General features: G+C 45.1%; 3 protein-coding genes and 1 pseudogene across 7 annotated transcripts; all 4 read right to left on the bottom strand.

The window, feature by feature from the left end:
- Positions 1-11,502: 11,502 nt before the first annotated feature.
- Positions 11,503-36,909, bottom strand: EEF1AKMT1 (EEF1A lysine methyltransferase 1). Of its 4 annotated transcripts, none has more exons than XM_068984445.1 (5): positions 23,936-24,607; positions 22,250-22,332; positions 19,068-19,348; positions 18,057-18,273; positions 11,503-15,511 (listed from the first exon to the last, which is right to left on the bottom strand). In XM_068984445.1, the coding sequence occupies exons 1-4, from the start codon at positions 24,134-24,136 to the stop codon at positions 18,104-18,106; spliced, it is 735 nt and encodes a 244-aa protein (XP_068840546.1). In that variant the 5' UTR covers positions 24,137-24,607; the 3' UTR covers positions 11,503-15,511; positions 18,057-18,103. The 4 variants fall into 4 exon arrangements, with proteins under 4 accessions (XP_068840546.1, XP_068840548.1, XP_068840547.1 ...); XM_068984447.1 differs by lacking the exon at positions 11,503-15,511 and adding an exon at positions 36,860-36,909 and having other exon boundaries at positions 17,710-18,273; positions 23,936-24,089; XM_068984446.1 differs by lacking the exon at positions 11,503-15,511 and adding an exon at positions 36,764-36,844 and having other exon boundaries at positions 17,710-18,273; positions 23,936-24,089.
- Positions 36,910-44,806: 7,897 nt separating this feature from the next.
- Positions 44,807-131,131, bottom strand: XPO4 (exportin 4). 2 transcript variants are annotated; one of them, XM_068984387.1, is made up of 23 exons: positions 131,063-131,131; positions 114,355-114,460; positions 109,033-109,174; positions 104,823-104,961; positions 95,029-95,145; positions 94,174-94,327; positions 82,999-83,111; positions 78,608-78,765; positions 78,233-78,407; positions 63,357-63,533; positions 62,681-62,823; positions 62,039-62,184; positions 61,116-61,293; positions 57,701-57,860; positions 57,038-57,207; positions 55,932-56,106; positions 53,328-53,621; positions 52,097-52,277; positions 49,376-49,494; positions 47,845-47,990; positions 47,227-47,344; positions 46,760-46,852; positions 44,807-45,014 (listed from the first exon to the last, which is right to left on the bottom strand). In XM_068984387.1, the coding sequence occupies exons 1-23, from the start codon at positions 131,129-131,131 to the stop codon at positions 44,817-44,819; spliced, it is 3,471 nt and encodes a 1,156-aa protein (XP_068840488.1). In that variant the 3' UTR covers positions 44,807-44,816. The 2 variants fall into 2 exon arrangements, with proteins under 2 accessions (XP_068840488.1, XP_068840489.1); XM_068984388.1 differs by lacking the exons at positions 46,760-46,852; positions 47,227-47,344; positions 47,845-47,990.
- An 11,519-nt stretch (positions 131,132-142,650) lies between these two features.
- On the bottom strand, positions 142,651-176,893 carry LATS2 (large tumor suppressor kinase 2). The gene is made up of 8 exons (XM_068984393.1): positions 176,810-176,893; positions 166,786-167,316; positions 155,597-155,729; positions 153,263-154,476; positions 151,817-152,399; positions 150,424-150,606; positions 148,714-148,820; positions 142,651-144,717 (listed from the first exon to the last, which is right to left on the bottom strand). Exons 2-8 carry the CDS (start codon positions 167,113-167,115, stop codon positions 144,220-144,222), a joined length of 3,048 nt encoding a protein of 1,015 aa, XP_068840494.1. The 5' UTR covers positions 167,116-167,316; positions 176,810-176,893; the 3' UTR covers positions 142,651-144,219.
- Positions 176,894-203,894: 27,001 nt separating this feature from the next.
- Positions 203,895-204,538, bottom strand: LOC138089185 (large ribosomal subunit protein uL16-like; annotated as a pseudogene).
- Positions 204,539-213,067: the final 8,529 nt, after the last annotated feature.

Genomic DNA, 213,067 nt, shown 5'->3' with positions numbered 1-213,067 from the left:
CTGTCACTGCTTCCACCTTTTCCCCTTCTATCTGCCATGAAGTGATGGGACTGGATGCCATGATCTTAGTTTTTTTAATACTGAGTTTTAAGCCAGCTTTTTCACTCTTCTTCACCTGCATCAAGAGGCTCTTTTTAGTTCCTAATCGCTTCTGCAGTTAAAGTGGTATCATCCATATATCTGAGGTGGTTGATATTTCTCCTGGCAATCTTGATTCTAGCTTGTAACTCATCCAGCCCAGCATTTCACATGATGTGCTCTATGTATAAGTTAAATAAACAGGGTGACAATAAACAGCTTTGTACTCCTTTCTCAGTCCTGAACCAGTCAGTTGTTCCATACAGAGTTCTAACTGTTGCTTCCCAACCTGCATACAGGTTTCTCAGGACACAGGTAAGATGGTCTGATATTCCCATCTCTTTAAGAGTTTTCCAATTTGTTTTGATCCACACAGTCAAAGGCTTTAGCATAGTCAATGAAACAGAGGTAGATGTTTTTCTGGAATTCCCTTGCTTTCTCCATGATCTAGCAAATGTTGGCAGTTTGATCCCTGGTTCCTCTGCCTTTTCTAAACGCAGCTTGAACATCTGGAAGTTTTGAGCATTACCTTACTAGCATGGGAGATGAGTGCAGTTGTCCAGTGGTTTGACCATTATTTAGTACTGCCCTTCTTGGGAACTGGGATGAGGATTGACCTTTTGCAGTCCTGTGGCCACTTCCGAGTTTTCCAAATTTGCTGGCATATTGAGTGCAGCACTTTAATGGCATCATCTTTTAGGATTTTAAATACCTCTTCTGGAATGCCATCACCTCCACTAGCTTTATTGGCAGCAGTGCTTCCTAAGGCCTACTTGACTTCACACTCCAGAATGTCTGGTTCCAAGTGAGAGACTACACCATGGTGGTTATTCTGGTCATTAAGATCTTTTTTTTGTATAGTTCTTCCGTGTATTCTTTCCGTCTCTTGATCACTTCTGCCTCTATTAGGTCTTCACCGTTTCTGTCCCTTACTGTGCCTGTCTTTGGATGTAATGTTCCTTTAATAGTTCCAGTTTTCTTGAAGAGATCTTTAGTCTTACACTTTCTATTGTTTCCTTCTGTTTTTTGCACTGAAGAAGGCTTTCTTGTCTCTTCTTGCTGTTCTCTGGAACTCTGCATTTAGCTGAGTATACTGTCCCCTTTCTCCCTTGCTTTTCACGCCTCTTCTTTCCTCTATTTGTAAGGCCTCCTCAGAGAACCACTTTGCCTTCTTGCGTCTTTTCTCTTTGGGATGGTTTTGTTTGCTGCCTCCTATACAGTATCATGGACCTCTGCCCATAGTTCTTCAGGCATTCTGTTTACTAAATCTAATCCCTTGAATCTTCGTTGTCTCCACTGCATTTTCATAGGGGATTTGATATAAGTTGTACCTGACTGGCTTAGTGGGTTTCCCTAGTGGTTTTGCTGTGAGAAGCTGATGATAAGAGTCACAGTCAACTCCAGGTCTTGTTTTTGCTAACTGTAATCAGTCTGATTTTGGTATTGACCATCTAGTGATGTCTGTGTGTAAAGTCATCTTTTGTGTTGTTGAAAAAGAGTGTTTGCCATGATCAGTGCATTCTCTTGGCAGAATCCTGTTAGCCTTTGCCCTGCTTCCTTTTGTACTCCCAAGGCCAAACTTGCCTGTTACTCCAGGTATTTCTTGACTCTCTACTTTTGCATTCCAGCATCTTTTTTTGGTGTTAGTTCTAGAAGGTCTTGTAGATCTTCATAGAACTGTTCAACTTCAGCTGCTTTGCATTAGTGATTGGGGCATAGACTTGGATTACTGTGATGTTGAATGGTTTACCTTGGATACAAACTGAGATCATTCTGTCATTTGTAAGGTTGAACCCAAATACTGAATTTTGGACTCTCTTGTTGATTATGAGGGCTACTCCATTTCTTCTAAGGGATTCTTGCCCACAGTAGTAGATATAATGGTCATCTGTATTAAATTCACCCATTCCAGTCCATATTAGTTCGCTGATTCCTAAGATCTTAATGTTTACTCTTGCCATCTCCTGCTTGACCATGTCCAGTTTACCTTGATCCATAGACCTGACATTCCAGGTTCCAGTGCAATACTGTTCTTTACAGCATCGACACATCCACAGCTGAGCATCATTTCTGCTTTGGCCCAGCTGCTTCATTCTTTCTGAAGTTATTAGTGGTTGTCCTCCCCTCTTCCACAGTAGTACGTTGGACGCCTCCTGACCATCTTTTGGTGTCGTACCTTTTTGCCTTTTTACACAGTTCATGGTGTTCTCATGGCTAGTATACTGGAGTGGTTTGCCATTCCCTTCTCCAGTGAACTCTCCACTGAGTTTGTCAGAACTCTCCACCGTGACCCATCCATCTTGGGTGGCCCTGCATGGCATGGCTCAAAGCTTCATTTAGTTACATAAGCCCCTTCATCACGACAAGGCTGTGATCCACAAAGGGGAGCTACCTGAGATGTTTGTATATTTTGGAGATTAATCCCTTGTTTGTTGCATTGTTTGCAAATATCTTCCCCCATTCTGTGGGTTGTTTATTGCTTCCTTTGCTGTGTATAAGCTTTTAAATTTAACTAGGTCCCTTTAGTTTATTTTTGTTACTATTTTCATTACTCTAGGAGGTGGATTCAAAAAGATATTGCTGTGATTTATGTCAAAGAGTGTTTTTCCTGTGTTTTCCTCTACGAGTTTTATAGTATCTGGCCTTACATTTGGGGGCGTCCCTGGTGGCTCAGAGGTTAAAGCGTCTGCCTGCAATGTGGGAGACCTGGGTTCGATCTCTGGGACGGGAAGATACCCTGGAGAAAGAAATGGCAACCTACTCCAGTATTCTTGCCTGGAGAATCCCATGGACAGAGGAGCCTGGTGGGCTGCAGTCCATGGGGCCGCAAAGAGTCAGACACATTTAGGTACTTAATAATCCATTTTGAATGTATTTTTGTGTATGGAATTAGAGAATGTTCTAATTTAATTCTTTTACATGCTTTCCCAGCAGTGCTTATTGAACAGACTGTCTTTTCACCATTGTGTATTCTTGCCTCCTTTGTTGTAGATGAGTTGATCATAGGTGTGTGGGTCTGTTTCTGGGTTCTCTGCCCTGTTCCATTGAGCTATATGTCTGTTTTTGTGCCAATACCATACTGTTTTGATTACAGTAGCCTTCTAGTATAGTCTAAAGTCAGGGAGTGTGATTATTACAGCTTTGTTTTTCTTTCTCAAGAGTGAGATTTTTTGTATTTCCATGTGAACATTAAAAATTTCTTGTTCCAGTTCTATGAAAAATGCCATTGGTAATTTGATACAGATTGCATTGAATCTCTATATTGCCTTGGGTAGATAGTACAGTTATATAAAAAATATTCTTCTAATCAAGAACATGTTCTATCTTTCCATCTGTTTGTATCATCTTTTGTTTCCTTCATCAGCATCGTATAGTTTTCAGAGTACAGGTTTTTTGCCTCCTTAGGTAGGTTTACTCCTAGGTATTTTATTCTATTTTGATGAGATGGTAAATGGGATTGTTTCTTGAATTTCTCTTTCTGATCTTTTGTTTAGTTAGAGTATCAGTCAGTTCAGTTGCTCAGTCGTGTCTGACTCTTAGCAGCCCCATGGACTGCAGCACGCCAGGCTTCCTTGTCCATCACGAACTCCTGGAGCTTGCTCAAACTCATGTCCATTGAGTTGGTGATGCCATCCAACCATCTCTTCCTCTGTTGTCCCCTTCTCCTGCCTTCAATCTTTCCCAGCATCAGGGTCTTTTCTAATGCGTCAGTTCTTTGCATCAGGTGACCATAGTATTGGAGCTTTAGCATCAGTCCTTCCAATGAATATTCAGGACTGATTTCCTTTAGGATTGACTGGTTTGATCTCCTTGCAGTCCAAGGGACTCTCAAGAGTCTTCTTCAACACCACAGTTCAAAAGTATCAATTCTTTGGCACTCAGCTTTCTTTATAGTCCAAATATCTCACATCCATACATGACTATTGGAGAAACCATAGCTCTGACTAGGTGGAGCTTTGTTGGCAAAATATGTCTGCTTGTTCATATGCTCTCTAGGTTTGTCATAGCTTTTCTTCCAAGGAACAAGTGTCTTTTAATTTCATGGCTGCAGTCACCATCTGCAGTGATTTTGGAGCCCCCCAAAGTAGTCTGTCACCGTTTCCATTGTTTCCCCATCTAGAGTATAGGAATGTATATTTTGTATCCTGAAACTTAAAAATTTTTTTATTTATTATTTTGTAAAATTTTGGTTGTGCTGGGTTTTCATTGCTGCCCAGGCTTTTTCTCCAGCTGTGATGATGGGGCTCCTCCGTAGTTGCAGTGTGTGGACTTCTTATTGCCGTGGCTTCTCTCGTTGCGGAGCGAGGGCTCTAGGGTGCATGGGCTCAGTAGCTGTGGTTCCCAGGCTCTGGAGCACTGACTCAGGAGTTGTGGCCCCGAGGCATGTGGGATATTCCCAACCCAGGGATTGAACCTGCATCTCTTCCGTTGGCAGGCCAATTTATTACCATTGAGTCACCTGGGAAGCCCTGTATCCTGACACTTGACCAAATTCACAGAGTCTAGTAGTTTTCTGGTAGTGTCTTTAGGATTTTCTATGTATAGTATCTTGCTTCTGTGTATAGCCTGAGTGTCATTATCTTCAGTCATAGAGCATCTTTCCTGGTAGGTTCTAGTCTATGTTATCAGTAGTTGCTCTGTAAATGTTTGTCATTTTGGTGTAAATGTTTGTCATTTTGGTGTGTCTGAGAGAGGATATGAGCTCGTGGTCTTCCTGCTCCACTATTGTGGCCAAGCTCCAAAAAAAGGGGTGTGGGTTGGGCAAAGCATCTGAATTTTACAGTGGAAAGCAGAAAGGGAAATTTACCAGTCATGAGGAAAGAGCAGATACTGGAGAAATGGAGCTTCAGTGGGTCATGACAGCTGCCCATTTCCCAAGAGCCTTGGCTTGGAGGGAACCGTGTGCTCTCACAGGCTGCACGGAGGTCAGACCCCTGGAACCCATAGCCTGGGTGTGCGAGGCGGGGGGCCCAGCAAGGACACAGATGCAGAGGCCACTGTTCCCCCACCCATGGGCTCTTAGAAAAGTAACATTCAGCCTCCAGAATAGAAAAATATTTTCTCATTTACTTTGTGGCATCCTGTTTATTTCTCTTAAGCTTAGAAACAAATATGACAAAAATAAAATCAGTGTGGTTGCTCAATAGATATTTTTAAGCTACACTGACATGTTAAGGAACCTATTGTAAGAACACAGGTTTATTAGGGTTTAAAGATACACATTGCTATATTGACTCCCCAAAGATAAATACCCTCCAACACGCTGTGTAATGTTTACTTGTTTATATTCCTCAATTTTGGGTAGTAGTCTAAAGATAACTTTCCTTTGGGGTTTATATTTTTAGGCTCTGCTACTTTTCTTTGTTGATTCCTCCTGGACCTTTGAGCGACAAGCCATGGATCGCAGCAGCAGCTCAGGAATAAACGGAGGGAGAAAGCAGCAGGACAGGAAGGAGGGGGGCGGACCAGCAGGGGAGGCTGAGGACCTGATGGGAGGGGTGGGAGCCGCCATCTGTGGGGCCGTGGGGATGAGCCTGCCTGGGGGACCTGCACGGGCGTCCTGAGGTTAGGGGGCAGTGGCGAAGTGGCATTTTCCCAAGAGAACTCAGTTGGCTCTGCTCTCTGCACCCCAAACTCTGTGCAGGTAACTGGGGAGCAGGGGTGGAGCAGCAACAGCTTGTGGAGGGAGTCAGCCCTGTCCCAGCCAGGCCAGCAGGGTGCCCACAGGGGTCCCCCTCATTCCCATGAGCCCCTCGGTGGGTGTTTGGTGATGTCGGTTTCAGGAGGTTGAATCAGGCTCTCTGCCCCCCCGCCGACCCCCACCCCTGACCCCATGTCAGCCGCCCTCCTCGGAGTGCCCCCTCGTGGAATCCACTGCCCAGGGCTATGCCCTGGACATCATTTTTTCTTCATTGTAAAAAAATTGTAAAGAATATTTTTTTATTTTCATATTTATTTGGCTGTGCGGGGTCTTAGTAGTGGTGTGTGGAGTCTAGTTCGACCAGGGATTGAACCCAGGTCCCCTGCACTGGGAGCATGGAGTCTTAGCCACTGGATCACCAGGGAAGTCCTGGTAAAAGAATATTAATTAGACAAGTAGAGAGGTGACGAGCCTGACGCTGGAGACAGCCCTCGCCCTTCTTAGTCTCCCTGCCTAGCTTTGTCTCTATGACCTCCCTCCCCTAGTGCAGGGTCAGACCTGTGTTCAGGCACCGAGGACCCAGGTGCCCATGGGCAGGAGCGGGGCTCCCAGGGGTGGCCGCTGGGGGGCAGCACCGGCCCACCCGCTCTCAGCCCTTGCGTCTTTGAACTTGGGGAGCCATGTCTCTGTCCCCTTAGCAAGTTCACTGCCGCCTGGGGCTGCTTCACTGTCCTAATGACTTAGAAAGGAAGCTTTCAGCCCTCATGGGGGTCTGTGTCTTGTCTGCACATTGTCGCAGGTGCTGTCTTTTCTGTTACGAAGGGCAGGGAGGGAGGGAGAAGAGGGCCAGGTGAGTGGCCTCCAGCATGTGACACATGGGGTGGGGGGGTGGGGATCGTCAGACTCTGAGGTAGAGAAAGGACAAGCTCATTGTTGAAAGCTGCTTGTTAAATGTTGGCGTGTCTCTCCCGCATATTTTTATGGATAAATGACTTTAATAAGTCAAGGTCCTGTATCGTTTTTCTTTTTCTCTAAGCTTCTCAGAACACAGCAGGCTTGGCTGCAGCCACCACTGTTTGAGAGTTAAAATACAAGTGTCATTGGGAGCCTTGTCACGGGGTGAGAGTGTTGTGCCTTAAAGGTTGTCTTCTCTGACTGCTGGGTCTTGCTCTACGTGGTTTTCTTGGAAGGACATCTGGATACAGTGTCTGTGCTCTTCAGGCCAACACGGGGCTGGGCGGGCAGAGGGTGGACAAGCTCTTGGCATCCATCTTCCTGAGCTGCCTGGTGAGGCTTGGAGGAGGGTGGCGCGTGCGCTGCCCCCAGCTGACGAGGTCAGGGAGACGGTAACCTTCCAGAAGCTCCTCACATGAGGGCCTGGCCTGCCCGCTCACCCCAGGGACAGCGCAAGAACATGGCTCCGACCCCAGATTCTGCTGCTTCCCTGGAGCCTCTGTGGCAAGAGTTCTGTTTTCCTTTGAAGAGACCTGCTGGCCGCCCAGAATGTGTGGCATCTGCCCTGAGGGAGGAGAGGGCCAGGGACTTCTGGCTCACCCGGCCCCTTTTGTCCCTGGGCAGCGCTTGATCCTCCAGTGTCTCCGGGCTCTTCCCTGACCTCCAGGTGGGCGCGTCTGCTGTGGCCTCAGTGGGTTCACCCTTTCCAAGACCCCCGGTGGTGGGGCTGAGCCCCGGGGGGCCTTGGGTCCCCCTGCAGGGGTGGGAATGGGGACCAGCCTGGAGGGCAGAGGACCCCGTGGGTCTGGCTCAGCTTCAGAATGGCAGCGCGGTGGCCTTGGCCTGGGGTGACTGACCCTGGCTGTCCTCACCGGCATGGGGCCAGGTGCTCCCAAGGGGTGGCCTCGGGGTCTGAGCGGGTCAGGCCCGCTGCCCTCCCCTGGGATGCACCACCCAGGTTCCTGTCAGGCAGGGCCATGTCGAAGGCCTGTCTGGCTTGACCTAAGTGCTGGTGCTGAGGTCTTCTGCTAAGGTCATCCCCTTCCCTCCCTCCAGCTGTGGGGCCTGTTCCACAGGGAACCACAGACCCCATCTCGGTGCTTCGTGGCCTCAGACCTGGGCCCGGAGCCCTCCGCTGGGCTGGGCAGGATTGTCTAGGGGGCTTTCAGGCCTGGCCCTGGGCTGAGCTCCAAGCCCTGGGGAGGGCTCAACCGCCTGGCTGTGTCTGGCAGTCTCAGCGCCACTCCGTCCACGCTGGGTTAGCAGTGGCCTCGAGCTCTAGTTAGACTCCTCAGCCGGGGTGTCCCAGCGGGTGGTGGGGGGCATACTGAGATGGAAGTGTATCAGAAAACGCTCCCTACCTCTGAGGTGCCTGGGGCTACAGCCCAGCTGGAGGGGCTTCTGTCCTGGGCCTCCTGGTGGCCAGAGGGCTGAGCTCCTGGGTGTGGGGTGAAGGGTGAGGTCGGGGCTGTCACAGGCCCCACATCACCATGTGATTCTGGAAACCAGTTTGGCAGCCTGGTTTCGGCCTCAACTGTACCCGTGAAGGAGACCATTCCTTAAGGGACCACTCCCCCTTAAACTTCCCCAAGGGCCACTGCTGTTACCAGCTGTTATCTTGACGGCTAGTGGGAGGTCCCCCTGTCCTTCCCCACGATGGTCTAGACTATTCTGGGCCCTTTTCTGTCTGTGTGAATTTTAGGGTCAGCTTGCCAAGTTTTAAGAGAAATTGACAAGAACTGTACTGACTTGACAGATTACTTTGGGCAGAGTCTCTGATACCTTGTAACCTCGGGATTACAGCCATCTTTTTTAAGCAGAAAACATTGATAAAAATGTCACTTTATCAATCTTGCCTTCAGGAAGCTGGGGGACCTCCACTTTGCTGAGAACCAGTGGGGGTGACGTGCCCCTGTTGCTGGTTGGTAACCAGGTCGGAATGAAATTGTAGGTTCAGGACCCTCATTCCAGGCTGCCCCTTTAAGAAAGTCTGTTGACCCTGGGATCTGGGGACCCCGGGTCGTTGAGGCCACTTCCTCCAGTGCTTGTGGCGGAGGGCCTTTCCCCACTTCTTCCTGGTTTTGGGGTCTGGGGTCTTGAGACTGACTGACGTGGAAGAGACGAACCACAGCCTCTGTTGTTCATGGACTAGTTTGTGTTTTGCAAAGAGGGAGGGTGGGTTTGTGCACCGACTCGGCAGCTCTGTCCTCGACCTGCTCACCGTCCTCGTGAGCTGCTTCAAATTGTTTCCTACCGCCCGGGGCCCAGCGGCTTTTCCTGGCCCTGCCGTCACCCACATTCTTCTGGGCTCGGTTTCCATCCCCCCCTCACGGTCTTTGTTCCTGGATTAAGCCGGCCAGCTGTCGCTGCCTCCGGCCAAGCTTCACATGTGGGTCCCAGCAGAGGAGACCTGGCCCGGTTCCCGTTCCCCTAGGCGGGCACGCACGCAGGGCCGCTCCGTGGTGTGTCCTTGTTGGTGACAGGGACAACCCCTCTGGTGGCTCTTGATGGCAGTGTTCTTCACAAAGTGCTCCAGTCGAGAGTCTTTCCGGGATCTTAAAGCAGGAGGTTGGGTGGGGGATCGGCCTGAACGTGCATCTGTCCTGTGTCCTGAGGCGTCTGGGTCCCTCCCCTCCCCCGCTGTGGTCCCCACAGGCCCCCCAGTGCTGGGTGCCATGGCACGGATGCATGGCGCCCCCTCCCTTGGCAGCACCTCTGTGTTTTGAGAGAAACCCTGGCCGTGAACCCAGATGCTGCACGATGGGCGGGGGTCTTGTCCCAGCGCCTTGGCCAGCGCGTCCCCAAGGCCGACTGGTGGGAGAGGGGTGGATAGTTTTAGTTGGATGAGGCTTCTGACCCGTTGCTGCATCCAGGCAGCTGTCAGGCCCACTAGCCAGTGACATGGGCACTGTCACCCGTGTCGAAAGACAAACCCCAGCCACGAAAGGGATCTTTGTGCCCTGAGGTCAGACTCAGGTCACAAATGCGGAAGCTGTGCAGGGCCTCTCTGCCAGGCTGGTTCTGGCCCTCCCATGGCGGTGTCCACACTGCCTGAGCGCCCCCGTGTCGCCCTGAGCCTGTCTGCCACTCACAGCTCCTCGTGGCTCCCAGGGCTGGAACTCCAGACTGCTCTGGGCTTCAGGGCTCCTGCTACCTCACAGATTTCTTACAGGTCGCTGCCCCACTCACTGCACACACGTGTGCACCCATACACTCACGGCCATTTCCCCAGGTGTGCTGCTCCCTCCCAGTGGGCCTGTCCTCACCTCACCGCTGGGCCTCCGTCCGGGCCTGCGCAGGTGTGTCCTGACCCCTGGCTGACAGGGTCAGGTTCAGAGGCACATGGGGGGGGGCGGTGGTGTGTGTGTGCGCATGCACGTGTGTGTGTGTGTGCGCGTGCGTGCGTGCACACTCACAAGTTTGGTAGTTTCTCTAAAAGGTAAGGACTCTGTTAACAAAACCACAGTACCATTAATACACCTCAAAGTGAATACTTCCTTAAAACCTTCAAATAGTCTGGTTCAGATTTTCTTGATTGTCTCATATTTCTAAAACTTAAAAATGTTTTCTCTTAGTATTTAATCCTATGCTTTGAAATAATTTCAAAGTAACAGAAAAACCTGTGGAACTAGCACAAGGAAATCCCGTGCCCCTGCCCAGACGTCAGCATCACCGCTCAGCACGATGAGGACGTGTGTGGAGGTGGTGCCGTGCTCTGGCCTGTGACTGGCAGAGGGTCCTGTCGGTGCCTCTTTACTGCCTTGGGGCAGCTCAGGGCCCTCAGTCTGTGACGGTCCCTCCATCCTTTGTCTGTCGTGGCACTTTGTGACACTTTGAAACAACACTGGAGTGTTGTTTTGTTGAATGTCCCTCTCTAAGGGTTTAATGTTTTTTTAAGCAATCATATAATTTCTCATCCAAATGGAAATACTTATTAATTGGGACTCGGTTCCTCACTGCACCCGACCAATCTGGAGGTGTAAACCAGGTCAGCAATGCTCTGGCACTTGGTCTCTCTGCTCAGGTTCTTAGTTTGTTGAGATACAATCGACAGGTTGTGTTAGTTACGGTTGTACAATATAATGATTCAGTATCTGCATATGTAACAAAATGATCACCATGATAAATCAGTATCTCCTAGAGTTTGCTCAAACTCATGTCCATTGAATTGTTGATGCTATTCAACCATCACATCCTCTGTTGCCTCCTCCTCCCTTCAGTCTTTCCCAGCATCAGGGTCTTTTCCAATGAGTCAGCTCTTCCCATCAGGTGGCCAAAGGATTGGGGCTTCAGCATCAGTCCTTCCAATGAATATTTAGGGTTGATTTCCTTTAGGATGGCTTCCCTAGTAGTTGAGCTGGTAAAGAATCCTCCTGCAATGCAGGAGACCCTGGTTTAATTCCTGGGTCGGGAAGATCTGCTGGAGAAGGGATAGGCTACCCACTCCAGTATTCTTGGGCTTCCCTTGTGGCTAAGCAGGTAAAGAATCCACCTGCAATGCAGGAGACCTGGTTTTGATCCCTGGTTGGGACGATCCCCTGGAGAAGGGAAAGGCTACCCACACCAGTATTTTTTTTAATTAATTAATTTTAATTGGAGGCTAATTACATTGCAATATTGTAGTGGTTTTTGCCATACATTGATATCAGTCAGCCATGGATGTACATGTGTCCTCATCCTGAACCCCCTCCCACCTCCCTCCCCATCCCATCCCTCAGGGTTGTCCCAGAGCACCAGCCCTGAGAGCCCAGTTTCATCTTCGAATCTGGACTGGCAATCTATTTCACATATGGTAATATACATGTTTCAATGCTGTTCTCTCAAATCATCCCACCCTCGCCTTCTCCCACAGAGTCCAAAAGTCTGTTCTTTATCTCTGTGTTTCTTGCTCTTTCGCATATAGGGTCATCTTTACCATCTTTCTAAATTCCATATATATGCGTTAGTATACAGTATTGGTGTTTTTCTTTCTGACTTACTTCACTCTGTATAATAGGCTCCAGTTTCATCCACCTCATTAGAACTGATTCATTCTTTTTAATAGCTCAGTAATATTCCATTGTGTACATGTACCACGCCTTTCTTATCCATTTGTCTGTGGATGGACATCTAGGTTGCTTCCATGTCCTAGCTATTGTAAATAGTGCTGCGATGAACACTGGGGTACACGTGTCTCTTTCACTCCTGGTTTCCTCAGTGTGTATGCCCAGCAGTGGGATTGCTGGGTCGTATGGCAGTTCTATTTCCAGTTTTTAAAGGAATCTCCACACTGTTCTCCATAGTGGCTGTACTAGTTTGCATTCCCACCAACAGTGTAAGAGGGTTTCCTTTTCTCCACACCCTCTCCAGCATTTATTATTTGTAGACTTTTGGATCGCAGCCATTCTGACTGGTGTGAAATGGTACCTCACTGTGGTCTTGATTTGCATTTCTCTGATAATGAGTGATGTTGAGCATCTTTTCATGTGTTTGTTAGCCATCTGTATGTCTTCTTTGGAGAAATGTCTGTTTAGTTCTTTGGCCCATTTTTTGATTGGGTCGTTTATTTTTCTGGTATTGAGCTGCATGAGCTGCTTATATATTTTTGAGATTAATTCTTTGTCAGTTGCTTCGTTTGCTATTATTTTCTCCCATTCTGAAGGCTGTCTTTTCACTTTGTTTATATAGCTTCCTTTGTTGTGCAAAAGCTTTTAATTAGGTCCCATTTGTTTATTTTTGCTTTTATTTCTATTACTCTGGGAGGTAGGTCATAGAGGATCCTGCTGTGATTTATGTCAGAGAGTGTTTTGCCTATGTTTCCTCTAGGCCACTCCAGTATTCTGGCCTGCAGAATTCCACTGGACTCGACTGAGCAACTTTTTCTTTCCTTTAGGATTAACTGGTTTGACCTCCAAGGGACTCCTAAGAGTTTACTGTTAGCAACTCGTAAGTATGCCACAGCATGTTAGCTGGTCCTCATGCTGTACTGTACATCCCCACAACTTATAACCAGAAATCTGTACCGTGGACTCCCTGTACCATTTTGCCCACCCTCTACTCCCTGCCCTGGCAAACACTGGTCAGTTCTCTGTATCTATGATTGTTTTGTTTAGATGTCACATATGAGATCACATAGTGTTTATCGTCCTCTCTCTGACTGACTTCACTTAGCATAATGCCTTCAAGTTCTATCCATGTTGTTGCAAATGGCAAGATTTCATTCTTGCTCATGGCTGAACAACATTCCATTGTACACCACATTTCTCTGTCCATTCATCCACTGGCGGTCACTTAGGTTGTTGCCATGTCTTGGCTGTTGTAAATAATGCTGCAGTGATCATATGTCTTTAAAGGTGGTGATTTGTTTGCCTTGGATAAATACCCAGCAGTGGAATTGCTCTATTATATAGTAGTTCTGTTGTTACTTTTTTGAGGAATATCTATTATTTTCCAGAGTGTCTGCACCAATTTACACTCCCATCAAGTGTACACAAAGCTTCCCTTTTCTCTGTGTCCTCAGCAATACTTATTTCTTGTCTTTCTGATGACCGCTATTCTTTCAGATGTAGGTGACATCTCATTGTGGTTTCAATTTGCATTTCTCTAATAATTATTGATGGTGAACATCTGTCCATGTGCCTGTTGGACATCTGTATGCCTTCTTTGGGAAAATGTCTGTTTAGGTCTTGTGCCCATTTTTAAATTACATTTTTATTTTTTGGTATTGAGTTACACGAGTTCTTTGTGTATCTTGTGTATTATCCCCTTACATATGGTTTGCAAATATTTTCTCCTGTTCAGTGGGCTGCCTTTTCATTTTGCTGGTGGTTTCTCAAGGCTCTGTTAATATTTAATTGCCCTGCCTCTTTTCCCTCTTGGAATGAAACCTGTTGTTTCTGTCTACACTGCCATGACTGATCTTATTTAACTACTGTTCATGTGCTAATAATGTAAAAATCTCCCTCTTTAGCCAAGATCTCTCCTGGGCTCCAGACTGTCTTCCACTCTGTATCCCAAGAGACCTAAACTCCAGGAGATTGGGTCACTTCTTCCTTTAACATCCTGCTGCCTTCAGGGTCAGACCCTCCACAGAGGGCTCCAGCTGCGCCAGTTCTCCTGGGTGGCACCTCCTAACTGGTGGTCCCAAGTGTAGGCTCTGACCTCTGCCCAGAGGCCCTTCCTCCCTCCATCTGGACCACTCCACCTGAGCTCCGCTTTGGCAGGAAGCCGCCCGTGGTGCCACGGCTGGGTTAACTTTCTTTGTACGTTTACCCCGGAGAGGGTGAGTCCTTGGACTATATTATTTAATCTGTATTCCTACTGCCTGAAACATCCCTGGCACTCAGATATTTGTTCAGTGTGAGCAGAGATATTATAATAAATTTCTTGTCCTCCTAATGCTAAGTTAAGGTGTGAATGACAGGAAGCTGAGGGGTCGAGTCAGACCCACCCTCTCACCATCTGCTGTGCGGCACTGGGTGGGCTTGCTGGACCAAGAGAGGACAGGTGCAGCCCTTATCTTTCCCTCCCAGGGGAAGGGGGAGGAAAAGGTACAGTTGTCTGTGGCCCCAAGTGTTGTAGGAATATGGGGAAAGTGAAGGTTAACTTTCACTAAGGCAGTCTGAAAACTCAAGATACTGACTTGCACTGGACCTTAAGAAATGAGATTGGTTTGGGAGAGAGTTCACCTTGAGCAAAAGCTCAGCTGTGGCCACCAGGCGTCCCATTGTAGGACTGGGGTGTCTGCCCAAGCTCAGGGAGGTACGTGGCAGGAGCCAGGTTGTGGAGGCCTTTGGAGGCAAAACGGAGGAGCTGGGGTTCTTCCTGACATGACCCCCACTCCTGCCTGGAGGGGTCCCGGGGGGGCTGTGCCCTCACTGAAGGATGGGAATGAGGTGGTTCAGGGCTTGGAGAGCTGGAAAAGTAAAGCTCTTGCAAAGGCAGGACTGACAGTAAGTGATGAAAAGCTCATAACATATTGTCAGCCCTGTGTGCGCACGCTGGATGGGCTCGGTGTGGATCTGAGGTCCTGGGGCAGACAAGGGTGTTTGCCAGCCGACCCTGCCGCCCTATTCCTGTTCAGCTCAACAGATTTCTGCCCCCACCCCCCAGAGCAATGAGAAGGGAATTGGGAAGGGTGGTCTACGCCTGAGTTGGCTTTCCCTCTCCATTGTGACACCTGTCTTGGTCACCTGATCTTTCCTGACCTTATCCCCACATCCACGTGGTGGCCAAGGACTCGGACATGTCCCTCTGCTCCTTCCCTGGGGCCACAGATCGCCCCACACAGACCGTCGTAGCTCTTTCCTGCTGTCTAAGTGGCTTGTACTCAGCATCATCAGGTGGACTTGCTGCTGCCAAGATGCCATTTCCAGGTCTTCCTGCTCAGTCATCTGCTCCATCAGTGTCTAAAGCTGCTGGACCCAAAGGAGGAAGTGATCCATGGACCTCCCTTCAAGTCAGGGGCCATGGCTGCCCCCAGGCCGTGGGCAGTTAGCCTGGCTGAAACCGTCTCCTGCCTCCAATGCTGACAGCCAGTCAGGTTCTACCTTCCCACCCTGTCACCCATCACGTGCCTTCCCGCATCTGTGCTTCCATAACTGGTTGTATGAAGGTCCTTCTTAGCTGGACACTTCTTAATTCAGCCGCTGCCCGGCAGTCCCAGGCAGTGCAGGCCAGGGAAGACCAGTCCACAGAGGTCCCCTCGGGCTGATCGCGTTTGGTTCATTTCTGTCCTGTGCTCCCGAGGGGCTAGAATTCCAAGGCCTTCCTGGGTGTGACCGGCATACAGTGTGTCCCCCATGAGGTCAGAGGTCACAGCTGTGACTCTTGAGACTTCAGGATCACAAGGGCTCGGCTCTAGAAGAGGGCAGATGAACAGCGATGAGAGTCAGGTCATGGCAAGCTTGTGACGTGAGGGATGTTAGGGAGGAGTGCTGGTCCCCACCAGTGACCTCCTGGTTTCAGGGAGGTGGGGTCAGAGTCTGCCGACAGCTGCAGGCCTGTCGTAGGCTGCTGACACTTGGATATTGGCATCTGACCAGAAAGTAGGGCAACTTGGAGGAACATGGAGTGGTCAGGTTTAGGGTCTCCTTCACTTTCCAGGTCCTGGCCTGCCCGCCCCCCTCCCCATGTCACTCAGCCCTTTCACACGGACAGGGGGGTGCATGGACCATGACGGACAGAGGGACCTGGGTCTGGGCCTCCTGAACGGGTCTGGTGGCTCGGAGCAGGAGGCCACAGGACCCTTGGAGGAGCTGCAGGCTCTGGGCTGAGGAGGGGCATCTCCCTTTTCGGGGTGTGCGGTAGACTCCGGGAGTGGTTCAGGAAGTGTGGCCCGGGCCCCAGCGCCGTCCTCTCCCCGCAGGATCTCCTACGACCCGGGCCGCTTCCCGCGGTACCTGCCCGAGGCTTACTGCCTGTGCCGGGGCTGCCTGACTGGGCCACGTGGGGAGGAGGACGTGCGCCTGCGCAGTGCCCCAGTGCTCGTGCCCGCGGTGGTCCTGCGCCGGACCCCGGGCTGCGCGGGCGGTCGCGCCGTCTACGTCGAGGAGTATGTCACCGTGCCCGTGGGCTGCACCTGCGTGCCCGGGCCGGACAAGGACGCGGACGCCGCCAACTCCAGCCTGGACAAGTCGGCCCGGCCCTGACCGCCCACCCGGGACCCTGGGCCCGAGGAAACGCGCCCAGCAGTGGACCAGACCGGAGCAGACCGTGTGGTGGGCTGCCCCGGACTTCCTCGAGCAGGAGCGCAGGGCAGCCGGAAGGTGATGGGGACTGAGCGGGGTGGCCCGGCTCGCCCCCAGAATCACGGGAGGGGTGAGCCTCAGAGGACAGACGGATGCTTGCAGTCTTTTTTGAAAAGTAGAGTGTAAACCGTTTATTCAGCTATTTTTTCAATAGGGGCAGGAACAAAGTATTTTCATATTAGCCATTCTGAGCAAGTATATTGTTTTTACCTGACCTGTAAACATTTCATAAACATTGTTTTCACTTCCTCAGCAGGAATTTTTAGAAGCTCAGGTAGGCTGACTTTTGCTTTGGTTGGTCACCAGTGGACACGCCTGGACAGCACCTGCCCTCCCTATGGGCAGCTCAGCTCACCCCAGTCTCACTTTATTCATGATATAAATCACCACAGGTTTATACAGGTAGAAAGTTTTTCACTTTTCTAAGTCAGGGGCCAGTTTGTGAAAAAGAGACAGTGAGGTCAGAGTGTGGTATGTGAGGTCTGTGCTGATTCCCAGGTACCTGGCTAGTTTTAAGGGCTTCAGGAGCTATTAAGTGGGCAGACTTACAGTTTCCAGAAGGCAGGAGTGGAGCCTCATCTAGCACTGCAGCTAAACCCCAGAACTATTTGTAAACGTGAGACCTTCTTAACTTGATTTATGTAACATCTGTAGGTAGGTAAAGGGCATGCTGGCTGTGATGGGCTGGACTCGGCTTTGATGGGCTCAACTAGTTCTTAGAGGAAACGATGTTTAAGGTTTTAATTTTATGGTTGAAGTTTTTAAGAGCAACTGTGAAGTCAGCCTCTCTGTTTATGTGCTCTCTTCCCCACTTACCATCAGCCTTGGTTTGATCTGAATGGAAGCTTTACTAAGAACTTCCAGTTTGTATTGACAGAGGTTGTACATGAAAAACAGTGCTGAGCAAAATTCATATTTTCCAAATAAAAATTCAGAACTGAAACCTGTGGGTAGTTCTATACAGCTTGGGGTGAACGTTACTTCCCTGCTCAACCTCTGAAAATAACAACATGAGGTAAGCCTAGTGGTGGTATATCTGGAATACACCACTAGATATACTGGTATATCTGAACCTTTCAGAAGGGTTCAGGTCAACAACAAAGAAATACACAAAAAGAAAAACTGCCTTTCAAACCTTCGGTAATTATTTCAATCATTGCCACTACTGTGTAACATTTTCCAGCCACTCTGCAAATATAAATAGTGCAAACATCAGAGCACTGGCCAAAGGAGAGTAAATGTATTTATTGCATGTGGAAAATACTGCAGTTCATTAACTGTGTTCATCAGCTTAGCTCACCTTAGCTGTTAACAGGCAGCACATTCCCAATGGAAGAATCGACTTTCCCTGCCAAGGTCCAGAAAGGTAACCTTTATTTGCACTTTCTCTCTGAATGGAATTCATTTAACAAATATTTACTGGGCACGTGCCCTCCCTCTTCTGGACAAAAACTGCATCTTCAACTACAACCCCCCTGGCTGTTAGAGCCAGGGGCTGAGGTCTTGGTCACTGTGTACTGCTCTTTACCTGTGTCAAGTGAGGAGAGCAGACTAGATGAGGTTTAAAAGTTCCTCCAGATATAATTCCACAGACTCAAGTCGGCAAAAGCACCCTGAGCTCCAGGGACATCCTAAGGAAATCATAATGTCTTTACCTCGAAAATGAGGACTGGGGAGGTGGTAGTTTTTCAGAGAGGAAACGTCACTTGGGTCCTTCTTGCACTGGGAGCTGTACTGACAGATCACGGTCTAGCCCGGAGTCATAATTCACAAAACAGCGAAACTCGTTTCCCAGGGTGCGAGTGTGTTCTGGAATAAACTTGCACATCTTCACTCCAAGCAGCTTTGCTGCCGCTGCCTCCATGACAGCACCTGAAGAGAACCACCAGACAAGCCTCAGTGCCACACTGGCCGGGGCAAGGAGCAGTGAGCTGACAGTTCCACGCAGCAATAGGGGGAAGGTCAGTGCTTCCTATCCTTTTACTTCCTCCAACATTTTTGCCAAGTTCCTACTAACTATTTTTCCCTTTATCAAGAATTTTTCTGCCTCTACAAAGCTGAGATACTTAGAAATTGTAAAAATTGCTTATATTCTACAAAGTAACAAGAAAAGATAATTTTACTAAAAACTTTTTCCAACTTGGACTCAGGGGCCCCTTTCTCAGTAATATCTAATTGTGCAAACTCATACGGATACATTTGTACCAGCTTCTGGCTGATGACTGCACATCTCCCTCCAGCCCGTCCTCAGCACCCGCTGCACCAGGGGGAGCGAGGGGCTGCAGGCCTGGAAGTAGGGGGACCTACAGTTCATGTTTTCGTTTTGAAACACCAGGATAATCCCCCTCCCTCACTGGTGAGAACATCTTCTGTTCTGGTACACCAAATCTAATGTCTCACTCTGTGACCTCTGACATCCACTTTAACCCCAGAGGTTGCAAATTTCTTTTATCAGCTAGAGAGGCTGAGCCAGACATGTTAACTAGTACTGGCACTGCTGTGTACAGATAGCACTCCTGGCGCCCTCACCCCGTGCCAAACCCCACTTCCTGGGCGTCATGCCACAGAATTCTCAACAGGCCCCGAGAGGCAGGAGCACCTCAGCCCCTGGGTGCAGGGAGGTAAGTGGAATGAGGTCACAGGGTATGTGGTCAGCCAGCACCCACCTGTGCATAGCAAGATCTTGCCCCGAGTCAGGAGCTTGATGGTTTCTGACATTTTCCTAAGACATTCCTCTGAAAGATAGGGGGGATCTGCCACGACGATGTCAAAGCTGTGTGTGGCGATCCTCTCAGGTAAGTCCACAGGGTTCTTGTAGTCATAGTAGACAAAGTCCTCTCCGTATGCGGCAAACCTGCGGTCGTACTCGAAGATGCAGACAGAGACAGCGTCTCTGTGCCGCTCTCTCAGCTTCTGGTAGACGCTGGGGGCGCTCACACACGCTATTCTGGAACAGAGACCCAGCTCATGAACGAGCTTTGTGATAGCGTATAGCAGCAAATAACCACTTCACTAAAAAAAGTATGGCCCACGTTCAGATTTTCTTAAAACACTACAAACTACAGTGATAACAGCAGTGAGTTTGGGAGGAATCTGGTTTTTAAAGATCTACAACTCATAATTTTTAAGTATGAAATGTACTTTTCATGATAAAAAATGTGAAACATTCGCTACAAGAGTTATGCAGCCCATGACCTGAATTTACCTATTATTTTCCTGTTGGTCTCTTTTAACATTTATTTCAAATACTTTTAAGCCTCAAGCTAAATATTTTCAAGTTATTTTGTAATATTCATATATTTACTATATCTGAAAGTCCTAAGGCTTTTTCTTTATAAAGATGCAGAGGGAACACATTCATTTAGATTTGCTTCTTCAAAGCAAATAAATCATGAGAAGGAAACCTCCAACAGCAAGACAAATGAGGAGAGACAAAGGAAACACACTCAGGAAGCTGACAGGCAAGGGTGTGGGCTGGGTGGTGTCTGACACTGCAGGCCCAAGGGAGCCAAGCACCAAACTGGCAGCCAGGAAAGCTGAGAGGGGCCTTGCTGACACCAAAGCACCTGCAGCTCAGGAAGCTGAAAACCAGGTAACTCAAGAAGTACAGGTGCAGGGGGACTGTTTTTGGAAGGTCTATCGAAGAGGAAACTTGCCAGGATTCTCATCTCTGCGCCAAGCCTCCACACTGGGAGAAAATGGGAAGGATGTTCTCCGGATGGGGTGGGGGCACAGCTAGTGGTGAAAGGCTGTGTGGAATGGCCAGGATCACATTAAACCTGCCAGATGTTGGGACCCCTGACCTATGTGCCTCCTGGAATGAGGTCAATGAGATGCATGACTCCCAGGAAGGAAGGTGGCTCGCTCTGGGGCTCCTACCAGCCCACGAAAAAGCCTGGATATACTGACCGGGCATTCCCGGGAAAACAGCTGATCCACACCAGCCAACTGGAGATACCGAGCAGAGAAAGCCTGCCCGTGTATCAGAGCTTCCAGTCTTAGCGTGCCCACCTCAGCTAGGAGCACACAGCAGAGGGTCAGCAGACAATTCAGGAGAGTCAGCACGTACTAAAGCAGAAATATTAATAAAACACAAGAGGCATGCTGGAGTCAGAGACGGTGAAGAGAAGTCCTGTAATGTGATAGCCTCAGAAGGATAAACAAGACACCATGATGAATATCCAGAGACCTAAGAAATTACAGGTGATAAAGTGCAGGACAGCAGAAATGGCAAAGTCAGTGGAAAGTTTCAAAGATAAAGTTGAGGAATTTTCCCAGGTCAGGTAAGAAAGACAAAACATGTGAAAAGGACAGAAAGAAAAATGAATCGGGTAAAGAACAGAAGGAAAAAAAAAAGACAATTTTCCCAAACTGGAGGACCTGAGTTAGAACAGAAAGGCTTCCACCCCGTTCAACAAATGAAAGCACCATACCAGGACACACAGAACACTGGGGATCAGGAGAAAACCCTAAGCCAGCAGGGGCCAGGGATGGGAAAAACAGGGTTTCTCATAAGAAGTTTTATTTCTCAGTAACTGACACATCAAGAGAATGGGTAGAATAAAAATATTTTCAGACAGGTTTTAAAAATTCCCGTCTTGTGAAAAGTGTTGAAGGATGTACCCAACCAGGATAAAGCCGTGACCTAAGGACTGGGATACTGGATACGGGAAGGTCAGAACAAGAGAGATAAGAGGACACTTGGTAGATGGTGGAGGGAAATACCAAGACCAGAGCCAGACGTAAACCAGTCCAGACAGAAGAGGTGGCAAAGCCAGGGAAGGGGGTGGGGGTGGTATTTTTTTTCAAGGAGTTGAAATATGTGTGAGTTCACTGATTAAGAGATTTGCACCACTGGGGAAAATTTGAGGGTCAGTGATATGGACATATAAACCCTATTTAACCAAGACAGGATATAACTAACACCAGTTCTATACAATCACTTCCAGGAAACAAATACAGTAACACTTCACAGGTCATTTTATGAAGCTACTAATAGGAAACCCAAACCAAGGGAATAACACAGGAAATTTCAAACTAATTATCACTCATGAAAGTTGCTGAGTCGTAGCCGACTTGATTCTCCAGGCCAGAGTACTGGAGTGGGCAGCCATTCCCTTCTCCAGGGGATCTTCCAGACTCAGGGATCAAACCCAGGTCTCCCTCATTGCAGGCGGATTCTTTACCAGCTGAGCCACCAGGGAAGTATGTAGAAGCAAAAGCCTCAAAAAATATTACCAATGAGTTCAACCATAAAAAAAATGGATATAACTACTGGGAGCATGGACAGGAAGCACACGTGTGCAGTGGAGGATGAAGGAGCTAAATCCTTAGTCTCTTAAGGCGAGATGTCTGTGAGTGACAAATGAACAAGTGCCAATATAAACAGGTTTAGAAATGTAGAAGGGCTGAAAAGGCAAGGGGGGGCACCAAGGGGAAAATTAACAATGGATTACTTTTTTCAACAAGTCTTTCAGGACCATTTGACTTTATATGCACACAAAGTTCTGATAGAAATAAAAACCAAACCTATAATTCTTAAAATTTCAGAAAGATCAAACATTAACATTTTTTTCTTTTAAAGCAATTCTAGGGGAATAAAAGTAACAGGTTAGAAAAATGTTAAAATAAGGAACAGATTAAGACGACTTACACGGAACAGGGTTTTTGAGTGTGCCCCTAGATGCGACAGGAAAGCATCCTTACTTCCTTGTGGTCTTCAAATCATCAACCACAGGTTTTGGAGATTACAGTTGAACCTTCTTATGAACCATCTCTCATCCAGGAAGGGCATTTAAAGTATTACTTTAGATTAAAAGGCAAAAGAGAAACGAACCCAGTATCTCACCTGCCGCCCTCCCCGGCAGCTGCCACGGCGTCCTCAGCAAGGCGCAGGGCCGTCTCCGGGCTGTACCAGAACTGGCTTAGCTGCTGTGGCAGGAACGAGTGAATTATATTAGACCTGGCATACACTTGTCCTTTTAATTCATACCTACTTACCAATATGAACTCTATCAACAGCCAGTGCCACTGCTGGGCCATGCAATATATTATGCGCTTCCTTCTGGTATGGCACCTCCTATTCGTCTAGAGTTAATAAACCGCTGTTGCATTTGCTTGGGTTCTCCGAAACTATCCCTAATTCTCCCAATATCATCCTGTAGCTCCTGAGAAGTGGTGCATGGGAAGTCAATGTTGTGAGACTTACCATGTCTTACACAGTTAAGATTTCATCCTCACATTTCATTGGTAACCCAGCTGGGCATAGAATCCTAGATTGAATGAAAATTTCACTCTAAATATTGAAGGCAGTGCTTCACTGTTTTCCTAGTTTCTAATAAAGTTATTGAGAAGTGCAATGTGACCTGTACTGAGACACTGGAGGTGACGTGCTTTTCTCCAAAAGGTTCTAGGATCTTCTTTGTCACCTACATCCAAAAGTTTCACTCATGCCTCCTGGACTTATCCTCTAGTTTTATAATGTATTCTTTCAAACTTCCTGGGAGATTTCTTCATTTTTGTGAACAAACCAAAACAAGTGCCCAAAATGTACAAATAGTTAATTCAGGTAGTGAAATTATGACTTGTTTTTTCATTCATGTTTTAACCTATTTTCTACACCAACCATAGATTACTTTCAGAATCAAAAAGAAAGCACACAGTATTTAAGCAAAAGGAAAAGAGAAAAAGACTACCTTAAGGTGGACTCAGGTTTCTAATATTTACTATTCAAAGCATCAAGCTAAAGATGAAAACATGACAAAGAAAAACTAGAGGCATCTGACTAGGTGGAACATTCAGGGTAAATATAAAGAAACATTTCTGTCCCAGTTTCAAACAGATGAATTTTATATAATTTTATGTAAAATATAAACTTTATATAACTTAGATCTAAACTTGACACAAAATATGAAAGACTGCACACACACATCTCCCAGCTGCAAAGTGATGGAGAGAGGCAGATGGATAATCAAGGTAGTCAAAGAAATTTCAAGCCTCATCTATTTCTCAACTAGGCTTCAAAAAAGGTAGATTTCTACGTTACAGTTTAGTTTTCCTCAACTGACTTTTTAAAACTCCTATTTTTATTTGGGCCATAAAATACAATTAAAATACATACTGTGCACCAGGAACTATTAATACCTTCTTTAGAAACCCCTTTCATCAATTTTTCACAGCATGTTTAACACCAGTTGCTCCATTACTGCAATGACCCCTTCCCACAAGGAATGCTGGGCTCCAGTAAAAACCAACAGAAAGAATCTGTCTATGAGAAAGAAGTACAGTCTACGTTGGACACGGTGATACGCTCTTCCCCTATCTAAAACATCCCCTCTGACCACCAAGCAGCCTGGGTCAGAATGAGGAAAATCTGCACCCCCAGTGTCTTGGCTACTGAACAGGCTATCAGCTTCCTAGTGACAAGTGAGACAAACTGGGCTGTTAGGTGGGGTGAAGACCAACAGTGGACTAGGTACAGAACACGCTCCACACTGCCAACACGTCCTGATGGATGCGGAGCACGGTCACTTACCCAGTTCTCTTCTATTATCCCGATGTTATACTTGTTATCACCACGGAGGTCAGGGTGGTGCTGCTGCTGCTCAGCATAAAATTCCTGCAGAGCTGCAAGGGCGTATGAAGAAAGCTGGGGGGGGCCCTCGTCTTCGGAGTCACTCATCTCACACCTGCAGGGAATGAGTCTAAGTGATGTTAGTGTGTTTTTCCTTTCCATCAAACAATTTAAAAAAATTAACTCACAGCAATGATCCAAACTGGAAGTGAGTTGTATCAGGAAAACAGGTATTTAAAATTTCTGAGACCAGGAACCTCCCTGGTGGTTCAGTGGCCAAGACCCCACACTCCCAGTGCAGGGCACGGGTTCTATTTCTGGTCAGGGAACGAGATGCCACGTGCCACAAACAAAGGCCCGGCGCAGCCAAACACATGCATACATACATCTGCAGAGATTTTCCACTGAACTACAGCCAAACAAATAAATGCTTGCTTTCTCTCTCCACGTATACAGTTTTCACAATAAGATTTTTCACATTTTTATGCCTTCTTGCAGAATGAAATCTGTAAAGATGTTTTGTTTTCTTCTGGTACCCCAGTGGTCACATGCGGATAATTCACAGTAGACTCTCTGCATCAGAGCTTTTTATGTGTTAATGTCATTGTTGAGGTGACCTAAGACTCCTAGGTGTTATGATGGGATAAGTGAAGGATTAGTAAAGGAGGGGTAGAGGAAGAGATAGGAAAATTAAAAGGGATGAGAGACGATGCAAATTACCATCACAATGAGATACAACTATATACCTACCAGACTGACTACAATGGAAAAGACAGGTAACACCGAATGTTTTGGGGGGTAAAGAATAATAGAAACTGCCTACTTTGCTGCTGAAATGTAAAATGATGAAAACATTTTGGATAACAATATTACCTTACCTCTGCTTCAAACTCAGTAATTCTGTATCATATAACTATATGAAACTCCTGTGATTCACATAAATAGACACGGAGAATACGTTCAAAGTGGAAATGTGTACTGGCAACAACTAAAACTACTGAAATGTCCACGCACTGGACATTACATAATGTAATATACTGCTGTATATTCCTACAGTAGGACACTATATCACAATGAAAACATTTCCTTTTCTCCTCTGCTGGCTTGCCACCTGTAACTGTTATGTAAGTAGTTACTTTAAGGATTACAGGTTTACAGGATTATCTATCATGGCACGCATTCAAATAATATTACACCACTTCCATGTTATACAAAAACCTTACAGTTTGTATATAACTTCCATTTCTCTCCTCCAAGCCTTTGTGTTACTATTGTCCAATGTCTTATTTTTACATTTGATATAAAATAAACACACCACAGGCAAATTTGGCCTTGGAATAATGAAGCAGGGCAAAGGCTAACAGAGTTTTTGCAAAGAGAATGCACTGGTCATAGCAAACACCCTCTTCCAACAACACAAGAGAAGACTCTACACATGGACATCACCAGATGGTCAACACAGAAATCAGATTGATTATATTCTTTACAGGCAAAGATGGAGAAGCTCTATACAGTCAGCAAAACAAGACAGAGAGCTGACTGTGGCTCAGATCATGAACTCATTGCCAAATTCAGACTTAAATTGAAGGAAGCAGGGAAAACCACTAGACATTCAGGTATGACCTAAATCAAATCCCTTACGATTATACACTGGAAGTGACAAACAGATTCACGGGATTAGATCTGATAGACAGAGTGCCTGAAGAACTATGGATGAAGGTTTGTGACATTGCACAGAAGGCAGTGATCAGACCATCCCAAGGAAAAGAAATGTAAAAAGGCAAAATGGTCGTCTGAGGAGGCCTTACAAACAGCTGAGAAAAGACAAGCGAAATACAAAGGACGAAAGGAAAGATATCCATTTGAATGTAGAGTTCCAAAGAACAGCAAGGAGAGATAAAAAAGCCTTCCTCAGTGATCATGCAAACAAATAGATGAAAACAGAATGGTAAAGACTCGAGATTTCTTCAAGAAAATTAGAGATACCAGGGAAGTTTTCATGCAAAGACGGGCACAATAAAGGACAGAAATGGTATGGACCTAAAAGAAGCAGAAGATATTAAGAAGAGGTGGCAAGAATACAGAGAAGAACTGTACAAAAAAGATCTTCATGACCCAGATAATCACGATGTTGTGATCACTCACCTAGATCCAGACATCCTGGAATGTAAGTCAAGTGGGCCTTAGGAAACGTCACTATGAACAAAGCTAGGGGAGGTGATGGAATTCTAGCTTAGCTATTTGAAATCCTGAAAAATGATGCTGTGAAAGTGCTGCCTTCAGTATGCCAGCACATTTGGAACTCAGCAGTGGCCACAGGAGTGGAAAAGGTCAGTTTTCATTCCAATACCAAAGAAAGGCAATACCAAAGAATGCTCAAACTACCGCACAATTGCACTCATTTCACACGCTAGCAAAGGAATGCTCCAAATTCTCCAAGCCGGGCTTCAACAGTACATAAACCGTGAACTTCCAGATGTTCAAGCTGGATTTAGAAAAGGCAGAGGAACCAGAGATCAAATTGCCAACATCCGTTGGATCATCAAAAAAGCAAGAGAGTTCCAGGAAAACATATATTTCTGCTTTATTGACTATGCCAAAGCCATTGACTGTGTGGATCACAACAAACTGTGGAAAATTCTTCAAGAGATGGGAATACCAGACCACCTGACCTGCCTCCCTAAGAAATCTGTATGCAGGTCAGGAAGCAACAGTTAGAACTGGACATGGAACAACAAAGTGTTTCCAAATCGGGAAAAGAATTCGTTCGTCAAGGCTGTATACTGTCACCCTACTTATTTAACTTATGTGCAGAGTACATCATGAGAAACGCTGGGCTGGAAGAAGCACAAGCTGGAATCAAGATTGCCGGGAGAAACATCAATAACCTCAGATATGCAGATGACACCACACTAATGGGAGAAAGCGAAGAACTAAAGAGACTCTTAATGAAAGTGAAGAGAGTCAAAAAGTTGGCTTAAAATTCAACATTCAGAAAACTAAGATCATAGCATCTGGTCCCATCACTTCATGGCAAATAGATGTGGAAACAGTGATAGACTTTATTTTGGGGGGCTCCAAAATCACTGCAGATGGTGACTGCAGCCATGAAATTAAGACGCTTGTTCCTTGGAAGAAAAGTTATGACCAACCTAGACAGCATATTTAAAAGCAGAGACATTAATCTGCCAACAAAGTCCGTCTAGTCAAGGCTATGGTTTTTCTAATAGTCATGTCATGCATGGATGTGAGAGTTGGACTATAAAGAAAACTGAGCACCAAAGAACTGATGCTTTTGAACTGTGGTGTTGGAGAAGACTCTTGAGAGTTCCTTTGACAGCAAGGAGATCCAACCAGTGCATCCTAAAGGAAATCAGTCCTGAATATTCATTGGAAGGACTGATGTTGAAGCTGAAACTCCAGTACTTTGGCCACCTGATGGGAAGAGCTGACTCACTGGAAAAGACTCTGATGCTGGGAAAGATTGAAGGCAGGAGGAGAAGGGGACAGCAGAGGATGAGATGGTTGGATGGCATCACTGACTCGATGGACATGAGTCTGAGTAAACTCCAGGAGCTGGTGATGGACAGGGAGGCCTGGAGTGCTGCAGTCCATGGGGTTGCAAAGAGTCAGACACGACTGAGCAACTGAACTGAACTGAAACACACCACACTGTTAAAACATCTTTTCTATTTACCTACATAGTAACCACTTACATTGCACTTCATTTTGGATTGATTAATACTGCCATCACCTGTCATTCTCCTTGTGCTTGAATGAACGTTTCTTGTAACGCAGTTCTCTGGAGCGCCTCTTCTGGTACTTACTCTGCCCTGCTTGCTTCCCATGAGGCTTCCCCAGAATCTGTCAGTATCTCCTCAACTCAGAGCGGTCGCTGGGTTCCCTTCCCTGTGTAGCAGCCTGAAAACTCTTTCGGGCAGTAAGATGAAGTAACCATCAGGCTCCGTCTGTTCATTTCCCTTTTGCAGGGACCACTGACCTTTGTGGCCTGGTGCCTGTTATCGTCAAAGACAAAAATTTTTCCCCACATATTTTACCCATTTTTTTTTTCAGTTCTATTAGATGGGAGGGGAAATTTAGTACTTGTTACTAAAAAGCCTCTTGATGAAAGTGAAAAAGGAGAGTGAAAAAGTTGGCTTAAAGCTCAACATTCAGAAAACTAAGATCATAGCATCTGGTCCCATCACTTCAAGGGAAATAGATGGGGAAATAGTGTCAGACTTTATTTTTTGGACACCAAAATCACTGCAGATGGCGACTGCAGCCATGAAATTAAAAGACGCTTACTCCTTGGAAGGAAAATTATGACCAACCTAGAGAGCATATTAAAAAGCAGAGACATTACTTTGCCAACAAAGGTCCGTCTAGTCAAGGTTATGGTTTTTCCTGTGGTCATGTATGGATGTGAGAGTTGGACTATAAAGAAAACTGAGCACTGAAGAATTGATGCTTTTGAACTGTGGTGTTGGAGAAGACTCTTGAGAGACCCTTGGACTGCAAGGAGATCCAACCAGTCCATTCTAAAGGAGATCAGCCCTGGGATTTCTTTGGAAGGAATGATGCTGAAGCTGAAACTCCAGTACTTTGGCCACCTCATGTGAAGAGTTGACTCATTGGAAAAGTCTCTGATGCTGGGAGGAATTGGGGGCAGGAGGAGAAGGGGACGACCGAGGATGAGATGGCTGGATGGCATCACTGACTTGATGGACGTGAGTTTGAGTGAACTCTGGGAGATGGTGATGGACAGGGAGGCCTGGCGTGCTGCAACTCACGGGGTCGCAGAGTCGGACATGACTGAGCGACTGAACTGAACTGAACTCCTAATGGAAGTTCATTACAGTAAAAAAAAAAAAAAAGCCTACAGCCATATATACTAACAAAAATCAGTCTTAAGAATATGTTAAATCACAAAGTTACAGAATACATATAGTATCAATAATTCTATTTAAGTGAAGTTCAGAAACATGGAGATAAAATCAAGTTAATGGAAAACTAAAGATTAAAGATAGTGGTTACCACTGGGAGTGAGGAATACATAATTTTTAAAGTGTTTACTATATTATCTGCAGAGACCCATGGACTTGATTCTGTAACCAAAAAGTGTCTGAAATGGCTTAACAGTTTGAGCCTTCCCCAAGTAATAATCTTTTTCAAAGAACTTAGAATAAATCTCATGAAAGGACTCATCTATTTTTCTGCCTGCATTTTTCACACTGTACAATGATTTCCATTAAGGTATGAATCAAATATAGGAAAATATAAGCTTTTTTATAAACAGAATAAAATTTATCCAAGTACATGTATGGCTTATAGTAGAAGTCAGTAGTGCTCTGTGAAATGTTTTAGTAAAAAATACACATGTGTATAGGATCGTGCATCACGACACAACTTCCTACTGCAGGCTGTAGTCTTAAATGTTCAAAGTTTTTCACTGTAAACGATCGATAATTTTTGCATAGACTCATGTCAAGAGGAAGACGTTCTAATACTTTATACAAACAGCTCTTATCTGAAGCAGATACTTGGTATTTTTTTATACTGATTGTGGAAAAGCATTTCTGCTATTATTTAGACATTCAGAAAAACAATATAATACTGGATTAAGAGCAAGAACTGGAGCCGAACTACCTAAACGTAAATCATGCCTTTGCCACTTATTAACTACATAGCTTTAAGCATTTAACTCTTCTATGCCTTAATTTTCTCATCTATGAAATGGAGATAATGTTAAAACTTACTTAATAGAGTTGTTCTGAATTAGATGAGTTATTATCTACAAACCACCTAATTATCCTTGGCACACAACAGGAACAAAAATATTACCTTCAGTACTGTTCAAGCTGCAGCATCTCACTGACAAGATGGAATCTGTGGCAACCACTAGTTTAATGCCTTCATATGACTATCTACTTGGCAGCAGAGGGATGACAAGAAATCAGTAATTAAAGGAACACTACAAAGTGTGACAGGAAACGACGAGCATGGTGAACGCTGTGTGCAGGGAGCGGGATAGGCTCTGGCTGACCTGTCACATGTCACCCTCACAGATGTAGGGTGCACTGATGCTGAATCCTCTGGCCACCAGATGTGAAGAGCTGACTCATCGGAAAAGACCCTGACGCTGCAAAAGACTGAGGGATGACAGAGGATGAGGTGGTTGGATGGCATCACCGAGTCAATGGACATGAATTTGAGCAAACTCTGGGAGACAGTGAGGGACAGGGAAGCCTGGCGTGCTGCAGTCCATGGGGTCATAAAGAGGTGGACACAACTGAACAAGCTATCACTATATCACTTTTAGACAAAATGCAGATTAACAGATTATCATCTCACAGCACAAAATAAAGTGGTCAGAGGTAAGTCTGTTCAGAAGGCAGACATCATCAAGGTGGGATCTAAAGGTGGGAAGGAATGGTTAGAGTGTGTATAAAGTTATTAGAAGGATTTGGGAAGACTGTCTCCATACTGAGATAATTGTACTGGCACAGTCTATCTGATGGAACTACTTTGGATCACTAGTCTATCCAAAGGCTTTCAACTCCCAGGAGAAGACTTAAAATGTCGTTAATTTCAGTCAGTTTGGGCCCTTAACTCAGCAGTGGCTTCCTATCCCCACTCCTCATTTTTGCCTCAGGAAGGTTTGTGCTCAGGGGTTAACTTACACAGCTGAGTGAGGACAATGACAGAGTGAGGTCAATGCCATTGAAAGTTTGCTGTTCCCAGTTCTAGAAATCCAAGTCACAGCACAGTGAGAAGCACCGCATAAGAGTGGCCACACATAGGAACAAGGAGGCAGAGAGAAAATGGGGACAGTGTTCTTACTGCTCAGACAGTGGGCGGAAGGGGAAAACATCCCATGAGGGCAGAGAGGACTTTCACGTGCACCTGAGAGCTAAGCTGCAGGGAAGACGCAAGCCCCTCCGGCCCTGAGAGGAACAGACGCCAGGCAGACAGCCGTGCTCAAGTCTCAGAACGCAACTCCAACAGCTCCAGGAGCAGCTTGTGTGTAACTAGTGGGGGCAAAGTGGGCAATAAAGACCCCGTTCTTCAAATACTGGGAATCTGGATTTTGATTGCTGATGGTACTTCTGATCATGGAGGCAGAGGCAGGCAGCCACTGGGCAGCACTCTGCCCCCCCCACCCCCAGCAGAAGCACCTCTGAGGGGATTTAAAGTGCTACCACTGCCCTGCCCCCTTCAGGGGCCGAAGGACCAGACCATTATCAACAGCAACTGCATACATGGAGGGATTTAGAAGGTGTATGTACATGCCCAGGAAAAGGTGTAGGCTTAGAAAGACCTCAAGCTTCCTCAGGGCGATCTTTAGCACAAAAACAGAGTACAATAATAGCAATAACAACAGAATGACAGAAAAAGCAAATCTTGGAGAAGGGGGGGAATCTGATTTCCAGCCCTTTGAACAAAACCATATTCATCAACAAAGTATGAACAAAAGCACTTTGGACAAAGCATACGAAGAGAGCAAAGTATGGCCCGTTGAAGAGAAGAATGTAAGCCAACAGAAGCCATGTCTGAAAAAGGCCACAACAGCACACCTGCTAGACAGAGACCTCAACTGCCCTAAATATGCTAAAAGAACTAACAAGTATGGACCAAGTTAAGAAAACAATGCATGAACATAATGCAGCTATCAACAGAGATGGGCTACTCCTTCAAGTGAACCCTGCTCACTGTCCCAGAAGAACAGACAAAGGGAGAGATTATTCGCTTTTGTGCAGGGCTGAGAAAGTCTGAGAACACTGCAAACTGATCTGCAAGGTACAAAGAGCCTTCATTCTGGTCTTATATTTCAGGATTCAGAATCAGGAAAAAAAATTTAATGCTTTAAAAATAAGTTTTTTATAAGTGATGAATATAAAATCTATCAGATGTTTTCAAGTATTTTTGCAAAAGTAAATCCCTGCCTTGTTCCCCCTCCCCACAAGATATAGAGGAAGAATTTGGACGGTTCTACATGAAACCTAAACATGAAATTCTCATTTATCAGCTGATCCATAAGGGCTCCAACACTTAATATTTTTAGTAAAGGTCCATTAAAATCAAGGGATCAACAAACCACTGGACAGTTGCTTTCAACTGTCATTATGATGCTCACTGAAAATGCTGAAGGACAAGAACAGTCAGTGTGGGACTGCATGTGACAGATAGTCAGAGCGCATGGACCTACAAAATCACAAACAATCCAGAGAGCGCTGCGGGAGAAGGAAACGCTGACTTCAAAAAGCAATCCAAGGAAATCTACGTACATCGCAGCCTCTGGGATCTGGTCAAAAGTGATTCTTCTTTATAGAGACATCATTTTGTCCAATCTGTTAACCAGATTAAATCAACCTTAACAAATGTCTCATCTGACACAGACTGTTCCCAGTCAGTTTCACATGAGGCAGCGGATTGTTTACTGACACTGTGGTGAAACTGTCATGACACAGGGGACTCATGCATCAAACATGCCACAAGACTGGCTCGTCAGCTTTCTGGGAAGCAACTGAATTACTTCCAGGTCACCCTTCTTGTCACAACAGACTCCATACACATCTATAGATAGAGTCTGTGGATGGGATCAGCTTTGCAAGGGTACCAAGCATCCCAGGGTAGCTTCTGTTTGTAAAGTACAGGGAGGAGATATTGACCACACTTAAAAATTTGTAAAACAGAAAGGACAGCCCTTTAAACAAGCAAGATCTCTTTCTTGTGTTATCACATAGCCTAACAGAAAACATTTGTTCACCACGAAAGAGAAGTGATTTAAAAATGTAACCACAGAATCTTGAAAACTTGCTCTGCACAGTAGTGTCTGTTTCTTCTAAGGAAAGTGGAGAAGAAGATCACTGCCTGCATCTGACGATCACGTCCCCGTGCCCCAGGTGCCCTGACGCAGCAGGGTGATGAGAAATCACACAGGTGGCCTCGGGACACAGGTTCCTGCCTGCTGCAGGATGGGGCTGGGACATTTCCAGAGGGGGTCCAGTGAACAGCATGTCCAAAGAACTGCTGAAAGGACCAACACCCTTGTAACAGATAAGCAGTCGTAACATACCATCAGACAGCTAGTGGATATTTTAGTGTCACTACTAGGCACCCGAGTGAGCGACTGCAGACCACTAAGGGCCGCCCAGAAGCAGAGTGTGTTTGGAGTTAAAGCAGTCTCTGTGCACGTCACAGGGACAGGGGTCGCCACAGACACTGATGCTAATGTACAGACTCCATGAGATCACAAACCGCAGGGAAGCCAGGCCCTCCAAGACCAAACACGTGAGCTCAGCTAACAGAACAATGACTTAAAGTATACTGTACTTATAAACTCTACAGTTTTATAAGTAAGTGAAGTCGCTCAGTCGTGTCCGACTCTTGCGACCCTGTGGACTGTAGCCTACCAGGCTTCTCCATCCATGGGATTCTCCAGGCAACAATACTGGAGTGGATTACCATTTCCTTCTCCAGGGGATCTTCCCAACCCAGGGATCCAACCCGGGTCTCCCGCATTGGAGGCAGATGCTTTAACCTCTGAGCCACCAGGGAAGATCTAAAGTTTTATAATTCACCTTAAAAAAAAAAAGATGAGGGCAGGGAAACTGAAGAGTTATAAAACCCACAACTCAAATCAGAAGTGAATGATTTTAATCAGTGATTCAGAAATGCATGATCATATAACCAACTTGTTATAAGACAGGCTTGTTTAGTAGGAAAAAAACAAGGAAATGTTTTCTTCCACAAAGCTTCCAAAATCACATCTTCTTGTGTTGTTCATGACCCTCGGACTCTCCCTACTGACTTAAATGGTATTTCTTCACATAAATACTTTTCATGAACAGGTTATTTCCTTAATAAATTACTTCTTGCTTCAGCTCTTTTACTTTAAAATAAAGAAAAGTATAATTTACTTATTGGTCTTTACCGATACTCCGTATTAAAAACTTTTCTTAAAATATAAAGTTGACAGCCTTAACTTCTGGCATGTGTATGTGTGCATACGTGATAAAAGAGAAGACTGCAAGCCTTTCCAGCATCACCCATACAATAACAGCTCTAGATGCTACCCACCAGGCAGTCACCTGCTTTAGGGCTACACATGGGAACGGGAGTTCTTCAAGAAGCTGCTGCAGTCTGGGAGGCAAAGAGAATGCCCACTGACTGGGCCCAGACCCTGGCAAGGGCTGTCCAAAGATCCCACATTTGTGCCAGAAGCTGCTGAGAAATGGAGCAGAACTGCTAAGGGGGTGGACTTAGTGCTCCGATGAGGGGCACTGTTCACAATCATTATAACAGGAGAACGAAGCTGCAGGGCTGAACCATGGAGTTCAGACACGTTCATAATGGAATATGACACCCGGGGCAGGTTTATGTTCAGAATCACATGCACGTAATGACGACAGGGCACCTGATGCTTACACATCCCATGAACACTGCCTTTCAAAGTCAAGTCTCTGGGGACTCACGGGCTTCCCATTCCATGAGGACTACTTCTAGAGCTCCCTGCAGAGCTGGATCGAGAGGTGATGAGATCACCTCCATCTCAGTCACAAGCTGGTTTCCTCCCCAGAAGGTGTCCTTCTAACTTCACATTTTTGCCAAGATCAGCCCTAATGAATCAAATGCACCATCACTGAAAGGATTCTATCTTGTTCAGTTAGTCAAATATATGTTAATCCTTCCTAAGTGGAAGGCCCAGCTTCTACTGTGGGGAGAGGTGCGGACGTGATGAAAGTATGTGTATCCAAGTGCCTTTTGAGAGGTCGTCCAAATGCTTACTAGCTTCCAGTGACACCCACAAGACACATCTTTTCTATTCCTTCAGGATCTCTCTAAAGGTTACCAGTCTAGACAGGGAATCCGAAAAATGTCTGAGCAAGGTGATTATTCTGCCAATAAACATATTGCCGTTCTCCTATCTCCTCTCACTGTCAGAGTGAAAGAAAGCTTAGAGGTCTCAGGAATCTTGGACAGAAAGCCTTGACTATCTTTTCTCTTTGTCCTCTTCTTAGAAAATGAAAATTACCATAAATTATGACTGTAAGTAATATGGAGAAGAAAGTACAGTAGGTCCAGGAGAAAGCTCTGTGCCAGCTTTGGGTCAAGCTGAATTTGTCTAGTATGATGACAGTTCAGTTTTTTTGAACAGCTTTACACATTCTCGGTAAACTGAATATGCTCCAGTGAGAAAAATACCTATCAAAAAAACTACCCCCTTTTGGGACTTCCCCAGTGGTCCAGTGGCTAAGACTCCATGCTCCCAATGCAGGGGGCCCAGGTCCGATCCTTGGTTGGGGAACTAGATCCCACGTGTTGCAGTTAAGAGATCCCATGCTGCAGCTAAATAAGACACGGGATCCCGAACGCAGCAACTGAGCCCTGACACAGCCAAACATGAACAAAGACAAACACAGACTGCGCTAAAGGCCAAAATGATTCTTAAACATTGTCTTTAAGATTTAAAAAACTTTATCCCTTTCTGTAGGTTTGGAAATGTTTGTAGATAATGTAATTTCTTCAACTCACTCAAGCTACTCTGACCAGACCCCAGATAATAAAACCTTTCACCCCCAGAAAACTGGATCATACATTCCAAGGCAGCACGGGTATAAACGTGAAATGGCCACGTTGAGTAGCTGCCTGTGCATATTCAGAGCCTCAGTGGAAGATGTGAGGTATTTCCAGGGTGCCCACCTGTCTCCCAGAGACCACACCAGTTCGCCTGAGGTGATGGGGGCCACCAGCATTTGCTCAGGATGGTCTTCCTTCACAACGCTTACAATTTCCTGGGAGCATCTCTACCTCATGGCCTAGTGTGCGTTCATTCAAGGTAAAGCAAAGGCAGGTGGCCTTCTCTTTCCCTTTTAGAAAGCTCTGTCAAAAGCTGCTGCTGCTGCTGCTAAGTTGCTTCAGTCGTGTCCGACTCTGTGCGACCCCATAGATGGCAGCCCACCAGGCTCCCCCGTCCCTGGGATTCTCCAGGCAGAAAGTCTAAATTATCTCCCAGGCCTGCCATCACGTTCACTAGCCAGAGAAGGAGCCACAGATTACTCGTGGGAGTGGGGGAAGACACAACACACGCCTTGGCAGATGCCAACAGCAAGTGGTAAGAAAAAAAAAGAAGCAACACCACTTCAGCTAATATTAAAATCCAACGTCTCCTGCGAGACTGCAGGTACAGTGGGTTCCTGATTCCAGCTGCACCACGACACTGCCTGGAAGAGCTGAAGGGCAAGGAAAAGTGCGCGAGTGCACATACTTTCCTATGTGCACATATGAATGCATACGGATGTTTCCACAGCCGCATTTGTGGATTGAGAATGGCTTTCAATTTGCAGCCTGAAATGTTAGCTATTTAGAAATAAAAACATGAAAACAAAAAAGTTGGCTTTAACTTCAAAGCAATTCCGAAGAGCAGCTTAAGAAAACTACTTTCTTAGCTGAAAAAGAAAAAAAAAAAATTGTGGCGGGTGGATCTCTAAATTGGCCGTATTTCCACCATCCGGGCCTGTACTGGGACGCGGGCTCGGCGGCCGGCCTCCCGAGCCCCCGGTGTCCACACGCACACCGTCCACCCCCACGGGCTGCCCCCACAACCGCCCCGCCTCCCGGAACACGCCCAGGAGGCGCCCCGGACACCCCCCCGCCCACCGCGCCTTGGAGACGGCCGTTACTCCACAAGCTGGGACACCGGCTGAAGCGCGGCTCCACGCGCCCGGGCCCGGGCCTGGACCCGCGGCCGCCCTGAGCACACCCGAGACGGCAGCCCCTCCCAACCTCTTCCGCCCGGCCCCGAGGACCACAGCCGCTATCCTGACTGTGTCGGGAGACGCAGACGAGCAGAGTCCCGTGGGGTCGGCGCGGGATCCTCACTCCACTCGCCGCTCGAGTCCACGCGTGCTCCGTAGCCCGCGGGGCCTGGTCAGGCAGCCAGCTGCGCCTGCGCGTGCGCACTGCGGCCCGCCAGGCCGGAAGCGTGCGCGGGGGCGCGTCCGCGCAAGCACAGCAGTCCCGCCAGGCGGGGTGGGGGGCCGGGGTCGTGGGCGGGGCTGCGGGCTGGTCCGGTCCGCGCACGCGCAAACGAGCGCTCCCGGGAGGCCCTTGGGCACCGCGCCACTTGTAGGGCCGCCCGGCGCCTGGAGCTGCGCGGGTAAGCACGTGCCCGCGAGGACGGGGGCAGCAGAGACGCTGCAGGTTTTAACGCGCACCAAGAGGCCTGTCGTTTGCACTTCATTGTACGTTTCACAAGCAGCAATGCCCCGTCTGTTCCGCCTCCTCCGTCTAATGGAGAGATAGACATAGCCACCGCTACGTTAGAGAAGGCCTTTAAAACCCCGCACACGGGCCCCTCCGCGGTGCGTCTGCTGGAGCCACAGTAGACCCCCTCCTGACACCGAGGGTTCCCGCGACCCGAAGACGCGGTCCTCGTGCTTAGACCGCCTACGAGCTGGGCAAGCCCTCCCCTCATGAAGCAGCAGCGCTGTGTGCGACTGACGGGTGGGAGCGTGCCCTCGGTGGCGCCGGGTCAGAGCCGACGCCTGCGCGCGGACGGGAGACGCTTGCAGACCCCGAGCACTGTCCTGACTGTCCTCCCCCGGGGCCACCAATCCATGCAGCATCCCTGCCTGCTTTCCCCTCATCCTCCTTAGCAATTCCGTCATCTTCCCACGTTACCTTCTATTGAATACCTTTAATCCTTTCTGGTATAAGGTGAGGATATAAATTAAAAACAGGTTTGCTTACTCTGAAGTGAAAGTGAAGTCGCTCAGTCGTGTCCGACTCTTTGCGACCCGTGGACTGTAGCCCACCAAGCTCCTCCGTCCATGGGATTCTCCAAGCAAGAATATTGGAGTGGGTTGCCATTTGCTATTCTGGGAATACCGTCATTTCCACTTTAAATACGGCCCCCAAGCTTACGGCAAACCATGCTTTCATTTTTTGATTGCTTGGATGACAAGTCCACTAAATCGCATACGTCAAAACCAGCTATAATTTAGGTTTAGGAAAGCAGCAGGAAAGAAAACATATACATCAAGCTAAAAGAATAAAAATGAATCGAGAGACAACAACTGACTTTCATGGCAATATTTTTTTTTACAGAGGTAGCAGTGTTCCATACACAGGACACTGGACATAGGAAGCCTTTATTCACCAGAAAGGCTTATTTGTTAAAGCAAGTTATATTTGGATTAAAACAGGTCTATAATATTTTAAGCTTTCAAAGTTTCAACTGCTTTCTCCGTATGTGAGACAATAGTTATCTGCCATTTAATGTGTATTAGTTATTTTTATAATTAAAGTGACCACAGTTGTCAGAAGTTCAAATAGTTACAACTCTTTCAGCTGAAACGTTTGGATTGTAATTTAATAGGTTTTGCAAATCATAAAAAAAATTTAAGATACCAAGAGGCAATTTTATTATCATTAAAAGCAGCCCAGTGGTCGGGATGCAGTGCTTTTACTGCAGAGGCCCTGGCTTCAATTTCTAGTCAGGGAACTTAGATCCCACAAGCCATGTGGCCAATAAATAAATAAATAAATAAATAAAAGGAAACTACTTGTCAAGTAAACTGGACTAGAAAGATACTTTCAAATCAATCTCAGTTCAGGAATTACTCCTCTTGTGTGGCCCTATGATCCAACCAGTCCATTCTAAAGGAGATCAGTCCTGGGTGTTCACTGGAAGGACTGATGCTAAAGCTGAAACTCCAATACTTTGGCCACCTCATGCAAAGAGTTGACTCATTGGAAAAGACTGATGCTGGGAGGGATTGGGGGCAGGAGAAGGGGACGACAGGATGAGATGACTGGATGGCATCACCGACTCTATGGATATGAGTCTGAGTGAACTCCGGGAGTTGGTGATGGACAGGGAGGCCAGGCGTCCTGCAATTCATGGGGTCGCAAAGAGTCGGACACGACTGAGCGACTAAACTGACTGATGATACACATGACAGATCTGTGACCAGTGAAAACCCTAAGAAGCTCAGCCAGAGACTGAGCTTGTCTCCACCCTGTACTCGGCCAGTCCCAACAGCTTCGCTGGTCAGTCCTGAGAAAGGACCATCCGGGGCAGTGCAGTTATGAGCAGTTGTGCAAATAAAACTGCAGCCTGAGAGGCAGGGCTTACTGAGAGAATATCTGAAGAGTGACCTGGCAAAGCAATCAAGAGTGAACACTACCAAAACTTAAAACTGCTAACTACTACAGGAATAAAAGTATTTAGCATGTCCCTGTTTAAACTCTCTCTGTGGGACTTCCTGGGCAGTCCAGAGGTCAAGACGGTGCTTCCGAAGCAGGGGTGAGGGGCCAATCCCACATGCTCCACAGCGAGACCACAATATATAAAAAACAAACAAAAAAGGCCCCCTCTCTTTCCTTCAGGTGTTTTTTTCCCCCCATTCATCAGCTCTGAGAAGTGTCAATGATTTAATCACAGTTCATTCTCTTGCTAGACGTTAAAAATAATTCACACTGAAAGAGTTCAGCAGGATGCTGACTTCTGTGGTAGAAATGACAGTGCTTGCTGCCATTGGTATTGTACAGTGTTTCCAAGCAAAAGATTTTCTCCTTGCTATCACCAAATACGCCCTTTGCTTCCACTGAAGTTTTAAAACAACTGCCATTTGAGATTATAGAGCATGCACAGGACCCAATCTGGGATCCTATGTTTAAGAAACATACAAAAACGTTTCATAATTAATTAATACACCAAAGTCATCATTCATAAACCACACACTATAAACACACTGTACTTTAAGAGAGCACTAGGATTTTAAAGATGGTATCTAAGAAACAACACCAGGCTTTTACATCCATGGCCTCTAAGACCATCTACAGTTCCCTCCAATGGCAGGTGATGTACCTGGTTTAAGATCCCCCCTTGAGAATGAAAGAACTCCACTTAATTCCTAAACAGCCTAATATTTCTTTATCCATCCTTAGAGTAGAATTAAATCTCAACATAACCCAAGAAATCAACAAACATTCAAAGCAATATCAAGTTTAAAATAAAAACTTTACCTTTCACTGAGTATGTCTACAATATTTAGGATTAGGTAAAAAAGAAAGTCCGCCCAGCACACAGCAGATGGTACTTTTCCATTTTCCCTGAAAAGTCAAGAACAATGACCCAACTACACTTACTACAAATATTCCTCCACCCCAGCGATTTAACTAATAACGGTGAAATTCTAAGAGTGTGAGCTGAGATAAAAACACATCTGCTCAATACAACAGAATATAAATGAAATTCTGATTTTCTCTCTGAATCCTGGACATTGTATTAATATTAGGGTTGGGTATTCTCCCAGAAGGTAATGCAATTCCCTATTTTTAACTGTGCAGATATGTCCTCGTGTTCTTTATTTAAAATTATTTTGACTGTGTAATGTCCCCAGTGTCAGTCATCATCTGCTTGGCTGGTCAATGAAGTGGCACCATTACATAGCTTTCATATGGTAGTCTAGCTAAACTCCCATGAACAAATCACACATGATCAAAACAAAAATGTAATAAAAATATTTAGTGAAGACATTTTAACTCCCATGAATTAAAAAATACAAATAAAATTTTATCAGTTGGATATTCAGCTTATAACTGGCTCAATACAAGGCCTTGATTTAATTCCTATAATCGTACTATAGCATCTTTTGAAAAATTAAATGCAACTTTATATCTTTATTAATAATGTTAATAGAGGTAAATATTTAAACAGTATACTCATCCCTGGGTCTCTTAAAAAAACTGAAAAGTCAGTATAAGTTTAAAATTTTAATATTTATAAATTTAAAAAATTTTACACATGCTGAATGGTAGCAGTGCTAACATTTTGTGACCATTAAACCAGAAATGAAGCCAAAAAGCTCACTGCATGGAGCTTTTTCCTTTGTACAGAGAACCAAATCACAATACCAGTGTTTGCAATCTGTCACCATCTTAAGTGGTAGAAGACACCACATCAGGCAGCCTGGCTTGAGACACTGTGGGCACACCCCCCTCAGGTACAGAGCGCAGACGCACTGCTGAATGTCAAGCTGGGACAGTCAGCCATCAGTACATTCTGACCGCTCCTAACAGCTGAGAGCCTAAGAACACAGACTGAAAAGAAAACCTGAGGCCAAAAGCTCTCCAATGCTGGGAACTCTGGGACCAGGTGAAGGGCAGATCACAGAGGGCAAGCGGGACAAAGACGGTTTGGGGTGAGAGCCGCAGGGGCAGACATGCGGACCACATCTCGCTATCACCGTGCATCCACCTTTACAAAGACTCACGTGCACAGAGCTGGAGGCAAGAAACAGATCACGTCATCCATCCTCTGCAGGACAGAGTGGATGCCCGTCGTTAGGCTTTCATCTTTACCTGAACCAAATATAGTCTTTGGCTAAATGTCATAGATTCCCAGTATAATTGATCAGGAATACGTCACATTTCTTACATCTAAATTAAAATGTTTAAAGTTCAATTTGAACTACAGCACTTCAAACTAATTTCAGCTCAGCAATATACCTAAGTTGGATATTTTAAAATTTTAGAATATCAATTTTTAAAGAATTTTTAGATGCAGTGTTTTCAGAACATAGTTATTACCAAGTCAGAGAATATCCACTTACATTTAAAAATAATTTAAAACATTATTATTATTATATCCTCAAATCACCTATGCTGTTTTACAGAGAAATTTACAGAAAATTGTAATATTAAGAACTCAAGATCCAAATTGGTTCCTTATTCTCTGGTTATGAAAAACCCCTAAGAAGTACTGAGGTTTCTTCTTCTGAACAGTTAATATTTTATTCAGGAACTTATAACAAGAATCATTGTCAGAGACAGCTAATTACTAAGATCTAAGGACAACACCTCTAACAGCAGAGGTGACAAACAGAAACATGTAAAATTATGAAAATAACATTTTATGGGTGCAACAGACCCTGCAGATACTCAAACTTGAAATCCTTGAAATTGACAACTCATTTCCTTCAGTACTTGAGGGATTTATACAAGTATTAACAGACAAGGAGAATATGGTCATATCAGAAATACAAAGACTTGACATTTTTGGTAGAAGAGAAAATCCAGCCATAGACAGTAAGGGAAGTTAAGCAATGCTGACTGGGGGAAAGATGTTTGGTTTTGAAATGCAAGTTGTGAAGAAAAAAAAAAGTAGTAAACCACCTCCTCTGAACAGAGTAATGTAATATAGTTAGAAACACTGTTTTCAAGGAAATAAGACTAAATTGTTAAAACTAGTTTGAAAAAAACTGCGATGTTAGGAAATATGCCATTATCTCCCAGCCCATGAAGACTCACATTACTGTGCTGAAAAGATGCTGTCAGGTGTGCCCCAGGCAGCCAGCCACCCAGGACTGCACACAGGACCTGCACGCTGACCAGTCCTTCCCACAGAGCTGCTAAACGCTTGCTTGTCAGAGGCTGTCACAGGAATACACACTGCAAAGACACACAGAGTCTGCTGGGACTACGCCTCCAGAGACAGAGGGCCAAGGAAAATAAAAACGAGAGAGAGCTGACAGCGGAGGTGAAAGGAACCTGTCAGTGAAGCAGAGAAAGTATAAACACACTCATGTAGGAACTCAAATACGCAACAGTGTCCCTTGAATGTATAAAAAAGGGGCACAGATAATGTTTTTGCTTTTAAAACTCCTTTTACAAGTCAGTTTTAGTAGTAAAAATCAATTTACTAGAATTAAGCCAGCGTTCTCGACACCCACTCAGCCAAGACCATTATAACAGAACCGTCCAAAACTGGGAAGCCAACAAACATAGCAAAGTAAAACACAACACCCAAACTGAACAGGTATCCAACCAGGAAAACAAACAAACACCTGGAGAGAGCCTGGCTCCGACCACCCAGACACGGTGGCGGCCCATCCTTCCAGTCTGCCACTAACCCACAGTCTTATGGTACTTTCAGTACCATTTGGTCCAAGCTGAAGAAACTCTCATTTCAGCTGAATGGCTCCTAATGAAAATACAGTATCGTGACAGAATATGGGCAAATTTAGCAAAGACATCTCTGTCCAGATGCCCTGTTGTTTACCAAGGCAGTCCTTTCTACTTATCTTTCTTTTTAATAACAACTTGAGTACAGTCTTGTCACAGTCAGAGGACGGGCCCGGTCAGCTGCATCTTGGTGCCCTTAGGCAGAGAGACAGGGATGTATTTAGATCACAACTGCTGGGCCCAAGGGCACTGGACACTGAAAACACCAGAACACCACAAAACAGAGTAACTCCTGCTGCCTCTGACTTCAAGTTCTCTAAGGGAAGGAAAGAGAACTCTAAAAGTAAATGCACTGTCCCAAGTGTCTCAGGAAGGTGGTCATACGTGTACTTCTGGAAGAGGACACCAGCTTCCCCAGACATCTTCCGAGACGTTTCTGCTCTACCTCAGCTGTTTAACCAGCCATGATCGAATAAGGGAACATTTCACAAAAAGCTGAGGCTTTGCTCTGTGTCTAGCAGTGCCTGCACAGGCCGGGGGCCTGTAACTGCCCGGAGCACAGGGCCCTGCACACACGCGTCCTCTGTGACCATGCTGTGGGTCCTGACCCACAGGGGCCAGGGTCACATGCCTGCTGGTCCTAAGTTCACTTCCCTTTCTGTGATCTGAGCTGGCACACAGAGCTCAGGACAGTATGACAGCAGTACACAAATCCTGATTAGAAAAATCAAAGGAGATCTAAGGTGAACTTTTTAATCTCTTAAATTCACGTGGCTCCTGTGAAATGAGGGTAATTACTGCTCTGACATCTCCACCTTTAAGTGTGTGTATGAACCAGCAATTCACATCCTTAAAAAGAGTTATTGCTTAAGCAAGCCATTCAGAGCAGAGTATCAGCCACGGGCCACGAGGGTGGACAGAAACAGAAACGTACTCAGAAAGTTAGACTAGGTATGAATAAGCCTTTCATTTCACCCACAAAACCACAAAGACACAATCAAACGGGCCCTGGGTTCATAGCAGCCAACACCCTAAACCAACTGAAGCGTCAAGACTTGATTTCTTACTAAAACACTCTGCTTCTTTTTGTAATTTCTTCTCAAAATTAAGGCAATGAAATGGCTACAGTTCCTAAAGTTATTTTTATGGAACAAAAATAGACACACATTTTTCTCCTCTGGTTCAGGCATCAGAGCAGGTTCACAGGACCTGCAGTGGTCAGGCTGCCGTGACCCAGCAGACAGGGGGCAATGAGAGGCCACAGACATCCACCCTGGTGCCCTTCTCTGGTTGGAGCACCTGCCCCTCCCAGGGAAGGACGGGACTGGGCTGGGGGGAGCACATCGCTAGAAGCGTTCAGTGTCTCCTACACTGACTGAAAGCTGCAGGGTGGCAGAGGAGAGGAGCTTGTTAAAATGAAGAATCCAGGGTCCAACAAACAAACTCTGAGGGTCCATGGTTGGGCCCCGGGGTCTACCCTTTCAACCAGCTCCTCGGTGATGTGCCATCAACGGCCAGTGGCCGAGCAGACATCCAGCCTGTCTGTAAGGACAAGACTGGACGCTGGCGGCCACCTGATGCTCTGTCAAAGAGGGAAAAGGCACTGGGGATGTACTTCCTGGTGCCCACATGTGTTTGCACACATACTGAGTTTCATTTGACAAAGTACAAGCCCTACGCCGCACGGCGGCTAACGCCTACAGCAGAAGCCGATTTGAGCCGACTCTCCCCGCATCACACCCCGAGCTGGCAGGCTCTCCAGAGTCCGAGTGGCCGTGGGACTGATGAACAGGACAAGACTCTAGTCAATCTCAGCAATTCAGTGCACTTCGCAGGAAGGGTCTGGTACAGCATAAAGCTCTGTTGTTTATTTTACACAAAGGAGACCACCAACATTTGCCATAAACTCTTCTAAACTCTTCAGGAAGGCCATCTTCTGCTTCCGGTCCAGCGCGGGGGGCGTGCTGCTCGCGGTCAGCTTGTTGAAGGCATCAGCTAGCCTCTGGTAAATGACTGGGTCTTGCTGACTCGACAGCAGTGTTTCCACCAGTTCCGAGTACTCTGCCTGTTGAAGAGAGAAGGGCGCAGAGCATCCCTAAGGTAAGTACAGAAGAGCATGAGCATCCTCAGAGACTACACGAAACACCAATCAGTGGGCTGCAGGGCCCACAAGGCAGGCCAGCAGCTCTTCTGATCCTTGACACCTCCTGCTCTGAGCTTTTCCACTGGTAACTCACTGCTGTGTAACAAGCCTGTGAGGCGGACACAGCTGACACCCCTGCTTTACAGACAAAAGCTCTCCACAAAGAGAAGCAAGGACAGAGCCAAGACCAGAGGACTTTGAGCAAGAAAGAGCCCAAGAACTGCGTCCAGAGCCCAAAGGATGACCTACCTTGTGCCGCTACCTCTCCTTGCTGTTTCAAAGCACTTTATTTTGCATTTTACGATACTCTTGGTGGGTAGATTTATGGTAAACTCCTGGGCCCTAAGTCTACAAGCTGACTCCCAGGTTTCCTGGAGGTCAATGCAGAAATCCTACCCGCAGAGCAACGACACAGCGCATGCACCAAGTGCAGACAGGAGCTGGGCAAGGGGCGGGGAGGGGCATGGCCCGGCCTCCTTTGCAGCAGAAGGGACGTGTGCTCCGTGCTCAGTGGCGTGGACAGGTAGTGGGCGTGGCTTCCCTGCCTGTGACGCCCTCCACCATAAAGCCTGGCACAGCCAACAGGGTGTGGGTTAAGGGAATGCAGGCAGGGCAGCTTTCTAAAATAAGCACTATGAAAAAAGCGGCTGTTACTCCTTCTTGTGAGTTTCTTGGGGCATCGTGAACCCAAGTGGGGAGGCCAGATGCTAAACCCATCTGGACAAGAGGGGTGAGGCACACACCCCACCCCACCCCTCAGTATGGAGCTGACCTAACTGCCCGAGGTGGCGGGCCTGTGCACAGGGATTGAGCGTACACACACAAAGACACAAGCGCACACACGCATGTCACTCCCCCAGTCACAGGAATGGCAGTGGCTCTAGGGCCAGACCAGTCAAGCCTGAGGCCCTGCCCTCTTTTCTACAACGTGTGCCTGTGTTTTCTAAAAGGCCACCAAGATGGAATGGCTTATGTCCAGGGGTGGAGGGAAGAAGGCAGAGGGAAGGAAGCAAGTAATGGAGGAGCACCCCTCCCCCAAGCTGGGCACCACACATGGCAGAGGTGACAGGAGTCCCTGAGCCCCCTGGAGCCAGGTGCTGCAGGAAGGTGGTTTTTAAGTAGCATGTGAGGCTCTTCAAAACCTACCCTAGGTCCCAGGCCCAGCAAATGCACAGCCCTTGTACCTCCCCTGCACCCACAGGCACACCCTCCACTGGGAAGGGGGACATGGAGCTGTGGAAGACGGGCAGGCCAGCCCAACCCCTGCATTCCCCACCATGCCCGCCCCATCAGGGGGCACTGCACATGGCCTCCAGGCTCCAACCGCCCACAGCTGTCCACCCTGTCCTAGGAGACAACACACTGCGGCTTTCCAGGCCGCCTGAGGGCAGACTCCTCAGGGTGCCCAGGCTCCTGTATCTTGTTTCCTTGCAAAACTGAGCTCCTCAAGGACAGAGGCCGTGTCTTCCAGCACAGGTGTTCAGGACAAGTTATGACAGTGAAGAAGGGAAAGTAACTACTTATGAACAGCTTGTCAGATAAACACAGAGAACGCCCGAGCTACTGAGAACAAGGCTTCAAGGAAGGTGCAGACACACAGAGGCCCAGTCCCCGAGGAACGAGCGCCAGCCACATGAGCCAGGAGAGGCCCAGGGACTCGCCAGTACCTGATGCAGGCACACCAGCGTGTAGAAGGCCTCGCCGGCCGCGGTGGTCATCTCCGTGCTGTGCTTCTGCAAAACCAGCATATCAAACACCAGCTGAAAGACACGGGAACACCTCTCAATAAAGACATGGACAACCGTACCACCCTTCAGTCCCTCCCCATTCCAAGAGGGAAAAAGAAGGTGGTAGTTATTCTTGTTTATTAACTAACTCTAAAAGTAAAGAAATAGTTTTCTAAAATGCCAAGGACAAACGTGAAGATGTTATTGCTTGCTGTGGTAAATGAAGTTATCTGATTATCGAATTACTGGTACAGTCACCACATGGAATTTCAAGAACACAAAGCGACAGAGGAGTGGTATCCGAGGATGCTACGAAGCTGAGCTCCTGAAACCACAGTGGAAAGAAAGACAGTCTTGTCAGGGATAAAGCTGTCAGCACCGCCTGGCGGGAACGCCCAGCGCCTCACCTTGAGGAAGTGCCGCGTGGCCAGGAAGAGGGGTGCGTCCGTCTCCTGGGCTTTTGCACACTGCTCAGCTAACGGAGTCAAGGCTTCCAGGCACAGCTGGCAAACCTCCGAACTCATTCTGATCACCACAGTCAAAGAACAATGAGCACAGAGAGCTGTGACTCAGAACACAACACTTAGAGCTGTCAGCCAGTGGACAACTGTTCTAGAAGTGAGCGCACTGAAGTAAATATGTGGGAGTCTGCTGAGTGAGATGAGAGACCAGGGCCCCACTGTGTCCCAGCCTGCCCGCACGGGTCTGGGGCCCAGGACCAGGGGATCTCCATGTGCTCTGACTACGATACACACAACCAAGCAGGACTAAGATCAGAGGCCAGCAACAGGGCCCAACTCCACTGACTGGGCTCCATCAGACAGGACTCTGGGACCAGGGACCAGAGACCCTAGGATCTGCGAAAGGAGGCCAAGGTGAGGCAAATTCACAAAGAAACACAGCATCACTGTACCTAAGACACGCTGCTTTTCAAGAAATTAGACTGAACAACCAAAGGAAAAACACAACTCCTGAAAATGCTTCTTCACGCACCCTCTTTCCCCAGTGCCAAGTGCTCATGACACGCTTTTAAAGGATATGATGTCATTCCTAGTTCCAGCGAGTACATCAGACTTTTAAAAAGATCTTCAGGAAGCTGCGGTATTTTCTCAGGAAAAATCTCACAAATAAATGTGATTAATTTGTAGTATTGATTACACAAAGTTGGAAACTGAAAAAGAAATACTAAATATTTAGATGTTCAATGATACCTGTTTTCATTAGTGGAATAAAGCATTAAGCATCAAGCTTCTGTTTGTTTAAAACACATACAGGATACAGAAAACACAAAGATACAAATAAGATGTAAAAAACAGTTGCAATAAAGCAAGTATGTTAGCAACTAATAGATCTTGTGCTGGGAACTAACAACCCTTACCCCCACCCTCAACTGCACACACACGGAGGGTCTCTCTCTGTCCCCATTCTGTGTACACACACTCCTCAGGGTCTCCCCCCCATTCTGTGTACACACACTCCTCAGGGTCTCCCCCCCATTCTGTATACACACACTCCTCAGGGTCTCCCCCCATTCTGTGTACACACACTCCTCGGGGTCTCCCCCCGATTGTGTAGCACACGCTCCTCGGGGTCTCTCCCCCAATTCTGCATACACACACACTCCTCAGGGTCTCCCCCCCATTCTGTGTACACACCCTCCTCAGGGTCTCCCTCCCATTCTGTGTACACACGCTCCTCAGGGTCTCTCCCCCCATTCTGTGTAGCACATGCTCCTCAGGGTCTCCCCCCATGGTGTGTATACATGCCCCTCAGGGTCTGCCCCACATTCTGTGTATGCACATGCTCCTGAGGGCAACCCCCACCATTCTGTGTGCACACACGCCCCTCAGGGTCTGCCCCCCATTGTGTGTACACACACACTGCTCAGGGTCAGCCCCAGCCCACATTCTGTATAGCACACGCTCCTCATGTTCTGCCCACCCCTTATTCTGTGTAGCACCCAGCCCCCTCTTCCTCTCCCTCCTACTCCTGGATGGTTCTGGGGTGGGCGGGGCAGAAGGGGTGTGAGGCCTTGTCACCAGCACACCCTCGACACAGAGTGGTGAGAGGAGACAAGGCCAGTGCAGTCAGACACAGGGAGCGTGACCAGCTGAGGTAGCTCTGCTCTCTGCACCTGCTTGTCCAGGAGCGGCTGGGATGTACCCTGCTGCCCAGCCCCTCAGTCTGGGCATGTGCTGGGAAAGTACCAGAGGACACACCTACACATACAATTGCACACACACACAACCTACTGCATCTGCTGAACACACGCGACCAGCGAACACTAGCACTCAGTCTCTGAAAGACGTGGTCTTTCCCTGGCACCGGGGGGCCAGGGCACAGGGCTGGGGCGGGCACAGGGATGGGGCAGGCACAGGGCAGGGGCGGGCACAGGCGTGAAGGACACAGCACAGCAGCACACGGGCTCTGTTTTCAGGCACACTTCACAGGTACCAGCTCTTAACTGAGTCAGACATGCACTTGTGTCCCAAGTATCCTGAACCTTCACGTTCAAGCATGCAGGGTTTCAACGTTCACATTCCTCTCTTCACGAACCTTCAAGAGGTCCTGTGACATCAAGGGCAGGATCAGGTTCACTCCATATAACACAACGTCAGCCGCTGACACAGACCTGCTTGCTGCCGGCCCGGGCTCCTGGCCTCTGAACACTTCATCTGCAATGTGACAACAATGCGGTCTTACAGCTGCAACATCAACAGATGGATACACTCTCCTACCTGACAGGGAAAGTGGAGTCACGGCCCAGGACAAAACAAATCCACGGGAGGATGACACAGACACCCGGGTCCTCCTTCCCTGCTTCGCTCTAAGGGTCTGAGCACTGGGTGCAGATATTCTGTGTTGACATTATCATTCTACAGTGATGAAAGTAAAACTAATGCTTCATCAACATTTTTTGAAAAGTAAAGTAGACTCCACTGACACAATGGTCATACTGTGGAGTAAATTATTTCCATAGCAGTAGTCATTTTTCTCCTAGGTGGAGAAAAATACTGGAATATTCCATAAAATAGAGGTGTTTTTTTTTTTAAGTTGCTAATATGACAAAGAATTACTATTCTTAATCCAAAAATGAGGCATAAATTACTAAGACTCTTAAAGACCTAAATGGATAAAGGACCAAAATGCATAATAAACATCTAAGAAACTGTAAGTATTTCAAATGTTCAATATTAGGAAAACAAGTGGGTTAACATGCAGCCATGAGAAAGTCATGAGATGTGTTAATGACAAGGGAAAAGCTAACAATGAAAAGGGCAGAATATAAAATTATATTTGGACTATGACTACAAAACAAATCGTACAAAATAACCTGAAGAGAAATTAACAAAAAACAACTGAAACAGCTGACTCTGGATTAAGTCAAAGTATGGGTGATTTTTCGGTCTATATACTTCACATCTTTTCTACTATGAGCATATTACACGCACAACAAGGAGGGGAAAAAAAATGAGGTTTTAAAAAAACACCTACCTCTACTTAAAAACCACGTTTTCAGTGTAATTCTGTCCTCTCCAGAGGCTCAGCTCTAACTGGAAGGACCCTACTGTCCACAGCCAGGCACTGCTGAACCTCGGTCCCACTGGCAGGAAGTCTGGGCTGCTCGTGGGGCTCCCCGTGCCCCACACCCGCTCACAGGACAGGCTCTGGGCCTGGACTGTGGCACTTGGCTCTGCAGCCGCTGGCTCCCCCAGGAATGTCACCCAGAGGCTCACTTTAATGTGCTTTGATATCTCACCCAGTGTTATTAATTTTATTTCATAATATTAAAATATTTTCTATCTTATCTCATCTATTATCTTTATTTTTATAATAATCACTTAAAAACATTCTTTTCAATTTTACCATGTTTTATCAGCTAATGCTGCTGCTTTATCATTTTGTACTTTAACTGTCTTCATTTTTTTCCTTCTAGATTTCAACTCTACCCACCTTTACTCTATTCTTTTTACCCTTATTTTGTACTTTCAATCCCGAGCATTTTGGCCTCAATTTCTTTTCTAACGTGTTATTATGATTTTAATCCTTTTGCTTTTTTATTCTGAAAACCTGCCCGTCCACAGTGACCCATAACCTCTTTTCCACGGCTCACTCCTGGGGGAGCCTGCGGTCTTCTGTCCCCTCCAAATGCCCTTCACACAAAGCTCTCTGTCCCTCCCAACCTCAGTTCTCAACTCCAGTCGGGGCTCAGGGCTCACATACTATGGTCCACACTCCCCTCAGAAGTCCACACACCAATGGGCACAGTGCTCGAACCTCACCAAGTTGTGTCACATGCACCCTTCGAGGGAAAGGTCAGGACGGCTTGAGGCGTTACAGGGTCACCTGATCTAGGAAAGGTGACGCAGTGCCAGCCTGAAGGAATTAGGAGCCCCAGGACCAACACCCGCGTGAGCAGCCAGGCCTAGAGACAGTGGTCAGGGAAGGCCCGTCATCTCAGGGCCCTGACACAGGGCAGAGACTGCCAGAAACCGCTGGCGAGTGGACAGGAAAGTGATCGGTGCAAAGAACAGCGTCCAGTGTCGGGTGTGCTGAGCCCAGGGGGCGGGAGGTTTCTGAGAAGAGGAGACAGCAGTACCATGAGGCCGAATCACCCAGACGCACTGGCCTGTGACAGTGGAGGTGACGAGACCGTAAGTGATGAAAACAGGTATCAGAAGTACCTTGCAGCTCATCATTAGCCCACCTGACTGGACAGGCACTGACTGTCACACCCCCTCTACAGTGAGGGAGGCCCAGCACAGCTAACAGACGTCCCCCAGGTCCTGCTGGTGGGGGGGCCCCCAGCGCAGGGCTTCACAGAAGGGTGTGCCAGCGCCCAACTTCAGTGGCTCCCAAGCCGCACTGACCAAGGGCTCGGGTTCCCTAGGTGTACCTCAGAGGACACAGAGGAGCAAGTCAATAAAACTAACTGAAGACAACGGCCTCTGGAGTCCATGCAGGGATACGAGCACCAGCCCTGCTACCTGCTGGCTGTGCGCCTTTGGGCAAGTGGCACAGCCTCTCTGTGCCATTTCCTCCCCTCTCACGTGAGTGAGCAGCGGTACCAGCCTCAGGCTGCTGGATAGGAGCATGCCTGGTACTGACCGGAACCCTGTGAAGGGCAGACACTAGCACTGACGTCCCTGGAAGAGGAGAGCCTGGCACACAGGACACTGGGCCTCCCACCCGCCCCCACAGCCACAGAGACCAACTCTGCCTACCGTGTGAATGGAGCTTCCCGGGGACGCCACACCAAAGCCTCGCACACGTTACCTGTGTCACTGAAATCTATGAACTCTTTGGACAGAAGGTTGGTAAGAAGCTCCATGATGAGGAGAAGGTCCTGGTACTGCTCCTCCTCGGCCGTGACATCGATTCTCTGCCGCCCCAAGTTATTCTTCGAATACACTTGCAACAGAGTGAGGCAGGCTTCATACAAGTTCATGGCTTTGGACTGGAAAAAAGTAGGCAGAAGTTATGCTACTGGGGAGAACCTGGCTGGGAAACAAACATAAACATCAAAGAATATTTAAATTTGGATATAATAAATTTACTCTATAAATTCTGACAGTTGCTCTAACACTTGTTTTAAACTATATTAAAGCACTAATAAAAATGGAAAACCGTAAGATTACAGTTGCATTTAAAGTGTTAGTAGTATTCTAACATAAAATTTGACACTTTGTGTGCATTTGATAATACATATGAGAAAGTATGATTTTGGCAACAGAACTGCTTTACTACTTCAACTTCTTATATGACAAGTTTTATTTTAAGATTGAAAATGGTTTAACTTGCAGAAGCACAAAGCACAGAGTACCAAAGATTAGAATAAACAGCCCTGGCCTAACCACTGAACAACGTACCTGTGATGACACTTAACACCATTTACAAAATGAAACCTCACTTTTGAGCAGTTTCCTTTGATCTAATGGAGAAGGAAATGGCAACCCACTCCAGTATTCTTGCTTGGAGAATCGCACGGACAGTGGAGCCTGGCAGGCTACAGCCCGTGGGGTCGCAAAGAGTTGGACACGACTGAGCAACTAAACCACCACTTTGATCTAACAGCAACAACAACAAAACACAAATCGGGAACACCTTTGCTGACTGAATACAAAAGAACTTAGTCTAAACATTCATCTGATTATAAAACAAAGACACACATCACCACCTCAGATTCTAAGTCCCAGGGTTCCACCACAGAGAACTTGGTTACAATTTTTTACCATAATCCAACTGTTTTATCCAATAGTCTTCATTTGAATAAGGAGTAAAATACTAGTCAAAAGAAATGACTAATCACTAACGTTTTTAGGGCAAGAATTTACATTCATTCAACGAGCCATCCTCTGAACTCTGAATTCTTTGAAAATAGTTTTTTTGAACAATGCTTAGGGGGCACAAGAATATTATTTCAAATAACGTTCACTCAGTGTCAAGTATCTGTTACCTTGTTACACAGCTCTCAGGAGCTCTGATCTAGAAGAGACCAAAGACTCACCTCTCCAAGATAGCATATCTGCTTATGCGCAACTTCAACAAAAACTTCTATAATGAGGTTGACTGTCTCTGGCGTGTTTTTGTAAACTTCCATCAACCCAATGCAATTGGTAAGGAAGTCCATAAGAAAGTTAAAAAGGATGGCCACGTTGTCCACCTGGGTGGCCTCAGCAATGCCACACAGGGCCTCCAGCGTGGCCGTGATCTCCTGCTTCACCTCCTCCTGCTGGCATGTCTGTGGGAAGTTCTCCTGGTTTATCACTCTCAAGAACCGCTGCTGAAGTGGCTGAAGAACCTAGAAAATAAAGCATGGGTTTTCTAAACGTATGACTCGCAAGTTTTTCAATGTGGACAAATATTCACTTTCCACAACGTTTCTAACTGTTGGAGGCAAAAAAGCGCAAAAAACAAAGGTGATCCTAACTTCTGGCAAACAAATCCCCCAGCAGCCCATGGAAAGGTGCGCACATGATAAGGCAACAAGAAAACCAAGTCAAAACTCTCTGAAATACCTCACACCTGTCAGAGTGGCCATCCTCAAAAAGATAAGAAACAGTGCTGGTGAGGATGTGGAGGAAAGGGAACCTCCATGCACTGTCAGTGGGAACTCAAGTTGGTGCAGCCACTATAGAAACAGTATGGTGGTTCCTCAAAAAATTAAAATCAGAATTATCACACGATCCAGTCATTCCACCTTGGGTATTTATCTGAAAAAAGAAACACTAACTCAAAAAGATACATCCACCCAATGTTCACAGCAGCACCATTTACAACAGCCAAGATGAGGCAGCAACCATCTTTGGCAGCAACCGTCTGTCCACTGACAGACAAATGGGTAAAGAAGGTGACGTACATAAACACAGTAGAATATTACTTGGCCATAAGAACAAGGAAATCATGCCATTCATTCATGGAAGGAGGAAGACGGTCAAAGGCACAAACTTCCCATTACAGGATGAGGAAGCACTGAGGGTATAACATACATGACGCGACCACAGTTAACCACTGCTGTAGGAGATGTGGGAAGGTTAAGAGAGGCAATCTCAGGAGTTGTCATCACAAGAAAACAAATGTTCTTTAATTGCTTCTTCTTTTTCGGTACCCATGAGATGATGGATGCTAACTAAACTCACTGCAGCAATGCACTTCACAACATATGTAAGTTAAACCACTATGCCACAAACCTTAAAGTTATACAGTGATCTATGTCAATCATCCCAGTAAAACTGAAATAAAGAAGTTACTGTTTATGAAAAAGCATGTAAGTGCATGCGATCATCTTACTTCCTTCAGTAATTTGAGAAGAAAAAGAAAAAAACATGACTTCCTCAATGCCATTCACAGAATTCTGTTACTATTCTCATCTCTTTTCCATTATGGGGGGGGAAAAAAAAGATCCTTTATAAAGGTCCAGAGTGTAGCTATTTTAGACTTCATAGGACACACTATCTCTGGCCCAGCTACTCAATTATGATTTCACTGTAGTGTAGAAGTAGCCAAGGAAAAGATGTAACTGATTAAGCATGACTGTATTTCAATAAAACTTTATTTATAAAATCAGACAGCAGCCAGATTTGGCCTGCAGGCTGCAGTTGCTGCCATTAGAAATTAGGCTTAGGGTTAGCAACTCTGTCCTATGGGTGAAGACCAATAAGCTCTGAGTCTGTCTTTCCTTCCCTTTCCTTCCCAACTCCTCTTGGCACAGACCATAACTCCAGATACTGAAGTCCACCATGGGTACAAGTAAATATGAGTAACCATGAAGAAGATGTCTTAATATTGTTTAAAGCTGCACATACGATAATAAATTTAAATAGAAACGGGACTGGGCTGGTTTTTGATCCAGTTCTAAAGTCAGACCATTGCCTATTTCTGTTCTTATGCCCTTTCTCAAGCACTGAGAGCATCCAATCACAGAGATGACAGACTGCTACTTCTCAGTGCCAGTTGAAAGCTTCTTATATAAGACACTGTGTCCAGGGTGGCTGCTATTGGTTGAATTGCATTCGTGCTGTGCTCAGTCATGTGTCCAACTCTTCGCAGCCTCAAAAACTGTAGCCCACCAGGTTCCTCTGTTCATGGAATGTCCAGGCAAGAATACTGGAGTGGGTTGCCATTTCCTCCTCCAGGGGATTGTTCCAACCCAGGGATCAAACATAGGTCTCCTACATCAGCAGCTGGATTCTTTACCACTGTACCACCTGGGAAGCCCATGGGCTGAATTATATCCCCTCAAATAGAAATGTGGATGTCTGAACCCCTAGCACCTCAGAACACGACCTTATTTGGCAACAGGGCTATTTCATAACCCCCACAGGTGACATGGCTTCCCTGGGGACACTGAGACACCAGGGCTTCCCTGGTAGCGCAGCTGGTAAAGAATCCACCTGCAATGTGGGAGACCTGGGTTTGATCCCTGGGTTAGGAAGATCCACTGGAGAAGGGAATGGCTACCCACTCCAGTATTCTGGCCTGTAGAATTCCATGGACTATACAGTCCATGGGGTTGCAAAGACTCAGACACAACTGAGCGACTTTCACTTTCACTTATGGGCGACACAGAGATGCCATGCAGATGGGGGGGGCGGGGGGGGGCACACGTTACCTCTGTCCAGTACTGCTGCTTGGTTTCTGTGTCCATGTGTGCAAACCCTCCCAAGACAAGCGCCTTCATCAGCGTCCTCTGCACAGGGCTGGACAAGAAATTCAGAGGTGGGCTTCGGCTTGCAAACTGCTTGGCTAAGTTCCACCAGTTTTCACACTGAATCACTAAGTTTGCCCTGCAGGGAGAAACGACAGGCATAAGATGCATTACTTACTTACCCTGCATGGACACTCAGTAACAAAAGTGGGAAACAACTGGATTTAACTACTTTAAAGTCCAGCATGATAAACTTGGTACAGACTTGGAAGTCTTGTATTCAAACCCAATTAGCCATTTGTCAAGGTAAAATTTATTTAATCTCTCTTAATTACTAGTTTCCTCATCTGTACAACAAAGATAACGGGAATAACAGCTCTGAACCTCAGGACTGAGACTAATAAGACGTGCAGATGCCGCACATGCAATGTCAGGAGCAGCACCTGGTAAACCGTGAGAACTCAACATACAGCAGCCAACGACAGGAGTAATCACAACCACGGATCCATGGAGTAAGAAAACTGAAAACATTCGCAGAATTTGTTGTAGAACACACTAAAAATTTTATTCTGTGAAATTAAAATAATTGTTAAATCACCAGTTTTTCTCATCTTTAAAATGGGGTAATACTAATGGGATACCTGAAAATTCAAATTAGACCACTCTACTCCTAATGTGGGATAGACCTTTCTGCATTTGTTCCAACGGTTTGATACATTTTCTAAAGCAGCGGTGCCCAACCATTTGGCACCAGGGACCAGTTTCGTGGAAGACCATTTTCCCATGGACAGGGGCAGGAGGCGGAGCTCAGGCAGCGGTGCCAACAATGGGGGGCGGCTGTAAATACAGGTGAAGCCCGCTCACCTCCTGCTGGGCAGTCAGGTTCCCAACAGGACATGGACAGTACCCATTCATGGCCCGAGGGCTGGGACCCCCATTTTAAACACTGCTCCAAAACTGCAGGGTCTCCCTGGACCTCAGGACCGGGCGACTGTCCGTCAGTGGGAAAGCCTCTCCTGACCTGACAGGCAGAGCTCAGGCAGCAGTACCTGAGGTCAGTGTCTGCTCACCTCTCCCTTCTCTCCACCAGCGTGACAAGCAGCTGAACCGTGTCGTCCGCGAGGCCCTGCTCGCTGCTGCACACCGAGAGATTGCTCAGGACCTTCTGTAAGAGGTAGCCAACGATCCACTGAGAGCCCTCTGTGTCTGCTCCAAATGCTGTGCTGAACGGCACGCTTATCTTCAGAGAGAAAACAAATAGTTTAAGGTCAGAAAGATCTGCTGAAAAGAAAGGAAGAAAAACCTACAGAGAAACCAAACTGAAATGAGCACAAAACCTGAAGTACCTCGCACCAATTTTCTATAGGTATTCATTTCCTGAAGTCCAGAAAGGACACCCTTAACCCACAGATATTCCCCACTGTGGCTTTTCTGTTAGCTTTAGCTATTCTCATACGAGGAACATAGGCACGTACTTACATTAAATGCAGAGAACGTAAATTAATCCATTCCTAAATAATACTCTGAACCTCACAGAGCTTAACGTATGCAGAATCACACGATGCACTCCAGGAAAAGTTAATTAAAATTAAACAGCATGCTGTGCACACAGTGTGGAAGATGCTTGGCTATTACTCACATGCTGATAAGAAAATCACCAAGAAAATTGTATTCATTTCTCTAAACCCTATCCTCATAAATGCAAACCCAGTCAAGCAGTGCCACATTCTGACCTGATCGTACAGCTTCTCATCCACCAGGAGGTAAGTCTTTGCCCAGCGCTTTAGAAACCAGACAATGTCTTTGCCCATCTGAGGGCTTAGCAGGTGTGTGAGGTCAGCCCTTATTGCCCGAGACTCAACTTCTGAAACTCTGAGGATGGCAGACAACAGCCTGTGGGCACAAAAAGGAGGTCATGTGCTTCTTTCTTTCTTTACTGCCTGTCTAACCATATTTTTTCCCTAAAAGCCCTTTTCTGTTTCTCAACTCTCTGAAACTGTCTTCAAGAGGGTTGGAGACACATGTTTGTCTCTGTCTTATTGCTGACCTTTCAGGAAGCAGGAAGAAAGAAAACAGAGAGTCATGGCTAGAGACACCTTCTACTGGGACAGAGCACACGTAAATCTACCATGTACAGATTCAAGATGGAGAAGTGCATGAAGTTAACCGCGCAGAGTAAATGCAACTTAAAACTCCCGCTGCTGGCACTGCTCTATTTTCACACGCTGGCTATTTTACGGTGTACACAGGCACAGCTAAGTGACCCATCTGAATACTGAGTCTTGTCTCTAAATCTGACAGTCTTATTTACTTTCTAACAAACTTGATTAGTAATGGCATTTTTCAATAAAAATGTTGCACGTATGATCCTTTCTGAACACTACAGGGTTCATACCCTGTGTAGTATTAACATAGCAGGATATGTGAGTAAGTAAAAAAAAAAAGTCTTTGTTCTGCGTTTGGGAGGGGACACAAGCGATGTCCATTTAACTTGACTTTGGCTAAAAGGCAAAGCAGCGAAGGACTAAGGGAAGGAACCCATTCTGACACCACTTCAGCAGCTTCAGTGCAGCGGCAAGACCGCTCCTCTCGGGACAGAAACCCCCTCGCTACATGGAAGCTCATGGACAGTTTCAGCTCCTGACCCAACCGGCTACTGAGAAGCACCTCCTGCCATGGCTGCTCCCTGCTGCCTGGCTCCTTCCAGGCCTACGACACCACCCCCACCCCCCACACCACTTGGGTTCTAAGGTCCTGCCCCCAAAACCTCTTACCTCTCACTATATACATATATATATATATACAATGCTATGCCTATAGTGCTAAAAGTTAGAGAGTATATGAACAAAAATAACCCAACAATTTCACAACCCATTTTAAATTGGCATATCAAATTTTTTCCATCAATTATTTAAATGATATAATTTGCAGCTTCACAGAATCTGAACTAAGTAATTACAGTGGCCACTTGAATGTATGCATTGGAATTTAATAATCATAGAATTCTGACACCACCATCATTCATTTGAAAAATAAATTGTTCTTTTAACAGTTGGAAACTTTATACTCTTTTTCTCCTTAAATTTTTATTTCTATTTCATTCCCCATAAAATATTATCCCAACACAATAAATGTTTATACTCACTTTATTGATCATACCATATACTTCTCTGAAACAAGTATATAAAGATATTAAAATACAATTCTTAAAAATTTCCCTAAGACTGTCCTAAAGATGTCCTCTGGATTAAGTTATCATTACAATACTTATTACTACACAACTAAGCAAAATGTAATGCCAATTTAAATAAACTGAACACATTTATTAAAAAAACTCTGTACAATATAGCCAAAATCTCCTAACTATGTTACATAAACTTTAAAAATTGTGAATCACTATATTGTACAGCTGTAATTCATATAATATTGGAGGCCAATTATACTGCAATTTAAAAAACTAACATACACAAAGATGTATGTATCTGAATAAGATAAATATGGGTTTTCTTTTTCTAAATTAGCTCATATTATGTTTAATTTGATTTCTGCTTTTCATTTCAATGGATATAAGCACTGAGAACACATATTCAAGTAAGTAAATGGAAGGTATTTCTAAAACAGCAGGGCGCCCAGTACCTCTGAGGTAAAGCCCACATTCGTGGCATCAGGTAACGTCACGTGCCATGACAGCAGCCATGAGGTCTGCCCGTGGCCCTGTCTGCTTCCCGCAGCTTCTACGCTGGCCCAGAATTCCCCTGCTTCCTATTTCTCCCTCTTGCCTGTGAGGAGCTGGAAGATGGGAACCTCTGTCTGCTTTGGTCTAGACCAGTGTCTGGTGCATAGTAAGGATTCAATAATTGTTAAATGATCAATTCTTCAAGAAATGTGAACTACTTTTTTAGTAAACAAGGTCTGATTCTCTCCTACCACTCAATTTCACATTAATTCTTTGGACTGAAAAACAATAGTAATTCATTGTTGTTCCACCCCCACCTCAACCCTCCATAGTCTGTGCTTTCAGATCCCAAAATGTTTTGCTCCCACACTGATATTCAAGAGTGTAAGAATCGAAAAAGCACTGAAAATACAAGGACAGCATTCCTGAGGGTGCTGCCCAGACAGAGACAAAGGCACGGAAAATAACAGGACGGCACCATGGAATTAACACTCCCCATGAACCAAACCAATTCAAACCGGCTGCTCACTTAAGGCCTACAGCAACTCCAAAGGGAAAAAGAAGACTCTTCCAGTAAAGCATGGGTATTTTATTTCCAATGAGAGAAGGCAACAATAAAGGAAATAAATTCCCAAACATTTCCCTGACGCCTGCTTAACAGTTTAATGTTTTAAAAATTGTATTTTTCACTGCACAGGTTTAAGTGGTATCTATGTATTTTGCATTAAAACAAAAAGAATGAGGGGGCAGCATCTTGAGTTACTGATCTTGCAACTGACAGAAGCAGTATTATTTCATTATTCTCTGTTCCTGCCACCTAAATTTAAAGATGCTGAAACTTAAACTGCTGTTTTCAAATCTGCTTTCAGGAGATTATTTAGTTGAGGTTCATCCCGCCTTAACCTCACCATCAAGAATTAGAGAAAGATCTGCCACTGCTCTTAGAAAGATCACAGTGAATTTTCTCTCTGGAGGCTGCTGCCATCTTGTAACAGGGCTCCCAAGGGTCAGATACTCAGGACAAACACTTCTGCTTTGGAAGAGGCAGGAACACCCCTGGAAAGACGTTCCAGCTTCCTGAACAGCAAGGATGTGCTCACGTCCACCTGGTTTCCAAGAACTCTCCAGCCCTGGTGCTTTCACTCGGGTGCCTGAGCCCGCATTAGTATTGCTTTCTGGTGGGCAAGGGACGTGTGTGTGAGAATCAGCCCGGACGACCCCCAGAGCTTTGCTGCGCCCAGAGTAACCTCACGCTGTTTTCCTCAGCCCTGGACATGCCGTCCGTCCCCAGCAGAGTGACGCTGCTGAAATGCATGGAGTACCTGCATCCTTGCTTGTTTCAAGGCTTCTCCAAGTTTTCTCTTCTTTCGTCTGTCAGCTTTACAACAACCTGTCTGTCACTCGAGTCATCTACCCATCAACTCAGAAAAACAGAATAAATTACAAGAGCACAGCTATAGAGGTCATATTACCTAATCACAGAATCTGTTCTGTTGTACCCTGGGATGGAAGAAGCCTTTTCTCCTGGAGATCCCAAAATTTGAAGTGTTGTATTAATGTCAACTTCAGATGAATGCTTAATGGAATATTCCATTATTTCTGGAGGTATTAGCGGAGTCTCTCCCTGAGTATCATCAGCTAAGAGGTAGCCTTCAGTTTAAAAAAAATTAAAAATGAACACTTAACAATCTACATTTATCAAATTGCACTACAAATGCGTTCACTTTTGATTTATGTACATCATATAAATTGATGTAAATTAATAAACGTTAATATGTTAATTTTAAGCTTGATGAGAAGAAACTTTCTATTTCTAAGATAATTAATCCTCAAAAATACAGGAAAGGACAAATGTTTTATTCACCAATTTTATAATTCATATATTGACATGTAGGCTTTTTACTTTATGATCTTTAAATAATTTCTGGTAATATATTCTACAAAATTAACATGAATTCTATTACCTCAATAAAAAGTCAACATTTGGGAATGCCTTTCCAAACAGTAAGGTCTTTTCCTTTTTGATTATTTAAAATACAGAAACACTGACAACATAGTTACAGAAGACCCTAAAGAAAAGTCAGACTGTCAGGACCAGCACTCTGGCTCCAAATGTTAGCATGGCCAGGGCCAGTCTCCAGGTCTCAAGTTCTTCACAGATAAGACGGGGTGATAATTAACAGCCACAGTATTAATACCAGCAACAAGGAAAACAGTGAGACCTAGCGACAGCACTAACGAGGGGCCGCACTGAGCTCCACACAGAACATGTGGTTCGGGACAGGTAAGGAAAGTGTCCCTGCTCTGGGACGCTTGGCAGCTGTGTCCAGGGCTCAAGTCCAACCCTATATGAGAACTGCTGCTATTAACACAGGCCGAGAAACAAGCAACCGACCTGTAACTAGAATAAGCCAGTGGATGTCCTCGTACAGGTCGTCCAGCATCTTGCTGTCGGCGGAGCCCGAGGTGGGCGAGGCGAGGAGCTGCTGCTGCTGCCGCTGGAGCTGCCCGTGGAGCCGCGTGACTCTCTCCTCTAACAGACTACAAGAGGGAAGACACCAACGCCTTCATGAGGCTCAGAGAGCACAGACCAGAGCGACTTATCACTCCATTTACTGACAGCGTGGATTCAGATGTTAGAACAGAGCACATATACAGAAATATTTATTATATACACAATGTTCTCATGGCGCTATAAGAATTGTGATTTATTGTTTACGACATAGTATTAAAACATCACTTTACAAACAATCAAGGTTTACAACAGGCATTTGAAAACCAGTTATTCCAAGTGTTTCTCGATATGGATCCAATGTTTCTCATACCACGTTTTCCATAATCTGTCTGCCATCTATGCTGTGGTGCCTGGGCTCCAAATGTACAAGCCAAGGAACGCCACCACGAGTGCGTTTCTGTCCACTTGTTCCATGTGCTGTGCCCGGGGCGGGGGTGTTTACAGTCTTTAAACACTTAAAGCTCTCCGGGGCATGTGACTACAGGGTGTTTGCTCCATGGGGTGTCTTTGGACCGTGTGTACCTTGTCAGGAGAGGGATACAGTGCTCTGCAGCAATGCGTCCTAGCATTCCTACACTGGCTAGCTGATCAGAAAACTGGTCTCGGTCGTCCTCCTGGAGTTCGCTGATCTCTTCTTCCTCGCGAGAGGCCACTCCGTTGGCAGTCTGTTATTGACGAAAGAAATAAAGACTGAGCTGATCTTAGGACCCAGCCTGTTCCTGTGCTGAGGAACAGAACCTCAGGACCTTCAAGAAGGAGCACCTTCAAGTGCAGCTGCTGGGGACACCTGCCTGCCCGCCCAGTTACTAAAAGGGGGAAATTCAAAGAGAAAGAAGTGGGGGGCCTGACCACTCCCGCCAATCACAGGTACACATGGCCAGTGCCTACCTACACCCCACCCCCCACACGGAGCGGAGTTCCTGTCGTCTCTGAGGAGCTCTGACATCATTAAGAGCCACCATCCCTTGGGTGACACTGGACAACCAGCAAGACACAGCAGGTGACTGAGAACTAAAGAGAAGTGGAGAACCAGAAGCCACAGCCCATGAAACACGAACCTGCTCTCCACCTGGCACTCTCAGCAAGTCCTTGGAAAGAGCTCATCCTAAGTTTCTAGTATTACGTGTGATGGGACAAACAGACCAACGAGAGCCCACGAGGAAACAGATTTTTAACTACAACCTGGCTTAAAACTAACCAGATTCCTTGTGCCATCGGGCGCAGCGAGGTGGCACTGAATGTAGGAATTGAACACTTGGACTGCGTGCTGGGTGAAAAAGCCTTTATGGAAGTGCTTGTCATCTTGTACCAGCGTCAGCCAGGATTCCAGCAGCCTGTCGTACGCCTCCATGTATACCATGTCGTCTTTGTCCAGCTAGGAGGAAGAGGCATTCATAAGACAGACACCAGTGAGATAGAGTCACCACAGACAGGTCCATGGGTTGGCCTTCAACAAAGTTCCCAATCAGCAATCAATGATCGAGCTAACTGATCTCATCTTCAAATTAATTGTTCAATTCAAACACTGCAGTAAATATGTATAGGCTTTTTATTAGATTTTCTAAAAGCTTTCTAACTTAATCTAAATTCTTAGGCAAACAGGAATTAATGTTCATTTCTGTAAAAGACTAAGTTCAGCACTTTGTAGATCACGTATTTTTCAAGCAAAGATAACTGACATTTTTCTATGTCAAGAAGAGAACTGTTCAGGCTTGTACATACTCCATGATATTGTATTAGGTACTGGAAAGGCAAGGATGGGCCTCAGAGTAGCCAGAGGAGGGCCCTGAGGAGACTGAAGCACGAGTGAGAACACGTGGGGAGGCCAGCAGACAGCAAGCAGACAGACCTGGGGGTGGGGGGTGGGTGTCAGACTTGGATAGCATGTCCCCAGAGTGGACAGGCTGCATCCTAAGATCACTTCAGAGCAGAGGGTTTCTCGGTGAGGAAGAGTCCACACTGAGCGACTCTGGGCAGCTCTGTGAGCACAGAGTCTGACACTTCACTCTTCTCAGGTGCCAGTGAGAAACCACCCCGAATTTTGCCATTAATTAGTAGGACTGTATACAATTCAGTCTTTGCATTGATTTGTTCATCCACAAATTCACCAGATCACCAATCAGTGAAATCCAGAATACTTATGTGTCAAGCACTATGTTCAAAAACATAAAGAACAGAGCATTCAGAGACTTTCACATTGAGTCCAATGAAAAAAAGGGAGGACAGAACAAATACTCTAAAGACACACTAAAGGTCATAAGAGATAAATGCACATCCCGGGGTTGGTATTTGCTGTGATAATGGTGTCTCTCAGGTTTGGTCTACAGCTTGTCTTCTAGCCTCAAGCTACAAGAGCTCTGGAACCTCTATCAGAGGACGACAACCTCAGGCTGTTATCCCGGCAATCTGCCAATGACTCAAAGAAGGAAGTAATGGAAGACCTCTTTCAAGAATTCCAAATTAAGCCAGACGTCAAATACCACCTCCAGACGGGAGTAGGTAAGCACCTGAGGAGCTGCGCCCAGCGATAGTGTTTTATGTCTTTTATTAACCTAGGGAATACAGAGAAAAATGGTCATTTTCTGGATCAAATGAAGCTTTAATTTTTTGAAAAAATATTTAAAAGTAATGTGAAAACTTCACAAAAGAATAAAGTGAAAATTAAAAAAAAAATCTTCATTAGATACTTTATAAAGAATTTAAAGATAGCAAACCCAGAACTTCCCTGGTGGTCTAGTTGTCAAGAATCCGCCTGCCAACGCAGGGGACAGAGTTCATTTCCTGGTCTGGTAAGATCCCATGTGCCTCAGAGCAACTAAGCCCGGAAGCCCGCGCAACTGGAGCCCCTGCTCTGCAACAAGAGGCCCAAGCATCTCAACGAGAGAAAGCTCACGAGCAGCAATGAAGACCCAGGGCAACCAAAAATAAATCAATAAAGCAAATTAAGTAATTTTTAAAAACAGCAAACCCAAATTTTATTCCTATTTGTCTGGTCGTGAAGGTGTTTTTACTGAAAACAAGCAACATTATTTGAGTGCAACTAACTAGGGCATACTCGTGTTGTAAACAGTCAATTCGTCTTAGTATCTGTGGTATTTACATCTTGTAAAGTTGATCCAACACTGAATCAGCAAACACTCTGGTCACTGCATTTACACTGTGCAAAGGTGGACAAACAGATACATCACCTTGTTTCACGTGTGTTTCTGTGCATAGACACCTTACTTCACATACAGTGTTGATTCATGGCCAGCAGCCTGTTCAACAAAGGTCACCTAACATACACATCTTCTCCCTAAAGCATGCCCCAGCCTCAATGCACTTGGGCACAACACCTGGAAGCTATCTGAAACAGCAAGATCATTAAATTTTAAGTACTTCAGTATTTTTTGACAAAAATTTGGGGAACCCCGTTTCACACAAAAATGCAGCACTGGAGATGGTGAGAAGGACATCTGTTTGTAGTGAGAACAAGCATGCTGGGTGGATCATAGTTTTTGTAACTCTCCTGCACACACATGTCCATGAATGACCAAGAAAAGTCACACTAGTGCTGATTTTGGGGGTCACAAAGAGTTCTCAGCAAGAAAGTGAATCTGCAAATATGGAATCCACATTCAACAAGGACCAACTGCACTTGTGAAGTCTAACTCCAGGAGGTCCCAGCGTCCTACTCATGCTGGTTCTTCCTGCTCACACACCATCAGAAGGTGTTTTTTTCAAACCTTGACAGCTCGTAATTTTGTTGAAGGACAGCCATGTTCTTGGTTCCATAAAGGCAGTAATATACATTTGCTTAATTCCTAAATACCAATAAAAATGATCAATTCAGCCAAATTTTCCATTACATCAGTTATTTCCTTTCACACTGCTTCCACCATCAATGCAATTATAAACCCTATTAAATAAATTCTTTTGCACAAACATCAAAAAAGATGAAGGACTACTGTCAGTAATCTTTAGGAAACTTTAAACTCACAAAATATTGGGTGAAGCTTTTCCATGGAATAACTGACTGGATGGGAATGTCGTATTTTCTTTTTGTTCTTGGAGATAGACTGTTGGCTCATAAATTGTTGAGGTTGGGAAAACTGATCGCCTAAAACTGTCTCAGATTTCACTTACACATCAGTTTTACCAACATTATTAGAGCTCAGAGAGCTGCTGTCTCTTCATTCATCTTCTGCTTAGCACTGTGAAATATCTTATTCTGAAAATTTTTCTCTTTGATACTCTGGGCAAAAAGGAAAAAATTCTGAATTTCAAATAGCATCCAATGAAATGTTAACAACAACGACATAAAAAAGATGGCATCTCAAGACCTCTTGAAAGACTGTACCATATTTTAGAAAATGCAATCAGGAAACTGAAGTCATAAAGAGTAATTATTTATTCTATTTGTGATGATTCATTTCACTATTCCACCAACCTTGTAGGTGATTCTATCATTCTTCCATTTTCTTATTCTTTTAGTCTCTTTTTTATTATAGATGGGAATTGATGAGTAATGGTGAACTACTTCCTAAGATTAAGAAATAGCAAAACACTTCAAAATATAAGAGAAATCAGATCACTAAAATTTCACAATGCATTTTAGGCTTATACTAAGATAATTACAAATGTTCTTTTTGTTCTAAGGTCTCTAATAAAGAATAAAAATAATGAAAAACTGATGGTTAAACAGAACTGTTTAAAAAGAAATCCAAAAGCTAGACTGGTGGAACAGTGAGGGTTAAAGAGTCAAATAAAACCTATTCAGACATCATCTGCTGCCATGGGATTGAGAATCCATGTCATTCACGACATGAAGCTTTGCAGGAGATCATTTTCCATCTTTATTTTTACCGAATATTCGGGAGCATTCCTCTGAGGAGCAGGTGTGCTTCCTCTTTTTCCCCCAAGAGCCTTCTAAGGACCTGGTATCTCCAGCCCCTTCTAAAGTCAGGCTTGCGGGTACAGATACTACAGCCTGATTGTTCAGACTGCTCCTTTTCTCTAGGCTTGACTTTCTGCTTTCCTCTTTCATCTAATTGCCTTCTGCAAGTTCTAAAAGATTATCTCACTCTAAACGTTCTTTTTATAAGCCATCAGAAATTTTGTATGAAACAAAGAGCATTATGAAAAAATACAAGAACCTCTGTTATAGTTTTAATGACTAAGTTCTTTCTCTCTAGGACACATCCACTGTTACATGCTGCCTAATTCATGAAAGGGCAGCTGTGAAGGAAAACCTTACAGAGAACAAGACACCATTTGAGGGGTTACCTGAAAATGAAGCTGATTAAACAATGTCTGTCCAACAGGGGAGTCACTTGTGATTTGTGCATGAGAGTGTTTGCTGCAGCATTACTGAAAACAGTACAAACTAATTCACTGAATCATTCCTCTAAGGTTTTGCATTAAAAACGATTTCTAACTCCAATTAATGACATGAGATGCTGATTATATAAAGGTATTATATAGGTCTGGATGTGAATCAACAGATGCCAATAAAGTGATAAATGTTGGAATGTTGGAGAATTTTAATTTTATGTACTATCTGAATTACTTTTACCAATGACCATATACCATTTTCACATTAAAACTGGATTCTGAAATAACAGTAAGAACAAAATTATAAGAAATAGGCAGGTTTCATTCTAATAAATCTATTATTAGGGGAAAAAAAAAGTATCTTCATATTTGGATCAAGGCAAAAAGGAAACCTGAATACTCCCATAACTAACTGTTCAGATTTTTTTAGTTTAAATTCTTCCCCCAAATAAAATACCAGCTTAGTAAACTTACAGGTGAGATCTACCAAACTAGCAAAAAACAAACAAAAAAACCCCCCAATCTTACAGAGACTGATCCAGAGAAGAGGAAACAAGAATGAGAAAGACATAACTCAGGAAGTGATGTTACCTTGACACCAAACAAACCCAGCCATTCACAAAAGGCCATGACACATGGTTGAGCTGGGTTCAACTCAGAAATGCAAGGGCAACTTTAACAAAAGAAAAATCTACAGAACCAACTGATCACACTAACAGATCAAGTAGAAACACAATTAATGATATTCAATACTCAACCATGTTTTAAAAATCTATTAGTGGGACTTCCCTGGTAGTTCGGTGGTTAAGAATCCATCTTCCAATGCCGAGGATACAGGTTCCATCCCTGGTCAAGGAACTAAGATCTCACCTGCCTCAGGGCAACTATGCCCGCACGCTGCAACTAGAGAGGCCCCCATGCAAGTAGAGAAAGACCACATATCACAATGAAGACCCAAGAATCAAAATTTAAAAACAAACAAAAAGCCTATTACTCATTCTGATAAAGGAGAGCTCAAAAACAGTTAGCAAACATTACTCCGAATGATGAACCAGAAAAGATGTCTTCTACTACCATTTGATTCAACACTGCACCATAAGAAATGAACCATACACTAAGCGTCAGAAATACAAATGGTGAAGACTGAAAAAAGCAAGACTGTCATTATTCAGATGACACAACTGTCCGCAGAGGAAAATCATTAGAATCAATAAGAATTCTGAAAGGTCAGTAAATATCAGATCAACATACAAACGCCAACTTCAATTCTCCATGCCAGCAGCAATCTCAAAAATGATACAGAAGACACTATTTACAACAGCAACAAGAATGAAAGGCACTAAAGGAAAACTTATTCCTTATTGAAAGGTAATAAATTATACCTTAATTAATATAGAGAAATACCACATTTATGGGCAGAATTAATACAGTAGAGATGTCCACTTTTCACTAAAGAATCACTATAATTCTAAGCACAATCCAACTTGAAAAACTGACACAATTTTTACAGAAAATAAAAAAGCTAACACAGTCAAGATTCCTCCTGAAAATCCAGGGTGCAGCGGGAACTGACATCACCTTAAAACAAAACACAGGTGCAAAAACAGAGTAGCTGACCAATGGAAGTGGTTAGAGCTCAAGAAAGTTCAACTAGTATGTGAACAGTAGATAGTAACAGTCTTACAAATCATTAGGAAAGGAAGGGCTATTTGATGCACGTTGCTGGCAGCAGAGGAAAACAGCAACAAAACAAAAAGACAATCTAACAAATGGGGAAAAGATATTTGCAAACCATATATTTGATAGAAGGTTAATATCCAAAATATATAAGAAACTCTTGCAATCCAACAGCAAAAAAAAAAAAAAAAAAACAGATGAAAGAAACAGCTTAAGAATCTGATTGAGGCTGGGAGATTAAGATGGTGGAAGAGGACTTGAAGCTCATCTCCCCCTATAAATTCATTTAGACTGCATCTATATAAGGTGCTCTCACCCTGGGGTCCCCCTTCACCAGCTGGGGGAGCGGCAAGGAATGCGGCTGGCAGGACAGAGAGATGTGCACACAGGGTCCTGGTCACCACCTGCTGTCTCCAGCCTTAGTGTAGACAGACCTGGGGTGAGCACAGGGCGGGCTGTGTGGAGACAGGCCAAAGAGGCTGGAGTGTGGTCGGAGCCACAATCAGGGGTGTGGGGTGTGTGCAGGGCCCTGAGCCTGGGTTCACCTCGGGAGCCCCCCATCAGTGCAGAGCAGCCTCAGAAACTAATGAGTGGGCTCTGCGGCAGGACACAAGAGGGAAACACTGCATTAATGAAACGTCAGAAGGAGAAAGTTAAAAAAAAAAAATCCCCTTTAAAATCAAATACAAAAATATAAAATACTTATGAATAAACCTGACCAAGGAAGTGAAAGACAACAAGGAGGTGTTGACAACTATAAAAAGATGATAAAGACATATATCTGAAAAAGACAAATGTGTTCATAGCAGCAGTATTCACAATAGCCAAGACATGGAAGGAACCTAAATGTCCATCGACAGATGAATGGATAAAGACGTGGTACAGATGTACAATGGAATATTACTCAGCCAGTAATATTCTCAGTTGGGTTGAGGGCTCACCCGTGGGCATTTTGTTATTGTTTATTTTTCATCTGTATTGTATATGCTATAACACAGTCATGGATGCTGGTTCTCAGGACTCGAGAAAGACACATAAAGAGGCCAGGTAAGCGCTGGATCTGCTTTGAGCAGCAGCAGCAGAGCAGCTGGCCATGGACCTTCAACACAAATCTAACCCAGAGCCAGCTAAGGATGGAGCAGGGGGATCAACAAGACAGTCTCCGCCCAGAGAAACATCTGCGGCCTGTCAATATACTTCACCAAGCATGTGCTTTGCAGACATCATTTGTTAAGTCTTAACACAGTTTATCTTGCCAAAATAAACAGACCGGTAACATATCTTAAGAGGAATAGCATCCTCTGAGCCCACATCTCAGAAGGAAGAAGCAATGTTTCACATTGTTCCTCAGCACATATGTGATGCACGCTTACCGTGTTTAATCTGAAATTCTGACACAGAGAAGTACAAAAAAACTGTCAAAGCCTTAGTCAGAAGCTGTTCACTCTTGGAAGAGCGTTCCACAGTCCCTTGCACAAAGCCCTGACGTGAGACAAACCAGGATCACATCGGACGCTCAGCCCCCTCCCTGAAGCAGATCTAAAATAAGCACTGCAAGCTTCCCAGAGCCTTCTGTTCCACTTGGAAACCAGCACAAGTGACTCATCAGGCAAAGTGTGAGAAATCTGGCTGATGACAATTGGCAGCTAAATCTTTCAGTCTAATCAGAGAACTGAAACCCGGCCCAGCACTTTCTCCTAATGCTTTGGCCCTGCTCCACTGCCCCTCTGGCCAGCACCCAGCAGCCAAGCCAGAGCACGTGCCCAGAGCTGACGAAGGGACCAAGCTGGACACTGCTCGTGCCCGGGGGCCCTTGGGCCCACCGCCAGCAGAGCTCTAGAGAGGCCCTGGAGCTTAGGGGGGCACTTGACCCCACTCACTTCGTCTGGGAACAGAGGGTGGAGAACGTAATTAAAATAGGATATCAGCACTGACACGTCAACACCCATAATTAACTTGCGAGTGTACAGAGGGGTGAACTTGCAGCTCTCCAGCCTCAGGAAAACAGTCTGCTTTTGTATCTGGTAACTATTTGAACCTACTCATGGATCACAGCCTTGTCATAGCAAAGGGGCTTGGATAACCCAGTGAAGCCAGGAGCCATGCCATGCAGAGCCACACATGATGGACGGGTCACCGTGGAGAATTCTGACAAGACGTGGTCCACTGCAGGAGGGAATGGCAAATCACTCCAGTATTCTTGCTGCAAGAACCCCACGAACAGTATGAAAAGGCAAAAAGATATGACACCAGAAGGTGAGCTCCCCCTGGTCAGAAGGTGTCCAATGTGCTATAGGGGAAGGGCAGAGGGCAATTACTAATAGCTCCAGAAAGAATGAAGAGGCTGTGCCACAGTGCAAATGGCACTCAGCTGTGGCTGTCTGGTAGGGAAAGTAAAGTCCAGTGCTGTAAAGAACAATATCACATGGGAACCTGGAATGTTAGGTTCAGGAATCAAGGTAAACTGGACAGGATCAAGCAGGAGATGGCAAGAGTAAACATCAACATCTTAGAATCAGTGAACTAAAATGGATGGAAATGAGTGAATTTAATTCAGATGACCACTATATCTACTACTGTGGGCAAAAATCCCTTAGAAGAAATGGAGTAGTCCTCAAACAGAAGAGTCTGAAATGCAGTACCTGTGTGCAATCTCAAAAAATGACAGAATGATCTCAGCTTGTTTTCAAGGCAAACCATTCAATATCACAGTAATTCAAATATGCCCTAAACACTATCCTGTATGATTGTACAGTGGAAGTGACAAATAGATTCAAGGGATTAGATCTGATAGAGTGCCTGAAAAACTATGGACAGAGGTTTGTGACATTGTACAGGAGGCAGTGATCAAGACCATCCCCAAGAAAAAGAAATGCAAAAAGGCAAAATGGTTGTTTGAGGAGGCCTTATGAATTCCTGAAAGAAGAGAAGTGAAAGGCAAAGAAGATAAACCCAACTGAATGCAGAGTTCCAGAGAACAGCAAGGAGAGATAAAGCCTTCTTAAGTGAACAAGCAAAGAAATAGAGGAAAACAATAGAATGGGAAAGACTAGAGATCTCCTCAAGAAAATTGGAGATACCAAGGGAACATTTCATGTAAAGATGGGCACAATAAAGGACAGAAATGGTATGGACCTAACAGAAGCAGAAGATACTAAGAAGATGTGGCAAGAATACACAGAAGAACTGCACAAAAAAGATCTTAATGACCCAGATAACCTCAATATCACTCACCTAGAGCCAGAATGCTGGAGTATTAAGTCAAGTGGGCCTTAGGAAGCGTCACTATGAACAAAGCTAGTGGAGGTGATGGAATTCCAGCTGAGCTATTTCAAATCCTAAAAGTTGATGCTACTAAGAGTGCTGCACTCAATATGCCAGCACATTTGGAAAACTCACCAGTGGCCACAGGACTGGAAAAGGTCAGTTTTCATTCCAATCCCAAAGAAAGGCAATGCCAAAGAATGTTCAAATTCCATACAACTGCACTCATTTCACATGATAGCAAGATTATGCTCAAAATTCTCCAAGCAAGGCTTCAGCAGGACATGAACCAAGAACTTCCACACGTACAAGTTGGATTTAGAAAAGACAGAGGAACCAGTGGATGTTGATAAAATTGACAACGTCCACTGGATCACAGAAAAAGAAAGGGAATTCCAAAAAATATGTACTTTTGCTTCATTGACTTCACTAAAGCCTTTGACTGTGTGGATCACAACAAACTGTGAAAAATTCTTAAGAGATGGAATATCCGACCACCTGACCTGCCTCCTGAGAAATCTGTATATAGGTCAAGAAGCAAGTTAGAGCTGGACATGGAACAACAGACTGGTTCCAAATCGGGAAAAGAGTTCGTCAAGGCTGTGTACTGTCAGCCTACTTATTTAACTTATATATGCAGGGTACATTGTGCAAAATGTCCAGCTGAATGAATCACAAGCTGGAATCAAGACTGCCTGGAGAAATACCAACAACCTCAGATATGCAGATGACACCACCCTAATCGCAGAAAGTGAAGAGAAACTAAAGAGCCTTTTGATGAGGGTGAAAGAGGAGACTGAAAAAGCTGGCTTAAAACTCAACATTCAAAAAACTAAGATCATGGCCTTTGGTCCCATCACTTCATGGCAAATAGAAGGGGCAAAGGTGGAAACAGTGACAGACGTTATTTTCTTGGGCTCCAAAATCACTGTGGACAGTGACTGCAGCCATGAAATTAAAAGACACTTGCTCCTTGGAAGAAAAGCTATGACCAACCTAGACAGCATATTAAAAAGCAGAGACATCACTTTGCCAACACAGGTCCGTCTAGTCAAAGCTATGGTTAACCAGTACTCAAGTACAGATGTGAGAGCTGGACCATAAAGAAGGATGAGCACCAAAGAATTGATGCTTTCAAATTGTGGTATTGGAGAAGACTCTTGAGAATCCCTTGGACTGCAAGGAGATCCAACCAGTCCATCCTAAAGGAAATCAGTCCTGAATATTCACTGGAAGGACTGATGCTGAAGCTCCAGTACTTTGGCCACCTGATGCGAAGAACTGACTCACTGGAAAAGACCCTGATGCTGGAAAAGATTGTGGGTAGGAGGAGAAGGGGACGATAGAGGATGAGACGGCTAGATGGCATCACTGACTCATGTCAATGGACATGAGTTTAAGCAAACTCTGGGAGATAGTGAAGGACAGGGAAGGCTGGCACGCTGCCGTCCTTAGGGTCAAAAAGTGTCTGAGACACAACTTAGCAACTGAACAACAACAAGAACCACTTGGACACATACAAATAGTGGTTAATTTTGTTTATGAAAACACTGCCAAATGAAGTTTGGGGAAGAAAAGTTTCAGTATGTGAATCTGGTCTCCTTTTAACATGCATGTGAATTTCAGATTAAAATCTAGCATTACTATACAATTCCAACTATATGACATTTAAAGGCCACACTTTGGAGACAAGGAAAGATCCCTGGTTGTCATGGAGGGGTGGGCTGGGGGCAGTAAGACTCCTGTGTGAAACCATAATGGCGGATGCACTCATCACACATATCCACACCCATGACCCATGTAACAGAGTGAGCCCCAACAAAGACGTGGGCTCGGGGTGCTGGTGAAGTCAGGGTAGGTTCATCAACTGTCACACATGCACCCTCTGGTAGGATGCTGATGGTGGGGAAGGCTGTGTGTTGGGGGCGGGGGGAATTCTCTATTTTCACTCCATTTTGCTATGAATCTAAAACTCTACTATAAAAATAAAGTATGCATGTGTGCCTAATGTCAGAGACTGTAAAAGTATACCAGATAAAACATGGTGCCAATATGGTTCTAACATTTGACTGCTACGCTGTAGGCAACTCCCACAGACCTTTTTCTACAAACAGCAAAAAATCAACGTGACAACTCCAAATCATTTTCACAAAACTGGGAAGCTCTCTCTTTGCCCGGGAGCACTGTCTTCATATATCAACGTGTGTTACCTGACTCAGTTAAGAAAAGCATTATGATCCACAGACATAACTACAGTAAGTGGCTGTGAGCCATCAGCTCTCACATGGAGCCGCACCACTAATGAAAAGCCTGCTGAACTCCTGTTTCCTGTAAACAGCCAGGGGCTGCTCTTCTGCTCTCAGGAGGACTCGGGAAGGCGAGCACGCAGAACCATCGAGGTCACAGAGGGTGGAAAGGAGCCAACAGCTCAGCCCAGCACCCTGGCAGCGCTCGTTAGCAAACACGACACAAAATCATTTGGCAGAAGTAACTTGTGCAATATAAACCGTGCTTATGACAACAGGGGGAAACTCCAGGTAGGTGGAAGGGGTAAAGGCCCCAGCGATATACTGTAGTATCTGCATGGCTGGCACACAGCTGTTCATCTTATTATTCTTCACAATGTTTATACATACACACACACACACATATAAAGTTTTTACTTGACATGAACAAAATACTTCACAATAAGTTTAAATTTTATATGCACTGCCATAACCCACAAGTCCAATGACAGATGATACATGTCTAATACATGTTATCAGATAATATATAGTGTAAAATAGCAAGCAAGGACATACAAAAGATTAAAGATGGAAAGAACTAAAACAGTCTGTGCTGTTGCTCATCTGCTATATTCTTTCTGGTATGCATGCATGCTAAGTCACTTCAGTTGTGTCTCTGTGACTATTTTTTGTGACTCTACAGACTACAGTCCGCCAGGATCCTCAGTCCATGGGATCTCCACGCAAGAATACTGGAGTGGGTTGCCGTTTCTGCCTCCAGGGGATCTTCCCAACTCCAGTGTCTCTTATGTTTCAGGCACTGGTAGCTGGGTTCTTTAGGTTCTTCACTACTAGCGCCACCTGGAAAGCCCCTTTCTGAGTGTAGCATCATATGAAGCAAAAATCTCAACATAGAGAAAATACCCAGAAATGTTACAAATAAAAAGTCATGATCTCTGCATTTTAAAAATAATTTAGGGACTTCCCTGGTGGTCCAGTGGCTAAGACTCCACACTCCCAATGCAGGGGGCCCGGGTTCAGTCCCTGGTTGGGGAACTAGATCCCTCAAGCTGCAACTAAAGATCCTGTGAGCTGCAACTAAGTCCAGGTGCAGCCAAATAAATATTAAAAAAAAAAAAAAAAAGAATTTAGAGAAGTCTCTGAATGTCAAATGCAATAGAAATGAATTCATTCTCTTGTTTTTCTAGCCAGTCCTTACAGCACAGAATTAATTTGACTCAGAGCACCCATGCATATGACAGTATTCCTAGCCTCTGAATAAATAGTCTAAATTATAACTTTTCAGAGAATTTTTAACGTTACACTCTTAGATTAACTTTTTCCTTTTGGAAACATATATGACTTTCCAAATTCTTAACGCTAAACAATGTATTTATCAAACACAGTGCCTGGTGAAATGTAGGCGATAGATAAACATTCACAGAACTGGACTGACCCAGCAGCCCTCCTAAGGGCCAGCGTCGCTGGGACTCGCCCACCTGCCCTGAGGTGGCCGGGCCTCCTTACTCAAGTGTTCCCTTATGAAACCCTGGCCAATAGATCTAGTTGTTCCAATGGTAGTCTTGTAAGCAGTACAACCCTTGCCAATTTGGTTGCTATGAGTCATGGAAAGCATTAGACAAATCTTTTCCCTCTGCTTTTTTCGATGGATAACCAACTGTTTCTAACACCATTTTTTAAACATCATAAACAGGTTAAAAGAAATCAATTTGTTAAAAGAAAGGAAGACAGCACAAGAAACACCCACTCTCTGCAAGTGCAGCCAGGCCCTGAGTTCCAATACTTCTGTCAAACCTTGGCAGAAACAATGTTTTCCAAGTTGTTAGTTCCCTAGGCAAAATAAATAAATGCTCAAATTCAAAATCTGCAAACCAAAAATGTTACGTATCTTTCAGCAATTCCTCTATAAGATGGTTAGAAGATTCCTCAACCCACAGACAGACACTAAAAAGCAGCTGTGTTTCTAAACGTGCTTATTCTGTTTAACCCCCAGGGTTTAGAAAAGAAAACGAGACAAGGGGGAAGGGGTAGGGGAAGGGGAGACTCAGGATGTGAAGCCCTAGTGACTCAGTATCTGTGATCACTTGAAAAGGGTTTGAGTAAAGCTTCCTTTAACTCTCCCTGTACTTCCATGCCTAGAACATCATTTTCCTCGCCCAGAAATTCAGATCTCACATGTGACGCCTGTAAATGTCTATTCCTCCATGACCCACACTTTCCAACCCACAAATGTCTTCCTGGCCTGGCTCCTTCCCCATCAAACCACGGGGCACCCACGGTGCGGACACAGCCACATCTGAGTTCTTCACGCTCTGACACCTACAAAAAGGGACACTATACACTTCCACACGTTGCCAGACCTCCCAACAAAACAGCCGTTAGGATTTCACTTGAAATTCTGTCAAATGTTCACAAATATTCTTCTTACCCTTAGAATCTTTGAAAAGGATTTACATTTCATAAAAGGAAAAATTAGCTTCAACAGTAACTACTTTGCAGGGAAAAAAATCAATTACTTCCCAAGATTAATGGAGTTATTCACAGTAACTGTTACACACGCAGCTTTGTTGTCAGAAAGTTTAGTACCTGTTTTCTAGATTAAATATAAAACTTAGAAGATATTCATTTAAAATCTATAACTAGAAACATCTCTGAGTAATGGAACTGGTCTTCATTTTAATGTAAACTAGAATTTACTAAGGTATATTATTAAACCATAGCACCAAAAATATTTTCAAGAGCATAGTCTAATCAAAATAAATAGGGTTACAATTATTTGAACCAAATTATATTTATGCAATTTTCAGGTAAGCCCAAGATTTTTAAATTCTCAAGCAATACTTAAAATTATATATAGTCACAACCATACCATAAAGCTCACAGCACCCTTTGAACTTAATCAAACAGCTTAATATTAAAATGGGCTTTCAGCATAATATTTAATATAAACATTTCACTCCATTTCCTATATTCATGTACTAAATTATCTCAACTTAAAATCTTTAGACCAGGGCTAAAGTGGCTCAGTGGTAAAGAATCTTCCTGCCAATGCAAGAGACACGGGTTTGATCTCTGATCAGGGAAAATTCCACATGCCGAAGAGCAACTAAGTCTGTGTACCACAACTCCTGAGCCTGTGGTCTAGAGCCCAGGATCCAAACAAGAGAAGCCATCGCAATGAGAAGCCCAAGCACCACAACCAGAGAGTGGTCCCCACCTGCCACAAGTGAAAAAAAGGCCCGTGTAGCCAAAAATAAATAAATAAAATTATAAAGAAATAAACAAAAGCAATTAAAAATAACTACTTAGACCAATAAGGGAAGCCTGGCATGCTGCACCCCATGGGGTCACAAAGAGTTAGACATGACTGAGCGACTGAACTGAAAGTGATTTTAATCACAAATGTTTTAAAAGCCATGTTTCCAAGCACAGATCACCAAATAATCTGCACATATAAACAAGAACACATGCCTTTAAAACGATGACTCACTGTGAGCAGTGCTCAGAAGCAGAGCAGCCCTCACTGTGAGATGGACGGAGAGACGGACACCGTGTGATAAGAGGAGCAACTTACCACTTCCTCTAGTGCAGCGCTGCGCCCAAAAGAGCAGGTGAGGTGCGTGAGGCAGTTGACGAAGGACGAGAACAGCTCTCGGGGGATGGCAGTCAGCACGTTGCGAGGGAACACGGTGATCAGGTTGCTGATGATGCTGGAGATGCCCACAGCCTCAGAGTCTTCTATCTCAATCCTACAACCCAAGGTGTGGGCACCGGCATTAAGTGGAGCAGGGGGAACTGGTTTCCACCACCCACTTGTTCCAAAGGCACGTCTCTGTGTGCTCACTCACATATAACTACTTCAGAGGGTTAAGGGGAATCACTGGTTTCTCTTCCCCTCCACCGCGAACCATGCAGGACAGCCAGGGCCGCTCCCGGCTGGGACACCTACCCGTTGATGGTGCCCAACAGGCCCTCAATGAAGTGGGCGAGGTAGTCCACCTGAGCGCCCTCATCAGGGAAGACAGGCCCGTGCAGGGACGCCAACTGTGCAAGGCACTGCAGCGAGTCCTGGGCCATGTCAGAATCCTCTCTGATCTTTCGATGTACCTGTTGGAAAGATGAGCTAATCCATAAAAATAAATTCCTCTTTTATAAGGGTCACGTTTCTATCACGCCAAATGAAGGAAGAGAAAAATTCACTGCAGCTGACTATTTCTAGAAAACTAATTTCGAAGTTAAATTTGAAAATTGCGCCTCAGTGCACTGCTTTGTTACAGGCCATGATTTTAAACGTATCAGTTAATCTTCAATGGAGGGCTACCTACAGTGTGAAAACCAGCCTATTGTGACAAAGAGAGAAACAGATGCTGGCCAGTTAGGCACACTGCTCCTTCTAAAAACAGCAAGGACGACAGTCGTCTGTATTACGCTAACTATGCCTCACCCAGGCTCCTGCTAAAGTTAGCGAAGTTCAGGCAGGAGCGTACAGATGGCACTCCGGTGGATACAGACAGTCACACTCAGAAAACCAGCGCACCCCTCCATTGCTAGGCGCACGCTCACTCAAACAACACATAAACAGTCTTCCATTAACTCTGAGATTGCCTACAAGTTGTCCAAATCTCATTTTATGCTACATCATTGCAATTAATAAATTTATTTTTTTTTAATTTTACTTAGATTCTATTTAAGTTCACTTTGAACCTCATCTAGATTTTATTTCAGTTCTGCAATACTGATCTGAAACACCTGGTATACAGCATTCCTATGAAGGTCATTAATGTTCTCAGACTTAATAACCAAAACAACCCAGGAAAATGGTTCAGAGAACTCACAGGAAACTTCTCATCTTAATCTACCACACATACTATGGCCATCTTCTACTTTCCACAAGCATTTCACTTTTCCAGCCCCCTTTCCCCTACACAAACCTCTCTGCTTTCTGAATGTCACAATGTATACATTTATTCTCCATGGGTTTCAGATTATTTCACTCTGACTATACAAATCACGTGTAAGTTATATGACGGTAGAACGTTTCCCAAGTATGCACTGGTACAGGGGTGAGACACTGAGCACTTACACACCCCCAGTTCTCAGATGGATTCCCCATCAGTCTTCAATTCCTGAGCTTCTACAGGTTCTAAGAAACTTAAAATATTAGAAACTCGCTACAAGTCACAAAATTAACTTATCTAATGACAAGTTGCCCTATCTGGTTTAGAAAAGGGGTTGGCAACCCACAGCCCATGGGCCAGACCTGGCTTCCTGCCTGCTTCTGTGTGGCCTGTGAGGAAAGAACTGTTTACCTTTGTATGTGGCTGAGAAAAACAAAACTGAAGAACGATACAGTATTTTCGGACATGTGAAAATTACACAGAACTCATGACTTAACAGCTGTCACGGAGTTTTTGCTGTGTGCTTGTCTTCAGAGGGTGGAGTAGAAGCTGCTTTGAAGAACTCACGACCTGCGAAGCCCAGCAGCTCACCTGGCCAGGCCCTCCCTGGTCCATAGCAACACAGTGTTTTTCGAAGTATCCTGAGTTTTATATAAAGTCGATTAAAAGTACGATGCACAAGTGCATGTATACACTCTACTTCAAGAACTTCTGAACACAACTATTCTTAAGTGCCTTATCTGAAGGCTGTAACTACATTTCTGTCACTGTGTTTTTTAACCTTTTCAACATTTAAATGTGACAGACAACACAGTCTGGGGCCCCAGAGGGCTGCTTCATCAGCCAAGTGGTCGCTCAACACTGGTCTAGACCTGAGGAAGCAAAAGAAATAGCCAACGTGGACCATGTCATGAAATAAAATAAATAAAATAAAATAAACCATCCTCAGAGCCTGACTTCATTGTTCAGGCTTATCTTTCCTGAAACATGAACCACATAAAGCTCATGATAAATCAACAACTGATTCTTATGGAAGATGTAGATTCCTGCCCTTCTTCCATCACACAGAGGCTCTACCATATTTGAACTACATTACACAACTTAAAACCCAAATCCAACACCTGAATAGGGGAAAGCAGAGGGATAAAGAAAGGCTAAGTCCAGCCAAAGACCCAGGCAGGTGAGTGGAGAAGCAAGACAGGAAATACAGAGTAAAGAAAGGCTCATGGTAAGACGCTGGGCTCTGCAGAGACACGGGGAATCGAAGACATCTGTGGGCCTCCAGTCGAGTGCCTGGTGAAGCACGGGACCAGAAGGCTCTGGGACTGAACACAGACAAGGAGTGGGGCGAGATGGGTGATAAGCAGAAGACAAGTACGAGGAGATCGCACACGGCTGCGAAGCTGACAGCTGAGACGGGACCACCAGTATCCACACAGCAAGCAGTGTGAAGAAGAGACAACATGGAAGATCAGAAAGGAAAAACTAAGGAGAGGGGCTTTTCCAGCACCTAAGGGAAAGGAGAAAACGGGATCAGTCGTCAACCTGCAAGGGCCAGAAGGCCATCCAGCCCCCTGAACCCAGAAGGGCCATATCCAGGTCGAGGCCATGACACAGTACGTAGAAATGCAGCAATTCAAATCTAGAGAAAAGTAACAACCTGTGGAAAAACACTGCAAAGAGGCAATAAATTCACAGAATTGAAACTTAAAAAGTAAACTTAAAAAAAAGAAGAATGAAACAAGATTAGTCACGACATTTTTCTAACAAATGACAAAATTAAAATTGTTCATAAAGTGCATACATGAAAGTAACAGGCCACAGAATACAAAACTGTTAAAATAACAAAGCAAAAGGATTAACTCTCAAGGCTGAGTGACTGCCCACGGAGGCTCCCAGCTGACAGGGGCAGCTGCTGCCGCGTCTAGACAGCTGTTCAGACCAGGAGCCGCTTCCAGCACTGCTGCAAAGTTTTCTACCTTTTCAAAAACTGTTTTCAGTCAAATGAATAATACAGAGAATTGAACTTGGATCCATCAAAACACGTTCTGCCCGCGGAGGCAGGCAAGAGAGTGTTAAAGTATAGTTACAATCACCTTTGATACTAATACTGTTTCTACCCTCTACTTCTTGGATTTACAGAAAATGCAAGGTAATACTCAGTTTGAACATTTCTACAGAAAAAGATTTTTATATACACTGAGGGACGAACAACCTTGTTCTCGCTATTTTTTAAAAAATATATACTATATGCCTACAACATTTTAAATGCTGTATAAATAGGCAACCAGTTGTAAGGCTGGTGACTAGCATTTTTAAAACATATGAACAGATAAACTATAATTAATGGTTGGGATTTAGCAAAATAGCTTATCATTTTTTAAACTGGTCTTTATCTGCACTTTTGTCCCAGTTGCTATAACTAACTAATGTGGATGTTTGCACTGTATCTGCAGACAGATCAACATACACACACTCATACACACATTCTCTCCCACACTCTATCAGAGACACACACACGTATTTTCCCTAGTTTCTGCCTATTACACTGGGGGCCCTCTTGGGCAAAGATGGGAACAGGTTCCTAACTTCTTCATTATTTAGCAAGCAATAAGCAGGACTATTTAAAGCAGGGGTCCAGCCGAAGTGAACTGCTAGTGAAGAACACTGACTTAGCCCACGGCTGGCAACAAAGTGCACTGCTCCAGAGAGCTCTTCTCATGTGGCCCAGGGTCCCCAGGACTTCCTTGATTCTGGCAGGTCATACGGTCAACACTCCTCTCAGCACACCGAGGGCAGTGCCTGCCTTCTCCACCCCCACTGCCCAACCCCTGCCTCCAACACACACACATTCTACGTGTCAGTAATATGATGGCAAAGCTGCAACCAACCAGACAAGGAGCAGAGGTGAGGCCTGGGCTAGGAGGCCAGACACCAGTGCCATCTGCAAAAATGTCAACTATGCCACTCTTCTCACTAAAGGTTCAATTTGTTTTTAAAAATGTAGCTATTTGCTCACTGAAATGTTATTTATGTTACTATGTAGTGGTCTGATATTGCTATTTTTAGGTGAATTAATAATTTATATTTTAAAGTTCTCAGTTTGAATTTTTAATATGGAAAATATAAACACTATTAGCTATAACCGACATAAACCAAAGCTCTTTGGGGTTCTCGATAATTTTTAAGAGTGTAAAGAGGTCCCAAGACCAAACACCTTGAGCCCTATGACATTAAACCCATCCTAATTACATAACATTCTTATAAACCAGCAAAAACATTTCTATATAATCTTTGTTTAAGCAGTATACTGATTAGAAGAGAAGGCTTTGGAGGAGAAAAGCAATTTGTCCTGTTTCACTTAAGAGAAATATAGATGCAGGCCTTCCCGTGGCACCCTTCTGTGGCCTCCCTGTGGGCGGGGGTGGGGGGCAGGACTTACGGTAAAGAACAGCTCCATGACCCTGCTGTCCAGGAGGGCCTCCCGCCAGGACTCCGTTGGCTTCAGGAGCACGTTCTGTGAGGACTCAAACATGGCTATATAATGTCTGCCCAGTTATCTGGGGTCAAGGTCAACCACAATAACATTCCGACTTTGTCTAAAATGTAAGCCTAAATATAACGGAGCCATCCAGAAAGAATGTAATGGAAACAGTTTAAGCCTCTTCACATATGCTACACAATTCCTGCCTGAAGCTAAGGAATAAAAGGCATTAAGTGCTGGGAAAAAAAGAATGCTACAGGAATGCAGATAACAGTTCCATTATAATTATATGTCACGCTGCAGGGATAGGCGATCTGAGTGGTGGCAACAGAAGGAAACCAATGCAAAACAGATGCCAAAACACAGGCCAAAAAAAAAAAAGAAAAATCAACTTCTGCATTTTTATCCCATCACTTCCCTCCAGGATCTTACAGCAGCTAAAATCACTTATACAAAATGCAAGTCTCATACAGTCTGCTTGGAAAAACAGCATTTTCCCCAAATACATTTTCTGGGAAACAAAAAAAGAGAACAGGAAGAGCAAATACACATGGTGCTGAAGGAGAACAAGTCCCACACATCAGCGCATTCAACTTCAGACAAAGAAGTTTTCTGTTTACACACACTCTATCTCAGACTAAAAACCAATGTTTATAGTGTTCAGGCGTTCACGGTTAGCTGCTGCACACAGAATCCTGTCCTCGCCACACAAGAGTCACCATGACACACCTGCAGATGTCTGTGAACAGAACTCACTTGGAGACACGGACAAAGCCACTGAGGATTTGAAAAAGGAGAAGGCTGTGTGGACACAGAGACAGCGCTGCACCATGTCTGCACAAGCTAAGTGCCCACAAACATATGTCAATTAGGCCACGTGCTCATCGCCCAGTGAGAAATTTCAACAGGTTATCCAAAACTACAGGTGGCAAAAATTAGACATAAGTTCAAATGCTATATTTCCATCAAAGCCCAAATCATTAAGAGAACATTACAGGCAACACTCTGGAAATGTTTTAGATTTTTGCTTAATAAATACCTAATATCACTCTGTGTCTTAAGAGCAAGGAGGGGCACTGAGAACTCCTTCAGAAGCCATTGCTTGCTTCTGAAAAGTCACCCCAGAAATGGTCTGCCTTTACGTGACTGCTGAACGAAAGTGAAACTCAAACCAGGTTCCATTCAGCTCACTTCCCCCTTCCTCTGTCTGCCCCCTTGTGGAGCTGGGAGCAGCAGGGACTCTGTACATGGTGGGGAAGACACCACCTCCTCCATGACCTCATCCTCTCACAAGGCTCCCATTTGGGGTACGGCTCCACCAGAAGGGAACACATGACTGAGCACTAGGCCTCCCCATGAGCTGTCTACAAACGGGGCTTGATCGCCCTTTAGAGAAACACACTGACGTGTCTGTGGTGGACTTATCTGATGTCTAGGACGTGCCTCACAATAATCTGGGGCTGGAAGAGCACACATGAAATAAAGCTTACAGCTGTTGAAGCTGCGTGTTCTATTTCTGTGCATCTTTGGAATTTTCCACAATAAAAGGTTGGGGCATAAAACAAGGAGGCTCAAACACATGAAATAAAGCACCTGCATAAGGCAATAAAGTTTTTGTACTTTACTAAAAATACTTCACTTACACTTTTCCAAGTTAATTTCCTTAACTTGCAATGTCCCATTTTACTAACTAAAGGCAATTTGGGGGTATATAAATGTTCAATAATGAAAAATATTAATACTTACACTGAGTACTATGTTGAGCAAAGATGCACAAAAACATTACAACAATTTCGTTTTATTTTTTTAAGGAGTCACAATCTGACATTAAAATGGTAATAAACTGTTATCTGTTGGATATCCAAATCTAATACACAAAATATCTGTGTATAATCACTACATACTTTCAATGAGGAAAATAACAGAACTTAATATGCTATATGCTCACTAAGATGTCAAGATTCTACTTCACATCAGGGGAGTTGTGCGACAGACACTGAGCCTTGATAGAATGGTCAGGCCACTTGCCCTGGGTTTTATTCATGCAGCCGCCCAGGCAGCGCGAACGCATGCGGCTCTCAGCTGAGGAGTAATGGAGGCCCCTGGAAGGCCCAGCACAGAGTGGGGGTGCTGGGGGCGGACACAAAGAGGGCGTTTATGGACTCTGCTAGCCCTGGACACATGGAAAAGCTCACTTCAGCCTGCCAGTTATAAAACAGCAAGGGCTTCATCCAGGTCCTTTGGTAAGTCAGAGGTGATAACATCAAAAATAGGTATTACAAAAGGAAACAAGACCTAGACCAAGGCACTTGTTCAAGACTCTTTCCTGTCTTTCATTCAATTACAAAGAGCATATGCTCCATAAATACTTGCAGACAGCAGTTACTCATATTAAGAGGAAATAGGTAAAAGTTTGAGAGAGGGCTTTTTTCCAGATATGAAATAGAATTACATGCAATGGCTCACCTAAACATCAGGTGCAAAATAATCCTCAAATCTTTTACTTCCAGTGTTAGCTGCTCTTGATCTTGGCTGGTTTTAAACACACTGATTCCTGTGCCCAGTCTCTATGGGAAAATGTCCTTAAAAAGTTGACAACCAGGCTGGTTTTAGAATCATCATTCCTTACATGCTGTCCACAGCACAAGAAGACCTCAGACTTTAATATCTGGCACCATCAGAAAATATGTTTCCCCAACAAGTATTTTAAAGTTCCAGGTGAGTTTTGTTTGCTAACTCCAAACATGGAAAGGCTCTTTATCTCTGGCATGACGCCTGCCTTCTGCTGAGAAAGCTCACTGGTAACATGTCTGGCCAAGAGGCACGCTGACTGTTCCCCGAGGAGTCACTCTAGACCTTGCATACTAACCCACCTTCTCTCTACTGCTCAGCTGAGCACCACCACCTAACACCAGTAAGAGTGAACATGTGCTCCAGTTTGTACAATAGGACACAATTGTATGACTCAGTTATAAATAACATCTCTACTAAAATAACATAATTATCCTCAGACACATTTTAATATGAACTTAAAACATAAAAACAACAAAATGAAACAGATTTTTAAACACATTGTTCTAACAAGAAACACATGTTCTTAGCACACTGTCCTGTGAAATGGCTGGAGTTGCTGCCTATGAAAGGAGAGAATAGGGACCCCTGTGCTGCCTGAAATATTGCTATTAACAACATGTGCTAACACCATGGTTCAACTAAAAAGCCAGTTAGAAGCGTATCACAGCATGAACACAACCAGTCACCCGGAGATCTGGACTGTAAGTAACTGCAGACTGAAAATAATGTAGAGAATTAAGGTAATTCAACTTTTGATTTGGTATTACCAGTTACTTATGTCTGTATCTATGTATAAGTGACCCCAAAATACACTTCTCTCAGATAATTCTTAATGTAGAATAGTTTAAAAACAAAAGGAGAAGACCATCACTGAAGTTCAGAAATCTAGCACTTTTCCTCTTAAGAAAATAATTTTAAATGATTTAAAATTTAAATGAAGTAGTATTTCTCCTTCTTTTCAGGTTTTGTACCTTTGTTTTTCCTCTTCTGTGACCATCACACCCCTTCTTTCCATGATTCCAAAATCTTTACCTTTTTCAAGTTTTTGTTTAATAACTTGTGATTCTCTTCAAACCTAGTCTATGATACACAAATGGTAATTACACTTTTCTTTTCCTGACAGACAAAAGTAAGTTTTCCCAAAAAACTATTACACGAAGCAAGTCTCTTAACAGTTTTAGCAAAACAACAGGTTCCTATTAAAAGTTGCAAAAGTCTCAGTTTACGGCGCTACTTTAACAGCTGTGTCATAATATCAACATGATATTGCTTTATCTTTTTATCTAAATACATTATCAATAAAGAGAAGTCTAACAATGAAGTGATCATTTACTAAATGATCTTTTATTATATACCTGTCATATTTTAGGAGACATACGAGTCAATCTGGTGATTAATAACATTAAATAGCAATCGTTTACCAAAATTCAAATCAGATTTTAAACCAAGAATTTTCTGGGGCTATAGCTTTACGTATTTTTTAAAAATAAATACTAAACTCAAGTAATTCATATTTTGTACCAAAACCATTAATTTGTGATCAAATAAAATTCAACCCACATGACAGCCACAGGGAGCTGCTTTCAGCTTTTAATAATCTCACATTTAAAAAAAAAATCTGTCATCGTGTCAATGTCACTTCACCTTCCCGTGTTTTCACCAACTTCGCGAACAGAAGCTACAGTACATGGAGTCCCGTGTCCCTGGACACACTACAAGCCCCTCTTCGAGCAAGGCTGCAATGCTGAAGTGGAAACCCAGTGTCTTCCAAGCTCTGCACTCTCAGTCCCCTGGAAATTGGTCACAGCTGGAGGCTAATTGCACGCACGGTGTAGAATTAACTCTCCGGCTCCTGGCCTTCCTCCCGTGGAGAGTTTACAGAGCTCTAAAGCTCTCCTCGGGTGAAGCTCGCCCGTCCAAGCAACCAGAGGCACCAGCACCTGGCCTGCCCTGGGACCGCGGGCCAGAGCCTCACACACGGAAGAGCCAGGAGCACAGGCTGCCCACACCAGCCACAACTGTCAGTGGATAAACCAGCCAAGTCTTCTGTCTCAACCACACAGTGTGACCCGTAAGTACAGGCTCTTAACACAAAGGGAAGGTCACCTTGGAAACACACAAGCAAATGAGGTCCTGTTCATCTGCGGACCCCTTGGACTCCTTCTGCACAGAATCACCACGCAGTGGGGCCAACAGCAAAGCAACAACTCCACAGCTCACACCACAGCGACAAGTCACCCTCCAACAAATGTGGAAAGCCTAGAGTCTCAGTGGCCTGGCCTTGCAGGCACTTCATAGCACAGGGAGCCCTTGCAGCAACCTCATGCACATCTATCTTACAGAAGGAATACCTTAACTCTCCCAACGCCCCACACCCTTTGTCCCACCTCATTAGTAAAATGAAAAATTTCAGAAGCAAGGGGAAGCCCAGTTTTTCTCCTGACATATTTAATCTCCATTAGTGCTACTTTTTCTAACAAAAACTGCTATTTCTGGCACAGCACAGAACCATGGAGCCCAGTCTCACACAGCACTTAGTCCAAGGAACCAAAGTCCTTTGAAATAAAGGAGAACTGACCTCACCTGAAAGTCTTCCAAAGCCTTGCCTCCAAATAGCAACGTCGGCTTTACTGGAAATCCTAGAGTAGGGGAAGCTTCTGTACCCCGTTACTATCTTATGATCCAGTTAGCTTCCCCAAGAGCTTGAGCTGAAAAATTTTACCAAAACCAAATCGGATCCACAAAAATAGAATACCAATAAAAGGCAGTGTAACCAAACTAAAAAAAGAATGACTACTTATGCCAACATACCACACATACCTGCCAAGCATTCTTATTACAAAACGACATTGTCATCTCAGATGAGCGTTGCCAACCCCTGAGCGTTTATGGACGCTAGGTGAGCTGACGGCTAAACAGTGTCAGCAGCACAGACAGACACCCGAGGCCCGAGCGACGACTGCTGAGCTGCCCGCTCAGTGAGCAGGACGCACGCACATGTCAGGCATGTCACCGCACGCTGGACACTGCACGGAGCTGACCACCCAGCAGCAGGACACAGCCGCGCTTCCCTGTGCTCCCAGACAGGCAGCAGACAGGCGCTGCTCAACGTGCTAACGAAAGGAACGTGATACCTGAGAAGTGGGCCAATGGGAGAAAAGCACACACAATGTGCACGTCAAAAGCCACAGCAAAGCAAACGTGGCATGGCCGGGGCGTGGGATGGAGGGACAGTCAGGAGGCAAAGAACTCCACATGCAGAGGCCCAGGGCAGAAGGAGGTGGGGCCCACAGGGGCAGCGCATGCTTTTCAATGGGGGTGGAGGTAAGACAGAGGACCCAGGACAAGGATGCTCCCTTTAGACAATAATAATCTGCAAAGACAAAAGCAGGTAGATTTCACCTCAGATCTTTAAAGACAGAGCCCAGAGTGGCTGTCTGTGACATCTGCCAAACTGCAGGAGCTACAGGCCTTGCACCCCCAGGCCTGGAGTGAGTTCACCTCCATAAACCACTTCTGTGCATATGAAACCTACATGTAAATCCTTAAAAAAAAAAAACAACAAAACAGTTTGCAGAAGACATGTACACAAAAAATCCAAAACCAATCCACTAAAAATACTATTTGAGCTACTAAGCAGGTTCAACAACATTACATGGCATAAGATCAATAAACAAAAACCTGTATTTCTATATACCAGCAATAAACAGAAAAATAAATTTAAAATCAGCTGTTTGTAATTGAATTTAAAAATTAAATACTCAGAAAAAATTTAACAAAAAAAGTATAAACTTCTACTCTGAAAACTATTAAAAGAGTTGAAAGAAAAAGAGATCTAAAAAGTGGAAAGACATCCCACGTACATAGATTTGAAAACTTAATATTTTGCCACTTGTTTAACATGGCAACTCTCCTCAAACGGATCTACAGATTTAACATAATTCCTATCAAAATCCAAGCATGCTTTTTTGAAGAAATTGATAAAATGACCCTAAGCTCCAAATGGTTACAAAAAATGACAGAGAAGACAAAATAATCTTGAAATACACTATTACATTTACAGTCAGGTGATTTTACACATGGAGACAAAAGCAATTCACCTGGGGAAAAAAAGTACCTTTACAATAAACTATGCAGGAACAATAGGATATTACATGTAAAATCCCATTATACCTTATATTAAGACCTCATGCATGACACACACATGACCTACACACAAGGGCTGAAACTATAAAACTCTTAGAACAAAATAAAGGATTGAATCTTTGTGATCTTTAGAACAAAGAACTGACACAACTCAACTTACTATAAATCTACAATAATCAAGACAATATGGTTTTGGAGAAAGAACAAATAGATCAATGGCACAGAACAGAGAAACCAGAAATAGACCTACAGACACGTAGTCAAATGATCTTTGAAGGAGAAGACTAATACAATGAAGCAAAAAAAGTCTTCCACAAAGGCTGAAATTACTGGATATTCATATACCAAAAAAAACAGAATCAAGACACAGACCATATACTTTTCACAAAAGTCAACCAAACTGGATCATAGTCCTAAATGTAAAAATGGAAAACTGCAACGGACTTCCTGGCAGTCCAGAGGTTAAGACTCCGTGCTTTCCACGCAGAGGACACAGGTTCAACCCTGGTCAGGGAACTACAATCTCATATGCCGTGCAGCGCAGCTGAGAGAAAAAAAAAAGAATCTTATAAAACTCCTAAAAGACAATATAGGAGAAAGTCCAGATGATCTTGCGTTTGGCTGAATAACAAAGCACGATCCACGTAAGAAAGAACTGATATGCTGGACTTCACTAAAATTAAACATCCTTGATCTGTTCAACTCAATGTATTAATTGAGTTAAATGTGATCATTAGATCTTTTACAAGGTATAAAACTACCCATTCAAATCCTGCTCAGTTTCCTAAACAATACATCTCCAATGGCCAAAACTAGAAATTATGTCAGAACTGGGTTCCTTGCAACTAATTTTCTTAATCAGCACTGACAATATATTAACGGCTAAGATGTTCAAGCTGGATTTAGAAAAGGCAGAGGAACCAAAGATCAAACTGCCAACATCCACTGGATCATCAAAAAAGCAAGAGAGTTTCAGAAAAATATCTACTACTGCTTTACTGAGTACACTGAAGCCTTTGACTGTATCGATCACAACAAACTGTGGAAAATTCTTAAAATGATGGGAATACCAGACCACATGACCTGCCTCCTGAGAAATCTATATGCAGGTCGAGAAACAACAGTTAGAACTGGACACGGAACAACAGACTGGTTCCAAATCAGGAAAAGAGTACATTCAGGCTGTATATTGTCACCCTGCTTATTTAACTTATATGCAAAGTACATCATGAGAAATGCTGGGCTGGATGAAGCACAAGCTGGAATCAAGATTGCCCGGAGAAGTATCAGTAACCTCAGATATGCAGATGACACCACATTTATGGCAGAAAGCTAAGAAGAACTAAAGAGCCTCTTGAAGAAAGTGAAAGAGGAGAGTGAAAAAGTTGGCTTAAAACTCAACATGCAGAAAAATAAGGTCATGGCATCTGGTCCCATCACTTCATGGCAAGTAGAAGGGGAAACAATGGAAAGAGTGACAGATTTTATTTTCTAGGAGCTCCAAAATCACTGCAGATGGTGACTACAGGCATGAAATTAAAAGATGCTTGCTCCTTGGAAGAAAAGCTATAACAAACCTAGACAGCATATTAAAAAGCAGAGACATTCCTTTGTCAACAAAGGTCCATCTAGTCAAAGCTATGGTTTTTCCAGTAGTCATGTATGGAAGTGAGACTTGGACTATAAAGAAAGCTGAGCACCGAAGAACTGATGCTTTTGAACTGTGGTGTTGGAGAATACTCTTTAGAGTTCCTTGGACTGCAAGGAGATCCAACAACTCCATCCTAAAGGAAATCAGTCCTGAATATTCATTGGAAAGACTGATGCTGAAGCTGAAGCTCTAGTACTCTGGCCACCTGATGCAAAGAACTGACTCATTTGAAAAGACCCTGATGCTGGGCAAGATTGAAGGTGGGAGGAGAAGGGGACAACAGAGGATGAGATGGTTGGATGGCATCAGCGACTCAATGGACATGAGTCTGAGTAAGCTCCGGGAGTTGCTGATGAACAGGGAAGCCTGATGTTGCAGAGTCGGACATGACTGAGCGACTGAACTGAGTTTCACTCCACTGCCATAGTCTTTGTCTTACATTTGAGCTAATCCACTCAAAGGAAGAAATGCTTGCCTGCAGTTCTTGAGCCAGCAAACAGCTGTCCAGGAACACACACAGGCAGAGAGACACACCCTTGTGCATCGTGACACAGGATCCCATCCCGCAAGATTGAGACTCACTTTTCTTGACACAAGGAGCGTTTGCCTTCAGCAACACTGCAGTCCTGCTTATCATTTTTAGATAACAGATCTTCCAAAGCCCTCACTACACTTTATTAAAGCATCTTGTATGTGTGTATCTTTAGACAAATTCTGTTTCCAAACTCCCAGAGCACTATTTCCCTGTACAAAACAGTTGTTCTTCAGTCAAGTGAATTTTCCCATAAAACAGAGACTTTAAAGTTGGCTACAATATACACAGCATAACTTTCCTTGATTTTCCCACATATCATTAACGTATTGATAGTTCCATATGGCCTGTTACTTTTTCAATCTGTCCCAGAGTTTTTTAATGTTTTTTGTCCCCTCCACCAGATCCTCCCTGGTGGCTCAGATGGTAAAGTGTCTGCCTATAATTAGGGTAGATCAGGGTTCAATCCCTGCGTTGGAAAGATCCCCTGAAGAAGGAAATGGCAACCCACCCCAGTATTCTTGCCTGGAAAATCCCATGGATAGAGGAGCCTGGCAGGCTACAGTCCATGGAGTCGCAAAGAGTCGGACAAGGCTGAGCAACTTTCTTTCTTTTCCCCTCGACCCCCAACAAAAACTGGAGCAAAACTTAAGATTGCAAAACACAAAGGGGAAATGTTTTTCAAAGCAAACCTAAGGTAATATGTGCCCCCAACAGTCAAAAGGAATACACTGGAGATATAAAGCTGATTATTAGCATTAAGAGGAATCGAGACTAGGGTGGAAACGATTAACCTCCCTGTGAGCTCTGCCCCGCTCACTGTGACCCCCTCTGGGCAACAGGTCTAGGGACTCATTCCCCTTCCCAGAGTCTGACAGCTCACGTTCTGTCACATAAATGGAGTAGCCCCCCCGTCAAACCCCGAGTTTACACCCCAGGGGATGAATGAGTTCCTATCTGTGCAGAGTCCCCAGTGCATCCTCATGTCTGAAATGGCTGGTTCTCTACGTCCTTCTGCTGATCGTCCGCTCTTTTCTCTTAAACAGACCCCCATCCTCCAAGAAGGGACTAACACACACAGAACAGGTTCAATGAAACACCGTGTAACTTCCTGCACTGTAAGGAATAGATCAGATCAAGGAAAAGAGCACAGCACAGACAGCCAGCTGATCAAGCAGACTCCTACGAGCTCAGCAAACATGTGCTAGCTCCCAAGAGTGCTATAAATGCATCCTCTTGTTCAATTCACGCATAGTCCATGTCCCCATTCTACAGGTGGACACAGTGAGACTCAAAGGAGTAAGTAACAGGCCTGAGATCGTCTGAAACTCGAGCCTGGATCTGTGACTCAACTAGGATGCATAATACTGCTTTCAGTCTATCAAGTGAGCAAATGTTCTAGAAAAGCAAATCAAACTCTAAACTAAGGAACAGCAGCAGTTCATTTAGAACAGTTCTAATAGCAGTTCTAGCACAAGTATCTCTACTTCAGTAAATAATTAAGAAGCAGATACTTTCTATCTATAATATAGTCCATTTAAACTCTGTACCACTGATAATGTGCTGTGCTTAGTCCTGTCTGACTCTTTTCAACCCCATGGACTGTAGCCTGCCAGGTTCATCTGTCCATGGAATTCTCCAGGCAAGAATACTGGAGCGGGTTGCCGTGCCCTCCTCCAGGGGATCGTCCCAACCCAGGAATCGAACCGGGGTCTCCTGCATTGCAGGTGGATTCTTTACCAGCTGAGCTACTGAAATTTTCATGCTTTTACACTGGGAACACTTTCTGATGAGTAAATGCATTACTACCTTATTATCTACACTTTAACAACACTGTAGTCAACAAAGATCAAATGGAGAACTCCCAACTAGCCTTAAGGAAAGTCAGCCACAATCTGAATGGAATCACAGGTTACAAGAGAAAATGACTGGGTTTCTTGATAAAACTCCCTCCCCACCAAGGCAAGCAGCTATCCCTTGGTTAGCAACAGCCCGGTGATGTACCATGTTTCCATGTATTCAACCCTCTTCTACAAAGTTATAAATGAAACTTTAAATGTCCTAAGTATTCCACTGCACTATGGTAATATAAAGTAAAATTCCATTTCTAAAAGGCTCTTCTTTTCTTCCAAAAACACATTTACTTGACCTACAGAGACACAGTGCCCTCAGCTACAAAAGTCACACAGGACCACGGCCACACGTCAGCCTGTGGAGGCTGGAAGGATATGGTTTGGAGGCAGGAAGTTCCAGCTGAGGACGTGGTTGGCCAAGGCGAGGTAGCGCTGGAACACGGACGACATCTGGGCGCTGAGGTGCTCCCGCCGGCTGAACTCCTGCAGCACCTCTACCGTCAGCAGGAAGATCTGGCGGAGGTCTTCCTCCTGTAGTCAATTAACCACACGTGCTCTGGTCAAACACTTATACAAAATACATTCCCTTTCAGAACCATAAAAGCAAACAGAAACCTTAAAATTTCCAATGGAAAGCATGACTTCTTTAAGGACATCTTCCATTTTTAGGCCTGCCTGGAAGTTAAATCACAGAATGCTCTCAAGTGATGCCATCTGAAGACACCACCGTCACTTACAGGCCGCTCTCTCCAGAGAAGCAGGCCTGAGGTGAAGGCCAGTGGCTTCAGCGTGAGCCCCCCAATTGAAACCAGGGTCTTCACATAACTCACTTTGGAGCCAAACAATACACATGAAACAAAGAGCCCACGCCATCTGCAATAACACTGAAATACACAGCCCTTTCTGGCACACTGCCAGGCCTACTTTTAAGGCCACCAGAGTCATACCAACTGAATTAGTTCTATCTAAACACAATATGAATAAAATTGATATTCTGAGGACCTTAATAGTAGCATTTCCATTTTAAGACTAAAATTAAACAAACAATCTTAAATCATCAACTATGTTCACCGAACCTATTGCTTTACTATATCCTATGAAATCACAACACAGATTTTCACGTACAGGCTATAATCAACTAGATAAAAGAAATGTTCTCACTCCATTAGGAACAAATTGAGTAAAAAGTGAATGATCTAATGATTCAAACATAAGAACAAAAATAACAGTACCTGGAAAACTCTTTTGCAGTTGCCATGGAACTCCATACTCAGTCCAATATTGCTCGTTTTACTTGAACTTGAGAATTCACTCAACAGTGCAGTGAGAATTGAACAGGCCAAAGTTTGCTGTAAGTATTCAATAACAAAGGATCATGAATCACTGGTTTCCCATGCTTGGTTTCAATACAATATCCGTTCAACATAATGAAATGCTTTCATCTCTGGTGCACCCATCATATCTTCTGCCACAAGAAAACCACACAGAACAGGGTAAAGATGAGCTCGCCACTCCCGGTGGCCTTGGTATTGTAGGTATATCAGCTCACCCCAGTTATGGGAGACTCTAAGCCTGGCACTCAGGACACCCTCCTACTGTTCCTCAACAACAGCATAAATGGTATTTTAAGATGATTGATATTTAATGCATTCTTTTGATTCACACAATCCATATCCCCATTTGACATTTGAAAGAAGTGAGTCAAAGGGCAACTCATTAAGGTCAACTGAGATCTGAACCCAGGTTTGTCTGACTCTAATTTCTGATGACTATAACCTGTATTTCCAAACAGCAGAAAAGTGAAACTGATTTTACAGTCTCCAAAATAGTAACCAGGTAGTACTGCTGAGTTTTTGCAACTGAAAACAAAGATTTTCCTTCTCAGTGGCTGTATCAACAGGCCCAACTATCAGCTCACTGCTTTTACTCACAGTGTCAAGGTACCATGACAGGGACGATACCACTCACTCTGGCAAGTTTCCAGAGGTCACACAGAAATATGCACACTACCTCTGAACAACCCAAAGATTAAAGTCAGGATGATACTATTTATGCAGCTTATACAACAGCTGAGCACAGTCCTACCCGCCCACCAACTGCAGCATCTCTTCTCAGAAATGCTTCTGATGTCCGTACCTTGACCTTACAGATGCTTATCTCGGCCATCTTAGCAAATACACATAAAATTAAATTCCTAAAGATTACCATGCATTGATATTTGTTGAAGATGAAAGATGGTTACAGAGGTGACCAATATACTATTGGTAGTGTATCTGTACACTTTTGTAGTATTGGTATATTTTTGCATGTGTCTAATAAAAGTTTCCTCCAAGTTTACATTTTGTAAAAAAGAAATAAATTCCTACTGGCCTCTAAGTCTTAACTGATACGTATGATGTATAATTAACAATTATGATAGCACAGTGACCCAGAGATTCAAGCAGCTTGTCAGAATTTTCCACACCAGAAGCCCTAACAACATGGATTACGTGTGAATACCCTCGGGAATCCTGGGGTGTGCAGACCCGACTGCCTTTGACAGCAAGTCTTCTGACTATAGATATATAGCTTAAACACACACATTCACTTTGTAACTGTACTTCAAAATACACATATGTTATAACATTAAAATATCCCCCTTTATCCAATCTTCAAGAAGAGTGTGTAAGTTGGACTGCCTTTGCAGGGACCCAGGCACAGGGGGAGAAACGAGCGTTCAGAGCTTCTCTGAGAGCAACAGCTGATCACACTCCCTTCATCTCATAGTTGAAAGGGGCACAGACACGCACCAAGTGCAACCATCTTCACGTTTAGCTAACGAAACTGCGGTTGAAAAACTGGCTTTCTTTTAAAATAGTGATTAATGACCGAAGTGCCAGCAATTAAAAGCTCACAGATACATTTAAGTGGCATTGGGATCAACGATGAATGTAGTTTTTAAACACGGCTAGGTTCTGATAGGGAAAGTGGGTAGTAGTATGAAATACAAATTAATGAAATTCAGAAGGAAAAGTTAACTTACAAGGATCTAACATGATGGGTTATAAGATCCTATGATTCTGAAAACAATTTTTCCCCATACTTTTCACTTTTCTCTTACCCATTCTAAATAAGACTTCAGTACACAGAAAGAACACTATGAACAGATACCTAAATGTATAAGAAAATGTTTCTTACTGAAAAACAGAAACTAATTTTGGAATCTCAGGTGAAATAATCAATCTACTGAAAACGGGAATGATGCACAACTTATTCAAAAGCATGCAAACTGAAAAGAATCCAGAAGCATTCGTTAAATATAAACTTACCATCCTTACAAATTATCTATAATAGTTTTGCACAAGTAATCTACAACTTGCCACAAACTGTTTTTTAGTGCCAGATTATTTTGTTGTTCAGCTAAGTCTTGTCCAACTCTTTGCAACTCCATGGACTGCACCGTGCCAGGCTTCCCTATCCTTCACTATTTCCTGGAGTTTGTTCAAACCCATGTCCACTGATTCGGTGATGCCATCCAACCATCTCAGCCTCTGCTGCCCACTTCTCCTTTTGCCCTCAATCTTTCCCAGCATCAGGGTATTTTCCAACTGAGTAGGATGGCTCTTCAAATCAGGTGGCCAAAGTACTGGAGCTTCAGCTTCAACATCAGTCCTTCCAGTGAATATTTAGGGATGATTTCCTGACTGACTGGTTTAATCTCCTTGATGTCCAAGGGATTCTCAAGAGTTTTCTCTAGCACCACAGTTCAGAAGTATCAACGCTTTGGTGCTCAGCCTTCTTTATGGTCCTACTGTCACATCCATACTTGTCTACAGGAAAAATCATAGCTTTGACTATATGGACCTTTGTCGGCAAAATGATGTCTCTGCTTTTTAATATCCTGTCTAGGTCTGTCATTGCTTTTCTTCCAAGGAGCAAAGGTCTTTTAATTTCATAGCTGCAGTCTTCATCCACCGTGACTTTGGAGCCCAAGAAAATAAAATCTGTCACTGTTTCCACTTCTTCCCCAAACTATATTCCCCTCAAAACAGCATAAACTACAGCCATATATAAATTTTTAGTAACATAACTCACTTTATTGTTTGAGTACATGCTGACTGAGCATGTAATCACAATAAAGATTTTTACATGAAATAAGCACTTCCTGGGAGTGCAAGCACAGGTCTGTGATGAGCAAGTGAAGGAGAAAGCAGGAACACAGACAGCGGAGGACGTTCCTGAGGCCACTCCAGCCGAGGCGAAGGAAGCACGCTTAAAAGTAAGGCTCCTTTACCTACAAGCCTCAGCAGACACACAGGGAGTCCCCAGTGGGATGGGATTGCTTTTGCAATATCCCAGCACAATGCAGACTTTCACACCAATAAAGTACAAATTCACCCACAAAGGAAAGTGTATTCTTAACGCTGGATTGGCCAAAAAGTTCATAAACTGTTACGGGAAAATGGGAATGAATTTTTTGGCCAACTCAATACATAAATAAGAACAAATTACATTCTTACTGTAGACTTAGTTTGTTGACCGTAAGAATATTTTGTTTTAAATTAATTTTTCTTCCTACAAAAATAACCATTGAGAAGTTACTATTGTAATGTGTTTGCTGCTAAGTCACTTCAGTCGTGTCCAACTCTGAGCGACCCCATAGACGGCGGCCCACCAGGCTCCCCCGTCCCTGGGGTTCTCCAGGCAAGAACACTGGAGTGGGTTGCCATTTCCTTCTCCATAATGTGTTTACTGCTTTCCAATTTTTAAGTGCAGTTATACATTTTTTATTATAATACATTACCATTATCCCAGTGTATTGTTTTATATTCTACCTTTTCCACTTTCCAATTATGATACAAAAGGACAAACTTTCAAAAATAAGTGGGTCCCTAGCAAATTCTCCATTCAAGGACTTAAGAAATACTGGTGCTACCAGAAATCAAATACTCTGGCTTTAATCTACATGAAACCACCAGCTCTTTAAGAACTAAAGTTAAGTGAGATACTGTATCATTAAAAGATAACTGAGCAGTTTTATTCACTCCTTAATGTGGAAGCCCCGCAAGGCTTTGAGATCAGCATCATTAATGATAATACTGTGGCCCAGAGGTGCCAGTTAACAGAAATCCCTGGAGAATGATCAACGTGAAGCATGGACTGTACACAGAAAAAGCGAGGTGCTCTGCACAGACCAGCAGGGCGCTCCTCCTGTTCACAGAGGATGCAGACACTTCCTAGTGTCTAAGACAAGTCACTCATCTCCAGACAGCCTACCAACCAGATCCCACAAACACAAAGCACCGTGTGAACAGGGCAGGGGCACTCAGGAGGCGGCCAGAAGAGCCTCAGAGAAGGGGAAGCTCCTTCTCAGGAAGGAGAAGTGGAGAAAGGGGGGGCTCCAAAGTCCTCCCCTCTGCCAGCTCCAGGGGTCCCCCGAGGGCATAACCCCTCAACCCCCACAGCTCAATGCCTTCCAGGGCTAGGTCTTATTTCTGTTCTAGAGACAGCCGGGGCTAGGTGTTATTGCTATACTAGAGACAGCCAGGGCTAGGTCTTATTTCTGTTCTAAAGACAGTCAGGGCTAGGTCTTATTGCTGTATTAGAGACAGTGACTCCAATACTTCGGGGGCCAGAAACAAAATCTGTGGTCACTACAGCGGGAAACTCACTGAAACCAGATCAGAGGTGACTGACTGGCTGACTGGCAAGCAGCATACTGTGAGGCTCACACTGAAGTTGGCAATTGGGATGAAGCCAGTATGAAGGACAGTCAGTACAAAGAGGTGAACACGGCAATGCTTCATTTATCCAAAATCATAAAGACTAAGTATCTGTGGATCTTCCAAACGCAGCAAGCAAATGCTTTTAGTGAAACTTACTTCATGTAAAATTTTCCAAAACAACCATTTCTAAGGCAATTAATTATACATGGTGTGGTGACAAAGCGAGCACCAGGAATTCACTAAAACGCAAGGCGAGTTCCCAGCCCACGACACTGGGGGCAGAGCCAGCCCTGCTGGACAGACGTGTGCCCACGGGTGTGCCCAGGCGCCGTCTGTGCCTGTCACTCGCTGCTGCTGGCAGTGTGACCAGCACTAACAAGCGGCCCCAAGCGACAGCTTTCATTTCCAATAACTAAGAAGCCAAATAATAATATTCATTACAAGTATACCCCAAATCAATTCTAAATGAAAACCCTCCGTGGGACTCTCCCTATGGGCCAGGACAAGGACCTTAAACCCTACTGTTTCATATTAAAAGGTCAGAAAAGCTGGGCCCTGATGGGCTGAGACTCAGCACATCTAGTGACGGAACCCAAGCACTTCATCTGTCCAGCCTCAACTCTCAGCCACAAAAGGGCTACACCTTGTCACCACAGAGGTCATGTGACTGCCCTAAGGTTCAGACTGGATGATGTGAGAAAATGCTACATAAATGCAGCATGTATGACAGGATAAAGTCAAAAGGCAACAGCATCCTTATCATCATGAAAACAGCTTGTGTTGGCTTCTTCAGTCCTACTTCCTGACCGCTGACTACAATCCACCAAATTAAAATCACAAGGTAAGTTACCAGTTTAAAAAAGAAAACCAAAACTAAAGCATCGCTAGTGCTATAGAGTGCTTGCTCACCTAGGTTAGTAACCCAACCTGTGCCTGACACAACATTAACACAAGGGAAGGAGGAAAATGAGTGTGTTCCTAATTTTTTTTAAGCTACTGATGAATTTCAAAGACAAAACTTAATATGTAAAACAAGCAGAAGACATTCAGTGAGGTTTGGAAGTAATGAAGGAGTCTAAAATGTTTTCTTTCACTGAAGTACTAAAACTCACAAGTCAATTCACCAGCTAACAACTGAAGTAACTGCAGCCTTCACATTAGAAGTCTTAAAGTAGAATCCTCATTTCCAGTAAAAGACATTAATTTCACAGAATTGGAAAGAACACCCTTCAGGGACCATGTGCCTCACTCTTCAGCTTACTGTCACCAGAACAAGATACTCACACACTAACCAGCTGACAAAATACAATACTCTTGTTCAGAGAGAACTGTCTCTTATAATAGCCTGGCTCTTGCCCCCAGAGCTTTATTACCAAGAATAAACTTTATGAAAGGTTGCCATACATAAAGCAGACCTCCAGCTGCTCCTCTAAGCAAACATCAATGAGACTTGTGATAAGAGAGATTAAGCTGCTATCACGTCCACCGGCAGCCAGGAATTTCTCACCCTCTTCTCTCTAGCACAGCAAAGAGGAAGAAAGGAGGCTTAAACCACACATTCAACAGCTTTCAGAGTGACTTACACAGGCCGACTGCTTTCAAAGGAAATAAAACAAACATGAAATAGGTTAAAAACTTAGCTTGAATGTTAATTAAAATACAACATTTAGCCACTTTCCTTGGGAAGCTAGGCCTCCTAAGAACTCCTCCAAGGGGTGACCCCCTGCCCTCGGGACAAAGCAGCCCAGCGGGAGGCCTGTGGACACCAAGAGGGGACACACAGGACAGAGACCCGCACACGTACCGCTTACAAAGACAGCACAACACACAGACAACTATGCGGTCTGAATAGGAAGCTGTGCAACTCACAAAATACAGAGAACAAAGACCACAGGGCACTTCCCAAAGTGTTTAAAGGAAATATGCTGGGCATATGCTCTTAAAATACACAATTAGCTTTCATTCACGGATAATAGCATAAATACTTTCTTCCGGTTTTCAACACTTAAAATGCCACTGGATAGAAAAAGACGATAGCATGTCCTAAGATCCTGTAAAGAAAGGGGTGTGAGGCCATGAGGGACACAGTATTTGCCAAGTGCTCTTAATGCTGTCTTTCCCACACTGGTCAATCACCACCCAGAGAAGTTAAACAATTTCTAAAGTAAGGGAGGTAGTTTACCACCACTGACAAATGGCAGAGCTAGGACGTGAACCTAAGTGTGAATCCACAGTCGAAATCCATGCTGTAGCATATGATCCTGCCCCAAATGCGTTCACACTTGCAACTTCACTAGCACGATGCTGGACCAGAAGCTACACTCAGAAAGCAAGAGGGAGAGCCAGAACTGAGTTAGCTAATAGTCAATTAGCCAAACTGACTAATTTCTAGTCAATTAGGGATGACAGGAAGCATCGGTCTTAAAAGGGTAAAGTTAGTCAACTAACCTAGGAATTCATGAGGTCAACCCTTTCTTTCATTCAGAGAAAACCAGTTACCGCTTCAAGTATCTCTAAAATCACCTTTATACCAGAAGTTTCTAGCCACCATCATCAGTTTTCCGATTTTATCATTTTGCTTTCTTATCAAAGTTTTAAACTTCTTCCCCACTGCTATTCATGTCTCCAAGACTAGGAAAATCTTATGCAAACTCTTGAAGCACTGGCACAAATCCTTAGCAGCTGAGAAGACAGGAAGACAGACTAAAACGTTTCCTGGTCTGCAGCCTCATCTTTAAACCTGCTGAAGAACAGGCACAGCTCCAGGCACACGTCTTGAACTTGAACTTGCCATATAAATGCAAGAATGCTTTCCAAGTTCAACATTTTCAGTGTCATCACCAAACCAAATTCATCTAGCAATCTTGAAATCAAGTTCTACATCCCACTACTGACTTCCTGCTACTATAAAAGTCCTGTTAGGAGAAATTTAACTTTAGAAAACTCCTCCTGTTTTGGAGTAGTTCCTGAGAATATTAAATTTACACATTCCTCTCAAAGGGAATGTACTGTGAACAGCGCAAAATCTTCTCTAACTAAACAGCTACATCTGTTTCAAGCATTCTCAGAACATCGGTTATTTCAGTGGCTCTAAGAAACCAATCGCCATTTGCAGTGGGCCTACTTTCTGGGGTGGGTCAGGGTTGGTTACCCAGGGGGAGAGAGAGGAGGGCACAATTCCCAATTCCTGGCGTGTGTGCACTCCTGACAGCAAGGGCTCCGGGCTTTCGCTTTCAGCATCCGGAGGCTACTGTGGTGAATGAGAACAGAGTAGAAATCCCACCTCGACACTGACACCTCAGCTGACGGGATCACCAAGGACAATCAACGACAATCCCAGAGCCACTGCTGAGTTCCTTAAGTTCACCTCCTGGTCGTCACAGTGAGCTGGAATCTTGTCCTGCACACAAGTTACCTGAGACAGAGAGTCGCTAAGTAAAATCAAAGTTACAAAGAGGAGCCTGTTCAGAGTCGGGGCTGGGATGGTATTTCCAAGGGGCAGCCTCAGCTCCAACCTTTTCCCTAAGAGTTCCAGCCAGACAAGCTGCCACATGACTTCCCCATGACCATCAGTGAGGCCCTCGCTGGAAGAGAGGCAGGAAAGGCTAACAAAATCCATGCAACTGTGGGACGCTAGACACACAATGAATGCAGGCCCTGAGGTGCCAGTGTCTCAAGAGCAAAGCTCTTCACCAGAAGTGGGAGACTCCATCTACCTACAGAGGATTTTGAGAGCGTATTCCCAGGTATCTTTACCTTGCAAACTGTTAACGGAATCTTATCTGCAGACTATTTTCAAAAGAGCTCTTCACTACATAAAGTCAAAGTAACTCATAAAGTATAATGATTCAAACATGCACATCTTTGAAGTTGTTAGCTTTATATAAACAATTAACCTAGAATACTACGATTAAATGGAAGGAATATAGAATAGGATCTTTAGACTATAAGGTCTCTAGACTACAGGGTCCAATTCAGTTGTCTTTTGCAATATGTGGCTATCTTGAATTCAAATAAAATTTAATTAAAAAATTCAGCTCCTCAGTCACACAAGCCATATTTCAAATACTCAGAAGCTGTATGTGTCACAGGCTGGAGAGTGAAGACAGAACATCTGCATCAACATAGCGACTTCTACCGACAGCACGGCTCCTGGAAGAAACCAGCCACAACGCAACACAGCACGCCATCTACAGTCAACCACAAACGCTCTGTATCTTTACTGTGTGGTTGTTCACTGGCACACAGAACTGTCACAACTCGATGCGTGAAGTAATGCATGGAATTTACTCCTCGATAAAGCTGATAAGAAAAACTCCAAAGGAAAAACAAGGTAGATATAGGAAATTCCTTCAGTGGAGACCTCACTGGGTCAGTCCCAGCAGGAGTGAGAGGTGAGCATGCACACACGTGTGCATCTACTGGAAGTGGCAGAAGACACCCAAACACTGTGGAAGGGAAGGGACAGGGCCCATGGTCCTCCTAAAATGACCTCACACCACAAGTCACGTAACACCACCCTGCTCACTGGGGGACGACTAGACACCATCCACATAGAGACGTAAGGGGCAGAGCCTCAAAGACACCTTTCAAATGATTAAGGAAAAGGAACTGGGAAAGCGAAAAGATGACCCAAAATACTGAAAGGTTTAACACCTGAGAACCAGCTGAGCCAGGTACTGCCAACCCCAACTGGACACAAACTAAATCTCCCCCAGCTGATAAAGTCAGCAACTCCAGCCAAGAACCACAGCCCACCACTCTCTAAACTGACTGGTTCTCATCGGCAACAGGAAATGGAAAGGTAAAAACCAGCCAGGCTTCCCAGAAAACTCAGGTGTGCAGTCACACCTGGCAGTCACAGCACGCCTTCACCCATTAGTATTGCAACACTTAAGAACTTTCATGTCAGATATCATTTTCATATTTACTCCACACGTTTCCAAATCCTTGTGAAAGGTTTATTAAAAATGGGGGGAAATGTTCAACAGAAGGGTAATGGTTAAGAATATTATGGTATATTAGCTTGTAATATTGGACACCATTAAATAGGATTATGAAAACTATACAAGGTTTATGAACTTATGATTATGAATCCTGGTAACACAGAAAAACAAAATCAAATGAAAAGCAAAGTACACTCTACCCACAATATGTACACATATAAAAGAAGGACTAGAAGAAAACATGAACAAACAGAAATTGCTTGATTTATCAGACTGTGCCTTTTTTTAATGTAGATACCCACTATTGTTGCTGTAACAGCATTAGTGTAATATAAAATAAAACTTAAATATTTACAAATATTTAAGCACACTTACCACAGTAGGGTTGCCACTACTTATCAACTGGCTGACTTCATGAAAAATGCTTTTGCAGTCAATTGATTTATCTAATGATCCTCGTTTTACAATTACTGCTACTGCTAATAGAATCTGTTCCCGAACATACTTTTGGAGGCTGTAAAACACAAAAATCATTGTGAAAGCTTTTACACAAATCCAATATAAGAATACTCCCAGATACCTCACTGTGACTGCAGCTGCTAGCAGCATGGCTCACAACTAAGGTGGCGTGCTCCTGGTCACACACTGGTCTACTGCAGAGTCCGGGACTCGAATCCACACTTCAGCAGCGACGGTGTGATCCTGGGCAAGCCCCTTCACACTCAGAGCCTCAGTCTCCTCATGAAATGGGGGTAAGAGTAACAGGGCTGTCACAACAAGGACTGCCCACTCTCAGCTTCGCAGCCCATGCACACTAAGCACCATGGCAACTCCAGGCAACCTTGCCAGACAGACATGCTGTGGCCTCGTCTCCATCTCCATCACAGCTAACATGGAAAGCTAACTTGCTAGCTAGCCAAGACACAGCACTATGAAAACATACACACTCTTAAAAACCTGTTTGTACAGATAGGAACACGAAAAAAGTCTTTGTATCTAAGTTCTATTCTTCAGTGTGGTGGCAGAAACACCTGTCAGATGAAGCCTCCTACAAAGCCTGTTGGTCCACAGGGGCATACAGACTTAACTGCCTTTTCACAACCATTTCTTAAAAGGAAGGCTTGGAAAACCTAACTCTGAATTTCATAACCCAGCCTCTAGAACTTCACACAGATTCAACAACTACGTGCCCCTGGGACAAAACCCATACTCCCCAATGGGGCTCGTGGCAGTAAGACCCGCCCCAGCCTCCCCAACCCCTTGCCATCCAGCACAAGAACAAACAGCACTTGCTCTACTCTGAAAGGTGTCCCCATGTGGACATAAAAGGTAGAGCCCCCACTTTTAAGGCAGTTCCTGGGCCTCCCTCCAGCTCAGCCCCTCCACTCACTCTCACAACCGCAGCTACACTGAACCTCTCTCAGGGCCGGCCCCCTAAACACCTCTCTCTGCACCTGGCTGGTCATCCAGAGGAGGGCTCCCCACACCACACACAACACGAAGTGTCTGTTTCTGCAGAGGTTAACTGTGTCTCCCTGGTTGGTTGCCATGCCGAGCATGGTGCTGTGCTACTGCTACTGCTGCTAAGTCGCTTCAGTCGTGTCCGACTCTGTGTGACCCCATAGATGGCAGCCCACCAGGCTCCCCCGTCCCTGGAATTCTCCAGGCAAGAACACTGGAGTGGGTTGCCATTTCCTTCTCCAATGCATGAAAGGGAAAAGTGAAAGTGAAGTTGCTCAGTCGTGTCCAACTTTGCGACCCCAGGGACTGCAGCCTACCAGGTTCCTCCATCCATGGGATTTTCCAGGCAAGAGTACTGGAGTGGGTTGCCGTTGCCTTCTCCAGCATGGTGCTGTGGTCCCATGGAAAAAGCACACTGCCTGTCACACAATAGGCATTTACCAGACATTCATCCAAATAAACAAAAACATCTTGCTCTGTCAAGAATGAAGAGAAAAACATTCCTTCAAAACAGACCTGAAGGATTCATTAAGCAAATAAAAGCAAAGGCCCTACTGTGTGCAAGAATGTGAGGTGACCAAGGGGAATGTTTGTACTTCTGAGGGACACAACAGTTTGAAACAATGACTGCCACTAGAAAGGTACACAGAGCTAGTTTTAAAGATCACTGCTGGGACTCTTTACGACCCTATGGACTGTATGCCACCAGGCTCGTCTGTCCATGGAAAAATTCCAGGCAAAAATACTAGAGTGGGTAGCCTTTCCCTTCTCCAGGGGATCTTCCCAACCCAGGGATCGAACCCGTGTCTCCTGCACTACAGGCAGATTCTTCACCATCTGAGCCACCAGGGAAGCCCAAATCACTAGAGAACAATAATACCTAACATTTATTAAGTGCTTATGATCTGTCTTTATATAAACTAACTTCACAAAAATAATACATCTAATCCTCACAATCTTTTGAGTAAAGTACAACTATTCACTATTTAATAATCAGACAACTAACACAAAAAGATGTTAATTTGCCCAAGGCCACGGAGTTAGTAAGGGGCACAAGGGGGACTCGTAGTCCTGTTCTCAATCACTATGCTATATGCCTCTATAAAGTGTACCCTGCATTTCACTCATAGATTGGAGGAAACAACAGAAGAGAAAGGAAAACATTGGTGCCTGCAGTGGGAGATACACAACAGTAAGTATGTATTAGTCTACAGTCCCTAACCTGTAGCTCTCGACCCATGTGGCACACCAAGAGCTTTAACTTGACTCTAAGCCACTCAAAGGACATTCTACAATATTAAAATGTCTGTGACATGAAAGTCCAAAAAAGGCAGAACTGTTTTAGATTAAACGAGACACAACAACTAAATACAACATATAATCTGTGGTTAAATCCTGAATCCAAAAGTAACCTACAAAGATAAAAGGGATATAAGTAGCACTATTGAGACAACTGGGAAGGTCAGAATTATAATAATGTAAATACAGAGTTATATCAAGAGCACTGAGATGATCTAAGGAGAGCTGCACTGTGGGGTTTAGGGGTGGGAGTCACTGAATCGCTGTCTGAGCCTCTGCTAGGGAGAAGGCACGTGGCATGGTCACAGCACTCCTCTTTCCACTTGTCTGAACACTTTTTTTCCCAAAAAGTAAGTGTGGGAGACAATATATAAGTGAACTATTTCCATGTGGAAACCAACAATCAACTCTAAAATAGCTCCTGAACTCACTGGAACTATTATGGTGAGATGATTTTGGATAACACAAGAGATGACATGCACACACAACTGAAATCTGCCAAGCTGAAAGGCTGGGTGAGTGGGCACATACGGGTGGGGAAGCGGAGACGTGTGATAAATGAACAGCTCCAGGTTGGGGCGGGGGGGCCATCTGTGTGTGTATATGGCGGTGGTGGGGGCAGGGTGGACTGTGATACAAGGGCAGGCTTCAGGGCAAGTTGACAGAAACATCCAAAAGTGAACAACGAATTTAAATAAAGGAAGAAAAACAGCATGAAGGAGAAGAGAATGGTCTGAAACAGGAGCAAATTTTCCTTATGCTGTTAAAACTGAAACAAGCTACACCCTCAATCGGAGACAAACACCTTTGCTCATCCCTAGAACATGTTATCCTTCCAATCTGTGATGCTAACAGGCTGAGTCACACTGGGATTTTTCTCTTGTGCGTTCTTCTACGTGAAGCACTTACTAGCACTTTACTGAGTGCCAAGCACTGTGAACTCAGAGACTGCTAGTGAACCGGGCAGGAACAAAGCCACACAGAACACTCTGACATATCTTTTAGGCTGTGTGCATCTCCGTCACCACGACCAGCATCCTTAATCACCAGCAGTTCTCATTACGCAACATTTCTACATTGAATGTGAAAATAAATATCTGTGCAAAAAGTGTTCAACTGCACAAACTGCACACAATGAACGATGCCTCTCCTTAGGAGACTTGGGATTGAGGGGACTTAAAAAAAAAAAAAAAGATATACAGTAAACGAGTTTCTCCCAAACCTGTATGGCCAGTAGTTTTCCTCATTTGTTTCTAAATCATACAGGCAATGAATTCACACAATCTTGTAAAATTTTTAAACAATACAATGTGTATACTATAAAAAGAAAACTCACTCTCACCCCATTCCTCAGACCTGACCCCTCTCCACAGGAAACTTAAGAAGAATGCAGTGCTTTCTGCTCTACGACCTTCCCAACACGGCTGTCTCTATGTACATGTTAATGTATATGTTAATGGTGCCTGACTTCCCCCAACCCTCATGGCTACTCACCTATGTCTTATAATATACACCAAGAACCAAAAGAAGCACAAGTAAGTATAAAGGATTTTCAACCGAGTCAAAGATCAACTTTTATTTATAAACAAAATTCTGGAACTGAACAACAAAAATGCCTAACATCCAAGCACAATCTATTCAAACAAATGAAACCCAGTGTCACAAGCTTATAGTAAAAAAATCTTCCTTCATTTTCAAAACAACCTACAATCATATGTACATGAATTTTTAAGATATGAGCCCACACAGAGCTTAACCATAAACATCAGTGACTGAAAAGCAAAGGAAAACCCAGCCCGAGGATGGGCTGAGAGCAGGTACTCACTGAGGCCTCTGCAGGACGTAGGTCAGGAGGAAGGTGCGCAGGGACTCGATACTGCCCTTCTCCAGGAGAATCCACTCTCGGACCACGGCCTCCATGATAGCTGTGGCAGCTTGGAAGAGGACATAGTCCACTTTACTCGTTTCTGGGGAAGAAACCAGACACCGTCTTTAAATAGCATCCCACCTTCCCCTGCGCATTCTGAGTTTATTAATTTTAAAGAGAACTTTCAGACAAGGAATGAGATGGTTACCTGTTCCTTTTTTATCCAGTGACCTTGCTCTAGCACCACAAAGAGGTTAGTTCCTCTCAGAAGACACCTCAGGCAGGTGGCAGCTAGTCACCGATCACAACTGTCACAAACTTTCCTCACCTCTCTTCAACTGTTACTTCCAAAGCATGAAGAACTAAAAAATAACACAGCTTTAACAAAAATAAAATAAAAATAGAAAGCAATCAGAAAACGTTCTAAGAGATTCTCACCCTGTGCAAAACAGAACTTTGTATCTGCAGAGAATCTGACAAATGAGCCTCTGAACATTACTATCTGAGATGAGCCATGCTGTCAAGATATTTCAAGTTTGTTATGTAATTAAGCTTTGAGCAGGATGGCCCATCTCCAATACCAAGTTCAGAAATGAGCACAATCACGTTCAGGTTCTTTTCCTCAAAATGTTTAAAAAATAAAAAAGTCACATTTACACACGGTGAGAAGTTCTTGTGAATTTTCTGATTGCAGTAGTGATCAAACTGAGTAAAATCCCAAAGCTACACTCAGAAAGATCCAGCCTTAATGAGCAAGTTATAGCATCTGCACTGAACCCGCTTCTGAGGGGAAACCAGACACCATCTTTAAACAGCAGCTCATCTTCCCCTGCGCATTCTGCGCTTATTTATTTTAAACATAACTTTTAGGCAAGGAAGGAGATGGTTACCTGTTCTTTTTTTACCCAGTGAACTAAAACTGAATCAGGAGAGTTTAAAAAAAAAAAAATAGAAAATTAACATACTGAAGAAACGCTTTACATTAATTTTCTATTTTTTTCTTTTATTCATCACCACTATTATCGGTTTCCAAAGCAGGAGCATCAAAAGGGAGAAACAGTCAAAATGAAGTCAAGAAAAAGTAGAAATTTTCTGAAGCTCTACAAAATAACCATCATGTGCAACCCATACAGAGTCTGATCCGACTCCGGGTTTCTGCCAAGATCACTGCACAGGAGCGCCTGAGGCCCAAAAGACACTTGTAGGCACAGAACAGCACCTACAATGACTTCTCAGAAGAGCATGAAGACAGGGGCAGGCACATCATTTTCTCTGCTTTTCAAGTGCAGACCATTTACAAATATTACAAGTGATCTTGACACAATTTTCTATAGAAGTGTTCAAAGAAAGGTATGCCTACGTCAATTCCTATCATACTAGGCTATAGTGGGGGTGGAGGGTTGAAAATATCAAAACTAGTAAGAGGAATCAATCTGGACCTTTTTTTTGGGATTAGTCCACGCCACTTTAACATGAATTCTAATTGAAATGGTAATCAGAACTCACAAAATTTTAGAAAACTTAAAATATAATGAATAAAGCAATAGTGTCCAAAAATGTAAACCTATCTTAAAAAGATGCATCTAAAGTTCTAGCAGGAAAAAAATGTTTTAGTCAAAGAGGACTTGAAACAGAAACCAGTGCTATCTATTTAGCTCACTAAGGAGAAATACGGTACTGCCTCATAAAAGTAATTCAAATCATCTACTATAAACCTCTTCTTAAAACGATGGTTATTTGCCTATCCGCACTTTTCACTGAAATGTAAAGTTTTTAAGTACCTACAATCCTTAACCATGGATTTGAACAGGGAAGCAATATTGTAGGGACTCATAGAATTTTAGAAACAGAACCCTGCAGATCCCCTAATCTGATCCTCGCACGTCACAGCTGAAGAAGCTGTCGCATCGAGAGACAGAGGAGACTGAGGCCCGCGTGGCTGGCCCTGTCTGCTGGGTGATGTGGGCCCGCCCTGAAAGCAGGCACCAGGAGGAGGCCCGGCAGGCACTTCCGCTTCTCATGACCACTGAACATGCTCCTGTCTAACTTGCTTACAGTCTAGCCTTTTTCTTCCCTGCCCCCTTGTTTGCAATTGTAAGGGGACAATTACAGAAAGTAAATGACATACATTAGTTTTCAAGAGAACTCTTTTCCTTAGGTAGCTGTTTGGTATCAAATGAAGATCTCTGTACTACTATTCCTGTAAGAAAATGTCTCTAAGAAAGGAGGAATCTGAAAAAAAAAAAAAAAAGAAAGAAAGTCAGATTCCAGATTTAAAAGTAGTTTTCCTAACTTAATAAAAAGTTCTTTTTCATAAACACTGCTGTTGGCCTTCCTAAACTGCACTTAAACATAACAGAAACATGCAGAAGACGGCAGCCAGAACTCTGCAAGCCTGCTGGCAGCAGGTGAGGCCTTCGCAAACACAGGAGCCTCCGTCTTGCTCTCCGCTGAGACGCTCAAAACTGCAAGGTCCCTGTGCAGAGCTCCCGGCTCAGCAGGAATCACTAGCACTCTCAAGGGTGATTTCCCACTGACTAGAACACTGTCTGAAAAATGACAAATTAATTTAAGCCACCTTAGCAGGAAGCTTTTACTTCCTACCACAGTAACTCTAACAACAATTACATAAATAAATTCAGGTGCATCTTGTTGGCCACCTGAAGCCAGACACAGACAGGAAGACTAAAAAGAGAGCGACGCTGAGGGCCGGAAGCACCATCACTGCCTGCCAGCATCCAGCGCCTGCACCGCCCTCCCCGCTGGGACTGCCATCCAAAGCGGAGGCCACGCAAGCTGCATGGTGACACACGCACACCAGCAGCAGTAAGGCTCGGATTTGCTCTCTCTCGGCTATCTCTAAGAGGAAAAACGAGAGAAATCTTCTCCCAGAGAGCTCCAAAAGTGCTGGAACCACTCAGGTCTGGGGGGGATTTCTTCAACAAAAGCAGAACGCACAGGTTTCCTGAAGGAACATCTGACCCTACAAAACTAGAAAATTCCTAAGTGCCAAAGACTTTTGAGGTGAAAACGTCAGAAAATGCCCTTCTAACAAAACGCAGAAGCATGCAACATGCACACAAGTGCACACACACAAAAAAGAGCAAAGAAATTAAAGCTACAATGAAAACAAAAGGTTAAGACAAGAAAGAAATGAGGAAAAATAAGAAATAACAAAACTTAAGAAGAGAGAAAGAAGAATTTTAAAAGGCCAGAAAAAGGAAGCATCCAAGAGAAAGCCTCCCCTTCATCAGAAACTATCACCCAGACACTCCACAAAAGTGACCTATATCCCGAAACAAGAACATGAAAACCCTGGATTGCGATCGACTGCCACGTGCGTGAGAAGTCTTCTCAGAGGAACTAACGTTTCTGGGCTGGTGGCAACTGGGTAAGGAGTTAAGCTTTCCGTGAAGTTCAGACGTCAACATTAATGTAACACCGGGCTTTGCAGTACATTAATGATTATGCTTGTAACACATGCACCCAACTTTTAAATAGTTATGTCTCAAAACCCAAAATGCTTTCAGTAGCGTGGCCAGAACTAGCAATACTATTCTTTTGAAATTTTTATCAGGAAAACAAGTATTCTAAAACAAGCTCAAGTCATAACAAAGCAACAGTTCTTCATAAAATATATATACTTTAAAAAGGAAAGAGTGGTAAACAAATACACTCTAATAACATACTTATCACTGAGACAGGTATTTCCCAGCAGTACAGACTGATAACCGAGCCGTGGCCCGAAGTCGGATGAGACACCGCGGGGACCTGCTGACAAAGTTAGGCCGAAACCTCCAAAGCCAGGCTTGGATCACCTGAGCTTTTCTCCCTGCACTGACACTGACAGCTTCAAGGCCATAAGGATGAAGAAGCAGGCTCCCTTCAACTCTTAATGATCTTCAGTTTTGCTTCTTTTAATTTAATACTGAGTTAAATATTCTCCATGTGGTAACAAGTTTTCTTAGTGTCAGAAACAAATTCAACCAAGTATAAAAATTGACTACTCAAAAAAAAAAAACCTGCCTCATTTAGAATTAAAGGTGAGTATTAGACTGCTTCTCTAACTTAAGCTCTAACTCCTGGAGGGAATTGGGCCGCCTTTACCACCGCTGCCAGCTCCGAACAGAGCACAGAGCACTTTTCAAAGGCTGTCTGACATGTGGTCATGGGGCAATGACCTTCACCTGACCTCTCGCCAAGTGCTTTCCCGTGTTGCTGTATCTGCGCCTCACTACAACTTAACACGGTCAAGTCCATTTAAGGAAACGGCATCATTATGCCCATTTCACAGATGGAAAAGGCTCCGAGGGGCAACGTGACTTCCCGTGCTGCTTCCGGGCTGCAGGTACCCCGGCGCCCAGCCCTTCCACTGAAGGCCCTGACCCGGAAAGCACCGCGCACACAGAGACCAACTGTGGGCTATTTCCCAGGGCGCTGGGGGCTAGCGGATTAGCCTTCCGAAAGCACAAGAACACAAGGTAGATTTTTCAGCTCCTGACACTCAACTAACCAATTCTGTAGTCATGGACACCTCAAACAGGCTTCCTTTCAGAGTCCCCAATAGGGAATACAAAAAATGATTCCAAATAAGAAAAACAGCCAACAAAAATCAGGTCATAAAATAACAATGAAATCTCTCTTATAATAATTGAAAAATATCTAAGAGGCAAAGAGAATGTCATCTTTGAACAAGTTATAACTGCTGTTATTACTTTTAAAGGAAAGAGATCACTCTCTATGTATGTCAGATTTAAGGTACAAACAAAACATTTTTTACAAGAGTAAAAACTCAATGTTTCATTTTATGACACACAGTGAAGAACCCACACAGAACTAATATTTACTACGTGAGCTGAGTACAAACTATTATAGATGATTTTTTTTAAACTGAAAAAAAAAAAAACAACAACAACAACTAAAAGAAACTGTAGAAATCTCCAAAAATAATCTTAACTTTAAAACACTGGGATGAATTACAGTGCTTTTCCTGTAAGTGATATCATACTTGAAAACAATAGAAAAAACATTAGCTTTTCCTCCCACCATTATGACATTATGGCCAATGATAAAACAACTTATTGAGTGCGATACTTAGTGAAGAAAAATCCAAAGCAAAACCAAAGTTTTCTCTCTGGCCTTATGGAATATCTTTAAAGTCACTCCAGTGGAATGACTAATGGAAAATTTAACTGTACAAACCTGCTCATTTTTAAATGAATTCAAACATCTAAAGTTCAAGATAGAAAAATTAGATATTTTTAAAGTAAACACACTTACCCAAAATATGCTTGCAAACTGCAAATGGTGATTTTGACTTCCTAAATGATAAGAATATATGCTCAGCATGCTGGCGCTGCTCAGTGTTAACCATGGAAGGTGGTGCCTTGAGAGTTAAACACAAACACAGAGCACACTTGTTTAATAAGGAGGCTTCAACAACAGCAATCCTTTTACCCACAACAACAGAAAATATTTTTACTTTCAGGGACAACAGGAGGACAAATTCTTGCTTAGGAACTACAGTATTAAACATTATAATAAACACCAAAAAAACATTTTCAAGAAAACAGAAGAAACTCCTGGCAAGGTTTCAATCAAGTTGCCTAACATTTTTGAAAGGTAGATACTTATTTTATACTTTTTGGTAAACTTTTAAAAAACATAGCTAATATTGTCTTTTATTTCCAAATATACCATTCCGTTTAAACTGATGAAGTTCAAATAACTTCTAAATTCTTGGGCACAGGTGAAACTCAATCCAAAGTTACTAAAACCTGATTTCTAAAAATGATCTTTTAAGATAGTCTGCTCAGGTCTTCAAGTTCCATTTTGTTCTAACAATATTTCTTTCAAAGACAGTATCTTCTGAACCAGCCTGACCTAAAACATACATTCCCATTCCACGGTTTGGTTATCTTTGACTTCACTGAGACCCATCTGAAGCTTAGAAGGAGAGACTAGCTTGTACAGAATACAGATTAAAATATCAGATTCCTCAACTGGGGGAGGGGGGAGGTGGCAAGAAAATAAACCTCTGTTGCTATAACCAATATAAATCGGGGAAATCACTTCAAGTGTATTCAAAGACCTAGGAAGATGAAAAACATTTTGCCAGATACATTAAATCAATACTCAATATAAAGTCTATCAACTATGCAACATTAGTCACTCTATTTTCAGTTAAAATAGTTTTAAAAAATCCAAGAAAAGTCAACTAACTTTGATTTTCTTGCCTGAAGGAATTCTAATTAGCTAAAGCCAGTTCAGACTACTATTCCTAATGATATAGCACCCTCTACAGCTCTCCAGGTAAAAATGAAAACATTTCCACTAAAAACTACAGTAAACAGAGAAGGATTACACTGTGTAGCACAGGGGATTGTGGCCCTTGTCTTGTGATGATCCACAATGGAGTATAACCTACAAAAACAGGGACTATGCTGCACACCCGAAACCAACACTGTAAACCAACTATGTATCAGTCTTTCTAAAAGAACTGTGTTACATTCCGTTTGTTTTGTTTTTTTCTCCCTAATTTTGGCTGTACCAGGTCTTAGTTGCAGCACTCAGGATGTTTAGTTACAGCAGGGGAACTCCTAGTTGCAGCATGCAGGGTCTTAGTTTCAACCAGGGATCAAACCCGCATCCCCTAAATTGGAAACACAGAGTCTTAGCCACTGAACCATCAGGGAAGTCCCACTGACTAAAGGCTTTATTAATAAAATACTGTGAAAAGCTAACTATGCTAAATATAAATATTTTTTCATTTGCAAATTCTTCATTCCACCATTTTCCCTAATTGAAGGAGTTGAGTCTGTGCTCTCACAAGACTCTTCATCTGCTGACTACGACCTGAATACACAGCACGCTAAACTCTACCACCACCTGCTATACTGTTTATGAATACAAGTTCTACAAACAAAACAGCTCCCAAAGTTAATGATCCTGGGACAGCCTAATATCATTCACTCAATAAGATACAAGTCTGAATACAATTTTAATATAACATAAAAAATGAATTCCATTTTTAAGTTCAAATGATGAAGTATAAACTAAAAGCCTATATTAATCACCTGGTTGAACATTATCATACAAACAATAAAATCATCAAGTCAATATGTTAAGGTACAAGATGGTATTCACTTTAATTTCTCAAAACTAAACTTTCAAATTCTTTCTCCTTGAAAATGAGTTTGTAACAGTTTCCAAATAGCAAGTTATTATAAAGTCCTGAGAAACTTCTTTGTCTTAAAAAAAAAAAAAAATCCCCAGTGCCCGAAGATTCAACAGGCTGGGAGTCAAAGCCAAACACACTCCCCAAGACCCGCAGGGAGCTCTGACCTAGAACGCCCTCCTCTTCACAGCTGCTTCAATCCCGTCCCTCTTTGCCAGCCTCTCTTGACCTTCCCCTAGATGGAGCACAAGAGACGTCTCTACCCCACCTCGCACCACCAACACATGTGAGCCCCCAGTACCCACACGTGGAAAGTCTCCATCACCCGACTCATACTGCAGGTATTCGTTGCCCTCTGTCCTTTCTCTACTGTTTCTGTGACACCAGAGCCCTCCTTTCACTCATGACACTTCCTGAGTATGGAGCACGCAGCATAGTTTTCACTAGACAGGTAGACAGGGATATAGCCTTTCTGCTTACAACAGGTCCACTCTCTTAAAAATCCCTTACAGCCATCAGAAAGACCTGGTTTCTAATTATTTATCTGTGCAGCACAGCAGTTCGGAAGCCTTGGGCAAGGACCCCTCTCTGGTCCCCTCATCTAATGATGCTAAGGAATGCACCTTATAATTGCTAAGAGAACTGTGGTTAAAAACGTGCTTATGGATCTCCCCAAATCAACCTACAGTAATTAAACCTTTTTGAGACTTAAACTGGAATTGTATTATCTCTGAATATGACAAGGTGACCCAAACACATCTAAGAAAAGACAAGAAACAGTCAAAATAATTTGGAAAAGGGGAGCTTTAGGGCCTTATGCTAAATGAAAAAAGTCAGAGAAAAGCAAATCCTTATGGTCTCGCTTACATGTGGAATATAACAACAACAAAATGCAAAACCCTAAGCATAAGATACAGAAAACAGAAATTGGTGGCTGTCAGAAGCAGAAGGGGGGAGTGGTCAAAATGAATGAAAGTGGTTAAAAGGTACAAACTTCCAGTTACAAAACAACTAAGTCCTGGGTGTGTAAAGCACTGCCTGGTGACTGCAACAACCATTCCGCTGGCTGTTTAGTCACTAAGCCGGTATGCCTCTGCAGCCGCCAGGCTCCTATTCCATGGGATTTCTCAAACAGGAATACTGGAGTGGATTGCCATTTCCTTCTCCAAGGGATCTTCCCGACCCAAGGATCAAGCCCAGGTCTCCTGAATTAGTAGGAGATTCTTTACCGCTGAGCCACCTGGGAAGCCCACAATTAATTATACTGAACTGCTTATCTGAATATTGCTAAGAGAACAGATCTTAAAAGTTCTCATCACACACACACACAAATTATAAAAATATTGGCGATGGATGTCAACCAGACTTATTATGGTGGTCATTTATCAATATATACAAATCATTATGTCATACATTTGAAACTAATATAACTTGGGTGGGGTTTTTTGGGCTGTTTTTTGTTTGTTTTGTCTTTGACCTCGTGACACGCAGGATCTTAGTTCCTGACCAGGAATCAAACCCTCGCCCGCTGCACTAGAAGCACAGAGTCTTAACCACTGGACTGCCAAGGAAATCCCTGAAACTAACATAATGTTAAATGTCAATTACACCTCAAATAAAAAGTAAATCACACTTGAGGTTCAGAAAAATAGCCATTTAAAAACATGCAGAAAAAGAATAATAAGAAGGGAGTCTTATCCAACCAGATATAAATACTTAAAATAATAATTTAAGTGTCAACACTTCAGTTCAGTTGCTCAGTCGTGTCCGACTATTTGCGACCCCATGAACTGCAGCACACCAGGCCTCCCTGTCCATCACCAACTCCCAGAGTTCACGCAGACTCATGTCCATCGAGTCAGTGATGCCATCCAGCCATCTCATCCTCTGTCGTCCCCTTCTCCTCCTGCCCCCAATCCCTCCCAGCATCAGTCTTTTCCAATGAGTCAACTCTTCGCATGAGGTGGCTAAAGTACTGGAGTTTCAGCTTCAGCATCAGTCCTTCCAAAGAACACCCAGGACTGATCTCCTTTAGAATGGATTGTTGGATCTCCTTGCAGTTCAAGGGATTCTCAGGAGTCTTCTCCAACACCACAGTTCAAAAGCATCAATTCTTTGGCGCTCAGCTTTCTTCACAGTCCAACGCTCACATCCATACATGACCACTGGAAAAACCATAGCCTTGACTAGACGGACCTTTGTTGGCAAAGTAATGTCTCTGCTTTTGAATATGCTGTCTAGGTTGGTCATAACTTTCCTTCCAAGGAGTAAGCATCTTTTAATTTCATGGCTGTAATCACCATCTGCAGTGATTTTGGAGCCCCCAAAAATAAAGTCTGACACTTTCCACCTCCAACACTTAAGGCATAATAATAATTTAAAACACAGTAAAAGAGCAGGAAAAAACAAACTATGGAACAGAGAGAATTCCCAGAAACTCATGAGATGCAACAAATTAGTGAAGACTAAACTTTACAATAAAAGGCACTAGAACGTTGGGTATTTATAAGCAAAAACGTAAGATTAGCTCTCTACCCATTTATACACATAGTAATAAATTCTAGGTGAAAATGAAAACCAAAACTTTAAAAAAACTTTTAACAAGACACAGGAAAATAGCAGGGTAGGGCAACACTTTTTAAACAATAAATAAAAGGCACAATTTTTTAAATCAATTCAATTATATTAAAATAACTTCCTAAACATTAACCATAAATAAAAGATGAGTAGAAGACAATAACTGCACTGCATGTAATTAACAAAAGATTAATCATAAAAACCCCACAAAAGAAAGGACAACATGGAGCATGACCAGCAGCTCATCCTCTTCAGTCCCAGAGCTAAGGCACTGTCACTGGCGCTTCCTATTACATGCAGCCAAATCCAATCTCAGCAGAAAGACAGCCAATGGACAGACAACTCACAGAGTAGAAGGAAAACTGCTTAATAAACAAGGGGACGTACTCGATCTCACTGGGAACTTCAGAAATGCACGCTGAAACAATGAGCTGTCTCTGAATACTTGACAGAAGTCCACTACAAAAACAAGAGCCTGGGGAGCTCAGGGTACTGCAGACAGTTATAAACTGCTGACAATCTAAAATGGGCCATTCACTTGAAATTCACAAATCTCTAGAGTAAGTTCATGGGCTTGAACAGCAAGGTGTGCACCTGTCCACTTCTGGGCATTTATTCCTAGAGAACCTCTGCCCTACACTCAGACATTCCTATAGGACTGTTAACAACAATGACACCCCCACCAATGGGGAATACATGCAGTACCACCATAGAATGGTTTGTAAGAGCTATGTTTATCAAGGAGATAAACTCTGAAAGTTATTCTGAAGAAGCAAATGATGAGACATATACAATATATCATTTATGCAAAAAAAAATTTAACTCAATATACTATATTAACCTTTGTAGGCAAAGTGTACAAACACGGAAAGGAAACAACTTTAAAATCGTGGTTATCATTATGGATGAAGAAGCAGGGTCTGAAGAATGGTATCTAAAGGAAACCCAAAGGGACCTGAATCACATCTGTTATTTTTTTTTAAAGACTGTAAGTAAAATGACTATTAACATATTACCCAAGGAGACAGGTACACGGGTATGATTTATATTGTTCTATGTGCTTTCCCACTTATTTAACATGTCCTTTTTTAAATGAGTGGGCATTCAATCCTGATAGTAATGATGACCAGATACCTTGAACAACTCTTTTGCTAAAACCAAATTAAAGTAGTGAATAACACATTTCTTTAAAATTGTAATATACTGCTGCGTTTACAAGAAATCAAGGAATCCCCAGAAGTGAGAAAGGAAGCAAAAGCAGGGCTCCAAAGATGACATGACAGCATGTTCCCGTGGATCCACCCTGGAGACACATACCAACCCTGAGTGACCTCAAGCTCCATCTGGATAGCTGCCCAAGGTGTAGCACACAGGAGAGACAGCCAGGGCCCTCCTGAGACAAGGACACACTCCACAGAAAGCTAGCATCCTCCGGACAAGGGTAAACTTTTTAAAAAATGGGGAGGAGGAGGAAGGAAAAAAGGGAAAAGCTTGCCAGTCTGGCCCCCAGTGGCAGATGAAGGAGGGAAAATGACTTCAGACAGCTGACAACCAGAAGCAGGTCCACAGACAGGTTTCTTGTTCCATTTCAACAGAACCCATGAGGCCCAGAAACTTTTACCCAAGAAACATTAAGTAGTCCTGTGTCTTGGAGTTTACCACAAACACTTCCAGAGCTGATATTAGAATTCTAAACATATGAAGACACAAGCCACCCTAAGTTTGCAGAACAGCAAATCAAAGGATCAAACTAGCAACACTCACAGATACTGGAAATGCCAGAAATTTAATATAAAATGTTTGAAATAAAAATTTAAAACATATGAAGCAGATGTTATCAAAAATAAAAACTTTTGTACATCAAATGATACTATCAATGGAGATAATGGCAATTCAGAGAATGGGAGAAATTCAGAAAATTATTGAATATTACAAGTCACATATCTGATAAGGGATTAATAGCCAGAATCTATAAAGAACTCCTACAACATCAGCTAAAAATAAAAAATAATTTTAAAATGGGCAAAGGAAGGGACCTCTCTGTCCATCCAGTGGTTAACACTCCTTGCTCCTAATGCAGGGGGCACGGGTTTGATCCCTGCTTGGGGAACAAAGATCTTGCACACCACACAGCATGGCCAAAAAAAAAGGAGGGGGGGCAAAAAACCTGAATACATGTTTCTCCAAAGAAGATAATACACAAATGGCCAAAAAGCACTTGATAAAGTCTCAAGATCACTAATCTGGGAAACATGTCAACATTGCAATGACACAGCACTTCATGAAACACAACAAAGCTAAAAAAAAAAAAAAAACCCAGAAAATAACTTGTTGGCAAGGATGTAAAGAAACTGGAACCCTTGTCCACTGCTGGAGGGAATGTAAAATGGTGCCAGGTTAAAAAAATACATAGCCACCATGGAAGATAGTGGCAGTTTCTCAAAAAATTACACACACTATACAAGACAGCATTCCACCTTTAGGTATACATTCAAAAGAACTGAAAGCACGACTCAAAAAGACTGTATACCAACGTTCATAGCAGCACTATTCAAAATGGCCAAAAGGTAGAAACAACCAAGTGTCCACTGACGGACGAATGGATAAATAATACATCCACAGGATGGGATATATTCAGTTTTATAAAAGAATGAAATTCTGGCACATAACGTGGATGAATCTCAAAAACCTTATGCTAAGTGAAATAAGACAGCCACAAAAAGACAAATACTGTATGATTCCACACATATGAGATACCTAAAATAGTTGAATTCATGGAGAAAGAAAGTAGAATAGTGGGTACCAGGAGATGCGGTACGGGGAGAATGTGTAGTTATTGTTTAGAGGAACCAGTTTCACTTTCGGAAGATAAAAAATTCTGGACATATTGATGATGGCTGCACAACAATGTGAAAGTACTCAAAATGGAAAATTTTATGTTATACTTTACCACATTTTTAAAAAATATATAAGACGGAAGATAACACAACAGAGCCTTCCCAGGTGGTGCTAATGGTAAAGAACCCACCTGCCAATGCAGGAGACTGAGACACAGGTTTGATCCCTGGGTCGGGAAGATCCCCTGGAGAAGGGCATGGCAACCGACTCCAGTATTCTCGCCTGGAGAATCCCATGGACAGAGGAGCCTGGCGGGCTACAGTCCATGGGGTCGCCAAGTCAGACACAACTGAAGCTACTTAGCATGAACATGCACAAGATAACAGAATTTTGAGGAGCAGTAAGAAAAACTTGAATATTCATAGACATAGACCTTGTTTGGATGGTAGTTACAAGGCTATATACACAACTGTCTGAACTCCTCAAAATGAACATCCAAAATTTGTGAATTTTACTGTAAGTTAATACACCACAAACAAAATATTTTAAAAACTCAATGGGCAAATTAAAAGATAGACTAGATACATTGAGAAGAAAACTGAACACAGATATGAAAAATTATTTAGAATGAAGGAAGACACAAACATTAAGAGTCTTAGAGGACAAAATGAAGGTCAGTTCTCTGCCCGCCTGGGAGCCCCAGGAGCTGGCCCGCAGACACCAGGCCCTCCAGCCTCCTCACCTCTTCCTGGCCCCAGGGCCTCCTTTCCGCACCAAGGCCACAGCTCTCACAGGGCTGCTTGCCCCTACAGCCACAGTCCTCTCTCTGCCCTGGACACATTGCGGGAGAAAAACGACATTATCGTTTTTTAAAGAAAATGCAGAAACATGTTTAACAAATTAAGATCAATGACTAAATTTTTAGCAAAGTAGGAATGAATGGAGATTTCCTTAACTGGATAGAAAGATCTTTAAAAAAAAAAACAAACAAAAAAACTACAGCAAACATCAACTAATGTTGAAACAAAAAGGCTACTCCCTTGAATTGTCAGTAAACTGTTAGTAAACCATCAAGGTCCACTGGACTCAATTTTGGAGATTTCTTTTTAAAGCAGTTTTAACTATTTGCAAGGCTTAATATTTCATGATTTTTACTTAGAGGTCTTCCAAAGAATAAAGGCAAATTCTACTTTCAAAAAACAAAATAAAACTCACTGTAATTTGAAGTCACTTATGGATCCACTGGACTTTCTTCTAAGATACAGAAAATGATCTTGGTGATCACAGTTTTTCTGTATCTTGAAAAATTTTCTTACTTCATCATTCTAAGGATTATTTCATCACAACTCATCAATTATTTCAAATTATGCTAAGAAAAAACTAAAATAATAACAAAAATCTTAAAAAAAGAAGTGATTTTAAAGCCTCCTAGAAAAGTAATACAATAGTAAAATAAAAATAAATCAGCACCATTACATTATCCTCAATTTTTTTTTTACTACATTGCTCAGAGTATAATATGATCTTCCTAGAAGGTAAAAATGAAACCTGGGAACACCATCTTTGTAGCTTTTTTTTTTTAAGTTTCATTGAACAGTGTTGAGAATTAAGAATTTTTCATTTTTTAACCATAATGACAAAGAGAAAAAAATTGATAAGGAAAGGCATTTCACAACTGAAATGTAAATCAGAAGATGAATGCAAAAAGACATACAGCAACATACTAAACCCACACTGTCTAAAACAGCAGTGACTGGCCACATTTGTTGAAATTAAATGAAACTTCAAGGGGAAGGGGACATACATGTACCTCTGATCCATGTTGATGTAGGGCAGAAACCAACACAATATTTTAAAACAATTATCCTCCAGTTAAAAACAATTTTAAAAATAGATGAAACAGAAAATTCAGTTCCTTGGCTGCACTAGCCACATTTCAAGTGCTTAACTTAACACCCCATGTTGCTGGCAGCTACCACACTGGACCACACAGAACATTTCTATCACAGCACAGAGTTCTAAGGGACAACTCCACTAATGATGATAAAACTGATCATATAAGTGTAATCTCAGCCCTTGTCTTGTGATGGTGATACTCGAAATCAGTTCTCAGCTGAGGCCTCTGTGTGCCCCAGGGGGCAGCTAGCAATGTCCGGAGACACTTCTGGTTGCCACAACTGGGAGGGGTCGCTGCTGGCAACGAGTGTAGAAAAGGCAAGGATGCTGCTAAAGGTCCTACAGTGCACAGCCCAGCCCGAAACACCAAGAGTGACAGGGCTGAGAAACCCTGCCCCAGGTGGATCTTCTCAGACTCAAGAATCAACAAGCGAACAACATAGCTCCAAGGACGAAAAGGCAATTCAGAATTCTCATCCATTACACAGAACTACTTCATTACCCAATATTCTTTCACAAGAACCTGAACCAACATGATTTGCTAAAAGGATATGTGACAGTGTCTTCTCTCTTATGATGTCTGTGTAAGAAAATCTGCTTGATACAGTTCATGATTCTACAGCAAGAAAAAGAATCAGAATAATAATCTAAAACAAATTAAAGATGGCTTCCCAGGTGGCTCAGTGGTAAAGAATCCACCTGCCAATACAGGAGACAAGGGTTCAATTCCCGGGTTGGGAAGATCCCCTGGAGAAGGAAATGGCAGCCCACTCCAGTACTCTTGCTTGGGAAATCCCATGGACAGAGGAGCCTGGCAGGAGTCACAAAGGAATCAGTATTTACAGACCAGATGATGAAACCAAAGAGATACAGTCACACTTTACACCCGAGCTGCCCAAAATAGTAGCCACTGCCCCCACACAACTGTTTTAAAGTAAAAAACTCAGTTCCTCCTTTGCACCAGCCATCTTTCAAGGGCTCAACAACCACCTGTGGTTACTGGCTACCTCACTGCAGAGTGCAGATATAGAGGCCACTTGAACAGAAGACACTTGAAGAAATTTAATTAATTCAGCAAATATTTACTAAGTGCTTCCTATGAGATTACCTAGAGTTACATGATTCCAGGCAATGTTATTTGACAGATTAATGTACAAAATAACAGCTATCACTTCTAGAGCACTTACTATGTACCAGGCACTGTATTAAACATGTTTCAAGTAAATAAAACCACTTAATCTATATAGTAACTTCCTGGAAATAATATATTTTGCTATTTTGGAGATGAGGAAACAGACACAGAGGTTAAGTGACTTGCCAAGTGTCACACATCTGGTCATGGGTGGAGCCAAGAAGAATCCAAACAGCTTGGTTCCAGAACCGCTATGTTTTCCTGCTGCTCAATTCCTAAGAGTCAGTACTTATGCTGCCTGGTCCAGCAATGGGTTGATTTTCTAACATCTTATCTATGTCACCATCATACTACTATTGCTTTCCAATTAGCTCTCTAATCCCTGCCACAAAGTCACAAAATATAGACAGACCAGCAGAAATGGGGTCAAGGAATTTTATATTTGGAATTTCTGAATTTCATAAAATAAATATATTTTATACTTTATATGCTTATAAATATAAGCATACTAAATATGCTTATATTATGGACCAAAATAAAATTTCTACTAAGATAAAAACTCAGAAATTCTTAGCTTATACAAGCTGTTCAAGCTCCCCAGCCTCCCTCAAATACACATGCACTCTCTTTTACCGAAAGAATCATCTTGGCATTAAAAATTTTTTGGAAGAATATTAACATATCCCTCTTCCACCCTAGCTCTGTGCAGTCTCATCCTCTCTTTGCAGAACAACGTCGAAAGCCTCCTAACTGGTCTTCGGACTTAACCTCTTACTTCTCTCAGGCCGATCTTCACACTGCTGTCACCCAGAGAAACCACAGAACTGGCACGGATTACTGCAGGGCGACCTTAGATCACCCACCCTGCCTATCCCCCTGGGTCCATCTCCCCTCCCCATTTACTCATTCCCTTCCTTCAGCAAATATTACCGACCAAATATTAAGTGCAAATTAGGTTCCTAAGCTAATACATATTAGCATCCAGCCAGTAAGACCAACATTCATTCATTAATCACACAAACAAATGTAACCCAAGTGGTGCAGATGTATCTAAGTTCAGGACAGGTGAGTCTCACCTTTCTGGGAAGCTAAGGAGGGCATTCCTGAGACCTGAAGGATCAGGTGAGAGTGAGGAAAAGTCCTTCAGGCAGAGGGAGCAGGAACAAAATGCTCTCAGACAGAACCAAGGATGGGATGGGAGATGGAAAGATGGAGAGAGCTGCTGTGCTGATTCAGAGAAAAGCGACGGGAGACGGGTCCTCGGAAGCTGGAAAGATAGAAACTTATCCAAAATCTTACGAAGAGAAAATGTAGTGAAACTTCAAACCCAAGTACCCTGTTTGGAACCCTCCCCTACAACATATTTCCATCCACAAATTACAATCAAATGTCCACTCTGTGTTAGGCAATGTGCTAGATGCTTCAGACACAAGTCAGTCAATGATAAACAAAAACAAACAGAATCTGTGTTTCCCAGGAGCTCACAATCCAGCAGAGGAGTCAATCACATAATCGACAAGTAGCATAAAACTGGAGGTGTCATCAATGTTACTAAAGCAAACGGTGATATGAAATGAGCGTTTAATCTAGTCCAGAGTGCTCAGGCTTGTTTCTGCCAAAGTAAACAAATACACTGAGATTTGAAAAGCCAAACATCCACCCGGTACAAGCGGGAGAAGGCTGTTGCAAGCCAGGGGCATACCTGCTTGGGAGGCTCAGGGAGGAGGGAGCTGATCCAATGTGATGGACAGGTGCCGGTCTATAGAGCCCCAGGAGAGCTTCCCGAGTGTGTGACCAAGGCGGTAGCATCGGGCCCAGCTCTCTCCAAAGGGCCTCGACCTTAATGTCACACTCTGTGGTGGCCATCCTGAAATTCTTAACCATTTTATCCTTGAACCTGTATTTTGTAAGCAAACCCCAACAGGACAATGAGCATGCACAGGAGCAGTGAGGACAGGCACTCGAACATGCCTCTAGGAGGCCCGGGGCACCCGGCCAAGGGGGCTGGAGTGGGAGCTGGGTCCAAGTGGCAGCAGCAGAAGGGCCCCACCAGCCTGCTGGTCCACCCCAGAGCCTGTCCCTAAGGTACCTGACAGATACAAAATGCTTCAGACTGAACCTAATGACAGGAACTCTGTCAAGACTTAAAACTTTTAAGAAAAAACATTCTGCAAGAATCATCAGCTCTAAATGTACTGCAACTTACACTTGTAAATAACTATTTTCAGTCCTCTGTATCCACAGATTCAACCAACTACAGATCAAAAATATTTAGAGGACAAAATTCCAGAAAGTTTCAAAAAGCAAAACTTGAATTTGGGACTTCCCTAGCAGTTTAGTGGTTAAGACAGCATTTCCACTGCACAGGCTGAGGGTTCAATCCTGGTGGGAGAACAAGATCCCACAGTCTACAACTAAGACTTGGCAAAGCCAAATAAATATATATATTTTTAAGGTCTCTTTTCTCCTGTTTCCCCGGCATGTACAACATCATGCCTAGCACACGTGGACTGAAGACACTGTGTAGAATGAGTGGCCAGAGATCGAATTTCAGAGCCAAACCATCTGTGTGACCACGGGCACAGAGTTACCATCTTTGAACCTCGGATTTTCTCATTTACAAAGTTTAAGAATAACTCTTCTCCCATCCACTTCACAGGGCTGCTTTAAGAATCAAATAAAATGGTGGACTTCCCTGGTGGTCCAGAGGTTGAGAATCTGCCTGGCAATGCAGAAGACACGGGGTTCAATCCCTGATCCCAGAGGATCGCACATGCTGTGGAGCAACTAAGAGCGTGCTCCACAACTTCTGAGCCCGTGCCCTAGGGCCCGTGCTCCACAGGAGAAACCGCCAGTTCACACAACTAGAGCAAGCCCACACACAACAACGAAGTCCCAGACCAGCCAAAAAAAGAGAATCAAATAAAATGGAAAGAACTGTTCTACAGCACTACATTTTGGCTAATGCTTTTAAAATGTTAACCAAATTCCACAATAAAAACCATGAAAACCAATCATGAACCCCTCTCATTAAAGTTGCATTTAGATTCATTAAAACCTACTCCAGTTTTAAAACAAATATAAAGTATCAATTAATGTATGTGTTCTCCATTATTTTATATTATCACTGCACACACTGATTAAGGACAATCACAATAAACTATGGAAGATTCTGAAAGAGATGGGAATACCAGACCACCTGACCTGCCTCTTGAGAAATCTGTATGCAGGTCAGGAAGCAACAGTTAGAACTGGACATGGAACAACAGACTGGTTCCAAATCAGGAAAAGGAGTACATCAAGGCTGTATATTGTCACCCTGCTTATTTAACTTATATGCAGAGTACATCATGAGAAATACTGGGCTGGAAGAAGCACAAGGTGGAATCAAGATTGCAGGGAGAAATATCAATAACCTCAGATATGTGGATGACACCACCCTTATGGCAGAAAGCAATGAAGAACTAAAGAGCCTCTTGATGAAAGTGAAAAAGGAGAGTGAAAAACTTGGCTTAAACCTCAAAATTCAGAAAACAAAGATCATGGCATCCAGTCCCATCACTTCACGGCAAATAGATGGGCAAACGTGGAAACAGTGGCTGACTATTTTGGGGGGCTCCAAAATCACTGCAGATGGTGATTGCAGCCATGAAATTAAAAGACGCTTACTCCTTGGAAGGAAAGTTAGGACCAACCTAGAGAGCATATTCAAAAGCAAAGACATTACTTTGTCGACAAAGGTCCGTCTAGTCAAGGCTATGGTTTCTCCAATAGTCATGTATGGATGTGAGAGTTGGACTATAAAGAAAGCTGAGCACCGAAGAATTGATGCTTTTGAAATGCAGTGTTGGAGAAGATTCTTCAGAGTCCCTTGGACTGCAAGGAGATCTAACCAGTCCATCCTGAAGGAGATCAGTCCTGAGTGTTCACTGGAAGGACTGATGCTGAAGCTGAAACTCCAATACTTTGGCCACCTGATGAGAAAAGCTGACTCCTTTGAAAAGACCCTGATGCTGGGAAAGATCGAGGGCAGGAGGAGAAGGGGACGACACAGGATGAGATGGTTGGATGCATCACCGACTCAACGGACATGAGTTTGGGTAGGCTCCAAGAGTTGGTGTTAGACAGGGAGGGCTGGCGTGCTGCAGTTCATGGGTCACAGAGTCGGATGCGACTGAACTGAACTGAAAGAGGTTTGACAATCTTCAGTTAAGTTGCTCATAAGTTGTTAAGTCATGTCCAACTCTTTGTGACCCCAGGGACTTCAGCATGCCAGGTAACCCCAAATAATTAGTTCACCTGCTTTCTATTCCCACAACCCCAAAGGCTAAAAACCACGCACTGTAACAGATGAACCTGCATTGGATTTCCCACTCTACCACTTTCTTTGAAAATTTAGGTAAATTACTTAACATCTACATATTTCAGTCCCTTAGTCCATAAAATGAAAAGGAAAGTAATAACTACCTCACAGTTACTGATAATCAAATATGGTAACACATGTGAAGTGGTTGGCATAGTGCCTTCACACACAGTAAGCACTGGGTAAAATGTCAGCTGTCACTCTTAAGATGACTGCAGCTTCCATCTGGGAAACCATGCAGTCTCTGCTATGCATCCACACTGCCAAACAGTAAGTGGACTTTCCAAAAAGAAATTTTCTATTTTAATAACACTTTTTTCAATACTCTTCTCTGGAAAGATTTCAAGTATGTAAATAGAATCCAATACAACACACAGGAGAGGTGGTGAGGCAGAGCAGAAAGAGACCCAGCTTTAGAGGCACAAATGGGAATTGTACACCTAATTCAGCCACTAAGTAATTATGTAACCTGGCTACTTAAGCTCTCTCTCAACCTTGTAAAGGGGTTGCAAGGATTAACAAAGTATGTAAAGCATCAAGACAGTGTCTGGCGGGTGATATGCACTCAATTACTAGAATTTACTCGGACTCTTCTCCCCTACTCTAAGAATAGCTTTGCAGGGAAGAGAAAAGGTCCTACCAAGCACAAATACTAACCAGTACTGAGACCAACTATGAAGGACAACTATTCTATATTAATTGCCATGAGAACTAAAGCAGTGTTTGGGAGGTGGGGGGGGAGTCACATACTCCTTCTAAAGTCTAATGAAAACGGGGCCTCTACCTTATAGAAAATTCCCAGATATCTCAGGAAACGCTGTAAGTCAGAGATTTTAGGAGCATGGTATTTAAGGGGAATAACAGCTAGTTTTTTTCTGGACTTAAGTTGCAAGAGTCTGAAAACGTTCCCTAAGTCATTTTTTGTGATAAAACGATTCACCTAACTTCGCTCATATTGCAGCAAGTAAATCCTGCTTTAATTAAACTTCTCAGCTTCATAAGCTAAATTTCATAAGCTACCCGGTGTTGGGTGTGAAAACAAAACTTGAGAAAAGGAACTACAAACTATATGAGAACTAGTTCAAATGTCTTAAAATGTGATGCCTGAACACGTAACTCAATCACCGAACCAAAAGGGGGGGGGGGGAGGTGTACAAAGGTACCGAAGATTGCTGCATCCAATTCTTAGGAAAACTATTTGTCAATTCAAGAAATCAAGCCTCTAACTTCCAGAGAAATCTACAAACACGGAAGTCGTGGTTTACAAAAAGAAAACTGAGCCAGCAAATAGTTTACTGAGTAACTAAACATGGTTTATCCTTGCTTCTACTCTGAGTGGAATGCTTACTCTTTGACTCGGCCTCACCTTCTCGAGTAGGTAATAACCTACTGACTAAATTGATCTGTTCATTGTACTGCAGCAGAAAAAGTCCAGGAGAACTGCACACCCAACTCTCCACAACGCACGACCCGCACGGAGCTCGGTCCCAGACAAAGTTCTGCCCCAATGACCTTGGTCCTAGGATTCCCCTCCCTCCCTCCCGCCGTTCCTTCCTTGTGCGGCCGATTGAGGCTGCCCAGCCGCGGTCGCAGGTGGGAGAAAGCGCTCGGGGACCCAAAGGCACGAGAGGGACCACAGCTGCAGACGGCACCCGGGCCATGCCAGCCCTCCGCCGGCACCCGCTCTCCAGCGGCACGCACAGCCCAGACCTAGCGTCCGCCTCCCCCCGACCCTGAGCGGAGGGTCGGGGCGCACGAAGCATTCCTTCAGCCCCAATCGGTGGCGCGGCTGGGGCGCCGCACAGCCAGGGAGCGGACAGCCCAGCCAGGGGCGCCAAGGCAGGAGCGCAGACGGAGGAGAGTCCTGCGCCACGCCACCGCCGCCTGCTCCAGCCCTGGGCTCCCGGGAGGCCCCGGCCGGTCGCCAGTCCGGTGGGCGCCAAGGCCGAGCACGGCAGCGCCGCCAGAGACCGCGGGCGCGGGGCGCGGGGGCGCAGGCACTCACCATCAGAACTTTGGCCGCGTTCTCCAGCTGAGCGATCACTTCTGGGGGCCCCAGCGCCGCCGCCATCATGGTCTCTCTTCAATGACGCGCCATGCGGTGCATTCTGGGAGCGGGCGCCCGGCCGGCCAATCGCGAGATTCCTCGGGCTCGCGCGCTCCCGCCCGAGCCGTCGCGGCCGCCGACGTCGACGCGGGGTCGTGAGGTCAGGGCTGCAGGCCTGCGGGCAAGGGCTGTGGGCGCTCCCCCGGGGCTGGCCCGCCTGCTTGCTCGCTCGCTCGCCGCCGGCCCCGGGGGCGCCTCCGGCTCTGCCGTGTCCTCTGTGGACGTGTCGCTCCCGGGCAGGGCGGCTTGCGCCCTGCGAGAACGCGTGCTCCGCGCTCGCGTGCCCCCGTGCGGGCCGACTTCCTGGCTGAGCCGGCGGGCAGGTCCGGCAGAGGGGCTCGGAGCCCAGCTTTCCCACGCGGGCCTGAGAGCCCCGTGTCCGCCCTCGCGCCGGCCCTCACTGTTGGAGACCAGGCTCTGTTCTGAGCGACACCTGCATACCTGCTACTAGCTTCCACCTCTTCGTGCCGGTCTGCTTTTTGAGGTACATAGAAAGTCAGTTTCGTTTCAGTGTAAGTTTCCTCTGTTGACAACTTCATTTCTTCTTCCAGTTGTAAATAAGCCATAGTTGCGAGGTTTTCCCTTTTTTATGTCCCTGCAACAGAATTGCATTGTTAGCTTCTTTGAGAAACGAGTTATTATATTTGGCATCTCTACAACATGAAGTTGAGGAAGTGAATTAACAAGGTTTTTATTGCTTAAGAAACAAAGAAAGTACCTCTTATTTCGTTACAAAAGGGTAAAGTGAGTGCAGTTAATGGCTTTTTTAAAAATTGCGTGAAATTGGTTCACATAGTGCCTCACATGTAGAAGGCATTCAATAAATATTTCACTAAGTACAAATGTCTGGACTTAATGATTTTACGACTGCTCCATGGTGTGAAGCGATACATATTCATTAGAAACTATACTTCAAATCTTGATTTCTTCCTGGGCAGCATGTGCGGTCAGATACTCAAGTGGTGCACAATCAGGAAGATGAACAACTGATATCTTAGAAACATTCTGTTTTTCACTTTCAGTACCGTGTTCACTAAATTAAATGAGACAGTCAACACTTTATTATAAAACAGACTCGCTATTAGATGATTTTGCCCAGCTGGAGGCCAATATACGTGTCCTGACCACTTTTAATGTAGGTGAGGCTAACCTGTGAAGTTTGGTAGGTTAGATGTATTAAATGCATTTTCAGCTTATGATGTTTTCAACTTATGATGGGTTTATTGGGACTTAACTCCATCATAAGCCAAGGAAGATCTGTATAGCAATCTGCAAGATTACAAAGTGTCTCTACCTGCTACAAAGAGTTATTACTGCAGATCAAAGATACATCTTCAAACGTGTAGACAAATGAGTATTTTATGACATTAAATGTTTGAGGCATATAATGCTTCAGATTGTGCCCTGTGTTCCAGAGCATTTGTTTTGTGCAGCTACACAAGAACTCTGTATCGAGATGCTCTTTAAGAACGAAGAAGAAAAGGTATTTTATTAAACATCGACAGTAGCACTCTCCTAGGGTGGTTGGTGGGGCAAGGAGTAGTGTCCCTGCCTACCCACATAACGCTTCACATCCTTAAGAAGAAGAAAGTTGTCAGATTCCAATTTCACACTTGACACAAAAGAGAAATATTTACGGTTTAAGAATCTGCTCAAAATGTTCCTGGAATCAAGAACATTTCACAAATACTACATCCCCTATACTCTTAGGGTATGCCTTTAACACCTGTGATGTCCTAGGCTCCAAAAGTGATTCAGTTCAGTTCAGTTGCTCAGTCGTGCCTGACTCTTTTCGACCCCATGAATCACAACACTTGAATATATTATATACTTTTCCTTGGAAACAGGTTTAGTTTGGGGGATTTGGGGTGGTTTTTTGGTCTTTGTGTGTGTGTGTCAAGCCATAAACATCTTGTCAACACAAACATGCTGATTGAAATACCTTAGAGCAACAGTTCTCAGAGTGTAGGCTAGGGGCACTTACTAAGCCCCAGAATACCAAGGAGTTCCCTAAGATCCTATCAGAGGATCTTGGTCAAAACTATTTGCAGATAGCTGTAGTCCTATAGCCATGGATGGATGGCATCACCAATTCAATGGACATGAACTTGGGCAAACTCCAGGAGATAGTGAGGGACAGGGTGGCCTGGCGTGCTGCAGTCCATGGGGTCACAAAGAGTCGGACATGACTGAGCGACTGAACAATAGTCCTATCAGTAAACTACTTTGAATTGATTCAACTCCCCAGTCAAGACACAGATTAGCTAAATGGATTAAAAACACAGGATCCAACTATATGTTCCCTCTTACTACTTCTATTCAACATACTAATGGATGTCCTAGCCAGAGCAATTAGGCAAGATAAATAAAAGGCATCCAAATCAGAAAGGACGCATTATTATCTCTACACAGATGATGTGATCTTATATAGAGAAAATCCTAAAGATTCCACAAAAATCTGTTAGAACTAATCAAAGAATTTGGCAAAGTTACAAAATATAAAATCAATTTTAAAATGTCAGTTGCATTTTTATATACTAAGAATGAGCCATCAGGAAAGGAAATTAAGAAAACAGTTTCAGGGAATTCCCTGATGGTCCCATGGTTAAGAACCCACCTTCCACTTCAGGGGACTCAGGTTCCATCCCTGGGGAACAAAGATCCCATGTGCCTCAGAGCAATTAAGCCCTTAACCCAGCAAGCTGCAACTACTGAGCCCGCATGCCACAACGGAGAGCCTGCACCCCACGTGCTGCAGCTAAGACCCAATGCAGCCAAATAAATATTTGTTTAAAAGAGAAATTTTATCCAAGTCAAAACTACAATGACGCCTTTTACAAGGAACATAGATAAATTATGCAACAGAGAGATTATTCCATTTTACTGGAGAGACTCAAGAGAAGAACAAATCTCTTTTTTAAAAGGTGTTTCTAAACCCAAATTAAATGGCCACACTTAATAAAAATAATTCTATATCAACAAAGGACACCTGATCTAGAAAGTGTTAAGGGATCTTATGACCCAAAGTTCTGAAAACTTTGAAGGCAGCAGTATAGAACCGAATGTATTATGATATCAAATTTATAGCAGCTTAATATATTTCTCCAGAAATAAAAACATAAGACCAAAAGGGAACTATGTCTTTAAAATATTTTTTTTTGTATAGAAAGTATATTTCTGCACATATGTCTGTGAAATGTTACTATTTGGAGTTCTTAAATACTTGATTAACATAGCACAGTTCTTATGTCTATCAAAGTAACTGTAAACAGCAGTGCTTTATCCCTCCTGTTCTCACAACATATCATCTTGAAATTTACTTCTAAACCAGTTTAACCAAGTACAATATTCCATCTTCCTTATAAAGTTGAATGTTATAAGGCATCCACCCCATTAAAATTTTTGAGACTGGGATGAAGACCTCTTTTCCAGAGAGGTCTCTGGAATTCCCCTGACAACCTAGCAACCTAAAGGCATGAGTTGCATCAGATTTCCAAAGGCTTTACCCAAGCCCCCTGCTGCTGGGGAGCCTCTGGGTACCCAGCCGGCCAGAGGCTCAGTCCAAGGGGTGACCACCTAAGGGGCTACTGTGCCATCCTAGCGCATGATGTCATGGTGTGGAAAGGCCACCAGAGGGTAGCGACTTCCTCACCTGGAAAACGGAAATTGTAAATGCGTCAGGGGTAAGACTGGGAAGATGCCATGGGGAGGTGGCAGAGGGGTGCTGCAGTTTGTCAGGGTTCAGAGACTGGAGCTCTGGCAGAGCAGAGGGCAGGGGTCCAGGTGGGGCAGAGGGGAGCCTCAGCCTGGGACCAAGTTCCTCTCAAGCAGGCCTGATCAGGTTCTTCAAATGATAGCACAGGACTGACATTTCAAGATGTCCTCTGCTCATGGAGAAGAATCAGAGCCAAAGCTGTTGGCGTGGACAGAGGACTGCCCAGCTGGGCTTCTGCTGCGAGTTCTTGGGAGTGGGGCCTGGAGGGGACCTCCTGTCCCAAAGACAGGGCTGGCTTGTCTGAGAATAGCAACTAGGACTCAGTTCCTGCCCTGTGACCAGGAACTGACAGTGACACCTGCCTGGGTTCTGACAGAACAGAGGCTGGTGGAGGTGGTTCCTGATGGACGCCCCAAGAGTCCATCACTAGCCCCCAAAGATGATATGCGGGGTTGTCAGTAGAGCTCTGCTTTGTTCTGAATGTTTTAAGACAACAGGAAATTGGCAAAAGTGGGGCTTGATTTATAAATGTCCTGAAGCCGCTCCTGTCCCTGTTTGTGATGTTTGTCCTCTGACCTTTGGGCAGCCCTGGGCCTGCGCAGAGGTTGTCCTACCATCCCTACCCAGCTGTCATCTCATTTTGAACCCTGAGGGCATCCTCCAACAAGATACAGATGTCATACGCAATGGCATTTGGATCCTCTAATCTGAATATTCTGGGCCATTATTGATGGCAACTTTGCCAAATGTTCCAAAATAATCTGATCCTTTTAAAGCCTCTAATAAGCTCGGCAAGAGGAAGACTCAGCAAAGATGATGTTTGTGCAGTGCAGACACCAGGCAGTCCGGAGCTGTGGCTTCTGACTTCTCTTGTTTTGTGTCTGTGTTTTCCTCATTCTTTATCCTCCTCCATTCTTCCTGGGAGGGTGGGCTGTGACTGCAGGGTCTTCTGGACTGTCCCTCTACCTGCCGGACCAAGCCCTGTGTCATCAGTGCAGACCTGATGAACCCAGCAGCCACAGGGGTGAGCGCCTGCCTCACAGATGCCCAGAGGAGAGCAGCCACTTCTCACCCGCCTGCCCAGACAGCCCAGCCAGCAGCCTGCCCAGTGGGGCCTTCAATACTTGTTAAAAGCATGAAGGCTCTAAACAAGACTTCAAGAACCAACCTGCTTCTCTGGCAAATGCACCCACCAGGAAGAGTGTCCTCTGACACGTCTGGAGAGAAAGAACAGGGTATTTGGCAACTGCTGATTTGCCTGCTTTTTTGACAGCCTCAGCTAGCTTGGTCCCACTGTCCCCAAGACCAGTTGCCCCACTGCACCTGGCCTCTGCCCCGCAACTGCTGCCCTCCCCGCAGCAGCCTTCCTACCTCCTGCTGAGAGTGCAGTCCTGTGCAGGCCTTCAACACAGCGCAAGCCCACACCCCCTCAAAGATGGCCCCGGGGGGCCCTGTCGGCTCTCCTGACTCAGGCCCTGCATGTTTACCTAAAAGGAAGAAAGGGTCCTGGGTCCTGGTTTAAGTAAAACTGTTCTTTTCGTAGCCTTAAAATAATTTTCTCTCCAAGTTCGATGAAAGTAATGACTATGGAACTTATTCACAGAATCAGCTAATTCCATCTGTTTTCTAGTTTGTCCTACAAAAAATCTGTGATAAATTTATGTAGAGACTCGGACTTCCCTAAAAATCCCGCCTGCTGCAACAGAGATCCGGCACAGCCAAATAAATAAATACTTTTTAAGAATTTCTGTAGAGACTCCTACGGCTTTTTAAACATTCAAGCTTCCACTTTAAGGATTTAATATGTGCCACGTGTTACTCAGTTATACACAATGAACACAATGCTGCCCAATGTATTTTTGACTCAATGTGTAGTGAACAAATAGTAGGTGCCCATAATGATTCAAGACCAGAGTAAGCCACACTATTCTGGGGTCCCTTGACAGTCTAGTTTTTAAATTGGGGGGAGGAGGGGAGAGGCAGGAGACATAGTGTAGATTTGCCTTAACAGAATAGAAATTTGCACAATATTTATCACTTTAAGTGACTGAGTAGGTTCAACAGTACCTTCCTAGAATATATAGATATAAAAAGAAAGAACACATTGCATGAATAAAAAGAAAGTCCTACTGTAGAGCACAGGGAACTACCTCCTGGAATAAACCATAATGGAGAAGAATATTATATATTCTATACAGTTTTTTCGGAGAAGGCAATGGCACCCCACTCCAGTACTCTTGCCTGGAAAATCCCATGGACAGAGGAGCCTGGTAGGCTGCAGTCCATGGAGTCGCTGAGAGTTGGACACGACTCAGTGACTTCACTTTCACTTGTCACTTTCATACATTGGAGAAGGAAATGGCAGCCCACTCCAGTGTTCTTGCTTGGAGAATCCCAGGGACAGCAGAGCCTGGTGGGCTGCCGTCTGTGGGGTCACACAGAGTCGAACACGACTGAAGTGACTTAGCAGCAGCAGCAGCATACAGTATTTTAGTATTTTTATACATAGGGACCTCCCTAGTGGTCCAGTGATTGAGACCCTGCACTTCCACTGCAAGGGGAATTGGGTTCAATCCCTGATCGGGGAACTAAATATCCACAAGCCTTGTGGTGTGGCCCAAAAAAAGAAAAAAAAAAAAAAGTATATGTGTAAGTCTCTTTGCCATACAGCAGAAATTAGCACAAAACTGTCAATCAACAAGACTTCAACTATGAAACGTGAAAGAAAAACAATGCAATTTGTGGGTGGTTTAATAAGAATTCCTCCCTACTTTCCTCTCCCTAGAAAGGACATTCTATGAGTGCAGATCTTAAAGTGAGTGCAGATCTTACTTGCAAAAGCACATCACCAGCTCCCTCTGCTGTCTGTTGGTTGGACTTGCAACTCAGAGAATCTGTGGTACTTTCTGGACGAAAATACTGTACAGAATTCAGGATAAGTTAAGATTGGATTAGGCACGGGTGGATCTATTCTGTATGTATTACATATTCCAGAGTAAAGGAAAGCAAGTCACCAAACATATTTGCAGAAGGGATTCCTACATATATTTTCACTATAATAGTGTCTGATTTTGCTTCAGCTGTGACCATGTAACCTCTTGCTGTGAAGAAGTAAGACTTGCAACATTTACGTGTTTATTTAGTATAAATTACACAGTCCGAAGAGAAACATGCAAAGCAAATTGGCTTAAGACAATTCAGATGATCTCATTAAGTTTTTGTGGAAGATCAGAGCAGAGCAGCCAATGCCCACAGAGAGAGTTCTGAAGTCTCCGGGTGTGAACCCCACTGACCCAAACAGCTAAGCACCTCAACAGAAAATTCCCAAGCTGCTTGAGATGGCACCTGGGGCCACCTCTGCCTTGAACTGAAGCTTTCATCTCCAATTCATCAGCTCTTTAAGGTCAAAATTCTGGGGGCCCAGGGGCATGGGAACAGACAACTAATTAATTAGGAAAAAACCCTGCAGCTGTATTTAGGTTAATTTTATTTTCTTTTCCTGGCCTTAAAGTATTTTTCATTCCAAGTACTAAAGCCTTCTTGAAATCTCCAAGATGGAAAATGATTATAGAAATAGTGTGGTTCACTGGGGATAACATTTACATAGTTGTAGTAAGAAGGAAAGTTATGACCAACCTAGACAGCATATTAAAAAGCAGAGACATTGCTTTGCCAACAAAGGTCCATCTAATCAAGGCTATGGTTTTTCCAGTAGTCATGTATGGATGTGAGAGTTGGACCATAAAGAAAGCTGAGCGCCAAAGAATTGATGCTTTTGAACTGTGACACTGGAAAAGACTCTTGAGTCTCTTGGACTGCAAGGAGATCCAACCAGTCCATCCTAAAGATCAGTCCTGAGTGTTCACTGGAAGGACTGATGTTGAAGCTGAAGCTCCAGTACTTTGGCTACCTGATGCAAAGAACTGACTCATTGGAAAAGACCCTGATGCTAGCAAAGATTGAAGGTGGGAGGAGAAGGGGACGACAGAGGATGAGATGGTTGGATGGCATCACCAACTCAATGGACATGAGTTTGGGTAAACTCCAGGAGTTGGTGATGGACAGGGAGGCCTGGCGTGCTGCAGTCCATGGGATCACAAAGAGTGGGACACGACTGAGCAACTGAACTGAACTGAACTGAGTAACATGCTAACTATCAACTTTACCAAAAGTCTGACAATGTGTATCAGGAAGACGGGAGTGGGAAGGACAGGACTGGGAAGGGGGGAAGAGGGCTTAAAAGGAACTAAATTCTCATCTTCTGTAACAACAGGAAGTACATCATGCCAAGATGAAAAACTCAAAAAAGGTACTGCTTTACAAGAATACAATCTGGATACGAGGCCTCTGTCAGATCTGTGCACAGATAATATTCACCCAGTTTCGTAATGGTGACTTTTTATTATTATTTTGAAAAAGATATTTGCTTTGTGAAAGTTGCTCAGTCGTGTCTGACTCTTTGCAACCCCAAAGACTATACAGTCCAAGGAATTCTCTAGGCTAGAATACTGGGGTGGGTAGCCTTTCCCTTCTCCAGATCTTCCCGATCCAGGAATCAAATCAGGGTCTCCTGCAAGGCATGCGGATTCTTTACCAACTAAGGTTATCAGAGAAGCCCTTATTTGCTTTACATAGCAGTAAAAATTATATTATACATCATGTGTATCTGGGCTCAGTCACTAAGTCATTCCAACTCTTTTGTGACTCCTTGGACTGTATAGCCCATCAGGCTCCTCCGTCCATGTAATTTTCCAGGCAAGAATATTGTAGTGGGTTGCCATCTCCTACTCCATGTAATGGTGACTTTTAAAGAGTGCAAAGTTTTAATTTTTATGAAGCCAAATGTATTTTCCTTTACTTTTAGTGCTTTCAGTGTCCTATTCTATCCTATTCTTCCTCACGATGGTAAAGAAATTTTTCCGTTTTCATCTAGCTTTTTAGGTGAAGCATTTATATTAAACTTATGATCCCTGTTGAAGTATTTTTCTGTATATTGACTTAATCATTGGCTTGTGTTTTCCATTGACTTTTTTTATATCCTCCTCCCAAATCCAATCCCAAACTGTTCTCCAAGTACCCATCTCCTCTAAGGCAGGTAAATTACCTCTTTCCAGCAAAGGTCGTCTCCCACACCCTCTGACCGAGGATCTGAGCGAGCAGCCCCCCCCGCCCCCCCCGGGACACAGCTGTCCTTTGGGACCCCCAACAGCTCCCAGGAACCCCCTCTCTCCTCCCGTTTGTTGGATCCGTTTCTTGGAGCCTGTGTCTGCCTCCAGCTTTCTGGGAAAGTATATGGGAAGAAAATATTCTGAATTCTTGAATGTCTGAAATGTCTTTATTTTACCCTCATACTCAACTAGTGACTTGTCTGGATTGAAAACAATTGTGTGCTCAGTCGCTCAATCATGTCCAACGCTTTGTGACTCCATGGGCTCTAGCCCACCAGGTTCCTCTGACTGTGGGATTTTCCACTGGAGAGGGTTGCTATTTCCTTCTTTTCACACAATTTGAAGGCCTTGTTCCGTCATCCTCTAGTGTTGAGAATTGGTGTTACCTTCAAAGCCATTCTGATTTTTTTTGGGTTCTCATTCTTGATCCTTTGTATATGAACTGTTTTCTATAAGATATTTTATTTCTCTTTTCTCTTTGTTCCAAACATTATTAAATTTTCTAATGACGCACATTTATTTGTATGGGTCTATTTTTACCCATTAGTTCTGTGCACTTCAGTTCAATTCAGTTGCTCAGTCGTGTCCAACTCTTTGCGACCCCATAAATTTCAGCACGCCAGGCCTCCCTGTCCATCACCAACTCCTGGAGTTCACCCAAACTCATGTCCAGCTAGTCGGTGATGCCACCCAACCATCTCATCTTCTGTCGTCCCCTTCTGCTCCTGCCCCCAATCCCTCCCAGCATCAGTCTTTTCCAATGAGTCAACTCTTCGCATGAGGTGGCCAAAATATTGGAGTTTCAGCTTTAGCATCAGTCCTTCCAAAGAACACCCAGGACTGATCTCCTTTAGAATTGACTGGTTGGATCTCCTTGCACAGGTCCTTTCAATCTAAAAATATACCCATGGGACTTCCCAGAGATCCAGTGCTCCCAATGCGGGAGGCCTGGGTTCAATCCCTGGTCGGGGAACTAGATCCCACGTACCACAACTAAGAGCTCACATGCTATGACTAAAAAGATTCCACACACTGCAACTGAGACCCCAGCACAGCCAAAAAAAAAAAAGTCCATTAGTCATATAATGGAATTGCCAGAAAAAATAACACATAAGAAATGAGTAAGGCTGGGGATCACGAGATGGCAAGAGATAGACAGAGACTCTTTCCCAGGCGGTCCAGTTGTCAAGACTCTGGCTTCTACTGCAGTGGGGCACAGGGAGGTAGGCTTCTCTCAGTCCTGTATCTACAAGCTACTATGATCCTTTCAAAGACACTAGTCACCAGCTTAAGAAGGCCAGAAACTGGTGATTTTAGGAGGGTCCGTGTTTGGAGCAGCAAGCAAGAAAGGCAAAGGGTGAGATGCTGCTGACTGGAAGGCAGTGCTGGACTCTGGATGGTCAGAGGACCTGCTTCTTCACTGCCCAAGTGTGAATGACACAGGAGAAAAAGATGAAGCCCAACTGCTCACACTAGTCCCCTGATTCTGCCAGATGTCAGCACAAGGATTAATGCAGAGCCAGAGGACCCTTCTCAGACCCCAGCTGTCCAACATGGATCCTGGCTACATGTGGCAATGAGCTTGAGACACGGGGCTGGTGTGACTGAGGAAGTGAGCTGTGAATCTTCATTAGGTAAAACTGAAATTGAAACCCACTTCAACACATACTTTTCTTCTAAAACTCCTGGACATTGTATACAAAACAGAAGACCTTGAAAGGAAAGTTGGACCTCAGGACTACACAGCACTAAGTTCTCTTTGCCTCCATGTTCCAGATTTGGAGCTGAAGCCCGCAACCTGGAAATGTCAAAAAGCCCAACTCCCTGGCACTCCCGCCAAAGGAGAGGGGCAAATGGGCAATAACTGCTCCACTCCAGCCAATCAGACCAGAAAACTCTGCACCCCCCATGCCAAAGTCCCTGCTGGGGTGCTGGGATCTCCATGCCACTTGGCTGGTGATGCCTCCCCAACATGGGAGCCTAAGAGGAAAGCTGGGCCCACATAAGTGGAACCCTGTCTCCACAAGGACAGGGTCTGAGATGGCCTGGTGGAGTGGGGACTGCCCAGTGGTGACCACATGACTGCACCTTTCAAAAGAACAATTCAGAATCAAATGTTGACAGCTTCTGGAGCTCTTAATACCATTGACCATTCTGAAGCAAAGGTAGGGTGTTATCCTTGTACTGTCAGTGTGACTGTCTTGAGCAGGGCAATCAGCTCCCACTCAGGATCTATCTGACAGCCCACCAACCCCACTCAGCAATCTAACACCAAACACCCGTCACCACCTTCAGGAAGAAAAGAAAGCTGATCGCAGAACCGCACCCGGACTTGGACCCTGTGCTGTGACCTGAAACCCAATCTCCAAATCCCAGACCAAACCAAGACAAGAGCTCTTCTCCCTTGCAATGGCAGCCCCCGCTGTGTTTGAATCATGGGGAAAGCACATGAGACAAACAAGAACTTACAAATTTCAATAAAATTTGACACCTAGGGATTTGGATTCAAACTTTTAATAATAAATTGTGCCAGTAGAAGCTTTTCAAAGGCAATGATATATCAATAAATAATAGTTAAATTGAGTTCCTGAGAAAGAACCTACCACATGAAGGCTGTAAGAGTGTAAATAACAACACGGCGTTACTGCAAAACTAGAGAAACACTGACAGTCACGACACAGCACAGCAGACTCAGAACCTGCCACTCATACACATGTAAACCAGTACACAGGAATCTTCTTCTTCAGTTTAGACATCCACAGACATGTGAGTGTTGCTGCCTAGAGATACACTAAGTAACGGATACGGTATGCTAAAAACCTCAAGGAAAAATATGTGAATATAACAAAAAATATGATGCATCAGGTTTTTAAAAAGCAAAAAAGAAATTTAACTTTTTATTCAAATATAAATCACTTTAAATAGGAATCATACTAATTTGAAATAGGAATATTTTTTGTGTTTATCTATATAGTTATATATACATCTATACTCCTAAGAAAATATATATGGCTTAATCATCTTTTTTTCCCCCTCCAACATCACTTTGAATAGTCCTTGCTGTTTCACAAAGATTAGAAAAATGTGCTTTTAAAACTGAGTTTAGTTGGATCCTTCAAAGCACACTAAAAGCACTGCAGAGAGAACTCTGCACAGGTCTGCAGGGTGGGGCTCTGGCTCCCTGTGTCGGCTGGGCCACAGGACAGCATCCTGACTGGCAAGACAGACCGAGATCCATGGCTAACTTACTTTTTTTGGCAGAGCTAAGTGAATCCCTTTTGATGTACACAAGTTTAGTGTAGGACAAATGTCTTTGCCCCCTCAAAGAATCCAAGCACACCCACAACACATACAGTCACATCATCTCTCAGAAACACGTGCATTTCTGCAATGAGAGAGGAGAGGGGTGCAGTCACAGCGAGGAAGTCACTCACGACGCGGCATCAGCACTGTCCAGAACGACTCATCCAAAGACACTCAGTAAAAACGTATTCACAGAACCTGCTGTGAATGGCAAGACACGGTCACGTTATATTAATAATAGAAAAACCCTGTTCATGCTCTCTCCATACCTGATGTCTGAAGTCACACCCGCATGATCAACTGCTCACACTTCCTATGATGCTATAATATGCAAAAAGCAAACAGAACAAAACAACAAAAGCAGCTCTTAACATATATCACAATTTTGAAATGTGGGAAAAATATAAAACAAAAACCGTTGTGTGAATAAAATGGTATCAGTAACATCAGGACAGTGTTTTTTTTTTTTTTAACATTATTGCACAGAGATTTCTTATCACATGTTCTTCAATCTTTATGTCTTTGCCTAATGTGAGTAAGTGCTGTGGATAAAATACAAATGTAGAAAATAACAGCAGCATGATTTGTCAAAATTAATCCCTATAATTTAATAAGAAAAATGGCTATAAACAAAATAAGTGCTCTTTCTACTGTATTGATTTAAAAAATATTGTTTTAATGTTGTGAAGGTCCTCAAAGCTAATTCCAGGCTGCACTGACACCTCCTGCCATCCACCAGAACCTGGAGATGCAGACCTCAGAGGTGAGTCCTCTTTCAGAAGTTTTTCCGCTTTGGTTTTGGGTGCAGGCTAGACTTTGAGGGGCAACCGGCCAACTGACCTGACGGGCTGACCTCCCCGTCCACCAGTCTACACGTACACGGGCTGGCAGCCCCCAGCCTGCGCCCCCAGGGCCGGACCCACCGAAGCCGGCTGCTCAGCCTCGGTCACGGCTTCAGCCACTGCAGGCTTGGGGCACCGGAACGGGTGGCCATTGTCATCGAAGAACCTTCGGAAGGTGAACTCGTAAAAGGCATGCTCCGGGTGCCGGCTGCCCGCAGGGCCCAGCGCGTCCCAAGCTTTGGAGCTGTCCTCACTGCCATCCTGCCAGGGGCCCTCCTCATCCACTGGGTCAAAGTTGGATGTGTCCATGGGGTGGCTGATGGTAGGCACATAGGGGGCCGGCTGCCTCCGGATGTCGCTGGAGAAGTCGATGGCGCCCAGGAACGGGTGGGCCTTCAGATCATCGGCCCCGTTGCGGCCTAACCGGTGCTCAGCTGCACAGCACAGCTTGGCGATGAGGTCCCGGGCCTCAGGGCTCAGCTCCACCTGTGCAGGGATGTGCAGCGTGCTCTCCCAGTTAATCACCTGCAGGGACAACACACCCAGTGTTCCTTCCTCCTCACTCTTGAGGCCAAAGAGGGCCTTTATGGGACAGGGTGTTAAAGAACACTATTGTTTCTCAACATCACTAATCATTAGGGGAATGCAAATCAAAACCACAATGAGGTATCATCTCACACAAGTCAGAATGACCATCATCAAAAAGCCAACAAATAATAAAGGCTGAAGAGGGTGTATGGAGAAAAGGGAACTCCCTACATTGTTGGTGGAGATGTAAACTGGTGCACCACTCTGGAGAACAGTATGCTGATGCTGCTGCTAAGTTGCTTCAGTCGTGTCCAACTCTGTGTGACCCCACAGATGGCAGCCCACCAGGCTCCGCCATCCCTGGAATTCTCCAGGCAAGAACACTGGAGTGGGCTGCCATTTCCTTCTCCAGTCCATGAAAGTGAAAAGTGAAAGTGAAGTCGCTCAGTTGTGTCCAACTCTTGGCGACCCCATGGACTGCAGCCTACCAGGCTCCTCCATCCATGGGATTTTCTAGGCAAGAGTACTGGAGTGGGGTGCCATTGCCTTCTCCGGGAGAACAGTACAGAGGTTCCTTAAAAAACTAAAATTAGAGTCAGCATATGACCAAGCAATCTCACTCCTGGGCATAAATACAGACAAAACTCTAATTTAAAAAGATACATGCACCCCTGTGTTTATAGCAGCACTATTTAAAATAGCCAAGAATCAAACTAAATGTCCATCAACAGATGAACTGATAAAAAATGTAGTCTATATATACAATGGAATCCTACTCAGCAATAAAAAAGAACAAAATAATGCCATTTGCAGCAACACAGATGAACTTAAGAGACTGTCATACTAAGAGAACTAGGAAGACAAATACCATATATATAGCTTATAGTGGCATCTAAAACACAAAATGAACTTATTTACGAAACAGAAATAGACTCACACACATGAAAAACAAAGTTATGGTTAGCAAAGGGGAGAGGGAGGGAAGGAGGAACAAATTAGAGGACTATGAGATTAACAGATACACAATACCATACATAAAACAGATAACAATGGCTGACTGGATAGCATAGAGAATTATATTCAGTATCACACAATAACCTATAATGGAAAACAATCTGAAAATATAATCTGCATCACTTTGCTCTACACTTGAAACTAATACTGTAAATCAATTATACTTCAATAAAAATAACTTTAATTTAAAAAAGATTTTGATAGTTTCACAATAGGAGAACCAAACAGACGTAGGAGGATCTGAGGCAGCTACAAATGGCCAGTGTGGTTTCAGCAGGAGCCCACAGTCTGAGGCACAGGGTAAGGGAGCCACCCCAAGACAGCAGTGATCAACAACACAAACCAGCCATCCGGATGCTCTGCTAAGGGCTTATTTGCTCCTGGAGTCAGAACCAAGTAAGGTCAATGTAACTGGGAGTTGTGCGGAGGTGCAAGGGCTGGTGTGGGCTTCCCCAGTGGCCTATCAATAAAGAATCTGCCTGCAATGCAGGAGACACAGGTCTGATCCCTGGGTTGGGAAGATCCCCTAGAGGAGGACATGGCAACCCACTCCAGTATTCCTTCCTGGGAAATCCCATGAACAGAGGAGCCTGGTGGGCTACAGTCCGTGGGGTCGCAAAGGGTCGGACACAACAGTGCACATGCACAACACAGATATAAACTCAAAAGAAAAAAAACATAAAGCAAAAATCTTCATGAGGGACATCCCTGGTGGTCCAGTGGCTAAGACTGTACTCCCAATGGAGGGGGCCCAGGTTCAATCCCTGGTGAGGAAACTAAATCCCACATGCTGTAACTGAGACCCAATGCAGCAAATAAAATAAATAAAATATATATATTAAAAAAAATCTTCGTGACATTCAATTTGGCAATGACTTCCTGGATATGATACCTAAAAGCACATGCAATAAAAGAAAAAAACACATAAAAGTCTTCATCAAAATTTAAAACTTTTGTACATCAAAGGACCCTATCAACAGAGTGAAAAGACAAACTTATGGAAAGGGAGAATTTATTTGTAAAGTATACATCTGATAAGGAATTAATAAGCAGAGTACATAAAAAACTACAACTCAACAACAAAAACCCAAACAACCTAATTAAAAAAGGGCAAAGGATTTGAATAGACATTTCTCCAAAGAAGGTATCTACATATGCCCACATATGAAAAGAAATTCAACATCATTTGAACATCAGGGAAATGCAAATCAAAATCACAATGCAACTGATACCACCTCACACCCACTAGGATAGCTACTATTAAAACTAATCGTAATAAATGTTGGCTAGGATATGGAGAAATAGGAGCTTCAGTATTCTGCTGGTGGGAATGTAAAATGGTGCAGTCATATGGAAACAGTATGGAGGTTCCTCAAGAAGTTTCAACACACAATGATCCTATGACCCAGCAATTCCACTCCTGGGTATATATCCAAAGGAACTGAATGGAGGGAGCAAACAGATATTTACATACATACTTATGTGCAGAGCAGCGCTACTCACAAGAGCCCAAAAGGTGGAAACAACCAAAACGTTAACTGCCAGATGATGGATAAAGAAAATGGAATGTTATTTGCATACAGTGGAGTATTTATTATTCAATATTACATACAATATAGCAGTATTTAGCTTTAGAAAGGAAGGACATTCTGACACAGGTTCCAACAGGGATGAACCTTGAGGACGTTATGCTGATGAAGTCAGTCAGTCACAAAAGGAAAAATACTATATGATTCCACTTATGTGAAGTCCCTGCTGCTGCTGCTAAGTCACTTCAGTCATGTCTGACTCTGTGTGACCCCACAGACGGCAGACCACCAGGCTCCCCCGTCCCTGGGATTCTCCAGGCAAGAACACTGGAGTGGGGTGCCATTTCCTTCTCCAATGTATGAAAGTGAAAAGTGAAAGTGAAGTCACTCAGTCTTGTCCGACTCTTAGCAACCCCATGGACTGCAGCCCACCAGGCTCCTCCATCCATGGGATTTTCCAGGCAAGAGTACTGGAGTGGGGTGCCATTGCCTTCTCCATATGAAGTCCCTAATAATAGGCATTTCATAGAGACAGAAAGTAGAAGAGTGGTTACAGGAGCAAAGGGGAGGGAAAGATGGAATTATCATTTAGTGGGTGAAGTTCTGCTTGGGATGGTGAAAATGGCTGGAAATAAGCAGTAGTGAATGTACTTAATGCCACTGATTGTACTATAAAGTGTAGTTAAAATGGTAAAATTCATCACAATTTTAATGGGTGATTATCATGCTGGCAAATTACTAACTAGAAAAAAATTAGTAACTATTTCATCAATTCAATTAGGATATAGATAATACCAAGTTCCAATTTCATTTTTACTGGAAAGAAACAGGGCCTTAACTGAGGATTTTTTCAAAAGGCCATCATAGTAACTATTACTAACATTTCCTGGTGTACCACGGACTCAGGTGTGTGAATACGTCCTAGAATAGTCAGTGTTACAAGAGCACTGTTCTGAGACGTTTCAAAGGTTTCATCAGATTCTCTACTCAATCTTTCTTAAGAAATGAAATTAATCGCTTCCGAGAGTAAAAGGCCACCACTCTAAAATTGACTATTGAGTATTATTACTTGACAGGATTAGTTGAAACACTGCAAATGTGCGTTTAAGTGGCTGGGCCCGCAGCTCTTTTATTATGCCGAGAGTACAGACATAACGTCCAGACCAACCAACTCGTCTCCTCAAGGCCATGCGGTTCAGACCGGGCTCTGCCCGCCAGCCCAGACGTGCAGCCACGGTGCCTCCCTCGCGTTCAGGTTCACAGGTAACATCACAGCTCAGCTCTGACCTTGGGCCTTGACTCACTCAAATTAAAAAACCTAACAGGAAGTAACAAAAATACCTGAAAACTCCTCACTTCATACAGCTGACATTCCTGCACTACCCAGAACAAAAGGCCTAGTGTCAGCCAGAGACCCCAGGGCTCCTCAGAGGCCCGCGCGCCCCATTACCTTCAACTGGGTCTCCGTGGGCGTCGGCGCCAGGAACGGCGGCTGCCCCACCAGCATCTCGAAGAGAATCACGCCGACACTCCACCAGTCGCAGAGCTGGGTGTAACCTGAAAGACAGCGGGGCTCAGGCCACACCCGCGCCGCGGCCTCAGACGCGCTGAGAGCGTGGCTCTGTCCACCGAGAAAGCGCCCCACAGCACAGGCGGGAAAGAGCTGCCGCTCGTCACGCCCCGCCTCCCGCCTCCGCGGCGCACGCGTGACGTCACTGCTTCCTGCACAGGGGCCCGGAACAGACCGCTGGAAAAATGCTGCCGAAGGTCACAGTCTCCACGTGGCAGGAGTGTGGGCACGAGTGTTTTCTGATTTTACAGCATTTATGATAAACACAGGATCCTCTTATAATAACATATCTTTTAAATTTAAAAAGTTACTGTTATTGTTAATAACAATACTAAACCAGGAATTTAAGTTCGTAAAGGACACAGACACAAATTAACATCGTAGAAACTAGGGACTTCCCCAGCGGTCTGGTGGTTAGGGCTGTGCGCCTGGCACAGGCCGAACCCCTAGTCAAGAGAGCTAAGATTACAGACTGCGATGCGGCCAAAAAAAAAAATGTAGAAACTAAAAAGCACAAACGCTGTGACCGGAGGTCAGGTGAGGCCAGTGCCGAGGCTCCCTGGGAAGCTTTTGGGACAAGAGGGAAGGAAACTGTGGCAAAGGTAATGGCTGCCTCTGCCCTGCCCCTTGTGGGCACGGAGGGAGCCAGGCTCCTCACCCCTTGCAGGACAGCCTTGTAGGGGTTTCAGAGAAGGCTGATCTTTCATTCTCTCCCACATCCCAGTCCGAGCCCTGCTCTGGTCTCACTGTCACCGAATTCTTGCTAAGTGTGACCTGCGGCCCCTATCTGCCAGGCCTTGGAGGCTCTGCTGGGCTGCTGCCCATGAGAGGGTTGAAGGAGACCAGTGAACCTCCTTGCAGACCAGCACCCACCCCCACTTTGAAAGGACAGAGAAGGCGGCCTGTACTGGGCAGTGAGGTCAACACGCCCAACAACCTCTGGACATACACTGCCCTTATACTTGAGTCCCTGAGACACTGGCAACCTGCCGTGAGGCACACAGCTCACAGAAAACATGGTGAGGACAGAGCCTGCTGGCTCCAACAGTGGAAACCGCAGGTGAGGACAGTCTGGCTCTATTCGGGTTTCTTACAGGGAATCAGATCCACGCACACTGCCCCTCCGCTGGGGACCCCCAAAACTGACCATCAGAGGTGCCTCTTATGCTGGTCAAGCACCTGCTGGAGGGGCTGGAGCACCCCACCCCTGAGGCTTACCTCGAAGGGACCTCTGGACCAGTGGGAAGAACTAGAGACACAGGGAAGGTCTGCATTCTCACACCCACTGACCAGGGAAGACGGTGGGCCCCAGTGAGGACCTTGAACCCAGTCCCAACCCTCAAACAATTCCTCTGGGCTCTAGGGAGCAAGCCCACCATGCAGCCAGCTTATCACTTACGGCCTAAGGAGGAGCAAGTGGAGACGCCGGGCCAGCTCCCGAGCAGAGGAGGATACACTGGAGGTTTGTCTGCTGACAGAACCCCACTCTCAGGCTCCCGTGGGGAGACATATAGGGATACTGAGACCCTGACAATGGGAGCTGGGACCCTCGAAGATCACCCAGCTTGGGTGCAGAGCCAAAGCACATACCTTTCCGGAGGAGCACTTCCGGGGCGATGTAGTTTGGGGTCCCAACCAGGGAGTGAGCCAGACACCGCTGGTGCTGCCTCCGCGCCCTCTGCTCCAGGGTCTTGAGCCGGTCTCCACACCGGCAATTAGACACGTCATCCCAGAGGTCGCTGGGCTCCATGCTATCCTGCCGGGAGTGACTCCCTGTCACCCAAGAAGCAGGGTGGGGAGAGAAGAGAACAGAAAACAAAATCAATTTTCAATCTTCAACAATGCAATAAACCTACAGCTTCAAAAGGAAAAGTAACCTGACCCAGTTCCTGACACAGTGAGAGAAAGAGTCCCCTGGCAGCTCAGAGAATGGCTGTGGTCCCGGGCCTCAGACCCAAGCATGAGGTACACACATGCCTCAGGACAGGAGCCATGGCAGGGGCTGTGCCCTGTGCTGGGGGCTGTGAGCTCGTGCATAGGGCTGGGTGACAGTGTGGGGCTGGCAAGACAGGCTCATGGACAGTGAGGTGGCATTGCCAGCACCTTTCAGGCCCATCTCAAAGCCTAACACCACCTGTTTGTCAGACATGTTTTGAAATAGGCATGGAAAAGATTGAGGATTTCAAATATATGGACACAGATGATTTCAATGCCAAATTTAAAAAAAGGAATGAATCAAATGATATAGGACTAGTTTTGAGTTAAAAAAACTGTCTGAGCTATAGTAATAAAATAACTAGTTCAAGAATTCAAGCCAGGGCTTCCCTGGTGGTCCAGTGGCTAAGAATCCACCTGCCAATGCAGGGGACACAAGCTTGAACCCTAGCCGGGAAGATCCCACATGCTTCAGAGCAACTGAGCCTGCGCTCTAGAGACCATGCTCTACGGGAGAGGCCACCACAAGGAGAAGCCCGTGCACTGCAAGGAAGGGTCGCCCCCATTCCTGGCAATTAGAGAAAAACACTCACAGCAATGAAGACCCACAACAGTCAAAAATAAATAAATAAATAAAAGAAAAAAAAAAGAATTCAAGCCACAAATAAGATGACGACCAGCTACTTCTCACTTTTCTGAGTAGTGAAACTACAGTAGGTGCAGTTAAGCTGGACCCACAGCCAGGTTTGCATCTGTAGGGAGACTCGGGGGGCTGTAAGAGAGGGCTCCCCTGGAGGCCAGGAGGTTCGATTTAACAGGGCACAGTGACAGTTCCTCAGCCAGGCCCCAAGATACCCTATGGCCTCTGTCCTTGAAACATTTTAGTAAAACTTGAAGCCACTAACTTAACCACTAACTTAAAAACAAATACCTCACACATCATAGTACTTCTTCATGGAGAAAAGGGTATCACACCAAATTATGAAATCACATGGGGACAGGTGCACCCAACCAGGATGGGGTGAGGAGAGGAGGATGGAGCCAGTACCTTTCTGGTAGTATTTGGAGTTGTGGGTCCACCTGAACCCCGTGCAGAGGCCGAAGTCTGTCAGCTTGATATGGCCGTCAAGGTCTATGAGAATGTTGTCGGGCTTGATGTCCCGGTGGATGAAGCCCATCCTGTGAACACTCTCGACGGCCAGCGTCAGCTCAGCAATGTAGAAGCGCGCCAGGTGCTCCGGGAACACCTCCATGCGGATGAGCAGACTCATCATGTCCCCGCCCGGGATGTAGTCCATCACAAAGTACAGGCTGTCCTTGTCCTGGAAAGAGTAGTAGAGCTTGACCACCCATTCATTGTCCGCCTCCGCCAGGATGTCCCGCTCTGCCTTGACGTGAGCCACCTGGTTGCGGTTCAGGACGTCCTTCTTTCTCAGGGTCTTCATGGCATACAGTGCGTGCGTGTCCACCTTGCAGGCCAGGCACACTTCCCCAAAGGCGCCAACGCCCAGGGTCTTCACCTTCACAAACATGGACTTGTCCATCTTGGCCCGCTTGAGCCTATTGTAATTGGACTCCTTCTGGTAAAGAATCTTTCTCATCTGCTCCTGCTCGGCCTCACAGAGCCCGGCCTGTGCAGGAGGAAACAGGACAGGGTCACACTGGACGGGCTCCATGGGGGCAGGAGGGACAGGACAGGGTCACTCTGGATGGGTCCCATGGGGACGGGAAGCCCCAGAGTGGAGGGCACACCATGATCTATGGAAAGGAGGGTGCAGAAGAACCGGGCCAATGCTACAAGTGAGAAAATGACTGTTGGTTCTCTACATCCACAGTCACAGATTTAGAATCAAAAGGGGAGGTGTAAAAATAAGGAGTTATTTCTCCAGGTTGACTTTTAGGCTCTAAAAACTAAAGACAACTTGTATTACTAAAAATTTGTGCAAAAGGGGACCGTAAAATTCCTGGAACTCTAAGAGCAATGTAATAATTTAATGACAGTTCAGAGGAAAACGGGAAAACAGAAAAGTCAATGAAAATGGAACATCATTTTCACTGGAATCCGATCTTATTTTTAAAACTTTTTAGAATCTGAAATCACCATAGTATTTCTATAATTTCACTCATAATTAACGTTCCCTAACAGCTTAGTGTCAACTAGCATCTACTTCAAACATTATTTAACAACTATAGACTTCATTAAGAATGAACTGAATCACTAATAGCCATACTTCTCTTTAAAATTCCCACAATGTCAATGTGTAAAAAACCTCAAGTTTTCTTTCTCCTCTTTCAAAGTGTTTCTTTACCAGTTGGAGAGCCTTGATGGATTTGCTCCCCGGAAAGGACACGCCGTAACAAGCGACGCGTTCGTTCACCGGGGGAACATCCGCACAGTCCTCCCCACCCCGAGCCGGGACAGGGGACACGATGCGGGGGGGGGGGGGGGGCTTCTCCCACTGGGACCCCGACACCAGGCGTGCCCTGCGCCCACCTTCGCCATCTCCTGCTCCAGCTGCAGCCGGCGCGCCACCTTCTGCTGGTGGGTCTTGAGCACGTTCTCCACGTGCTGCTCCATGAAGAACTTGAAGGCCGAAGGCGAGTAGCTCTTGATGCGCGACTCGCGCCTGTCCTCATCGCGGCTGCCCCTACGCACGGGCACCGGGGATGTCTGGATCTGCTTCCGGTCCCTGCCCACCCTGTCGGCTTTGGTGGCCCCGGGGCTCGCGGGGCTGCCGTCCGGGGGCTCAGAGGCGCGGCCGCCCCGGAGGCCCTGCTGCAGCCCAGCGCACAGCCCGTCCACGTCGAGCGGCTCGGCGCGGGCCTGCGGCCGCAGCAAGTGCCGCGGATAAGGCGGGGGCCGGCCCCGCGCCTCGGCGCCCCCTGCGAGCTCCTCCGCGGGTTCCGCGCCGTCGGGCGGGTGCGCCGGTGCCCAAGCGGGGTGCGAGGGCCCCACGGCCGTCTGGGGTTCAGGCCGCAGCACGCGCACGCTCCGCACCGGATGCAGGATGCGCGCGGCCGTGACCGCCGTCACGGCGTTAGGCGGGGCCGCGGCGCCGCTGAACGAACCGGTGCGGCTGGGGCCCGGCTTGGGGAGCGAGTCCCGCCGGGCCAGGCTGGCGCTCGGCCAAGGCGGCGCGCCCGGCTCGAAACGCTCGGCGCCCAGGCCGGTGCGCACGGGGGCGGCCAGGCCGGGCGGGGCGCTGTCGCCGGCGAACGCGGCGCCCCGGGGGGCCCCCGGGTGTCCCTGGTGTAGCGGCTTGGGGTGCGGGGCCGGAGCGTAGGCGGCGCCGGGGGCTGGGAACGGGAGGCCGGGGGTTGGCACCGGCGCGGCCGCGCCCTTGGCGGCCAGCCCCGCGTACGCGCCGGCCTCCGGGGTCGCCTTGCTTTGGAAGGAGGAGCTGCGCTTGACGCCATAGCCCAGGGGCTCCGCGGGCACCAGCAGCGGGGCTCTGTAGTGCGCGCCCCCGGGACCCGCGAGGCTCATGCGAGCTGCCTCCCCGGCGGCCGTGTAGCCCTTGGACGGGTGCGGACGACAAGGAGGCCCGACGCCGGCGAAGAGGAAGTCCGGGTACGGGCGGGGCGCTTCCTCCAGGGCGGCGGGGCCCTCAAAAGCCGGCCCGGCCACCTGCGTGAAGGGCGGGAAAGGCTCGCCCGGTGCTTCGAAGCTCGGCCTTCGTGGCCCGGGGGCCGGCGCCAGGCCCTTCCCTGAGGGCAGAGACGGAGGCGGCGTTAGAGGGCCGCGAGCAGAAGGCCCCGCGTCGCCGGTCGGATACCCTCCTCCCAGCGCCGCAGGAGCCCCGGCAGAGCCCCCCAGGGGAACATGAAGCACCAGCGCCGGGGCTGCCCCCAGGGCCGGGGCGGGGGATGAGCTGTCACCCAGACCCCGAGATCCCAAGGGTCTGGACGTGGCCGCAGCAAGGCGATGCTTAAGGGCGTTCCTCAATCAAGAGAAGCGAAATGTGACGGGCAAATGTCCGTGTTCTCACCGTTTTCACTCTGCGTTTCTCAGTCAGTGCCTGAGACAGGTGGTTAAATTCACCCACAGTGAAAATATGTTTTTCTATTGTTCTTTTAATTCTGTCAATTTCTAGTTTATATATTTTGAAGATAAGTAGTAGATAAATACATTTTTGAAATGTTATGCCTTCAAAAAAAAAAAGAAAAGGGAAACCTGTGTTCTCATCTCAAGGAAGGTACAATGCATTTAATACAAAGCCCTTGCAAGTTCCTCACTCAGCAGATGAACTGGGTTTATCCAAGGTCTCCAGGGAAAACTCCTTCTGGTCAATATCCTGAATCCCTTATTGCCCCCCAGGGGCCTCAGGTCCCCAAAATGGCTCCATCTGCTCTACCCAGGAAGAGAAACACCCACTGACTAGCAGGCAGGGGCGCTGAGGCGACTGACCCTCCCTCCCCGGGAGTATGGTGGGAGTGGCTTTCCCACACCTCTGCCTCAGGCACTGTACTCTGGAGCCACCTGCCACCGTGCAGCCTGGTCTCCGAGCTCACAAAGTGGGAAACAAGTGTGTTTTAGATTCAATGAAATAAGCCTCCCCTTAAGACTCCCCCACAAGTCCAGAAGAAAGAATCTGCTGAGTGGCCTAATTTTCATTTTGAATTTTCCCTTTCATGAACAGAACTCCACAAACCCCCAGGAAGTAAGGACCCAGCTAAGTGTCAATCTGCCCCCATTCTGGGGTATATAGGATGTTGGGCAGGGCAGGTTCAGTCCCCGTATCCGGACTCCTGTGAGGGAGGTGGTCTGCGCGATGGCCATGAGGCCCTCTCCTCGCAGCCGCCTCTCCATAGCCCCCAGTGCGCTCACCTGGGGAGGTCTGCTTGACGACCCGCACGATCTGCTCCTTGCCTGGCTCCAGGTAGCCCATCTTACTGATGAACTCCAGGGCGGCCTCGATGCTGCGGCTGCCGGTCTGCTTGAGGGCCCTGCCCGCCATCTCCTGGAGAGGGGAGCACAGAGACATTAGCTGGGGGCCTGGGCGTGGGTCACCTGAAGCTTCCAGGGACAGCCTTTCTGTACCACACCCGCCTCCGAGTCAGTGGAGCAAGAACTGCTGGGGACTTATCTTGGGGCTGATGAACCTCACACACATTCAGTGCAGTCACTCAGTAGTGTCTGACTCTTTGTGAGCCCATGGACTGCAGCATGCCAGGCTTCCCTGTCCTTCACCAACTCCCGAAACTTGCTCAAACTCATGCCCATCGAGTCAGTGATGCCATCCAACCATCTCATCCTCTGTCGTTTCCTTCTCCTTCTGCCTTCAATCTTTCCCAGCATCAGGGTCTTTTCCAGTGAGTCAGTTCTTTGAATCAGGTGGCCAAAGTATTGGAGTTTCAGCTTCAGGATCAGTTCTTCCAATGAATATTCAGGACTGATTTCCTTTAGGATGGACTGGTTGGATCCCCTTGCAGTCCAAAGGACTCTCAAAGAGCCTTCTCCAACACCACAATTCAAAAGCATCAATTCTTCGATGCTCAGCTTTCTTTCTAAGTCCAACTCTCACATCCATATATGACTACTGGAAAAACCATAGCTTTGACTAGAGAGACCTTTGTTGGCAAAGTAATGTCTCTGCTTTTTAATATGCTGTCTAGGTTGGTCACAGCTTTTCTTCCAACCAGCAAGCATCTTTTAATTTCATACCTGCAGTCACCATCTGCAGTGATTTTGGAGCCCCTCAAAAATCGAGTCTGTCAGTGTTTCCATTGTTTCCCCATGTATTTGCCATGAAGTGATGGGACCAGATGCCATGATCTTAGTTTTCTGAATGTTGAGTTTTAAGCCATCTTTCTCACTCTCCTCTTTCACTTTCATCAAGAGGCTCTTTAGTTCTTTGCTTTCTGCCATAAGGGTGGTGTCATCTGCATATCTGAGGTTATTGATATTTCTGCTGGCAATCGAGTCCAGCTTGTGCTTCATCTAGTCTGGCATTTCGCATGATGTACTACTCTGCATGTAAGTTAAGTAAGCAGGGTGACAATATACAGCCTTGATGTACTCCTTTCCCAGTTTGGAACCAGTCTGTTGTTCATGTCCAGTTCTAACTGTTGCTTCTTGACCTGCAAACAGATTTCTCAGAAGGCAGGTCAAGTGGTCTAGTATTCCAACTCTTAAAGAATTTTCCACAGTTTGTTGTGATCCACACAGTCAAAGGCTTTGGCATAGCCAAATGTTTTTCTGGAACTCTTGCTTTTTCGATGATCCAACGGATGTTGGCAATTTGATCTCTGGTTCTTCTGCCTCTCACACACTGACCCCACCCTGATCTTTGATCTCTGTTTCCTCTTCCTCACACAAACTGACCCCACCCAGATCTTGATGGTAGGCCTGGAAGACTTTGTTCTGCTCCTCCTGAGAAAACTTCTGTGACTGGATGGAGACATTCCTGTCTGGTCTGTGGAAGTCAGAGAACCAGCCTTCCCCCACACTAGGGAGGGAGCCAGGGGAAGGGCTACAGTGGGTGAGAGAGCATGGGTCCCCGGGACAGGCCTGGCAGGACAGCTCCCCCCACCTCTTCCAGAACAGTCCTGGAAAGACAAGCACCCCCCACCCCCACCCCCCAACACTGCTAGGATGAGTTTCCGGGGAAGAGGGCCAGAGAAGGGAGAGGAACCAGGGACTGTCCTCAGGCCAGATGAGGACACACAGCTGGCTCTTCAAAGACAGTAGGATGTGGGCAGACGGAGGAGAAAAGGTATTCTTGGCTGGTAGTCAGTCAGAGCAGGGTACGGGGAACCACAGATCAGTCAACTGTCCTGAACCTTCTATTCTCTTCACATGTCCCTGTGTCCAGAAATGAGCATGACAACACCTGCAGTCTCATGTGCACAGGCTCAGCTCTGCCCTTAGAATCTTGGTGGCCTGCAGTCTGCTCCAGGGGGCAGGATCAGGCCAATGCCAGCCCCCAGACTCAGCTACAGATCCAACATGTGAGCAAACAGCCTGGATGCTCAACCCCACCAACACAGCTGGACAGCCCAGAGGATCATAATAAGTAATAAACTATGGTTGTTCTTCAGCCGCTAAAACTTCTGGGATGGTTTGTTACATAGCAGTAGACAATGGGTAACTACTTTCACTGCAGGTATAACCTGAAAAATATATCCACTTATTAATTTTACCTCAACTCTGAATGGTTGGGTTTGCTAAATAAACTCAATTTGTTAAGATCAGTTTTATGGAAAGTTAAATTTACAGATATTTAATATAATCACAAACAGAGATTTAACAAAACACCAAGAAATAATATTTCACCAGAAAATGAGAACATTATCGCAATATTGATTACTGGTGTGATAAGTGAAACTTAAGAACCTTAAAAATGTATTTTTATTCCAATATACCCCATAGATTATTACAGTTGTCCTGTTAGGAGCCTGATAATAAAGCACCAACTTTGCTTCTATTAGGGCTTCCCTGGTGGCTCAGAGGTTAAAGCGTCTGCCTGCAATGCAGGAGACCTGGGTTCAATCCCTGGGTTGGGAAGATCCCCTGGAGCAGGAAATGGCAACCCACTCCAGTACTCTTGCCTGGAGAATCCCATGGACGGAGGAGCCTGGTGGGCTACAGTCCACAGGGTCACAAAGAGTTGGACATGACTGAGTGACTTCACTTTCACTTGCTTCTATTTGTCATAATCTGGCTGCACAGTCAGCAGGAAGTACTGCTTTCTACATCGTCTGTGCAACTTCATAGTCCCTCAAATAAGAAGTTTGGTTGGATTCATATATAACTACAAAACTATTCTTATATCTCCATGATTTGTTCTTAAAGAAGCACTATAGTCTTGTATACAGTTGTTATGGTAATTTAGGTCCAACCTCTTTTGAAGAAAAACACATCTATTTTTTTCAGTAATGAATTTATGTGGAATTTGAATTCATTCTTGTTGGGAATTCTGGTTTTCTTAACACAGATTCAGTCTGTCTCAGCCCACAGTGCTGGAGGAAGAACTGGGAGGCGAAGGGCCAGTGTGTGAGTAGCAGGACCCCAGGCCCAGGGCACACATGTGGGCGGCAAGGGATTGGGAGACAGGCCCCGTTGGGGGGACCGCCTGACCGGCGGGGACAAGTCTGCACCAGAGGACAGGGGCAGCCGGCAGAGCAGAAGCACCACTGCAGGTTTCATCACCAGTGACAAGCCGGCGTTGGCTCCTGGGACTCAGCAGGCTGAGTATGGGGGAAGACTCTCCCGGGCAGATAACTACTGCCATCCAGTCCTGCCATTCGGACGTTTCCCTGCAAAAAGCACACAGGCCTCCTCACCAAGCATCCTTGTCACAGACCTTCAAGCTCCAGTCCACACGTTTTAAATGAGCAGCTGCTGTGTCTCATGTGTGTCCACAGTAGCCCCTGTGCAGCTGTGGTCCCACTGAGCAGGGGACGGTCAGCCCATGGGCGACCAGGGGCAGGGATGTCAGGATGCAGATGTCATACAGATGCTTCCTTCCCTCCATCAAGACTGGCTTCCAGAGACTGTGCATGTGTGGGGGCTCCCGCTGCGTGTCAGCACGTGTATCCTTTTCTTGCTCTGTGGATACACGTGACACATGTGCTCTGCTGTGTGTGACCTGGCTACACATATGCTCCTTGTCTCAGGGAAGCTGTGATCTCTGGCTGGTCCTGTGCCCGCAGGTGGTGGACTGAACCCTGGACAGTAACTGGTCATCCACAGCAGAGCATGGATATTTTCTCTGAGAAAACAACCGAGTGACCCCACGTGGGGCAGTCTGTACACCAGGAGGCTTGGCCCTAGGCCAAGAATTTCCAAAATGTGAGCCCCTGCTGGAGAGTCTGCATGGGGAGGCTGTTGGCAAGAACTCGGCAGGATGCCAGCAGAGTGAAGGCGTGCAGAGGGCTCTGTACCTAAGCCCTGTCCTGCCTGCCAGTCACCCCGAGAAATGAGCACCACCAGCCAAGTGTCAAAGATGGAAAAGGCGAGACTAAGATGGATGACTGCAACCATGAAATTAAAAGATGCTTGCTCCCTGGGAGGAAAGCTATAACAAACCTAGACAGTGTATTAAAAACCAGACATCACTTTGCCAACAAAGGTCCATATAAGTCAGTTATCTATGGTTTTTCCAGTAATTATGTACACATGTGAGAGTTGGACCATAAAGAAGGCCGGGTGACAAAGAATTGATACCTTTGAATTGTATTGGAGAAGACTCTTGAGAGTCCCTTGGACAGCAAGGAGATCCAATCAGTCAATCCTAAAGGAAATCAACCCTGAATATTCATTGGAAGGACTGATGCTGAAGCTGAAGCTCTGATACTCTGGCCACCTGATGCGAAGAACTGACTCACTGGAAGAGACCCTGATGCTGGGAAAGGAGAAGGAAAAGAAGAGGGCAGCAGAGGATTAGATGGTTGGATGTCATCAGTGACTAAATGAACATAAGTCTGAGCAAACTCTGGGAGATAGTGAAGGACAGGGAAGCCTGGTGTGCTGCAGTCCATGTGGTAGCAGAGTCAGACATGACTTAGCGACTTAACAAGAAGAAGGCAGATGAACGATTTACTCAAAATTACAACGATCACAAGGATGGGGTGGAGGGAGAGGAGCTCGGAGAACTTGTGTCTGTTACAGAGAACTGATGCCAGCACTGTCAAGGTCCCCTCTTCGCTCTGGGTGCTAGGGAGGAGTCCCCACCTGCAGGTTCTCACCACCCACCTGCCCGCCGCCTGGGCCAGTTACAGCAGCTGTGGTGGCAGGTAAATCTGGGCTGCTGTGGGCCACCAAGTCAGTCCCACCTGGATGGGATTAGTCGCTCTGACTTGAAGCCAAAGGATGTTCTCATTTCTTACACTGAGCAATGTGCTCAAGGGAATACTTATTACCTCATAAAAGCAAAAATTAGCATGTGCTATGATTCTAAAATCTATGCAAAGAGGCTGATTTTCTGTAGACAAGCTCTAAAACAGGCAGGAAAGGTAATGAAAGGCTGTGACACAAGCCCTGACCTTGGTAAAGGCTATACCAGAATTCTGCAAGTTGTGTTGGAATGTTCTGTTTATTTACTCTTTGAAATGTCCCTTTCCTTGTCCTTCCACAAAATGTAAACAGATCATTTTAAAGTTAAATAAGGAAGTGGGATTAAAATGCTAAATAATTTAGAGCAAAAAACAGATAAGAGAAAACAACTTTCTGTCCTCACCACAAGGAATCTTAACCACTGGACTTCCAGGGAAGGTGGGGTCTGTGACACAGCCGCCCATCGCGGATGGAGAGGCCTGCCAACCTTCAGAGCCCAATGGGCAGCCTGCAGCACACGGATGCTGGGGCAGCAGCTAGAGGAGGGAGGCTGGCAGGTAGAGCGCCGCCCAGCGACCCCATGTGGAATACATGGAGCTCCAGCGCTGCGGTGTGAGCGCCCTGCTCCCTCGGCCAGCACTGCAGTGAAGTGTGCTGAAGGAAAAATGATTCGCTGGACACTTCCTCAAGTCACCTGTCAGGAAGGCCTTCCGGCAGCGTGAGTGGCTGAGATCCCCAGCGACAACACACTTCCACCCCTGGGGCAGAGAGGCTTGAGCCCGGCAATAACACGAACGCTGCCGGCTGCAGGGACCCAGCATGATTGCTCTGAGCCCGAAGGTCCCATCAGAGCGGCAGACCAGACGTTACCGGACCAATGAAGGTAGAGTGTAGTACTCCAAAAAAAAAAAAGAATGTCTGCTGAGTGGCTTTACAGATTCAATCAAATGAAATCTCCTTTCTCAGAAATTCACAAATAATACTTAGTATTCTTTTTCTAGTTGAAAACCCTAAACTAAAAAAAGATCCAATCTGTTTTATGACAATTTAGTTTTGAAAAAAGGGTAGTGAAAATGTAATTTTCAGTTTTAAAATCAGGGCTTCTCTCAATTTCTGAGGAATGTGGAGCCTCCAGGAGTTACAGGTCGCCTGTCATGCTCCAGGCAGGAAAGGCTAGCAGTCCATCTACAGTACACAGCAGTTTTGTCTTCACTCTCACAATCTCTTAAGAACAACACTGAACCTTATTTATGTGTGATCTTACTCTGCACTGTTATCAGAGCCCACAAAACTGATTATTCCACTCATTCAAGGATCCTGCTCTGTAGTTGGAAAAACACCTCACTAAAAATGCCTGAGTGCTGTCAGCAGTCGACACCTTCCCATCAGAAGATAACTCCTTTCTTCACAGGAGCCACGAGGGGCTTGGGGAAGAGTCACCCCTCAAGTAGCCTCCCTCCTCTGGACTGCCTCATTCACGCAGGACCTCCCCACTCCCAGGCTAGCGCATATGTACACAGACACATCAGAAAGGTCTCTGAGGGACTTCCCTGGTAGTCCAATTGTTAACAGTCTGTCTTGCAGTGCAAAGGACACTGGTTTGAACCCTGGTCCAGGAAGATCCCACAGGCAGCAGAGCAACTAAGCCCAGAGCCACATATACTTGAGTCCATGCTCCAGAGCCCCTAAGCCACAACTGTCATACCCATGTGTCACAACTACTGAAACCCGCATGCTCTAGAGAAACCACTGCATGAGATGCCCATGCACCCACAACGAAGAGTCACTCCAGCTCGCCGCAACCAGAGAAAGCCTGCACACGGCAACAAGCACAGCCAAAAGTAAATAATAATTATTTTAGAAAAAGGTCTCTGAAACCTTAGACACTCAGCTCATGTCAGGTGTCTGTAGAACCGTGTAGCATCCAACAAGGTGAGCAGTCAGTGTTATGTGGCAGCCTGGATAGGTGGGGAGTTCAGGGGAGAATGGATACATGTACACATATGGCTGAGTCCCTTTGCTGTCCACCTGAAACTATCACAACGTTATTAACCAGCTGTACCCCAGTACAAAATGTTTTTGGTTTTAAAAATAAATAAATTTTACAAGTGAGTCACTGTCCTGATACCGTCACCCAGGTGCCCGAGTGGGACAGTCTGCTCCACACCAACTCTCCCAGAAAGCTACTGTGTGCCTCTGTTTTGTTTTCAGCTACTTGTTTTTACGTGTTTTGCTGCGCCGGTTCTTGAGCTGTGGCACTGGGATCTTTCAGTTGCGGCATCTCTGTTTGCGGCCTGTGAACTCTTAGCGGCTGCCCACAGGGCTCAGTGCCCCAGGAGGGACCGAACCCAAGCCCCTGCACTGGGAGCGGGGAGTCTCAGCCCCGGGCCTCCAGGGAGGCCCCACAGTCCCTGCGTGGCTGCCTGTCCGGGTGCGCCCGCTGTGTTCTCGGCACGGGTCAAGGAGGTTCAGCCTCCTGGCCGAGGCAGGTCCCATCTGAGTACCTCCTGGAGCCGGCGGGCACCCTCCGCGGGCGTAGAGGAATCACACGTTTAGAAAAACAAAAGTGTGCGGTTTTGCTTGAATTTTTGAAAATTTTAAATCTCTCAAAAAACTAAGCTTGGTTGCTTTCTCATCGGGTCATCTGTATAGGGGTCCAGGCCCATGGGTTTCTCGTGAGCGGTGCCCTCGCTCCGACCCCGCCTCTCCGTCACGACGGCTCCGCCTGGACCTGCGGGCAGGGAGGCCCTCCGTCCACAGGCCGCCGGGCCATGCTCCCAGCTGCCCATCGCCCTCTCGCTGTCTCCACAGCGGATGCACAGGCTGCGCGCCCGGCGCCCCTCACACGGCAGGGCAGGGTGTGGGGGTGCCGCTCTGGGGGCGCGGCCCGAGCTCGGCCCCACACACCCCTGGTCTTCGACTCAGAGGAGCCACCTCACCCGGTGACCCTGCGGTGCCCCTCAGCCCTCCTCCACCTAGGACCCCACACCCCACAGCGGAGACTCCGCGCGCAGGCAGCTTGCATCCCCTTCCGAGCCGCCTCCAGAGTCACCCACCCGACAGAAGACCATGGGCCTCGCTGCGTCCACAAGGGGACCTTCCCGGAGAAAAACACAAGGGTCTGCTTTCAGAGAGGCAGTGACGTCTTCTGGGACACATCATTCTGACCACGTATTAAAAAATAAGTGATAGAATACTTGTGATAAGTGATAAAACATCAAGTCCCCTCTTGACTCTTCAGCTGGGTACTTTGCCAATGGCTGCCCTTTGGTATTCCTCCCACCTGGCCATCATTTTCTTTCTTAATTGGAGTATCTTTGATTTATAATGTCGGCAGTTGCAGGTGTACAGCGAAGTGATTCAATTATACATATACCTCTATTATTCTTTTTCAGATTTTCTCACATAGGTTTTCATAGGATATTGAGTAGAGTTCCTTGTGCTATATGGTAAGTCCTTGTTGGTTACCTATTTTACATGTTAGTGTGTATATGTTACAAACTCATTTATCCCTCCCCTCCACATTCCACCTTTGGTAACCATAAGGTTGTTTTTGATACCTGTAAGACTATTTTGTAAATAAATTCATTTGTATCTTTTAAAAAAATCAGGTTCCACATATAACTAATGGTTATCTTTCTGACTTGCTTCACTGAATTTGACAATCTCTAAGTTGCATCCATGTTGCTGCAAATGGCATTATTTCATTGTTTATGGCAGACACATATGATACTGTGTGTGTGTATACACACACCACATCTTATCCACTCATTCCGACGTAAATTTAGGTTGCTGCCGTGTCTCGGCTATTGTAAACAATGCTGCTCTGAACACAGAAGTGGTTCTATCTTTCTGAACTAGAGTTTTTATATTTTCTGGATTTACGCCCAGGAGTGGGATTGCTGGGTCACGCAGTAACTCTATGTTTAGTTTTTTAAGAAACCTCGATATTGTTCTCCATAGTGGCTGCACCAGTTTATGTTCCCACCAACAGTGTAGGAGGATTCTGTTTTCTCCACACCCTCTCTAGCATTTATTTGTTGACTTTCTGATAATGACCATTCTGACCTCTGTGAGGGGGTACTTCACTGTAGGTTTGATTTGCATTTCTCTTAATTAGTGATGTTGAACATCCTTCCATGTGCCTTAGGAATCTTTTTTAAAATTCTTTTCCCCCATTTTGGCCGCACCTCACAGCATGTTGGATCTTAGTTCCCCAACCAGCAATTAAAGCCAACCTCCTGCATTGGAAGTGGGGGGTCTAAACCACTGGACCACCAGGGAAGCCCCCAGATAATAACTTTCGAACCAGATTTCTCTGAAAGGAAATGTACCCTCTAACCAGAACAGGAAAAAGTCTGAGTTGGAAGGTCAGAGTCACGGCAGAGTTGTTTTAAATCATAAAGTAACACTATACACCAAACTGATGGATTATTTCAGGAGCATTAAAATGGCAGTCCTTTCTGTTAGCAGTTAACATAAACTAAATGCTGATGGGAACTTACAGGGTACCCCAATACTTCATTTTATTATATTTGTGTTTTAATGTATTAGAAACAGTACCCACTTCATTATTTCCTGCACTGCAATTATCACTAATGGATTTTACCACAATGAGATCCCACCTGAATTCTGGATCATTTGCCTGATTTGTTTCTTTATATCACAACTGCAATAACAGCTCTTTTGTTTGTAAGTGACTTACAGGAGGTGGTGTTCAGTTCTGCAGTCAGGCTGAGTCTCTGCACTCTCACCCACTATTTCCCCGGGATGGCTGGCTCCTTCTGACCATCACAACCATCTCACCTGTCTGTCAGGGGGCAGCAGCTGGCAGCTGATCTTGCTTCACATGCTCACAGAGAGAACGGTCGAGCCTCTGCTGTCGCTTGCACTAACCACTCTGCACCCGTTGCTCACAGCCCTGGGCTGGAGGGGAGCAGCTCTCAACACAACAAAGCTCATCACCCACAGGAGAGTTCCCGCACAGCCCAGAGGCTCCAGGAAGCCTGCAAGCAGTACCACTAGTCTCACAAACAGACTGTCTGAGAAATGTAGATTATCTGGTAAGAAACTACAAGAGGGTTGACGGAGCTTTTAGAAGTAAATGGGGGAGTTGTTTCTTTTCTCCCAGGTCCTGGGACTCCGAGGCCAGGAGTGCATAATTAGGTTATTTCTAAAGAACTGAAGGTGCTCAAGCCTTCCTGAGGTGCCCTGAGCATGAACCCTGCTCAGTCCCCAAGCAGCAGAAGTGTCCGGCTTGTGTCCTCATTCACCCAGCTCTGACTTCCACACAACAGGTGCTGGTAAAGCACCTGCCTTCAGAAGCCGTTTCATGAGGCAAGGGCATTTTTACTGGTTACGTGTCACTGATACCCCATGCACAGCTCAGCATCGCTAAATACATGGTTCCCGTGTGTGTTTACGTGTATTTGGTGCCTCCACCCTGATAGCTCAGTTGGTAAAGAATCCGCCTGCAAAGCAGGAGACCCCAGTTCAATTTCTGGGTCAGGAAGATCCCCTGGAGAAGGGACAGGCTACCTACTCCAGTATTCTTGGGTTTCCCTTGTGGCTCAGCTGGTAAAGAATCTGCCTGCAATGTGGGAGACCTGGGTTTGATTGCTGGGTTGGGAAGATCCCCTGGAGAAGGGAAAGGCTACCCACAGTATTCTGGCCTGGAGAATTCCATGGGCTGTATAGTCCATGGGGTCGCAAAGAGTCAGACACAACTGAGCGACTTTCACTTTCACACCACTAACTGGAGACGTCACACTGTGTTGCACCATTCTGATGATTTCTGAAGCTTTTTATTCTAGTCTTTATCTTTTCTTTAATATAGTTACATCTCCTCTAACAGTGTACGTGCTATCTTTTAAAACAGGAGGAAAAAGAGTCAAAGAGCCACTTCATGCTAATCAACCTTCCCCCTGAATTAAAAAACGCACAAAACAAAAACAGGTTAAAGGAAGCTGTCTCTTTCCCATGAGAGCCCAGAATAAGCCAAATAAACCTTAAAAAGGGCTATGGGGGAAAGCTTGCCAGTCCTCCCAGGGGCACCCTTTGCGGAGAGCTCAGATCTCTGGATTGTGCTGGAGAAGGAAAGTAGCTCACAGGACGGTTTTGAGGAGAAGGGGGTTTGTAGCCCAGACACCCCTCTCCAGGGACATTTGCAGGGCTCCTCTGTACCCCAAATGGGCTATCCCTGGGCCAGCCCACAGGCAGCCTCTGGGGCCTGTACCCACCTGGTCACAGCCTGCATCCACCAGCTCTTGCAGCATCTGTCTGTTCACTTCTGTGGCAGCTGAGGTGCCCGACTCGTTAGCAAAGGGGAGCAAGGAGTATCTGATCTCCCGCAGGGCTTTCTGGTACGGCCCAAACTTCGGGGCACTCCTCATCTGTTGCTGCCGGGCAGTGTCCTTGCCCCCCAGGACCTTGCCCCCTAGGACCTTGGCGTCCAGGGCGGCGTCACTGCCCGGCCCCACAGGCGGCTGCTTCAGCCCTTCCCGGATCTCCTGCAGCCGCTGCCGGCTGTTCCCCGAGTATGTGGTGGCAGGGAAGGTCTTCGGCCGCATGGTCAGCCCAGGTTCCTCTGACCATAAATACAATCTTCTTAAAGCGTTTTATTGTTTAAGGGACAAGACCAACAGTATCAGTTAGCTGTAAACACGCTTTCACAACAGTTTCCTTTTGAAAGTGTCCTTTCCTTCCATTTTTGTAGTTCCTGCAGAGAACCAAACATTTTCCAGGGTCTTCATTTTGAAGATCATCTCCACCTGAAAAGGAAAATCAGAAGGTGTTCACTGGTGTTTCCCACATAATGTTAGCAGTACTTCTTAGGAATGGACAAACTCAACAACGACAACAGAAACAACCTAATCAAAAAATGGGCAGAAGACCTAAACAGACATTTCTCTAAAGAAGACATACAGATGGTCAACAGGTACATGTCAAGATGCTCAACATCACTAATTATTAGAGAAATGCAAATCAAAACCACAATGAGGTATCACCTCACACTGGTCAGAATGGCCAACATCAAAATGTCTACAAATAACAAAAAGGAGAAAAGGAAAGATATAAGCATCTGAATGCAGAGTTCCAAAGAATAGCAAGAAGAGATAAGAAAGCCTTACTCAGAGATCAATGCAAAGAAATAGAGGAAAATGACAGAATGGGAAAGACTAGAGATCTCTTCAAGAAAAGTAGAGATACCAAGGAACATTTCATGCAAAGATGGGCTTGATAAAGGACAGAAATGGTATGGACCTAACAGAAGCAGAAGATATTAAGAAGAGGTGGCAAGAACACACAGAAGAACTGTACAAAAAAGATCTTCACGACCAAGATAATCACAATGGTGTGATCACTCACCTAGAGCCAGACATCCTGGAATGTGAAGTCAAGTGGGCCTTAGAAAGCATCACTATGAACAAGGTTAGTGGAGGTCATGTTTCCAGTTGAGCTATTTCAAATCCTGAAAGATGATGCTGTGAAAGTGCTGCACTCAATATGCCAACAAGTTTGGAAAACTCAGCAGTGGCCACAGGACTGGAAAAGGTCAGTTTTCATTCCACTCCCAAAGAAAGGCAATACCAAAGAATGCTCAAACTACCACACAATGGCACTCATCTCTCACGCTAGTAAAGTAATGCTCAAAATTCTCCAAGCCAGGCTTCAGCTACACATGAACCGTGAACTTCCAGATGTTCAAGCTGGTTTTAGAAAAGGCAGAGAAACCAGAGATCAAATTGCCAACATCTGCTGGATCATCAAAAAAAGGAAGAGAGTTCCAGGAAAACATCTATTTCTGCTTTATTGACTATGCCAAAGCCTTTGACTGTGTGGATCACAACAAACTGTGGAAAATTCTGAAAGTGATGGGAATACCAGACCACCTGACCTGCTTCTTGAGAAACCTATATGCAGGTCAGGAAGCAACAGTTAGAACTGGACATGGAACAACAGACTGGTTCCAAATAGGAAAAGGAATATGTCAAGGCTGTATATTGTCACTCTGCTTATTTAACTTATATGCAGAGTACATCATGAGAAAGGCTGGGCTGGAAGAAGCACAAGCTGGACTCAAGATTGCTGGGAGAAATCTCAATAACCTCAGATATGCAGATGACACCACTCTTATGGCAGAAAGAGGAACTATAAAGCCTCTTGATGAAAGTGAAAGAGGAGAGTGAAAAAGTTGGCTTAAACCTCAAAATTCATGGCATCTGGTCCCATCACTTCATGGCCTATAGATGGGGAAACAGTGGAAACAGTGTCAGACTTTATTTTTTTGGGCTCCAAAATCACTGCAGATGGTGACTGCAGCCATGAAATTAAAAGACGCTTACTCCTTGGAAGGAAAGTTAGGACCAACCTAGATAGCATATTCAAAAGCAGAGACATTACTTTGCCAACAAAGGTCCGTCTAGTCAAGGCTATGGTTTTTCCTGTGGTCATGTATGGATGTGAGAGTTGGACTGTGAAGAAAGCTGAGCGCCAAAGAATTGATGCTTTTGAACTGTGGTGTTGGAGAAGACTCTGGAGAGTCCCTTGGATTGCAAGGAAATCCAACCAGTTCATCCTAAAGGAGATCAGTCCTGGGTGTTCACTGGAAGGAATGATGCTAAAGCTGAAACTCCAGTACTTTGGCCACCTCATGCGAAGAGCTGACTCATTGGAAAAGACCCTGATGCTGGGAGGGAATGGGGGCAGGAGGAGAAGGGGACGACAGAGGATGAGATGGCTGGATGGCATCACCAACTCGATGGACCTGAGTTTGAGTGAACTCCAGGAGTTGGTGATGGACAAGGAGGCCTGGCGTGCTGCAATTCATGGGGTCGCAAAGAGTCGGACGCGACTGAACTGAACTGAGAGAGGATGTAGAGAAAAGGGAACGCTCCTACTCTGTTGATGCAAATGTAAATTGATACAGCCACTGTGCAGAATTGTACGGAGGTTCCCAGTAAAACTAAAAATACAGTTAACACATGATCCAGCAATCTCACTCCTGGGCACATATCTGGAGAAAACTCTACTTCAAAATGATACATGCACCCCTATATTCATAGCAGCACTATTTATTAATACAATAGCCAGAATATGGCAGCAACCTAAATGTCCATCAACTGATGAGTGGATGAAGATGTGGTACATATACTCAATGAAATACTACTCAGCCATTAAAAAGAATGAAATGCCGTTTGCAGCAACATGGATGGACTTAAAGAGATTATCGTACTAAGTGAAGTGAGTCAAACAGAGAAAGACTAACACCATATGACATCACTTATATGTGAAATCTAAAATATGACACAAAAGAGCCTATCTATGAAGCAGAAACAGACTCACAGGCATACAGAGCAGACTTGTGGTTGCCACGGGCAACGTTGTGAGGAGGAGTGTCTGATTAGGAGTTTGAGGTTAGCAGATACAGACTATTATATATAGAATGGATAAACAAGATCCTAATGTATAGCACAGGAAACTATATTCAATATCCTGCAATAAGCCACAATGGAAAATAGAAAAATAGTGTATCAGTTCAGTTCAGTTCAGTTGCTCAGTCGTGTCCGACTCTTTGCAACCCCATGAACTGCAGCACGCCAGGCCTCCTTGTCCATCACCAACTCCTGGAGATCACTCAAACTCACGTCCATCGAGTCAGTGATGCCGTCCAGCCATCTCATCCTCTGTCGTCCCCTTCTCCTCCTGCCCTCAATCTTTCCCAGCATCAGAGTCTTTTCCAATGAGTCAACTTTTTGCATGAGGTGGCCAAAGTACTGGAGTTTCAGCTTTAGCATCATTCTTTCCAAAGAACACCCAGGACTGATCTCCTTTAGGATGAACTGGTTGGATTTCCTTGCAATCCAAGGGACTCTCCAGAGTCTTCTCCAACACCACAGTTCAAAAGCATCAATTCTTCGGTGCTCAGCTCTCTTATGTGCATAATTGAGTCACCTTACTGAAGAGTCTAAATTAACACTGTAAATCAGCCGTGTTTCAATGTCAAAAAATGAGTTTTTGATGACAATCTTTATAAAGTTAAAGTATCTTCCTTTTTAAAGAGAGAAAAGCTCAGACAGGGGAAAGCTGACACCATTAGACTCTGTGTGAACACATGCCTGCAGCCTGATCCAGGCTGCACAGCTCTGAGGACCTGGTTCTTCCTCCAGCTGGAGCGTGGCAAGCCTGCCCTGTGTCCAGGGACAACCCCCTCCCACCTGCTCACCATGTGAACCTCAGGGCTCCCAGCTGTAAACCTCTCCAAAGCAGAGGGCCCCTCACCCACCCAACCTCAGAGATTCTGCTGTTCACCCCCAGCCTCCCCACCCGCCCCAGGCCCCAGCACCTGAACTGCGAGAACTGTGACAACTGAGGATGGGAGCCTCTGCCCACTGCCTGGGTCTGTGCCCTGTCCGGGGCTGGAGCTGAAACCTGGCCCCCGGGGGTCTCAGGAGAGCACTCAGCAGGGGCTGTGCCCCTTCTCCAAGCTTCAGATGCAATATTTCTGATGTTTATACAAAAACCACTGTAAGAAGCTGCACAACTGCACTATACTGCTCAGCCAGAAAAAGTAGTAAAGCTCTGACACAAGCTGGTGTTCAGTCACTAAGTCGTGTTGGAGTCTTTGCAACCCCATGGACTATAACCCACCAGGCTCCTCTGTCCATGGGATTTTTCAGGCAAGCATACTGGAGTGGGTCACCACTTCCTTCTCCATGGGATCCTCCCGACCCAGGGATCGAACCCATGTCTCCTGGATTCCAGGCGGGTTCTTTACTACTGAGCCACCAGGGGAGCCAACAGGCCACAATGTGGATGAACCTTGAGGACATTATGCTGCTTGAAGGAAGCCAGACACAGAAGGAAAACACTACGTGACTCTAATCAGGCAAATCCAGAGACAAGGTGGGCTGCAGTGACCAGGGCTGGGCTGAGAAGGTTATTACTTAATGGGTACAGAGCTTCTGTTTAGGACACTGAAAAAGTCTGGACTGTGGCAGTGACTGCAGTGACAGTGCGCATGTATTTACTGCCACTGAACTGTACACTCAGGAATGGTTAAAATGATAAGCATTACACCAATGCATCTAACATTCATATCCAGCGGGCCAAGGTCTGACCATGCTCCCCCTCCAAACAACTGTGCTGGGAAAAGCCGAGCCCCAGCTCTGGTGCTGACACAAGTGCACCCCACTCACAGACGGAGGTCTGAATCGCCTGCAACCCCCCACCCCACATGGAAACACACCGGGGAGCAGCTGCCCAAGGCCACACCCCCCCAGTTACTCTTGAGTGCCTGTGGGTCCCACAAACATCCCAATTATAAAGCCAAGCAGTGCAGGAGAGACCGGACATGTTTGCATTTACACATGAGCTAAGAAACACCGGGGGGGTGGGGTGGGGAGGTGCCCCTGAACGGAATCCAGGTCAGACGTAGTGGTGTTTGTCCTTTCTTTTCCACTCCCTCAGCATTTCATTATGAAGATTTTCAAACATACAGAAAAGGTGACAGAGTTATTCAGTGACAGCCCCTCAACCTGCACCTGGGAAAGCTCCTTGTGTAGAGGGGGCGGGAGGACCCTGGCTCCATGTTCTCATCCTCTTCCCACCGTGCTCCCCTAGGCACACCTGGCTTCCTCAGTGATGGTGCCAGACACCTACCGGCAGGCCTGTCCTGCCTGAATCACTAGGGAAGGATGAAGCTTTCCCTCAGTCACACAAAGAATCCAAGTATTTTCTCAGCCTGAGACCTTGTATTTTACACTTTAGATTGACGACAATTGACTTCATGGCAAAATTATGAACTTCTGAAAGCATTTTTCATGAGAATACTCATCAGTCAATTACGACTGCAGCTGGAAATGAGCCCCTCTTGACATACTACAGTACCATTTTAATAAGCTCTCTCACCCAGAATTTCAAAAGGCCCTAAGAGCCCTATGACCTAAGGTCTCAAGGGTCTTAAAAAAAACGAGGGTGGGCCTCCCTGGTGGCTCAGTGGTAAAGAATCTGCCTGCCAATGCAGAAGACATGGGTTCGATCCCTGGTCTGGAAGACCCCATATGCCATGGAGCAACTAAACTGGTGCACCAGAACTACTGAGCCTGTGCTCTAGAGCCCGGGAGCCGCAACTACCAAGTCCATGTGCTGTAACTACTGAGACCTTGTGCCTGGAGCTTGCGCTCCGTGACAAGAGAAGCCACCCGCACACCTCAACGACAGCAGCCCCCACTCCCCACAACTAGAGAAAATCTGCACAGCGCCAAAGACCCATCACAGCCAAAAATAAATTAATAATATTATACAGGCTTCCCAGGGGGCGCTAGTGGTAAAGAACAGGCCTGCCAATGCAGAAGACATAAGGGACATGGGTTCAATCCCTGGGTCAGGAAGATCCCCTGGAAGAGGGCATGGCAACCTACTCTGGTATTCCTGCCTGGAGAATCCCATGGACAGAGGAGCCTGGCGGGTACAGTCCATGGGGTCGCAAAGAGTTGCACACAGCTGAAACGACTTAGCATACATTCCTGGTGGTGCAGTGGTTAGAATTCTTTGTTTTCACTACTGAGGCCAGAGAACTAAGACCCCACGGTGCACCAAAACAAAAAAGGTGGGGTGGGTAGCAAACAAAGCAGTCTAATGTCAGGACTTTCTTAGGTATCATCAACTGACTTAAATATATCTCAGAAGAAACTATGTGACACTGGAATTTTAAAACTGCAACACAACTCACAAAACAAAACTCATTTTCAAATCTGGGGCTGAGACAATGGCTAAGGCCTATCCCGAGTCCAGGCGGCTCCACTAAAAACAATATGAAGAACAGTATTCTAAGCAAACCTTAATGTGGCCCTACCAAACTCAATCCTATCCTTCAACCAATCCTGGAAAATGTTATCAGATGTTCAAGAATTCTTATTCTAATTCCTCCAAGTGCTTCACAACCTCACTGGCTGCCAAGTACACATTCAGCACCGACCAGGGAACCAATGAAACCTACATCCTGTGGGACCCACACTAACGACATACGGCATTTTTTAAAACACTATTTCTTGGGCCTAAAATTCCAGTTATTAGTTAAATCGTATCTTTACTATAATTAACTAGCAAAGCTGAAACGAGATCAGGCAGCTGGGTCAGGCCTCCAGCCAGGTGCTGAAAGCCAGAATCATAAACCACCATGCTGATGGCCGACTCCAGGGCTGCCCCGGCCAGGAAACCCCATGCCAGGGCCACCCCTCACCAGGAGAGTCCCTGAAAACATCCTTCCAATCAAGGGTGTAATCACAAGGTTTCAGAGGGCACAGAGGTCTTCCACATGTGTCAAATGCTGTGCTGGATGGTACGTCAGGTTACCCAGGTAAGACAGAGACTCACTTCCACGTAAGTTTCAGACCCAGGGAAAAGAAACCACCACATGCCTTACTGGCTTTATACACGACATCGGTATGATATATAAACACAGACATCCGTGTGTGTGTATACCGACACACAGTCACACACATTATGAACAGCAGCATAAAAACCATCGAGCTATAGAAGTCTGTACCCAAGACCACCATGCGGAATGGGCAGGCCAGGGATAAACGTATGGTCTGTTCTGTGCAGCACTCCTCACAGCAAGCAACCCAGCAAGTGAGTCTCCTGGGTTCTTTCCACGCTCCAGCAGGGCTTCCGCTCTTTGAGAAGCGTTGCCTCCTTCCAACACCCTCCTTTCCCAGTGTCAGACACTTCCTGGCCAGGGCTCTGACCACCTGAGCCACTGCTGTGGACAGAGGTGACCGTCACTGTCCCCGGAATCCCAGTGACCAGGCCTATTCAGAGACCTCTCAGAGAAAGGGTAGTGTCACCAAAGCTGGAAAGGGGAAAGGGCTGACATTGGACGGAGGAAGTGTGAAGCTATTCCTGGAGCCTGGGACTTCCTGTGAAAAGGCTAAAACACAGAAGAGAAAGACAGGGAGATAACTGTGGGTGTGTGTTGGGGGGAGGTACCCTCTGGGTCAATTTAATGAAAACACAGGAGTGGCACTCCTGTGAAGCAGGACAGGACTGAGTTAATGAGTAAGGAAAAAGCCAGTCCTCAGCACTCCAGCTCAAGATCACCGCCTGGAGTCACGACCCCAAACGGAGACCCACTCCATTGAAAAGCCAACTTACATCCTCAGAAAGGTTCTCACCATCCCAACTGCATTTAGAGACTACAGGATCTGCCTGGTACCACAAAATCAGAACAGTTAACAATAAATGCAAACCAATGCTACAAAATATGAGTGTTCACTTATCTTGCAGAAAAATTCCTATGAACGTCAAATATTGGCACACAGACAATAAGTAAAAAAAAAAACACCTGTCACTACTAGGTTGACAGATGGCAAGAGATACAAAGTTTTCCTAGAGTGAATGGCAAACACTGAACAATGTCAGAGTCAAATTCCCACCCTAATTTTAGCATTGTAACTGTTCTCTCTCCGTCCAAGGGTATCAACCTTTGCTGGCTTTAAAGCAACCAATAGGAAAGTGAGCAGCAAAGCAGGCTACCTACCTTCAGGCCCCAGCAGCCTCTACAGGTGCTGCTGTGATAAGACCCAACCCCATCTCCACAAGGAGCAGCAGCCACCCACACACAATGGGGCTGGGGATCCTGGACTGGTGAGGATGGAATGGTCTTTAAAACGGAAGGAGATTCAGAGAGTTTTTTTTACAGCAGATTTACAATCAAAACAAAGTAAATGCAGGGAATTGATCTTCTTTCTTCAAACCCATCATTCTTTTAAAAATCAGTGAAGAACATTATTTAGAAGTTTCACATTATTATGACCATGAAATACAATATAAAAGCAGCTTTTCAAAAACTACGTTAATCTGTTTTTTCCAATACAAATCAGAACACCTCCCCCCAAAGTTCCCCAAATCTTTCCTGTGAGTTTACCGGGTATTTATCAGCTTCAACACCTCTCCCCACCCCCAGCCCACACATGCAGCGAGGTTTAGGAGACCAGAGCTGGCTATTTACAACAAGATATTCAAAATAACAAGGCATCTTATGGTAAAAACATCCCCCCACCCCAAAGGAAAGTTCCTCCCACCAACCCAGGGATTTGCTAAGGAAAGAAAGAAATACGTACAGCTAAGTCAAAACTACTTCAAGTCAGATGGAGAGCTGCAAGAACTCTCTCCAAAAATTCCAAGATTCTAGTAATTCACCTTAATAATTTTTCATGACAGCTTCTGCTCAGATATGTTATTCAATAAACTGCTTGACTTTTTGAGATTTATTAAATGTTCACCAATTTTAATTTCAAAGGAATGCTGGTATATTCACTAAACAGTGACCAAATTTTATGAGGTTGAATAACACAGTGTCTTGTTAATTGTAATTTAAAACAGACTTTCTTAAACAGTCTGTGCATTCTTATTTTGAAGATTTTCCTTTTACTGCTTTAATACATTTGCTAAAAAAAAAAAAAGAAAGAAACGGAAAAGTTACAAAGCAGCTTAGTCTCTAGATTGAGCGCTCAAAAATGGTGATCCATTGCAGGGAACGGAGCTTAAATTCAACTGAAAATATGGACCAAAGTCTCCTTAGCACAATTTTCCTAATAATGCGCCAGGAGTTACTTTCTCCATTACTAAGGGAAGGCCTGTCAACTCCTGGGTTAAAATTTAAACTGAACACCTGTGTGAACAACACACATTTTGTGACTTTCCATTCAAGTTTCTTAGTAAAATGTGGCCAAACTTTCCTCTGAAAACTTACGAATTTGCTGAGCACTTTGGGAAGAGAGCTGCCTGGCCACTGACTCTACCTGCCAGGCGCTGGACCCCGTGAGGCCCCGGGCGAGGGCTCCAGCCGGGATTCCAGCCCGGCGAGACCCCGGCCCCGCCGCCCGTGGACCGCACGCCCAGCGAACCGGTCGGGCCCGGCCGACGCCCGCGGGCCGGGCAGGTGTGCCACCCAGGCCCCGCCTGCCCCCGCCGGCGCCCCAGGACCGCGAGCCGGGTCGGAACCCGGCCCAGAGCCGGGCACGGGGGTCCCGGGAGGCCCGGCTTCGGACCGGGTCGGGGTGGGGGAGCTGGTGGGGGAAGGGGTGGCCCGGGGGCGCGGCCCGGCCGGAGCGGGGCGAAGCCTCGGCGGGGAACCACCGCCCGCGGGACCGAGGGGCTGGGGCCGAGGCGGCCCGACGGCGCGGACACCCCCCCCGGCCGAGCGCGCGGCCCCGCCCGCCGCCCCGTCCAGGGTCTGGACCCCACCTCCCCGCTCACCTCGCGCCGTCTACGCCGTCCGCGGCCGCCTGGCCCGCGCCTCCGGGACCTCGCTGGGGACGCCGGGCCCGGAGGCGGCCAGCGGGTGGGGACACGGGGCGCCGGCGGGCTGGCGGGCGGGCGGCCCCATCTTCCGGCGCGAGCGCCGCGGCCCAGCGCGCAACTCGAGCGGGACATTCGCTACATTGTTGGCATTCCTGGGCCGTCACGTGACCGTCGCGTCAGCGCCACCCCGCCCAGCTCCCCGCGGCGGCGGCGGCGGCCCCGCCTCGACCCCGCCCCTCTCCGGCCCCGCCCCCCCCAGTCGACCCCGTCCCGCCCCCCACAGCGGCGGCCCCGCCTCACAGCCAGCCCGGTCCCGCCCCCAGCCAATCCGGTCCCGCCCACGCCGGCCCCGCCTCCCGCGCGTCAGGCTCCGGACTCCCCGCCTTCCCGCTCAGCTCCCAGGGGGAGGCCAGATCCAGGCACCTGCGCCCCGCCCAGCCCCTCACCTGGACGCGGGCCTCAGCCCTCACCTGCGCTCGGCCCGGGCCGGCCCCCTCCTCGCTTCGTGTGCGGGAAAAGGTCCTTCCCTTGCTCTGTCCTCGACGACAGAAACAGATCTAACTAAAACAAATATGCTGTAAATAAAATGGACTTTACAATTTATGAGTGAAACACCTAGTCAAATTTTGGAATTGTTTGCAATAGTGAAAAATCAGGAAGAACCTAAAAGTCCAGCCGTGGGGAACGGTGGGGAAATTAAATATGTAAAATAGCTCAGTGAAACGTGAGTGTAGATAGACTTCAAAAATCATTGCAGAGGGGAGAAAAGCGAGGTGCAGAACTATATATACAATACAACAGCGTGTTTATAAATAAACCAAATGTCGCAGAACCAATACTGATCAAGTACTGTATACTCGTACCAACAAGGACGGCAAGACATTCAAGCGGAAATCATGACAGCTGTGGCCGGGCAGCAAGGAGGCTGGAAACTGGTCTCAGGAGGAAACTGGGGGTGTCATCTTTCTCACCAGTCTTTGCTTCTTTATTTGGGACAAACTGTCGGAATTTTAAAATTTGTTGATTCTCAGTGATTAGGTTCAATAATGTATGCTGTTATTATTCTTTGTGCCTTTTTAAAAAACATCTTTTAAAATTTTTCACATAGGAAACAAATTGGAAACAAGTTTCCAGATAGAGTCTCACTTGAGGAAACTGATATAAAGTATAGGAGAATAGTTGTGTTTATTGACACAGAGTCAATCATTCTCTTGGGTTTTTTTTTGAGGACCTACCATGAACCATCTGAGAAAGCACTGGCAACCCACTCCAGTACTCTTGCCTGGAAAATCCCATGGGGGAGCCTGGTAGGCTGCCGTCTATGGGGTCACACAAAGTTGGACTCAACTGAAGCGACTTAGCAGCAGCAGCAGCCATGAACCATGGATTAAACCAAACACTGTTGGTACCATAGTGAGCAGAACTACTTCATTTACCCACTGGCAGAACTTACACTCTCCTAGATGCATTCAAGAACTTAAGTGACAAAACAGCATACAGGATCTAATTTGGTTAAATGATATATGTATTTACATTTAAGCTATATACATAAAATATACATTATATGAGGGATTGGGGGCAGGAGGAGAAGGGGACGACAGAGGATGAGATGGCTGGATGGCATCACGGACTCGATGGACGTGAGTCTGAGTGAACTCCGGGAGATGGTGATGGACAGGGAGGCCTGGCGTGCTGCAATTCATGGGGTCGCAGAGTCGGACACGACTGAGCGACTGAACTGAAATGAACTGAAAATATATAACAGTGTATATGTGTGTGTGTGTATACATGTTTATACACATACATATGTGTGTGTGATTTTAAGTCCAGAAAACTATGCTGCCAAATATTGAAAATGATAGTCTCTGGACATAATGGTTCTGGGTGACTTTTGTCTTATAATTCCTGATAACTCTACATAGGACAAGTTTTAAAAAAACTGTTTAAATAATCATCCACATAATGCATCCAGTTGAGAAGGGGAGAGAAGAGACAGGAAGCACAAGTTCTGCTGAGCACGAAGTCTGTGGTGGTGGCAACCTCGCTGGATATAAATTTGATTAACATATGTATATACTATGTGTGTATACCAGGTGTTGCCCTACACTTGTGTATTATCTCAGTTGACCCTCCGGCTTAAAACTCAACATTCAAAAAACTAAGATCATGACATCCAGTCCCATCACTTCATGGCAAATAGATGGGGAAACAATGGAAACAGTGACAGACTTTATTTTCTTGGGTTCCAAAATCATTCCAGATGGTGACTGCAGCCATGAAATTAAAAGACACTTGCTCCTTGGAAGAAAACCTATGACCAACCTAGACAGCATATTAAAAAGCAGAGATTTGACTTTGCCAACAAAGGTCCGTCTAGTCAAAGCTATGGCTTTTCTAGTAGTCATGTATGGATGTTAGAGTTGGGCTCTAAAGAAAGCTGAGCACCAAAGAATTGATGCTTTTGAACTGTGGTGTTGGAGAAGACTCTTGAGAGTCCCTTGGACTGCAAGGAGATGCAACCAGTCCATCCTAAAGGAGATCAGTCCTGAAATTCATTGGAAGGACTGATGCTGAAGCTGAAACTCCAATACTTTGACCACCTGATGTGAAGAAGTGACTCATTGGAAAAGACCCTGATGCTGGGAAAGATTGAAGGCAGGAGGAGAAAGGGATGGCAGAGGATGAGATGGTTGGATGACATCACCAACTCAATGGACATGAGTTTGAGCAATCTCCAGGAAATGGTGAAGGACAGGGAAGGCCGGTGTACAGCAGTCCATGGGGTCACAGTCAGACATGACTGAGCAACTGAACAACAACTGTTATTAACCCCATTTTATAGAAGACCCTAAAACACAGAGAACCCAACTAACTCACCAGAGACGAAGAGCTGGGAGTCCAGCCTTGGTGGATCTGATACCAGAGCTTGGAAACACTGAATTATAAGGTATATTCAGGTAATCTCAAACAGTCATGACCTTGTCACTTTGTCCGAGGGGGCAGGATTGGTCCCTGTGGAGTGAGCAGGGGGGCCCCGGGCCCAGGGTGTTCAAAGGGTCCCCTCTGAGGCCGCTGTGCAATGTGCCCCCCTCCCCCACCCTTTCTCACCTGTGAATGCAAGCAACCTGATTATACTTAGCCTCTTATACCTTAGTGGCTAGAAAGCAGGCTCTGGTCTCAATACAATTTTTGGAAAGAAAAGTCCTCTTTGTTTGTAATCTGTGGCGGACACAGCAAATCTGCCTAACTAAGAAGAATGTTCTCTATGGGAAGTAGTGAAAGAGCAGAGGGTCGGATTTCGAAAGGCCTAGACAAGCAGAAAGAAGATGGGCTACACTGATTTAATTTGTTTCATACCCATGTAGTCTGTCTCCTTAATTAGATTATAAAATTCTGTAAGAAAAGGGACCATTTTCTCTCCCTAAAACTACAAATGGGGAACTTAACTGCTGGTTTGAATGTACTGAATGAAAATTTAAAGGCTGTTTTAACGTCTGAAATATAAAAATTTTAAATATCACCTTTTTCTTGGAATCAAGCACTCTGGGTCAGCCAGGGCGATCACTTGGTCCACTGTTCTTTGGAGGTCTCTGTTCTCCAAACCTGTAGGTACTTGCAGAAAGAGTTAGCAATACCAGGTTTATTAGTTGGGGTATCTATTTTAATGATGAACTGGTTGTTTTTACTTTTTTTTATTGTGATAAAATATACATAATATAAAACTTACAAATTTTTCATCATCCAAGATTGACATTCTGTCCTCTTTAAATACTAACTCTCCATGTCCCTCACCCACTTGTTTGTTCTTTTGACGGACTTTTTTGTTGTTTTCCTCTGGTAATTTTCTGACTTTTTTTTTTCTTTGGTAATGAGGCACAGCTTTTGGGATCTTAGTTCCCTGACCAGGGATCAAAGCCATTCCTCCTACAGTGGAAGTGCCAAATCCTAACAACTGGACTACCAGGGAAGTCCCTAAAGTTCAATTCTTACATGTATTTTCCAATATTAAAGTCATGAGTGAGTAAATTTTCTCTGATTTTAATTTATTTCTAGTTGTTTTGAGCCATTTTGGAAAACAGAGCTTCCTAGAAATTTTGGTAAAAACCTCCAGGGCATTCCTTCTTAGGGGAAGGCCCAGGGACACAGCAGGGCTTACAGGCTGGCCACCTTGCCAGTCTCTGCAGACCTGCCTCTCCGGCAGCGTCCAACACAGAACCCTGCTTCATCCTCCGGAGAGCTGCTCTGCTTCTCAGATGAGTAATGAAGTATGTGGTTGCATAAGTCAGAATTGCTCCATAATTTAAGATGTGTTCCCAGAAGACCTCAAAGAAACACTGTCAAGATAAAATTCACATTCTGCATTTAAAAAATTTTTATGTTGACACTTTACATTATTAAGAGACAATTGCTAAAACAAGTTTCCTTCTCTTACCACATCCTCCATTCATTTACCTTTCATGCTGAGTGAGCTGTGACAGAAACACGGGTGATCCACTTACTTTTCTCGTTGCATTTATAGTTGGCTGCAACTTCTGTTTCCTTTGCAGACATAGGCAGAATGTTTTTTTGTCTGTAATTGAAAGAAAAATCCCACCATGAAAGTCTGGAAGCTCCTAGATGTTTTAAAACTTTCATTTCAGATCTTAATCTAATCATTTGCTGTAAATATTGGTAAAACTTGCTTTAGGGAGGAAGAACAAAGAACATAAGGCTCCAACTCTTGTCTCAATGAAATCAATTTCTGTAACAAAATTAACACCAAATTTTTTCTGACAGACGATGTTGACCTTTTTGTTTACATTTTATTTATTTATTATTGACTGCTCTGGGTCTTCATCAGCACACTGGGCTTTTCTCTAGTTGCAGCGGAGCAGGAGCTACTCTCTTGCAGACCTAGAGCGTGGGCTCCATGGTTGTGTTGCACAGGCTCAGTTGTCCCACAGCGTGTGGGATCTTCCTGGGCCAGGGATCCAACCTGTTACCCCTGCATTGGCAGGTGGATTCTCAACCACTGGACCACCAGGAAAGTCCAAACCTAACATTTTCAAAGGAAAACGGCTGAGCCAATCTAACTTGACAAGAAAATTTTAATTGTGTAATTGCAAAAGGGACATTTTCACAGTCTGTTTTTAACTTTTAGTTTACAGTTAACTACAAGATGTCGCTGGGGCCTCCCTGGTGGCCCAGTGGTAACGAATCCAGCTGCCAATGCAGGAGACACAGGACATGTAGGCTCAGCTCCTGGGTCGAGAAGATTCCCTGGAGAAGGAAATGGCAACCCACTCCAGTATTCTTGCCTGGGAAATCCCATGGACAGAGGAGCCTGGTGGGCTACGGTCCATGGGGTTGCAAGGAGTTGGACACAACTTAGCAACTAAGCAACCACAAAAACAACTAAACGTCATTATGGTTGTTACTGAACATTTGCTTCTAAGACCACTGTGTTTTGCTTTATCAAAGATCTCTGAAAAGAAAACTGTGTGTTCTCTTCAGATGCTGGGTAAGTGGGTTTTGAGCCTGAAAACCATGATGAGGTTATGATCAGGTGATTTCACCTGCAGAAGTGGAAGACAGCCTATGGGAGACTGACAGACTGCCCCACTTGAAAGAGCAAAGGGAAACCTATAAAAGTCAGGAAGCAGTCACGAAGATCGTATCTGACGGCTGGTAACCCCAGGACAAGAAGAGTTTCTAAGCTTGAGGGTTAGAACTTGAAAAATATTCCAGAGCTACTAGACTTCAGATAGTCAGAGGTGAAAGGAGGAATTAGAGTTCAAGGTACAGGTCTCAGAAGAAGGAGAGAGCAGAAACAAAGGTCTCGGCAGACAGGAATTTAAGGCAGGTGGAGAACCGGCTCAGGCAATCCGGTGCTATTGAGTCAACCCTGGCGGGTGGTGGTGGAGGAGGGGGCGGGAAACAGGCTGGAGATATATTTGGGAGCTCTCACAGGGAGGTGAGGTTGGAGGTGAGACGGCTGCAGGGCAGTGGAAGGCATCTTGGTGCCCGTGGGTCACAGGACAAAAGGGTGGAGCATGGTCTACATCTACAATGAAAGATGACCTCAAGGCAAAACAAGATCTTAAGTCTGCCCACCCTGTCTCTCTCTTATTTTGCATACATGAGACTTCTTGCTGTGTTCGTGGATCACAAAAGTTATGATCCGCATCACAAAATCCCAAGTTTTCATTTTCACTCTTCCAACCACATGCTGGACATTTTCCCATTGGTCTCTTGATGAGCTTTGAAAGTCAAAAGGAGAAATACTTCGTGAGAACTTAGGTCAGGCCAGGTGTGTCACCCTCTCCAGCAGCACTTGATTTGTTCAATACTATTGGAAACCCAGATACTCTCAGCTCTGGGGACAGAACAATGACAGCAAACATCACTGTGGTGCTGTGCTCAGTCGTGTCCGACTCTTCGACTCCATGGGCTGTAGCCCACCAAGAATACTGGAGCAGGTTGCCATTTTCTATTCCAGGGGATCTTCCCAACGTGGACCCAAGGATCAAACCCATGTCTCTTAAGTCTCCTGCATTGGCAGGCGGATTCTTTACCACTAGTGCCACCTGGGAATCCCCCCAAAGGAAAGACACTACAGCTCCTTGAGCTCTTATCATAGAAGGAGTATGACCTGGTTGGTCTAGGAAATGTGGGAAGCACTTCAGCTGAGATGCCAAAGTGGAGAAGAAATTAACAAGAAGAACCGGGAAAGTGTCGGAGAACCAGTGACCTGCATACGCAAAGGCCCTGTGTGGGGAGGAGCAGGACCCAGCATCTCAAATCCCAGAGAAGACTCTTGTGAATGGAATGCAGAGATGCAGGGAGAGATGGGAGGTGAGGAGGAGGAGGAGGGCACCTGGGGACTTTAAGGGCGCTTTAAGGATTTAAGTCTTAATACTCAGAACAGTGGCAGTCATGGCAGTAGGGGGTAGAGGGAAGTAGAGGAATGGCAGGGTCCTGATCAGCTGTGGAGTGGCTGGGAGCTGGGAGGAAGGAGGGGGATGGGCCAGAAGGTTACTAGTTGCAGAGGGAGGTGATGGGCTTAAGCCAAGACGGTAACAATGAACGAGGGAAAAGTGGCTGAAATGGAGAAATAATAGTGGTAACACTTTGAGATCTCAGTGGATTTGTTTCTGGAGTTATCTTCTGAGCTGGAGCAGAGTGGATGGACCTTAGGAAGACCATGGTGGACACCAATCTGTAGCCAAGGTGCTCTAAGTCAACTGCAGATGCCATGGGCAAGGTGTGCAGGAAGAGACCTGACGCTGAGGAAATGCACCGTCCACAGTGAGTCTGCACAGGAAACAGATCAGCCGCAGGGGCCCGAGAGAAAATACGGCTTCTCAGAAGCAGAAGGAAGAGTGCTTCTAGGAGGGAGGGATCAACCACGGTGCAAGCTGCTAGGAAGCAAGTAAAAGGAAACACCTGCTGGACTGAAGCCCTGCAGCCACCAGAGCCTGGAGCCCACTGGGTGGAGGAGGTGGGAGACGTTGTGGCCAAGAACTGAGAAAGCCCTGGGACCTGCCGCTGGAAAGGGGCGGGCGGGAACAGTGCAGCAGCCGGAGGAGGAGGAGGCCACTGCTGTCGGAAGGTAAACAGCACAGGTTGAGGCCTGAAGAAGCCTCCACTCATTCCATGATGGGAAGCTAGGTCAGAAGATGCCCCCTGCACCTCCGGAAGCTCTCAGCCTGCACCCAGCAGGAAAACAGGGTCCTGGGTCCCACAGCCCCAGAGAGCCACGCAGAAGGATGGGAAGCAGACTCTCCCTGGAGGCTCCGGGACGAAGGCCATCCTGCCAACGCCTGGGTTTTAGCTGCTGAGGTTGCACATGGGTTTCTGGCCTCCACAACTGGAAGACAGTAAACCTGTGATGCTTCAGCTGCTGGTGGGGCCGTCACGGCAGCAGGAAAGAAACCATCACATGCCCCGCCAGGGCCTGGCTCTGCGGTGGCGTATCCCAGAAGCCATCCTGGAGGATCTCCGCTGGGAACAACCCCTTTCCTTTCCTGTGAACTCCCAGCAGCACCAGCAGAGAAGTGGTCATTCGAAGACTCGTCCTGGTTCTCCAGTGAGTCTGGCTCTCTGAGCTTAGGGCCCGGGGTCTAGATAGGTACAGCAGCTACCATACTATCTGGCCTACAGCCTGGTACACAGAAGTCACCCGCTAATTTTTTTACATAATAAACAAGCATGTGGCGTCTCCGTGGAGATGGCAAAAATGAAATAACCACAGTAAGTGGCCTTCCTCATCCGGTTACCCTCAAGTTGAAATAGAATCTCTCTGAAATTAGAAGCCTTCCTTTGTCAGTGGCCCCAAAATCATTGGAATATTTTCTGTTAACAGGAAATATTATTCTTGTCATGTAAGTAGTTTTAATTAGTTATATTTCATGGTCTTTCCTCAGACGAGGACCTTGGAACTTTAAGGAATTAATAATAAATAGGAATGGATAGAGAGACATGATCTCTTGTAAATGGCTGCTGACAAACAAGGAATTCTTTTTCTCAGCACTGCAGATAGTAATAAGCTACATTCCCACCAAACAGGACTTGGCTTATTATGAAGGACTATGTCTGCATTTTAATGTTTTTCTTCCAGGGTGGAATGATGATGGAGGGAAGAAGATGATGGTGAATGGAAGTTTTATTTAGATCTAGAAAGAGAAAAAAAAGCTTTTAAACAAAGGTTTCCCCCAGATCAGGGGATAGATGCACACCCATCTACTCTACACACAACTGAAAGTGTGGAGAAGCGAAGCATCGTGACGATCCCTGTGACGAATGTGTAACGACTGTAGTACTGAACAAAGCTGCAGAAATCTGGAGACACTTTAGATGAAATCTGGCCAGGAAGGGAAGAAGTGGCAGGAGAGAGAGGGAGAAGCCAAGAAGCACAGCAGGTGGGGCGGAGGCTGGGAGGGGGACTGTCTGTGAGCAGCTGCAGGTTGGGAACACGGAACGCCATGAAACACGCTCCCCAAACACAAGCTGCTGGACACAGCCCCCACCACATACTGCGCACATTTATCAGTCTCTTCTCCAGATTACTTTTTAATCACTAAGTACAAGAAAAACAGTGCAGGATCCCAAAGCCCAGATCCTTTTCATCAGCGGGCCCAAGACATCCGGCCTAGTCCTCACCAGAGGAGACTGTTTCTCCATGCCCCACCTATGCTCTCTTAGGAGGCCACATCTGGCCCCTTAGGGGCTGCAGGTCCATGTCACTGATAACCACTGGGTATTTGTGCATTGCGTTGGAGAAGGAAATGGCAACCCACTCCAGTATTTGTGCCTGAAGAGTCCCAGGGACAGAGAAGCCTGGTGACACAGCAGCAGCAGCAGCACTTGTGCTTTAGAGGGAAGCCAGGAGAGAGAAAACCCTTAAGGTTCACAAGGCTGAATCTCCTTCGGTGGAATTTCAGGAATCATAAATATTTTTTTTTGTTCATTCATCCACCATATGTGTGTTGAATTCCAGGCACAGTGCTGGGCGTTGAGGTCATGACGGTGAGCAAACCAGACCAGACGGGACCCTGTCGTCATGGAATTTATAGCCTCCAGGAGGCAAACTTCCCACTGAATCGCCTGGGGCTGCCCTTCCCCAGGAAGGGGCCCCCGCACACTGAGGGACAATGGTAGCCAGTTGGGCACAGGGTGGACACAGAGCCCCAGGGCTGAGGGGCAGGGTGGATGGGAAGAGTTCACTGCTCACAGCCCTCCTCTTGGCGACACTGACAGGGCCCCCACTGAGGATGAGTAAGGGCGGGGACTTGTCCCAAGGTGCTTTCGCAGGGCAGTGCTGTAGTAACTGAGCTGCGTGTTTAGCTGGAGGGGCTAGGAGCACGTGATGGCCTACATCCCTCTCGCGTCTCCCGTGAGCCTCAGCACCAGACCCAGCGGCCACAAAAATGTTTTCATTTTCTTAAAATCAGAAGAAAAGTTTGAATGTACTAACATTGAGTGTATAACAGCCAGTCCAGTTAGGATTATACACAGGTATAGACAGCATTTTAATTTTCATCGAGAAGGGGACCATGAAGGCAGCACTCATCACCCAGCCCCGGTAGTGCTGGTGGAGGAGAGCAGGAGTAGCTGGGCCCCGGGACTGGTAAGGCCTGTGGCTCAGCTACCAAGAGCAGCGAGATCACTGAGAAGGGTCCACACGGAGTGGGGACAGCAGATGATGGGGCTCGGGGAGGGGCGGTCAGCCAGCAGGGTGGCTCTGAGGCCAGACACATAATCATGTGGATTTTGGCCCACCCTAAAGATCTCATTGCAACTTGACTTCCTCCGTGAAGACCCCCTCTCCAAATGGGGCCACAGCCCAAGGTCCTGGAGGTGGGGATCCTGTGGGAGTTCTGGAGGATGGAGACTCACCCGGTCCGGGGCCAGGGCCCATCGAGCCCACCACCTGTTCTTCCGTGGTCCATGAGATAAGAACACTGTTGGCATTTGCAAATGATGAGGGAAAATCAGAAAACGAGTATTTCATGACTCATGAGAATCACATGCAATCTGTGTCTCAGTGCCTGTGAGCAAAGCTTTTGGTGGACGTGACACGCATCCACTCACACGCTGTCTGTGTTGCTCTCACCCTGAAGCAGCTGCAGGCTCAGGAAGTCTGATGGGGGGCGGCGGGGGAGCAGGCTGTTGAGAAGGCATGGACCCAGCTCGACCTCAGGTTAGGCTGGGTGGGGGGACACCGACAGAGACATGGATTGCCCCCGCTCAACCAAACAGGTACCTGCAAGGACCACCAGGTGAGGCCCTAGCATGAGGGAGACTTACCTGGATGGTCACAGAGTCAAAACACTTTCTCAAAGTGTTTTTTTTAAGAAAACACTTTTCTGATGAAACAAAACCCATCTGGAAACCAAACTTAGGTGGATTTGCTCACTGGAGGGGCAGATGCATGGAGGCCAGGGAAGAAGGAGGCAGGAGACAGCCAGAATCCCCCTGACCTGTTGTGGGCTCCCCTTCCACTTGTGGCCTGTGGCTTCTCGGGCTCTGTCATCACCCTGGGGTGCCCATTCCCCACCGAGTGGAGCTGAGGGCAGGTGGGAAGAGCCTTCCCCGAGCCCCGGGGACGCAAGGCCTCTAGGATGCAGGCAAGGTGGGCGTGCAGAGGACCTACAGGTACTGGTGTGGGAGAGGGGCGATGGGCAGGTACAGGTGTACCTGGTGGATTGGCGGGCCCAGGCAGCCATGCACAGATAACAGAGCAGTGGACCAGGGTCAGGTGTCCTGACCAACTACTAGCGGGTCCCTTCCCATGATCCCCTTCACCCTCAACCTGCAGCGACCCCACCCTTGGGCAGCTCGGGACAGACAGACCCTCCTCGCACTGCTCCACCACCAATTCCAGGCTTCTGTCTGAGACTTGTCTTCTGGCCCCGCTTCTGAGGCTCCTGGAAAAGGCGGGGCGGATGGGTGGGTAGATGGAGGTTGTGAAGGAGAGGCCTTACAGCACTGTCGCCCACAGGGCTGGACCCTCTCAGCCTGAGCCCCATCTTCTGCGCCTGGAACAGGGACTGGCACATGGGCAGTGATCAGTAAATACAAGAGAACATTAAAGTTAACTGCTGTCAAAAGGGTGATTTTGGGTGCCCAGGAATGCTATATGTATGCTGTATTTCCATTTATTTTCCATATGGCTTTGATCCTTAATTCTTTTTCCTACTCACTGCTCTGAAAGTTCTAGCCCCCGATCTTAAATCAGCTCCCCATCCTGCCACCTCCTCCAGGAAGCCTTCCCTGATCCCGGCTTGCAAGCACACAATGTCTGGTCCTAGAGGCAGCCAAAGGTACTGGAGAGACCCAACCAGTCTTTGGAGCCAGCTCATCTGGTTACTTGTGAGACTGTGACCAGGTTACTCATAACTTTTCAGAGCCCTGGTTTCTGCCTTCACAGAGCAGGGATTCATGTCTGTCTCACATGAATCATGAGGACCCAGTGAGAGAGACACAGGTGTGAGGTCTCCAGCATATGGTAGGTGTTCCTTGAACCTTTTATCTGAGGAAAAATTCTGAAGAGCTGGAGCTCACCAAACATCAAGAGGGAAAAGAAAGTTCTATTTAGACAAAACGGTAAAGCTCATAATCTTTCTGTTAGTTTTCCACCTAATGATTAATGTCAAACCTGGGGAGGGAAATGAATTTCTACAGAAGATAACAGCACCATCTGCTCCCAGTTACAGCTTGTAGCTGCGTGTTCCTAGGAATCAAGATCAGAAAATCTAAAGAAGTCATTTATGATGATTCTGTGACCAGCATCCTGGAGATAGTGAATTTTGTTTTGTAGAGTGATCTAGCCATATTAAATTTTATGGGCTAGACATACTGAAAAAAACTAGAAGAATTTGGGGACTTTGAATGGAATTTCTCTAACCTCAGGAAGGAACATCATAGGGCAAACACCATGACGGCCAGCCGTGGAGTTAATTCTAAGCCATTTTAAGGCCTGACGAGTATTTTATTTGGCAAGAGCAGAGTGGTATGTTTTTTTGGGGGGTGTCTCTGAAATTCAGGGTTCTGGTACAGGGATAGTCCTAGTTTTTCTTGAATTATGTTATACAAGGAGAAGAACATGGGATGCACAGGTTAGAGCTGGAAATATGCAGATGGCTTTGAACTTGCTGACATGCATAAGTATTATGTCATGAATCCACCTTTGAGTTTGTATTTACACTCATTTCATAATTAGCTGAACTGATCAAAGTTGAGCCCTGTCATTTTTTCACACACACACACACACACACACACACACACACACACACACACACACACACACACACACACACACCCCGTGGCTCAGTCTCAAGAGCGGCCGCTGGTTCAGAGGGTTAGGACTGCGAGGCCACACCCCGTTGGCCTGCGTCAGTGAAAGACTCAGGAAGTTGCGACTAGGGGTGAAGAGCCACAGTCCAGAGATTTCAGCTCCTTTCCTGAGTGGAGTGGTTCCTCCCGCTAGGAGGAAGGCGCAGGGAATTTGCTGTCTCTCTTCCAGGAAACGGCTCTCCTGTCTAAGAAGCTGATCTCAAGGGCCACAGAGGCTGGCCGGGCACAGCCCTGAGAATCCCCTGGCAGCACTGGCTGTGACTGTGCAGTGAAAGCATGGCACGGAAGCGTGCAGGCAGGCACAGTGGGCCAAACACTGACACTTGGACTGCGGTCGTGTGAAAAACAAGTGCTCGCGCCTGCTTAGCTGAGAATACGTTTCACGCGTGAAGTCGACTGCTGAACGCTGAACACAGTCCGGGGGCCACACCTCACTGTGTTTACAAGGCCCAGGATCCCGCAGTCACGTACCATTCTGTTTCCTCTGATGCACTGCTGACTATGGCAGGGCAGGCCTGCGCGCCGGCTGAGCACGTCTGTGCCAAGGGGCTCTAGGAGAGCGGACAGAAGGGCCGATGAGAAACCCCTGCATGGGAGAGGAATCCTAACGCGAGGCGATTCATGGAGCAGCGTCACCACGGAAGTTCAAAGCAATGGCCCAGCAGAGAGATGCTGAGAGTTCAGGGGGCGTCGCAGCTGGGATCTGAGGCTCACACACGGGCCCCTGTGGAGAGCACAGATGGGGTACCATGGGCAGGGGGTGGGGCGCCCCATGGGAGGCTGTGTGGTTTAAACACAGGCCTGGGGGCTTAGAAACACAATTCTAAGATCGTTCCCAAGAATTAGGCTCAGAGAGCTTACCATTTCACCCCTCAAATCTGGAAGGCAGAATTAAATATTTTTTCTTATTGTATTCTAACAAAGGTATCTGCTCCTACTGAACGGTTGTTTCCATGTAAAAAACAAACACACACGCAAAAAATGGTATGTGTGACTTTGCACAGTTGACTGACATTTAGTTTGAAGACAATTTATTCTTAAACATGTACTAAGGACAAAATGCATTAACAAGTGGATACTGGTTTAAAAACAGGATTGGTCCTTTATGCTTTACTTCACAGCCTTTTCTTGGTGGAAGCGGGGTAGCTGAGCAGAAATTGGTGAAATTTAACATAAACAACCAAAATACCCACTGATGAATGCATTTCACAGAGAGGAAAAGAAGGCTCAGAGACCTCAGTTTGCCCCTGATCTCCTGGTTACTACGCAGCTAAGCCAGGTTTCAAATCCAGATCTGGTGCCCGGTGTACCGTACCCAGAGCGTGCTGGCCAGCAAGGGCCTATCTTCTCAGTGTCTTTAAGAGACCTAACAGGGCTCTCCTCCCACTCCTCCTCTCAATAAACAATTGTCTTCCTACTGAGCTTGAAACAGCTTCCAGGTGGGTTTTGCAGCCAGCAAAGCCAGGCTGTCCCATGCATTTCTGAACAGAGGGCCAGGCTGAGCTTCTCGGAAGACCGTGCAGTCCATTCGTGGTGCCACTGAAAAGTCCGAGGCTCTCACCAAAGTGAGGACTCTGAAGATGATTGTTTTTAGGAGCAAAGGCTGTCTCCATGATGATGAAATGCCAGCATATCCCCAGGCCCAGGGGTGGCGGGCCCTGGACCATTGACGGAGGGCAGGAGCCGGTTCTTCAGCCAGCACTGTTGCCACCTGCACTTTGCCATCCCCCCTCCCGCCAGCTCCTTTGAGTTCCCAGTAATTGTTGAAGTTCCACTGGCACAGCCCTGAGAGTGGGGTTGTGTGTAGGGGATGGGTTTCCAACCCTTACATGTTTCAGAAATAAATAACATCTCTCAATCTGGCTAAGCAAGATTTTTTTTCTTCTTCACCTTTTCTGAGCCAAGAGCCTCTGTAATAATCTGGGGAAGCCAGTGGACTTCTCAGATTATTTTCTAGGGCATAAAATAAAATACATATGATTCCAAAGCAACCTAGTTTTATTGAAATACAGTGATCAAATATTGTAGCCATCTGGTGATATAGTAATATGTGTTTTTTATTCATGCATTAAAATCTATTGGCAGACCTAACAACTTCCCTAGTTTTGAGGCAGTGGTGACCATAAGTGGTCTTTCAACTATAGGGGCTTCCCTGGTGGCTCAGTGGTAAAGAATCCGTCTGTCAGTACAGGAGACACGGGTTCCATCCCTGATCCGAGAAGACCCCTCACGCCATGGAGCAACTAAGCCCGTGCACCACAACTGCTGAGCCTGGGCTCTAGAGCCCGGGAGCTGCAATGACCGAACTGCTGAAGCCGGAGTGCCCCAGAGCCCCTGTTCCACAAGAGAAGCCACTGCAGTGACAAGCCTGCGTGCTGTAACTGGAGAGGAGCCCCTGCTCACTGAAACCAGACTTAAACTGAAGAAAGTAGGGAAAACCACGGGAGAAGGTAATGGCAGCCCACTCCAGTACTCTTGCCTGGAAAATCCCATGGATGGAGGAGCCTGGTAGGCTGCAGTCCATGGGGTCACCAAGAGTCAGACACAACTGAGCGACTTCACTTTCACTTTTCGCTTTCATACATTGGAGAAGGAAATGGCAGCCCACTCCAGTGTTCTTGCCGGGAGAATCCCAGGGACGGGGGAGCCTGGTGGGCTGCCATCTATGGGGTCACAGAGTCGGACACGGCTGAAGTGACTTAGCAGCAGCAGTAGCAGGGAAAACCACTAGACCATTTAGGTATGATCTAAATTAAATCTCTTATGACTATACAGTGGAAGTGACAAATAGATTCAAGAAATTAGATCTGATAGACAGAGTGCCTGAAGAACTATGGATGGAGGTTCGTGACATTGTACAGGAGGCAGGGATTAAGACCAATAAAAAGAAATACAAAAAAGCAAAATGGCTGTCTGAGGAAAACTTACAAATAGCTGTGAAAAGAAGAGAAGTGAAAGGCAAAGGAGAAAAGGAAAGATATACCCATTTCAATGCAGAGTTCCAAAGAATAGCAAGGAGAGATAAGAATCTTCCTCAGTGATCAATGCAAAGAAAGAGAGGAAAGCAATAGAATGGGAAAGACTAGAAATCTCTTCAAGAAAATTAGAGATACCATGGGAACATTTCATGCAAATATGGGCACAATAAACAACGGAAATGGTATGGACCTAATAGCAGCAGAAGATATTAAGAAGAGGTGGCAAGAATACACAGAAGAACTATCAAAAAAGATCTTAATGACCTAGATAACCTCGATGGTGTGATCACTCACCAAGAGCCAGACATCCTGGAATGTGAAGTCAAGTGGGCCTTATAAAGCATCACTACGAACAAAGGTAGTGGAGGTGATGGAATTTCAGCTGAGCTATTTCAAATCCTAAAAGATGATGCTATGAAAGTGCTGCACTCAATAGGCCAACAAGTTTGGAAAACTCAGCAGTGGCCACAGGACTGGAAAAGGTCAGTTTTCATTGCAGTCCCTAAGAAAGACAATGCCAAAGAATGTTCAAACTACTGCAAAATTGCACTCATCTCACACGCTAGCAAAGTACTATTCAAAATTCTCCAAGCTAGGCTTCAATAGTATGTGAACCATGAACTTCCAGATGTTCAAGCTGGATTTAGAAAAGGCAGAGGAACCAGAGATCAAATTGCCAACATCCGTTGGGTCATAGAAAAAGCAACAGAATTCCAGAAAAACATCTGCTTCATTGACTACACTAAAGCCTTTGTGTGGATCACAACAAACTGTGGAAAATTCATAAAACGATGGGAATACCAGACCACCTTACCTGCCTCCTGAGAAATCTATGCAGGTCAAGAAGCAACAGTTAGAACTGGACATGGAACAACAGACTGGTTCCGAATAGGACAAGGAGTATGGCAAGGCTGTACACTGTCATCTTGTTTGTTTAACTTACATGCAGAGTACATTATGTGAAATGCCAGACTGGATGAAGCACAAGCTGGAATCAAGACTGCAGGGAGAAATATAGATAACCTCAGATATGCGGATGACACCACCCTTATGACAGAAAGTGAAGAAGAACTAAAGAGCTTCCTGATGAAAGTGAAAGAGGAGAGTGAAAAAGATGGCTTAAAACTCAACATTCTCAAAACGAAGATCATGGCATCTGGTCCCATCACTTCATGGCAAATAGATGGGGAAACAGTGGAAACAGTGTCAGACTTTATTTTCTTGGGCTCCAAAATCACTGCAGATGGTGACTGCAGCCGTGAAATTAAAAGACACTTGCTGTTTAGAAGAAAAGCTATGACCAACCTAGACAGCATATTAAAAAGCAGACATTACTTTGCTGACAAAGGTCTGTCTAGTCACAGCTATGGTTTTTTTAATAGTCTTGTATGGATGTGAGAGTTGGACCATAAAGAAAGCTGAGTGCCAAAGAATTGGTGCTTTTGAACTGTGGTGTTGGAGAAGACTCTTGAGAGTCCCTTGGACAGCACAAAGATCAAACCAGTCAATCCTAAAGGAAATCAGTCCTGAATATTCATTGGAAGGACTGATGTTGAAGCTGAAATCCCAATACTTTGGCCACCTGATATGAAGAACTGATTCATTGGAAAAGACCCTGACGCTGGGAAAGATAGAAGGCAGGAGGAGAAGGGGACAACAGAAGATGAGATGGTTGGATGGCATCACTGACTTGATGGACATGAGTCTGAGTAAACTCTGGGAGTTGATGATTGACAGGGAGGCCTGGCGTGCTGCAGTCCATGGGGTAGCAAAGAGTTGGACATGACTGAGCACCTTAACTGAAATGAACTGCAACTAGAGAAAGTCCATGCAGCAACAAAGACCCAGCACAGCTAAAAATAAATAAATTTACTTTTTAAAACAGAATAACTAAAAAATCATCATGTGATATGAACATATCTGATTCCTACTGGAGGCAGAGACACAGGTCTGCTAACCTGTATGTGCTGTGCTGCCGACATTCACCACAGAAGGAAATGCTAAGTTTCAGTTGCAAGTTGGAGAAGATAACAACACAACTCTTCCCCATCCAAGTTCACAAGCCTCTTGAATCTGATCCACAGACTCCAGAATCTGTGACAACCAGGTGAAGAGCCCTACACAAGGGGCCAGCCTGGAAGAGGCATCATTAATGTAGAATTAAATGTCAAGTCTGATCATAATATGGGCTTCCCTGGTGGCTCAGAGGTAAAGAATCCACCCGCAATGCAGGAGCCACAGGAGATCCAGGTTCGATCCCTGGGTCAGGAGGATCCCCTGGAGAAGGGAATGGCAACCCACTCCAGTGTTCTTGCCTAGAGAATCCCATGGACAGAGGAGCCTAATGGACTACAGTCCCTAGGGGCTCAAAGAATCAGACATGACTGAAGTGACTTAGCATGCATGAACACAATATATGGCTCGGTTAGACTTCCTTCCATGTAGAATGAACATCCTTGAGTAATCAGTAAATGTTTTGGAAAATCTGGGAGAAAAGGACACATCCACCTAACAAAAGAAGGCTGTGATGAAGGCTAACCGGGATTTAAAGGAAGTCTAAAAGCCTTATGTGAATTGCAGTGAATACTCAGGAAAGAATTTCTAAAGGACTGACGGCAAACGGCTGAACTTCTGGTAAGGCACCCACGTGGAATTTCCTAAACTGCCTAGATATCAAGGAATCTGTCCCCTGTTGCTACAACTGGCCTGAGTTGATCTGGTCTCGTGAGGCCCTGCTGTTCCTTTTAGAGGGTGATGGCTGCCACAGAATTCTCAAGGGATTGGGGTTAGCTCCGTGCCCCTCCCCCCAGCTCATTCCTGGGTCAAAAGGAAAGCGAGTCTCAGGCTGAATCCAGATACAAACAGGCATTTATGAGACATTTATTAGCAAAGTAGGCACAGAATAGTACATACAACCTGCTCTGGAGGCTCAAAGAAGTTCCAGCTCTCGGTCCTCCACCTGTAAGCACCTCCTTCCCCCTGGCCCCCAGATACAACATTCCTGAGAGACGAAGGCTGAGCCCCCGTGAGGCCTCCACAGCCCAGGCCCGGTCCGAGGGACACAGGCCACAGGCCTTCAAATTCCCATGCCTGCCCTGGCAACTGGACCAATCTCTACTTAAATACCTTTAATTTCATCATTTTGGGCATTTATCATGCTAAATAACAAGACACCACTTTACCCACAAAACCCCATTTTAGATAGGGTTATGAGAGAAGTCAGGGCTATTGATAGAGATGGGGGAACAGAAGGCTGGAAAGTCCCCCGCTTACCCCCCACAAAGGGCCGGTGCCTTCCTGAGGCAATGCTGGGGGCTGGCTCCTAGGCTTACACAGGCTCCGCCCAAACATATCATCATGAAGATGTTCAAACACACAGAAAACTCAGAGCTATACAAGGAGCACCAACATACCAGCATCTAGTCCAGCGTTCTCTGACTCCAGCCTGCACTGGAGTCACTTCAAAGGCTTAAGGCACAGGGCGGGGCCTCCTCTAGTTCTGATTCAGTGGGTCTGGCCTGAGAACATGCACTTCTAGCAAGTTTCCAGGTGAGGGTGATGCTGAGGGTCCCCCGGCACAGCACTTAGAGAAGTGCAGACCTCGGTTCTCCCATGAGCGTTTTACTACACTTGCTTTGTGGCACATCTGTGCACACCTGTGTCTGACTCTCCCTACATCTCACTTCTAATACATTTCAGGGCAGATTGCAGGACTCAGCCTGTCACCCCTAAACATACCAACAGGCACAACAACTAGATCCCAATATTCCAATATGGATTTCTTTTAAGTAAAATTTATGGTAAAATGTGGACTGTGCATTCTTTTTTAATATGGAAATATAATTTACATACAGTAAAATTTCCTCTTTTCAGTATAGAGTTCTATGAGTTTTGTTTTTTTTCTTTCATTTTTTGGCCATGTGACCTGTGGAACCTCGGTTTCCCAATCAGGTGAATCCCGGCCCTTGGCAGTGAAGGCACCAAGTCCTAACCACTAGGCCACCAGAGAATTCTCCTCTGTAAGTGACTTCAGGCAAATATCTAAGCTGGATACAATGGTTAAGATATAGAACTTTTCCTATGATATAAAATGTTCATCAAGCCCCTTTGTAGCAACTTGGAGCCCTGGGTTACCACTGGTCAGTTTTTGATTTTGCTTTCTTGACATTTTATTGAGGTATATTTGATTTACAATGTTGTGTTAATTTCTGCTGTATGGCAAAATGACTCAGTCATACATGTATATATATATTCTTTGTAATGTAAGTTGGTGGAGCCACTATGGAGAACAGTATGGAAGTTCCTTAAAAAACTAAGAACAGAACTACCGTATGATCTAGTAATCCCAGTCCTGGGCATATATCTGGAGAAAACTCTAATTCAAAAGGATATTTGCACCTCTCATGTTCATAGCAGCACTATTTACAATAGCCGAAGACAAGGCAGCAGCCTAAATGTCCATTGACAGGGGAATGGGTAAAGAGGTGGTATGCCGTGTGCTCAGTCGCTCAGTTGTGTCTGACTCTTTGTGACCTCATGGACTGTAGCCCACCAGACTATGGGGATTCTACAGGCAAGAATACTGGAGTGGGTTGCCATGCCCTCTTCCAGGGGATCTTCCCAACCCAGGGACTGAACCCGGGTCTCTCAAATTGTGGGTGAATTCTTTACCACTGAGCCACCAGGAAAGCCCCAAAGATGTAGTATGTATATATAAAGGAATACTACCCAGCCATAAAAAGAATGAACTAATGCCTTTCATAGCAACAGATGAACCTAAAGATTATCATATCACGTGAAGTCAGACAGATAAGTTTCACATATTGCTTATATGTGGAATCTAAAAAAAAAATAATGCAAATGAACTCATCTACAAAAAAGAAATAGATTCATAGACATAGAAAACAAACTTATCTTTCCAAAGGGGAAAAGGCAGGGAGGGATAAACTGAGTTTGGAATTAACAAATATACACTGCTGCTGCTGCTGCCAAGTTGCTTCAGTCGTGCCCAACTCTGTGCGACCCCATAGATGGCAGCCCACCAGGCTCCTCTGTCCCTGGGATTCTCCAGGCAAGAACACTGGAGTGGGTTGCCATTTCCTTCTCCAAAATATACACTACCATATATAAAACAGATAACCAACAAGGACCTACTGTATAACACAGGGAACTATATTTAGTATCTTATAATGAACAATAAGTGGGCTTCCCTAGTGGCTCAGTGGTAAAGTACCTGCCTGACAACGTAGGAGACATGGGTTCGATCCCTAGATGAGGGCATGGCAACTCATTCCAGTATTCTTGCCTGGAGAAACCCACGGACAGAGGAGCCTGGTGGGCTATAGTCCATGGGGTCACAAAAGAGTTGGACATGACTTAGTGACTAAACAACAACAAATAACCTATAATGGAAAAGAATCTAAAAAACAACATACATGTATTATTTGTATAACTGAATCACTTTGCTGTACACCAGAAAGTAACTTAACATTGTAAATCAACTATATTTCAATAAATGTTAAAAAATAAAACCTAATAATATTCAGACCTGTCACTTTTTTTTTTTTGGCCAACCTGTGAGGCTTGTGGGGTCTTAGTTCCCAGAGCAGGGATTAAACCTAGGGTCCCTGAAGTGGAAGCACATTGTCCCAACCACTGGACCACCAGGGAATTCCCCAGACTAGCCACATTTTAAATGTTCAAAAGTCACATGTGACTGCTATACAGGACATCACAGGTATAGGAGCAACTGTTAACCAGGACTCCTCTATGGCTGAGAGGGAAAAGGGTAGAACTGTGGAGAATAATAATGGTAAAAAAAAAATTGTAGAGCAGGTTTTGTTTTGTAGAGACTTCTCAAGCATTATCTCAAGCAGTCCTTGGAGCATCCCTGGGAGATAATTATCTTCACCATCAATATTTTGCAAGGAGATAATCCAGGCTCTGAGGGTAAAAGTGGGTGAGCAAGTGATGGAGCCAGCTCATCCCCTCTAAGGCATCTCATCTCCACACAACATGCTATGCAGAGACCCTACAATCTAGGAGCTACGGACATAAAGCTCCTTTCATGAAGAACATGAGGGCTACCACCTCAATCAATCTGGAAAATGACACACCAAGAAGGTATGCTCACATTTAAAGTGGTGAAAGACCAGGTTCTCTCAAACTTTAATGCTCATAAGACTTCCTGCTGCTGCTGCTGCTAAGTTGCTTCAGTCATGTCCGACTCTGTGCGACCCCATAGACGGCAGCCCACCAGGCTCCACTGTCCCTGGGATTCTCCAAGCAAGAACACTGGAGTGGGTTGCCATTTCCTTCTCCAATGCATGGAAGTGAAAAGTGAAAATGAAGTCGCTCAGTCGTGTCCGACCCCCAGCAACCCCATGGATTGCAGCCCACCAGGCTCCTCCGCTCATGGGATTTTTCCAGGCAAGAGTACTGCCTAGATGGGCTTATTTAAAGTGAAGATTCCTGGGCCCCAAACCCAGACATGCTGATTAGCATTATCTTACTAGGGCTTCCCTGGTGGCTCAGTGGTGAAGAATCCACCTGCCAATTCGGGAGACATGGGTTCCATCCCTGATCTGGGAAGATCCCACATGCCAAGGAGCAGCAAGGCCTGTGGGCCACAATTATTGAGTCTGTGCTCTAGAGCCCCGGAGCCACAATTACTGAGCCCATGTGCTGCAATTGTGGAAGCCTGAGCACCCTAGAACCCGTGCTCCACAACAAGAGAAGCCATCGCAATGAGAAGCCGGAGAACCACAAGAGAGTAGTCCCTGCTCTCTGCAACTAGGGAAAGCCTGAGCAGCAATGAAAACCCAGCACAGCCAAAAATAAATAGGTAAAATTAAAAAAAAAAAAAAAAGAGTTCTACTGGGGAATTTCATGGCAGTCCAGTAATTAGGACTCTGTGCTTTCACTGCTGAGGTGCTGAGGGCGTGGGTTCAATCCTTGATCAGGGAACTAAGATCCTGCAAGCCGTGCAGTACAGCCAAAAAAAAAAAAAAAAAAAAAGAGAAAGAATCCTCCTGAAGAGCTGAAATTCATATCAGAAAGTTATTCTACCACAGGAAATTCCAGAATCCCAGAGAGTGGCAGGTTCATGGAGGAATGCTGCAGTTATCAAACACTCTGCTGCAGAAGAGGATATAATGATGGGTTAAGGTGATTGCTATGTACTGGGTAAAAAAGGAGGCAGTGCATTTTTCTGTGGTGTATGATGATGAAATGTTTAGAAGAAGATTATCAAATAAATGTACTAACATCATTCCATATTTTCACATATTTAATATATGTGTACCCACACGAAATGAATGAAAAACACCAAAATATTCACAGTGGTTATTACTATACCTGACAGGGTTATGGATAATTTTTAAAAATTCTTCTTTCACTTTGATATTTTCTTCTGAATTTTGTACAATTACTATTATGATTTAATAAAAAATAAAACATTTTAGGAAATAAGCAATCATAAATAATGGTCTTGAAAGATCAGTCCAACCAGTGATCACTCCTCTGTATAGATGAGGTCTCAGGAGAAGATGCTTTCTCATCCGGGTGATACGTGAACATGACTCATGCACAGTGTACTTGCAAGTTGAGTGTAGAGCTGAAAATGTGGGATCTGGCCACTCCTTCAAGGTGGGGAGCTCCTCAGAGGAGTTTGCGTCCTGGGCACCGAGCCACCTGGGCATTCTGCATCTCATGCCAGGTAACCAGAGAGGGCAGTGCAGAGACCTCAAGTCTGGCCACATGCCAGGCTGCTGGCACCTGAGGAAGGGAGAGGGCACCTCCAGATGATCTGACATCAAAGCCCAGGGAGCCTCGTGCATCACAGGGCCGAGCAGCTCTGAATCCTAAGGGCAAGCTCCTGAGCTGCACTGACAAGGACGCCAAGGGAAGGCGCCTTGACCCGCCCTTGTTGGACCCACTTGCATCCCTGGGCTCCCAGCTGGCCGCAGGGTCTCCATACCTGAAAGAAGAAGAGTGGGATTTACTTCAACAGGTTTTTGTGAGCCTTCCATGCAATAATTCATGTGAAGCGCTGAGCACTCCCAGATGAGTGAAATGGAGAAAGCTTTGCCAGAAATCCCAGCCCTGTGGTTGCCTGAGCACCAGTAGCTAAGAGCAGGGAGGGCCAAGCACTGGGCCCAGGCCCTCGGGGCTTGTCCCCACCTGCATCTCTCCCCGAAGGTCACCTGCAGGTCCCAGCATCGACTCCAGTTCCAGCTTTTCTCCTTCTTGGTGTCACCTCTCCTCCTGGGGCGGTTTCGTGGGAAGATGAGCATCCAAGATGATGCGGACGGGACCTCAGGGGCCTTTGCTCCCCTGCTGCCCGCAGCAGGTAGCACAGCTCAGGGCATGAGCACAAGCCCCTCTCCTCCCACAGCCGCGGAACTCGGGGACCACAGGAACCTAAGGCCTCAGGACAAAACAGGCGGAAAAGAATGGGGAGGAATTTTGTGAAAACGGTTAAGCCATGTCAACCACTGCAAAACTGCCAGAAAAACTCTAATTTGATGAAAAAGCAGAGCAATTATTCGTTCTGTTCTGTCTAGTGGAAAGGTGCATGTCCCTCAACAGAACACCAATGAAACGTCAAAGAAGGAAAAAGACACTGCACAGCACTAACGAGAGGCTTCTGAAGGCGGCCCCTCCCGCTGCAGCGTCACCCATGGGACCCAAGAATTCACACTGCTGGGAAGCCTTGTTCCGGGGTCTTCCCTGCTGACCTGCGGGCAGCCTGTGCCCCTCCCCAGCCCACCTCCAGTGGGCCTCCAGCCCCAGCTTCACTAGTCTTGCTCTCGCTGCCACAGTCAGGTGTTTCAAGAAGGTGGTCTGAGGGCCCTCAGCAGACAGCATCTGTCTGACTTCGGGATCAGAGCAACACCAGCTTCACATGAGTTGGGAAGTGTTCCCCTTTCCCGCAACATCTATGTCAAGTTGGTCTTCAGTTCAGTTCAGTTCAGTTCAGTCGCTCAGTCGTGTCTGACTCTTTGCGACCCCAGGAATCACAGCATGTCAGGCCTCCCTGTCCATCACCAACTCCCGGAGTTCACTCAGATTCACATCCATCGAGTCGGTGATGCTATCCAGCCATCTCATCCTCTGTCGTCCCCTTCTCCTCCTGCCCCCAATCCCTCCCAGCATCAGAGGCTTTTCCAATGAGTCAACTCTTCGCATGAGATGGCCGAAGTACTGGAGTTTCAGCTTTAGCATCATTCCTTCCGTAGAAATCCCAGGGCTGATCTCCTTTAGAATGGACTGGTTGGATCTCCTTGCAGTCCAAGGGACTCTCAAGAGTCTTGACTCTCTCCCTTAAACGGATGGGAGAATACAGTAGTGGAGTCACACAGGCCTAGAGTTGTCTACATGTAATAGGGCATTCCTTCTCTTGTAAAGCGGCCTTTAAGTCCTTCTGAGTGAATGTCCATCCACTCACTTACACAGTGACTAAACTAGAAATGCTTGGGGCTGCAGTGAAGGTATCCAACCCAACAGCATTAGAACAACAATTACAGGTGCTGCTGCTGCTAAGTCGCTTCAGTGGTGTCCAACTGTGCAACCCCATAGACGGCAGCCCACCAGGCTCCCCCGTCCCTGGGATTCTCCAGGCAAGAACAGGTGACATGGGCAGTCTTAAAAATGACTTGAGGATTGGCTGAACACAGCCACAATTTTAGCACTGTGTAACAGTTTAAAACCCAGATGCCTGGCCAAGAACCGTATGAAAAGATGCTCAACATCACTAATCACTGCTGCTGCTAAGTCACTTCAGTCGTGTCCGACTCTGTGTGATCCCATAGACGGCAGCCCATCAGGCTCCTAGGTCCCTGGGATTCTCCAGGCAAGAACACTGGAGTGGGGTGCCATTTCCTTTTCCAATGCATGAAGTGAAGCGTGAAAGGGAAGTCGCTCAGTAGTGTCTGACTCTTTGCGACCCCATGGACTGCAGCCCACCAGTTTCCTCTGTCCATGGGATTTTCCAGGCAAGAGTACTGGAGTGGGGTGCCATTGCCTTCTCCCACTAGGTAAATGAAAATCTGAACCATAATGAGATATTGCTTTAATACTGGAAGGCCACTATTAACCAAAGGCAGATGGAATAAATATGACCTGTGGACCATCTGGGTGCTCTCCCGCTATCTTTCTCCAGTACACTGGTATCTCCCAGAAAAGCTTTCACGTGTGTCTGGAGCCCCAGGTTTTACAACAGCCAGGCTCTGGTGGCCAATAGGGCTTACACTCACCCTCCCACAGGGCTGTATATACTTCATTCTTTTAGAAGCTGCTGCCTGAGGGTCTGGCTAAATGGAAAGATATTCTATGCTCATGGATTAGAAGAATTAATATTGTTAAGATGTCCATACTACCCCAAACATTTTACAGATTAAAAGCAATTCCTACAAAAATTCCAGTAGCACTTTTCACAGAAACAGATTAAAAACAGTCCTAAAATTTGTTTGAACCACAAAATAACCCCAGGAGCCAAGCAATCTTGAGAAAGAAGGATGAAGCTGGGGGCATCATACTCCCTGAGTCACCTATCTGTGACAAATTCCACTTGGTCGTAATGCATTATTTTTTTATACATTCTTGAATTTTATGTGCTAATATGTGGTAAGTATTTTACATCTATGTTTATGAGAAATATCAGTGTGTTGTTTTTCTTTCTTGTAATGTCTTTGTCTGGTTTGGGTATTAGAGTAACACTGGCCTTACAGAATGAGTTAAGAAATATTCTCTCTTCTATTTTCTGAAAGAGATTGTATAGCATTTGTATACTTTCTCCCTTAAGTGTTTGATAGAATTCACCAGTGAACCCACTGTTGCTTTCTGTGTTAGGTTATTAGTCATTGATTCAATTCCTTGTAATAGACAAAGGTCTATTCAGATCATCTATTTCTTCTTGTGAGTTTTTTCAGAGATTTACTTTTTAAGCATTACTTTTGCATTTCTAGAAGTTAATATATACTTAGTATAAAAATGTGGAAAAATATGGAAAACATAAAAAAGATGGAAATCACAACTCTCTACCATTACTTTCCAACTTAGAAGAATTTGTAAATTATTTCCTCCCAAAATGTTTGTGTATATGTGTGCCCATATTTTAAAAACATAATTGAATTAATTTATAATATTTTGTCCCTCTTTTTTTTTTTTTGACAGGAAATAGCATTTATTGGTGAGCATGATTAAGGAGGGGACAGCGCTGATGCTCATGAGTGCAGGGCCCGCCATTTGTCCAGGGGACCATGATTAGGGATGTATTTGACCCCACAGCCATCTGGGATGAGTCGCTTTTCTGCCACCATGTTCTCAAATTAATCCACATTGAATTTGGTAAATCCCCACTTCTTAGAGATGTGGATCTTCTGGCGGCCAGGGAACTTGAACTTGGCCTGGTGGAGGGCTTCAATCACATGTTCCTTGTTCTGCAGCTTGGCGTGGATGGACATTATGACCTGGCCAATGTGGACCCTGGGCACTGTGCCCTGGGGCTTTCCAAAGGCACCCGCATACCTTTCTGGAGTCTATCAGCTCCAGCACAAGACAACATCTTGTTGATGCAAATGACATGGAAGGGGTGGAGCTGCACTCAGATGTGAAAACCATCTTTGCCACAGCTTTTCACCATGTACTTGTTGGCACAAATACGGGCAGCCTCCAGGGCTTCAGAGGAGAGCTACTCATACTCATTTGACAGCATGTGGCCACAGAGTGGGAACTCATCCACTTTGGCCTTCTTATGCCCCAAGTCGAAGATGTGAATCTTAGCATCAGGGACACCTCGGCAGAAGCGGGACTTTGGGTACGGCTTGTTCTTACAATACCAGTAACACCGGGCGGGGCAGCGGCCCATGGCGACACCAGGATCTTCAGTGGCATGTCAAAGGGAAAGAGCTGTCCCTCCTTTTGATCCAACCAGTCAATTCTAAAGGAAATCAACCCTGAATAGTCATTGGAAGGACTGAAGCTGAATATTCATTGGAAGGATTGAAGCTTCAGCTTCAGCTGAAGCTCCAGTACTTTGGCCACCTGATGTGAAGAGCTGAGTCATTGGAAAAGACCCTGATGCTGGGAAAAACTGAGGGCAAGAGGAGAAGGGGGCTACAGAGGATGAGATGGTTGGATGGCATCACTGACTTTCAATGGACATGAGTTTGAGGAAACTCAGGGAGATAGTGCTGGACAGAGAACCCTGGCGTGATGCAGTCCATGGGCTTGCAAAGAGTTGGGACATGACTTAGCGACTGAACAACGATCCTTCCTTTAAAAATGACATTCTATTATTATAGTTTCAGTCATTAACACCTCTTAATAAATATTTTCTAGATTAGAAATGTTAAGTTATATAACATCCCAGTGTTTTTTTTCTCATCTGTAAAATAAATTTAATAATTTACACATATCATAGGACACTTGTGAAAAATAAATGTGATAATGCATGAAAAATGTAAAAGTGTTTAGTATGTAGATTGTTAAAAATTGGCCATAAATTCCTCCATCCTATGTGCATGCCCCTTTGTAGTGTGTCTCAGCTATAACTGGCCAGGAAGTGAAGTCTATTTCTCTGTTTCTTGATTATTGGCATGGCTTTGTGACTTGCTTTGTCCAGTAGCATGTGGCAAAAATGAAGCTGTGTAACTAATGAATCAAGTGCTTAAGCTTCTGTTCTGACTTTACTGGTACTCCAGGACCACAATGGGAAAGACACATGGCTCAAACAACAGCTAGAGCCATCAGCTAGACAGAGAGAGAGGTGAAGTACCTCAGACCACCTACCCCACTTCTCCCAAGATGAGCTATCAGATAACCACAATTACATGAGGGAAACCAGGTAAGACCAGAACTGCCTAGCAGAGGCCAGTCCAAATAAAATGGTTGTCTTAAGTGTCCATGTTTTCAGGTGGTTGTCACACAGCAATAAAAAGATAACTGATACAATAATCATTAAATACTATTGTTACTACTGCCACATAAATCTAAAAGGTGAGAATATGATACTGAGATACTTATCTCAACACTTTAAAATGTCTTTAATCATTTAACCCATATTTTACTATCTGATATATGTAAAGCAAAGCCTTAATTTTTATTCATGCCATTGTGGACCTCAATATCACAAATAAATCTGTTCACATACATTTCCCAATCCTAAAGAAGCAACATATTATTGGAGATCTTTCTTCATGTGCAATCTTTTTTTTAAAACACATAGTTTAAAAACTTTATTTTTATTTGTTATTCTTAGTTCCTTGACCAGGGATTGAACCTACAGTGGAATTAAATAGATTGTACAGTAGATTGAATCTACAGTGGAAATGTGGCATCTTAACCACTAGACCACCAGGGAAGTCCCCTTGTCACATGCAACCTTAGAATCAGAATCAGAAGAGCCACCCCAAGTCTCTCCCAAAAGGCACTCCTTACAGATTTTAGTTAAATAATTAAACAAAATAATTTCTGTAGCAACTTTTAAAAGAGAAAAAATTGAATAAGCATACTCTCAGTATTTTGCTTGATTGAAGATTATTACTCCACCTCTCCCACCCTCGCTGTGCTGTGTGGCTTGTGGGATTTAAGTTCCTAGATCAGGTATTGAACCTGGCCAAGGCATTGAAAGCGCCAACTTCTAGCCACTGGATTGTCAGGGAATTCCTAGGATTAGTACATTTTTATTTGAATGTGCATGGTAGTGAATGGGCAAAAATATATAATTAAGTAATAATGGCAGCAATGCTATTTTTTTCCATGAAGTTTTCATGAAAACTTTCATGAAATCAGCTACCCTTGAGCAACAGAGGGAGCTGACAGAAAATTAGCCTCTTATTTTGCATCCCCCTTGACTCACTGCAAAAGGAAACAGAACGGACAAGATGATGGTGGTGATTACCCTGGCTCACATTTGTTGAGTGCACACATTATGCCAACTATTCTAGATGCACTTATTCTTCATAACAGGTTATTTGGTATTCTGTTATCCTAATACAGATTACTTAATGGCAGATAGATGGGGAAAAGCGGAACGTGGCAGATTTTATTTTCTTGGACTCCAAAATCACTGTGGATAGTGACTGCAATCATGAAATTAAAAGATAATTGCTCCTTGGAAGGAAAGCTATGACAAACCTAGACAGCATATTAAAAAGCAGAGACATCACTTTGACAACAAAGCAGAGACATCACTTTGACAACAAAGGTCTGTATAGTCAAAACTGTGTTTTTTCCAGTAGTTGTGTACAGATGTGACAGTTGGACCATAAAGACTGAACAATGAAGAACTGATGCTTTCAAACTGTGGTTGCTAGTGAAGACTCTTGAGTCTCTTGGACTGCAGGGAGATCAAACCAGTCACTCCTAAAGGAAATCAACCCTGAATATTCCATTGGAATGACTGATGCGGAAGTTGAAGCTTCAATACTCTGGAAACCTGATGCAAAGAACTGACTCACTGGGAAAGACCCTGATGCTGGGAAAGACTGAGGACAGGAGGAGAAGGGAGCGACAGAGGATGAGATGATTGGAAGGCATCAATGAACATGAGTTTGAGCAAAGTCTGGGACATAGTGAAGGACAGGAAAGCCTGGCATGCTACAGTCCATGCGGTTGCAAAAAGTCAGACACAACTTAGCGACTGAACAACAAAAACAATACAGATCAGGAATCTGTGAGTCAGAGCAGTTAAGTGATTCAAGATTAACCAGCTAGCAAGTGACTGTACTAAAGTTTAAGATCTATCTAACTTCAAAGCCTTAATCTTTTTTACCATAAATTAAGCTTTTTAAGTTGCCTTCTACAACTTGCTTCTAAGTTGTAGACACTCTGCAAACTCTTCAGGGATAGGGTATCTGTTTAAAAATCATTTTCAATCTAATCATTTAGATGCTTAAAATAGGGGGTCACTTTAAAAGTGAGAGATATTTAAAATCTCTGAAAAGCAAATATGACTTATTATGTCCCAATGGCTTAAAACGTACCATAAATGAGATGGTTCTGAGAACCAGAAAAGGGGTTAATAAGCTGATTCCCAAACCCCATATCTCAGAGTGTGCTGTAGTATCAGTAGCCTTGAAAAATGCTACCAGCCACCCTCAGCTGTAATGTGAAGAATGACTAGAGATGATGAAATAAGACCATTTAGGAATATCAGGGAGAAGGCAATGGCAACCCACTCCAGTACTCTTGCCTGGAAAATCCCATGGACGGAGGAGCCTGGTAGGCTGCAGTCCATGGGGTCGCTAAGAGTTGGACACCACTGAGCGACTTCACTTTCACTTTTCACTTTCATGCATTGGAGAAGGAAATGGCAACCCACTCCAGTGTTCTTGCTTGGAGAATCCCAGGGACAGGGGAGCCTGGTGGGCTGCTGTCTGTGGGGTCGCACAGAGTTGGACACAACTGAAGCAACTTGGCAATAGCAGTAGCAGGAATATCAGGACTGGCTCATGGCAGCACTGCCTATAGTGCTAATGCCAAGCTGGCATGTATGCTCATTTGTAAAAAATACAGTTTTTAGGGTAATATAAAACAACCTACCTTCTCAGTAATAATTATACTGGCTCTAGGCTAAATTCTTCTGGGAATGGTTCAGTTCAGTTCAGCTCAGTCGCTTAGTCATGTCCGACTCTTTGCGACCCCATGAATCACAGTACGCCAGGACTCCCTGTCCATCACCAGCTCCCGGAGTTCACTCAAATTCACGTCCATCGAGTCGGTGATGCGGTCCACCCATCTCATCCTCTGTCATCCCCTTCTCCTCCTGCCCCCGATCCCTCCCAGCATCAGGGTCTTTTTCAACGAGTCAACTCTTCGCATGAGGTGGCCAAAGTACTGGAGTTTCAGCTTCAGCATCAGTCCTTCCAATGAACACCCAGGGCTGATCTCCTTTAGAATGGACCGGTTGGATCTCCTTGCAGTCCAAGGGACTCTCAAGAGTCTTCTTCAACACCACAGTTCAAAAGCATAAGTTCTTCGGGGCTCAGCTTTCTTCACAGTCCAACTCTCACATCCATACATGACCACAGGAAAAACCATAGCCCTGACTAGATGGACCTTTGTTGGCAAAGTAATATCTCTACTTTTGAATATGCTATCTAGGTTGGTCCTAACTTTCCTTCCAAGGAGTAAGCGTCTTTTAATTTCATGGCTGCAGTCACCATCTGCAGTGATTTTGGAGCCCCCCCAAAATAAAGTCTGACACTGTTTCCACTGTTTACCCATCTATTTCCCATGAAGTGATAGGACCAGGTGCCATGATCTTAGTTTTCTGAATGTTGAGCTTTAAGCCAACTTTTTCACTGTCCTCTTTCACTCTCAAGAGGCTTTTTAGTTCTTCTTCACTTTCTGCCATAAGGGTGGTGTCATCTGCATATCTGAGGTTATTGATATTTCTCCCGGCAATCTTGATTCCAGCTTGTGCTTCTTCCAGGCCAGAGTTTCTCATGATATATTCTGCATATAAGTAAATAAGCAGGGTGACAATATATGGCCTTGACGTACTCCTTTTCCTATTTGGAACCAGTCTGTCGTCATGTATTTTATCTGTTCCTGGAAACAAGCAGATGCTTTACCGAGTGTTTACATACACATTTTTTTGAAATAGAACCCTCAAAATAAATATTATGCTTATAAATTCCATACATCTGGTCTCCCACAGATAAACCTGAAGGAAAAATTTGATAAGGTTTAATAATGCCTCCAGAGAGATTCAAATTTATAATCCACATTTATCAAGTCAGAAAATTCTATAAAAAATATATTCCATCAAATCTTTTCCAGTACAATGTTTTGTACATATTCATGAATACCTATTTTCCTGCTGTCAGAAGCTGTCCTTCTTAATCTCAACAGCAGAAATAGCCAAGGAGCTATAGTCACTAAGAAGTATTCTGTAAAACTTCACATTACATATTTCTGACTTTAACTAGAATAATTTACCTTTCTCTCAATTCAAAATGCTGGAATATGTTAAAAGAAAAAGAGGGAGAAAAGAGTGAAGACACCTTGATTACCTTGACACCTTGATTTTCACATACCTCAAATGTTAACTCTTTAAAAAAGTTTTATTGTAGTAAAATACACATAAAATATATGATTTTGACTATTTTTAGATGTACAATTCAGTGACAGTAAGTGTATTCATAATGTTATGTAACCATCACCACTGTACATTTCTCGAAATTTTCATCATCCCAAACAGAAAATCTGTACCCAATAAGTAATAACTCCCCATTCCCATCTCCTTCCAGGCCCAGTTAACCCCTATATTTTACTTTTTATACCTATGAAGTTGCCAATTATAGGTCCCTCATATAAGTGGAATCATACAATATTTGCTCTTTTATGTCTGGCTTATTTCACTGGGCATAATGTTTTCAAGGTTCATCCCTATGGTGGCAAGTACCAGTACATCATTCTTTTTTGGGGCAGAATAATATTCCATAGTATTTATATCCATTCATATGTCAACAGACACTTAGTTTTTTCCATTTTGACTATGGTGAACAATGCTGCTATGAACATTGGTGTTCAAACACCCATTTCAATTCTTTTGGGTATACACCTAGAAGTGTAACACTCATTTGAGTAAATTCTAAAGAGAAAGAGAAAGAATACATAAACTTTAATATTATAACATGTGTTCAAATCTGGACCTCGAAGGCCAAGTTAGGTAGATTAAGGGATGCCTGGAGAGCTACCTTAAATGTTTGATAATAACGTTGCAGTTCCACTGACTCAAGGTATTGATAAATTGTTTGGATGAGACCTTGTTATTTGGAAAGGTCCAAAATGAGAGCTTGTATCTAAAAGACTAAATCTACCCATATCACCAATTAAAGGTTGTGAGGTTCTTCCAGTTTCAATGTTTTCCATTCATTTCAAGTCTTCACGTTATTTCACTCTATACTCTTGACATTCAGAATGTTTCCAGTTATTATGAATAAAGATGTTATAATAACATTATTCAGCATGTTGCATGGTGATCAGGTATAAGTCTCCCTAGGTACAGTGGATGGGAGTCCGCCTGCCTAGTTTCTCTAGGGTATACTAATAGGAGTGGAATACATGCCTCTTGAACTATGGTGTTGGAGAAGACTCTTGAGAGTCCCTTGGACTGCAAGGAGATCCAACCAGTCCATTCTGAAGGAGATCAGCCCTGGGATTTCTTTGGAAGGAATGATGCTAAAGCTGAAACTCCAGTACTTTGGCCACCTCATGCAAAGAGTTGACTCATTGGAAAAGATTTTGATGCTGGGAGGGATTGGGGGCAGGAGGAGAAGGGGACAACCGAGGATGAGATGGCTGGATGGCATCACTGACTCGATGGACATGAATCTGAGTGAACTCCGGGAGTTGGTGATGGACAGGGAGGCCTGGCATACTGTGATTCATGGGGTCGCAAAGAGTTGGACACGACTGAGCGACTGAACTGAACTGAACATGCCTCTTAAGGTATTCACATATCCAATCTTTCTAGGTAATACTGGTTTTTCCAAAGTGGATGGCAGTAGTCCATAATAATTCCCTTTTCACCATATACTTGCTAGCACTTGGTCTTGGTCATCAGACTTTTCCATTCTGGCTAGTCTAGTTGAGTTGAAATGTTATTTCACTGTGGTTTAAATGCGCATTATGATTATTTATGAGGCTGGGCATTTTTTCCATGTTTTTATGTAATTTGTATTTTCTCTCCTATGAAACACGGATCATGTCTTTCTTCACTTTGCTATTGGATTGTCTTTTTGTTATTGATTTATAGGCATTATTTTTAAAATTTAAAAATAGCAAGAAATAACATTCATAGAGAACAGTATGTACAACATGAATGCGCTATTTAAAGAATAATTTAAAATCAAACAGCTGTGTAACCACCACTAGGTCAAAAAATAGGTTGCCAACACTCTAGAAGCACCTCCTTTGCCCCTCCCTGATTACAGTCCCCTTCTTTGCTCAGGTAATTACCAGTCAGATTTTTGTGATAAATATTTCACTGCTTTTCTTTTTACAGTTAAATCACCTGGAAATGCATCCTAAAAAATATAGTCCAGTACTGCCTGCCTTGGGATGTTACAAAAATGGATTCACACAGTAAATATTCCTTTGTCTTTTGCTTCTTACACCCAGCACCATGTTTGTGAATTTCATACTATTTCATTTAGTTATTGGTTGGCCCTAAAGTTCTTTTGGTTTTAAAGTAAAAATAAAAGACATATTTTTCCATTTTCACCAAGAACTTTAGTGAACAACGTATTCACCATTTTGTTCCACTATCTTCTGCCATTTTTCAGGCAACTTCATAATTCCATCTTCCCATAACATTTTATCTTTTTAAGCAAAGAACTATTCCAGGTGCCTTTTACAATCTTTCAGGAAGTCGAAATTTTCTCCATTAAGAGAATTTTGCAAAGACCAAAATAAATATAAATCTGTAGGTGCAATATCTGGTGAATACAGCTGATAAATCAGACCCTCCAGCCAAGCTGTAACAGTTTTTGCCTGGTCATCAAAGAAACACTCAGTTTTGCATTATGCTGATGGAAGAGTATGCATTTGCTGACGGAAGAGTGTGCATTTTCTGTTGACTAATTCTGATGCTTTTCATCCAGTGCTGCTTTCAACTGGTCTGATTGGGATCAGTACTTGTTGGCACTAATTGGTTGGTTTTCCAAGGAAAGAGCTCATAATAGAGGACTCCCTTCCAATCCCACCATATACATATCACCTCTGGATGAAGACTGGCCTTTGGTGTGGTTGGTGGTGGCTCATCTTCTGTGCCACAAGATCTCTTCTGTTCCACATTCGGCCAAGGTTTTTGTCACTTAACTTATGGGGAACCTGAACATCAAAGCAGTTAACATAACCAAGCTTGATTGTTCTCAGTTAATGTCTCCATCTCTACCAATGTCAACTGGTCTACCTGACCATGGAGCATTGTACAGCGAGAAATCTCCTGCAAGAAACTTTGCAAACCAGTTCTTTTTAAAAATCAAAAAAAAAAAAAAGATTTTTTTTCCTGGCCATATTATGTGGCAAGTGGGACCTTAGTTCTCTGGCCAGGACTGAACCCACATCCTCTGCACTGGGAGAGTGTAGTCTTTACTGCTGGACCACCAGGGAAATCCTGAAAACATCTTTTGACATGTTTGATCAGTTACAACACCTTCTCCATACACTGCACAAATCTTTTTTTGTGTGTGTATTTTATTTGCATTTTTACCTTTCTTGAAATAAAGTGAAAGTGAAGTCGCTCAGTCGTGTCCAACTCTTTGTGACCCCATAGACTGTAGACTACCAGGGTCCTCTGTCCATGGGATTTTCTAGGCAATAGCTCTGGAGTGGATTGCCACTTCCTTCTCCAGGGAATCTTCCCAACCCAGGGCTCAAACCC

Source organism: Capricornis sumatraensis, chromosome 12 (assembly GCF_032405125.1).
Source record: "Capricornis sumatraensis isolate serow.1 chromosome 12, serow.2, whole genome shotgun sequence".
Taxonomy (NCBI): Eukaryota; Metazoa; Chordata; class Mammalia; order Artiodactyla; family Bovidae; genus Capricornis; species Capricornis sumatraensis.
Note: the sequence above shows the minus strand (reverse complement) of the source record. Positions and strands in the feature narration are given on the sequence as shown.

Coding starts and splice junctions, on each gene's coding strand:
- XPO4 (XM_068984387.1), bottom strand. CDS start 131,131: ATGATGGCGGCGGCGCTGGGGCCCCCAGAAGTGATCGCTCAGCTGGAG. Junction 63,534..78,232: donor GCGCTGCACTAGAGGAAGTG/GTAAGTTGCTCC, acceptor TCTTCCTCCTAG/CTGGACAAAGACGACATGGT. Junction 53,622..55,931: donor AGCAGCAGTACTGGACAGAG/GTAACGTGTGCC, acceptor TTTATTTTCTAG/GTTCTTCAGCCACTTCAGCA.
- EEF1AKMT1 (XM_068984445.1), bottom strand. CDS start 24,136: ATGGAAAGGAAAAACACACTAACATCACTTAGACTCATTCCCTGCAGG. Junction 19,349..22,249: donor GCTGCCGGGGAGGGCGGCAG/GTGAGATACTGG, acceptor TCTCTGTTCCAG/AATAGCGTGTGTGAGCGCCC. Junction 18,274..19,067: donor CAAGATCTTGCTATGCACAG/GTGGGTGCTGGC, acceptor GGTTCTCTTCAG/GTGCTGTCATGGAGGCAGCG.
- LATS2 (XM_068984393.1), bottom strand. CDS start 167,115: ATGCGGCCGAAGACCTTCCCTGCCACCACATACTCGGGGAACAGCCGG. Junction 155,730..166,785: donor TGGATGCAGGCTGTGACCAG/GTGGGTACAGGC, acceptor TCCCCTCTCCAG/GAGATGGCGGGCAGGGCCCT. Junction 150,607..151,816: donor CTCCAAATACTACCAGAAAG/GTACTGGCTCCA, acceptor CTTGGGTGACAG/GGAGTCACTCCCGGCAGGAT.